At 46.0% G+C, this 245795-nt stretch overlaps 11 protein-coding genes, 4 long non-coding RNA genes and 2 other non-coding genes across 43 annotated transcripts; 10 read left to right on the top strand and 7 right to left on the bottom strand.

The window, feature by feature from the left end:
• Positions 1-2060: 2060 nt before the first annotated feature.
• ZKSCAN8 (zinc finger with KRAB and SCAN domains 8) lies at positions 2061-35145 on the top strand. Of its 9 annotated transcripts, none has more exons than XR_006598543.1 (8): positions 19298-19613; positions 19765-20273; positions 20875-21013; positions 23864-23955; positions 24245-24368; positions 24958-26698; positions 34576-34723; positions 35076-35145. XR_006598543.1 is itself a non-coding variant. In XM_045058439.1 (7 exons), exons 3-7 carry the CDS (start codon positions 19857-19859, stop codon positions 25917-25919), a joined length of 1734 nt encoding a protein of 577 aa, XP_044914374.1. In that variant the 5' UTR covers positions 10652-10746; positions 19551-19613; positions 19765-19856; the 3' UTR covers positions 25920-27429. The 9 variants fall into 9 exon arrangements, 6 of the variants coding, with proteins under 6 accessions (XP_044914373.1, XP_044914372.1, XP_044914375.1 ...); XR_006598542.1 differs by having other exon boundaries at positions 34824-35145; XM_045058439.1 differs by lacking the exons at positions 34576-34723; positions 35076-35145 and adding an exon at positions 10652-10746 and having other exon boundaries at positions 19551-19613; positions 24958-27429.
• On the bottom strand, positions 7560-7633 carry TRNAE-CUC. Its single transcript has one exon. It is a non-coding gene; the product is annotated as a tRNA-Glu (tRNA).
• Positions 34580-66358, top strand: LOC111560574 (zinc finger protein with KRAB and SCAN domains 8-like). 9 transcript variants are annotated; one of them, XM_045058467.1, is made up of 5 exons: positions 34580-34723; positions 42518-43595; positions 45134-45240; positions 62822-63067; positions 65901-66358. In XM_045058467.1, the coding sequence occupies exon 2, from the start codon at positions 42576-42578 to the stop codon at positions 43383-43385; it is 810 nt and encodes a 269-aa protein (XP_044914402.1). In that variant the 5' UTR covers positions 34580-34723; positions 42518-42575; the 3' UTR covers positions 43386-43595; positions 45134-45240; positions 62822-63067; positions 65901-66358. The 9 variants fall into 9 exon arrangements, with proteins under 9 accessions (XP_044914402.1, XP_044914401.1, XP_044914409.1 ...); XM_045058466.1 differs by having other exon boundaries at positions 45134-45247; XM_045058474.1 differs by lacking the exons at positions 62822-63067; positions 65901-66358 and adding exons at positions 44472-44783; positions 49017-50485.
• Positions 66359-70357: 3999 nt separating this feature from the next.
• Positions 70358-72537, bottom strand: LOC123385644. The gene is made up of 2 exons (XR_006598577.1): positions 72456-72537; positions 70358-72100 (listed from the first exon to the last, which is right to left on the bottom strand). It is a non-coding gene; the product is annotated as an uncharacterized LOC123385644 (long non-coding RNA).
• Positions 72538-72614: 77 nt separating this feature from the next.
• LOC101091367 (zinc finger protein 883-like) lies at positions 72615-81938 on the top strand. The gene is made up of 3 exons (XM_006931347.5): positions 72615-73717; positions 74278-74425; positions 80143-81938. Exons 1-3 carry the CDS (start codon positions 73316-73318, stop codon positions 81729-81731), a joined length of 2139 nt encoding a protein of 712 aa, XP_006931409.1. The 5' UTR covers positions 72615-73315; the 3' UTR covers positions 81732-81938.
• A 14633-nt stretch (positions 81939-96571) lies between these two features.
• TRNAS-GCU lies at positions 96572-96653 on the top strand. The gene has a single exon. It is a non-coding gene; the product is annotated as a tRNA-Ser (tRNA).
• Positions 96654-104416: 7763 nt separating this feature from the next.
• ZSCAN9 (zinc finger and SCAN domain containing 9) lies at positions 104417-112544 on the top strand. 3 transcript variants are annotated; one of them, XM_023254672.2, is made up of 5 exons: positions 104418-104535; positions 106013-106519; positions 106698-106845; positions 109948-110046; positions 111654-112544. In XM_023254672.2, the coding sequence occupies exons 2-5, from the start codon at positions 106103-106105 to the stop codon at positions 112253-112255; spliced, it is 1266 nt and encodes a 421-aa protein (XP_023110440.2). In that variant the 5' UTR covers positions 104418-104535; positions 106013-106102; the 3' UTR covers positions 112256-112544. The 3 variants fall into 3 exon arrangements, with proteins under 3 accessions (XP_023110441.2, XP_023110440.2, XP_019687232.2); XM_023254673.2 differs by lacking the exon at positions 109948-110046 and having other exon boundaries at positions 104417-104535; XM_019831673.3 differs by lacking the exon at positions 104418-104535 and having other exon boundaries at positions 105250-106519.
• A 17924-nt stretch (positions 112545-130468) lies between these two features.
• ZKSCAN4 (zinc finger with KRAB and SCAN domains 4) lies at positions 130469-137408 on the bottom strand. The gene is made up of 5 exons (XM_023254670.2): positions 136983-137408; positions 135238-135385; positions 134096-134178; positions 132997-133120; positions 130469-132089 (listed from the first exon to the last, which is right to left on the bottom strand). The coding sequence occupies exons 1-5, from the start codon at positions 137406-137408 to the stop codon at positions 131227-131229; spliced, it is 1644 nt and encodes a 547-aa protein (XP_023110438.2). The 3' UTR covers positions 130469-131226.
• On the top strand, positions 131140-140401 carry LOC111560573. The gene is made up of 2 exons (XR_006598574.1): positions 131140-131277; positions 135118-140401. It is a non-coding gene; the product is annotated as an uncharacterized LOC111560573 (long non-coding RNA).
• Positions 140402-142616: 2215 nt separating this feature from the next.
• NKAPL (NFKB activating protein like) lies at positions 142617-144166 on the top strand. Its single transcript, XM_003985658.6, has one exon. It carries the CDS (start codon positions 142735-142737, stop codon positions 143944-143946), a length of 1212 nt encoding a protein of 403 aa, XP_003985707.1. The 5' UTR covers positions 142617-142734; the 3' UTR covers positions 143947-144166.
• Positions 144167-151258: 7092 nt separating this feature from the next.
• Positions 151259-158999, top strand: ZSCAN26 (zinc finger and SCAN domain containing 26). 2 transcript variants are annotated; one of them, XM_006931345.5, is made up of 4 exons: positions 151259-151370; positions 153483-153962; positions 154285-154402; positions 157677-158999. In XM_006931345.5, the coding sequence occupies exons 2-4, from the start codon at positions 153543-153545 to the stop codon at positions 158576-158578; spliced, it is 1440 nt and encodes a 479-aa protein (XP_006931407.2). In that variant the 5' UTR covers positions 151259-151370; positions 153483-153542; the 3' UTR covers positions 158579-158999. The 2 variants fall into 2 exon arrangements, with proteins under 2 accessions (XP_006931407.2, XP_003985706.3); XM_003985657.5 differs by lacking the exon at positions 151259-151370 and adding an exon at positions 151377-151552.
• Positions 159000-159107: 108 nt separating this feature from the next.
• Positions 159108-167379, bottom strand: LOC109500248. Of its 4 annotated transcripts, none has more exons than XR_002157903.2 (3): positions 166655-167378; positions 165069-166455; positions 159108-160378 (listed from the first exon to the last, which is right to left on the bottom strand). XR_002157903.2 is itself a non-coding variant. In XM_019831688.2 (2 exons), exons 1-2 carry the CDS (start codon positions 166747-166749, stop codon positions 165315-165317), a joined length of 672 nt encoding a protein of 223 aa, XP_019687247.2. In that variant the 5' UTR covers positions 166750-167379; the 3' UTR covers positions 165153-165314. The 4 variants fall into 4 exon arrangements, 1 of the variants encoding a protein (XP_019687247.2); XR_002157906.2 differs by having other exon boundaries at positions 165069-166444; XR_002157905.2 differs by having other exon boundaries at positions 165069-166398.
• On the top strand, positions 165336-194634 carry PGBD1 (piggyBac transposable element derived 1). Of its 3 annotated transcripts, none has more exons than XM_019831660.2 (5): positions 165336-165468; positions 168811-169211; positions 170552-170708; positions 188902-188998; positions 194166-194634. In XM_019831660.2, the coding sequence occupies exons 2-5, from the start codon at positions 168825-168827 to the stop codon at positions 194215-194217; spliced, it is 693 nt and encodes a 230-aa protein (XP_019687219.1). In that variant the 5' UTR covers positions 165336-165468; positions 168811-168824; the 3' UTR covers positions 194218-194634. The 3 variants fall into 3 exon arrangements, with proteins under 3 accessions (XP_019687219.1, XP_006931403.1, XP_006931404.1); XM_006931341.4 differs by lacking the exon at positions 194166-194634 and adding an exon at positions 192336-194113; XM_006931342.4 differs by lacking the exon at positions 194166-194634 and adding an exon at positions 192336-194113 and having other exon boundaries at positions 165468-165596.
• LOC123385645 lies at positions 182226-203262 on the bottom strand. 2 transcript variants are annotated; one of them, XR_006598578.1, is made up of 3 exons: positions 202584-203262; positions 201634-201772; positions 182226-184799 (listed from the first exon to the last, which is right to left on the bottom strand). It is a non-coding gene; the product is annotated as an uncharacterized LOC123385645 (long non-coding RNA). The 2 variants fall into 2 exon arrangements; XR_006598579.1 differs by lacking the exon at positions 182226-184799 and adding an exon at positions 201381-201514.
• A 2988-nt stretch (positions 203263-206250) lies between these two features.
• Positions 206251-215911, bottom strand: ZSCAN31 (zinc finger and SCAN domain containing 31). 2 transcript variants are annotated; one of them, XM_006931335.4, is made up of 4 exons: positions 215021-215911; positions 208866-209328; positions 207825-207975; positions 206251-207328 (listed from the first exon to the last, which is right to left on the bottom strand). In XM_006931335.4, the coding sequence occupies exons 1-4, from the start codon at positions 215521-215523 to the stop codon at positions 206553-206555; spliced, it is 1893 nt and encodes a 630-aa protein (XP_006931397.1). In that variant the 5' UTR covers positions 215524-215911; the 3' UTR covers positions 206251-206552. The 2 variants fall into 2 exon arrangements, with proteins under 2 accessions (XP_006931397.1, XP_006931400.1); XM_006931338.5 differs by lacking the exon at positions 215021-215911 and adding an exon at positions 209453-209574.
• A 146-nt stretch (positions 215912-216057) lies between these two features.
• Positions 216058-228658, top strand: LOC101087838 (zinc finger protein with KRAB and SCAN domains 4-like). Its single transcript, XM_023254659.2, has 7 exons — positions 216058-216735; positions 218082-218135; positions 222531-222986; positions 224500-224647; positions 225707-225789; positions 226765-226888; positions 227796-228658. Exons 1-7 carry the CDS (start codon positions 216658-216660, stop codon positions 228656-228658), a joined length of 1806 nt encoding a protein of 601 aa, XP_023110427.2. The 5' UTR covers positions 216058-216657.
• A 3630-nt stretch (positions 228659-232288) lies between these two features.
• LOC109500275 lies at positions 232289-242187 on the bottom strand. The gene is made up of 2 exons (XR_002157951.3): positions 240359-242187; positions 232289-233674 (listed from the first exon to the last, which is right to left on the bottom strand). It is a non-coding gene; the product is annotated as an uncharacterized LOC109500275 (long non-coding RNA).
• Positions 242188-245795: the final 3608 nt, after the last annotated feature.

Genomic DNA, 245795 nt, shown 5'->3' with positions numbered 1-245795 from the left:
GTTCTCAGTCTTTCTTACCCAGATTCTCTAGAGCAAGGTTTCTCAGGCTTGTATTGACATTTTCAGCAAGACAGTTCCCTGTGGTACCCTGTCCCCTGCACTGTAGGATTTTCCCTGGCTTCCACCCACAGGATGCTACTAGCACCCCCTACTTGTGACAAGCAAAAAAAAGAAACAGGTGGGTGAGCAAATGCCCCCTTGAGGGGTCAGATTGCCCCCAGTTGAGAACAGCTGATCTGTAGGAAAATAATCTGATTTCCAGGACTGTTCTTAATCAGACACAGTAAGATTCTACTTAGAGATGGTACATGTGACCAGCATTGCTAGACCCTTTTCCCATCCCTAAAAAATGATTCCCGCAGAACCTAAAATCTAAACAGCAATCATGCTAAAGAATTAGTCTGCTTTAGAAAGCCATACCTCGGGGCACCTGGGTGGCTCAGTCGGTTGAGCGTCCGACTTCAGCTCAGGTCATGATTTCACAGTCTGTGAGTTCGAGCCCGGCGTCGGGCTCTGCGCTGACAGCTCAGAGCCTGGAGCCTGCTTCGGATTCTGTGTCTCCCTCTCTCTCTGCCCCTTCCCCGCTCATGCTCTGTCTCTCTCTGTCTCAAAAATAAATAAAAACATTAAAAAAAATTATTTAGAAAGCCATACCTCAGTGTTGAGGACCAGAGGAATCTGCCCCCCAGTGTGACTTGCGTAAAGAGCTTACACTGCATTTAAGAATGCACACTTCCCTCCCTGGCCTACGTGTGGTGCTACCCTCTCCTTTACCCCCTGGCCTATCATGAGTAGACTTTCTGACTGAGATCTTCACTGTCCGCTGTAGTAGCCACCAAGTGCATATGCTATGCAACTAAGGAACTGCAATCTTAATTTTATTTGATTTTAATTAAATTTTAAAACAATTCAGTTATTGGAAAACCTTTAGATATATTTAAAGTATATTTGGATATGTGAATCTACTTTTAGCATTTTAAATTTTGTATAATCTCAGTATAGATCAAGTATTTTCAATGAAAATATAATACCTGAATTGAGATGTGCAATAAGTTGGAATACAGCTTTCAAAGATTTTAGTATGAAAATGTAAGATATTTGGTTAATTTTTATATTATTAGATGTTAATTTTTTGGGTATACTGGCTTAAATAAAATATATTACTGAAATTAGTTTCACCGGTCTTTTTTACTGTGGTTACTAGAAAACTTTACATGGGTACATCACATTATATTCCTATTTATTGGACAGCCTCATCAAGAGCTTCTCGCTCTCGGGTACCTCCCATTTTCCAGGTTCCAAACCACTTTAATTCTGTGAGAGTAAGTTCTATGATGCCAAAGACTTTTTACCTATTATTGATTTAATAATCAACAAATATTTATTGAGCACATACTGTGTTCCACAGGGGACAAGGGCAGGCTGCTCCAAAATGTGCCAGTATGGCACAATCTTTTTTTTTTTTTTTTAATGTTTATTTACTTATTTTGAGACCGCGTGAGCAAGGGAGGGTCCATGAGGACTAAATGGCGCACAGAACGAAAACGGAGAAGCAGCAGTGGCTGGAGCTGCACCAGGAGTTGTGGGAACAAGTCTCCCGGGAGCTGCTACCGAGGTGCAGCAGGGGAGTCCTACAGGAGAACCGCCGGGTGCAGGGACCCTCGGCGTGGTCTCCATGGACGCCGGGAGCCCGCGGGCCGTGGCCCCGAGCGCTAGGGAGGCGGTCAGCATCCTGCTCGGCGCTCCCGGCCCCAGTTCGTTCCCTGCGTTGCTGCTGCTCCCGGGTGTGGTTTAATACCCGTCCTGTTCACCACGACCTCACTCCGCACGGCGCCCCCCAACACCCAGCCACAGCCCGGGCCGGAGACCCACACCAGCCCGCGGTCCCGCGGCCCCTTGCCGCCCTCCGCTCCGGAGCCGCTCGCAACCGGAAGTGGCTCGCAAACGCGAGAGCTCGGGGAAAATGGGTCCGCTCTTCCTCGACGGCACAAACACTGGGGTTCCGGCCCGAAAGATCCCTGGGGCCCCAGGTGCAGGCGGAGGAGGAGGGTGTGGGGGGGCTCCCGAAGGCTATATCCCGGCGGTAGGACGTTCCCCGAAAGTCCTTGGGCCTCGGGCCTGGGCAAACCTCCAGGATTGCTCAGGAGGCCCAACAGTGACTGTGGGGACAGCCCTCTGCCCCCAATCCCCGCAACCTCTCATCTGGAGGAAGAGAGAAGGTGAGCAAATTTTGCCGCCCCTTAAATATGCCTGTTAGGGTTATTTTAGGCTGATTATTAAAAAAAAAAAAAACGGGACAGGAGCTCAAAAAAACAAGTAAAAGTTACCCTTTTGTAAGAAACATTTGCATTTTTTAAGGGAATGTCCATTTGTAAGGGTGTCTCCCCAGAAAGAGAAGAAAGAACTCTAAAACTCTAGAAACTTCTTGTCGACAAAGTAACAACAAATATGGTTAACAATCTCATCCATCTTTACTGTGCTTCACCTGAAAGCCCCCATAATCTTCGTTTGCCGACAGGTGGACATTATATTTAAGGTGGTGACTTGCGCCATTTCAAGGAGTGATGCCGTTTTCCTGGGTCTCCCCATGTATACAGGAGGTATACCTGTTACTGTTATGGCCACAAGTCGTGATCCCCAAAGACCACCAGGGAGCCGAGTCGGATGCAAAAGCAAAGGGCCTTTATTCGAGCTAGCTCGAACTCAATCCCCTACCTGCAGCGACGCAGCGGTGAGATACCGGAGAGAGGGAGTTTCAAAAGCACAAAGGTTTTATAGGGGTCTAGGGGCAGTTGGTGAGGTAATGGCTGTGGCCTCAGCCGATTGGCTGGGGAAGGGTGGGAGTCCTGTTATGCAGGTCGCCTGGTGTGTTTTGATCAGGAAGTTTGAACGGGTGAGCGGGAGGCTACTCAAAGGGAGGAGGCGTGGTCTGAGGTTTCTGCGATTTTCCCGGAAAGGGGGCATATCGGGACACAGTCATTCAAGGTGGAGGACACAGAACAAGATGGAGTCCGACGGCGTAGGTCCGCCCTTTCATTACTAAACATCTTTTTCTCCTGTTAACATTTTTATTGGCTGTTGGGGGGACCTCAGCCAAAAACCTGGAAGGGTAGCTTGGAAGTTATTTTGGCTCTCCCATAAAAGTAAAGTGCAAGACAAGACTGGAGTAAGAGAAAAACCATGAAGAATGGAAAAAGGTTGTGGTCATTGTGAGCGACCTATAGCTGCTCATCTCAGCAGTCTCACCAAACTTGGCACCTGGCACAGGTGAGCTCTTGAGAAGTATTACCTGGGTGAATAAGGACAGATCTCAGGGAAAGGAATTAATAGAAAAGAACGGAGAAGGTGAATCATATTGACTAAATTTAGCCACTTGACAAAACAACTCAAACCATTTTTCCTGTCTGAAATGTATGGCACATCTGCATATTTTAAGGGCCACTGCATACCGGAAGTGGGAGAGAGAGATCTCGGAATAAATACTAGATGAGGAAGCTTATACTCTGGTTAAGAGCATATGCAATAATAACAAGTAATACAAAATAGAATGTGATAAATAGATTAATAAAACCCTGAGAAGAGAGACCTGTTATGAGAATAACAGACTAGTGTTTAGAATGATAGGAAACAATGAGACAACTCCTGGACTTGAGAGGACTCGGGAGACTCACAGTGATTATGGGGTAAGGAGAGGGACATTCTAGAGGGCAGTAAGGCAGATAGGATTGCTAATGGTAGAAAGAAAGGAAAAAATCTAAATGTCTGTCAATAGGAGGGACTGAAAGTCTCTGGTCAGCTCAGGGAATGCACATGTGTTCCAATCAGACTACTTTTTGCCTTACATGGGCATAGGTGATGTCAGGATAAGGCTGTAACCTCTGTAGTACTCAGCCAATGAGGAACCAGGGGACGGACTTGCACACTAGGAGATAAATTGTCTGCTGTAACTGCCCCGAGTGTGCCTGTCCATCAGACACCCACTCTTGTAAGAACATTGATTAAAGCCTTGCTTCACTGTGCTGTGAGTCTCTGCATCCTACCTTTGATCCGGTTGATGGGTTATTTCTAACAATCTTTATTATCCTTGTTAGGAAATAAATCTCCAAAAGGAGATACATCTTTGAAAAGCTGAACTGAAAGAAAATTTGTGAGAAGACTTAGAGAAATGTGAGAAATCCTTGGAGAATTGTTTCCCAACATTCTAGGTAGTAGCATTTGGGGGTAGAGGAAATGTCAGCTTTTATTTATTTATTTATTTATTTACTTACTTAATATTTTTGTGTTTGCTTTATATACATGTAGATTCTCACTTTTATCATATTTTGTTATTTTAATATTTAAAATATAAAAAACAAAAGGCAAACAAAGAAGTTTAGTCAGCTTTGGTCACTTCTTTGAGTCTTGTAGTTTTATGAGCTCCTGTATGAACAACCCTAAAATTTTGTCCTCCAGTTAAACTGTCTCATGTTGATTTATTAGGCCAACCAAAGAACCAAGAAGGGAAGAGAGAAAGTTTTTCCTCCCCTGCCTCATTACAGTTAATCCATTTTTCTGTTCCCTGGGTTGTCTGTCCGTGCTCTGGGGTCAGATACCTCTGCCCCTTCTCCTTCATGCTCTGCTCTTGATGTTCATTAGGTGTCTTCTGACGCGTGGTATCGCAGTATCGCTTGTATCTGGGAGTGAGTCACGTGCTGGTTACTGTAGGTGGTGTGAACTTCCACTGCAGTGGGAGGAGGGTGCTTCTGCAGCTGGTCTTACCCGGTAGAGAGTCTCAATCTAGGTCCCACACGAGCAGGCTACAGGCAGGCCTTCCTGTAGGGTGAGTGAGCAGACAGCAGGCAGACAGGCCAAGGACCTACACAATTACCAAAACAGGAACCTTCCTCTAGGGTGGCGGGCTTCAGTGTACTTCACTTTTAGAGAATGCTATCTTTATTTTTCCTCCTCTTTGTTCCATTGTAAATGTCCCGAATCATCTCAAGTTTTGCTATGCTTCGTTCAGTCTCTTGGTAAGAGCCTTTCCGGTTGTTTTAGAAAGTGAGTATCTAGCTGTGGGCAGAGGACGCAAGTCCCAGCGGCCAGCTAGGGAACATCTCCAAATTCCCCAAATGCAGTTCTTAAATGAATGACCCACTCTTGCCCTTTACAATTGTTGGTCCTGAGGTTTGACCTTCTCCGGTGATACTGAGTGAGGAAGCAAGTGTGAGAATCCAGCCACCTATTAAACCAGACTTCAAAGAGACTAACAAAAATGTGAAGTAATTCCACTCCTTTCACTAACTTTTTGTTTTAGAAGATATTGTTAGGGGCACCTGGGTGGCTCAGTCGGTTAAGTGGCCGACTTCAGCTCAGGTCATGATCTCGCCGTCCGTGAGTTCGAGCCCCTTGTCAGGCTCTGTGCTGACAGCTCAGAGCCTGGAGCCTGTTTCAGATTCTGTGTCTCCCTCTCTCTGACCCACCCCTGTTCATGCTCGGTCTCTCCCTGTCTCAAAAATAAATAAAACGTTAAAAAAAATTTAAAAAAAAAAGAAGATATTGTTAGATTCCATAAAATATATTAAAGTTAACATGTAATGGAAATGTTATTGTTATTGCAAATATTTTTTAATTCCTCAGTTTTAATTTCAAGTACAGCAAATCTTGATGGATATGAGCCACATAAAAATAAGCTCTTTGGGGTCCTCATTAGTTTTTAAGAATATAAAAGGAATCATGAAACCAAAATTTTGTTATTTTTTTTAAGTTTATTCTGAGAGAGAGAGAGAGACACACACACAGAGACAGAGAAAGACAGAGAGAGAGAGAGAGAGAGAGAGAGAGAGAGAGAGAGAGCGCGCGCAAGTGGGGGAGGGGCAGAGAGAGAGGGAGAGAGAGAATCCCAAGCAGGCTGACAAGCTCAGCACTCTGCACTGACAGCACAGATGTGGGACTTGATCCCAGGGACCTGTGAGATCATGACCTCAACGGAAACCAAGAGTTGGGGGCTTAACTGACTGAGCCACCCAGGCACCCTGAGACCAAAATTTTAGAAAATTACTATGCTAGTCCATATACTACATATGAAGTGATGCTTCTGAAACTAAAATTCAGAGCAACTGAGGAGAATCTGGGAACACCTTTGAGGTTCCAGGTGTGGAAAATATTTGGAGTGTTATTGTAACAGCACTCCAACTGATCTCAAGGGTGAATTCACTTCAATTTTATGCACTCCTTGCTTGCTGACCTAAGTCCCTGTGTCTGTGGCAGAAATAACCTACTTTCCTTGAGATTTGCAGACCACTGGCCTTGAGAAGTGAAGGACCAGACTTTCCCAGAGGATATGGCCTGACCGCACTGGAAAATAGCTTTGGCTTTGCCAGAGAGTCTGTTCAGGGTCATGTCCACATACGACTACCACCTGGGCACCTGCTTCTCCTGTGTGTAGCCCCCTCCCTTTCCCATGCCTTCCCCTTTAAAATTCTCTGGACTATGGGGCACCTGGAAGGGTCAGTCTGTTAAGTGTATGACTTCGGCATGATCTCACGGGTCGTGGGTTCGAGCCCCACGTCGGGCTCTGTGCTGACAGCTCAGAGCCTGTACCCTGCTTCAGACTGTGTGTGTGTGCCTCTCTCTCTCTTCCCCTCCCCAGCTCATGCTCTGTCTCTCTGTCTCAAAAATAAATCAACATTTAAAAAAAATTCTCTGGCCTCACCTGGACAGGGAAGATGGTCTTTGAAAGATTTGTCCACCCTCTTTACCACCGAGGTAACACCCTCTTTACTACCTGGGAGGTAGTCCACCCAGGTTACCGGCTTCTTGACTAAAGTAAACTTTCCTTTCCCACAATCACTTGCCTCTGAGCACAGATTTTCCAGCAGCGAGCAGCTGACGCTAAGTTTGGAGATGTTTCTCCATCTGGTAACATTAATAGAAATTTGTCCCCTGCTTATAGAAGTGGGGAAAGTACAAGTAACTGGAGTCTAACATTTTTGTGCCTTGGTGGGGCTGCTGTTGTTGTTGCACTTAGCAACTCAGGAAGTTTATGTGTCCTCTAATCCCTGGTGTGGCTAGTTCTAGTAGTGGTCTAAAAAATGAAATGCTTTTTTAGGGTATGGCTCAGTTGGTTAAGCATCTGACTCTTGGTTTGGGCTTAGGTCTTGATCTCACCGTTTGTGGTGAGATCTCAAGCCCTGCACTGGGCTCTGCTTATAGTACGAAACCTGCTTGGGATTGTCTCTCTCCCTCTCTCTCTCTCTCTCTGCCTGTCCCCTGCTCGCTCTCTCTCTCTCTCGCTCTCTCTCAAAATAAATAAACTTAAAAAATTAAATGCTTTTTTTCCATACTAGGAAGTTAATGCATAATAAAGAATATTTATAAGTGAAAAATCAAGAAATAGCAGTGTTAGTACATTATAAATATAGAGGTTAATATGAAAAGTAAAAGAAAAGAGTTAACTGGATATCTCTAGGGAATAGATATTGGTAGGGAATGGAGGAGTGAGGCCTGGTGTTTTTCACACCATAAAACTAAGCGTACTATTTAGTTTTGTTAACTTTTTTTTTTTTTTTAAGTAGGCTCTATGCCCAACATGAGGCTTGAACTCACAACCCTTGAGATTGAGAGTTGCATGCTCTACCAACTGAGCCAGCTAGGCGCCCCCAACATAATAAATTATTTTTCAGTTTATTTATTTATTTTGAGAAAGAGAGAGAGCATGCAAATAGAGAAGGGGCAGAGAGAGAGAGGGAGACACAGAATCTGAAGCAGGCTCCAGGCTCTGAGCTGTCAGCACAGAGCCCACTGGGGAGCTTGAACTCACGGACCATGAGATCATGACCTGAGCCAAAGTCAAACGCTTAACCAACTGAGCCGCCCAGGTGCCCCACCAACATATTTTCAAGATTCATCCTCATTATTCATCTATTAGTAGCTTCTTTTTATTTCTGAGTAGTATATATTGCATGAACATTACACTATTTCACTCTCTATTCTCCTATTGATGAACATTTGGGTTTTTCCAGTTTGGACCTATTATGAATAGAGCTGCTGTGGACTTGTGTTTTCATATGTCTTAGGTAAATGTCTAGAAGTGAGATTACTGGATCAGAATGTAGGCATTATTTAACTTCATTAAAAATTGCCAGTTGTTGAAATTAGCATACCATTTTAACTCCCACTAGCATTGAATAACAGTCCCAATCACTTCATATCCTCACCAGTACTTGGTGCTGTTAGACATTTTAATTTTAGCCATTCTAACGGATATGTAGTGGTTTTAATGTTTTGTTGTGATTTTTGTTATATTTCCCTATATGACGTTGGGTACCTTTTCATGTACTCATTGGCCATTCAAATATCTTCTTTTGTGCAGTATCCGCTCAGATCTTTTACCTACTTATGTTAGTTTGTCTTATGATTGAGTTGTGAGTGTCCTTTGCATACTCTGTATACTAGTTGTCAGAAATATGTATTACACATGTTTTCCAGGCTGTAGCCTCTCTTCTCACTTTCTTAATGGTGCTTTTTCTTGAGCAGAAGGTTTAAATTTTGATGAAGTCAAATTTAGCAATATTTTCTGTTATCATTAGTGCCTTTCGAGAAATCTTTCCTTAGGTCATGATACTATTTGACTTCTAAACTACCTATGTGGAGCGCCTGGGTGGCTCAGTCAGTTAAGCGGCTGACTCTTGATTAAACTCAAGTCGATCTCAACGTGATTGAGCTCCACGTTGGGCTTTGCGCTGATGGCATGAAGTCTGCTTAGGATTCTCTCTCTCTCTCTCTCCCTTTCTCTCTGCCCCACCCTCTCTCTCTCTCTCTCTCCTTCTCTCAAAATAAATAAATAAACTTAAAAACAAAAACAAAAACCAAGGGCAGAGTTCCTAGTCTGTTGCCAGTTACTTCCAGTCACCACCCCATCTGGGAGGCAAGAACTATAAAATAAACAGCAAAAATAAGTGTTTTGAAGGAGTCTAGAAACACTGTAACTTCTCAGTGCTTATTCTTATTTGTTTCATTGTGATGATTAGATGAAAACAAAAAAGTCCTAAAAACAAATAAAACTACTAAGATTTAGTCCTGATGGGTGGACAGAATATTTTCTGGTTCAGGCTGGAGACCGGATAGAAACATTGGCGGTGGGTATCAGTAGGAGCAGCTAAAGAGGGGAAGTTAAGGTGAAGATTGGAGGGGCACCTGAGAACTCAGAATAAGTGGGTAGTTAGGAAAGATGTTGAAGGAATCATAATAGGAGGGGGACCTAAACAACACAAATAAGACATTTTCCTCAACCCCCACCCCCAAATCCTAGTTAGTCTGAAAAGCTAAATCTTTAATACAATGGTATTAAAGTGTGCACTAACACTGCAGTAGGTGACTGATGTCAGCCTTCTGTAATCTCAAGTGACCTCAAGGAGATCCCAAAACAGGAAGAACCGGAAAAACAGTGAAACACAGGCCTGCAGGCAATACTTCTGATCGAATATGATAGACACATAATGCATTAAGGCAACGTGTAAATTAAGATTTACACCTATGTGGAAGTCAGTGAATCTTAACGTTTACAAGGACAGATGGTAGATACCCTGAGAGGGCAAGGATTTGGAGCACTGCTTGCAAGCACGTGTACTCTTTCCATTTTTGCATAGGACCCCTGGAAGCTAATAAGCATGCAAGCAGTTGTTCAGAAGAATCTGAAATAGTGTCTCAGTAAGACAAAGACTGGAATAAAGCCCCTACTAATCTACTGTGAGATTGGCTTTCTCTCAGTCAAGAAAAGAATGAATGTAGATGGGAACGTAGATTTGTGGTATTAAAACAAAAGTCCCCTAGTGAAGCTTCCCTCCCGGGTTTGGTATTTGAAAAGCTAAGCTACAAAGCTGGCTTTAAGAGATTGCAATTCAGTAAGATAGAAAAGGGCTGAACAGATACAAAGATTCAGAGGAAATTTATTCTCAATCACAATGGTTGGTCTTTCTTCCTTTCTTTCTTTTTCTCTTTCTCTCTTTCTCTCTTTCTCTTTCTCTCTTTCTTTCTTTCTTTCTGAGAGTAGAGAGCGAGCGAGAGCGAGAGCGAGAGAGTACGAGTAGGGGAGAAGGGCAGAGGGAGACAGAATCCTAAGCAGGCTCCACACTCAGCACGGAGCCGGTTGTGGAGCTTGACATGGGGCTCGATGCCCCCAACCCTGGGATCATGACCCCAGCCGGGACCAAGAGTCTGACACGCATCGGACTGAGCCACCCAGCCGCCCTTACAATGGTTGTGTGAACACAACAGTACAAGGTGTACTCTTATTAAGCGCCATAGGGGATTCAAAAGGCTGTGAACCGTGATGGGGAGGAATTCCTCAAACGATCGGCAGTCTGTACAGGAGGCTCGGAGGACAGCCGAGTGCGGGGGTCTTTCCGCGCCCAGTCGCCAGCACCGCCAGGGCCCGAGCTCGCACCCACGTCCCCACTCCCGCCGGGCACCGCTAAGCGCGCACCGGCGGACGAACCCAGGGCCTGCGGAGGGCGGGGCGCCGGTCCCCCTAGCCGGCCGGCCATAGAGCTTCCAGACCTCCAGGTTCCTAGAGAGCCTCCGGAAGTGCCTCCCGACAAGATGCGCGTCGGTCGAGGTTGTGCCTTCGCGGGTTTGGAAGTTAGAGGCCGGCGGGCCCGCGTCCGACAACAGCTCTCGCCCCGGTTTGCCCCCCGCCCTTCCTGCGAGTCCGTCCGTCCGTCCTCTGCAGCCTCCCTTCCCCGCCCCGGGCCGCCCCCGGAACTCGCGGTGAGTAACGGGCCGGGCTCCGGGCGGGGGAGGAGAGGGCTTTGTGGGCCAGAGTAGGCCGCCGCCGGGGCCAGGCCTGAGGGTCCGCAGGGGGCGCGGACTCGGCGGGAACCGGGGACAGACCGGGTCGGGGCCGGGCCTGAGGGTCCGCAGGAGGCGCGGACGCGGCGGGAACCGGGGACAGAAGGGGCCGGGCCTGAGGGTCCGCGGGGGACGCGGACGCGGCGGGAACCGGGGACCGAGGGGCCAGGGCCGGGCATCAGGGTCCGCAGGGGGCGCGTCCCCAAACTCTCGCTTTCTTCATCCCGTTCCTCTTTTTGGGGTGCTGTTGTTCTTAAAATGGGAAACCGGCCCCACGTTATCTTTTATGCAACTGTTCCCACGATCCGAATTGTTTTTACTCAGCAATTTTGCATTTCCTTCACGATACAAAAAAACAAAAAAAAATTTTTTTTTTTCAAGCTGTACTTTGTTTTTGGAAGCCCCGAATTATCCTTGGAAACCTATGTTTGCTGTTAAGGCAATCTGCTGTTCGTAGTGTATGCAGAACACGGTGGCGCGTTGAGATAACTGCACAAAAGACACATTTGTCACATCTCTGGGGTAATAGAGAATTCACCCTTACTCAGAGTACTTACTTTGTTCCTCAAGGCCGACTAAATTAGATGCCTGGGAACCCTTTTTGGAGGGGCCCCGTTTCTAAAACTCAGGGCACTCACGAGTGGTTTTTTTTGTCAGGCAACAGTAAGACCGCCGCTACCACCTCTCAAAACAACCCATATTCCTGTTGTTTGATTAGTTCAGTTAAGTATATTTATGCAGGAATCGTTTTAACAAATCGTAAGTATTTTGAATTTGTGGTGAAGGGTGAAATGTAGCAGATGTTCAAACTGGCTTCCTCACTTTGATAAACTGTAAAGCACAGTTTTGGCTTCGCCTGTTTTTCTCTTGACCTTTAAAGCCTGGACAATCTCTTTCTTGTTTTGTTTTCGGTTCTCAAACATCCCCAAGTGGACCTCATTAGTTTGAAGGAAGAAAAAGCATTCCTTTTCATCTATTAAGAGAATAATGCTTTTATTTTATTTTTTTTTAAATTTTTTTTCAACGTTTATTTATTTTGGGGACAGAAAGAGAGCATGAACGGGGGAGGGGCAGAGAGAGAGTGAGACACAGAATCGGAAACAGGCTCCAGGCTCTGAGCCATCAGCCCAGAGCCTGACGCGGGGCTCAAACTCACGGACCGCGAGATTGGGACCTGGCTGAACTGGGACGCTTTACCGACTGCGCCACCCAGGCGCCCCAAGAGAATAATGCTTTTAAATCTGAGTTGTGTCTTTAGTAGTTCACAGGATTATGTAGCATTTGAGATCAGGAGACTGTACATGTTGACTATTTTAACTTCCTGAATCAATAAACTTGAGCAAGTGTTCTTTTTTTTTTTTTTTTAAGTTCATTTTATTTTGAGAGAGAGTGGGGAAGGGGCAGAGAGAGAATCCCAAGCAGGCTCTGTTCTGTCAACGTGGAGCCCCATGTGAGGCTCAAACCCGTGAACCTGAGCCAAAATCAAGAGTCCAATGCTTGACTGAGCCACCCAGGTACCCCTTGACCAGGTATTCTTTTTTTTTAATGTTTTACTTTGTTTTTGAGAGACAGAGAGAGACCCAGCATGAGTGGGGGAGGGGCAGAGAGAGAGGGAGACACAGAATCCCAAGCAGGCTCCAGGCTCTGAGCTGTCAGCACAGAGCCCGACACGGGGTTCGAACCCACAGACCGTGAGATCATGACCTGAGCGGAAGTCAGACACCCAACCAACTGAGCCACCCAGGCTCCCCGACCGGGTATTCTTAAAAGAGGATGTAAGAAGCAGTCTTCACCCCTAAAGTGCTTACATGAAACTGAGAGGCAGGTACATACTAGACTAATATTGTAGTTCAAATATTGAAGTCCAATTATAGGTTGTAATTGTCAAAAACTTGATTGGAGAGGGAAGAAACTAAAAAGTGGAAAATTAGATACTAAAAAAAAAAATAATCAGGGTGGGGAAAGGACAAGACTGGTTGGCTGATTTGGTGTAAATTATGAACAGACCTGATAATTAGATGACGTCTCTGGGTTTCACCATTGAGACTTTATTAAGTGTTATTTACTATGATGTTAATATGTTATATTTACTTTAATATCTTAATATAAAGTTCTTTTTAATTTTTTTAATGTTTATTTGTTTTTGAGAGAGAGAGAGAGAGAGAGAGAGAGAGAGAGGGAGAGCACGAGCAGGAAGGGGTAGAAAGAGAGGAAGACACAGAGTCCAAAGCAGGGTCCAGCCTCCAAGCTGTCAGCACAGAGCCTGATGTGGGGCTCAAGCTCATAAACTGCAAGATCATGACGTGGTTAAGTCCAAGGCTTAAACCAACTGAGCCACCCAGGCGCCTCTTAATTGACTTTTCCTACATTTTTAAAAATTATTTTAAGATGTGGGGCACCTGGGTGGCTCAGTCGGTTAACCGCCCAACTTCACTAGATCGTGATCTCACAGTTCATGGGTTTAAGCCCATATTGGGCTTTGTGCTGGCAGCTTGGAGCCTGGAGCCTGCTTCGGATTCTGTCTCCCTCTCTCTCCCTCACCCACTCACACTTGCTCGCTCTCTCTCTCTCTCTCAAAGATAAGTAAACATTAATAAATAAATAAATATAAAAATTATTTTAAGACCATGGATATTAATCCTAGCTGTTCAAAACAAAAAATAATTACACCTTGTCTCAAATTCTCCACAAAATCTTCATGAATTAAACTCTCTGATGTTAGACACCATATTTAACCCTATATCTTACTTCTCTGTTCTTGGTATTAGTAGTTTACTCACCAAACTATTGTTCTCATCCTTACCTAATTAAAACTTTTTTTTTTTACATTTATTTATTTTTGAGAGACAGAGCACAAGTGGGGGAGGGGCAGAGAGTGAAGGAGACAGAATCCAAAACAGGCTCCAGGCTCTGAGCTGTCATCACAGAGCCTGACACAGGGCTCAAACTCACAATCCACGAGATGACGACCTGAGACGCAGTCAGACACTTAACTGACTGAGCCACCCAGGCACCCCTCAACCATATCGAATTTTAAAGATAATTTTCCAACTTTTTTCCTTCTCTGTTCATGCTCTCTAAGGGTGGTTTTTTGTTTTTTTAAGTTTATATATATATATACATATATACATACATATGTGTGTGTGTATGTGTATATGTGTGTATATATGTATATATACATATATATGTATATGTAATTTTTTTTTCTTTTTTTAAGAAAGAGAAGGAGAGAGTGTGCGCGATCTGGGGAGGGGCAGAGACAGAATCCCAAGCAGGTTCTGTGCTGTCAGCACAGAGCCCAACACAGGGCTTGAACTCACAAACTGTGGGATCATGACCGGAGCTGAAATCAAGAGTCAGCTGCCTAACCAACTGAGCCACCCAGGTGCCCTGATATATTTTTTAGTAATCTTTACCCCCCAACATGGGGCTCAGACTCAGCACCCTGAGACCAGGAGTCGCAAGCCCTTCCCACTGAGCCAGCCGGGCATCCCTCTAAGTAAGGTTCTTAATGGCCCTGGAGTCCTTGCATGGGCATCAGGTCTGTGAACTGTGCTGAAATTGAATGTAAACTTTTGTGCCTATGGGGGTTTTTTCTATGGAAAAGCTCTGTGTTTTCATTTGATTGTAGAGACTGAACTACCCCTACCCCATTCTTCCCCCTGCCCCCTAAAAAAAACTCCTGAAAGAGGCACTGCTTTCAAGACTCATGCCAAGAAGTAGATGTAATCTGATTTTCCTCCTAAGGGCCTGTCTCTCCTCTTTCTTTGAGGATTATAGGTGTGGTTTTATCATGTTCATCTCTTGCCAGCTGTTTTGGATATACTGCCTTCATTTATGCTCCTTTCCATTGTCTGTAGTGCTGCCTTTGTGATCTTTCTGGAATACAAATATGTAATAAAACTTCCTTGTTTTATAAGAGGGACAGAGAAGAAGGTGACTGCCACAAACAAACATTTGCAATAAAACCGTGGCCGTGGGCACACATTTACAGTACCTACACAATGTGATCAGTCCTCTATTTGGACCATGTGAAAAATGTCTTGGCAAGAATGAGCACCTTAATCTGCTTGTGGGTTGGGGCATGTCAGAGTGGGAGTGACAGACAACTCATGAAAAAAATAGGAGGTAAGCTGAGACTTTTAAGTTAGAGTGAATGGTTTCAGCTAGACCGGGGTTTATGAACCTTGGCATTGACAGATCATCCTTTGTTGGGGGGTCTGTGTTATGCATCGTGAGATGTTTAGTAGCATCTTGGGCTTCTACCTACTGGATACCAGTAGCATCCCTTCCCTTCAGTTTTAACAACCAGAAATGTTTTCAGAGATTGCCAAGTGTCCCTGGGAGAGGGAAGCAAAATTGGCCTGGTTGAAAACCACTGAACTAGAGTAAGAGCTCTGTAGTAGAGTGGAGCTTAAAGAAAGCCACATTTGGGGGCACCTGGGTGGCTCAGTGGTTGAGCGTCCGACTTTGGCTCAGGTCATAATCTCACGGCTCGTGAGTTCGAGCCCCGCGTCGGGCTCTGTGCTGACAGCTCGGAGCCTGGAGCCTGCTTCGTATTCTGGGTCTCCCTCTCTCTCTCTCTCTGCCCTGTCCCACTTGTGCTGTCTCTCTCTGTCTCTCAAAAATAAATAAAATAAACATTAAAAAATTTTTGTTGAAAAGAAAGCCACATTTGGAATAGGTATGTGAAGGTGAGCTTATAGTAGATAAAGGTAAGCAGGTTTACATACCATAAAGGCCATTGCATATCATGCTGAAGAGGTGGGTTCCCTTTCAAAAGATTTTAAAGTGATGAGTTATATTACATATTTATTAAAAGTCTTTCTAGAAAGGTGTTAATTTTATACGGTAACATATTATAACAAAGTAGCACAAGCTGGGTGGCTTAGCACAGCAGAAATTTATTCTTTCATAGTTATGGAGGCTAAAAGTCCAAAGTCAAGATGTTGGCAGGGGCGCCTGGGGGCGCTGAGTTGGTTAAACGTCTCACTTTGGCTCAGGTCATGATTTCGTGGTTCATGGGTTCAAGCCCCACATTGCGCTCTCTGCTGTCAGAGCAGAGCCTGCTTCCGATCCTCTGTCCCCTCCCCTCTCTGTCCCTTCCCCACTTGTGCCCTCTCTCTCAAAAATAAAATAAACAGAAAAAAAAAAAAAAAAAAAGATGTTGGCAGAGCCACGTTCACCGACTTTCTGGTTGTTATAGGCATTCCTTGGCTTGTGGCTGCATAACTCCTTACCTCTGTGTCTGTGGTCTCACAGCTCTCTTCTTTGTCTGTGTGTTCACATGGCTCTCTCTTTGTATATCTCAGTCTCTGTGTCTCTTACTTTCCTAAAGGAACACCAGTCATGTTGTATTAAGGGCTTACTCTACTCCAGTATAACCTTATCTTAACTTAATTACATCTGCAAAGACCCTATTTCCAAATAAGGTCACATTTGCAGATATCAGAGGTTAGGACCTCAGCATGTCTTTTGGGAGCACACAGTTCAACCCACAACAGGCAGCTGTGGGGAACATGAATGAGAGAAAAGAATAGCCAAAGGCAGGAAGACCACTTAACCACTGCAAGTACAGGCAAGAAGTGATGTCTGTTACCAAAGCTAAAGGCCATAGACACCCACAAAGAAATAGGACCCTTTAATAAAGTCTTTAGATCTATCTGTTTTGTATCTAAATCTTGCTCTTAAACAAAGACAGATAACTTCCGTGTTAGATATTATAAATAATAGCCCTTGAATGATCTTTGATTCTATCAATAAAGTAAAAGATACAGATCTTTACTTATAGAGAACATACAATTAAGTTAGGAAGTCAGAACTCCTTTGCAACTAATAATGCATAACTGTAGGAAAATTACTCATTTAAAGTAAGCTCTACACCCAACGTGGCACTTGAACTCATGACTCTGAGATCGAGAGTTCTATGCTTTTCTGCCTGAGGCAGCCAGGTGCTCCAAGAAAAGATTTTAAAGGAGAAAATATTCTGTCTATTCCTTTAAGTATAGGTATTTGGGGCACTAATGAAAGAAATTGGAGAAGACTTAAATGGAGAGATAGAGTGTGTTTATAGAATGGATATTAAAATGTCAGTGAGCTGTATAGATCCAGCACAAATCCAGTTCCGGGAGAGAGGGTTGGTAGGAATTTGTATCAAAAGACCATGGAATTAGAAAAAACAGAGGCTCCTGGGTGGCTGAGTGGGTTAAGCGTCTGACTCTTGGTTTTGGCTCAGCTCATGATCTCACAGTTTGGTGGGTTCGAGCCCTGCATCAAGCTCTCTGCTGACAGTGTGGAGCCTGCTTGGGATTCTTTCTCCCTCTCTCTCTGCCCCAACCCCACTCACGGTGTCTCTGTCTCTCTCAAAATAAATAAATAAACCCAAAGTCAAAACAATTTTGAAAATATTGCAACAAAGTTGCAGGACTCTTAATATTTGGTTTTAATATTTTAAAGCTGCAATAATCAAGACAATTTTGTTTGGGGAAAAGGGTAAACATATAGGTCAATGGACCAGAATAGAGATTACAGAAATAAACCCACACATACGTGGTCAATTGATTCTTGACAAAGATGTAAAGATAATTCAGTCGGTAAAGGGGTAATCTTTTTGAAGGTGCTGGAACAATTTGGTAGCTGTGTTCCAAAAAATTAAGCTCCATCCACAACTCAAATTCTGTACAAAAATTAACTCAAAATTTGGGATGCCTGGCTGGCTCAGTAGGTAGAGTGTGTGATTCTTGGTCTCGGGGTCATGATTTTGAGCCCCATGTTGGGTGCGGAGATTACTTAAAAAAATTAAGTCAAGATGGATCATAGACCTATGGTAAAACCTAAAACTATAGAAGTTTTAGAAGAAAACAGGAGAAAAATCTTTGCGACTGTGAGTTAAGCAAAAATTTCTTAGGTATGACACCAAAAGCACAATCCCTAAAAGAAAAAAAAATGACAAATTAGACTTCAGAAAAGTTATGGATTTGTGTTCTTGGAAAGGCACTGTTAAAGGAATGAAGAGGAGGAAATATTTGCACATCATATATATCGTAATGGTCTTGGTGTCCAAGATATGTAAGGAATTCTCAAAACTCAATAATAAAGAAGTTTATTTTTAAAACAGGCAAAAGTTTTGAGCAGATAACTTCACCAGAGAAGATAATATGGGTGGTAGACCAACAGGTGAAAGGATGCTCTACAGAATTAGAAGGAAGATGCAGATTTAGACCATAGTGAATAGGCATCTGGGTGGCTCAGTCAGTTAAGCAACCAACTTCAGCTCAGGTCATGATCTCGTGGTTCATGGGTTCGAGCCCCACATCAGGCTCTGTGCTAACAGCTCAGAGCCTGGAGCCTGCTTCAGAATCTGTGGCGTGTGCTCGCTCTCTCTCAAAAATAAACATTTAAAAAAAAAAAAAAAAGACCATAGTGAGATATCAGGGAGTGGTTAAATAAAATAAACTAATTAATTAAACCATAATGAGATACCATTACAAACTTGTTAGAATATCTAAAATTAAAAATAAAACCATATCAAATGCTGCTTGTTAGGATAGAGAGAACCAGTTCTCACATACAGCCAGTGGAATGCAAAGTGTTATAGGCACTTTAGAAAACAGTTTTGGACTCTGCTGTCAGCATGGAGCCTGCTTTGGATCCTCTGTCCTCCCCTCTCTCTTCACCCCTCCCCTGCTCTTGCTCTCTCAAAAATAAATAAACATTAAAAAAAAAAAAGTTTTACAGTTTCTTATAAAGTTATACATACACCTGCCATGTGATCCATCAGTTTTACTTTAGATATTTACCCAAGTGAAATGAAAACATGTTTACACAAAACCTCAAATGCAGATGTTCATCGTGCCTTTATTTGTAATCGTCAAATACTGAAAATGAGTTGAGATACCTCTCAACTAGGGAACAGATAAACATACATCTCCATAAGGAATAAACTACTGGTACACACAACATTGATGACCTCATATGTATTATGCCAAGTGAAAGATGCCAGACTCAGGAGGATACCTACTGTATGATTCTATTTATAAAACATTCTGGAGGTTGTTAGTGTGTGTAGATGGGGCATTTAGGTTCCTGGAAAGGTAGCAACCAGTGCTCCAAAGAGTTGTAGAGTGAGATAAGGTCCACGGGAGAAGTAGTTGGCTTTGACATAGGAGGGAAGATGGAGAGCACAGAAGGATAATGGACATTAGGTGGAGAAGACGTTGGTGTTAGGAATTCTGGACAATAGCTTCAGCTAGATTGTGTAGAAATGTATGTCTGTTGCGGTGCCTGGGTGGTTCAATCCTTAAGTTCAGGTCATGATCTCATAGTTCGAGTGCCACATTGGGTGAGCTTGAGCCCTGCTTCAGGTGAGCTTGAGCCCCACTTTGGATGAGCCCCGCTTCTCTTCCTCCCTCTCTCTCTCTCTCTCTCTCTCTCTCTCTCTTCCCCCTCCCCGACTCCTCTCTCTCTGTCAAGAAAGAAAGAAGGAAGGAAAGACGGGAAAGAAAGGAAGAAAAAAAGAAGGAAGGAAAGAAAGGAAGAAAGGTCTGTTGGGCACAAGGGATAGGTTGAGAGTTGAAGTGTGTAGAAACAGTATAGCTAGAGTTGCAAATACTGAAGGTGAAATCAGCATCAGTGAAGACCAGCTGAGGTTAAATGCAGAACTTCAATTAGACCCAGTCTACGTGGTTTCCTAACTTTGTTTTGCCATATTCCCCATCCCCAAGGAGAGGAAGCAGAAGGAAGGGAATATTCCCCAGATGGATTAGGCATGGCAGAAAGCTAAGGAGGTAAGGTGTTACTTCTGGAACAGTGGAGAGGATCACTTAAATGACCAAGCCCTGAAGTCTGTGTTGTGGTAGGAACTTGTTAACATGTCTTAGTAAATGACTATGACCTTTGATTTGCTTTAATATTATTTGACGATTTCTCTTCTCCAAGAATTGCCCTTAGAGAAGAGGCCCTTGGAAGGTTCTTCTTAAGAAGATAGAGAAGGTAGTGGAAACGAGCCTCCTGAGTTTTTCCAGCCCTAAATGGCAGCAGAATCAAGAAAGTTGTCAGCCTCATCCCCACCAGACCAAGCTCCTGAAGAAGACCTTGTAATTGTCAAGGTAGAGGAAGATCATGGCTGGGACCAGGAATCTAGTCTGCATGAAAATAACCCTCCTGGCCAGGAGTTATTCCGTCTGCGCTTCAGGAAGTTATGCTACCAGGAGACATTAGGACCCCGAGAAGCTCTGATCCAACTCCGCGCACTCTGCCATCAGTGGCTAAGGCCAGATTTGAACACCAAGGAGCAGATCTTGGAGTTATTAGTGCTAGAACAGTTCTTGACCATCCTGCCTGAGGAGCTTCAGACTCTGGTTAAGGAACATCAGCTAGAGAACGGAGAGGAGGTGGTGACCCTGCTGGAGGATTTAGAAAGACAGATTGATATATTAGGACGGCCAGTAAGTAGACGGATGTGTGCATGCTGTGCCCACGGTGTGTGGAAGCTGGGTGATAGACACCAGCACCGCAGCAGTGGAATGAATGCTGGGTGTCGATTTCTGTTTGTGAGGATAAAAATGGTTCTAGTGCGGTGTGGCTCATATTCGTAGAGTCCTTTTTATTTTTGTAAAGGATATGTGTACGTTTTTTATCCTCAACATCCTTGCGATGATCTTTGCCAAGTGGGAAACTGGTATGCAGGGAGCTTGAATTACTTCAGTGACTTTGGACACTCATAATTAAAGGTAGATCTGAGACCAGAACTAAGGTTTCCTGGTTTGTTACCAAAAGTTTTTTCTGTTGAATAACTGCTCTAAGTTTCTGTTTATCAGGCTTCCCATGCCTTGGGAGTGCAAAATGGTAGGAAGGGCATCAGAAATGATGCCTTTCTGCGCTAATCAACACATTTGTGTTCTTACTGCCTCTAGGAAGTAAGTGAGATTCTGCTTCCTCTTTTCCCAAGCATGTGTCCCTAGAGATGAGCTCTTCTTGATTGTTTTATGTTGTTCACTTCCTCTCGCAAAGGAATTTCTTGTAATGCAGCTGCCCTGTTGTTTTCAGGTCCCAGCCCGTGCACATGGACATGGACTCTGGGAGGAGGTTGTACATTCAGAGTCTACACCAGGGCTTCCAAATACTCAGCTCCGACCCATGGCAATGCAGCACAAATCTCCGGTGTCCCAAGGGTCACAAGAGAAAGGTAAGGAACCAGATTTCACTGATGAGAGGGAGGAATAGAAAAGAAAGTACCTGTTGAGTTCCTGGAGAATCAGGAACTAGAATTTTTGTGTACAGACCAGTCCTAAGATCTGAGTTTAAGTGTTTATCTAGGCTTCAAATATAGACTGTCAGTCCCATTGGTAAGTTCAAGAACAAATCAAAGAATTTGGGGATTCTTATATATTCACACATTTCTGTTATCCCAGTATATTTTTTTTAATTTTAATTTAATTTCATTTTTAAATGTATTTATTCTTGAGAGAAAGAAAGTGAGGAGGGGAGGTGCAGAGAGAGAAAGGGGGACAGAGGATCTGAAGCAGGCTCTGCAGCTGACAGCAGAGAGCCTGAGATGGGACTCAAACTCATGAGCTGTGAGAGCATGACCTGAGCTGAGGTTGGATGCTCAACCAACTGAGCCATCCAGGTGCCTTCCCAATGTTGTTTTTTGTTTTTGTTTTTGTTTTTTAAGTTTATATATGTATTTTGAGAGAGAGAGAGGGAGAGAGCATGTGCATGTTGGGAGGTGGGAGGGGCAGAGAGAGAGAATCTCACTTGATCCCACTAACAGGATCATGACCTGAGCCAAAACCAGAAACCAGAGTTGGGTGCTTAACAAGTGGTGGGGAGGGGAGGATGTGCTAGCAAATGCATGTACACGTGAGAGCATGAGCTGGGCAGGGTCAGAGGGAGAAGTAGAGAGTATCTCAGGCCAGCTCCACACCTCGAGCCCGGACATGGGGCTTGATCCCATGACCCTGGGATCATGACCTGAGCTGAAATCAAGAGTTGGACATTCAGCCCACTGACCGACCCATGTTACCTCAATGTATTAACAACATAGGCGTTTTGAGGTTTTGCTGGTATCATCATGCCACTTTATTTATAATTATCAGTATATAGTTCTTCAAGCAAGAGCATTTTCTTTGATAGCCACAATAAATGCATCACAATTAGGAAGTGTAATGCTGATACTGTACTAATCTGGTCCATAGTTCATATACATGTTTTGTCAGTTGTCCCAGTAATCTTCCAGAATCTAACCCAAGATTCCATTTTGCAGTCAGTTGTTTTGTCTCTATAGACTCCTTTAATTCAAAATAGTTTCTTGGCCTTTGTTTGCCCTTCATGACCTTGACATTTTTGAGAGTACAGGTTGGTTATTTTATAGAATAGCTGTAAAATTTGGGTTCATGTGATGTTTCCTTACGAGTCAATTCAAGTTGTGCATATGTGTCAGGAACTCCCCAAAAGTACTGTTGTATCCTTCTCAGCATTACAAGAGGAAATTGTCCTGTTATTGGTGTTGGTACCTTTGATGACTTGGTTAAGGTTATTCTTGGTTAGGTTTGGGGCGCCTGGCGGCCCAGTGGGTTAAATGTCCAACTCTTGATCTCGGCTCAGGTCATGATCTCACAGTTAATGAATTTGAGTCCCGCATCGGGCTCTGCGCTGACAGCAGAGTCTGCCTGGGATTCTCTCTCCTCCTCTCTGCTGCTTTCCCGCTGGCGCGCGCGCGCGCGCTCGCTCTCTCTCTCTCTCTCAAAATAAATACACGTTTTTTTTTTTTTTTAAAAAGGCTTATTTTTGCTAAGGTAATCATTGTGGTTACTATTTTTCCCTTTATGATAAATAAGTAATTTGTGGGGGAAGTACTCTTGAGTCTGTGTAAGTATTTGGTCCACATCAAACTTTTGTTGCTAAAATACTAGTTTTAATATTCATTGTTGCTTCTTGATTGAATCGGTGATTACTAAGACTTACAAAATGATGATTTTCTAACTATGTCATTCCTTCTACACTTACTTGTAATAGAGAGTGTTCCCTCCCCATTTTATTTTATATGTCAGTATGGACTCCTAAATTCTTACTTTATTCCAGAAATAAAGTATCTTTAGTTATCTTTATTTTATTATTGTGTTTATTTTGATGCTTAAATTGTCTCAGATTTGTTCAGAGGAGGCCCCCTTCAGTCTGGCTCCTGTGTCCTTTTGACACTTCCCTATCGTTTTTTTGAGAACTTCTTGCAGAACAAGACCATTCTAGTGTCATCTTGTATTTACTCTGCGTTTCTTTTTTCATTTATGTGTTTTATAGCCGTTCTATATAAATGGGTTTTTAACATTCCTAAAGAAGAAACATAGGAACAGTTTCAGTTAGTTATATGATTCTTGTCTAAAGTTCTAAAGCGTATTATCCAAAACACAGTAGTCTGTTTATTGGTGTTGCACTGTCTGATACCTATGGGAAGCAGATAGTGGCAGTCATGGTGGACATTTCAGGAAGGTAATAGAGTTAATAGAGGTAGATTGGTTCTGTTGGCTCTCATATTCCATTTGCCAAGACATGAAGACCTGAAGAAATGCTGTACACAAGCACAGGGATAGAACGTAGTTTTGGTGGGAGAGAAGAAATTGAAAAGCAGTTCCTGTTAGGAAACCAGCACTCTATTTTCGACACGGAATTTCAGGCTGAGTGGGACATCAAAGTGCAGATGTCCTGTGGGCAGCCATTAGTGTGGGCCCAGAGCCCAAGATACCAGATTTGATTTGATTTGATTTTTTATATTTTATATTATTTCATTTTATGTTTCATTTTAATGTTTTAAATGTTTATTTAAGCAGTCTCTATACTCTATACTCAAACTCATGACCCCGAGATCTGGAGCCACATGCTCCACGTACTGAGGCAGCCAGGGGCTGCTCAGCACTTCTTGTGCAAAATCTCTGACATGCATATCTTCTGAAATGCAGACAGCTTTGGAATGGGTTAGTGCTGGCTCCTGCAACTGTGGGACAGGGTGGTCTCACTCCTCGCTTCTTTCTCCTCTCAGCCATCTCTTCTTGTGAGAGTCCTGCCTCTTCCCAGAAAGGAAGTCCTGGGAACCAGGAGATGACGGCCACACTTCTCACAGCAGGGCTGCAGGTGAGTTGTACTGCTTCTAGATCTGCTTCGCAGCACCGGTGGCATCTGCCACGTGCCCGGGCTGTCTGTAGCAGTACTCACCAGGAACTTGCCGCAGATGTTTCTGCATGATTCTTGATTTCCCCCACCAAATCTGGTGCGTTTTCCTCTTTGTCCCCCGCTTAGTTACATCCCTTTACACAGAATGTTCCCACCCCTTGATCCTCCCCAGCACTGGTGGACCTCTGACAGTCTGGGTTTGAGCCATGGAACAGTGCCAGTCCCACATGGGGATTTTGTTTGGTTTCAGACTTTGGAGAAGATCGAAGACATGGCTGTGTCCCTAATTCGAGAGGAGTGGCTTCTTGATCCATCACAGAAGGATCTGCATAGAGATGACAGGCCAGAAAATTACAGAAACATGTTCTCCCTGGGTAAGGAGAGCTCTGGTTATTGTCATCATTTAAGGTTTTTTTGTTTGTTTGTTATGTGATGGTAGCTGTGAGTTGTCTGAAAGACATTCTTAAGTTTAAACTCAGGAACTAACAGAGAGAAACAGTGCTGGCCCATGGACTTTTATTCTCTGATCCAGGGCTTACTGTGGGTACTGTTCTGTCTGCCAGTGGGAGTCCTCTGCTCCCAGCCCTGTGGGACTTTCGGGCCTGTCGTGCTCCTCCCTGTCAGTGCCAGGGCTTTTCCCACTTCTGTCCTGTTAGGTCATTCACTACGTCTGTATTCCTACCCACTCCCCAGCTGCCCCTCAGGTGGTCCCTTCCCTGCCTTCGTGCCTCCCAACAACCCTCCTTGTTCATGGCACTTCTTCCCCATTTGGCTTGTGGTACTTCTGCTTGGCCCTGTTCTCATCTCCCTGTATCATGATAGCAGCTTGGAGACAGATGGAAGCTGTGTGATTGCTGGTAGTTTTTCCATGTGTGTTTTCCTTTTCCCTTATATTCTAATTCCTTTCTAACATGGAGAATAGAAAGTGACATTGGCTTGATGTTTATCACATTTTAATTTCAGGTGGTGAGACCAGGAGTGAGAACAGGGAATTAGCTTCGAAACAGGTAATATCTACTGGAATCCAACCACATGGAGAGCCAGCTGCCAAATGCAACGGGGATGTTATCGGGGGTCATGAGCGTGGAGAAGCCCAAGATCTTCTGGGCAGATTAGAGAGGCAGCGGGGAAATCCCACCCAGGAGAGACGGCATAAATGTGACGAATGTGGGAAGAGCTTTGCCCAGAGCTCAGGCCTTGTTCGCCACTGGAGAATCCACACTGGGGAGAAACCCTATCAATGTAACGTGTGTGGGAAAGCCTTCAGTTATAGGTCAGCCCTTCTTTCCCATCAGGATATCCACAACAAAGTAAAACGCTATCACTGTAAGGAGTGTGGTAAAGCCTTCAGTCAAAACACAGGCCTGATCCTGCACCAGAGAATTCATACTGGGGAGAAGCCATATCAGTGCAATCAGTGTGGGAAGGCTTTCAGTCAGAGTGCAGGCCTCATTCTGCACCAGAGAATCCACAGTGGGGAGAGACCCTATGAATGTAATGAGTGTGGGAAAGCTTTCAGTCATAGCTCTCACCTCATTGGACATCAGAGAATCCACACAGGGGAGAAGCCCTATGAGTGTGAGGAGTGTGGGAAAACCTTCAGGCGGAGCTCACACCTCATTGGCCATCAGAGAAGCCACACTGGGGAGAAACCCTACAAATGCAATGAGTGTGGGAGGGCCTTCAGTCAGAAGTCAGGCCTGATTGAACATCAGAGAATCCACACTGGAGAAAGACCCTATAAATGTAAAGAATGTGGGAAAGCCTTCAATGGGAACACTGGCCTCATACAGCATCTGAGAATTCACACAGGGGAGAAGCCCTATCAATGTAATGAGTGTGGGAAAGCCTTTATTCAGAGGTCAAGTCTCATTCGGCATCAGAGAATCCACAATGGAGAAAAATCTGAATCCGCAGGAGTTTAGGGAAAAAACTACAGTCCTAGTGTGGGCATTATGCAGAATTAGAGAATCCACATGCTGGTGAGAGGTCTTTCAGTGCAAGTAAAAAGCCAGAAACTTTGTCATCACTACAAGCTTAACGTAGGATCAGAATCGATAGCGGTGGCAGAGTTTGAATAGCTCTTCAGTAGTTTGGGCCGGTTCCTTGACGCAGGTGGATCAGCTTGACTGTCTTAGGAGGTGTCTGATGGAGTGGAGCTCCTGGTGGCCTAATGCATCCTTTAGAAACACAATAGCATCTGAGCAAGTGGCTGGTGGTGGAGGCACTTAATTTTGTCTTTCGGGTGAGTAGCTGTAGGTGTGAGAGAGGCTCCTCCCGGTTCCTCTGCTTCTTCCCATCTCCTGTGATCTCCTTCTCCCACTGATTCCCCGGCAGGCGCACTTGTTATCCTCATCTGATCTGAGAAGCCACTTTAGAGTTTGAAGCAGCCTCCCTGTGAGACTTATATTTGTATTTAGCTTTCTAAGAACCTAGTTCTAGGGAAATTTTTACAGACACATAATGTATTTATGCTTAAGTGTGCGTGTTATTTTATTCCAACGTTCCTGATAGTGGAAAACCGTATTCCCACGCAAACTCAGAATGCTATATTTTTAACAGCACTCCAGCATTTTTCTTCATATATCACCTTCACTGACTCCTCTGAGTCACTGAGCATCCATACGTGTCCTCCACCACCCCCACCCCCAGCACCTGTGTCAGCAAAAGAAGTGATGTTTGTGGGAGTGAAGCAGAGAAGGAGGTGAGTGGAGACTCAGCCTGGCTGCTCTCGAGCTTGGGTGGTTGTACCTTTGGGTGACTTCCGGCTCTCTTTTCCACCTTCCCACTGTATGCCGTGGTGCACAGAGGTGTGGACACTGTTCCAGTTAGAGCATCGCGTGGGGGAAAGGGGAGACAGGTGCTTGAAGACCTAAAATCCTTACAAACAACGTGCACTCATCCCTTCTGGCCCATTACAGTCCTGCCCTCTCAGGTTCCTGTCAGTCTGCACAAACCCCTGACTGGATGGTCTGTCACTGCTGTCATTGCCTTCGTCCCCCTTCCTTAGATGGCCTTAGCACCTCACCCTTCATTCTCCATCTGTCTCTTGCCATTAGCTTTATAAATGCACAGCGGTGATCTGTCGAATACCTCACCCCACAGTTCCTCACTGTTCTGAATTCGTCTGTAAGTTAGCGGAAACACAATATTAACTCATTACCGGGCACTGTCTTTCTCCTTTGAGGCTTTCCATATACCAGGGGATATTGTATAAAGTAACAAGGCTGTTTTAAGCAGCACACCAGAACCTGTGCGTCCGAACATGGTCTGCCCTTTAAATTTGGCGGTCCGGGTTGTTGCTGTAGTGCTACCACTCCTCCCAACATTTGGAAGACTTCTAGTCTTGAATAGTATCTCGTTTTTGACCATTACCCACTTGTTCACCAGACTTGGAGTTGAGTCATTTTTGGCTTTTTTTCCAAAGTCAGCTTTCAAAACGGGAATTGATTCCATTAATCCTATGCCGAAGAATATGCTACACATTCTGAAGAAAACGCCAGGAGAATTTACACAACTTCACACTGACTGTTCTGAACAGGGACAGCACTTACCAATCATGTTATTTTAAGATTGGTGTTTTTAAAATTTTTTTTTTCAACATTTATTTATTTTTGGGACAGAGAGAGACAGAGCATGAACGGGCGAGGGGCAGAGAGAGAGGGAGACACAGAATCGGAAACAGGCTCCAGGCTCTGAGCCATCAGCCCAGAGCCCGACGCGGGGCTCGAACTCACGGACCGCGAGATCGTGACCTGGCTGAAGTCGGACGCTTAACCGACTGCGCCACCCAGGCGCCCCTTAAGATTGGTGTTTTTAAAAACCAGTCGTAAAATCTTTCATTATAAAGGTCCAACTTTTATATCATAAATTCCTTCCCTATAAAATCCCTTCTGTATCCTGCTATGGCCCACCCTGACCACTGACAACATCAAGGTTGTTATACCTATTTCATTGAGCCATTGATACCCACCTGTCATAGGTCATGCTTGGTTTCCTTGGTTAACTGTTTCTATTTTCTTTTTTTTTTTAAGTTTATTTATTTTGAGAGAGAGAGAGAATCCCAAGCAGGCTCAGCACTGCCAATGCAGAGCCCAATGCAGGACTTGAACTCCTGAACTATGAGATTATGACCTGAGCTGAAATCAGAAGTCAGACAATTAGCCGACTGAGCCACCCAGGCACCCCTCCTTGGTTAACTTTTTCAAAATAGTGCTTTCCATTATCCTTTATTTTCTTACTCTCCTTTTTTTTTTTGGACTATAGATTCCCTTGCACTTGAAGGGAATTCCATTCCTCATTCTCTTGTACTTGAAATTTCAAGACACCAGGAATAAATCTGGACTCTAGATCCTTGTTCTCTGTGTACCCTCTGTAAGACACGAACTCTGCCTGAGGCCAGTGCTGCCCACATGCGGGTCTTACAGGATGGAGTCACTGTCCGAGGGAAGATAACGTGCACAGTCTCCCAGGCGGTTGAGGGGAGCACTTGTCCAGTGAGGGCTCTTAGAGTAACGTGTTGAAATGACTGTAGGCACACCAGCTAACGTCTCTTTACTACAGTAATGTGTAGCGATGCTATGCATTAAATCCATAATTACTAAGCATCTGGCAGAATTCAGAGGAAAGATGTGCCCTGAAAGATCAGTGTTCTGCTGGAAAGAATAAGGACAGACTGTGACCTGAAGGAACTATTGAAGCCGGTTCAGCCACATCGAGAAATAGCCACATGGTGTAAGAAGGTAGAAAAGGCTGTTGTTTATCTGGGGCACACATAGAAGTCCATTCTTGGTCTCCACTCTGCACCAGAATGTGGTTGCTCCATCTTTATGACCTTATTTTGAGCTCTTTTTTTATGACCTTATTTTGAGCTCTTAACTGTGAGTGACGTGTGCTAAATTCCTTTATATCCTGCAGATTCTATTTTTATGCTCTTGATCTGAAATGAACTGTTCACCAATACCTTCTCCCATCGTGATCTTCTCATTTTAGGACCTGGCATGATAAAGTGGTTCTTCTGTCACTCTGCTGCCATCCAACATAGTCCTAGGAGAGGCGGCTTAGGCTTCAAAGGTTTACTCCATTGAGCAAGTGGCAGTGCTAGAATGTGGTGGATGATTGCCATACACGGCAGTTAGCTTTACTTTTGGTTCTGAGACTCGAAATAGTAATAGCTGACATTTATTAAGTACGTACTGTGTGCCAAGCTCTATGCTAAGTGTTTCTCATGGTTATGACACACATTATATCTTGCATTTTATAGATGAGGAAATAAGCTTAGAGAAGTGAGTGAGTTGACCAAGGTCATGTAGCTGGGAAATGACAGAGCAGGGGCTCTGCCCAACAGTGTCAGATTCTGGAGGCTGTGCTGCTGACCACTGTGCTGTATTGCCTCTAATGAGCACACTGGCCCTGGCCAGCCATTGGAAAATCCAGTGTCCCTGGCCATGGGATAGGTAGCTACTGGGGAAGGGAATGCATAGTGGTACAGCACTGTGTAGTGCAGTTGATTGAAAATGTCATTTTGATTGATGATTGTATCTTTAAATGCTGATACTTTTGATGCTTTGTAGTATTAGAAAGCTAAATTGTACAAGTAAAGCATGTTTAAAAGAGTAACTGGCAGGATAAAGCAATAAGGTACAGATTCGAGTACATTTCTCTAAACTGCCCCAAGGAAGTAGAATTGTGGGGGGAAATGAAAAATACCCATGCGCCCAGCCAGGCATATGGTCCATTGGGATGACAATAGTTAAGTTTACCTACAGTGTAAAATGTGGAAAACCTTCCACTTCACTGCCCATATCCAGCTGCCATTCTGTTTTTCTTGTCATTCATGATCTTTCAAACATGTCATCCATTGTTCAACCCCATTTTCTCATTAATATATTCTTAAAACTTCTTATTGGCTTATGTACTCAGCATGCCACTGAAGTGTCCTATGGACAAATATCAATGCCTTTTCTAAGTTCTTGTCCTGTTTTGTTTTGTTTTTGAGAGAGAGAGAAAGCGAGCATATGAGCAGGAGAGGGGCAGAGAGAGAGAATCCCAAGCAGGCTGTGCACTGTCAGCAGGGAGCCCAATGTGGGCCTCAAACTCAAGAAACTTGAGATCATGACCTGAGCCGAAAGCAAGAGTTGGACGCTTAACTGACTGAGCCACCCCCAGGCGCCCCTTGTCCTTGACCTATATTTCGCACTGTTGAGTAGGGACCCTGCATCTCAGGAATTCTTTTCTTTGGCTTGTGGGATATTTTTGATCATTTTCCCCCTAATTTTTAGCTTTTCTTTATTAGTCTTTTTTCTCCACTGAAAATAATCTCCATGTCTTGGTTTTATCCAGTATTTTTTTCTGTATTTGCTTCTATTTATGTTTTGATTATTTACACTTACCTTCTGTATTTCAGTACTTTAATTATTTCCCACCCTATGGGTCAGTTACCTATATAATTTGATATTTGGGAACAGAACTCCTCACTCTTGTCCCCCAGCCTACATTTTCCTTTTAAATAGGCATTATTGCTTAGCTTCTTGACCCTGAATAGGCTCACTGCCCTTCATATTTCTTTTTTTATTTTTATTTTTTAAAGTAGGCTCCATGCTCAGGGTAGGGCTCAAAATCACGACCCTGAGATTGTATCCTGAGCTCCTCAGGCGCCCTGCCCTGTCTTGGAGTTGTCCTTTAGTCTTGTTCTGCTCTTCACTGTACGTGTCTCAAATCTTGCTGAGTCATTCCAGTTCTCCGTTTTCTCCTTGAGGCTGGATCTTTTACATTTCTGCCATCCCCTGCAGCCTTCTGCAGAGCCATGCCGTCTGAGGCCCCAGCTGTTGTAATTCTTTCTTTCTAGTGTCCTTGCTTTCAAGACCCCCTTCAGTAACGCTTCTAAGGTGATCCTCCTCAAAATTCATTTTCGGTCAGAAACGCTCAGCAGATGATTGCTGTCCCAGCAGTGGTGTTCCAGGTTCTCCATGTTTTGCCCTTCATGTTTCACCTGCCTCAGCCTAATTCTCTGGCATATTCACCTTGACTCTTGTTCAAACTTCCGTGGCCTTCCACTGCTGTCTTACAAGCCCTTGCCTCCGTGCCTTTCTCATGCAATTTCTTTTGTTTGGATTGGTTGTTGTTTTTTTTTTTTTTTTTGGCCCCACTTCTTACGCATCCATATCTTCAAAGCCTAGCTTCTTTATATCTTTGAGTGGGCTCTCCCTGACTTCACCTCACACTGAGACCTCCCTTGTTCTGTGCTGCCTCAGCACTTACCCTTTGAGTTTGTACTGTGGTCCATGCACTTACTAATATGTTGCTTTGTAATTATTTTCTAGCTCTCTGTATTGTAGTTTCACATTTGTATTTATTTTCAAAATTAAATTGTAAGCTCCTTGAGGGCAGGAATAATAACTTTTACATTTGTATCTCTGCACCCCCTAGTGCCTAGTACAGTGCTGAGCACACAGTAGGTGTTTAATAAATGCTTGTTGAATCGTTGTGTGGATTATTTATGGAGTTCTATAATTGCCTGTACCTAAGACTAAAAAATCCAACTTCAGGGGAATATATGTGAAAACTGAAATAAGAAGCTCTCCATTTGGCCAAATTTATTCTTTAAGGAAGAAAATAGGAATAGTAAACTCTAAAGATTACTGTGTTAAAGTTATTGTTGCAAAAGTGCTGCAGAATAGACTTTTGTATCTGACGTTAAACCAGTGGTTTTCAACTGGAGAAAATTGGCAATGTCTGGAGATAGCTTTGGTTCTATCATCGGTGGACAGGTGGGATGCTACTGGCATCTGGCAGATAGAGGTTAAGGATACTGTAAACACCTTGCATGCACACACAGCCCCCACAACAACAAAAATTATCTGGCTTCATATGTTTAATTGGGCCAAAGTTGAGAAGCCCTGGGCTGGACATATTTAAGGTATATAGGAGAAAGAAGAGATAGGAATACTAGCATTGCAATTAGAAAAATTAGCTATGGCAAGGTTTAAAAGAATCCTGTTATATATATTTTAGAGTATGTAAGATTAGAAAAGAAAAAGCCTAATGTTTGGAGTTCACAGCAATATACACATCAGGGTGAAGGTAAACCATAAAATGGTTGATAATGATGTTCTAAGGTTGCTTTCAGGGTCAGATCTGCCTCCCTCATTATGCCAAGTACCAGGTATTACAGGACTACAGTCTGATTTCGTTTTATAGAATCAAAGATAATACTTAGGGCGCTGTCCCTTTAGCAGGGGGCCGGTAACATAAAAGACGTAGCTTTGGAGACAACACATAACCTTCAACAGTCCCTTTGGCAGCGGCTAGGCAGGATTAACTACTCCAAGGAAATCAAGCCAGAATGCAGTCAGAGTTTGCCAAGTAAAACATACCCACTTAAGTTTTTAACAGAGTATTACTCTCACCTAAGAAGGCAAATATGTAGAAAAAAATGTGATTTCCTAAATTAGTTTTAAAAAACCTTTTAAGAACATTCATCTTTCTCATCATCATTAAGTAGCTCAATGGCACTTAAACAGGTTTAAAAAGTATCAACTCGAGTTAGAAAATCGGTTTCAATGTGTAGTTCACCAAAGAAATCACTGCATTGCTCTGTTGTGTTTATTCATAGTCTATAGAATGCTAGGCTTGGAAGTGACCTGAGATCATTTCCCAACCCATTCTGCAAACGGAGGTCCACAAAGGCCCGGCGACCACTGGGTCGCCCATTAAGGTTTGTGGTGCAGGTAGAAGAGAATCGTGGCTTCCTGATGCTTTGCCCATTTCTTTTCTGACTGGTTATGCGCTCAGGTCTGACCCTTGTTCTTGTATGTTCTTAATTGTTACCCCGCCAGGGGGTGGATCCGTACTTTGAGCCTCCAACTGTAATGTTTTATTCTAGGACTTACTCCTTTCATCAGTTTGTATGTCCATACAAGTATACTGACTCGGTGTCTTGGGTTAAATTCTCCCATTAAGGCCAGTTGGTGTCCCAGTCAAGTTTTGAAAGCCCCGCCCTCCTGGGCCTGTTCCCTAATCTTCAACACAAGGAGCGGCTCTGGCCTTCTGATCGTCAAAGATAAAGCCCTGAGCACCTGCACTCCCGCGTGGCGGTTTTGGGGCTCCGTCAGGGTCCCCCTGGAGATTCTGCCTTTCCCGGCCGCGGTGTCTTCAAATTCCAAGATTCCAGAGTCGTCCGTTCTACACTGGACAGACTCGGCAAAGGGAAAGCACCTCTGTGAGCGAAGGGGTCTCGGATCGGCCTCCGCGGACCACCCGGGTCGGCGGCGCTCCAAGATTGGGCTGGTGGAGGACCCGCCCGGAAGTGTCGAGCGGACCGCCCCGGAAGTGCCGGGACTTCCGGCCCGCGGGCGGCGGTGGCAGCGATTACACTGCTCGGGCTCACCTGCAGACGCGGGTCCCACGTCCGAGGGAAGCACGCGGGAGTCTGGCCGGCCGCCCCTCCGGCCGCGGACCCGACGCCCCAGTGCGGCCCGGTCTTTCCCACGGCCTCCCGAGATTTATGAAGCCGCCGTGACCACGTGCACCCCTGGTAGCTGTGGTGTAGCCCCCAGCCGACCCTCGGCCCGCCTTTCCGAACAGATGGGGAAACTGCGGAGGACTGGAAATACGCACTTGGGGCAGGCTTCCTCTTCCACCCGGGTGCCCGGGACGTTTCCTGGTGCGTGCGGATACACTTGGGCTGCAGCTTGGCCCGTGGGGCCGGTGCCCGGCTCTCGGCAGCCGCTTTCCCACCCGCGCGGCCTGCGGCGCTGTTCCTGCCTGGCCTGCAGTGCCCTGCGGCAGGGGCGAGTCGGGGCACCGGCCCCACCGGCTGCCCAGCCTGGGATCGGACACGCGACCTAGCAGATCAGCCCCTTGCTTGACACTGCGTTTTTTTCTCCCGCCCCTCACTAGTTAGTGTGACAGCTATGGCAGTCTTTGCTTTTTCTTTGAGTAAGATAGTGTTTCTTTTACAAAAGAAGGGCAACGAAGAGGAGACCCGTAAGAGGAAGCTTACTGAATCGCAGACTCTAATGCGTGGCTGCATTAGAGGAGCTGTTTTCTCTGCTTTCAAGAATTCTGTTACTAGAAAACTCCTTGTTCTGGGCCGGCTCCAGCTCAGTTGACACTGGCTGAGGCCAGTTCCTGACCTTTAGGCCTAAGGAGGTCTAAAGACCTGGGAGAGGGACGGGGGTGGCGTGGGGCGGGGGGGGGCGAGGATCAATGAGAAAGTGGCTGAGTTGGATGAAACTAGACAGCAGGAAGGGAAGGGAGAAGTATTTATTAAGTCATCGTAAACGTTAGTCTCTTAGGGATGTTTTTTTCCATTTTGGGGGCCTGTAGGTCTAAACCTGTGATGTGGCCAAATCACTTAATCTCTCTGTGCCTCTATTTCCTCATATGTAAATGAGGATGACAAAAGCACCTGCCTAGAATTGTTATCATGATTACATGAACGGCACCTGATAACAAAAGTTGTATCTAGATATTGTCATTATTTTTCTCCATACCTCTCTTAACTGGTCTGCTCTAATGATTCATTTGTTTATACAGTGATACGTTCATAATTTCATGTGTTTAATTTTTTTTTTTCAGGTCCCAGCTCTTGCACAGTCAAGAAGTAATCTAGCAAGAAATATCAGCCCTGGGAGCCAAGGGAGGGAGAATCACTGTCTCCAACTCCTACCCAGGAATGCACCATTAAAATCTCAACTATAGGAACCCTTAATCCCACGAGAGGGTTGTAAGTATTAAACTTTGACATTCTGTAGTTTTCTGAAGATTCTACAATAAGGCACCTGAGAAGACTCTTTTTTTTAAGTTAATATAACATATCAATGTAGGTGTGCTGTTATGAACCCTCAGCAGAATCTGCTTCAAAGTGAGGGTAGAACAAGAGGGCACCCGGCTCACCTGCCATTGCCACAGTATGTTATTGATAAAGAATTCTGTCTTTGCTGCCTGTTGTCTGAGACAAGCTGTATTCTGTTTTTTTATGTGTCTTTGACTCTGCTTAAGGTGGTTTTGTTATTTTACCTTGCAGGAATTTTGATTCTTTGTATTGATTTCAAATTTATCAATCTTTTCATTTATAGCCTCTGGATTTGGGCTTATAATTAGAAAGGCCTTCCTACTCTGAGGTTATTAAAGACTTCTCCCACATTTTCCTCTGGTACGTTTATAGTTTTCATTTATAACATTTGAAACTTTGATTTAGGGGCGCCCAGGTGGCTCAGTTGTTTGAGCATCCGACTTCGGCTCAGGTCATGATCTCGCAGTCTTTGAGTTCAAGCCCCACGTTGGGCTCTGTGCTGACAGCTCAGAGCCTGGAACCTGCTTCGGATTCTGTGTCTCCCTCTCTCTCTCTGCCCCTCCCCCGTTTATGCTTGGTCTCTCTCTCTCTCTCTCTCTCTCTCTCTCTCTCTCTCTCTCTCTGTCAAAAATAAATACACATTAAAAAAATTTAAAAAAATGTTTTAAAATAAATAAATAAAACTTTGATTTATTTGGAATATTGACCTGTATATAGACTGAGGAAGGAATCCAATTTAACATTTTTCCAGATGATTACCTAGTTCTCACCATACATTTATTGAGGAGTCTACTCGTCTTTTTCTTACTGATTTAGTACCTTTTTTCTATGCTAAATTTCTCCCTCTGATTGCATCTATTTCTGGACTTTCTATTCTGTGCCATTTGTCTGTCTCACCACTATCACACTGCCTCACTGAGGCTTTGTAATATGTTTATGATCACTTAGGAAAAGTGCTCCTTCATTGCGCTTCTTTTCAGAGTTGTCCCAGGGAGTCTTGCTTGTTTACTTACTTGTCTATGTGAACGTTAAAATCTATTTACAAAAAAGTTGGTATTTTTTTTTGGAATAGTATTAAATTTACAAATTAAGAAGTAGTTTCTGAGTGCAAAGTGGAGGGATTTTAGGACTGCAATCGATCTGGGTTCAAATTTCATCTGTCTCCTTTTTTTTTTTTTTAAGCTTTCTGCTTTTTATTTATTTGCTTATTTTACTTTTTTTAAGATTTTATTTAAGTTGAAGTTAGCTAACATATAGTATTGGTTTCAGGAGTAGAATTTACTGATTCATCACTTACATGCAACCCAGTGCTCATCACAAGTGTCCTCCTCAATGCATCCCCCCCCCCCTCCCCAAACCCCTCTAGCAACCCTCAGTTCTCAGTATTTAAGAGTCTCTCATGGGGGAGCCTGGTTCACTCAGTTGGTTAGGTGTCTGACTTCAGCTCAGGTTATGATCTCACAGTTTGTGGGTTTGAGCCCCACATCTGGCTCTGTGCTGACAGCTCAGAGCCTGGAGCTTGCTTCAGATTCTCTCTCTCTCTCTCTCTCTCTCTCTCTCTCTCTCTCTCTCTCTCTCTCTCTCTCTCTCTGCCCCTCCCCCACTTGTGCTCTGTCTCTCTCAAAAATAAACATTAAAAAATTTAAAAAAAAAATAGTCTCTCGTGGTTTGTCTCCCTCTCAGTTTTTATCCTATCTTTTTAAGTTTTGGGGGCTTTTTTGTGTATTTTGAGAGAGAGAGAGAGAGAGAGAGCATGGGCAGGGGAGCAGCAGAGGGAGAGAGAGAGAGAATTCCAAACAGGCTCCATGCTGTCTCTGCAGAACCAGTTGCCAGCCTCAATCCCACAAACCAGGAGATCATGAGCTGACCCGAAAACAAGAGTTGGATGGTTAACCGACCAAAACACCCAAGCGCCCCTATCTTACTTTCTTTTCCCTTCCCTTCCCCTGTGTTCATCTGTTTGTTTCCTGAATTCCACATGTGGGTGAAATCATATGTGGTATTTGTCTTTCTCTGACTCGTCTGCTTTATTAGTTGTCCAACCAAAAAATTTATCTGCTTTTCAGTTTTCTTACACATGAGAGGAGGAGCATAACGTTTTATTTTTGGAATTAAACGCGATAAAAGGTGCAAAATACCTGGTTTGAAGTAAAAACCTTGTTTGTTGGCCAGCTCAGGGACCACTGAGGAAGAAGCCTCCGGGGCCCTAGAGCGGCCGCAAAGCGAGGGCAGCAGGGATCTGCGGAAGTCGACGGCTCCGCCCCTTCCGGCGCCGTACTCACTCGGAAGTGCGGGTGTGGGGTCTGGTTTCCGAGCTGGGGGCCTGCTCACTCCCTGGTCTCGGCTGACCGCCACCCTGGCCTCCGCCTGCTTTCTCGCGCCCCTGCCGCTCTTCCTTTGCTCCCTTGCCCTGCCCCTCCCCCTCCCCCTCCTGCCACTCAGGCATGCGGAATAACAGAGACTCTGGGGGAGGGGGAAGGGGGGAGGGGACCGCCCCGTCCTGGCCCCCGTATCCTCCCCTACTTCGTGTGTGTGTGTGTGTGTGTGTGTGTGTGTGTGTGTGTGCGCGCGTGTGTGTGTGCGCGCGCGCGCGCGACACTCAGGGACACCTGGCAGTTTTATTGAGATGTTCCTGAGATCTTTTTGCCTCAAAGAAAAAAGCTAAATGAGCTACTCATGAAGATTCCTTTCTTTTGCTATTTTACACTTTTATTTATTTTTGGGAGCCAGCAGAGCATGAGAGGGGTAGGGGACAGAGAGAGAGAGAGAGAGGATGACACGGAATCTGAAGCAGGCTCCAGGTTCTGAGCTGTCAGCATAGAACCCGATGCGGGGCTCGAACTCAAAAACTGTGAGATCACGACCTGAGCCGAAGTCAGACGCTTAACCGACTGAGCCCCTTAGGCGCCCCTCTTTTACTATTGTATATTGCATTTTTCTGCCCCCTCCCAGACTCTTCTGCTTAAAAGATGAGGGCACATGTCCTTCTTCTCACAGATTTCTTCAAAGTTAAAAGTGTTAACCCAGAGGTATCTGGTGACAGCCCAGAAAGGTATTTTGTGCATACCCGTAGCTATCCGGTATGAGGAAGCCCATTGAGGCAGCGGCAGGATAGGATCATTCCAGTTTGAGCGAGCTGCAGACCTAAAGGGGTTTGGGTAGGACCAGGGATTCTTCATATTTTCTTAATAAGAGCTGAGCAGCTTAGGCCACAGGCTTCCGTGGGTAACCATGTTTCCTGGGTTCTGGGCAGGAGTTCATGTGCATGTGACCCCTGCCCTGAGTGAGCCTTTTTCACTGTTGCTAAGGAGCGACTGTTCAGAGAAACGTGATAGAACATCACTGAGAAATGATTCAGCCCAGCCATGGAGGGTAGTGTCCATATGCCAGTGGGCCTGTGCCTGACTCGTGGGGAACTTCCACACCCCACCCCACAACAGGAGCAAGGAAACTTCCACACCCCACCCCACAACGGGAGCAAGGAAATCAGAGGTTCAGAAAAGACACGTTTGTATGAAGAAACATTCAAAGATACAAGAAACTAATAAAAATTACCTATGGAAGTGGTAAACCGAGGGGGATCAGGGTGGAATGGAAACAAGACTTGTTTCTATATGTCGTTTTTTTTTTCTTTAATGTTTGTTCATTTTTTGGGAGAGAGCACACAGTGCACAAGAGTGGGGGCGGCCCAGAGAGGCAGGTACAGAGGATCCCAAGTGGGCTTCCTGCTAACAGCAGAGAACCCTAAGAGGGTCAAACTTGTGAACCACGAGATCATGACCTGAGCCAAAGTTGGACACTTAACGGACTGAGCCATCCAAGTGCCCCTCTATATATCTTTTCAGAGGATTTTGATTTCTCTTTACTTTTTTTTTTTTTTTTCTTTGAGAGAGAGAGGCATGAACCATGAGATCATGACCTGAGCCACAGTCAGATGCTTAACCACTGAGCCACCTAGGCATCCTGACTTTTCAATTGTATATTATCTAGTCAAAAACATAGGCATACTTAAAAAAAAATTTTTAATGCTTATTTATTTTTGAGAGAGAGAGACAGAGCACAAGTGGGGGAGAGGCAGAGAGAGGGAGACACAGAATCTGAAGCAGGCTCCAGGCTCTGAGCTGTCAGCACAGAGCCGGATGTGAGGCTCAAACACACAAACCATGAGATCATGACCCGACCCGAAGTCGGACGCTCAACTGAGCTACCCAGGCATCCCAAACTTTTAAGTTTTTAAATTCAAGTTAATTAACATACAGTGTTAAAATAGTTTCAGATGTATAATACAATGACTCGACAGTTCTATACAGTATTCTGTGTGCTCATCATGACAAATGCGCTCCTTTATCCCCATCACCTATTTAACCCATCCTCCCACTCCCTTTCATCTGGTAACTATCGGTTTGTTCTCTGTAATTAAGAATCAGTTTCTTGATTTGTCTCTCTTTGTTTTCCCCTTTGTTCATTTGTTTCTTAAATTCCACATAGGCGTGAAATCGTATGGTATTTGTCTTTCTCTGTCTTATTTTGCTTAGCATAATACACTCTAGTTCCATCCACATCATTGACACTTGGGCTGCTTCCATATCCTGGCAATTGTCAGTAATGCTGCAATAAATGTAGGGGTGCATGTATCCTTTTGAATTCGTATTTTTGTACTCTTTGGATAAATACGTAGTACTGTAGTTGCTGGGTCTAAGGTAGTTCTATTTTTAACTTTTTGAGGAACCTAGACACTGTTTTCCAGAGTGGCTGCACCAGTTTGCATTCCCACCAGCAGTGCATGAGGGTTCCTCTTTCTCCACATCTTCACCAACACCTGCTGTTTCTTGTGTTATTAATTATAGCCATTCTGACAGGTCAGAAGTGGTATTTCATCATGGTGGTTTGTTTTAATGTTTTGTTTTTTTATTTTTTAATAAAAAAATTTTTTAACATTTACTTATTTTTGAGAGAGAGAGCATGAACAGGGGAGGGTCAGAGAAAGAGGGAGACACAGAATCTGAAACAGGCTCCAGGCTCTGAGCTGTCAGCACAGAGCCCAATGCGGGGCTCGAACCCATGGACCGCGAAATCATGACCTGAGCCGAAGTCGGATGCTTAATCCACTGAGCCACCAGGCGCCCCATAATGTTTCTTTTTTTGAGAGAGACAGAGTGTGATCAGGGGAAGGGCAGAGAGTGACAGAGACACAGAATCAAAGGCAGGCTCCAGGCTCCGAGCTCTCAGCACAGAGCCTGATGTGGGGCTCAAACCCACAGACCACGAGATCATGACCTGAGTTGAAATCAGACGCTTAACCAACTGAGCCACCCAGGCTCCCTCATCATGGTTTTGATTTGTATTTCCCTGATGATGAGTGGTGTTGAGCATCTTTTCATGTGTCTGTTTGCCATCTGTATGTCTTCTTTGGAGAAGTGTCTGTTCATGTTTTCTGCCCATTTAAAAAAAATTTTTTTTAATGTTTATCTTTTGAGAGAGACAGAGCATGAGCAGGGGAGGGGCAGAGGGGAATGGAGACACAGAATCCGAAGAAGGATCCAGGCTCTGAGTTGTCAGCACAGAGCCAGACGTGGGGCTTGAACTCACAAACTGAGAGATCATGACCTGAGCTGAAGTTGGAGGCGTAACCTACTGAGCCACCCACGCGCCCCTCTGCCCATTTTTTAATTGGATTATTTGTTTTTTGGATGTTGAGTTTAAGTTCTTTATATACTTAGGATACTAACCCTTTATCTAATATGTCATTTGGAAATATCTTCTCCCATTCCATCAGCTGCCTTTTAGTTTTGCTGATTGTTTCCTTTGCTGTGCAGAAGCTTTTTATTTTGATGAGGTCCCTATAGTTCTATAGGAACTATAGGCCCCTGTGGTTTTGCTTTTGTTTCCCTTGCCTCCAGAGACATATCTAGGAAGAAATTGCTATGGCTGATATCAAAGAGGTTACTGCTTATTTTCTTTACTAGGATTTTAACCATTTCCTGTCTCACATTGAGGTCTTTAATCTATTTTGAATTTATTCTGGTGTATGGTGTCAGAAAGTGGTCCAGTTTCTTTTCTTTTTTCTTTCTTTTTTTTTTTTTTTTTTTTGCATGTTGCTGTGCAGTTTTCCCAAGCATTTATTGAAGAAACATTCTTTTTTCCACTGAATATTTTTTCCTGCTTTGTTGAAGATTAATTGATCATATAGTTGTGGGTTCATTTCTGGGATTTCTATTCTGCTCCATTGATCTATGTGTCTACTTTCTTGATCACTACAGCTTTGTAATATAACTTGAAGTCCAGAATTGTGATGCTTCCAGCTTTGCTTTGCTTTTCAAGATTGCTTTGGCTATTCGGGGTCTTTTGTGGATCCACACAAATTTTAGGATTGTTTATACTAGTTCTGTGAACAATGATATTGGTATTTTGGTAGGGATTGCATTAAATGTGTAGATTGCTTTGAGTAAGTAGACATTTTAAAAATATTTATTCTTCCAATCCATGAGCATGAAATATCTTTCTATTTCTTTGTGATACATAAATACATTTTTAAAGTTTATTTTAAGTAATCTATACAACCAATATGGGACTCGAACTCACAACCTGAAGATCAGGAGTCCCATGCTCTTCCGACTGAGCCAGCCAGATGCCCTGCATAGACAGATTTTTAAGTAAAATTTTCAGAATAGTTTCTGTGCGCTCTGGACATTTAGAGTTACAGAAAGATTGTGAAGATAGTACAGAGAGTCCCCATATACTTCATGCTTAACTGACTGACACTTAAATGACTGAGCCACCCAGGTGCCTCAATGACCTTGACAGCTTTGAGGAGTTTTTTGGTAGAATGCCACTCAGTTGGGAGTTGACTGATTTTTTTCTCATTACTATACTGAGGTTCTAGGTTTGGGGGAGGATGACCCCAGAGGTTAAGTGCCATTCTCATCTCATCAAGGGTGCACATCATCAGTTTATTATTGTTGAGACGTAAAACAATTTGTAAAGTGGAAAGAGGCAGAGAAGAGATAGTTTGTGTAGTTTAAGTTTGCAGCAAAAGTTTTATCAAGTTTTCTTCCCAGAAGATAAGAGAGGGCACCACGCTGTCCACACATGAGTCCGAAGGAGCCCCATTCTTTGGAGAGGGGAGGGGTCCGTTCTGTCACACTTGCACGGGATACGAAGCATCCCTGTTGCTAAGGTGCTGTCACAGCAACATCAGCAGCAGCAGCGGTGGTGGTAGCAACGGCCAGAGCTTTTATCCCCATGTTTCTCTTCCAGCCAAGTAGTGTGGACTTCTGTGTGAGTGGTAAAAACCCAGCTGTCAGTGAGGCTGCTGTCACTTTTCCAAACTCGTTATCAGTTGAAGTTCTGATTCTTTTCCCTTCTGTATTTGTATAGTCCTTCATCTGCTCTACTATCTACAAATCTCTTCAATTCCTGTCTTGTTTCCCGACTTAATTAAAGAAGTGAAAAGTCTTTTTAAGTAGGAACTAAGTATTATTTTGTAGTCACTTATATTCCAGATTCTGTGCTGTAGATACCATTATAAAGGGTAATTTTTAAATAGACGTTTGAGTCAGGTGTTCGTTCTAATAGTTTTGTGATATGTTACTTTACAGACATTTGATTGGTGTGGCCTGGGTTCGTCAAGCATGTTTGAGGCTTCTAGTTAAGTCTGTGTCACATCCTATTGGTTTAGCAACAAGGAATAAATTACACTGAAACCTCTATGTGTTATTGTTTCAGAAGTCCAGGCCAGAGGCACGAATAAGGTGTCTATTCTGAAGGGAAGAATTCTGTAAGGATGGACCCACACCAGCAGGTTGCCGGCTTACAGAATGGGAGTACATTACAGGTTTCTGAGCGCGAGAAAACCTCTCAGTATGTGAACCCGGTTCAAAGGCAGGAGGACAGGCCCACGGAAGAGAGACGGTATACCTGTAGTGAATGCGGGAAGAAGTTTGCCCAGAGCTCGGGCCTCGTGCGACATCGGAGAATCCACACTGGCGAGAAGCCCTACGAGTGTGGTCACTGCGGAAAAGCCTTCAGCGTGCGCTCCACCCTCACCGTGCATGAGAGAATCCACACTGGCGAGAAGCCCTATACCTGTAATGAGTGTAGGAAAGGCTTCAGTGTGAGGGCACACCTGATCATACATCAGAGAATCCACAATGGGGAGAAACCGTATGAATGTAATGAGTGTGGCAAAGCATTTAGTGTGAGCTCAGACCTTGTCAAACATCAGAGAATCCACTCTGGTGAAAAGCCCTACGAGTGTGACGAGTGTGGGAAAGCCTTCAGCGTGAGCTCCGCCCTCATCAAACATCAGAGAATCCACACAGGAGAGAAGCCGTACGAGTGCAAGGAGTGTGGGAAGGCCTTCTACGTGAACTCCGCCCTAATTAACCACCAGAGGATTCACTCTGGAGAAAAGCCGTACGCGTGTGGAGAATGCAGGAAAGCCTTCAGCCAGATCTCAACCCTAATTCATCACCAGAGAATCCATACTGGAGAGAAACCGTACGAGTGTGACGCGTGTGGGAAAGCTTTCCGTGGGAGTTCTAATCTTACTAAGCACCAGAAAGTACACGCCAAAGGAAAGTGTCATCACTGATTTATGTGGCGAAGATATTCCAAAGGCCTTTTTTTTTTGTATCAGGAGTTAACACTAAGAGAAGGGCATGGAAGAAGTTGATGTTTTAATTGATACTTGGTCCTTTAGAATATTGAGGAAGTGAGAAGTCCGTGAAAAGTGCTCCAGAATGACTAGTTAAAGCTCTGAAATCACGTCGACTTCTGAGAATGCGCTTTCACAACTCACAAGGTAAGGCCCTTTAAATACATGTATACCGTAATGTAGTTTGTTTTGGTTTAGTAAGAGCAGATTTCAGTATTTCAAGTATTTTTATTTTCCTCATGTGCAGACCTTCTGTTGTTGTTGTTGTTGTTGTATTATAGGTAAAACCTATTAAGTTTGAAATTGGAAGTAGTGTTGATTGGTGGGACAGGAACCACATATCCTCATTGTATCTGGAAATAGGAACTGATTGGTCTTCCTTTCTTTGCCTTTGCTGTACCTCCATGCTCTCAGGGGTGATTCGATGGGTTAGTAACCTCCTTGGCAGAGGGCAGACTGCCTTTGTTTTCGGTAGAAATCTAATAGATACTTTGTCAGGGTCATTCTTGCTTAGTTGGCAAAACCCCAGGACTCTTGACCTCCTGAGCCAGTAAATCCCTAAACTTGATTGAGCTTCCTGAACCAAAACAAACAAAAACAAAAAGCCTCTCTAAAAGTGTCAGGTGCTCCGATCCCTTGGATTTGGTGTTTCTCAAGTGTGGTGAGGGATTTGCAGACTCAAGAGGTATGAGACTGGGCAAGCTTGGGAACTGTTGTTGAGTTGAGGATGGCATTGGTTTTAGGATGACTTTCAAGGATCTATTTGAGTGACTCCTTGAAGTTCGATGCCTCATATCAACCGGGAGAGCTCAGATTTGGGAAGTGGTACAAAGTTAATGAGTTCATTCTGGAAAATGTCTTTGTCATATCTGGAAATCCCAGTAGAACTGTTCATCAGAATGTACCCTAACTTTCTAATCCCATCCCCAGACCTACACCCAAAAGTTACACATGCATGTATGAAGCTCATGGAAGAGATCTGGACTTAAAAATTACTTTGTTACTATTTTTCTATATTAATAGTGATTTCTGACTCCTGGGTGGCAGGCCAGGAAATTCTTGTGAACCCTGAAACTAAACCCCACGAGGTTCAAGATGAACACCAAAGTGATAGAAATTGCAGATTGATTTGGCCTGCAGTAGGACTCTGTGTTGTAAAGAGATACATGGTTTCCATGATTTCTCATGAGCATCTGAGGCAAGACAGCCCACAGACACACTGGACTCCATGAAGCTTTGAGCCGACTTGTGCGGTCAGGCACTGAGGTCAGGGTTGCATGTGGAAACACACAGCGTGAAGTCTGGTATTGAAGGCGTGCTTACCACTCTGCCCAGGTAAGTTTCAGTATGGACGTGGGGGCTGAAGGCAGAAAAGGTCCCGGTTTTGGAGCGCACACTGAGGAGACAGAACCTCACCGAGGCATGGGGCGTGCTGGAGAGAGTAAGGCACATACTTACAGGCAGGAATGAAGGGCCTCAACAAAACACCAGGAAATTGTCTACGACATTGGGTCGAGGTGTGAATTCCTTTGTCCTGCTTCTTTCCGCATTTTGACAGTTGAGGAAGACTGGTTTCTCCTTGCTCTGTCCCAGAGAAAGTTCCCTGCCATGCCATTTCTGTTCTGTTATCGTCAGTGTTTTTCGCATTCACTTCTTTGGCCCCAACTGTCTCGGTTTGTCCCTAGGATGGAGGTTTGCAGACGGACTCTTCTGGGTGGAGAATACTCTTCTGAGATCAGCACTGAAGTGGTGCCATACCCCGCCCCAAACCAGCGCAACTGAATCCTAAGCAGTAAGTGGTGCGTGTCTTGAAGACTTTGAAGGGGGCAGACATTCTGGGAAACGCATTTCTTCTACTGAAGAGTGTAGTGGTAGGAGGGCACGATCCATGTAACATGGTTATTCCTTGTGAGCTCAAAGTACAGTGTTGACGGTCACCTGCTGTGGGTTGGGCCTTGTGCCAGGTCTAGGAATACAAAGGTAACTGGAAAAAGCACCCCAGTCTTCAGGGGCCTCCCAGTCTACTTGGGGAGAAAGGTGCAGAGAGAAAACAGTAAATACAGCGAGAAAGCCACTGGGTTTGTACAGGCTACTTTGCACCGAAGGTGTAAGAACCACTCGTGGAACCATGGAAAAGGCCTCAGGAGGGTGAAATCTTAGAGGAAGAGTGAGTTCTTCGGCCCCAGGAAAAGGGATAAAGGAAGGGACTTTGGGAAAAGCATGTTTAAAAGTATGTGTCTGGGGGCACCTGGGTGGCTCAGTCGGTTAAGCGTCTGACTCCTGATACCGGCTCAGGTTGTGATCTTGTGGTCGTGAGTTCGAGCCCCGCATGTGACAGTGTGGAGCCTGCTTGAGATTCTCTCTCTCCCTCTCTCTCTCTGCCCCTCCCCTGCCCACCCCCCCACCATCTCTCTCTCAAAATAAATAAACTTAAAAATTTTTTACTTCATTGTAGTTAACGTACAGTGTTCTATTCGTTTCAGGTGTACAGTGTAGTGACTCGGCTGAAACTGATTTTTGTGTATGAGTGAGGGTCAGATTTCATTCTTTTCCCATATGGATATCCAGTTGATCCTGCATTACTTACAGGAAAGACTGTCTTTTCCCACTGCTGTACAAGGCTCATTTGCATATATCAATTGTCCTATACGCATAGGTCTGTTTCTGGTTCCTCTGTTACGTTCCATGGGTTTATTCGTATTCCCTTGAGTCGGTACCACATTTTCCTAATGATTGTCACTTTACATTACATTTAGGTATTCTGTGGAGCAAATTGTCTTACCCGAGGAGTCCAGCTTGTTTGCCCTTCGTGGGGCAGAGCCACCCTCCCACGCTGGACTCCCAGGCACAGCCACCGTGTGCAGTCTCTGTGTTGCGGTCAAGGATGGCAGAGCTTGTAGGCATCCTCGTGCTGCAGGCCACACCTCCACCTGGAGGCCTGGTATTGGGGACCTTGCCCAAGCAACTCTGCCAAGACTCTCTCACCGGGGTAGAGGAAACTTGAGCACACTTTTCCCCACTCTAACTCTGTATTCCGTACTTTTCCACTCCCGGCTCTCCCCTGGCCCCCAGGAGTGCTCTCTTGGCAGTGAGACAGTCCCCACAGCCGTGCTGATTCTCCTGCCCCTTGCCTCACGCTGTCAGATGAGTAAGAATGGAACACTGCAGGCGCCAGCACTTTCTCATGTTGAGCATCTTGTTAATGCCGTAGCAGGGATTCAAGGCTTAGCTGTTACTTGTGTTGTTTTTAATGTTTATTTATTAATTTTGAGAGAGAGAGAGAAAGAATCCCAAGCAGGCTCCTCTCTCTCAGCACGGAACCCGATGCGGGGCTCGAACCTATGAACCGTGAGATCATGACCTGAGCCAAAACCAAGAATTGGATGCTCAACCGGCTGAGCCACCCAGATGCACCTCTGACTTTCATTTTTTTTTTTTAATTTTTTTTTTTAACGTTTATTTATTTTTGGGACAGAGAGAGACAGAGCATGAACAGAGGAGGGGCAGAGAGAGAGGGAGACACAGAATCGGAAACAGACTCCAGGCTCTGAGCCATCAGCCCAGAGCCTGACGCGGGGCTCGAACTCACGGACCGTGAGATCGTGACCTGAGCTGAAGTCGGACGCTTAACCGACTGAGCCACCCAGGCGCCCCTTATTTTTGTCTGTGTTAACTGACCACCAACACCTGGCAGCTGGTGCACGAAATGGTATGAGAGTGTGCAAGTGGACTTAGTGTCATTATAATCAACTAGACTTTTATTATGTAACCAGCACCTCCCCCCACCCCCAGCTACCACCCCAAATCTGTTGCTCACGGTACAGGACTTAGTCTTGCTTATGTTGTGTGTCAGCTGTGGCTCACGTGCAGATCTGCAACACGTTCTCTCCACTCCAGGACCCAGGCTTGAGGAGTAAAAGAAAAACGGTGGCGGGAACACACAGTGGCTTTTACAGGAGAAGCATATATCATTTGCATTTATGTTTCATTAGCCAAAGCAGGTCAAATAGCCAAGCTTAACGATAGGGTGGGGGAAAATAATCCTTACAAAGATGGCAATGAGGAACCAAAAAAAATTGATAAAATCTACCATCGAGAGGGCCAATGTTTATGGAATGCTTTCTATGTTGGGGCTTTTTCTGAGTACCTTATGTGTGTATTTGTCAATAACAAACAGTGGTATGAGATACATACCACTACCATTTTACAGCGGCAGACGTTGAGGAGCAGAGACATTAAATAACTTGGTCATTTGGCCAGGAAATGGTCAAGCCGGGGATTGAAACCAGGGTGTAAGGTGACGACCTGTTCTCTTAACTACTAAGCTGTGTAACGTGAAAAGTTTCAGCATGAAGGTTGTTCTTATGCCGTCGTGGGCTTCAAGGAGCCAGTGTGTTACGCTGGTAAAAACTTTCAAGGTGAGATTCGAGAGCCCTTGGTTCCAACCTGTTTTTACCTCTAAGTAACCATATTAGGCTAGACTAACGCCACCTAGCTGAGCCTCAGTTTCTATATCCTTAAAAATAAAGGAGACATGTCAAATATGTTGACATCCCTTCCAGCTTTGAGATTTTTGTAATCTCTCCAGACAGATAGTAAAATGCTTTGCTGATGTGATGGCCTCTTTAGTCTGCTCCTTTATATGTGGTTATGTTCACAGGTGACTTGAAGAAGTGTTGCGTCTCCTCCCTAGTCCCTTCCTTCCGTTTTACTTCTATTTTATGTTAGTGAGAATACTACTAGTAGTAGTAACTTCCACTTATTGGGACCTTCTCTGTTCCAGGTACCTTTTCAAGCTCCTTCGGTAAATTATTTCATTTAAAAATATAGATGCTAGGGGTGCCTCGGTGGCTCAGTCCGTTAAGCGTCCGACTTCAGCTCAGGTCATGATCTCACAGCCCGTGAGTTCGAGCCCCGCGTCGGGCTCTGTGCTGACAGCTCAGATCCTGGAGCTTGTTTCAGATTCTGTGTCTCTGGCTCTCTCTGCCCCTCCCCTGCTCATGCTCTGTCTCTCTCTCTCTCAAAAATAAATAAAAACATTAAAAAAATTTAAAAGATATATAGATGCTATACTTAGAAGAGAAGAAAGGCTGAAAAAAGTGCTCTTAAACATCCATATTTGAGCACTTTTAAAAAAGCACAGGAGGGGCACCTGGGTGGCGCAGTCGGTTAAGCGTCCGACTTCAGCCAGGTCACGATCTCGCGGTCCGTGAGTTCGAGCCCCGCGTCGGGCTCTGGGCTGATGGCTCAGAGCCTGGAGCCTGTTTCCTATTCTGTGTCTCCCTCTCTCTCTGCCCCTCCTCTGTTCATGCTCTGTCTCTCTCTGTCCCAAAAATAAATTAAAAAACGTTGGAAAAAAAAAAAAGCACAGGAAAATAGCCCAAAGAAAGCAAAGGGAAAGAGCAGAAATTAATGAAAAACATGTGTACAGTCTTACCTACGACTTTCGCATATGAAAAGCCCTATTCTGGGTGATTTCTCTCCTAGGCTGCTCTCATTTGTTACATTTGACTCCCTTCCCCCCTCTAAGGAAGGGGTGCCTATTTCATGATCAACGTGTTCTTTCAGAGGGTGACTCCTGGCCTTCGACAAGGAGTCTGTCTCCCTGCAGAGTTTTGCGGAAGCCTAGCACGGAGGACTAAATGGGAACATTCCCCAGGGCCTCCACAAGTCCAGGGGCTTCTGAATAGTTCAGCCAAGTGAGGGAGGAGCCCCTTTGAGGACTCACAGCTTGCACTGCTTCAAGCCAAGGACAGTATCACTCTGATAAAGGGATGAGTCTCACGGATAAGTATCTGATAAGTATCACTCTGGTAAAGACACTTGGAGAACCTGCCCTGAAGTTCACTTCTGTCAGTGCCCTGGGAGTGGGAAATTCTCCCTTCACCTTGCGCACAATTTCAGCTTCAGCTGCGATAAAAGCAGCAGCTGCTCAGTCTAACGTGAGTGCTCCAGAAATGCCTCTCCCTGAGAAAACAAGCCCTGGAGCACCAGCAGTCCTGACTGAGCCCCAGCAGACTTGAGGAAACCCTGTGAGGATTCTCAGCCCGGAAGGACCGTCAGTGTAAACCCAGGTCCCGTGGCACTGCACAGCAGAGAAGCCACCTAAAGAAGAGTCCCACGAGAGTATAGAATGTGGCAAAGCCTGTGGATACCGGGAGGGTCTTGTCAGGCGTCAGAGGACCCGTGAGGATATCTTCAGTGCTGTAAATGTTCGTGTGAGCTCAGCTCTCATCAAACAGAAGCAAATTCATCTTGGACGCGAGTGCGTAGGTGGAAGGTCTTCATTTGGAAGCAGTGCTTCTTGCCAGAAAACCCATAAATGGAAAAATGTGGGAAGGCCTTCACTAAGATCAGCCTTCTCCATCAGTAAATACACCCTGGAGCAAAGCCCTATATGTGTGACTGCTCTGGGGACCTTTCAGCGTTAGCTCAGTTCTTACAGTGGATCAGAGATTCCTCTTTGAGTGTAAGTGATACGGGAAAGCCTTCAGTCAAAGTTCAAATCTTACCAAACATCAGTCTGTACTGGAAAGAAGTCTTCTGCCTGGGGCGGGTATGAACTTTCTTCAGACATCAAAGGATACACAACAAAAATAAACTTCAATTGTCAAATGTATGGTAAAGGTATAGTACAGGACTTTTTCAACATCAAGCATCACAGTTAAGTAGGAAGAACATGCAACTCTGGATCTCAGGGTCATGAGTTTGAGCCCCATATTGGGCCTAGAGATTATTAAATAAATAAAAACTTTAAAAATCCAACTGCATACAATCATTTGACCATTTTATGGAATTAAGACAAGTGTTTATTAGAGACTTTGTCAGGTCACTTCATGGGGAAAGGTGAATTAAAACATCTGTGACAGATCTCTATGGGTATTTAACTTTCTTTGGCACAGTTAGCTTTCATTTTCTGTAGTAAAGGTAGAGAATGGGGGGAAAGTCTTTATTCACAACCTTTGATGATTGAAACATTATTACATTTATTTTTGGCTTGGAATTCATGATGCTAATTAAAATAGTTTTTCTAAGAATGATTTTGACATTAATTCCTTTGACGCATTTCTACCAGACTTACTCCCTTTTATTTTTAGAGTGTTAGTATCTGGGAAATGCTGCAAATATCTGTGGTTTGGTAAATCGTTTCACAGAATTTCCTATGCCTTTGGGAAGAAAAAGTAGATGAAGACACATGGGTGGGCCATGTGAACTTGTGATTTGCTAAACAACAGACCAAATTTACCTTGTTCACTTTGTGTGTCTAATATATGGAAGGAATAGTGACCCATACGGAGAAGGCTTGAGCATGTGCTCAGTGAAGGGTTCTGCTTGTGGGTTGGTAGCAAGTCAGCCTGAAGAGGGAGCTGTCACAGTTTGTCATCGGATCTGCCGCCTTCCCAGGCCTGTCCACAAAAGAGAGTGGTTATTACTCAGTGTGGATTCGTTGTGAACTCAGTTCGTGGAATATCATAATCATTGGTCTGTGTGTGGCCTTTGGTTTTTATACATTTTATTTTATCTCTACCCCCCCATCCCAGTCCCATTTCTCCCCGTTCCTTCCAGTCACCCGTAAATCGTTGTGTTCTATCTCATTCTATGCCCTTCTGCTTTTTGAAGCCAATGAATTATGAATAACAATTCACTAGGCAGGTCGAATCCTCTGCTGTGAGGTGGTTACTTAAGTCATTTGCTCTAATGACTAAGTGAAAGCCATTTAAGGTGTTCACCAGCTTTGCTCTGAACACCTTTGGGAGTGTTTTTCTGGGGAGCATACACAGGAATGAAACTGCTGGCCCACAGGTTATGCACAGTGTAAATTGCACTAGCACGTAATTGTTCTTTTTCCGTGTGAACTAACGGATCTATCTGGTATCTTAACCTGATGGTGATGTCACCTGTCCCACATGGGTTTTGGGAGCTGCAGACTTCCAAACAATGCAGGTACTTTCTCATCTGGTGGTGCCGTGGGGTGGGGCAGATCTCCAAGATAGAAATAAAGAAACCTCAACTTCAAAAATAATGCCTGACTTCTCAGGGTCTGGTGATGCGAACTGATACGGCTACTTAAAATGCAGTGTGATCCTAAAAGCTACATACCAGACCATGCTGTGTGTAAAGGGGAAACAAAATACTTTTCTAAGAACATCCCAGAAAGGGAGTGTAGCAGGTGCAAAGGTGCTGACATACTGGAGAAATAGCACGGCCAGTGAGACAGCAAGAAGAGAGGAGGACACAGGTGAAGGGGGATGGCCTATAGAAATGACCTTTGGGTTTTACCCTGAGTGAAATGGAAAGCTTATGGCTGGATTTTAAGCAAAGATGTGGCGTAATCGGTCTTAGGCTTTGAAAGGATTCCTCTAGCTGCCTTGTGAAGCATATAAAGGGACAGGAGTGGGAACTAAGAGAACAGTTAGGAACCAATGAGGTAATCTAGGCAGGAACCTACAGTGCCTTGGACACAGGTGCTCAGCAGAGGTAGTGAGAAGTGATGGATCCTGGTTACACATTGAAGACCATGCCACAAGGATTTTGCTCATGGATAAGATCGAAAGAAGAGGCAAGAATGACTCAAGTGTTTTGGCGTGGAAGAACAGAGCGACCTTAACAGAGATGAGAGGATGTGGCTGGAACAGTTATTTTTGAACAAGTGAATGTGGGATATAAGTTAGTGCCTCCCAGAAGTTTTGCTGTTTGAGAAAAAAAGGAACATTCTCGGCACAGTCTGCCCGTCAGCCCAGAGCATTCTTCAACTACACCGGGCTGAGTCCCAGATGAAAGACTTTTTTTACAGGCACTTCCCTCTTCCTCCACCCAGCTGCTCCTGAAGACCGGGGACTTACAAAAGCAGTATTTTCTCAGCCACATTGTAGAAAGGACATAGACGTAAATTGCTGAGTGACATCCTGGAGTTGTCTGATTTAAATTTACAGAATGAGATAAACTGCCTGCCTCAGAGTTACAGCAGGTCAGTTCTAACCTCCGAGTCCATAGTTTCTTGGGAAATATTACCTGTGGTATATTCTTCTTTTTGAAGAGTAATCAAATTAGTGATATGTAAATGTTCTCTTAGGTTAGAATGTTAAAATAGGAGTTGGAACAGAAATCACTTAATAGCTATTCAGACTGCAAGAACATGCACCCGGAATTCTGCTTGGGGTAATGGTGGACAGAGTCCTATGGACCAGTTCTCCCACTGAGAAGTGGGGATGCTGGGCAAAATGCTTTTTAAAAAAATCTATCCAAACACATTAAAGAGCTAATTTGAGAATAAAAGATTAGAGTGAAAGAGTATGTATATTTAAGGAGATGATTCTTTCTTTGGGCATCTTCTGATTCTGGAAAGGGTACCTGAGAGGGTGAGTCAAACTCTTGATAGGGTCACAGAAAAAAAAAGTCACCAAAATTAGATTCTGGAGACTGCCAACGTAGGAGGTAGTGCAGGTAAATGCCCTCACTCTGGTGTGTGGGACCCCAAAGACTGTCCTCTAAAAGTACACGAACCACACATAGGCTCTCACAGGGGCCACTGCTCTGCTTTGAATCCTAATCTCTACAACGGATTTAAGTGATTCCATAATGCCAGTGCCCACAGGTACTGGGAGGTCGTCTCTATAAGAATGTAATATTCTCTTAGGTCTGAAACTATTTCTATAAGCAATTTTGCAAAAACAAATTTTAAAAATTAGGAACATGAGAAGACAAATGACGCAAAATCCAAGAGAAGCAATTGATAGTAGAAACACATCTGGGAGGGACACCTGGGTGGCTCAGTTGGTTAAGCCTCTGACTGTCGATTTTGGCTCAGGTCACAATCTCCTGGTTCATGAGTTTGAGCCCCACATTGGGCTCTGTGCCTGCTCGGGATTCTCCTGTCTCTGCTCCACCCTAACCCTCTCAAAAATCAATTTTTAAAACGCTTAAAAATTTAAGTTAAAATGGATCAAAGATGTAAAGGTGAGAGCTAAAACTTTAAAACATTTAGAAGAAATCTGGTGTAAATATGACCTTGGGTTAAGGCAGTGATTTCTTCAGTAACACCAGAAACTCAAGAAACAAAATTAAAAATAGAGAAATTGGACTTCATCAAATTATAAACCTTTTTTGCTTCAAAGAACACTATCAACAAAGTGAAAAGACCTCCCATGGAACAGAAGAAAATATTGGCAAGTCATATATCTGATAAGGGTCTAGTACCCAGGATACATAAAGAACTCTTACAACTCAGCAACAAAAAGACTGACAACCCAATTTAAAAATGGCCAAAGGCTTTGAATAGATATTTCTTCCAAGAAGATATGCAAATGGACAATAAGTCCATGAAAAGATGCACGTCATTCTACATTAGGAAAATTCAAATCAAAACCATGAGATACCACTTCACACCCAGTAAGGTAGCTATAATAAAGATAGGAACAGGTGTTCACAGGGATGTAGAGAAATTAGAATCTTCCTGCATTGCTGGTGAAAATATAAAATGGTGTAGCCACCTTGGAAAATCGTTTAGAAGTTCCTCAGAAAGTTAAACATAGAGTTACCATATAACCCAGCAATTCCCCTCCTAGTTACATATTTTTAAAAAATTTTGAAAATAGGTGTTCAAATAAAAACTACATATGGGAGCGCCTGAGTGGCTCAGTCGGTTAAGTGTTCGACTTCAGCTCAGGTCATGATCTCACAGTCTGTGAGTTTGAGCCCCGAGTCGGGCTCTGTGCTGACAGCTCAGAGCCTGGAGCCTGCTTCAGATTCTGTGTCTCCCTCTCTCTCTGCCCCCTCCCCTGCTCACACTCTGTCTCTCTGACTCAAAAATGAATAAAAACATTAAAAAAAAACCTGTACATATGGGAATGCAAGCTGGTGCAGCCACTCTGGAAAACAGTATGGAGGTTCCTCAAAAAACTAAAAATAGAACTACCCTACGACCCAGCAATTGCACTACTAGGTATTTATCCATGGTGTGCTGTTTCGAAGGAGCACATGCACCCCAATGTTTATAGCACCAGTAGCAACAATAGCCAAAGTATGGAAGGAGCCCAAATGTCCATCGATGGATGAATGGATAAAGAAGATGTGGTATATATACACAATGGGGTATTACTCGGCAATCAAAAAGAATGAAATCTTGCCATTTGCAACTACGTGGATGGAACTGGAGGGTATTATGCTAAGTGAAATTAGTCAGAGAAAGACAAAAATCATATCACTTCACTCATATGAGGACTTTAAGAGACAAAACAGATGAACATAAGGGAAGGGAAACAATATAAAAACAGGGAGGGAGACAAAACAGACAAGACTCATAAATATGGAGAACTGAGGATTGCTGGAGGGGTTGTGGGAGGGGGGATGGGCTAAATGGGTAAGGGGCACTAAGTAATGTACTCCTGAAATCATTGTTGCACTATATGCTAACTAATTTGGATGTAAATTTTAAAAAATAAATTAAAAAACTGTACATAAATGTTCACAGTAGAACTATTCATAATAACCAAAAAGTAGAAACAATCCATTTCTGTTGATTAATAAATGAATAAACAATTGTGCTATAATCATATAATGGTACATTATTCAACCATAAAAAGGAATGAAGTATTTATACATGCTGTAACATGGATGAACCTTGAAAACATTACACTAAATGAAGGAAGACAAAAAAAGGCTACATAGTGTATGATTCTATTTTACAAAATGTCCCAAATAGGAAAATCCACAGAGACAGAAAGTAGATGCATGGTTGCCAGGGATGAGAGGTATGGGAAGTGACTGGTAATGTAAACAGAGATGGAAACTTTAAAAATTAATGGAAAGGAAATAATAAAAAAACACCATAACAAATGAAGAATGCTTTGAAGGACTCATCAATAGACTGGACAATCATTAGACACTACTAATGGTGTGGATTTATTTTGGGGTGATGAAAATGTTCTAGAATTAGATAGTGATGATGGTTTCTCAAATTTGTAAATATACTAAAAATCACTGAATATTACACGTTAAGAGGATGAATTTTATGTCCTGTGAATTATATCTCGATAAAAAATATTAAAATCTATTCATTCCATGTAGGGGAAGGGAATACCCAGGCCTGGTCTTACCTTCCCATACAGGGGAAGAGCAAGCCCCAGCCTGTTCTGTCCTTCCTGTCTCATGTAAGGAAGGAAAGGGAACAAAAACTGAGAAGAACTTGTGAATATCACAGTCCAAGGCCACAGACTTCTTGAAAGACTGAAACCTAATCTCAGGACTCTAGAATGCTGCTCTCCCTTCACCCTATGGCCACATTAATAGGGATCCTATATAACAAGGGAAACAATTGGAACAATTGCACAGCTTAGTTCTATTTAAGAAGTCCAGAGGGAAACCCAGAAGCAAAAGGTAAGGCAAAAACACAGATACCAGACCAAACTTTAGCTCTGATACCTACAGCTATAGCAAACAATAAAGACCCAAATTCTACCTACAAACACATAAAATCCCGCACTATTTATCTAAAGACCTATTTACCTCAGTTCTTTTTACCTAATTTATTATGTCTGGTTTTCAAAAAACAACAACAAAAGAAGGCACACTAAAAGGTAAAAAGCAGGGGCACCTGACTGGCTCAATCGATAGTGCATGTGACTCTTGATCTCAGGGTCATGAGTTTGAGCCCTACGTTGTAGAGATTACTAAAAAATAATAATAGTAATCACAATTTAAAATTTAAGGTGGCAGTAATCAAAACTAAACTTAGATTCAGCAGAGATGTTGGAATTACCAGACCAGGAATTTAGAAGAACTACGATTAATATACTAAAGGCTCTAACGGGAAAAGTAAACAACATGCAAGAACAGACGGGTAATGTAAACAGATGGAAACTTTAAGAATTAATGAAAAGGAAATAATAATAATAAACACCCTAACAAATGAAGAATGCTTTGAAGGATTCATCAATAGACTGGACGAGGCCAACCAGAGAGGTTGAAGAAATGTCACTGATAGAAACCTGCCAAACTGAAAGGCAAGGAGAAAAGAATTAAAAGGAGGGAAAAGAATAAGAACTTTGAGGCAAAAGGCAAAGTATAATTCAAATGCTAAGGGAGAGGAATGAAGTCAGATAAAATGCTCAATTAAAGCCTCAGAAGGCAGAAAGAGTGGAAGAAGAAAAAAAAAAAAAAAAACAAGAGCCATGAATAGAAAACAGTAACAAAAATTATAGGTATTAACTGAACTATATCAATAATCACTTCATTTAAAAAAATTTTTTTTAAATTCATTTTTCAGAGACAGAGTGTGAGGGAGGGAGGGGCAGAGAGAGAGGGAGACACAGAACTGGAAGCAGGCTCTAGGCTCTGAGCTGTCAGCACAGAGCCCAAATGCGGGGCTCAAACTCACAAACTGTGAGATCAGGACCTGAACTGAAGTTGGACGCTTAACCAACTGAGCCACCCAGGGGCACCAATAATCACTTCATTTTTTTAAAGTTTTATTTATTTTTAAGTAATCTCTACACCCAGTGTGGGGCTTGAACTCATGACTCTGAGATCAAGAGACACATGTTCCTCCAACTAAACCAGCTAGGTGCCCTTCAATAATCACTTTAAACATCAGTGGTCTAAATATACCAATTGAAAGACAGAGGCTGGTTAAATAAAATTTAAATTAAAAAAAAAAAGGCAAGTGGGGGGAACCTCCTAGATCATTAAAAAAAAGAGAAAGACAGTGAATTAAAAACAAAGGAAAAAGGGGTGCCTGGGTGGCTCAGTCGGTTAAGCATCCGACTTTGGCTTAGGTCATGATCTCACGGTTCGTGAGTTCGAGACTCACGTAGGGCTCTGTGCTGACAGCCTGGGGCGTGCTTCGGATTCTGAGTCTCCCTCTCTCTCTGTCCTTTCCCCACTCATGCTCGCTCGCTCTCTCTCTCTCTCTCTCTCTCTCTGTCAAAAATAAATAAACATTAAAAAAATTTTTTTAATTAAAAAAAGAAATCAAGACCCAACTTTTAAGTTCTCTACGAGAACCACTCTTTAAACGTAAAGACACAGATTAAAGAGATGAAGAAAGATACACCATGCTAACACTCATCATACAAAAGGTGGAGGGCTGCCTGGGGGCTCAGTCAGTTAAGCGTCCAACTTTGGCTCAGGTCATGATCTTACAGCTGGTTTGTGGGTTTGAGCCCCATGTCTGGTTCTGTGCTGACAGCTCAGAGCCTGGAGCCTGCTTCAGATTCTGTGTCTCCCTCTCTCTCTGCCCCTCCCCTGCTCACACTCTGTCTCTCTCTGTCTCTCAAAAATAATAAAACAAAAACAAAAAAGGTAGAGTAGAGGTGCTTGGGTGGCTCAGTCAGTTAAGCATCCCACTCTTGATTTGGCTCAGGTCATGATCTCATGATTCGATTCGTGAGATTGAAACCCTGAGCCTGCTTGGGATTCTCTCTCTGCCCCTCCCCCGCTTGTGCTTTCTCTTTCTCTCTCTCAAAATAAAATAAATGAAAGAAACGAAAGGAAGGAAAGGAAGGAAGGAAGGAAGGAAGGAAGGAAGGAAGGAAGGAAGGAAGGAAGGAAGGAAGGTAGGTGTGAATGGAACTAAAGGGTATTATGCTAAGCGAAATTAGCCAGTCAGAGAAAGACAGATCTCATATGACTTCATGCATATGAGGAGTTTAAGGTACAAAGCAGATGAACATAAGGGAAGGGAAGAAAAAATAATATAAAAACAGGGAGGAGGACAAAAAGTAAGAGACTCTTAAATACAGAGAACAAACTGAGGGTTGCTGGAGGGGTTGTGGGAGGGGGGATGGGCTAAGTGGGCAAGGGGCATTAGGGAGGACACCTGTCCGGATGAGCACAGGGTGATACATAAGGGATGAATCACTGGAATCTACTCCTGAAATCATCATAGCACTGTGTGCTAACTAACTTAGATGTAAATTACAAAGTAATAAAAAAAATTTAAAAGGAAGTTGTAATAACTATATTAATCTTAGACAAAGCCAGCTTTAGAGCAAGAAAATTTACTGGGGATAAAGAGGGACATTACATAATGACAAAGGAGTCAGTTTTCCATGAAGACATTACAATATTTTATGTATATGCACCAAGCAATAGAGTGTCAAAATACATAAGGCAAAAACTGGTACAAATGCAAGGAGAAATAAATGAATCCACTCGTAGATTTGGAGGCCTTAACATCCCTTTTTCAGTAATGGAAAAATCCAATAGGCACAAAACGAGTAAGGACATAGTCGGATTGAATAACAGTGTCATTCAGTTGGTTGTAGTTGATATCTGTAGAATACTTTATCCAACAACAGCAGAATACTCATTTCTCTCAAGCACCCATGGAACATTCACCAATATTGGCCACATTCCGATGGCCACAAAATACACCTTAACAAACTTAAAAGAATACAAATCATACTAAGTACACTCTCAGACCACAATGGATTTAAAAGAAATCAGTAACAGAAAGATAAGTGGAAAATCCCAAAATATTTGGAAGTTAAACAACATACTTCTAAATAAAACATGGGTCAAAGAAGTCTCAAGAGAAATATAAAAATGTTTTGAACTAAATGAATACTTCTCAAAATTTGTGGGATGAAGCAGAAACATTGTTTAGAGGAAAATTTATACCACTGAATGTATATATTAGAATAGAAAAAAAGTCTAAAATCAAAAAATGTAAGCTTCCATTTTAGGAAATTAGAAGAAGAGCAAATTAAGTCCAAAATGAGCAGAAGAAAAATAAATAAAAATTGGAGCAGATATAAGTGAAGCTGAAAACAGGAAATCAATAGAAAAAAATCAGTGAAACCAAAAGCTGTTTTTATTTTTTTTAAGATCAATAAAACTGATAAACTTCTAGCCAGGTTAGCTAAGGAAAAGAGAGAGAGAAGACACAAATTTTAATATCACTGTGGATTCTATAGATATTAAAACAAGGAATATTATGAACAACTCTATGCCCTCAATTTTTTCACCTAGATGAATCGTACCAATTTTTTGAAGGACACTACAATTCTGATTTCAATTACAATGTGTGGGTCTTTTTTTCCCACACCACCAAGCAGTTCTCAGATATCAGGTGGGTGTCATGCAATTCAACTCAATTCTGATACTATCTACCTGGAGATGGCATCAGATTTTCTCTGTTCAGGGCTCAGTCCTGCAAGACTGCCCCCTCTCCCCACCTAAGATGCCAATCACAAGTCCTAGGTTGTTACCTGAGCTTCAGACAACGAACTATAGATGGGAGGGACCAATGACCCCATCCTTTGGTTTGATTAATTTGCTAAAATGGCTCCAAAACTCAGGGAACCAGTTTACTTACTAGAATACTGGTTTATTAGAAAAGGATAGAATTCAGGAACAGATGCACAGGGTAAGGTATTGAAGAATGGTGCAGGACTCCCATACCCTCTCTGAGCATACCACTCTTCCCAAATCTGTGTTCACCCACCAGGAAGCTCTCCTAACCCCCTTCTTTTGGGTTTTTGTGGAAGCTTCATTACATAGACACGATTGATTAAATCATTGTCCATTGGTGATTGAACTCAATCTCCAGCCACCCCTTGCTGGGGGGGGGAGGGGTACTTAAAGTTCCAACCTTCTAATCACATGGTTGTCCCCTCTGACAACCAAGCCCCCACCCTGAGGGGCTTCCTAAAATTCACCCTATTAACATAACAAAAGATCTCTTTGTCACTCTCAACACTGAATGGGGAGAAGACCAAATATATGGTTTTTATTACATGTCACAAAATCACAAACACAATTACCAAAACTCACACAAGGAGAAATGGACAATCTGAGTTGGCCTATATCTATTAAAGAAATTAAAACAATAATTAATCTTCCCAAAGTACCAGGTACAGATAGGTTCACTGGTGAGTTCTACCAAATATTTAAATAAAAATTATGTGACTGCTGTACTATATCATTTTTTTTTACATTTATTTATTTTAGAAAGAGAGTGAGCAGGGGAGGGGCAGAGAGAGGGAAAGAGAAATTCCAAGCAGGCTCTGCACTGTTAGCACAGAGCCCAATGCAAGGCTCAAACACATAAACTGTGAGATCATGACCTCAGCTGAAATCAAGAGTGGGACACTTAACCAACTGAGCTATCCAGGCACCCCAATGCTGTACTATCTCTTAAAGACGATGAAAGCATAGAGGAATACTTCCTAATTCATTTTATGAGGCCAGTATTATCCCAATACCAAAATCAGACAAAGTTATTACAAGATGGGAAAACTGCAGACCAATATATATTTCATAGATAGATTGAAAAATCTTTATTAGAATATTAGTAAATTGATTCCAACAATGTATAGAAAGAACTGTATACTATATCCAAGTGAAATTTATTCTTGGTATGCAAATCTGGTTCACTATTTGAAAATCAGTTAATGTAATTATCTCATCAATAGGCTAAAGAAGAAATGTCATATAATCACATCAACAGATGCAGAAAAAGCATCTGACAAAATCAAACACATTTATAATAAAAACTCTCAGCAAACTAGGGATAGAGAGGGAACTTCCTCAACTTAATAAAGAACATCTACAAAAACCTACAGCTAACATTATATTTAATGGTAAAAAAACCAAATGCTTTCCTATTTAGATGAGGAAGAGGATAAAGACTTCCCTTCTCACCTTTCCCACTTAACACCATACTGGAAGACTTATGTAACGCAACAAATGAGAAAAAGAAATGAAAGTAATGTAGTTTGGGAAGGAAGAAATAAAACTGGCTGTTTGCCATAACACGATTGTCTCTGTAGACTATCCTAAAGAATACAAAAATAAAAATAAAAACCCTTCCTGGACCTAATAAGTGATTATAGCAAGGTTCCAGGATTCAGCTTAATACAGAAAAGTCAATTGCTTTCTTATATAACAGCAATGAACAACAGGATTTTGAAATTAACATTTACCTTAGCACCAAAAAGATAAATACATAATTTGGTATAAATCTAACAAAATGTGTACAAGATCTCCACGAGGAAAACTATAAAACTCCGATGAAAGAAATCAAAGATCTAAATACAGTAGGAGATATTTCATGTACATGGATAGAAGACTCTGTTGTCATGATTGTCATTCCTCCCAATTAAATTATAGATACAATGTAATCCCAGTAAAATCCCAGTTAGTTCTTTTGTAGATACCAATAAATTGGTTTTTTTAATGTTTATTTATTTTTTTTGAGAGAGAGAGAGAGCAAGCATGAGCAGGGCAGGGGCAGAGAGAGAGGGAGAGAGAGAATCCCAAGCAGGCTCCACGCTATCAGCACAAAGCCCAATGCAGGGCTACATCCCATGACCACGAGATCATGACCTGAGCTGAAATCAAGAGTCCGACACTTCACCAACTAAGCCATCCAGGCGCCCCTCCAACAAATTGATTCTAAAGTCTATACAGAGAGGCCACAGACCCAAAATAGCTAACTCAGCATTAAAGGAAACAACAGACGACTGACACTCCCTGACTTCAAGACCAGTTATAAATCTACAGAAATCAAGACACATGATATTGGCAAAAACAATACACAAATAGATGAACAGAATGGAATAGAGAGCCCAGAAATAGACACATACTCCTGAGGTCCACACCAAGGAGGAACAGGAGGCTCTGAGTGTACCGAAGGTGGAGGAAGAGAAGGACCCTTCCTGGGAGCAGAAGCCTGAATGGCTGGGGGAGGTGCACCTTTATCAGGAGGTCTTACACCAGCGCTTCAGGCTCTTCCCTTACCAGGAGACGCCTGGGCCCCGTGAGGCGCTGCGCCAGCTCCGCGAGCTGGGCCACCAGTGGCTGACCCCAGAAACACACACCAAGGAGCAGATCCTGGAGCTGCTGGTGCTGGAGCAGTTCCTGACCATCCTGCCCGCCGAGCTCCAGGCCTGTGTGCGGGGACAGCACCCGGAGAGCCGGGAGCAGGCGGTGACCCTGTTGGAGAGTTTGGAGACGGCACACAACAGGTGGGGAAAGGTTAATCCATCCTTCCTTGATTAGACACGAAGGGTCTGCCAGCAAAGAGAGGGGGCCTGTGTAAGCGAGGGGATTTCCGGCCCTTGTTGCTGGGCTAAAGCGTTGTCCTTTTGTTTTCTCTTTGAAGCTCTGCTGCTTATGTGCTTTGTGTGAATTGATTATGACACAGATCTCTTTATTCTGCTTCCTGTATCCATAGGAATTGTTTACAACATGTTATTTTTTAGTAATCTCTACAACCAGCGAGGAGTTTGAACTTCGAACCCAGATCACGGGCTCCACTGAGCAGCCACGCGCCCCCGTAGCAGATTTTTTTTAATCAAATTTTGAGGTTTTAGCTATTGCCCGATATCTGTGACGGTCTTGTAAACCCAGCTCTACCTGTATGTCCTTAGGTTGAAGCCAAGCTCTACAAACAAGGACGTGGGACCTGTGAGCCTTGCAGATCAGCCCTGACCGTCCAGCCAAAGTGTGATCCTTGGGAGCACAGGCTTGTGCAAGAGAACAAAGCCTCAAAATGTAAATCCTGGTGGAGGTTTTGAAGCACTGAGTAGATCGCATCCGCCTGGGAGCTGTATTTCTGGCAAGAAAAGTGGTGTCTGGGGGTAGAATAAATTTAACACCAAAAGGTTATTTACAAAGTGAGTATATCCAGAGCTGATTTAATTTTGAATTAAGATACTCAAAATTGTTGAATTTTGGTTTTGTGTTTATTTTATTTTATTTTATTTTATTTTATTTATTTATTTATTTATTTTATTTTTTTATTTATTTCACTTCATTTCATTTCATTTCATTTCATTTCATTTCATTTCATTTCATTATGTTCTGCTTAAGATAGCACTTTTCAATTCTATGAATCCAATCACCAAGGAACTATTTAAAAATATAGATGCCGATCGGGCGCCTGGGTGGCTCACGGTTGAGCATCTGACTTTGGATCAGGTCACCATCTCACTGTTAGTGGGTTCGAGCCCCACATCGGGTTCTGTGCTGACAGCTCAGATCCTGGAGCCTGCTTAGGATTCTGTGTCTCACTCTCTCTTCTCCTCCCCTGCTAGCTCTCTCTCAAAAATAAATGAACATTAAAAAAATAGATGCCCAAATCTACCATACATTTACTACAATAGATTCTACTATTATATTTTTAAATTAATTATTAAAAGGGCTATTATTATAGAACAATAGTTTATATTTCAAAAATTGTAGTAGAGAAGGACATATAATGAAAATAAAAGTTCCATTCCAACATTCTCTAATATATACATATTTCTAAAATCTTTCCATGCCTCTCAAGCCCCTGTCCCTCTTTTAGGTCAAGTGGGATTATTTTTGTTATTGTTATTTTAATGTTTATTTATTTTTGAGGGACGGAGAAAGAGAGACAGAGTGTGAGCAGAAGTGGGGCAGAGAGAGAGGGAGACACAGAATCCAAAGCAGGCTCCAGGCTCTGAGCTGTCAGCACAGAGTTCTGTGGGGCTTGAACCCATTGACCATGAGATCATGACCTGAGCGAAAGTCGGACATTTAACCCACTGAGCCACCCAGGCCCCCCAGGTCAAATGGTATTATCCTGTATGGACTGTATTTTCTTATTTTCTATATTCTTGATGTTCTGGCATTTAGGACCTTGATCCTGGTGCCCCTGGGAGAGCTAGCTGATTCCTAGAGACAGTGGAGAACTCCCTGCAAGTACCCTTTCCATATTTGAACCAGATAATCCAGAGTCTGCTCCCCAGCTGGCTCCTTTATCAGGCTCCTTTATCAGACTCTCGCACACCAGTCCCCTATTTCTCCAGCTGTAAATCTCCCCCGGGGCAAGGTGGCGGATAACCGCAGAACATCCCTGTAGAATCATTCAAACTATGCGATCCTGAGCTCATTCAGCAACCTACCCTACCTTGCCTATTCCTTCTCTGGAAAACTCCAGTAAAGCTCTAGGCCACACTCTCCCCCCTCCTGCCTCCTGCCTTCCCACGTGGCCTGCACGAGGTGCCACACCTGCTGTTCCTAGGGATCTGTGGAGATTGAAACTTCTTCATGATAGTCCTTCCCATGTGATTAAGACAAATCCTGGGTACATTTTACTTTATTTTATTTTTTTAGTATGCTCACCAACTTTTTAAAAAGTCTATTTGTCTTTTTTGAAAGAGAGAGCATAGGCAGGGTAGGGGCAGAGAGAGAGGGAGACAGAGGATCCAAAGCAGGCTCTGTGCTGACAGCAGAGAGCCTGATGTGGGGCTCAAACTCACAAAACCATGAGATCATGACCTGAGCCGAAGTCCAACGTTCAACTGGCCGAGCCGCCCAGGTGCCCCTAAATAATACTACTCTTATCAATAGAACTACTTTATTCATTTAATAGGTCTTTAGTTTTGTGTTGCATACATATAATTAATTTACTAGTCTTCTGCTGATATACATCTAAGCTGTTTGTAGTATTTTTATTACGCACCGTGCATCAGTAGGTATCTTTATATAAAAGTCTGACACTTGTGTGGAATTCCTGGGAGAAAAACTTCCCGTAAGTGCAGGCGCAAATGACAGGCACTGAATCGCCATGGTAGATCCATCACAGGGCAGCGAGGCTGCGGTGGTTGCCTGCGGAGTGAGTGCAGGGAGCACGCAGGGTGATGCAGAAAGACAAGTGAGGATTTGGACATTTTACTTTTATGCCTTTTGTACTGTTGAAGTTTTTCCCAGGCGTATCTATTCCTTCATCGTAAAAACAAAGGGCACAGGCTTTGGATTCCTGTAGAAGACCTGTGTTCCAGGCCAGACTTTACCACTCACCTGCCATGTGATCCTAGGCCACTCACTTAAGTTTTAGGTTTCAGTTCCTAAATCTATTACCCAATTCGTGGTGTTGCCGTGAGCATCACCAAAAACTGGCTGATGGATTGGCATTTCAGCTGTCTATTTCCGTGTACCAAACCACCCCCAAAACGTAGTGGCTGAAAGGAACGACCATGAATTGTCTCCCACACTTCTGAGGGTGTCTACTGTTGCACGTGATACCAGTTTGTGTTATCCAGGGCCCTCCTGGGCTGTGCTGCCCAAAATACCTTGCTCCCTTGTCTCCTGCCTTATCAGGAGGCAGAAAACTAGGCCTCTAGAGACACTGTGATGGCCTCAGGTTCTCATGGGCTCTCCCGCCATCTCTCTAGAGGGTGACTGACCTTCTTACAGGGCAGCTCAGGATCTCAAGGACGCAGACGCACGGTGGTAAAGTCTTCGTCCCTGAGCTGACACAGCTTTACTTGCACCACATTCTGTTGAATAAAGTGGGTCATGGGCCAGCCCAGATCCTGTGTGGGACGACTATACCAGGGGTAAATACTGGAAGGTGTGTTTGGTGGGGACTTTTGGAAGATTCTTGGGGAATTTTCATTTCATTCCGCCATTTTGAGTTTAGATCTGGGCCAGGGCCCTGAGGGCCTTTATTTACTTATCTTCATTCTCTGTGACTCATAGGTGCAGTGAGTGTCAAAAACCATTAGGATGATGGCTCTCGATTATCTATCCTACTCTTTCATCAAAACCCTTTATATGGGACATGTGACATTTAAATCATTGACTTGCTCTTCCAGCAGAAGGCTGAACCGGGACTATGAGTGGTGAATTTGCTCCAAAGCCAAGTTCCACGGAAAGGAGCACATTGGATGTTTTCTAGGATGCAAGATGTGGAGAAACCTCAATGTGAGGGCAAATCAGGACAGCAAAAGGTCGACTCCATAAGAGTCAAACAACACAAATGTAAGGAGTGTGGGAAGGCCTTTGCTCAGAGCTCAGGGGTGGTTCGCCCCTGGAGAATCCATACTCAGGAAAAACCCTATCGATGTAACCAGGGTGGGAATGCTGTCAGTTATAAACCAGCCCTTCTTTCACACCAGGAAGTTCATAATAAAATAAAACGATATCGATATAATGAATGGGGGAAGGCCTTCGGTCAAGACACAGGCCTGGTTCATCATCGGAGTATCCATACTGGGAAGAGACCCTCTGGGTGTAAAGAGTGCAGTAAACCATTTAGGCAAAGCTCACACCTTATTGGACATCTGAGGGTCCACACCAGAGAAGCCACACAGGAGAGAGACCCTACCTGTGTAAGGAATGGGGGAGAGCTTCCCGAGGGGGCACCAGCCTTACTCCACACCTGAGGATCCACAATGGGGAGAAGCCCCGTCAGTGTGAGGAGTGTGGACGAGCCTTCATTCAGAGGTCAAGCCTTGTTCATCATCAGGGGATCCACAGAGGGCAGAAGTCTGTGTTTGTGTCCTAACTGTAAGAAAGCCTTTAATCATGCATCAGGCCTTACTGAACCACTCTAGAAAGCTATGCTGAATACAGACCCTATCGCTGTGTGGTAAGTTCGGGACGTCAGGATGTGGTGTGTCCATTCCGTTGTTATTCTAGGCCGTGAGACAGTCTGATGTCACACATCCGGGTGAAAGAAGCTGGCGGCGTCAGGGGAACAGACTGCTCGCATCCTGCCTGACTCTGCAGGGAATGCTGCCCTGCCTCCTGCTCCTCCAGTCTCCTCCCTTATGGCCCGTCTGCCCTTCTGCTTCCTGAAGTCACTGTCATCACATACCCTGACTATCCCGATGACCCAGAGACTCCCGTGTTGTGGGCAGAGGACCACAAAGATGTCATGTGTGTTCCCTGCAGAGAACTTAGCAGGCTGCATGGGGATGTGATGCTGTTTTTAAAGTTACATAAATGAGGGGTGAACTAGGGAGAGGTTTTCAAATGACTGCTCAGTGAGGTAATCTGCCCTTTTGTTCATCTCCCCTTCACCCTGTTGATGCCAGGGGTGGGGGGCCACCTGCCCTCATGTTCTGAGGATGGACAAACAGGTGACACCTGGTGCCGGACGGAGGTACACTCTCAGCACGACATCCAGGGCCACAGGGGAGCACGAGGAACAAACTGGCACTTTGGGATGCAGGCTTTGCAGTAACAAGAGGACGAGGTGGCCCTGATTTCTTGGGAGGATGTGACTGGCGTGTTTGAATAATGTGCACAGGTGAGGAGGTGAAACCTGGTAGGTTGAGGCTGAGGTGGAGGGCAGCTAGTCTAATGTCGAACCAGCCGGGTGGGGAGCATTTCCTGCTGGGTGGGAGGCAGATCCGGCCAGAGCAGGAGAGCCCACTTAGGCCTAAGGGTCCCTGTGAGGCTCAAACACATCAAAGCAGCTCATGAAATTTTACGCCTTGCCGTGCACTTTGTCAGCTTAGGGGAAAGGCAGTTTTTAGGAAGGAGTTATAATGTATATTTGCATCCTCAACTCCGCACTTCATTCATACGTCCTCTTTTTTCCTTTTTATTTATTTTTTTATTTAAAAAAAATTTTTTTTACCGTTTATTTATTTTTGAGAGAGAGGCAGAACATGAATGGGGGAGGGTCAGAGAGAGGGAGACACAGAATCTGAAACAGGCTCCAGGCTCTGAGCTGTCAGCACAGAGCCCGACTCGGGGCTCGAACTCACGGACCACGAGATCATGACCTGAGCCGAAGTCGGCCGCCCAACCGACTGAGCCACCCAGGCGCCCCCGCCTTTTTAAATCTCAGTGATACACATTTCTCTTCCAGTTTATCTCTGGGGGAAAAGTCCCAGAATTACCTTTGGCCATCCAGCACTCCAGGTGGATGTGCTCACATATTGTAGTGGGACTGAAGGGACATCAGGTGCCAGAGCCTCTAATCCTTCTCCTGCATCCTCCTGACTTTTTTTTTTTTTAAGTTTATTTTGAGTGAAAGAGAGAGTGGGGGAGGGGCCGAGAGACAGAGAGAATCCCAAGCAGGCTCCGGGCTGTCAGCACAGAGACCAATGTGGGGCTCGAACTCACCAACCGTGAGATCATGACCTGAGTTGAAACCAGAGTCAGAGGCTTAACCAACTGAGCAAGCCAGGTGGACCTCCCCCTTCTTTCTTATGCTAAAAAACAGTAGATGTTTCAAGCTGAGGTCACTGTCTACTGTAATCATCTGGACGCTGATGTTCTCATTATGCATTAGTTTATTTTTTCAGCCTTGAAATAAACAGTCTGAGAAGCATTGGTGTCGTCTTCTACTTTGAATGAAATATACTTTTCACTACCAGGACTTAAGAAATTAGAAAGTTTATGGGGCACCTGGGTGGCTCAGTCGGTTAAGCATCTGACTTCAGCTCAGAACATGATCTCACAGTTCCTGGGTTTGTGCCCCGAGTCGGGCTCTGTGCTGACAGCTTGGAGCCTGGAGCCTGCTTCAGATTCTGTGTCTCCCTCTCTCTCTGCCCCTCCCCTGTTCGCTCTCTGTCTCTCTCACAAATAAATAAACATTAAAAAAGATTTAAAAAAAGAAATTAGAAAGCTTATAGAGAGTATATATAAATTGGGTATTTCACTATATTAATATTTGTATGGGGATGGTATGAATAAATGCCAAGAAAACATTGGAGGTGCTAATTGTTCATACTTACTGCCATCAAAGTACTTCTATTGTTTTGCTCTGTTTCAAGGTCTAGATAGGAAATACTTGAGAGGTTGAAGTCTACAGGCCAGCGGGAACAGTCAATAAATATTTTAAAAATAAGAGAGAAGTGGAGACATTAAATCTCCCTGAAGTTAGACACCTCAAAATTGAAAATCTAGGCTTTCACACAATACCTGTACATTTGAGGAATTTTCAGCCGATTCAATGAGTTCTCCCATGAAATGTGCTGATGCACTGAGCTTTCTGGCAGTAGGAATTATGCCAGAGATGAAAACCGGTAGCCAAAGTTTCAGGTACATTTGGCAGACATTTTTGTAGCCCTTTCGTTGTTTTTAAGAATTGAATTAGCTGCCAACTTTAAAATGTTAGAGATTTTATGTAAAAGCCTGGATTTCCATCTTATTTTGAAAAATTAAGACCTGGCATCATTGGGCCAGATCTCTCTTGATATGCTTTCTAGTTCATTGGCATCATCACCCTCTAGCTCATGATACATCTGGGCCCTGGAGACAAGAATTTGCTTATCTGGAGAATGACAACTTAAGAAGAGGTTTATGTTTAATGGCAGAGAAAATAGAAACAAAGTGAAGTTTGATCTTTTTGATTGGTTGTTTGCAAAAAAAAAAAAAAGTGGGGGGGAGGGTGACCAGAAGTTGAGGAAATTTTAAAACTAGGATTATTTATTTATTTTAAATTTATTTATTGAGAGAGAGAGCATGCGAGCAAGTTGGGGAGGGCAGAGAGACAGGAGCAGACTCCGCACTGTCAGCGCAGAGCCCAACGCAGGGCTCAAACCCACGAACCGCAAGATCATGACCTGAGTCAAAATCAAGAGTGTGACGGTCAACTGACTGAGCCGCCCAGGCACCCCACGGTTCTTCTTCTTCTTCTTTTTTTTTTTTTTTTTTTTTTTTTTTAAGTTTATTTTTGAGAGATCAGGGAGGGGTAGAGAGAGGGAGAGAGAGAATCCTATCATCTACCATCAGCACAGAGCCAGACTCTGGGGTGGATCCCATGAACTGTGAGATCATGACCTGAGCCTAAACAAAGAGTAGGTGGCTAAACAGACTGAGCCACCCAGGCACCCCTAAAAATAGGATTATTGCTTGATTTAGCTTAAGTGAAAGTAATAAATAGGTACTGTAAGTGTCAGTAATTTGACCTTTGTGGCCAAACATATTCACAAGTAGAAGAGCTCTCTGCACAGGGACGTGGACAACACACATTTCTCAATATGTTACTTGTTTAAAGAGTGGTCATTGCATACGTATATGTCGTGTATTTTAAGGGTATGTACTGCTACAAGTAGTACTTTACTACTAAGTAAAACATGGATTCAAATTTGATGAATTTACAATCTAATGGGAAAGACAAATGAACACAAATCAAGAAAACAATCCTGCCTGGAAGAACTGGGAAGGTATACAAAGAAAATGGGCAAGGGCATGGGTAGGACTTTAAGGATGAATTTTATCAGTTCAGGTACTCCAGAGAAATAGAGTACGAACATGTGTTTTTGTAAGGAATCAGCTCAGGCAATTGCGCGGGTTTCTAAGTCTACGACCTGCAAAGCAGGCTGCCAGGGTGGGAACTCAGGCAGGATCTCCAGGTTACAGTTTTGAGGCAAAATGCCTTCTTGGGGATGTTTTTAACTTTTAGGGCCTTTGGCTGATTAGCCAAGGCCCATCCGGCCGTGCGAGAATGGGAAGGGAGGTCTCTGCTCAAGTCAACCGATCCCAGAAGTGAACCCCATGTACCAGGTCGCTTCGCGACAGCAGCCGCGCCGTGGGAGCGTGAAGCCACCACAGGAGAGGCGTAGAGCACAGTCAAGGCCGCCGGCGTCCCACGCGATTCTCCCGAGGGCGCCATGCAGTGCAGTCGGGTTGTGCGCGGTGCTCCCGTCCGCGTAAACGCGTCCCGCGGAGGGGCAGAGCATGGCCGGGCAGCAAGCCGTCTCGGTGCTGGGGTCACGGGAAGGGCACAAGCCTACCCTCCCGCACAGACTGGGTACGTGGGGAGGCAGGTGGCGAGCGGCCAGGCGGCTCCGAGAGCCGGAGGCGGGCGGGGGTGTCGTGACCACACCGGCCCGGGACCGCAAGCCAGAGAGACGCCCGGACCTCCTGGTACCTGTGCAAACCCGGAAGTAGCCTCTCGGGATCCAGTTCCGCGGACCACTCGACCGCATCTAGTTGCGCGTCGGCGTGGGCTCGCGGTGCGGCGGGGCGCGGAGAGGGGATCGGACAGAGGGCTGGGGCCGGAGGCGAGGTGAGGGGCGTGGGGCGACCCTCTGCTTGGCCTGCCCAGCCGGCCCCGGGGGCGGACGCTCACGCCGCTCACGCCGCTCACGCCCGGGCGAGCGTGGCATTACTTGTAGCCCCGGGGGCTGTGAGCGCCGCAAAGACCTGCCTCCGCAGCCTGGGTGCAATGTGTCCCTAAATTGTTCCGGGTCGGCTTATCACCGCTATCGTGTTAACAGGCTTATCCAAGTTCTCCGCTGCCCGGGTCATTTTGTTGTGTTCACAATACGTTCTGATCCCCTCCCCCCACCCCCAGAGTCCAGAAGAGCCTTCACCCTGACTCCGACTCTGCCCCGAGTCCAATGAGTTTTGTCTGGCGCCTTCACAGCCCGAGTTGTCTAAAATTTGGTGTAACCCTGACTCCTGTCGTCCACAGTCCCTGAGAGCAGGAGGGTTTGCACGTAGTGAACCGGGAAGAGAACATTTTGGGGAGCTGTCGACACTGTCTATCTAGGAAGGTGCGTCCTGTCCGCACTCTTGCATTTCCGGTGCTTCTGCTGAGGAGGCCTCTGGGCCCCGCGAAGACCTAACGGGCTCCAGGAACCGCCGTCAGTGGCCGAAGCCAGACGTGCATACTGCATACCGAAGAGAAGAGCGGATCCTGGATCCTGGATCCTGGATCCTGGATCCTGGATCCTGGAGCTGCTGGGGGGGGATGGCCCGGCTTCCCTGCCCCCCGGGGAGCTGGAGGCATTAAAGGGGAAGCCACGCGGGGTAAGGGAGGGAGCTGCATGCGGGAGGAACAGGTGCCCTGGCGGGTAGTCACAGGTGGACGTGACCCTGAACAGACTCGCGCCGTTTTCCAATCCGGTCAGGCTTTATCCTCTGGGAAGGTCTGGTCCTTCACTCCTCAAGGCAAATGGTCCGCAAATCTCAAACGAAGTTGGTTATTTCTGCTACGGACCAAAGGACTTAGGTCAGCAAGCAAGGAGTGCGGAGGCTTGAAGCCAGGTCACCCTTAGATGGGTTGGAGTGGGTTGGACCGATGTTACCGCCCTCCCAAGGCTGTATCAGCTGATTAGAGCATCTATTCACATACACAGTGAGGTCAAGTTTTTGTTGTTGTCATTTGTTTTTAGTAAATTACCACACAGCAAGGATAACCTGTTTTTACCAGACAAATGGGCCTTAGGCTCAACAAATTATTTTCCCTCGTCTATACAGGATGTTCCTAGAAAGTAAGCATTCTTATCCCAAACACTGGGTTATTTTTATTTTCTAATATTTAAAGCAACTTAAATAGAAGTGTACCTCAATGAAAACGACTTCATTTTCTTGACGGCATGTTGTGCTTTCCTGATCCTGTTGCGTGTATTCCGGGAGACGCCGGAAGTGGGACGCGGCCGCGCGCGCCAGGGGGCGTGGCCTCCAGGAGCCGCGGGGGGGGGCGCTTCCGGGAGCCCGGCGGCCGCTTCCGGGAGCCGGGGGGTGGGCCCCGCACGCTGCGGCGGAGCTGGTTGAGCGGCCTAGTGTGTTCCTCGCCTTGGGGTCCAGGGTTCCGGCTCTGACCCCGGCGGCAGCGGCCCTGCGGACCCGCGACGAGCTGAGCCGCGAGGGCGACCCGGAGTGGGGGCCCCTCGATGCGAGCAGGGAGTAGGGCTCCGCGCTCGTCGTTGCCAAGCCAGCACGAACGAAGGTCACTGCTGTTGTGACCGCGGTTCCTCAGCGCTTCTCTCCCTCTGGGTGGGCGCACCTGCGCGCGGACGGACGACCCTGTGCCACCTCACGAGGCTTGGAAGTGTTCCCTGAGGCCGGGGCGCCGGATTCGGAGGCTTCCTCGGCCCGCGCGCCCCTCCTCCAGTGACGCGACACCACCCTACGCGCGGGGTTCCGCTGGTAGTTGTGATTGCTGACTGCCCCGCGTGGAGTGGACGCTCCAGGATGCCGGGGCTCTGTGCACTGACGCAGTTCGAATGCCTGCAATGCTTTCTGCACAGGCTCGGCCTCTATTAGTGCATTTTTGTGGATTTACCGAATGAATAAAAATAGTTACTGTGGTCACAGGTCTTGCGTGGTTCTTCACAGGATCTGCCGTTTACCCCCTGTTTAGTTCTGTGCCCTAGAGCGCCCTCAGCAGCCTCCAGGTGACACGCCAGCAGGAGCCAGGCAGGATGGCTGTGGACGCAAGAAAGTCTGCCGGCCAGTTCCACCCTGAATGGGGTCAGCAGGGGCCTGCGGTGGTGAAGGTGGAGCTGGAGGAGGACAACCCCAGGAGTCAGGTGCCGGACAACCAGCCCCCTGCCTGGGAGATCTTTAGACAGCGCTTCAGACACTTTTGCTACCGGGAGACGCCTGGACCCAGGGAGGCGCTGCGCCGACTCCGCGAGCTGTGCCGCCAGTGGCTGCGGCCCGAGACGCACAGCAAGGAGCAGATCCTGGAGCTGCTGGTGCTGGAGCAGCTCATGACCATCCTGCCCGCGGAGCTCCAGGCCTGGGTGCGGGAGCACCATCCAGAGAGCGGGGACGAGGTGGTGACGGCGCTGGAGGATCTGGACGGAAAAAGAAATGTACAAGTAGGAAGGCACTGGTCTGATATGGTTGTGGGTGACTGGGAACAAAACTTCTTAAGTTGTGGAGCTCTGAGGGAGCAAGGGCAGAACCAGCATTCAGCAGGGGACTGAGCGTCTTGCTAAGCCAGCCCTGAGCAGAGGGAGAGGGAGGGAACTGCAGATTCAGAGATGGTGAGTAAAGATAAGGAAGACATTTTATCTTTCAGACACTAGGAGGAGCATCATGCTCCTTACTTTAGAGGTCTCTCAACTCTCAGCCACAAAGGAGGTGAAATCATTCCCAGTTTGCACACATGGAAACTAAAGTCAGGTTGTGTAACTTGGCCAGGGACACACAGGCAATATTGAAATGACAGAAACAAGTCTTGATCAGATTTTGCTTTGCTTACTTTTCTAGCTATTTCTCAGTGCCCCAGAAGGTAAATAAGACCCTGTTTTCAATTTTCTTTTTCCTAGTGTCTCGGAGATATTTCTTGTGGATTCCTCAAGGAGTCCTTCCAAACCAGTTTAGTCTCTTAAATTTTCAGTATCCTTAGGGCTTAATCACTACTGCTTGTCTCCAGGTTTCAGCCTGTGTTCTGGAACAGGAAATCCTTTTGCAGAGAGTGACCCTTCAGACGCTGGATGAAGAATCTTCATACACATGGGTTCAGCCCCCAGCAATCCAGTTCAAGGGCAAAGGACCTGAGCCCCAACCATCAGAGGAAGGAGGTGAGGCAATACTTTCTCTAGGGAATTTGGACGGAAATGAACTCTGAGTTGAATTTTTTTGTGTGGAGTATGACATGTTCATTCCTTGTGATGAGGGTTATTAAAGAACATGATGAAGGCAACATTTTAGGTAATAATGATTAAAAGGCAGTAAGTCATATCAGAACAGCCTCAGTGGTATGGTTGGTTTTAAATATCCATATTTGCAGGGCACCTGGGTGGCTCGGTTGGTTAAGCATCCGACTTCAGGTTAGGTCATGATCTCGTGGTTTGTGAGGTCAAGCCCCACATCAGGCTCTATGCTGATCACTCAGAGCCTGGAGCCTGCCTTGGATTCTGTGTCTCCCTCTCTGCCCCTCCCCTGCTCATGCTCTGTCTCTCTCTTAAATAAACATTAAAAAATATGTATATCTATCTTTGAATTTTCTGCATATGGTCTAGTAGAAATGTTATTTAAAGAATTTTGGTGCCTACATTTTTCAGTTGATACTGATAGGATATTAACCCTGTAAAACTATATTAACTGTTTTGAAAGCTACCTTTCATTATTACCAGAGAAGTATATATGCATTGTACAAAGTTAGAAAGTACATAGTAGCAAAATAAGAAAACAAAGCACCATGTTCTATCACCCAGAGATTATTACAACTGATGACTTTTTATTCTATATCTGTGTAGCTTTTTATGTGCATGTGTATTTATATGCGGGTATGTGTACACGCATGTGCATACACACAGATACCTTTTACCAAAGAGAACTCATAGTCTGCTATTTTCTGATCTATTTAGTTCAGCTAATGATCTTTCCTTTCCCCCATCAGTACATCTTCATGTTACTTAAATTCAGTTCAAATTCAGATTGGCTCAGTTTTTTTCGAAAATGTATTTAAAGCTGATTTGTCCAACTCTGGGTAGAATCCGGGGTTGTTAATGCCTCTTAATTCTTTGCTACATTAAAACAATTCCACTCCCATTTTTTCCCCATAACCCAGACTTTTTGATGAGCCCAGGCCAGTTTCCCAGCCTCTGGAGTTTTTTAATTGCTTCCTCATTGTATCCTTTACTTTGCTGCCCGCGTACCTTGTATTTGCTGTAAACTGGCAGTTGCATCTAAAGGCTTGAAGGATTTGAGTTAAACATTTTGGGCTAGAATTAATATTAGGTAATAAGAGACATTAATACCCGGGTGATCCGCTATTTAAATCACCGGCTTAGCATGATGACAGGAAATACCTGGTTTCCCCCTCATAGCCAACTGTGAGTGTCGCCTTGCCACTTTGCGAATAGCCAGTTCCCCGTCAACAAATTACAAATGTGTGATAAACCTCGTATGGGTCAACCATTTTATTAAGAGTTACAGGATGAATTTGTAATTCTTTCATTCCTTCTCTGTTATTAACTGGCTTTCTTCATAGTAAAGCTTTCCTTCATCCGATATGTCTGTTTGGTCACTTCCTTCTAGGCAGTCATGATTGATGCTTATTTCCCCCTTTTATTGACCAGTTTTCAAATTCAGGAAGTGGTTTATTAGGCACCTTAAATGGTGACATGAGATTTTAGGTTTTTTCCTGTGTGGGTATCATTATGGACATAGGCATTTGTATTGAGTCAGCGTGTTTCAACCCACCACATTTCAATCCACCCTTTCTTCCACACATCTTTGGCTTATGTGGATGTCTTCAGTCTTGCTCCCATCTCTGTTAATTTTGGCTCTGTTAATTTTGAATGCTTGCTTTTACTTTTTGAACAAAATAAATTGTTTCAGGCTCACCTTGTATCTTCCCTGTACCCAGATCTGCTGTCAACCATTGCTGAAGGAGCCTTGGTTTTTTATTTATTTTTATTTATTTTTATTTTTATTTTTATTTTTTATTTTATTTTATTTTTATTTTATTTTATTTTCAACGTTTATTTATTTTTGGGACAGAGAGAGACAGAGCATGAACGGGGGAGGGGCAGAGAGAGAGGGAGACACAGAATTGGAAACAGGCTCTAGGCTCTGAGCCATCAGCCCAGAGCCTGATGCGGGGCTCGAACTCCCGGACTGCGAGATCGTGACCTGGCTGAAGTCGGACGCTTAACCGACTGCACCACCCAGGCTCCCCGAGCCTTGGTTTTTTAAATGGAGAATAAGATCTAGGTGTGAGGAGTGTTCTTTATCATGTGGGTAACACTGCTTCTAGGACATTTCATGGGCAGAGCTACATAATACATATTTTTTCCTAACACGCATGAATTTATATTGATGTATTCAATTGTTTTACCATTACAATGTTCCATTACTTTTCTCTATTGTATTTGGTGTCTGCATTTATTTTTTTTTAATTCATTTCTTATGTTCTCCTTTGGCTGGCTGGCTGGCTGGCTGGTTGGTTGGTTGGTTGGTTTATTCATTCACTCGCTCACTTATTTACTTAAGGTTGTGACAGTATCAGGTGATCCCGAGAAGCACAGGAGTGGGAATGGAGACACTAAAGGGAGAAAACCCAATAAAGTGCATGAGTGAGCAGGCTGTCTTGGTTTATTTAGTTGTCTTTGTTGTTGTTGTTTTCTAACTTTTGATGTGGGTTGATTTATATATTTTCATTCTCCTATTTACTAATATAAATATTTGATGACATGAATATTTCATTGAACACTGCTCTAGATGAATTCCAAATGTTTTGAAATGTAGTGTTCTCATTGTTATTTTCTATAAAATCTGAAATGTGTGTTTATATTTTGCCTTTGAAATAACAGTTGTTTTTTCTTTCAAATGTTTGTTTATTTACTTTTGAGAGAGCGAGCGAGCAGGGGAAGGGCAGAGAGAGAGGGAGACAGAATCTTTTTTTTTTTTTTTTTTAATTTTTTTTTGGAGGCGCCTGGGTGGCTCAGTCGGTTAAGCGTCCAACTTCAGCTCAGGTCACGATCTTGCAGTCTGTGAGTTCGAGCCCCACGTCGGGCTCTGGGCTGATGGCTCAGAGCCTGGAGCCTGTTTCCGATTCTGTGCCTCCCTCTCTCTCTGTCCCTCCCCATTCATCCTCTTCTCTCTCTGTCTCAAAAATAAATAAACATTAAAAAAAAATTGGGGGGGGGGGCGCCTGGGTGGCGCAGTCGGTTAAGCATCCGACTTCAGCCAAGTCACGATCTCGCGGTCCGTGAGTTCGAGCCCCGCGTCGGGCTCTGGGCTGATGGCTCAGAGCCTGGAGCCTGTTTCCGATTCTGTGTCTCCCTCTCTCTCTGACCCTCCCCCGTTCATGCTCTGTCTCTCTCTGTCCCAAAAATAAATAAACGTTGAAAAAAAAAAAAAAGAGAGAGAGAGAAAAATAAATAATAAATTAAAAAAAAAAATTTTTACATGTTTATTTTTGACAGAGAGAGAGAGATAGAGCATGAACAGGGAGGGGCACAGAGAGAGGGAGACACAGAATCCAAAGCAGGCTCCAGGGTCTGAGCCATCAGCACAGAGTTCAACACAGGGCTCGAACTCATGGACCACAAGATCATGACCTGAGCCAAAGTCAGATGCTTAACTGACTGCACCACCCATGTGCTTCTTTTAAGATTTTATTTTTAAGTAATCTCTACATCCAACATGGGGCTCGAACTCATAACCCTGAGATCAAGTGTTGCATGCTCTACCAGCTAAGCCTGCCAGGTGCCCCTGTCTGTTTTTTTATATCACCTATAGTTTCTGCTTTAGGAAAGTTGCCACTCTGTTATTTTCTGTATAATTATTCATATGTGTTACATCTGTATTGCAAATTGTATTCTTTATTCTAGCATTTTTAAGTGCTCTTCTTTGTCTCATTTCATGCTTTTGGCCTGCATCTCCCCTTTCAAAATCTTGATTCTTTCTTTTTATTTGCATTTGCTTAATTTATCCTTATTCACATATTTTGCTGTATATGTGTTTCTTGACTATACACATAGAGTTGAGGGGAGCCGGGGGGGGGGGGGGGCTCAGTCGGTTAAGCATCTGACTCTTAATTTCGGCTCAGGCCATGATCTGCTGGTTTGTGAGTTTGATCCCCCCATCAGGTTCTGTACTGACAGTGGGGAGCCTAGTTGGGACTCTCTCTCTCTACCTCTCTGTCTTCCCCTCCCTGTGCACGCTCTCTCTCTCAAAACGAATAAAATAGGGGTGCCTGGATGATTCTGTCCTTTAAGCTTCCAACTCTTGGTTTCGGCTCAGATCATGATACATGATATATGGTTTGTGGGATGGAGCCCCCACATCAGGCTCTGCACTGACAGCACAAAGCCTGCTTGGGATTTTCTCTCTCTCTCTCTCTCTCTCTCTCTCTCTCTCTCTCTCTCTCTCTGCGCCCCCCCCCCCCCCACTGTCTCTGTCTCTCTCAAATAAATAAACTTAAAAAGATAAAAATAAATAGGGGCACTTGGGTGGCTCAGTTGGCTAAGTGTCTGACTTTGACTTAGGTCATGATCTCGTGGTTTGTGGGTTTGAGCCCTGTGTTGGGCTCTGTGCTGACAGCTCAGAGCCTGGAGCCTGCTTCAAATTTTGTGTCTCCCTCTCTCTCTGCCTCTCCCCAGCGCGCGCGCGCTCTCTCTCTCTCTCTCTCTCTCTGTCTCAAAAACAAATAAACTTAAAAAATAAATATATACACACACACACACATATACATATATATATAAAATAGAGTTCAGTTTTGCTCTGTGAGCAAATCTAGTGTTTTTTAATGAGTTAAGCCATTTGCATTTATTGATATTGCTGTTAGGACAATTATATTTGACTTTAACATAATTTGCTTATGTTTTTTGTTCTATGTGTCCTCTATACACATATGAATATATGAATATATGAACATAAGTACAAACATTCATATGTGTGTGTGCATGTGCGTGTATATGCTTTTCAACGTGCATGTGCATGTGCGTGTATATGCTTTTACTTTTTTTTTTATTTTTATCTTTTGGACTTTATTTTTAAGTAACCTCTACATCCAACATGGGCCTTGACCTCAACCCTGAGATCAAGGGTCTTGTGCTCTTCCAACTGAGCCAGGCAGGTGCCCCTCCACTCTTTTCTTTTTAGTTGTAGTAGTTCTTACACTGAGGAAGCTTTGTGTTTTTGTGCTAGTTGTACATAGTTATCAACTGCTGCTTAACAAGGGTACCACAAAGTTAGTGGCTTAAAACCATACACGTTTTATCTCACAATGTCTGTGGGTCAAGAGTCTGGGTTGGCTCAGCTGGCCCCGTGCTTCTGGGTCTCTTACAAGGTTGTAGTCAAGGTGCTAGGGCTGAGGTCTCATCTGGGTTGTGACTGGGGAAGGATCTATTTCCAGCCTTACATCGATGCCGGCAGGACTCACTTCTCTGTCAGACAGGGACTTCTCTATCTCAGTCCCTTGCCGGCCACTGGCCAAGGCCACTCTTGCCACATGGCTTCTCTGTATGGTGGTGGTGGCTCTCTTCATCAAAGCCAGCAAGCCAGCAAGGAAGGGTGTTAGTGGAGAGTCCATCAGCAAGATGGGACTTACAGTCTTATGTCACTACAGAAGTGACAGCCTGTCACCTTTGCCACACGCTGCTGGTAACTCAGCCATGCTTTGTTCTTTCTCGCTTCCACACCTGTACCACGACTAACATAAGAGATGATGCGATATCTTCTGTTAACATCAACCTAAAATCAAGACTAACCTTTCCAGCTGTCTATCTCTTACATTGCTTTTGAGTTATCTTTTCTCCTCAAGTTGTGTGGTCTGTTGTTCCAGATGGTGGAGTGAGGACTGACAACGTGATGTTAGACGTGAAGCAGGAACTCTGTGAAGAAACAGAGCCTTGTGGGAAGGGGTCTGATGGACAGGATGGAACTTCATCTCAGCATGCCAAATACACAGGGGACAGGGAGCCCAGTGGAACTTTGGAAAGGCAGGACGGGGGTGCCCCAGGCAGAAAAGTCTCTGCCTGTGAAGAATGCAGGAAAACCTTCACCTGGACAAGAGGCCTTCACATGCACAGGAGGACCCACAGCGGGGAGACGCCATGCTCACACACAGAGCGTGGAGAGGCCTTCATCAGACGGTCAGAGCTTAGCCAGCACCAGGAGCTTCATGGCAAGGAAAAGCCTTATCACTGTCAAGAGTGTGGCAAAGGTTTCAGTCAGAAAGCAGGCCTCCTCCAACATCTCAAAAGCCACACTGGAGAAAAGCCATATCGATGTAGTAAATGTGGCCGGTGTTTTAGTCGGAGATCAGTTCTTACAAAGCATCAAAGTGTCCACACTGGAGAGAAACCTTTTGAATGTACAGACTGTGGAAAAGCCTTCTGCCATAGTTCAGACCTAACTGAACATCAGCGATTCCACAAGGAGAAGCCTTATGAATGTAACGAGTGTGGGAAAACCTTCCGGCAACGTTCACATCTGATTGAGCATCAGCGAATTCACAGTGAAGAAAAACCCTATGAATGCAAAGTGTGTGGAAAAGCGTTCACTCAGTATGCAGGACTTAACCAACACCAGAGAATCCACACTGGAGAGAAACCTTTTGAATGTCCTGTGTGTGGACGCGCCTTTAGCCGGACCTCAGAACTCATAATACATCACAGAATCCACTCGGGGGAGAAACCCTATGAGTGTGCTGAGTGTGGCAAAACCTTTAGCGTGAGCTCAACCCTGGTCATACATCAAAGAAGCCACACTGGGGAGAAGCCCTATAAATGTGGTGAGTGTGGCGAAGCCTTCAGCCAACGCTCGGGCCTTAATAAGCACAGGTTGGGAGGGAAGCACGGGAACCCCCCTGAGCCAGGAACACACAAGTGTGGTGAGTGTGGGAAGACCTTCACTCGGTCAACCGGCCTGCGGAACCATACAAGAATCCACACTGGGGATAAAACCTACCAGTGCCCTGAGTGTGGGAAGGCCTTCACCAGGGGCGAGCATCTTATCGAACACCAGGCGATTCACAACAAGGTAAAGCCCTATCAGTGTAAAGAGTGTGGCAAAGCCTTCAGTCAGAAGACGGGTCTTAGTCACCATGTCAGAATCCACACGGGAGAGAAGCCTTTTCAGTGCCCGGAATGTGGGCGCGCCTTCAGTTGGAAGTCAGATCTCAAGAAACATAAGAGAGTCCACTCGGAGGAGAAGCCCTATGCGTGTGAGGAGTGTGGGAAGGCCTACAGGCAGAGAGCCACGCTGCTCCAGCACCTGAGGGGCCACAGGGAGCTGAGCCCGGCCGGCCGAGTGAATGCGGGGAATCCCCCTGGGGGCCCCGACCCAGTACCAGAGAATCCCCTGCACCCTGACACCCCGCCCAGGCGTGAGGTGAAAACTGCGGGGAGAATCCACGACTCCTTTTCTTAACTGAGATAAAATGTTTCTTGAACTTCATTATTTAAAGAAAACCAGAGATGCCACATTGGAAAGTTTTTATAGGAGCGCTGCGGTGGCTCAGTCGGTTAAGCATCCAACTTTGGCTCAGGTGGTGATCTCACCATTCATGAGTTTGAACCCCATGTTGGGCTCTGTGCTGACAGCTCAGAGCCTGGAGCCTGCTACGGATTCTGTGCCTCCTTCTCTCTCTGCCCCTCCCCTCTTACGCTCTGTCTCTCTCTCAAAAATAAATAAACTTGGGGCACCTGGGTGGCTCAGTCGGTTAGGTGTCCGACTTCAGCTCAGGTCAGTATCTCACAGTTAGTGGGTTCAAGCCTTGCATGGGTCTCTGTGCTGACAGCTCAGAGCCTGGGGCCTGCTTCAGATTCTGTGTCTCCTTCTCTGTCTACCCCTTGCCTGCTCATGCTCTGTCTCTGTCTCTCTCTCTCTCTCAAAAATAAACATTAAAAAACAAACAAAAAAAAATTAAAATAATAATAAATAAATGTACTTAAAAATAAGTTTTTATAAAGGTCATAAATGCTGGAAAAGTTGAGAATTTAGAAAAATAAACGTCAATAAGCAATTTACATGTGATCACCTTTATTAAATGCAACTAAGTATCAGTTAATAGGATGAAAAGTCCACAAGGGAAGCTATAAAAAAAATTATATTTTCTACTGAATTCACAAGTTTTCATGTAGTGTGTTTTCAACCCATTCTAATTCCTCACTAGCTTTAGCCTAGCCCTGCGTTGAAATTACTACTCTGAGTACCGCCCCCGGGACACTACAATGTCCAAGTTTGGAATGTGTGGAATGTGCGAGGTAAGTTGTCTTGTTTCCTTCCCTCCCTAACCACGCCCTTAGCCACAAGTGGGTGGCCTGCAGACCCTTCCTGATCTCCACCCTTATAATTAGCATTTCCTGATGAAGAAAGGATGTGTTACATAGTTGGTTTTTTTTTTAATGTTTATTCATTTTTGAGGGAGAGCACGAGCAGGGGAGGGGCAAAGAGAGAAGGGGGCAGAGGATCTGAAGCAGGCTCCAGGCTCCGCAGGTGACAGCACAGAGCCCAATGTGGGACTTGAACTCACAAACCGTGAGATCATGACCTGAGCCGAAGTTGGACGCTGCTCAACCCACTGAGCCACCCAGGCACCCCAAGGATGTGCTATAGTCTGAGTGACGTGGAGAGCATAGTGTGTTGGCCTCCAGTAGCTCAAAATCAGGGGTGGGGGCACATTCTGACCAAAGCCAAGGGCATACTCTTCTCATTGTGAGCACGCTCCTTGAGCTTACAACCGAGGACAGAAGAGAAGAGGAAAAATCAAACTTTTCATTCCAGCATTTTCGCCCTCCTACAAGTTATATTTACACAACTGAAAACCTCTTTTGGAACTACCTGTGTCCCTCGGGCAATGACATGAGGGACTTTTGTGCTGAACCTCATAATAGTTTTCAAATACTGGAGAGTATTTTCTCATTTTTTTGTGCTGTCCATAATGGAACAGCTACAGATGTGACACATTTTAAAGTTTAATCTGCATTATTAACGTTGTCTTCAACACTTTCTTAAGTCTAGACAGCCAGCAAAAGAACAATCTTGCTTCTCCTTTTCTTTGATGTTTGCATCATGTCTCTTTTCCCAACCTTTAACTTTCCATTTACCTGTATCATTAAATTTGAAGAGCGTTTCTTACAGACGGCACATGTTTGGGTGACGGGTTTTTAATTTATTCCACCAACTGTTGTCTTAGGATTGGTGGATTGAACTGAAGCATTTTCTACTTAATGTCATTATTGGTATTTTAAGGCTTAAGTCTGCTATTTTTTCTCTTGTTCCCTGTGTTGCATTTCTGTGGTTTCTCTTCCCTGCCTTCTTGAACATGATTTTGGAAGTCCATCCTGACTGGTTTATAATGTTTTTGAATGTATCTCTGAATAGCATCTTTGTCTTTGATAAAAGCTGTTATTTTGAACTGGCTTTCAACCCACATACACTCTACCCCTTTCTCTCCAAGAAATACATCAGGTTTTGTTAATCTTGACTTGAGAACAACCGTAGACAGGAATACAAACATTCTAAACAGACACGGAGGACCAGAGTTGGGTTCTTATCAAAGTCTGTGTTGGTTTTTTCTGTTACTGGTTACTCTTACATCTCAGGAGAGCCCGTGATGAGGCCCAGCAGAGGGAGCCCGCCAGGACTTCTGGAGCTAAGAAGGACTGAGAGCAGGACTCTGTTTTATTCTCAGCCTATCTCCGCACTTCAAGCAGTACCTGACATGTATTCGTTGCTCCATAAATATTGAAGGAAGGAAGGAAAGGAGGCTTCTGGGCCTTGGTCAGCTCTGAGTTCGTTACCAGTGGCTGAGGCTGGAGACACGACCAGGCACTGATCCTGGAGCTCCTGGTATATTAAGTGTTCTTGACCATCCTGCCTAAGGAGCTATAGGCCTAAGTTCAAAAACATAATCCAGGGGAAAGTGATACCTTTGCTGTGGGAGAAATCTGGTTAACAACACCTTAAGTAATCCAACAACAGCTAGTAATGGGATGAACTGATACATGGCTTCTGATATCATTGCTTCACTGAGGACACATCACTTCTGTGGTATTTTTGGCAAAAAAAAAAATGCATAACCTGAATCTAGTCGTGAGGAAACATTAGGCAAACCCAAGTTTGGGGCAGAGTGTTCAACAGACCAACTGCCCTGTGTTCTTCAAAAATATCTATGTTTGGGGGCGCCTGGGTGGCGCAGTCGGTTAAGCATCCGACTTCAGCCAGGTCACGATCTCGCGGTCCGTGAGTTCGAGCCCTGCGTCAGGCTCTGGGCTGATGGCTCAGAGCCTGGAGCCTGTTTCCGATTCTGTGTCTCCCTCTCTCTCTGCCCCTCCCCCGTTCATGCTCTGTCTCTCTCTGTCCCCCCAAAAAATAAATAAATAAAAATAAAAATATCTATGTTTGAGAGACACACATTGGGGAATTGTTTTAGATTAAAGGAGATTAAGAAATGTAATGTGAGCTCAATGTGTGAGCCTAGGTTGGATCCTAGACTGGAATAAAATTTATGTGAAGAACATTATTGGGACAGTTGGCATAATGGAAACATGGACTATTCATTCAATAATAGTATTGTATCAGTGTTCAGTTTGAGTCAGGCATTGTTTTGTGGTCCCAAGGCAGAATGTCTCTGTTTTTAGAATGTGCATGTTAAAGTGTTCAGGGATGAAGGTTCTTGGTACCACAACACATCCTTAGGAAGTTTAGTGGGTTAGCGAATGACAGCAGTCAGGTACACGTGGAGGAGAAAACCAAGTGTCAAGCATTAATAATAGGCAAATCTCAGTAAAAGGGATATAGCACTCATGTTGTTCCTATAATTTTTTCTAAGTGAAGGTTGAAATAAAAACCATACCCACACCAGAACAAACCCAAAGAGTGAATATCAAGTATTGGCTTTTATTGGAGAAGTGTACAGAGTATGTGATAAGCCAGGCCAACTTGTGGAAGGAGGGAGGTAAGTGACAGATGTCTCAGTATAGGAAAGGCTGGAACGCACTTGGTGACAGTACTAGTCTGTATATTCTGGGTTGTTTCGACAACTCTACCCGACACTCGAAACTTCTCATGTAAGGAAGGTTTTCTCATTGGATTTCTTCTTTCCAACAGAGGCCAGTTTGCACTGAAGTGTTTTCTTGTAGCATCTACATTTTCCACTGGATGATTATCAAGCTTCCTCAGACTCAGGACTCCTTTAAGATGAACTCACACACCACTTACCTCACAGACACTGAAATTCTTCTAGCGGCCATTCACCTCACTAGACATAAGCATTAAATAATGCAGGTTTAGAGCTGGAAGAGATCAAAACAAAACACCCTCACTCCTTTCTCAAGCCTTTGTTAAGTGCCAACCCTGTGCCAACCATATAAAGGAAAACGATGCAAAAAATGTTTAGCAGATGCAAAATGGGCATTCTTCCAAGATGAAAAGTGCTTTATTGGGAAGAATTATTTTATTTTTATTTTATTTCATTCAGAGAACAGAAGCTTGATTTGCGGCGTGTCTCAGACCACTGCTCCTGACTTCCTACTGGGTTTACAGTGTTTTTAGGCAACATAGTTCCCTTTCAATAATGAAAAACTGGCCCAACTATGGTAAGAATATAAGTCTCCCTTAGGGTGTTTGGTCTTCTAATTTGTCATTATGTCACTTTTCTGCTCTACACCCTTTGATCCTCCAAAACTAAGACTCTTCACACTTCCCTGGTCATTGAGAATGTTTCTCCTGTTTCTCTTTTTTTAAAGTTTATTACTTAGAGAGAGAGAGAGAGAGAGAGAGAGAGAGAGAGAGAGAGAGAGAGAGAGAGATCTCGGGTGGGGGAGGGGCAGAGAGAGAATCCCAAGCAGGCCCCATGCTGTCAGCACAGAGCCTGATGCAGGGCTCCATCTCACAAACTGTGAGATCGTGACCTGAACCAAAGTCAAGAGTCGGGTGCTCAACCAACTAAACCACCCAGATGCCCCTCCCCTGTCTTTTTTTGTAGTTTTTACATCTCACTTCTGTACGGAATAGAAATCACTTCTGTTACAGGCCGATAATATGATCTCCATGTTCCCCTATCCTTGCAAATACAATGTGTTCTTAAAACAATTGACATCTGGGGGCGCCTGGGTGGCTCAGTCGGTTAAGCGTCCGACTTCAGCTCAGGTCATGATCTCACGGTCCTTGAGTTCGAGCCCCGCATCAGGCTCCGTGCTGACAGCTCAGAGCCTGGAGCCTGTTTCAGATTCTGTGTCTCCCTCTCTCTCTGCCCCTCCCCTGTTCATGCTCTGTCTCTGTCTGTCTCAAATATAAATAAACGTTAAAAAAAAAAGAATTGACATCTGGAGGAGCATCAAAAGTTATCAAAGGTGGTGTCAGGCCTTCAGACGCCACTCAAATGTGAATTGCTATAAGCTCAACTTTTAAAAAGTTGAGATATAATTGACATATAAGTTTCAGGTCTACAATATAATAATTTGGTATTTGTATACATCCTGAAGCAATCACCACAGTAAGTGTAGTTAACATCCATTACCATGTATAGTTACAATTTTTTTCATTGAATGAAAACATTTAAGATCTCTCAGCAACTCTCAAATGTGCAATACAGTATCATTAGCCATAGTCACCATGGGATACATTACAGCCTCCTCCCTTATTTATTTTATAACTGCAAGTTTGTATCTTCTGACCACCTTCACCCATTTCACCCCCTCTCGCCTCCCGCCTCCGGTGACCACCAGTCTGTTCTCTGTGTCTGAGTTTGGTTCGTTGCTCTTTAGATTCCACATATCCGTGAGATCATATGGTATTTGTCTTTCTGTGTCTGACGTATTCCACTTAGCATAATCCCTTCAGTGTCCATCCAGGTAAATGACCAGATGTCATTCTTTTTTATGGCTAAACAGTATTCCATTGTATTTATATACCAGTTTCCTCATCCAACCATCCCCTGATGGACACTGTGGTTGTGCCCGTGTCTTCGCTACTGTATGTAATGCAGCCATGAGCATGTGGGTGCAGATCTCTTTCTGAGCTCATGTTTTCTTTGCCTTTGAAAGTGGGATTTCTGGGGGCGCCTGGGTGGCGCAGTCGGTTGAGCGTCCGACTTCAGCCAGGTCACGATCTCGCGGTCCGTGAGTTCGAGCCCCGCGTCAGGCTCTGGGCTGATGGCTCAGAGCCTGGAGCCTGTTTCCGATTCTGTGTCTCCCTCTCTCTCTGCCCCTCCCCCGTTCATGCTCTGTCTCTCTCTGTCCCAAAAATAAATAAACGTTGAAAAAAAATTAAAAAAAAAAAAAGAAAGTGGGATTTCTGGATATGTGGTAGCTCTATTTTTATTTTGTTGAGGAACTTCTATGCTGTTTTCCATAGCAGCCATTCCAATTTACATTCCCACCAACAGTGAACAAGGGATCCCTTTCCTCCACGTTCTGCCAGACCCTTGTTATCTCTTGTCTTTTTGATAATAACTATCCTAACAAGGGTGGTTTGGATTTACATTTCCCTGATGGTGAGTGATGTTGAGCACTTTTTTTTTTTTTAACATTTATTTATTTTTGAGACAGAGACAGCATGAATGGGGGAGGGTCAGAGAGAGGGAGACACAGAATCCGAAACAGGCTCCAGCCTCCGAGCTGTCAGCACAGAGCCCAACGCGGGGCTTGAACTCAGGGACCGCGAGATCATGACCTGAGCCAAAGTCAGCGGGTCAACCGACTGAGCCACCCAGGCGCCCCTGTTGAGCACTTTTTTTATGTACCTGTTTGCCATCTTTACATCTTTGGGGAAATGTCTACTCAGAGCCTCTGCCCATTTTTAAATTTTTAAAATCAGTTTGGATGTGTTTTTCTTTTTCTTTTTCAATGGAGTTGCATGGGTTCTTTATACCCAGGCACATACCCCAGAGACACTGCAGCTTTAGTTCCGGACCACTGCAGTAAAGTGAGTCAAATGAATGTTTTCGTTTCCCAGTCGTATAAAAGTTGTGTTTACACTATACTGAAGTCTATTAAGTGTGCAATAGCATTGTGTCTACAAAAACCACATAGATGCCTTAATTTAAAGATCCTCTGTTGTTAAAATGTGCTAACCATCATCTGAGCTTTCCACACGCTGTAACCACTGACCACAGATCGCCATAACAAATAATACTGAACAGGATGAAATCAAAAGGTTGAAAACGTTGTGAGAATTACCAAAACGAAGTGAGCGAATGTTGAAAACATGGGGCCGATAGCCCGCTGGATGCTCGGTTGTCACCACCTTCACTTTGCGGGGAGAAAGGCAGTGTCTGTGACGTGCGGTAAAATGAAGCCTGCGGGTATTGGGGGTATTGGTCCCCATCAGACATGTGATTTGTAAATCTTTTCTCCCATCCAGCAGGTAGGTTGCCGGCCCTGCGCCCCCAGCGCGAACCGGGCTTGCACCCGGTTTTCGTCCCGGCTTCGGTCCGTGTGGCCGCCCCCCACCCCCAGGTCGTCGGCACCTGGGGAAGTTTCGGCGGGGGGAGGGGAGGGGAGCAGGGCGACCTCCCCAGGCGGAGCCCCGAGAGCGAGGCGGGCCTCTCCTGTGCGCTAGAGACCCCCATCCGTGGCTTTCCTCTTGGACGAGAGGCGCTTCTGCTCTCGGAGCGATTTTGCGGCCGCGAGCCCCGCCCCCCACCAGCCTCTCAAACTCGCAGGCGGCTGTCAGTCTGGGAAGCGGCGGGGATGGACCCGGGGGAGGGCTCACACCTGGTGGGGGAGGAACCCGGGGGGCGGGGGGAGGTGGGGAGGGTGCACCCCTGGCCGCGCGGAGGGACCCGGGGTAGGGCTCACACCTGGTGGGAAGAGGAACGCGGGAGGTGGGGGGAGGAACCCGGGGGTCGGGGGGAGGTGGGGAGGGCGCACTCCTGGCCGCGCGGAGGGACCCGGGGGAGGGCTCACACCTGGTCGGGGGAGGAACCCGGGGGCTGGGGGGAGGAACCCGGGGGGTGGGGGGAGGAACCCGGGGGTCGGGGGGAGGTGGGGAGGGCGCACCCCTGGCCGCGCGGAGGGACCCGGGGGAGGGCTCACACCTGGTCGGGGGAGGAACCTGGGAGGTTGGGGGAGGAACCGGGGGACAGGGGGAGGTGGGGAGGGCGCACCTCTGGCCGCGCGGAGGGACCCGGGAGAGGGCGCACACCTGGGGGGCGGCCCTGCGGCCTGGGGTTAGGGAGGGGTGTTGGGGGGTCGTCACCACGAGGCCGTGCGGAGCTTCGGCAGCCTGCGGGGAGACCCCCGCCTGCCCGGGGGAGCGGGTTTGGCAGCACCGCCCGCAGTTCGCGCTCCCGCGGCCTCTGCGCTTTCCCGGGAAGGAGCGGAGCTGGGGCTCTGAGGCGGCGCCTGGCGGTCGCGGGGCAGAGGCGCGGCCCGCGGGGGGCGAGCACTTCCGTGCACCTGCGCCGGCGCGCCCGCGTCCCACGTGCTGGGCTCTGTAGTGCGCGGGAATTTCCGCCAACGGGGAGACGAAGCTTCCCCACCCCATCTCGTCCGTGTGCCCTCGCTCATCCGGTGTCCCCTCCTGAGTCTAGTGCCTCGTGTGCGGGGACCGCATCTGGCGTATTTTGCCATGTGGTCAAAATATGTTATTACAGAAAATGTTAACGTTTTTTTCCTTTTTTTTTTTTTAATTAGTAAACTCTACCCCCAACGTGGGGCTCGAACTCAGAACCCCTAAATCAAGAGTCGCTTGCTCTCCTGACCGGGTCAGCCGCACCCCTACGTTTATTATAGAAATTTTTACACACAAAACAAAACAAGGAAACCTATAAAGCCTCCAAGTGCCTCTCCCGCCCTCTCCCTCCCAGCCCCCTCTGTCTATACCATTTTCCTCCTATACTGTAAGGAAAATCCAGGTATCATTATTTATTTTATCCATAAAGATTCCAATGTGTAAGAGAAGAGAGGTGGGAATTTTAAATGTCAGCACTGCGTATTTAGTGAGCATGTCTAGTAGGGGGGAAAGTGGCTTCTTCAGATGTCTTTGTTTTATTCTTTTTTATTTTGATCAGTGTGATAATTTTCTTAGAATGGCCTTTTTAAATTATTTATTTATTTGTTTATTCATTTATAAAGTTGTGAGAGAGAAAAAGCGTGAGTGGTGAAGGAGCAGAGAGAGGGGGAGACACAGAATCCGAAGCAGGTTCCAGGTTCTGAGCTGTCAGCCCCGAGCCCCACACTGGCTCAGACCCTGAGATCATGACCTGAGCCAAAGTCAAGAGTCAGATGCTCAAGGGACTGAGCCACCCACGTGCCCCTATTTACTTTTTCAATGTTTACTTATTTTTGAGACAGAGAAGGAGATGGAGAATCCAAAGCAGGCTCCACGCTGTCAGCACAGAGCCCCACTTGGGGCTGAAACCCACAATGTGAGATCATAATCTGAGCGAAGTCGTGAGCTCAACCAACTGAGCCACTCAGGCTCCCTAGAATCGGGTGAACAATTCCATTGCCCAAAGTTGGTAGATAGAGGTTTGCTTACAACAGCAGCAGGACCATTTCCTTTTAAAGGATCAAAGTTAAGGGCACCTGGGTGGCTCAGTCGGCTGGCTAAGCCTCTGACTTCAGCTCAGGTCATGATCTCACAGTTCGTGAGTTTGAGCCCAGAGTGGGATTCTGGGCTGACAGCTCAGAGCCTGAAGCCTGCTTCAGATTCTGTGTGTGTGTCTCTCTCTCTGCCCGTCCCTCACTCACACTCTTTCTCTAAAAAATGAAGAAATGTTAAAAAGTTTTTGAAACGAATGTAAGGGATCAATGTTAAATACTGATTTTATTAATTTGAACATAATCTGCAACATTCTTCAGGAACAGAGTCACCTAGATGTTCATGCTCATGGTGATGTGTGATATCTCCCTCCATTTCCCTGCTGTCATTGAATACCTTGCAATTGCCTCCTTAAAGTCTCCTTTCCCTGGACTTCATTTACTCTTTACATTTAGCCTGGGTCCTTTTTCTGTCAAAACACACTTTCTTCTCAGAAGCTTGTACTTGGATCTTCAGGTTTCAAGACCAACCTGCCACCCTAGCTAAGAAGACATCTACAAATACAAGAGTGTCTTTATTCCAGTTAATATGGATTCAAACAAATTGGTTATCAAAGCTTTTGCGAGATTGGAAGTTTTCTTAAACATTTTCCCTATTCTTTTGAATAAATTAAACACATACAATTGTGCAGTATTTAAATAAATTGTCAAAAGAAAGAACAGAATCAGGGGTGCCTGGGTGGCTCAGTCGGTTGAGCGTCTGACTTCGGTTTGGGTCATGATCTCCCCGTCCATGAGTTCGAGCCCCACTTCCCCCACTTCGGGCTTTGTGCTCACAGCTCCGAGCCTGGACCCCGCTTCAGATTCTGTGTCTCCCTCTCTCTCTGCCCCTCCCCAACTCGTGCCATGTCTCTGTCTCTCAAAAATAAATAGACATTAAAAAAAAGAAGGAACAGAGTCATTAAAGCTGGAAAACAAACCAAGAATCAAACGATGTCCTAGTGAATTAGATACATCACACACACACACACACACACACACACACACACACACACACAAAAGTTCCAGAATCTTTACCCTTGGTAATTAAAATCTTGACTAGGGGGGCGCCTGGGTGGCGCAGTCGGTTAAGCGTCCGACTACAGCCAGGTCACGATCTCGCGGTCCGTGAGTTCGAGCCCCGCGTCGGGCTCTGGGCTGATGGCTCAGAGCCTGGAGCCTGTTTCCGATTCTGTGTCTCCCTCTCTCTCTGCCCCTCGCCCGTTCATGCTCTATCTCTCTCTGTCCTAAAAATAAATAAACGTTGAAAAAAAATTTTTTTTAATAAAAAAAATAAAAAAAAATCTTGACTAGGGAGGCAACCACTCATTATGGATATAAATCTGATAATTTTTACAGTCCTTTAAAAAGCTAAATTCTTCAGCAAACTCTTTGCCCTTTGCCCAGGGTTTGCCTGGGGCTGAGGGCGCCCCAGGGAGGAGGAACTCAAAGGGGAGCTCAAAGGGGAAAGCTCTCAGCATCAAACCCGGAGTGGTCGCCCTGCAGGCCCTGCCAGTGTGCATCTGAGTCAGCTGCAGGTGTATCTTGGATATATAAATATATCTTGGATGTGGTCTTTCAGAAATATTAAACAGACTGTATTCGTCCTCTGCTTGTGAGGCTTCAACACGTTCCCATTGTAGTTGGGGTAAAATTTCAAATCCTGAACGTAGTCAATGCCTTGGTCACATGACTTGGCCACACAGTCCCCAGTGGGCTTGCTTTCCCCACTGTCTCCACTGCTTACTGGGTCTGGCTCACACTGGCCTTCTCCCAAGCTTCCTGACCACGACCCCCCTCCCCTACACACACCTCTCACTGTGTCCGGAATACCCCTCACTTCACTTGCCCCTGCCTGTCCCGACACTGCCCTAATTTTATACTAAATGTCACCTACGAACCTAAAGGGTATCTGTTCAGAGCCACATCCCCTAATCTCCCAGTGAACGTGAATTCCCCCATTTGATTGTTCTCATGCCACTCTACATTTTTCCTGTCCCCTAACAAAATTTGTGGTCATGTACTTACATGTGTTCTTTGTTTAAACGTCTGTCTTCCCCCTGACAGTATACGCTTTGCACGGGAAGAGAAAGGACATTTGTTAAATAGTTGTTGAGAGAACAGAGGCGTGGGCGGCAGGTGCTGTGATTTCATCACGCTCGGAGTTCGAGTTCGTTCGGTGGATTTGCGGCAGTCTCTCCTCCTCCTGCAACTACACAATATTAATTAAACAGGATCACCATCGAACACACGTCCCAAGCTTGAACCGTGAGTCCCCACACTGCTCAGTGATTGAGCGTTATCTACACACGTAGGGAAGGAGAGAAAAACCAGAATAACAGGCACAGAGGACCTGAGACCATCTGAAGGATGGTTATGGGGGAAAAGGGTGGAGACACAGGGTTAGCGCAGGTGCCTGGTGGAAATCCCACTCGGACCCTGTTTGAGAGCAGGTGGTGATCACATACCTTCCCGAAGATCAAATGCTCCCCCTGAGGAAATGAAAACTGCAACTCGGATCCCCACTGAGAAGAGATGGGGAAGTGGAGCCCCATCCTCTGTGGTTGGGTGAGAAACAAGAAATGGGTTTAGGAATCTGGTGGGAAGACAGCCCAGGCAGGAGCACAATTCACTGTGCTATCAAATATAGTGAGAAGGCTGTTTCCCACTGTCCTGAAGACGTCTATAGGACCCGACCTCTTACAAGTGGCGTCCACCAGCTTGATCTGTAAGATGTTAAGATGAAACTCCTTCCTATCATATACAAAGATCGTTGGTAAACCTAGTGGCCATTTCTTTGTATCTTCATTTCTGAGCAGCATTTGGCACTCTTCACCATGCTTCAGCCTTTAAATACTTCGTTTAAATTTATCTTTACCTTTTAAAATGAAATTGCTGGGGTGGCTCAGCCAGTAGAGCATCCGGCTCTTGATCTCAGGGTTGTGAGTTCAAGCCCCAGGTTGGGTGTGGATCCTTCTTTAGAATAATGAAATTGTTAAGTAACATATGGTTAAAGAAAAAGTGAAATCTCGAAAAACCTTTAATAAAGAATGTTGAAAAACTCAGCTGTTAACAATTGACATACATCCTTCAGGCCTTTTTTTTTTTTAATTTTCATATCAGAGACTTTTCAGAAACGGCAAAAGGTTCGTGCCCAGTATATAAAAAATAAATGCCAAATAAAATTTGAAAATATTGGGATATGTTAAAAACTCTTCAGCTAACTCATTAAAAAGAAATGCACAATTGTTGTGTGATGCTTAATAGATACGTAGGTGTAGGTGTAAATACTTCTGTGAGGGTAACGTGGAAAGTCGAAGTTTGGGACCTTGATAAAATTGATGCTGCAGCTAAATGGCCCTCACTGATATTAAATATCTAAACCAGGGGTGCTTGGCTGGCCCAGTCAGTAGACCATGTGACTCTTGATTTCCAGGTTGTAAGGTGGAGCCCCACGTTGGGTGTAGAGATTACTTTAAAAAATAATAAATATCTGGGGACACCTGGGTGGCTCAGTAGGTTAAGCATCCAACTCTTTGCTTCAGCTCAGGGTATGATCTCAAGGTTCAGTTCATGAGTTCAAGCCCCACATGGGGCTCTGTGCTGGCACAGTGGAGCCTGCTTGGGATTCTCTCTCTCTCTTTGCGCCTTCCCCGCTCATGCATGTGCTTGTGAGTCCTCTCTCTCTGTCAAAATAAATAAATTTTTAAAAATTAAATAAAACCCCCTTTTAAAAATAATAATAAATATCTAAACTCATTTTATCACCTAAAATGAACCACAGTACCAAAACAATACAAAAATGCTATACATACGGTTCTACAATTTGCCTTAAGAAAAAGTAATTGGGAAAATATTTGTCAGTTACTACATGTAGCTCTGTGTTGTTCTTATTAATGACCACAGACTCCTCCAATGTTGTGCTTGATCATAAAATTATTCCATTTGTTAGGCATTGGACAGTCTCTAATATTTAACTATCAGAAGTAGCCCTCCACTAAAATGTATGTAATGTGTGTGTGTGTGTGTGTGTTTTCACACTAGTGTTGGTATTTCTCTAGCAGGATTCTCTACTAGTGGGCTGACTGTTGGGTTAAGGAAGGGTATGAACTTTGTAAATTTTAATAGGTCTTATGCAATTGTCCCTCAGGGTGGTTGGACCCGTTAACACCTGCATGGGCAGTATTTCAGAAATCTGAAGTGGGAGTAGGGGAGGGAGAATGAAGTTTTAAGTGTCCTATCCCCATGTGCAAGTTCGCTGGTGCACTTCAGTTATGCTCATTAACCGTCTGATTTTCTTCTGTGCATTGACCATACCTGGTGGGGTTTTGTAATGTTTTTTTTTCCTACCAGGTTTTCTTTTTCTTGTTGAATACAATTTCATGTAATTAATTATTAGTTTATTTATTAGTCCGAAAACAACTTACAGTGTCAAAGACTTACACAATTACTGTTTGCAAGATAATTTTCTTTTTTTTTTTTTAATTTTTTTTTCAACGTTTATTTATTTTTGGGACAGAGAGAGACAGAGCATGAACGGGCGAGGGGCAGAGAGAGAGGGAGACACAGAATTGGAAACAGGCTCCAGGCTCTGAGCCATCAGCCCAGAGCCCGACGCGGGGCTCGAACTCACAGACCGCGAGACCGTGACCTGGCTGAAGTCGGACGCTTAACCGACTGCGCCACCCAGGCGCCCCTGCAAGATAATTTTCTAACCATTTTATTGATATTAACTAATATTCATCACAACCTTATGATTAAAAAAAAAAAACTAGGATTATCAACCCAAGAGGTTTAATTAATTGAAAATATCCTTTTTAGGTATCTTGACTCTGGTGCTCAGAGTTTGAATTAAATGTAGAGCATTTCATCCTGCATTTAACTACAGTTACTGTTTGCTTACTCCTTAATTGCTGGACAGGGATGATCAGAACGCACACACGATTCCCTGCCCTCCAGCTGAGGGAGGGTGGTGTCCATGCCGCTCCCCCCTCCCCTGGGAATCGTTCTGAAGTTGCTGGTGGGAATGGGGTTGCCCTTGACTCTCTGAAGAGCGAGTGTCCCCGCAGAGGAACGGGAACGACGGTCCCATTTAGCGGCGTGGATGCGGTAGCCCAGGTGGTAGTTTCGTGCTGACCGGAGGGATTCTGAAATTCGGAGACCGCGGGGGAGAGAAAACCACTCCCCGCAACACAGCTGAGAACAGAGCTAAGAGATTGCACGGGGAGGGAAAGAAGCGCCAACATTTTGGCGGAAAAAGCACATCTTCCCCCAAAGCTCTGCACTAAGTAAGCACCAGACCCTCAAGAGTGCGGGAGGAGGGGGGGGGGTGCAGACGAGAAGTGGGGGCCGCAGTCAGAGATGCTCGGGACAGAGCCACACCTGCACCCCGCCCTGCAGGACGGACCGCGACAGGTGAGCGCACCTGGTGCCCAGCCGGATGGGCCTCCCCGCACGGACCTCCCCACGCCCGCCTCCCGCAGGGACCTCCCCGCACGCTCTCGCCTGCCCGCTTCTTTCCGAAGCCCATTCTCGCCCTTGTAGGTCAGCGCCCAGGCCTGGTTCCACCTGCTGGCGGGTGTTTGCCCCCCCGCGCCGGGGCCGTGGGGTCTGTCTCCTTTCAGACACTTGACTCGGACCGGGTGTGGCGAGCAAGCCAGGGAAGGGCGACCGGACGCATTGGGGGAAATCCTGGAGTGCAGCGGGGAGGAAGAAATAGAACAGCCTGGGTTCCCGTGCGACGAGGTGGCCGAGTGGTTAAGGCGATGGACTGCTAATCCATTGTGCTCTGCACGCGTGGGTTCGAATCCCATCCTCGTCGGCTGGCTTTCCTTCCGGTAGTGTCGCCCTTCCCAAGCGAGGCGTAAGTGTTCTCTTTTGCTGAGTTAACTCCTCACTCTCCACCCAGTGGAGTAGCTCCCTCTAATCCCGCCCCACCCCTCCTTCCCTGCCTTTTCAGTAGCTCTGCTCCTGCTGGAACCTACTTTGTCAATTGAGTTAGTGGATTCACGTTTCAGCCCCCCACCGAATTTGCATTCCCTGACAAGTTCTGCTTAGAAAGGATTCCCCACTAAGGAAACGACTGAATAATTGAGCACCAGAGAAACATGTTGCCTAACAAAGAGGAACTGATACAATCGTCTGCCGAGTAACACTGTAACACTGGACCTCACGGCTTATTTAAGGCATTTTCAAACTAATGTTATCTCTGCTGCAATTTTCATCTGTTATTTATACTAACTTTAAAAGCAACCGTTATTTCCTAAGGATTCCTGTCTTTGACAAGGAGGGATAGGAATTCTTAGAGGTATGACCAAACTAAAAGTCACATTCCCAGTTAGGGCTAAAGATATCTTTCTGAGGGGAGCAAAGGAAAATGTTAGTCTTGTGTAGTTTATACTGTGACTTCCATACTTCCATACTTCCATACTTCTACTGTGACTTCCAATACTTCCATATTGGCAGAACTTTGGGGGGGGGATAACATATTTCTTCATTTAATTATTTCCATTTTTCCCAAGACATATGCCTTTTCTTTATTTTTATCTTTTTGATTAATTAACTTAAGGAAACTATGCACAAGGTGGGGCTTGAACTCACAACCTCAGGGCTGTATGCTCTACCCACTGAGCCAGCTGGGCACCCCTATTATTTCCATTTTTGAGAAGTTCTACAGCCACATGATACAAAAAGTATAAAAAGCTATACAGAGAGTTTTGTCACCATTTACCGTCCCCACCAGCAGGATGCTATTAGCCCTCGTGTATCCTTCCAGAAGCAAAGTATGCATGTGTAATATTAAGTTGTCAAGATATATCATTGAATGAAAAAGAACGTCGTGCAAGACAGTATGATGATGCCTGTAAAAAGCAGTCCTGTATCTATATCTGAATAGATACACCATTTTGCACGTGTGTGTATCTGCATCAGTGTATAAATGTCTAGCAAGGCTGTGCTGGGCTGCACGGTGTGTGCATTTGTGAGATATTGCTATTTTTCCTCCATGGGGGTTGTACTGATCTACACTCACCACCAGCAAAGTGGAAAGCAGACCAGACCACTCAGGCTTGTGCAGCCCTATAAGGGGGTGGGGGTGGGGGGGAGGGTTGTTATTTCAACAAGCATTATCACATCATCTAAATGGAGACACAACCACACACAGTGAGAACGAAATGTTTAGGAATCCCGAGCTCTCGTATGCTTGGTGGCCTTGGTTTATCACAGAATTTGCAGGTAACCACGGGCCGTTTATCAAGTGGACTAAATATTTAAGATTTAATGGAATTTAGGGATTGATGAGGTTGAACCTTTGTGTGGTTTGAGGGTAGAACTCCTTTGACTGTTTTATTAGAATGAAGTTTTTAGAGGTCTAGGTCAGAGGTCTGGATCGGATCACAGGATTCAAAGCACTCACCTGGCATTGTTGTGGTTTCCAGTGCGTCTCCCCCAAGCAATAGCATCGTCATCCCCGGGAAAGCTGCTAGAAATACAAACCCTGGGGCTGGGGCCCAGTAACGCGTGTTCTCAAGACCTGCAGGCAAACCTAATTTGTGCCACAACTACTTCTGTTTTGTTTCAAAACGCGGCTGAGACCTGGTTTCTTGGTGCCCATCTTTTCTCCCCAGGACCCACGTCTCTCCCATCCTTCCAACATCGGCATGATGAAGGTTTATCCTGAACCTTCGCGGCTTTGCCTGGTTTAGTGTCTCCAACCCCTACTGTGGGCCATGTCCTAGGACCCACAGGGCGGGCTAATGTGGTGCGAAAGACATCCCCCAAACCATCAGGGACAAACCTGTAAAACGACAAAATCCGTTTATCGAATCAATGCAGCGACAGGAGACCCCAGAGGAACGAGCAATGCGTTCCAACAAGGGGGGTGGGGGTGGAGGAGGAATGGCCTTTGTTGGGATCTGAGTCCCTGGAGCAGGGCTCCGAGGAGCCTGGGGGACGGAGGGAGTGGCGGGAGCTGGTCGGTGCCTGTTTCCGGGAGGATTCTCTGGGGACAGAGCACTGTCATCAGAGGGCAGCGGGGCCGGGCCTGGTGGGAGGCAAGAAGCCCCTTTCCACCCCTGCCGCAGGTGGGCCTGTCTCCGATGAGTGGCCCACTTAGTGCATTTTCGTCTGGCAACCCTGATGGAGCGCTGGCAGGCCGGGGTTGGGGGTCCGGGAGTCCCCGGCCAGGGACCACCCCCCCCCCCCCACTCGAGGACGCAGCTCAGGGCTCCGAGACGACGTTGTCGCTCCCTGAGGCTGAGTCAGCGCCGCGCATGCGGAGACCGACGCCAAGGCCGCAGCGTGCACCCGGGTCCTGGTTTGTGACCCTTGCGGCGCTGCTCCCGCCGGTGGCGCCTACTCAGGACATCCGCTCAGGACACGCGCCGGAGGGGGTTTGGGCCAAGCAGAGACTGGAGCGCAGGTGGAGGCGGAGACAGGCGGAGGACCAGGTGGCCTGGGGTCCGGCTTGAAGTCGCTGTCACACACGTCCGGTGGGAGAGGAAATTGCCTTCGGGAGGGCAAACTGGAGGGTTATTGATTATCGCCACTTAAAAAGTAGATCTCAAGGGGCCTGGGTGGCTCAGTCGGTTGAACGTCAGACTCTGATCTCACCTCAGGTCATGATCTCAGCTCTTGGGCTCCAGACCCACAATGGAATTCTCTTTCTCTCTCTCTTTCTGCCCGTCTCCTGCTCTGTCTCTCTCAAAATAAACATTAAAAGAAAAAGCTTCATATATTGTTGACTGACCAAAGATATGGAGAAAGAGGAAAATCAATTTCTCTACACGTGAGTCTAGGTATTTAATATAATGCCAATAAAAATTAACATAGCATTTTGTTTTCAAACTGGGTAATTGCTTCTCAAGTTTATGTGAAAGTAAACAAGCATTAATAGCCAGGAAAATTCAGAAAAGAGTAACAAGGAAAACGCAAGCCTCTGGGATTTTAAAACATATTACAAGCTACAATGAACAAAGTACTGTAGTATAAACAGTATAGAAAATCCAGAAGTAGGCAATATCAATATTTAAGCATTTGATAAAAATGTCATCTCAGGTTACTAGAGAAAAGATAAATCATTCAAGAAATGGTACTGGGACATCTGTGTAAAAATCTGAAGAAAAAAAAAAAAGTAGAGTGTAGTCCGCACCTCACATCTTACAACTGGATCATTTCCAGGTGGTTCAAAATTTAAGTAGGAAAAAAGTAAAACTGTGAAAGTACTAGAAAAAAAAACTACATGAGAATTTTCTGTTATAGTCATCGCACAAATAAGACCTTTCTTATCACAGAAAACATATAAAATTAGTAAATTTAACTAAAAAATTAAAAATTGCTGTAAACTAGAGCCCCCATAAAGAAAGTAGAATGGAAATATTACAAATTATCACAAAAGTCTAATTTCCTTAGTATATGATGATTATACGAGTCAAGAGAAAAACGAGCACAAGTAGGAAAAAGGGAAAGGGTGTAAACAGAAAGTTCACAGAAGGAAATGCACATGAATATTAATGTCTCATTTTTTCATAATTAAAATGCTAGTTGACACCAATAATATACCATTTTTTGCCTATCAGCTTTGCAAAGATAAAAAATTTGGTGAAGATTTGGGGTGGCATCACTTTTAGATATTGTTAGAGAGTTGTAGTTTTTTTTTAAATTTTGTTTCGATTTTTATTTATTTTGAGACAGAGACAGGCAGAGACGGGGCGGGGGTGGGGGGGCGGCCTCCGTCCAGCAGGGGGCGCGGCCGTACACCCGGCGGGGCGGTGTCAGCTGCATTTGGAGGCTGGTTCTCACCTGCCGAGCCTCCAGCATCTCGATGGGCACCCCCTCCCCCTGCGGCAGGGGTTCTGGCCACACGACCCATGGGATGGGCTTTGTCCACAGTGATGTGGAGGGCTGCACGCGGGGGGACGGGCAGAACGCCTGGGGTGTGTGTGTGTGTGTGTGTGTGTGTGTGTGTGGTGGGGGCGCTGGCCGGGGGTTGAGGGGCCAGTGTGTCTCTGCCTGGTCGCCCACCGCTGCGCCCACCTCCCGGACGGGGCCGCGTTTACTTCTGGGCTCCGTGCGTCCGGAGGCCCAGGCCCCCACGGGACTGGGCGGCCGTGGTGACCCTGGCTCTGAGGCTAGACACCTGCCTGCCCTTACTGGGCGAAGGAGAAACCGCTGAAGGTGTTTCGTCCTAAGCCATCGGTCATCTGGGGCAAACACCGTCTTAAGAAAATCTGAATTCGGAAACAGTTACTTCCAAGGATTTATGTATTTATATATAATGAACACCATATACGTGCCTACATTTATAATTGTTCATTTTGCCATATTTGCTTTTTCTTCCTCTGCTGAAGTATTTCGAAGTAAATTATAGACATCATTACACCTTTGAATACTTCGGTACCCATCTCTAAAATATAAGGACATTTTCCTATGGATCTACGATATCATTATCAAACTCAACAGAAGAAAAAAATCACAGGGAGATTTTTTTTTTAATGTTTCACATTTTTATTTAAGTTCTAGTTAGTTAACATATATTATAATATTAGTTTCAGGAGTAGAATTTAGTTATTCATCACTTACCTATAACACCCAGTGCTCATCGCAAGTGCCCTCCAGAGGGAGACTTTTCAACATTTGCCCTTTTATACTTCTTGTATTTTGAATCTGTTGCTATGTAACGTATTCAATAGATAATAAATTTTCAAGCTAAAAATAAATTGAATGGGGGGCACTTGGGTGGCTCAGTTGATTAAGCGTCTGACTTTGGCTCAGGTCATGATCTTCGGGTTTGTGAGTTCAAGCCCTGCGTGGGGCTCTGTGCTGACAGCTCAGAGCCTGAAGACTGCTTCAGATTCTGTGTCTCCCTCTCTCTGCCCCTCCCCCGCTCGCACTGTCTCTTTCTTTCTCAAAAATAAATATTAAAATTAAAAAAAGATAAATTGAATGGGATCTTTATTTTTTTTAATATTTTATTTTTAAGTAATCTCTACACCCAAGCTGGGGCTCAAACTCACAACCCCCAAATCAAGAGTCACATGCTCTACCTACTGAGCCAGCCAGACACCTCTGGATAGGATCTTTAATACTTAAAATTGACCAGAAAGCTATGGGGTCTGCCCAAGGTAGCATTAAAAGACAGGAAAGAAGGATTCACAAGAACCTAGCTGAAAGTACAGATCTGGGGGTGGGGTGCATCTGGGTGGCTCAGTGGGTTAGGTGCCTGACTCTTGGTTTGGGTTCAGGTCATGATCTCCCGGTTCATGAGTTCGAGCCCCACATCAGCCTCTACGCTGACAGCTAGGATCCTGCTTGGGATTCTCTCTCTCTTTCTCTCTCTCTCTGCCCCCCCCCCCCCACTCAGAAATTAATAAAGAAACTTAGAAAGTAGACTGGGGGGAAAAACACTTCATTTCAATGCCCAACTAAGTTAGGGCTGGTGTGAGCAGAGCTTTCATCAAGTCAATACCAAGATGGTGGGCACGGAAAGCCAATGGAAATCCAAAAAAAAAAAAAATATTGCTTTGAAGCAGTTTTGTTCTCTCCATTATAGAGAGAGTCCAATGTAATCAACAGGTGACTGGCTGTTCCAAATGGAATGTTATATCATACCTAGGGTTCAGAATTGATTGGTGACATCCATAGAGCAGATGAGCTTGCCCACGTACTTACTGAAACTATTTTGGGTTAGGGAAGGTTCATATGGGACATCACTATTGTTATACTTGATACATTTTAATCCCCATACCAGCTAGTTCCCTCAATCTCTTTGTTAACAGTTCTCCAAATCCTTTTCTCCATCTTCTTCTTGTTCTTCTCCCTCCTCCTTCTTCATTTTTTTTTTAAGCTTATGACATAACCCCTAGAAGAGTCAATATCCCAATATACCTGTTTCCAAATTCAGGTAACGCTCAATGTTCTTGTAGTCAGCATTTCTTCTTGTCTGAGCTGAATCGTGGGTTTTTAAAAAAATGTTTATTTATTTATTTTGAGACAGAGAGAGCATGAGCAGGAGGGGGACAGAGGGAGAGGGAGATAGCATCTCAAGCAGACTCTGTGGTGCTTCATTGTCAAGGGGCTCGATTCCATGAACTGTGAAATCATGACCTAAGCTGAAATCAAAAGTCTGATGCTTAACCCGCTGAGCCACCCACGTGCCCCAAGAATAACGTATTTGAACTGTATTCCAGTTAAAGGGAAGCTGGGAATTTGTGGCCATTATATAGTTTGTTGGAAAAGTTTGTACTGAGGGCTCTGGAAGTGAGGTGTGTGGAAGAGAGTGATCAGGATTTTGAGCAGATTTGCTTCATGCTGCTGCTCTTAATGATAACAGACTTATTGGACATTCAGAAGAAGTCAACATAAAGGATGAAGCTTGTGTTTATTTAATGACCTCAGATGGCTACGTTGAGGAGACCAACCGAAGAAATATATAGAGCTATAGTTTTGGAGTTAAAACGCATCACAGAATTTACATGAACATTCAAGATACTTTCCTACTGCTGTAATTAAAATAAACAATGAGGTTTTGGGGGCACCTGGGTGGCTAAGTGTCTGACTTCTGCTCAGGTCATGATCTCAAGGTTCGTGAGTTCAAGCCCCACCTCAGGTTCTCTGCTGTCAGTACAGAGCCTGCCTCATCTTCTCTGTCCCCCTCTCTCTGCCCCCCCCCCCCCCCGGTGCTGGCACACATGCTCTCTCTCTAAAATAAACATTAAAAATATTTATTAAATAATGAGGTTCTGTTAAAAACAAAACAAACATAATTTATGCAATACTATCATTCTGGTTGGCATGATAAAATTGATGGATGACTAGCTGTACTAATAATTATACTCTTTTGTACAAATAAAGCCAATTTATTTTGGACAGATTTTGTATTACCACTAAAAATCCAAAAAACCTCTGTAGCAAAAATCAAAAGGAAGGAAGGAAAGGAGGAAGGAAGAAGGAAAGCAGAAGGAAAAAAGGTAGGAAGGAAGGAGGGAAGGAAGGAAGGAAGGAAGGAAGGAAGGAAGGAAGGAAGGAAGGGAGGGAGGGAGGGAGGGAGGGAGGAAGAAGGAAAGTCTATCAATGTATAGGGGCCTGGACAAAAAAATTGCAGTCTCTGTGCTTGATGTACTCAGCCACCAAATGAGTCGGACCTACACGACCAATAAAGAGGTCTAAGATACCTGAAGTGAAAACGTTAAAATAAGTGATTAAAAAAAACCTAAATGTAAAATAGCTTAATGCTTGTCTATGCAGCTGCACGTGAGAAAGATCGGAAGTATACACGCAAATCCCCAGCGAACCATGACAGCGGCGATCCCAGGGTAGGGGGACCTTAGTGACAGTATGGGATTTCACCTTTTACTTGGTTAATTTTGGCGTTGCTGAGGTTTTTTAAAAACCACAGGTAATATATTCTTTAAAAAAAAAGTTTTAAAAATAAGTGTCGTCAAATTAATGACCTAGCATTCCTGCGCTTCAGTTTAAAACCTGCGCGGGGCGCACCTGCGGCCGCAGCTCCAACCACGTGAGCCGCGGGGAGGCTGGCGGCGGGCGGCGGGCGGCGAGACGCGGGATCCTAGAGCGGCCCGGAAGTGCCTCGGCCCCGAGCGCCCCCCGCGGCCGGCAGCCCCCTCGGTGCGGCGCATTGTTCCGGCCGGCGCGCTCCCGCAGACGCCGCGTCGGCGCTCTCCGTCTCCCTGCAGCGTCCAGCTCCCGTGAGTCGGCGCCGGGAACCCGGGCGGGCGTGGCTGGGGGGGGGGGGGCGGGTTGCGGAAGGCGGGCCTCCGCCCGGGGAGGGGACGTCGCGCGGGCAGGGCCTGGGAAGGCCGCGAGGCTCGAGGGCCGCCACTGGGATGACGGCCGCAGGCTGGACTCGGCGGGAACGGCCTGGGCGGCCGGCCTCGGGGGCGGGAGAGGCACGCACGGGTGTAAGATGTCACACCCTCTCCTTTCGGTTCCGAAGCCGGTGAAGGGGCTTGGAGCGGACTGGCTTTCAGGCGCAGAACGTGCCCGTTGCCCTTCCGCTTCCTTTAGCCTCGCGATCCTCGCGCCCTGGAGCGCACCTGCGGCCTTGGGAGCCCAGCCTCCCTCCCGCCCGAACCCCGGATCCGCATCCGTCCCTGCATACCCCTCCGTCCCGAGATCCGCATCTGTTCCTGGATCCTCCTCCGTCTCCGGATTCCTCTCCGTCCTGGGATCCCCATACACCCCGGGTTTCCATACACCCTGGCTCCGCAGCCGTCCCCGATTCCCATCTGGATCCCCCTCCACCCCAGATCCCCGTCCCTCCCCGGATCTCCATCCACCCAGGATTCCATTCCCTGGACGTCCTGTACCCCGCCCCCCCCCCCCCCCCGTCTTCCTTCCCCTCCCCCCTCCCTCTCCCCCGCTCCCTCTCCCCCCCCCCCTCCGCCGCGCCTGTCCAGCTGGAACTCAGCTGCGGGGCGGCACTTTCAGGTGACTGAGAGGCGCAGCCTGGCTGGGAGCAGACCGCTTCCCCCAGGGCCTCTGTGCTCCTGAGGACTGTCCTCACAGAGGGTTTGACCTTAGGCAACCTCAAATCGTGGTTGTCACCGAACCTCAGAGGGTGATGTGAGCCTTAAATGTGGTCTCGTATGCGAAAGCATGTTGTGGACTGCAGCGCAACGCTGTTACTCTCAGTTTAATAAAGTTTTCAATGAATTTAGCTCAAAGGACAACAACCTGAAATGGAATGGTTGTTTTCAAGATTGTTTTGAAACTCTAGCAAAGAGTCCCAATGAGAGTTAGCTCATTCATTTATCAAAGATAAGAGCAGTATTTTCATCTATTCTTTCTCTGATTTGACTTTGAAAAAACGAGTCTGAACTTTTTAACAATTCCGAGTGAATTGTGTGGTCCCTCTTTTCTCCATGAGCTCTGTAAGGTATCTTTATTGCTATTTCTTTACATTGAGAAACTGAGATTGAAGGACGATAAGAAATTGGCTGAAAGTCAGTCAGTAAATTGGTAAATGTTAGAACCATAATAGAATCCAGTTCTGGGTAACTTGAAAGCCTGTGATTTTTGCACATTATGACCTTATGTTTTCCATTATTCCTATCCTTTGGTCACCAAATGACTTTACTTTCAGTGAAGAGGCTTGGGGTCTATGACAGTTGCTTATGGTATCAGTGCCCATCTCTAGCTGTTGTCATTCTTCTATATAAACAGTGATTTTTACTGCTCAAGAGGGAACCTCTCAAGGTGCTTCTAAAACACGACTCCAGCTGGAGGGTGCTTTGTAAACTATTCCAAGTCAGGATGAATACAGACTCAAAGGAGGTTTTGCCCATGGATGTGCATGGTCCTGAGGCTTGGGAAGAACTGACCGTGAAGGTGGAGACGGAAAGTCGCCTCCAGATGCAGGAATCCAGACTGAAACGTAGCAGTCCCCTGGCGAGGGAAGTCTTCCGAACGCGCTTTCGACAGCTGTGTTACCAGGAAACTCCTGGACCCAGGGAGGCCCTCACCCAGCTCCGTGAGCTGTGCCGCCAGTGGTTGAGGCCTCATGCCAGCACGAAGGAGCAGATCCTGGAGCTGCTGGTGCTGGAGCAGTTCCTGACCATCCTGCCCAAGGAGCTCCAGGCCTGGGTGCAGGAGCACTGTCCAGAGAGCGGGGAAGAGGCTGTGATTCTGCTGGAGGATCTGGAGAAGGAGCTCGATGAGCCACAACTTGAGGTAGGAAGGGAGATTTGCAGGGAAGAAGTGTATGTGTGTCATCAAGGACCCTTGGATCCCTTGTTTTGTATCCCCTTGACTGACTCTGACCCTGACTCTGCTTCCTGCTGCTTTCTGGGAAGGGTTTCTTTAGACAGTTAACTTCTTCAGAAGTCAAATGTCACCTCTCTGTTTCCAGATGGTAGCCTACGGACAGGGACGAGAAGTCTGCTCTAGAGAGACGGTGCCTCTAGGCGAGCAGACATCACTGAGCCTTCAGTCCCAGCCTGAGGAGCCCCAGCTCCCTCGTGACACTGCCCAAGAGTCCCGCCCTACTGGAGAGACAGGTGAGGGATAGGACTTTTCTGGTGTTGAACACATCCCCTCTTGTCAAGCAAAAACAAATGAAAAGTCCAGACCTGGGGAACCAGGGGCTCAGAAGTCTCTTTACCAGGTAAGGTCAGCGCTACAGCTGCTGAGGGCCCAGCGTCCTCACTTTGTCCCCTTCCCTGCGTTCAGGCTTCCCCTGTGAACTATCCTGTCATCTCTCTGGTATTCTGGCACGTGGTACCTTAGGAAAACTTTCAGGAATCACCGTGGAGGGCAGCTTTAGAGAATGGGTATGATACATTCAAATCATGGCTTTGCGTTTTAGAAGCTGCTTGTACGTGAGCAGGTTTATTGAACCATTTGGTCTCGGTTCCCTCATCTCCAAAATGGGGTTGATAATAGCATTGCCTTAGTTTGCTTGGGCTGTCCTAATAGAATGACACACACTGGGTGGCTGAAACAGAAATTCATTTGATCACAGTTCTTGAGGCTGGATCTCCAAGATCAAGATACGAGCAGGCTTGGTTTCTGGTGAGACCTGCCTTCCTGGGTTGTTGACGGCCACCTTCTCGCTTTGTTCTCAGACATGCCTTTCTGTGTATACGTTCCTGTTGGAAGAGAGAAAGAAAGTTCTGATGCTGTTACCTCTTATAAGGACATTAGTCCTATTAGATTAGGGCCCCACTCTTTTTTTTTTTTTAATTTTTTTTTTTTTAATGTTTATCTACTTTTTGAGAGAGAGATTGACAGAGTGTGAGCAGGGGAGGGGCAGAGAGAGAGAGAGGAAGACACAGAATCTGAAGCAGGCTCCAGGCTCCGAGCTGTCAGCACGGTGCCTGACGCGGGGCTCGAACCCACGAACCGTGAGATCATGACCTGAGCTGAAGTCCGACGCTTCACCGACTGAGCCACCCAGGCACCCCATTTAGGACCCCACTCTTAATTACCCTAATTAATTTCCTAAAAGGCCCATTTTTAAATATAGTTAGGGCTTCAACATGCAACTCTAGGGGGAGGGAGACAACACAATTCAGTCTAACAAGTATGTAGCATAGAAGGTAGTTGCGAGCACAGAACAGACAACTGATGAAAAGCACTTGGCAGGCATTTTGCTTAGTATGTGGTAGCTGTTCTTCCAGGTCCCCCTTGCCCATTTGGGCTTACGTTTGCAGTATAAAGGGGTGAGGAAGGGGTGGGGAACGCACAGCGGGTGGCAGACTGGACGGGGGAATCCAGTGGAATCAGTCTGGCGTTTCCTGGTGTGTCATTCAGTGGCGGGTGCAGGCCTGGGCGCTTGGGGCTGTGCCAGCTGTCGTCCTGTTCTCGCTCTCCCTGTCACAGCTGGCTCAGCTTCTGTCTGATTTCTCACCAGGACAGCGTAGCCTCTGCCGGACTATTTGTTAACTTTCTAACAGTCAGTCTGCAGTGGCGTCTGCTGTTTGCATTTTCACTTCATCAAAGCCACAACTTCTCTTGCCTCTCTGCTTCCTGCCTCTATTTTGTCTACCCTAGCAGTCATGTAGTTATCATGGATTTCTGCCACTTGGAACATATCTCTTCATTTTAAAAGATTCTTTTTTTCTTAGTAAATGTGCTCTGCAGACCTTCCTCTGGCTCCGGTGACCTCATCAGATTAAATTCCTCTGATTTCATTTTCCTCTTTTATGAGCATCTTCCCAGTCAATTCCTTTGTTTCTTCCTCCTCTCCATGAACTTGGACTTTTTATTTTCCAGGCATGTTTCCCTTTCTTCTACCTTCAGGAAGCACATCTGAGTAAGTCCATCCTCTTATCCAACCATTCCTCCATCCGTCTCTCCATCCCTTCATCCCTCTCTTCCATCCTCCCATCCATCTATCCATCCATCCATCCTCTCATTCATCCATCCATCCATCCCTGCATCCATCCCTTAGTCTATCCATCCTTCCTTCCACCCCTCCTTCCTCCCATCCATCCATCCATCCATCCCCTCTTCCTTCCTTTCTCCCTCCCTTCCTTCCATCCACCCCTTTATCCATCCTTCCTTCCTTCCTTCCTTCCTTCCTTCCTTCCTTCCTTCCCTCCCTCCCTCCCTCCCTCCCTCCCTCTCTCCTTCCACCCATCCTTCCATCCTCTCATCCATCCATTCCTCCATCTGTATCTCTATCCCTTCATCCCTCTCTCCCATCCTCCCATCCATCTGTCCATCCATCCATCCTCTCATTCATCCATCCATTCCTGCATCCATCCCTTCGTCTATCCATCCTTCCTTCCACCCCTCCTTCCTCCCATCCATCCATCCATCCCCTCTTCCTTCCTTTCTCCCTCCCTTCCTTCCATCCACCCCTTTATCCTTCCTTCCTTCCTTCCTTCCTTCCTTCCTTCCTTCCTTCCTTCCTTCCTTCCTTCCTTCCTTCCTTCCCTCCCTCCCTCCCTCCCTCCACCCATCCTTCCATCCTCTCCTCCATCCATCCCTTCATCCAGTCATTCATTAAGCATTTGCCATGGCCATAGGAGAGTACACAGAGGACATCTACAAATCAAAAAGTTCTCTTCTAGGACTGTCAGCGCAGGTATATGTTGTACATGTAGGAAAAGCCAGTTTTGTTAAGCAACATAGTAAGTGTTTGAGATTACGAGGATCAAAAACCAACGTCCAGCTCTTCAGTCTTTTTAAATTAAGCCGCATTTAAGGTTACTGTATAGTACTGAGTTTGCTTTTCTTTCAGAATTCATGCTGATAGTAAAAAATCCAAATAATATAGGAGTTTGTATATAGTAAAACATGAAAGTTCTCCGAATTTTATTCCCCAGGAGTAGCCACACTTGTTAAATTGTCATGTATTTTCCAGACTTTTTCTGTGTACGTGTAGAGTCTGTCTAGCCACAGGTCTACCTTTTGTCATGCAGTTTGTTAAAGAGGTGGTATAATAACCCCAGATAAAGAGATGCGTTAGGGTGATACCACATGTGACAGTGTCTTGTAAGTCATGGAGGGCTGTGTAAGTGCTGATTATGAAAAAGGTGAGACATGTCTTTGCTTTCATTCTACCCGGTTTCCTTGTATGTCTCAACTATAAATATGAAGTTTGGGCAGAAGGGCAGTACTGATCCCATTTGTGGTCCATTTCTTCTCTGCAGACACATTTCTGTTTTCCACACCTGTTGTCCTCCCCCAGCTAAAAGGAGCAGGAGAACCGTGGTCTGACAACAGAGGAGCCCTACAAGGCGCCTGTTCTGGTGCGTGAGCGACAGTACAATTAGATGGGAGAGAAAAAGCCGGATGTTATGGCAAAAGGACGGGGGTTGGTGGGTGTTTTCCTGAGACTTTTCTGGGTTGCAAGGTGGGAATCTGTTGGTTCACAAGGTCCTTGGGAGCTTCCCAGGTGTCACCTGAGGCTGCCCCTTCTGTGGGGGGCAGGAAGAGACCGGAGAAAGGGGGTAGATGGCAGTTTTAATAAGCAAAGGAGGCTTGTCCTGGGCATGGAAAAATGCGTAGATCTCGGCACCCGCCCACACATTTTACAGGTTTATGTAGAGGCTTTACCTGACTGCAGTCATGCGTGCTGTCCAGGTAGTCACTGTCCTCGGGGCAGCTTTTGGGAGCGGGGCAGGCAGCTAGAGCTCACGTTTCAAGTTCAGGGGAGGGGGTGAGGAGCTTTCGATTGTCCAGATCCAGCTCATGGGTCGGTTGGCTGTCTCGTAGTCTCGATGGCTTCCCCCAGCAGTCATGCCCAGGGAACCTGAGACATCCTGAAGATTCCACTGGGCTGTGCTCTGCTGTCTAGACAGTTTGGGTCTGTGTGTCTCCATTCCTGCCTTCAATTCCTTCAAGTCCGATTGGGTTGGTTGGACAAGTGTCCGGTGTGGGCCAGTTCCATCGGGTGCCGTGTGCCTCCTGTGCCCATGCCTGGGCCGGTCATTTGAGGCCACAGCAGCAGGCTCGGTTTCAGTCCTTTGTTTTTTATTCATTCAACAAATATTTATTGAATAACTGCCATGTGCCAGCCGTGACCCAAGGAATAAAACAAAAAGATCCCACTGCCATGGAGATTAGACTGTGGGATGGGGGAAACACATAGCACACAGACGGGGTGGCGATGCAGCGTGTCAGACGGTGGTCAGTGCTGTGCACTAGGCCGGGACTGGAGCGAGTCGGGGGCATCGAGGGCGCCATGGGTGTGGCAGGCCAACCGCAGCCCTGAGTACAGGAACCAAGAAGGTGGGAACTGAGCAAACTCTAGCTGTTGTCCGAGCCTAGAGCTTTCCAGGCAGAGTGTGGAGCCAGTAAGGGCCTTGTGCTGGAGCACACTGGGATGTGCCGGGTCACATCTGGGGTATTGCTGGGACACACCTGGGATGTGCCTGGAGCCCACTGGGACAGGCCAGGTCATACCTGGGACGTGCTGGGACACACCTGGGATGTCGCGGATCTGACGGTTGTAGTACTTACTGTCCCATGCCCCCAGAAGAGTGGGAGCACTTGTTCCATAAAGGAATGAATGAGCACGTGGTCTCTTTGAGGCTCCGCACCCAAATCGGGGAGGGGTTCTAGGGGAAAACTAGGAGAAGGCACCCTGACGTTGAGCTGCCCTCCCCATGAAGAAGCCTAAGGAATCCTCTCCAGGCCCCTGCCCTGTCAGGAAGGACTGAGCCACATTCTGCCGGAGGGCAGCCTTCCCTGTCACTTGGAGGAAGGCTTCCGCCCTGGCCCTTCTGTTTCCAAGCTCCTCTCTGCTCTGTGACCTGGGGTCACACCAGGTGGAAGCAGTCTGCGGTTTCATGCGCACAGGGACCCTCCCGTGGGGTCGGAGCAGGTGACGCTTCCCTGGTCTCTTGTGTTTCAGATGGAACGAGCATGGCTGAGGACAGAGAAGGCGTGCCGAGGAAAGACTGTCCTAAGATAGCGGAGTCCCGCGGGGAAGTCCTTTCCGCACAGACGTGGGAGGAGGCACGCGGGGGGCCCGGGCCTGGACAGGGCTGGGCAGAGGGGCGCCGGGGCGGCCCCCCGGGGCGGGGATGGCACACATGTGACGAGTGCGGCAAGACCTTTGCCCAGAATTCGGGCCTCACCCGCCACCGCAGGGTGCACACGGGCGAGAGGCCCTACGCGTGCGGCGAGTGCGGGAAGGCGTTCAGCCGCAGCTCGGGGCTGTTCAATCACCGCGGCATCCACGACGCGCACCGGCGGTACCGCTGCCGGGAGTGCGGGAAGGCCTTCAGCCAGAGCGCCGGCCTCATCCAGCACCAGCGCAGCCACCGGCCGGAGCGGCCGCACCGCTGCGCCCAGTGCGGGAAGAGCTACGGCCGGCGCTCCTTCCTCCTGGAGCACGAGCGCAGCCACACGGGGGAGCGGCCGCACCGCTGCGCCCGCTGCGGGAAGGACTTCACCCGCCAGTGCAACCTCATCCGCCACCAGAAGACTCACGCGGCCGCCGGGCCGCGGTGACTCCGGGGCGCGCCTGTCCCTGGTCACGGGCCCGGCCCCCGGGGAGGGGAAGGCCAGGAAGCGTCGTCTTCTCGCCCCCTCCTCGCGTTTTAGAGCAGACGCTGAGCCGTGGTCTGGGCAAATCCGAAGAGGAAGCTTTGGGTGTTTGCACCTGCTGCTTCCGCGCCCTGGTTCTCCCCCTTCCCACCCTGCTTCGCCCTGTACTCACCCTTCTTGTTTACTCAGATGGCAGCTGCTGAACCTTCCTAGTAATGGAATAAATGGCGCTGCCAGGCCAATATGCCTGAAACACGTGCGTCCCTGTTTAATTCCCTAAGGTCATATAGAGCCCTGCTGATGTTTTATGATACGTGGGTCTTCAGTGTCCCCAGGGCCAGTTCCTCTGCGCCCACTCCTTGTCCACCCCACCGCTTCCCCTGATGCGCTCAGTGTGCCCTTGGAACAGGGGCCACCGTGTACAGGGTCTGCCTACCCGCGAGGGGCGGGGACACTGCACTGTCCTTGTCCCTTGTATGGATGCAGACGGGAAGACTCAAGTCCAGGCTCGGAGTCAAGGTTGAAAACCTGGACCTTTATTGTGGAATAATTTGAGCTCCTGAAAACGGTAGAGTTTTTACATGCTCTTAATTGGGTTCCCTAGTGTTGACATCTAACATCACGTAGTTAACCCCCTGGCTTCAGACTTTATCCTCAGTCTGTTGGGGTGTTGTGCTAGTCTCTGGTCACCCGGAACCCCCTTCGTGCCTGTCCATCGTCAGCACCACAGGTCACTTGTATCCCGAGTCCAGGGTCATGCCAGGGAATTGGATCATGAGCCATGTAACGTGCTTTTAAAACAACCCTCTTAGATCTCCTGAGTCCTTCTTTTCTGTCGCTTGGCTCGGTCCGGAGAAAGATGCCCCCCCTGAACATGTTGGGGTTTTCCTACGGTTCCACAGCTGGTGCAGCGGTTCGGCAGCAGCTCAGAGGACAGCTGTGTGGCCTTGAGTGTCTTCCTTCCAGGGAGCTGCCTTCCCGGGGACGTGTCCTTGTGGGGAGACGAGGCTCCCCTGGTCAGGGCGGAACAGACCCGAGGCTCGCGGCTCCCTTATTCCCTCTTATGATTTCTCCACCAAGGCTGCAGCCCCATCTCTCCTTCGATCCGCTAGAGCGGACGTCCCCCAGGCACAGGAGCAGTGCCCTCAGTTGGCCAGGGCAGCCGGCCCTGGAATTGGGGATTCTGTCCTTTACCTCCAAGGGAGAATTTCAGACAGAAGTGGAGCACAGTAGTGACCCCCGTGTCCTCAGCACCAGCTTCCATGGTTATGACTCGGGGCGCATTCTGTCTATGGACACCTTCTCCACTTCCTCTGGGGGAGCTGGAGGAAGACTTACAACGTAGAGGTCGGTCAGGCTGAGATCCTTAAGTGGCTCTTCTGACTGAGCCCCTTCTCAGTCCGAGTCTCCCTCTCCTTTCTTCTTGTTTCTTGGGAAGTTGGATTTTAAGTCAAAACTCTTACGAACAGTTTCCCATCACAGGGAGAGAAACTACCTAATGCAGATTCCACGAAGCACCAGCTTGAGCCATTTCCCTCACTCTGTCATGGAAGGTTCTACTTCTGAGAAGCCCAAGGTGAGTTTCCACATCATAGTAGGCTTGAAGGTAGGCCCTGGGATCATTTGGCAGAAATGTTAGCATGAAGTACAGACATGGTCTGAGGATTCGCTCCTGCTGATTATGTCAGTTGTCATAGAGTCTGCGGTCTTGTGTGAGTTCAGACTCAAAGATTCAACTATGAAAGTAGCCTGTCCCCATCCCTTGTTATGTCTGCAAACCACGTGGTGCAGCGGGGAGGTTGAGGACCAGGAGCCAGGGCCCCTGGGATGGAGTCTCAGTGGCTCCTGGAAGGTGGGGCCTTGGATAAGTCTCCTGGATTGGATTTTTGAGAAGCGGAGCCTGGGCAGGGATTCAGGTTCCGGGGTGGGGGTGGGGGGGGTCACTCGGAGAAGTAACAGCAGGGGAAACGGGACATGGAGAAGGAAAGGGCTGAGCAGGATGTGGTCTCAGTCCAGCTTTAGCCTAATTTGGAGGAAGGGCCTCTCGAACAAAACTTACCTCGTGTGCCGGCACTCACCGATCGAGGGCTGCCCTCATGGCAGTGGGGATGGGCGCACTGGCCGGGTGAAGGCCAGGGCACAGAACCACTGGCATCTGTGACTGCGCCCAGGCTCTCAGGGCCTGTTCCCGCCCCTTTGCAGGACTGTTCTGAGGAGCAGCAGACGGCGGTGGTACGGAAGGACACTGGGGTCCATAAAGTACACGTCAGATAAGGAGAAGGTGACGTGATTACTAAATGCGAACGTGATACAGAAAAGGAGGGTTGGACAGCAGTGAGAGACTTCCTTGTAAGTTAAGGTTTTTGTGGGACTTTTTCTTTTACCGCAATTAAAAAAAAAAGATGTATTACAGACTGCTGTCACATGGGTTTGAAAGTAGATCAATACTGGGGCGCCTGGGTGGCTCAGTCAGTTGAGTGTCCGATGTTGGCTCAGGTCATGACCTCACGGTTCATGGGTTTGAATCCCACACCAGGCTCTGTGCCGACAGTGAAGGGCCTGCTTGAGATCCTGTCTCTCCTCTCTCTGCCCCTCTCCTGCTCTGTCTCTCAAAATAAATAAAAGCATTTAAGAAAAAAAAAAAAATAAGGGGCACCTGGGTGGTTCAATCGGTTGAGCATGTGACTTTAGCTCAGGTCATGATCTCGTTTGTGGTCTGTGAGTTTGAGCCCTGAGTTGGGCTCTGTGCTGACACCTCTGAGCCTGGAGCCTGCTTCAGATTCTGCGTCTCCCTCTCTCTGCCTCTCCCCTGTTCACGCTGTGGTTCTCTCTCTCTCAAAAATAAACTTTTTTTTTTTTTTTTTTTTTTAAGTAGATCAATATTTGCATCAGGGAGCTGAGAAAAAAGTAAAGACTTGTGTCTGGAGTACAATTCCTCGTTTCCCGCACATGCGGTTCAGCATTTAGTTCGTGTGGAACATAAATCTGCGACAGTCTGTCAACTGAATCCATCTAGGAATGCTCCCATCCCAACCTCTTTTGTCCTCTGCTCAAGTGTACCTGTCGCAGTCGGCTGGGGCTGCCATCACTGTGTGGCGAGGTCGGTGGGGAGGCTGGAAGTTCAGGATGGGGATGCTTGCAGGGTGCCGTCCCTTCTGAGCCTCCTTTTGGCTTGTCTGCTGGCTGCATCTTGCGCTGTGCTCATGTGACCTCTTTTGTGGGGGGGGGGTAGGGGGGATGGAGGGGGTAGGGAGAGAGACCGACCCAGAACAGACAGGCAGAGGCTGAGAGCAAGCTCTTCTGGTGTCTCTTCTTAAAAGGGCACTAATCCCACTAATCCCCACCCTCATGACCTTGCCTGACCCTAATTGTCTCCCAAAGGCCCCATCTCCAAATAACATCACACTGTGGCGTTCAGGCAGGCTTTTTTTTTTTTTTAACTTTTAATTTATTTTGAGAGAGAGCATGAGTAGAGGAAGGGCAGAGAGAGAGAGGGAGAGAGAGAATCCTAAGCAGGCTTCATACTGTCAGTGCAGAGCCCAACGCAGGGCTCCATCTCATGAACTGAAATCTGAGATCATGACCTGAGCCAAAATCAAGAGTCGGAGTCTTAACTGACTGAGCCACCCAGGCGCCCCTGGGGTTAAGGCTTTAACAAGAATGGAAGGGGACACAGACATTCAGTCTGTAACACTGCCCCACTGCCTCCAGGCACTGCTGTCTGCACATCTCTGTTTCTGCAGCTCTGCTTGAGAGCTAAACGTGCCTGTATTTTTATGTAACCCTGTCACTGTGACTAAGGAGCACTAAAGTACTTACTTCTTCTTTTGTTCATTTCTCTGACTTTGATGCACTAGCCAGTCTCTCCAGCACAGTGTTGAGCATAAATCATACCAATAGTCATCCTTATCTTATTCCTAGTTTTGAAGGATGCATCTAATGATTTGGCAAAAATCACATTTTCTCAGTGTTTCTGATAATTATCCACATAACGTTAAGAATATTCATACCCATTCTTCATTTGCAAGAATTCTTTATCATGAATGATTTTCTGTTGTTAAAATATTGTTAACACATTTTCTCTTGTTAAAATACTGGTTTTTCAAGTTTAATTGTACCGTTGAAATTCTTCTACATCTTTGCTAAGTTTCTGTCTGTTTCATCTATTGACTGCTGGGAGGCTGTGTTAAGACTTTGCTGTGGGAGGGGACTTACCCATTTCTCCTTGTATTCTGTCAGTTTTGCTTTTTATAGAGGTCCAAGGATTGTGTGTCTTCTTGTGGAATTATTCCTTTAATGATTTTTTTCTCTCTAATAAGCTTATATTGCTGATACTAATGCAGCTTGTCCAAAATCATTTTTTAATATTTACCTTTGAGAGAGTGAGAGAGTGCGTGTGCGCGTGTGCATGAGTGGGGGAGGGCAGAGAGAGAGGGAAAGAGAGAGAATCCCAAGCAGGCTTCACACTGACAGTAGAGAGCCCAATGTGGGACTCCATCATGACCTGAGCCAAAGTTGAATGCTCAACCAACTGAGCTACCCAGGCGCCCAGGTCCAAAATCTTTCAGAGAATATTAGCCTAGTATCTCTTTCCCATCCTTTTTATTTTTACTTTTTCCCATCCTTTTAAAAAAAATTATTTCCATGTATTTGCAGTGACAGAGCCCTCATTCACTCAGTCTGTGTAGAAGGCTTACAGTTTTTCTCTTTCAGCACTCTGAAGTGCTTCTTCCAACTTGAGATTTATGGCTTCCATCAAGCCGGGCAATTCTCAGTCAACATCTCCATCCAAATTCTCTCTCAGGAAATACCTCCTCCTGGCTCTCCTGTTACATGTATGCATTGGGCGTTCTCCCACTGCCTTCCAGGTTCCTCCTTCCCATTGTGTCTTGCTGATCTCTCTGTGATATATGTCTTCAGATCAGTCATATAGTTTATGTATTCTCCATGAGCTGTATTTAATATGCTGTTTACTATATGTGATTTTCATCTCAATGCCTTTATATTTCGTTTCCTGATGTTTTATATGATTCTTTTTCAGAACTGTCTCCTGGCAAAATACATTTTGGAGGAAATTACATTTCCTTCAGATTATCATGTTATCTGAAGCTCTTAGGGAGCAGACTCTGCTATTCATTTCTACAGCCTTTTTCCAGGGTAAATGCTTACTCTGGTTTGTATTTTCTGCCATTGCTCATCCCCAGGAGGGATTCTTTTGATCAGTGGCAGCACCCTGTGTTGGAGGTTATGGAATTGTTGCTACGAGCTTGTTCTGTATTTACTTCTGCTAAATAACTGGAGGGTTTCCTGGACCCAAGACCATAGATACTGATTTCTGAATATATTAATTTTTGGAATTTCAGATTCCTGAAAAGCGGAGGTACTGTGAATTGTGATTACACTTTCTCACCTCCCCTCTTCTCTAATGGGCTTTAAACTTCCTTCTGGGGCTTTAAACTTCCATCCAGAGGCTCAGGAGACAAGTCCTCTTAAGTCAGCAGCACAGTTGTTCTTGCTTCTTGTAGGGAGTCTCATTTCTAGTTTCTTTTTGTCTCTTTTTGTTGTGTTTTAACATGTATCCACAAATTCCCTGACACCCCTCCCTTCCAGAGGTAGAGTCTAATCCCATTCTCCTTGAGTGTGAGCTGAATTTATCCTCTGGTTCAGAGATTTTTTTTTTTTCCTCACATGTGCCCAGTTTTCTAAGAAGCCCATCAAAAGCACTCTTCATTTTTGTTAACGGTGTTTTTCATCTCTAGCACTTTCTGGTTCTTTCCTAGGATTTCCATCTCTCTGCTGACATTGCCTATCTGTTCTTGCACACTGTCTGCTTTATCTCTTAGAGCCCTTAGCATATTTATCATAGTTATTTTAAATTTGTGGTCTGACCATTCCAAAATTCCTGCCGTGTCTTGTTCTGATGCTTGCTTGCCTTTTCAAACTGTGTTTTTTGCTGTTTGGTATGCCTTGTAATTCTTTTCTTGAAAGCTAGACAAGATGTACTGAGTAAAAAGGAAGTGCTGTAAATGTATATATATATATTTTTTTTAATGCTTATTTTTGAAAGAGAGACAGCACCCGAGCAGGGGAAGGGCAGAGAGAGACTGGAGACACAGAATCCAAAGCAGGCTCCAGGCTCTGAGCTGTCAGCACAGAGCCCAACGCGGGGCTCAAACCCATGAACCGCGAGATCATGGCCTGAGCTGAAGTTGGACGCTTAGCCAACTGAGCCACACAGACGCCCCAGGAAGTGCTATAAAATGGCCTCGAGCAATGTGGTTGTGATGTGTGGGAAGCATTCTGTTATTAAAAACAAAACAGGCCCCAAATGCAGTCACTTATGCTAAGTCCCACGTCACCAAACTGAGATGTAACTTAAATACAGTTCCGGCTCTCCTAGAAATGGAATATCAAATAAACTAGTCAATCGGGAATCACCTGGTCAGCACTAGTTAGGTAAATATGCCTGGTAGATGCCCGTCATCCCCTAAAGGAAAGTGACCGTTCAGTAACCAACCTGCTTTTTCTGCCCAGAGTAGCTCCCTTGTTCCCAGACCTTTCTTCCTTCAAGTCCTTCATTTTTACAGCTCCTCTCCATGCTTCCATCTGATGGGTGCGATGCTGCGCAATTCATGAATTGCTGAAGCCAGCAAGATCTTTAAAATTTACTCAGTTGAATTTGGCTTTATTCAGGCAGGCCTGATTAAAAAGAACAGAGTGCTCTGTTTATTTAAAAATAGTTCCTTTTCCTCTCCTCCAGCTGGAAGCAAAAGGGGATTTTTCTCCAGTATTTACTGTGGGAACCTGGTTGAGCTCCTGGAGGTAGAACACACAGTGTTGTGCAGGCATCACTATGACTGGAGGCCTTAACTCCAGGCCTCCCTGGAGGTTGTAACTCTCAGAGTTGCCTTCTTGAGCTCCAGCAATTCCACCATTAATATTCAGGTTTTCCAGGAGCGCCTGGGTGGCTCAGTCGGTTAAGCGTCCTACTTTGGCTCCGGTCATGATCTCATGGTTTGTGAGTTCGAGCCCCGCATTGCGCTCTGCGCTGACAGCTCAGAGCCTGGAGCCTGCTTCGGATTCTGTGTCTCCGTCTCTCTGCCCCTCCCCCACTTGTGCTGTGTCTGTCTCTTAAAAGTAAATAAATGTAAAAAAAAATTTTTTTTTTAAATTCAAGTTTTCCTGCCCCCACACTGGGGTCACACTGGTTTTTACACTTAGGTTTCTGCTTCCTAGACCTTCCCTCCCTGGATTCATCTGATTGTCTCCAGTCTGGGCAGTTTGCCGTATCCTGCCCTCTCTTCTGATCCAGGAAGCGTTACTGACTTTTCAGTCTGTGCAGCTCTTTCCATGTTAGGTCAGAGTGGTAACTTCCAGGCTCCTCACACTCAGAACCAGGAACCGGACATTATGTGTGAGCTGAGTGTAGCCACTGGCTTCTCACAGCTAGACTGAGAGAAGGGGGCATTCAACTGCCTCTCGGTGCTTGCCTAGGGGAAGTGAGCTGGGTGGAGAGGCCCAGGTAGCACTGAGCCCTGCTGCTGGCCCGCCGTGCCGGCTAGGAATCCTCCAGTCCCAGTCAAGGATGACAGCAGCCGTGGCTGATACCTTGCCTGCAACCTCACGCAAGACCCTGAGCTAGAATTACCCACTTAATGTATTCTTGAGTTACTGAACTACAGAAATAGTGAAATATAATAAATGCTGTTTCAAGCCACTGAGGTTTGAGGGAATGTGTTATTCAGAAATAGCTCATTCACTGCCTTACTGATGGCCGGCGTCCAGGTACGGTAGCTCTGAAAGTTCCCGTAGCGCCATTCCACAGCCTTGCATGGTTCCTGCAAGTTCCCTCCTTGTTTCTGGCACCTGGAAAATCTCCTCTTCTTTCTTTTGAGCTCAGCTATTTAAATTTTCTTTTGTTATACTTTATCATTTACTTGTGTCGGTTGGCCATGTTAACATATGGTGATTTTCTATAAAATTATAAATTACTAAAATTCACTCCTGAAAAGATAGAAAGTTTAAAGAGACTGCATATTTCTTAGAATTAAGTTTGACTGAAAATGATAAAATAGTCCAAGTAATAGCGGCTTAAATAAAATTTCATTTATCTTTTTTGTAAAAGAAGTATAGAGACAGACAGTTTGGGACTGCTATGGCAGCTCCCCTATATCATATAGGAGATTGATCGATCTGTCTACCTACCTACCTATCTATCTAACCATCTGTGCCAAGATATCTGCATATGTTTTGTTTTCAGGGATAGAGGCTCATCTTTTTCTGTTAAACCACCATGGTGTCTGGTGACATTTCTCAGGATCAACTTACAGATCCAGTGAGGCCGCTAGATCTCCAGCAATCACATCTGCGATATAAGAGTAAAGGAGTAAGAAAAGCAGAAGGAAAAATAAACGCCCAGCCTAGCTGAGTCAACTCCCCGTGGGCACTTCTCAGCAAGTGCCACAGGGCACTTCCACAAGTGCCCCACTGACTTAAACGCAGTCTCTGGGCCACAGCTGGCTGCTAGGGAGACTGCAAAATGTTCTGTAGTGGCACTGCGTCTAGATAAAATCAGGATCATGGGCGTGAGGAGGAAAGGGAAAGTGGACGCTGGGTGCACAGTGAGCAGTCTCTGCCATAGACCAATAACAGAACAAACGCAAAACCCGTCACAGTTCTACCCCTAAGACAGCACCAGGTTCACTGAATTACACAGGAAAACCTGTAAACATTCTAAGGAACATGAAGCTGGTTTTATGTAAACTTTTATGGAGCATAGAGAAAGAAAAGGAAGTTATTCCAAATTGGGGTTTTGTTTTCAATGTTCTTGAGAAGTAATTGACATACCTCACTGTGTAAGTTTAAGCCAAGTTCTTTTAAGTATTACATTGATATTAAGACCTGTCAACGCTAGCATAGAGAAAACTGCCACTGAAATTTACTCATTAATATTAATTTAGTAATCCTAAGTAAATACTAGCCAAAAAGACCCACAGCATATTAAAAGAAGGATGGGCTATGACTGACAGAGATTTAATACCCATTATTTAAAAAAAAATTTTTTTTTAACGTTTATTTTTGAGACAGAGACAGAGCATGAACGGGGGAGGGTCAGAGAGAGGGAGACACAGAATCCGAAACAGGCTCCAGGCTCTGAGCTGTCAGCACAGAACCTGACACACGGACCGCGAGATCATGACCTGAGCCGAAGTCGGCCACTTAACTGACTGAGCCACCCAGGCGCCCCTTAATACCCATTATTAAACTAGGAATAAATAGTTACAAATTTAAATCTTAAAATAACTTCTGAATTGGCAGCATGAGGGGCTCCTGGACCCACTCAGGGTGAAACAATCATAACTTGTGAAAACTACCTCATACGGTCTCTGGAAATTGTCCTAAGAGCATACAGCAAATGAGGAAACATTTATTCAAGAAAATCTACTAAATTTTGGTAAGAACACAATCTATGGCACCTTTTCTTTTTCTTTTTTTTTTTATTTTTTATTATTTTTTTTTTAATTTTTTTTTTCAACGTTTATTTATTTTTGGGACAGAGAGAGACAGAGCATGAACGGGGGAGGGCCAGAGAGAGAGGGAGACACAGAATCGGAAACAGGCTCCAGGCTCTGAGCCATCAGCCCAGAGCCCGACGCGGGGCTCGAACTCACGGACCGCGAGATCGTGACCTGGCTGAAGTTGGACGCTTAACCGACTGCGCCACCCAGGCGCCCCATTCTTTTTAAAGTTTACTTATTTTTAAGGGAGCGACAGAGAGAGTGAGCAGGGGAGGGGCAGAGAGAGGGAGAGAGAATCCTTAGCAGGCTCTACACTGTCAGCACGGAGCCCAATGTGGGGCTTGAGCTCACAAACCGTGAGTTCATGACCTGAGCCCAAACCGAGTTGGATGCTTAACTGATTGAGCCACCCAGGTGCCCCAACACAATCTATGGCACTTGTGCCATGAACTACTTTCTATCCTATCCCTATCCACTGGTTCAGCATGAGGGAAACTCCAATCTGGGTGGATATGTCCAAGAAGATGGGGGTACCAAGCAAAGGCTAAGGTACCACCCTAAGAGGGACAAGACATCAAAGTTTTATTTTTCAGAGACTAAATTCCAGGCAAGTGAAACCAATTAAGTCGAGCTTTTTCCTCCACCTGGCCCCCATTCATAGGGCAGAGGCTCTACTTCAGACACAGCAGGCTAAGAATTCTGGAGCCCAGAAAGCCCTCACACAAGTTCCACGCATAGGACAGAGGTTCCATGCTGGGAAGACTAGAGGCTGCTGCCTGGCCCAACACCCTAATCATAATGCAGAAGTGTCACTGAGAGGAGTAGGTCACTGTCCCTGTCCTCAATTCTGGAGCAGGGACTCAGAGATTTTGACCTGGGGAGGGGGTGGGTATAAGAGCAGAGGGCTTTGAGGCTCTCCCCAATGGAATGGACTATAGTTGGAACAGATTATGGGAAAGGTCAAGCCTAAAGGTACTCTCCAAAACAATGTCGATTTTGGTAGTAAGCAATTTAAAGTAAGCTAACCATGAAAGCTAAATGATAATTCTTAGGCTGGCTAGTTTACCAAGGAAAACCAGGGAAAAAGACAAGTAAGGAGAGTCCTCTTGGGCTCAGAAAGAAACCTTACACATATTGGCCTCAAAAAGTATCCCTACAAAGGGCTTCAAATGTAATTGGATCACACTTAAATAATTTATGGCAAAAGGCATTGCTGAAATATAGAATAGAGCAATCAGCCACCAATTAATGCTGCCTAACAGCAGGATGTGATACCAACAGAGACGGGTTGCTAAACCAAGAGGAGTGGGGAGATAGAGAGTCCTTCTAAATTACTGTCATGTCATATCCCATCGTGTATATATACTACAGTTTCGTTACCCATTCATCCATAAGTGGACTCTTACATTGTTTCCATACCTTGACTATCACAAATAATGTTGTAGTGAACATGGAAGTACATATATATTTTTAAGTGGCGTTTGTCGTTTTTGGGTTTGTCTTTTGTTGGTGTTTGCTTTAATACATACTGACATGGAATTGCTGGATTATATAGATCTTTAATTTTTTGAGGAACCTCCATACTGTCTCCATAGTGGCTGCACTGATTTACATTCCCACAAACAGTGCATGAGGGTTCCCTTTTCTCCACATCCTTGCCAGCATTAATTTGTCTTTTTTGATAATAGCCATTCAGACAGGTGTGAGAGGATATCTCATTATGGTTTTGATTTGCATTTCCATGATGATTAATGATGTAGAGCATCTTTTCGTGTGCCTGTTGACCGTCTGTATCTTCTTTGGAAAAAATGGCTATTCAGATCTTTTAGTAGTTGGATTGTTGATGGGTTTTCTTTGTTTGTTTTGCTATTGACTAGTATGAGTTCTTTATGTATTTTGGATATTAGACCTTTATCAGATATGTTATCTGCAGATACCTTCTTCCATTCCATAGGTTGCCTTTTCATTTTGTTGGTGGTCTCCTTTGCTGAGCAGAAGCTTTTTAGTTTGATGCAGCCCCGCTTGTTTACTTTTGTTGCTGTTGCTTTTGGTGTGAGATTCAAAAAAGATTCAAGACCTACATCAATGAGATTACTGCCTGTGTTTCCTTTAAAGAATTTTATGTTGAGGCGCCTGGGTGGCGCAGTCGGTTAAGCGTCCGACTTCAGCCAGGTCACGATCTCACGGTCCGTGAGTTCGAGCCCCGCGTCGGGCTCTGGGCTGATGGCTCAGAGCCTGGAGCCTGTTTCCGATTCTGTGTCTCCCTCTCTCTCTGCCCCTCCCCCGTTCATGCTCTGTCTCTCTCTGTCCCAAAAATAAATAAACGTTGAAAAAAAAATTAAAAAAAAAATAAAGAATTTTATGTTTCAAGTCTCACATTCAAATCTTTAATCCACTTTGAGTTAATTTTTGTATATGGTACAAGATAGTGATCCAGATTCATTATTTTGCATGTGACCGTCCAATTTTCCCAACACCATTTATTGAAGAGACTGACCTTGCCTCATTGTATATTCTTGGCTCCTTTGTCATAAGTTAATTGACTGTATATGTGTGGGCTTATTTCTGGCCTATTTTGTTTCACTGATGTACATGCCTGTTTTTACACCAATGCCTTACTCTTAATTACTACAGTTTTGTAATATAGTTAGAAGGCAGGGAGCATGATGACTCCAGCTTTGTTCTTTTTTCAAGAAGGCTTTGACTATTCAGGGTCTTTGATGGTTCCACACAAATTTTTAAATTGTTTATTTCTGTGAAAAATGCTATTGGAATTTAAAAAAAAATTTTTTTAATGTTTATTCTTGAGGGGGGGGGGAGGGTCAGAGAAAGAGGGAGACACAGAATCCAAAGCTGAGTTGTCAGCACAGAGCGCAATGTGGGGCTCGAACTCACCAACCATAAGCTCATGACCTGAGGTGAAGTTGGAGTCTTAACAACTGAACTGCTTAAGTTCCACCGCCATTGGATTTAATAGGGATTTCATTGAATCTGTAGATTGCTTCGGGTAGTATGGACATTTTAACAAGATTAAATCTTCTAATTTATTAACATTGGATATCTTTCCATTTATTTGTACCTTCAATTTTTTTTTCACTAATGTCTTATAGTTTTCAGAATATAGATCTTTTACTTCCTTAAGTTTATTCCTGGGTATGTAAATCTTTTTGGTGTAATTGTAAGATTGTTCTCTTAATTTCTCTGATAGTTATTAGTATATAGAAACACAATAGATTTTTGTGTATTGATTCTGTATCCTGTAATTTATTTCAGTTTTGTGTGTGTGTATGTGTATATATGTGTATATGTGTGTGTAGTCTTTAGCGTTTTCTATGTATATCATGTATACATAGAAATGTATAGTGCTGGGGTGCCTGGGTGGCTCAGTTGGTTGAGCATCCGACTTCGGCTCAGGTCATGATCTCACGGTTCGTGGGTTCGAGCCCCGCGTCAGGCTCTGTGCTGACAGCTCAGATCCTGGAGCCTGCTTCGGATTCTGTGTCTCCTTCTCTCTGTGCCCTGTCCCTGCTCATGCTCTGTCTCTCCCTCAAGAATAAATAAAACAGGGGCGCCTGGGTGGTGCAGTTGGTTAAGCGTCCGACTTCAGCCAGGTCACGATCTCGCGGTCCGTGAGTTCGAGCCCCGCGTCAGGCTCTGGGCTGATGGCTCAGAGCCTGGAGCCTGTTTCCGATTCTGTGTCTCCCTCTCTCTCTGCCCCTCCCCTGTTCATGCTCTGTCTCTCTCTGTCCCAAAAATAAATAAACGTTGAAAAAAAAATTTAAGAATAAATAAAACATTAAAAATTTTTTTTTCAAATGTATAGTGCTTTCTATGTATATCCATGTATTATCTGTATATCATGACAGTTTCACTTCTTCGTTTCCAGTTTGGATGCCTTTTTTCCCCCTTTTTCATGCCTAATTGTTCTGGCTAGGACTTTCAATACTATGTTGAATAAAAGTGGTGAGTGGGCAGTCTTGTCTTGTTCCTGATCTCCAGCTTTTCACTTTTGAGTATGAGGTTTGCTGTGGGCTTTTCATATATGGAATTCATTATGTTATATTCCCTTTACACCCACCTTGAGAGTTTTTATCGTAAAACATGTTAAATTTTGTCAGATGTTTTTTCTGCATCTATTGAGATGATCATATGATTTTGCTCCTTCATTTTGTTATGTCACGTGGTGATGTATCACGTTAACTAATTTGCAGATGCTGAACCATCCATGCATCCCTGGAATAAATGCCACTTGATCACATATACAATTCTGTTTATGTATTGTCGAATTTGGCTTGCTTATATTTTGTTTGAGGATTTTTGCATTTATAGTCAATAGGGATATTGGCCTGTAATTTTCTTTTATTATGCCATCTTTGTCTGGTTTTGATGTTAGGGTAATGCTGACTTCATAAAAGGAGTGTGAAACTCCTTCCCCTTTTCCTTTCTGGAAGAATTTAAGATTGTTATTCTTCTTTGAATATTTGGTAGAATTCACCAGTAAAGCCATCTGGTCTTGGACTTTTAGTTTGTTGGGAAGTTTTTGATTACTGACTCAATCTTCTTCATAGTAACTGTTTTGTTCAGATTTTCTATTTCATCAGGATTCAGTCTTGGTAGGTTATATGTTTCTAGGAATTTACCCATTCCTTCTAGGTTGTCCAAGTTGTTGGCGTATAACTCTTCATAGCAGTCTCTTAGGATCCTTTGTATATCTGTGGTATCAGTTGTAACATCTCTTTCATTTTCTGATTTTTTGAGTCCTCTCTCTCTTTTTGGGTAAGTGTAACCAAATGTTTGTCAAGTTTATCTTTTCAAAGAAAGAGCTTTTAGTTTCATTGATTTTCTATCTTTTTAGTCTCTATTTCATTTATTTCTGCTGTAATCTTTATTATTTTCCTCTACTGACTTTGGGCTTCATTTGTTCTTTTTCTAGTTTCTTGATGTGTAAAGTTAGATTGTTTGACACTTTTTGTTTTTTGAGGTAGGCACTTATCACTATGAACTTCTTGGAACTGCTTTTTGCTGCATTACCTCAATTATAGTATGTTACATTTCTATTTTCATTTGTTTCAACTATCTTTTGATATTTCCTTTGATTTCTTCCTTGACCCATTAGTTGTTCAGTAGCATGTTGTTTAATCTCCACAGATTAGTGAATTTTTCAGTTTTCTTCATGTAATTAATTTCATACTAGTGTGGTTGGTTGGAAGATACATGATTCAGTCATTTTAAATTTGTTAAGACTTGTTTTGTGACATATGATCTATCTTGGAAAATGTTCCATATGTTCTTCAGAAGAATGTGTACTCTGTTGCTTTAGGATGGAATGTTCTGTAAATATCTGTTAACTCTGTCTGGTCTAACATTTCCTATCAGGTCGGTGTTTCCTTATTTTCTGTCTGGATGATCTGTCCATCAATCTAAGTCCCTACTATTATTGCACTACTATTTCTCCCTTTATTCCTGTTAACATTTGCTTTATATACTTAGGTGCTCCTATGCTGGTTGCCTAAATATTTAGTGTTACATCTTCTTGTTGGACTGACCCTTTTATCATTATGTAATGCCCCTCTTTATCTCTTATTAGTCTTTGTTGTAAAGTCTATTTTATCTGCTAGAAGTATAACTACTCCAGCTTTCTTTTGATTTCCATTTGCATGAAATGTTTTTCCATCCCTTAACTTTCAGTTTTGTGTGTCCTTACATCTATAGTGAGTATCTTGTAGTCAGTATACAGATAGGTATTGTCTTTTTATCTGTTCAGCCACTCTATGTCTTTTGATTGGAGAATTTAGTCTGTTTACATGGACTTAAGGTAATTATGGATAGGTATATGCTTATTGCCATTTTATTGTTTTCTGGCTGTTTTTGTGGTTCCTCTGTTTCTTTCTTCTTTTCTTGTAGCCAAATTGGGGCACCAGACTGGGTATGAGCTCCTTTTTGGGTGACACCAAATATTACAGTCCCATGAGACCACGAATGTAAGCTCCCTGGCCTCCAGAGACAGGTGATCCAAAGGAATCCCGAGTGGCAGCCACAAAAATCAGGATACCAGATGCATGTAAAAGCTCCCTTATGAGAGGTACTGTGCTCTGGAGCACAGTAAAGGAAGAATACAAATATGGTGCCTGTTTCCCTCTCTGGAATGTTCCAGCAGGCTCCTAGATATGTATCGAGTTAGATGATTGTCCCTGTGGCCAATGTTTTAATATAAGCAAGTGAGCCTCCTTCACTTTCAATCTGGGTGCTATCAGCTGCCTCTGGGCCCTTGGATGGGTGAGTCTGAGCACGTGAGTCCTAGAAGAGCAGTTTCTCAGATCACTTTAGTCTTGTGGGTCTTGGAACACAGGCCCTTGTCGGTTTTCAGATGTATGTTTTGGGGAGTTGTCTCTCAAGTGTATGTCTTAAAAGTTGTTAGGCCTAATGTGAGTTTGAGCCCAGTGCTCCTCACAAAGAAGCTCCAGGTTTTGAGTTCCTTCCCAGTTGTACGTCACTGTGCCAGGAGTGGGCTTTATGAGGGGATTCCGTCCCGGACTCTTCTATGTGCTTCAACATGTTTTTCTTCTGGTTTGCCCATGTGTAGTTGTCACTCGGCCAGCCTTTGTTTTTTAAGAGGAAATTGTTCCCTTGTAGCTGGACTCAATGTGTGGGAACAGGTGAGTTCAAAGTCTCCTATGGAACCACCCGGAACTACAACCTCTGAGCACTTGTTTGTATAGGTGATCCTCACAACCCCGTGGGTAAGCTGCACCTTTTTTCCTTCTAAAGCAGAAAGCAGAGAAATAGTATTTCATAGGATTATATGCTTCTTTACCAAAATTAAGAACATGTCTAGCAGGACAATTCATCAAAAGCTCTTTTCATAATAACTATTCATTCTACCCAAGTGGAAAAAAATATGTCTTAACCAGCCCCTTAACTCATGCAAAGGGAGAAAAAAGAAAATGGAAGACTGCATTGCAGCAGATGGAGGAATTAAGTAGAATGGCTGACCAATCGACACTAAAATTCATAAAAACAATTTTAAAAAGCACCAAAAGTAGCATTTTATTCTACTTTAAATATTGGTTATAGCTTAACTAAGCAACGTATTTTACTGGATCTAATTTCATCTAGAAATAATTTTTTGACCACCTTTTTTCAATAGGCTAGTGTTGAAGCCACTTTATAATTCACTTTATAAACATACCTTTGCTTTATACAAAAAAGCAAGGTGTCCAAAAGACTATCAACAAGGTAATTTTTTCAGTTGAAATTACACAATACTGCCAGACATAATATCTTGATCACGTCAGTGGCTCTCTGGTACTTACTGAAGAAAAGTTAAGCTCCTTGCTCTGGCAGTGAAGACCCCTACAATGTACCTACTTTAAACTCGCCCTATTTACTAAATCTGACAAACTCAGTCTTTCTAGCTCTGTCAAACATTACCCTATCCATGTGATAATAACAGCTCACAGCCAGAAGTAACCTTTTCCTCTCTGAGATTCCACACCCTTCAGCTCACCATTCACAAGGCATTTCTCATGGCACTGATTTATGTACATGTCTTACCAACTTTAGTATACTGAAACCCTAAGCCTAGGTATGTATGTATGTATGCATGTGCTTTATTTATTATTGGACACAGTAGGCACTTCAAAGTATTTTTCTACAATATGTCCTCCTCCACAGAAAAATATTTTAGGCTGGGAAGGAGCAGAAAGAATGAAAGGAGGCACAGTGGTCCCTTGTCAATCTCTATGACTTACACATGTATGCTGTCTAGTTTATCAGAAGCTTTCACATACATTTATCTCCATGACATAAACAAATACCAAAGGAAAATGAACAGTGTTTAAGATCAAAGCTATTAGGAAAAATTTAGAAAAAATAGAGAAAAGGAAATGGCTAGCTTTGCAAAAGTAACAAAAGGTTAATTTAAGGAAATTTTAAAAGGCTAAAACAGATTAAATGGAGAAAGTCCATAGAATTTTGGAAAGCTACAGAAGTTCTAAATTAGACTCCAATGAGCTGAAATGAAGACAATGAAAGACTTCAGAGAAGTGATACAGGGAGAGCCCCACGGTCTGCAGCGTCTCTAGTCAGTTTGCGGTGCTTCAGAGCACGAACCCAGAGAATACCATGTTGGTGACTCAACAAAACATGGTCTGAGATCCATGAGAAATGGAAACCATTTTTGGCACAGCTTGGAAAAGCCAGATGCTGGTGGCATCAGGAAGATGTTAAGTCTTTGAAGAACTCTGTAGAAGGTGATTTGGGTGAAAACGAGATATCACAAAATTCTTATTGTGGCTTCACATGTTGATACTTTGGATATTGTGGAGTAGGATTCCCAATGTGATTCTGAACAGATACATTTTCTCTGTCTACGCTTGGGTTCCCATCCTCATTGGCTGCCTCTGACCCTATCTTCCTATCCCCAACCAACACACCAGTTCTGAAAACATGAGTGAAATTTGTTATAAATATCTGGCATGACTCCTCTAACTTGGAGGAAGCTTAGCTGGTATAAGCTGTGGTGCAACTTGGCTCTGAATTGGGAGAGAGGCATACAGGTGCTGTCTCAGCACTTTGTTAGGCCCAAGATAACTAAGAGGTGAGAAACAAGCTGTTCAACATCACAGGATTTCTATCAAAATTCATCATCATTTTGATCTGACTTGATCAATTCATTTATTTACCAGAACGTGAAAGGTTTATCCCATAAAAGGAGCAAAATTAATGTGAACAAATATAATACGGACCAAAGAATGGAGTTACATGGATGGAGCAATCTCACAAATCTAATTAGAAGCTGCTTAAGGCATTCTTACAAGTACTATGCTGGTGAAGAAATATGGATTCTCCCACCCCAAATCTGACAACCCTATGTATTTGGTAATAAATACATTAGACTGACCCAGAAACTAGAACCTCAGAGAATTAGACACAAACACAAATAGCCTTAGAAAGTCCTCAGAAATCTAGACCACATCAGATTTTCAGAGTTACGGAGGTCACTTCTTAAATAAACGTTTATAGCACCTACACACAAGGCACAGTGGGGAGTATAATATGGCACAGATCTGACCAACTGGTGAAACATTCGTTATAGGCAAAATGGTCAGAGCAGCAGCCCCCACATCAGAGCCATCTCGCCAGGAGACGTCATCAAGTGCTGGCTGGAGGTGGTTAGCCAGTCTGGAGGCCCATTTCAGTCCAGTAGGTGAGAACAATCATTTCATGTCCTACCTCTGCCAGACAATTCTCCCAGAGCCTCCTATCAAACAAGCTGTTTCCCAGCCACCTTCTAGAATGTAGAAGACAATGCATCCCTCCAGACTCGGCCTTCTAACACAAGATGGCATGTAGCGGTCAGTAAAGCCTCAGCCCAGTTCTGTGAGGAATGAACACCTCTGGCATGTACGACGTGGCTCACCGTGATAGAACTTTCTTTCCAACATGGCTCCTCCGGTGTTGAACAAGGTATGAAGTTCGGGTGAAGCCTTTCCCACATGTGTCACACTGATAGGGTTTCTCACCAGTGTGGATTTTCTGATGTTCGATAAGGCTTCTACTCCGGGTGAAACTCCTGTCACACTCGTTACATGTGTAAGACGCGGGAGCCTCAACGTTTTCCCACCGGCTTTCCACCCTCCCCTGACTCTCCCAGGTGTCTGCACATTCACGATCCTGCACATTTTTATCGCCGTGGATCCTCTGGTGTCTGAGGAGATGTGAATTCCGCCTAAAAGCTTTGCCACACATGTTGCACTGGTACGGCTTCTCCCCTGTGTGGATTTTGTGATGTTCAAGGAGGCTGCAACTCTGGCTGAAGGTTTTCCCACACTCCTCACACTCGTAGGGCTTCTCCCCAGTGTGGGTTCTCTGGTGTTTGATGAGGTTTGAGCTGTGACTGAACACCTTGCCACATTCCTCACACTCATAGGGTTTCTCCCCAGTGTGGACTCTCTGATGGATGACGAGGGCAGAGCTCCCGATGAAGGTCTTGCCACAGTCTTCACATTCATAGGGTTTCTCCCCGGTGTGGATTCTCCTGTGTTTAGTCAGGCCTGAACTCTGAGCAAAACTCTTTCCACATTCATGACAATAGTGCCGCCTACTTCCTGTGGCAGTTTTCTGCTTTCTCGGGAACCTGCCCTCCTGTTCGCCAGCTTCAGTGCCTTCAGGAATCTGGGCAGTGTCTTCACGCAGGGGGCGTGGTATTCCCCCAGACTCTTGTACTGGCCGGACCTCGTCCACAGGCAGGGCCCGGATCTCGGCCTCTGTTTCACCACCTGAAATAACAAGTGGCCACACGTGGTCAGTGATGCCCTGCCACGCAGGAAGGCTGTGACTACAGTTGCACATACGCGGGGATGAGGGTTTCCGTACAAGAACGAGGATGGGGACGAAGGGGAGAACGGGTGCTGGGGAGGAAGGAGACTTGAGAACGGGCCTGGGGTCATTGGAAGCAGGGTGATGGGGGGTGGAGGAGGGTGGGAAGGACCGTGCTGGGGACACTCGCAAGGCTCTAAGTCCTGAGGACGAAGGCAGGGCCCTGCACTGGGGCTGGACTCGAGGAGGGCTGGGCAGATGGCAGCGGTAAGCAGGCACGCGTGAGGACTTGGAAGTGTTCCGTGCGACACAAGGAGAGCAGGCACATAGAAAGCGATCGTCAGTGAGGGACGGTCCTCTTGGCTCTTATCCCAGACGAAGACAGGGGCCCCAACACGACGGGCTTCGGTGCTGACAGATCTGAGCCAGAGCTCCTGCTGCACCATGGTCGAGCTGCACGAGCTCAGACGGGTCAGGCTGTCCCGTGTGTCCTGCACCCCGATCTCTAGCTCACTTCTCGCTCTCACCCTACAGTCCCACGGCCCATTTCCTGAGGACACCCCTGCTCTCGTCCTGTGTTGGAACTAGCAACAGGGAGGGGGCTAATGGTGACAGCCCTACTATGAGCCAGGCCTGTGCTCGGGGCTCTACCTGCCGTGTCCCACTTAACCCGGCCAGGATGCAGCAGGAAAGGGAAGGGAGCCAGGCCGGGAGGGTTAAAGATCGGGTCACACACGTGGTTAGTAGCTGGGTTCAGAAACGGTGGCTCTGAACACAGAATTCAGACAGCGTCTTACAGCCCAGTAGGTTCTAACTGACAAAGGAAGCCATGAAAGCCTACGACCAACCAGCCCCCGTCAGTCTTACCCGGGGAGGTCAGGCCGCCGGGGTTCTCCCGCCCTTCATCTCCGTGGAAGCTCCCCCGAGAGGAATCCAGCTGCGCCCAGCCAGAGGAGAAAGCCAGGGCCACGTCTTCCGTTTTCAGCAAGCCCTGAAACGGCACACGGGCCTCCTAGTTCCTCTTACCCAGAGTCCCTCCCGGAGCCGGGGGCTGCGCAGAGGGGCTCAGGCGGTGAGGGGACAGTCCCTGAAGGCTCCGCAGACCAAGCCAGCGCGGCACCTAACGCTACTTCTCCCGGTCTTAAGTGACGGCTTCATCAACAAAACCACTGCGGAAGTAGAGTGACAGCACGTGAGGACAGGTGTCTCCACACAAGTGCTCCAGACACCCCTGTCTTCACACAAATACGCCAGTCGCCCGTGTCTCCACACAGATAAGCCGGACACCCTGGTCGCCACGCAAATAATCCGGACACCAGGGTAGAAGGTAAAGGGATTTGGAAAACGAAGGCCACGCCACTGCAAGGACCGGAACTGACCCCCGCTAGTGATGGTGGCTCATTTGTATTAACAGTTATTCAGATACACTGAAACGTGGGTCTGAAGTGAGGAAAGTCAGGGAAGCCAATGGACACCACACAGCCTCCAGGGCGTGAAGGACCGGGTAAGAAGTTCAATCCAGTTTAAGTACAGACTGTTGCGGTCGTGTGACTAGTTGAGACACGTGGGCATGCCGTATCCGTCCCGGCAAGCTTAGGGACCACGTGCTTACCCCCCGGTAACAGGGCAGGAAAGGAAAAGAAAACCTTCGGAACAAAAGCACCGTCGCAACAAAAGCTTCAGTTTGCTTTTGCAGAATCATCCTTACTGATGAAGAAGACCCCACTGAAGAAGGGGCTGGCCAAGGACACGGAGTAGGGGTCTGGGAAACAGCACCCAAGCTAGTCATGAAATAGGACGAGGCTCCCAACTAGGCACCAGGAAGTCAGACAGCGACAGACGACACTAGCATACACGAGAAAGTTGACATCCCATCTGGCGTTTGGCTGGAGGATGTAGACGGGGAGGGGGCGACCCTCCCAGGATGCACCCCGGTAGCGAAGGGCAGGGAGGGGCTCCGGCTCACCTGGGGCTCTGGCGGCAGCCTGGCCGCCACCACTGCGTCTCCTCTGCAGCGCCCTCCCGGGGCAAGCCCAGGACCCTGGAGAACTAGGAAGGAAAGAAGCTCTGGATGAGACGTCCCTGGCACTCAGCCTCCCCGGCCTGCGGAATCCAAGCTCAAACACTGGGCCTGGAACTTCGTACAGCGTGTGTCTTCCCAAAGGCCCGATCCCTACCTGCTCCAGTCCCGGGGCCTAGAGACCTGTGCTGTGCTCTGCCGACACACAAAATCTATGCAAAACCGGCGGGATCCTTGGAAGGGATGGTGAGTTTAAACCACATAAAACAAGCTTTTCATCTGAAGATACTCTGGGTTTTGCTTGCGAAGGGGAGAAAAGTAAGATTTCGCTTAAAATGCCTTTAGGGGTCAGTAAGGGCTTTCTGCTTTGGTTTGGAAGAACTAGAGTGAAAATAAGGCTGGAACCAGAAGGCAGAAATGGGCATCTGCTTGTACAGAACTTGCTCAGCGTCCAGAAGAACCCGAGGTCTCCCTGGAGGAGGCAAACTTTACATGGGGCACAAAACAGCCGGTTTAGCTAGAGCCCGTGTTGGAAGTCAGGACTGCGTGTTGGCCGGCGTCTCAGTGCTGTGTGTCTTGGGACACGTTCAGGGCACGTGAGAAGACACCGCAGGACATACAGCCAGTCCTGTGGAGTAAATCCTGCTATTTTCATAAGAGACCCAGGGTTGAGACATTTGTACTCTCATCCGCGGTGGTCCTGTAGTCCGTGGGATATTCCGACGGGCTTTACAGAGTCTGTTCGTTTTCTTCTTGGCACTCACCACTACCGGAAGCTGTACTGTCGTGTGTATGTGCCGTCTTCCCCCCTCGAACGTAAACCCCAGTGCCACCGGGAAGGACTCTGTCTCACCAGCGGCCGGTCCTCAGCACCAACCACACCGGCTACCACGTAGGAGGCATAATTACGTGTTAAATGAATGGGGAGCCGATTCTTTCCAAACCACCGTTTGAAATTTCCCTTTCAGTCTCAAAGTAGAGTCCGTCAGTGATGGCCAAATGACGTCGCGGTCAGTGCCCCTATCAGATGATCGTCAGTGAAGCTGGACCAAGTCTGCAGGTTCACGCGCCCAGAAGAGAACACTCACCTGTGCCCGGTAAGGCCCGTGATCCCAGAGATTCATGCTTGAGCAGAGCCCTCACCGGCTGGAACTGGGCACTCCGTGATCCGCGGGAAGGTGCCAGTGCTGCCATCTCGCAACAGACAAGCTCTTGGCCCTGGTCACCACCTGGGACCTAGAGGTTATTCATTCCTTTTCATTATTTGTCAGACATTTCTGGAGCACTTCCCATGTGCCTCACAGTTTCCAGGGGCACGAAAAACATTAACTCAGGTAACACAGACAACAACCTTGAGGTGGGTACCGTTACCGTGATCATTTCACCGATGAGGAAGCGAAGGCACACAGAGCGTAAGCAGTTTTCCCAAGGTCGCCCAGCTAATAAGTGGCGGTGCTAGGACGGGCGCTCAGGCAGAGGGACCCCAGAGCCCGTGCTCTTTGCCATTACCAGGTGCTCCCACGTTGTATACGTTGTGCTTTTACAAAGACTTTTGGGAACCGGTGCTGCCTCTCAAAATACTCCTATCTTATCTGACAGGTGAGGTTAATAATTTCTCGTTTATAGGGTTTTGTTACTGGTTTTGAGAACCAAGAAAGAAGATCACAGAAGGTGAAATCACCTAACGCAGGACACACGGTCTATCCCCACTAAAAGGTGGCTTCCACGCATTTATGGGCAAATTGCACTTGTCAAGTTTCTTTCTCACGTGCAGCTCAGAACTCCCCACATCTTCTGTAACGACTGAGGAGGCTGAAGCCAAGAGACTTGAAACGCCTTCACTGTGAAGGGCTCGCGGGCAGTGGGCCCCAGTGCAGACCCGGATCTCCTGGTCAGTGGTCAGCAGGCTCTGGCTGCAGTCCCCTGAAGGAACATTAACTGGTGCACAGAGGACACCACCTTACAACAGACTGGCAAAGCAAGAAGAGGTGGGGAGATCAACCTGTTTTCCACCAGGGGGGTTCTCTAGCCTGGGGTCCTTGGACTCCTCCCATGTGGTCCATGAACTTGGAATAGGAAAGGAGTAGTTTTATTGTTACCAGCCTCTAAGGGAACGTGGCCTTTCCTTCTATTATAAATTGAAGCAGCGATCATGTGGCATCAGCCACGGCACTTCGCCACCAATAGAAATTGCAGATGTTTTGGGGCGCCTGGGTGGCTCAGTTCGAGCCCCGCATCGGGGTCTGTTCTGACACCTTAGAGCCTGGATGGAGGCTGCCTTGGATTCTGTGTCTCCCTCTCTCTCTCTGCCCCTTCCCCGCTCATGCTCTCTCTCAAAAATAAACACTTAAAATTTTTTAAAAAGAAAAATTGCAGGTGTTTTCACACCACATTACGGCACAACGAACAGTGTCAAAGTCACTCATGCTTCTAACGACTTTGAAACTGCACCCGGGCTATTGGGCCTGTGCCCAGGTCTTACTGATTAGTGCAAGAATCTTAAAAAGCGCACGCATAATGTTGTCACTAATTCGTTTAATGCATTGCTGGCTGTATTTCAACATAATCGAGTTCTTCTGTGATCCTTCATGTATCTAAAACTTCTGTTACGAGGAGGGGCCCAGGGACTCCACCCGAGTGGCAGAGAGAGAGAGAGAGAGAGAGAGAGAGAGAGAGAGAGAGAGAGAGAGAGAGAGAGAGAGAGAGAGAGAGAGGGAGAGACAGGGAGAGACAGGGAGAGAGAGAGAGAGACGGAGGGAGAAGTTCCGATGTTGACGGCACGCCCCGCCCTCGGCCCGAGACTTGGGTTAGAAACCGGGCTCGGGGCCTCTACCTGCGGTGTCGGCGCCTCCAGCTGTCTCTGCAGGTGCTCCAGGAGCACCACCACCTCGTCCCCGCTCTCCGGGTGCTGTCCCCGCACCCAGGCCTGGAGCTCGGCGGGCAGGATGGTCAGGAACTGCTCCAGCACCAGCAGCTCCAGGATCTGCTCCTTGGTGTGTGTTTCTGGGCTCAGCCACTGGCGGCACAGCTCGCGGAGCCGGCGCAGCGCCTCGCGGGGCCCCTCGGCCTCAGGGTAGCGGAAGCCCCGGAAGCGCCGGCGCGAGCGCTCGGGGCCGGGGGCCGGGCTGCCGGGCGCGGCCGTGGGGACGTCCTCCTCCTCCTCCTCCACCTTCACGGTCAGGATGCCCGTCAGCAGCCCCGGCCGCTCCTCTGCAGTGCCGGCATCCAAGGTCGCGCTCGCCTTCGACTCCCCGGCCATCCCGGACCTGGCGCTGGCGGACGGCTGCGCTTCTCGGGGCGGTTCCTCTGGTGCGTAAGTCGCTCCCTCGGCCCCCCGCGGCCGGAGCCGTCCTCCGCGCCCGCCCCGGGCCACACAGCCAGTCTCTCCACACCGCCGGCCGGAATCCGCGGGCGCCCTCGGCGCCGGAGGGCAGGAGCGCGGGGCCGGAAGCCGGGCCGAGCCACTTCCTGGGCCCTCTAGGACGCGTCTCTTGGTGGCGGCCCGTTAACCCTTCGGCTCTCGGGCCGCCGCCGGCGAGACCGCGAGAGAGGACGGGGGGGCTGTGGCTTATGCTTGGCTGAAGCCGACGTCTCACGTTGCAGCGAACGCGGGCCCGCTGGGCCCTCAGAGTTCTGGCCTGAGGCCTTCCCCCGCGGCCGCGGACGTCACTGGGCCAGGCTGGGAGAGCAGCGGCTGCACCTGCGCCTGACCAGCTCCACCTCTCCTGCGAGGCCCGCCGGCGGGAAGGCCCTCCCCGCCTCTGCCTTCGTCCTCACTTCCATGCATCCTTAACACCTTGTCCGCGTGAACCGCCACCAGCGCCATTGGGATCCTTCCTGCAAAAGCAACCCGAGATCCCCAACGGCCCCCACCAGTTACCACTTTCCATTTTCTGTGGCCTCCCCTTGGGCAGCCAGGCTTGTGCTGCTCCCTGCTTCCAGCCACTCCCGTGTCTTTGGCCAGGGGACCCTGTTCACTCCTGGTCGCTCTCTTCTTGTTCCTTCCAGTTCCCATTCACACTCTAGCACAGTGAAAGCTACACACTCTCAAGCCACATTACCTGGGCTCCTAATCCTGGCTTTATTTACCATTTACTAGCTGAGTGACCGCAGTTAACTATATAACCTCTCTGTGCCTGACTTTCTGAATCTATAACTGAGGATAGTAATAGTAGATAGGGATGTGAGCAGTGGGTGAGGTTTTTTATGTAAAGCTCTTAGAATAATGGCTAACCTGTAATAAGCTAGGCCTACCCTAAAACGGTAGGAAGCCCTGAATTCCTTTGAGCCAAAGGAGGCTAGATTTTAAGCCAGAAGTGACAGCAGTTATTTTGCTGGACTGAGATGTCAGTGAGTCTGCTTTCTACTCAGAATGTAAGTTTGGTAGATGTTTTTTAAGTGGAAAAATATCATGGTAGTACCTTCCTGAGTTTTAATTCCTCAGTCTATCTCTTCTATTAATCTCCTAGCCTGGGCATGATTACCTGGTGGGCACACTCAGCTACCTCCACCCCTGCCCAGTCCTAGGGTCTGGCAGCTGCTCACCCCGGGGCCCCTGGTACTCAAGGGCAGCAGGTGCAACCACTTCTCCAGTCTTACATTGGTTCCTGTGTAGTCTGGGGTGTGCATTTGAAAGTAAATGCCTTATGCCTTTTGCTGTCAACTCTTAAAAAAGCCGTGTACCAGTGGACCCCTGCAGTTCAAACCCATGTTGTTCAAGGGTCAGCTGTTCTTCATTTAGTCCCATTGCTCCTGCCTTTATCAGGGTAAGAAACATAGGTTGTAGTCATAATACAAGTGTTTGTTTCCTCTTCCCAACATACATTTCAGTAATCTGGAGCATATCCATGAGATAACTCCTGTAAAAACACTGTAAAATGTAAATCAGAGCACTGTGTGGAAGTGCAAATATGAGCAGCTGGAGGGGACTGTCAGGTCGTGTAAGTGTCATTAGTGAATGACTGCTTTTGTTGCTTGGTGAGTAAAGGTGACCTGCATATTTGTAAAGGCCATAAGCAAGTGTAATTTGGAGGGATGTTTAATTCCAGGTTGTTCTCAGAGTTCTATATAACTTGTGTGTTAGGAATTTCTTAGTAATAAGTATAGATTGTGACAAACTAATGTTATATGCTTACTGCTGAGATACCATAAGAATTATATTCCACCCCTGTGATCTGCCAAAGAGAATTACCCTAAATCTAATCATGAGGACATTATCAGATAAATTCAAACTGTCGGACATTTTACAACACAATCACCCTGGACTCAGCAAAACTGTGTCAAGTAATATTTAAAAGTGGATGTAGAAGTGTAGGTAGAAAAACTATTCTAGATTAAACAGACTAATAAGTAATCACAATCAAATGCATTTAAGGAAACTTGACTGAATTTTAATCCCATTTTAAAGACATTATTGAGGGGTGCTTGGGTGGCTTGGTCGGTTAAGCGTCTCACTTCGGCTCAGGTTATGATCTCCCGGTTTGTGGGTTGAAGCCCCACAGTGGAGCTGGAGCCTGCTTTGGATTCTGTGTCTCAGACTCTGTGCCCTCCCCCATTTTGCTCTGTTGGCTCTCTTTCTCTCAAAAATAAATAAACATCAAAAAAAATTTAAAGACATTATTGGAACAATTGAGGAATTTTGAACATATCCTGCATATTAGATAACACTACCTAATATTTAATGATAATATTAAATTTCTTTAGAATAATGATGGCATTGTGGTTGTGAAGGAGAATGTCCTTCTTAGACATTGATTAGTGGAGTATTTATGGGTGAAGCATCATAATGTCTAACTTTCAGTGAGTAAGAAACACAATCTTAACAATTAGTGAATCTAGGTAAAGGATATGCCGGTGTTTAACTTTTCTGTAGGTTTGAAAGTTTTTTTTAATATTTGGGGGAAATTTATGTAAAACAATTTTGAGAAATTTTGAGAAAGATCTTTCAATACATTTCTGTGCTCTATCTGAATGGATATTTGCTCATCTATAAGTAAAATTAAGAAAATAAGAGACTCTCACCACCAAAAGTTATGGTAGGCATTTATTTTTATTCCTATTGTCATATTTTTTACACCACTGCTTTCTCTACTAAATCAGAGGTCAACAAACTACTGCCTACAGACCAAATTGTTCCCCTGGCTGTTTTTGTATGGCCTTAGCAAGAAATTCTATATTTTTAAATTATAGGGGAAAAATCAGAAGAAGAATAAAAGTTTGTGATATGTGAAAATTAAAGAAATTCAAATTTCAGTGGCTATAAGGAGTTTTATTAGAACACATTCATGTTCATTTACATATTGTCTATAGCTGCTTTCACTCTACAATGGTAGAACTGTAATTTAGCAAAATATTATTCCTCAAAAAATTTTTTTTTACTCTTAGGGTGCCTGGGTGGCTCAGTCAGTTAAGTGTCCTACTTCAGATCAGGTCATGATCTCACAGTTGGAGAGTTTGAGCCCCGTGTCAGGCTCTGTGCTGACAGCCTGGCACCTCCTTTGGATTCTGTCTGTCTGTCTGTCTGTCTCTCTCTCTCTCAGTCCCTCCTCTGCTCATGCTCTGTCTCTCTCAGTCTCTCAAAAATAAGTAAGTGTTAAAAGTTTTGGGGGGGCGCCTGGGTAGCTCAGTCAGTTAAACATCCAACTTCGGCTCGGGTCATGATCACACAGTTCGTGGGTTCGAGTCCCATATCACACTCTGTGCTGATAGCTTGCAGCCTGGAGCCTGCTTCAGATTCTGTGTCTCCCTCTCTCTGCTCCTCCCCCGCTCACACTCTGTCTCCCTCTCTCTCTCTCTCAAAAATAAATAAACATTAAAAATATTTTAAAAAATTTATTCTTCCCGTTAGAAGACCCGTGTTACAAAAATGTATTTAATTATATATTTTAACAAAATTAACTTTTATTCAGTTTCTAATAAAATACTATAATACTTTATTTTCTTTCATTAAAAAACGTAAGTATTTACAATTTTATCAGTTTGGGAAGACAAACAGAATAAAAATGGAGAAAAGTGATCAAAAGACAAATTCAATGATAGAATAAATATAGCCTATTTAAATGCCTGCCTGGCCCTGTTGGCTGCTGCCGGAGTGAATTCTCAGCCTCAGAATTAGCATAGTTCAAAATCTCCTTCAGCTTCAAAACGTCCAAGGGAGAGATTTTGGTGACTTCAAAGAAGATCTGGTGAGAATACTTGGAATGCAGAGTCTCCAGCTTATTGCAAGGACACAAAATCAGCAGGATGTTCAACTGGTTGATCAAGAGGTGAAGATCAGAGGTCTTGTAGCCACTGTAATACTCCAGGGTAGGAGCCCAGTGTTTGAACTTTTTCACGTAGACGGCCAGGAGGAAGGAGTCAGCAGCTAGCTTGGAAGGGCTTTCCAGGATATAGTCCTATTCCTGCAGTCATCTCACAGATGAAGCGGCACGGGGTCAATGCCTTCATGCTGCCATGGAGATACTTAGTATATCTGCACAGGAAGTGATAGGCGATGGGAATGCTGATATCAAGTTTGAGAGTTTGCAGTTTGCCAACTTCCATGCATCTTGCTGATAAATATATAAAAATCTAATTTTATCCTATTCGATTTAATTTCCCACTTTACTGTTTAGAGTCTTAGCATCAGGAAAGCACTTATACCTAAATTCTGATTTAGTTTCTCTGTCACTTTCCAAGTCTGTTAAATAACTGAGGTCAACTTAACTACAGACAACCAAGGTGATGGTAATGCCTATGTACCTTTTAAACTAAAAGGGAAATGATCTTGCATGAAATGCTAGCCATTTCAGACAGTGAACACAGTGTATGCATAACTGGTTCCCAACCACAAAATTCCTGAAGAAATTAACCAAATTAGGAGACATCTACAAGACTGGGTTGGATGCTTCCCTGCATTTCAGGGGTGGAAACGTCTGTGAATTTTAAGAATTAAAATCATGCCTCTGGTCTTCACTTGGCTCAGAGGCTGAGCTTAAACTTTTTGATTCCAAAAGTTCTGGTGCTTGCTTCCAGTGGGAACAAGTGGGGTTTTGAAGTCTATAAACGTGCTTCGCCATGAAACTGGTGGACAGGTTCCTTTCTTAGGGATCAACAAAAGGAGCACGGGAAGTAAGGGGCTCCCACCAAGGGGTGACGATAAAGAGGACCGAGGGGAGCATGGAGACTTGAAGGGTATCAAGATGGTTAAAGGCGAATACCCAAGAGGAGTAGCAGACGTTTGAACAGTATAAGGGTCACTGGCGCAAATTCCTCTATTTGTGTCCCCGAGGGCCAAGGGCAGCGCAGGCAAATCGGAACCACGAGAGGAGCGAGAGGAGCGGCGCACCTCCACCAAATACCCCAGAGAAACCTTACGGCCTGACGCCTTCCGCCCTCGGCCGCGCGCCACGCCTTCGCCTACCAACCCACCGGAAGCGGAAGCCTTGCGGGCACCATTGTGACGCGCCTGCGTGGGCTCCGTTGCTGTGGCGCCTGCGTGGGCTCCGTTGCTGTGGCGCCTGCGTGGGCGGGAAGTGCCGGCCGTACGCAGTCTCCGTGGCCACTGCTCGGCGTTGGCCGTTTGGTTGCCGGTGGAGGCGTGGCTCATGGCCCCGGTGTCCCAGTCCCGCTATCCCGAGGACGCCGCCGGCTCTCGGAGGCGGCGACGCAGCTCTGTGGGGAGCCCGCCGTCCGCGCTGGCCAGACGCTTCCCTTGTGGAGGCCGCTCCCGCCCTCACTCCCGCGGCCGCGAGGGCCTCAGGCCTTCGTGGGGGGTGTCGGGCGTTGGCGACCCGAGTCCGCTGGGCCGATCTGAGTCTCGGGCACAGCCTTCGGGGCCCCGCAACTACGCGTTCTCGTCCTCTTCCGTCCACGCTGGCGGATACCGCTTCCATCACCACCACTATGCGGGCGACCTGCAGTGGGCCAAAGAGTATGAGAAGGAGAAGGAGGAGAGCTATCGTCAGAGGTGGCTGAAAGAGAGAGAGAGGATTGGGGAGCTGGGAGCTCCTGAGGTGTGGGGGCTCTCTCCAAAGTTTCCTGAGCCGGATTCTGATGAACATACCCCAGTGGAGGATGAAGAGGTAAAGAGTCAGGAGACCAGCAGTTCAGATTCCAGCTCCGAAGAAAACGGGAATACCAGTCGTTCAAAAAGCAAGAAAAAAAGAAAGAAAAAGTCTAAAACGAAACATAGGAAACATTCTGATAATAGTGAGAGTAATTCAGACTCCGACATTAATTCTAGTTCTGATGATAAAAAGAGGGCCAAAAAAGCCAAGAAGAGGGAAAAGAAGAAGAAACACAGGGCAAAAAGAACCAAGAAAAAGAAGAATAAGAAGACTAAGAAAGAATCCAGTGACTCCAGCTTTAAAGATTCAGAAGGGGAGTTGCCGGAAGATACCTGGATTGAGCAGTCAAAGATTACAGATACCATGGATCTAATAGGCCCAGAAGCACCTGTAATACATATCTCTCAAGATGAGAAACCTTTGAACTATGGCCATGCTCTGCTCCCAGGTGAAGGTGCAGCAATGGCTGAGTATGTGAAAGCTGGAAAGCGAATCCCACGAAGAGGTGAAATTGGGCTGACAAGTGAAGAGATTGCTTCATTTGAATGCTCAGGTTATGTCATGAGTGGTAGCAGGCATCGTAGAATGGAGGCTGTACGACTGCGTAAAGAGAACCAGATCTACAGTGCTGATGAGAAGAGAGCTCTTGCATCCTTTAACCAAGAAGAAAGACGAAAGAGAGAGAATAAGATGCTAGCCAGTTTCCGAGAGATGGTGTACAGAAAGACAAGAGGGAAAGATGACAAGTAAGGACCTTGTGTTGTACAGTGGGACTTTAACAACAATTTTATGTAATCAAAACAATATGAAAAGACTTAACGGTGCTACTGTATCTATGATGTTAGAAAGTCCTTCAAGAAAAAGCTGCTGAGATCTGTATTTATTTTTAACTTAATATGTGCACATAGTTTAAAAAATATTCAAATGCTATAGTAGAAGTTAATAAAAGGTCTTTCACCCTAGTCGCTAATTCTTCTCCCCAAAGAAATCTTTTTGAGGTCTTTTATGTCTGTTCATAAGTTCTGTGTCTATGCAAGCATATTTCAGGATAAAGCCTGGAGAGATTAACCTGAAGGTTATTTTCCCTGTTGCTCTGATTTCTCTCTCTCTTGAAGGGCCTTATGGAGCCCTTCATTTGCCCCAAGGTAGACCAGAAGAACCCCAGAAAGAAGAGAGGATTCAATTGAATGTAGACTTCTGATTGCAATTAACAGCTGGTGTTAAAAAGTAAAGATTTACTGGCTCATGAAATTGCAAAGTCCTCTAGGAGAATGGGTGTCGTGTGTGGCTTTATGCGACTCTGGCTTTCTTCTTCATCATGGGTCATTTTCCTCCTTAGGCTAGTTTCCCTTAAATAACAAAAAGGCTGCCAAAGGTCCTGGATTTGATTATATACTTCCTGGTCCACCTCTGAAGAAAGAACATTTCTGTCTTGGCATTCCAAATAAGAATCCTGAGATTCACCCTAATTGGATTAGCTTAAGTTACATGCCCACTCTCAAAAAAATGTACTGTTGCCATGGACATAGGCCCACTCCTGGAGCTGTAGGTATAGTCAGTTTATAGGCTACATACATGGGGAAGAACTGGAAGGCAGATAGGCAACCAAAAAAATGCCAAATATAGTTGTGAATGATTTCTAAAAACCAATACATGTGCTGAAAGCCAAAATTTTGCTGAAGCTTGGTTTTGAATATTGGGGAATACCTGATTGGAGGGGACATAGGGTTTATCCATAAAATAGATATAAAGAAGAAAAGATGAAGGTCTGTGGTGCTTGGAGTCTTCCAAAGAGTGGATTAGCTGCCACCTTAGACTAAGAGGACAAGGAAAGAAATGAGCAGGTATAAAGAAGAATGCATTTGGTGGAGCTCATGAAAAGGAGATCAGATCAGGAGGGACCTCATGGACAACAGAGTTGACATTGAGAACCTGGCTAGCACCAGTACTGGAGAAGACTTTAGAGTGAGCTCCACTCATGGTCTATCATAAACCTTTGTTTTTATCCAGTGACATCTGCCTGAATTTTAAGATTTCATTTCATCACTAGGCAAATTACCTCACTTGAAAAGGGGGCCCTGTGGCGCACCTGGGTGGTTCAGTTAGTTCAGTTAGCATCCGCTCCACCTCTTGATTTCAGCTCAGATCATGATCCCAGGACTTTGGCCCCATGTCAGCCCCATGTCAGGCTTGGGATTCTCTCTCCCTCTCTTTCTGCCCCTCTCCCTGGCTCATGCACTATCTCTTAAGAAGAAGGGGAAGTAGAAGCGAGGAGAAGGAGAAGAAAAAAAGAGTAAACTCCCTTTTCAAGGCTCAAGACACTACTAAGCCCCACAGAACTGAAGGTGAAGGGGTTCTAGAATCTCACAGGCAGTGTGATGTGGAAGGGCACGTTCGTCCTAGTAGATGACATTGATGCCAGACCACACTACCTTGAGAATTTCCCCAAAGAGGGTTGGGCAACACTACTAAAAACCAGTGTTACATATGTATATTTCTATTTTTAGAAACAAAGCATACAGCATTACATGCATGGACTTACACCTTGCATTTTTCACTTAATATATCTTGGAGATGTTGTAATCAGTGCATATAAATCTACCTTATTCTTTTTAATTAATGACCATAATATATTGAATGAAAGGACCATATTTTATTGGATGTTTAAGATGTTTCCTATATTTTGCAATTACACAGTATCGTAGTGAAAATCTTTGTGGATATGGCCACCAAGAAGTAGAGTTCTTGGATCAAAAGGAAAATATTTATTAAGTGCTTTTCTTTTTTTTAAATGTGTATAGTGTCTTCTTTTTTTAAGTTACTTATTTATTTTGAGAGAGAGCACTGGGGCAGGGCAGAGACAATCCCATGCAGGCTTTGTGCTGTCAGTGCAGAGCCTGATGCAAGGCTTGAACTCATGAACTTTTGAGATCATGACCTGAGCTGAAACCAAGAGTTAGATGCCTAACCGTCTGAGACACGCAGGTGCCCCTAATAGGTGCTTTTTACATACTAGGGACTATGCCAGGTGCTGGCTGTAAACCAGAGAGCAAATTAAGTTTGATCTTTGCCATCACAGAATTTTACACTCTACTGGAGGAGACAGGCCTTTAAAAAACTAACAGACAATATGTATTAATTGCAGTATGCTGTGAAGAAAATAAAGGACTAGAGACAGTAATTGGGGGACATTTTTGAAGGAGTGGTCAGGAGGGGCACCTGGGTGACTCAGTCGGTTGGGCGTCGGACTTCGGCTCAGGTCATGTTCTCACAGTTCGTGGTTCCAGCCCCGCGTTGGGCTCTGTGCTGACAGCTCAGAGCCTGGAGCCTGCTTCCGATTCTGTCTCCCTCTCTCTGGCCCTTCCCCACTCACACTCTGTCTCACTCTCTCTCTCAAAAATAAACATTTTTAAAAAAAATTTTAAAAAGGGTGTTCAGGAAAAGTTTAAGAATGTCACGTGTAAGTTCTATGTGTTTTTACATTTTAATAGGATTGCAACATTGCTTTCCAAATAAAATTTACCAGTTCTCACACCTATATCATCAACAATATCGTACTTCTAAACCTTTTGATCTTTGCCAATCTGATGGGTGAAAAGTGGCATTTTATTTTTTTATGTTCATTTAAGAGCAAAGTTGAGCATCTTTTCATATATATATATATACATGTATATATATATATATACATGTATATGTATATATACATATATATGAGTCCTATAATATTTTTGGTGTGTGTGTGTGAAGTACTCACATAGGCTTTGTCCATTTTCCTACTGGTTGGTCTTTTCTTATTAATCATAAGAATTCTTCAAATAATAAATTATCTCTCTCTCACATGTCTTGGAAATATTTCCCCTCTTGTCTGCCTTCTGAATAGCTTTTCTGAGAAACACTTGATCATATTGTTCTTTAAAGCCCAAAGATTTCCTAATACTAGCCAATTAAATATCTTTGTCTTTTTCACTTGGCAGAAAGATGCAGTTGAGGAGCTGTGCCTTCTGAGAAGGCAAGGCAGAATTAGAGGGTTTTGCCAACATGATAAAATACGCACAATGCAGCACACAGTGCAATGCTCACAGCAGAGTTCCCATGACGGTATTCCGTGCCATCAGTAGGATTGACTTGCTGGTTAATGTTGTTATTAGGGTCCTGCCAATATATCTGCCTTAAAACAAGACTGTGAGATTTATAATTTGATTACAGATCATGTTGTCTCAGGGGAGCTAATAAAAGGCAGTAGAACTTTTCCTTTTTAAGTAGTGTTGCCCAGAGTACATGGTTATGGGTTGTGGAATAGAAGAAAAACAGAACAACAAAAAATTTGTGTCATATTTAGGCTTCAAAAACCATCAGAATCATTGTTTACTAAACTCTACTCAAGGAGCCAGTTGAACAGATCAAATAGCTTGAATTAACCACCAGAGTTACACTGAGGGTTTTTATTTTTTTTATTATTATTATTACTTTATTTATTACTTTATTTATTTAAGAGAGAGAGTAAGGGGAGAGGGGCAGAGGGAGAGAGAGGGAGAATCTTTTTTTTTTTATTTTTTTTTAACGTTTATTTATTTTTTTGAGACAGAGAGAGAGAGCATGAACAGGGGAGGGGCAGAGAGACAGGGAGACACAGAATCTGAAGCAGGCTCCAGGCTCTGAGCTGTCAGCACAGAGCCCGAAGCGAGGCTCAAACCCACGGACTGTGAGATCATGACCTGAGCCATGATCTGAGCCGAAGTCGGACACTTAACCGACTGAGCTACCCAGGCACCCCGGAGAGGGCGAATCTTAAGCGGGCTCCAGATCCACCTGAAGTCCGACTTGGGGATCAATCCCATGACCCTGGGATCATGACCTGAGCTGAAATCAAGAGTCAGATGCTCACCCGACTGAGCCACCCAGGCACCCCAACACTTAGTTTTATTCAGTACTGAGAAACAGCCCAAGAAAGCAAATTAGATTGGCTACTGCTGTTTAATTACAATCCATAAATTTTGTGAGACATCGTTAATTTTACCATGAGCCATTATTTTATGACTTTGGGGGATTATGTAAAATAGTGTTTCACGAGATATAAAAACTCCTCAACTGGAATAAGGGGTTCTAATGAGGATTTCGCGGTAGATTTTCTCCTTTTCTTCACCTTCTCCTTCTTTAGCACAAGAGGAGATATTTTCTACCTATAGCTATAAGCAACTTAGGGAGTAAGAAATTATTAATTTGGCAAATAGCTGTCTTTTTATTCTTAACAAATTCAGGGGCATTTTTATGAGAATCCTTGTAAGATTTCACAGTCTTGAGGGAGGGTTTTTTTTTTTTTTTTGAGATGTATATGGTTTTGGCATATAAAGGTAGTATCCATCTATTCCTATTTTATTAGGAGTTTCCCCTTTTAATCAGAAATGCATGTCAAATTTTATTAAATGACTTATTAGCATTTAGGGATCATAGGATTTTTCTTTATTTGCCTATTAATAAGATGGCTTAAAGTTATAGATCTCCAGGCGCCTGGGTGGCTCAGTCTGTTAAGTGTCCAACTTTGGCACAGGTCACAATCTCGAGGTTCATGGCTTCAAACCCTGTGTCAGGCTCTTAGTTATCAGGCGCCTGGGTGGCTCAGTCTGTTAAGTGTCCAACTTTGGCACAGGTCACAATCTCGAGGTTCATGGCTTCAAACCCTGTGTCAGGCTCTTAGTTATCAGTGCGGAGCCAGCTTTGATTCCTCTGTCTCCCTCTCTCTCTGCCTCTCCCCGACTCTCTCTCTTGAGCATGCGCGCTCTCTCTCTGTCTCTCAAAGATAAATACACGTTGAAAAGAATTATAGATTTCCTAATATTAAACTATGAATTAAATTTATTGGACTCATTTGTAGGTTTTTGGTTGTTTGTACCACTCACTGGTCACATAATTTTCTATTTAAAATTCAGAATAATGATGGGGCACCTCGGTGGCTCAGTTGGTTAAACATTTGACTCTTGATTTTAGCAAGCCCTGTGTCAGGCTCCTCGTTAGCAGCACAGAACCTGCTTGGGATTCTCCTTCTCTCCCTCTCTCTCCCTGCTTGCACTCTCCCTCTCCCAAAATAAATAAATGAACTTTAAAAATTTCAGAATAGTAATATCTTGCCATACGGGTGGAAGCAGAGAGAAATGCAGAAAGCATCATTACAAAAAGATAACTGCTAATCTTATGCTATAGCATGGTAGCATGACTTGTAATGCAATTGTGCCTCTAGTGATCATATAGAAAAGGAAACTTTTATTTTGAATATCTTAAGAATGGACCTGATGAAAACAAACAGACCACCATTTTGTTTACAAAAATAAGGATAATTCTGGGGGTGCCTGGGTGGCTCAGTTGGTTGGGCGTCCGACTTCAGCTCAGGTCACAATCTCGTGGTCCGTGAGTTCGAGCCCCGCGTCGGGCTCTGTGCTGACAGCTCACAGCCTGGAGCCTGTTTCAGATTCTCTGTCGCCCCCTCTCTCTGCCCCTCCCCTGCTCATGCTCTGTCTCTGTCTGTCTCAAAAACAAATAGTAACATTAAAAAAATAAAAAACAAACAAACAAAACAAAACTAAGGATAATTCTGGAAAATGAAAATCTCAAGTATGAAAATTGATTTTTGTTATCAGCAACATGTAGACTATCCTGGTAAAAGTAGCATTTTTATTTATTCTCATCTACATCTACCCCTTCCAAAAGATACAGACTACTTAAATTAAAAATGCGCACCTTGAATTTTGTAAAAATACTTTGTTAACCTGCATTACTGGTTTTGGTTTTCATGGGATATTCAATACAATGCCAATAATCTGAGCCTTGATACTATGAGTGACATTTAAGAAGCCAGTCATCGTAGGGAGTTTGAAAGGGGCAGTAAATGAATTAAGATCTTTACTTCCTTTTTTAAAATTTTATTTGTTTGTTTGTTTGTTTGTTTATTTATTGAGAGAATATGAGAGGGGGAGGGGTAGAGAGACAGAGGGAGAGAGAGAATCACAAGTAGGCTCCATGCTGCCAGCACAGAGCGTGACATGGGACTTGATCCCACAAACTGTGAGATCATGATCTGAGCTGAAATCAAGAGCTGGGCTCTCAAGTGACTGAGCCACCCAGGCACTCCTATTTACTTCCTTTTTAAATTAAATTTTATAGTTATCCCTTATATAATTGGTGTAAAATATATAAGCCCTTCTTTAGAAAGAGAGAAAATCAGACATGAGTTTTCTGTTCAAGAAAAAATGTTAAGTTCTAATTAGTAAAATATTTGCATTCATTGGATTTGTTTGCCTTAGGAAGTTTTAAAGTGAACATGTTTCGTTGCTACTTTAAAAGATACTTCCAAGCTTCTGGCACCCAAGGAGGAAAGGGTAACTCTCCTTGTCACAATGAAAGGTGTTTTTTTTTTCTTTTGTTCTGATCATTTCAATGCTGAAGACACTGAATAAATTACCTGTCATAAAACAATGATTAGTATGATATTTAATGCTTTTTCAAAACTATTAATTAATCAGACGTTTGTTTAGATTTTTAAAAGGACTTACCTCATTCAAAGACTCTAAATACAGTTTTTGGTAAAATGAACAAGAGGGAATATTCTGTATTCTTCTGTAGAATTTTTGGTAAAGTGATATCTAATGCTTTTTCCCCTGAAACCTACATTCATTGCAAAGTATTGTAGATTATCCTTTTACAGTAATAGACTTAAATTTCATTACCTTAAGTATTCCAGTTCAAATACATTTTCATTGTTCAATTTAATCTTCAGATCTTTGCTACTATGAAAAAAGGGGAAAAACCCCATGCGTTGACTTTTTTTTTTTTTTTTTGCCATTGCGTTTAACGACTGTTTAAATCGGGGAGAAATGGAAAAGCATGTGACCGTGTTTAATTTATGAAGCAGCAAAGTGGAAACGACGGCTCGTCAGGGAAACACTGAACTGGGCTAGCCTGTTTTTGTTTGAAGGAAATTAAGTCCGGCTTAAAAAAGAGAAAAGCCCGCGCGCGCACCTGCACACCGCGGTAGGTCGGGTTGAGCCGGGCACCATCGAGCCGCGGTCCTCCGCGTGCCTAGAGCGGAAGCGACGTCGCGCTGGGGAGCGGGTGTTGGCGCTCGGCGCGTAGCGCGGACGGTGCCGGAGCGAGCGTGGCTGCGCCTGCTCGTCAGCTGTCGGGTGCGTAGTGGCAGTGCTGGGGCTTGGGAGGGCCTGCGGCCGAGACTGGGGGGCAGTGGGGCCCCGGGTGCAGGGAAACGCTCGGCGACGAAGGAGCGGGGCGGGAGATGTCCGCTGAACTGGGCACAGCGTCGGCTGCACAGGCGTCGTCCCCTGAGCGCAGTGTTAAATCCCTATCGAAGGTAAGCCTCGGAGGCTGGTACTGGAGCAGAAACCTGAAGGACATGGTGAGACCGATGTGGCCTTTGGGGGACGAGCTTTCAGGCAGAGGGAACCGCCTGCTTGACGCACCGGAGGAGTAGCCAGGCCCCCAGGCCACCGTGGGCGGGGCTCAGTGTGCGGCGTGGTGTGGAGGTTTTGGGGGGCATCTGTAGTTGGGGACTCACGATGAGATGAGACCCGAGGGGCTCTTGAACCAGAAAAGTGGTCAGTAGCGGCCAGATTGCTGACCTACCTGGAAGGTGGAGCCAGCAGGCTTTGCTGTTGGAGCAGATGTGCATTGTGAGAAAGAAGGCAACGATCAGCCCAAGGGTTTGGCCTGCGGCTGCAAGAGCTGCTGAAGAAAAGATCTGAGCTTGAGCTTTGGGACCTTGTGTCAGTTATTTAGCTGTCCGTGTCCCGGTACCTTGCTCTGTAGAGTGAAATTTGCACTCGTGTCTTGATGCAATTGTGTGAGGATTAAATGCATAACTTTCGTAAAGTACATACAACAGTTATGGGGCGCCTGGGTGGCTCAGCCGGTTAATCATCTGACTTCGGCTCAGGTCATGATCTCTCGGTTCGTAAGTTCAAGCCCCGAGTCAGGCTCTATGCTGACAGCTCAGAGGCTGGAGCCTGCCTCGGATTCTGTGTCTCCCTCTCTGGCTGCCCCTCCTCTGCTCATGCTCTGTCTCTGTCTGTCCCCAAAATAAATAAAACATTAAAAAATTTAAAAAAGTACATGCAACAGTTGTGCTGGCTTATTGTTTCATTATGCTGAGACATGAAGGGTGTGTGGGCACAAATGAGAAAATTGGACGATGAGGAGTGTTCCAGGAAGGAGCAGGACTTGAGAGGACCCAGGAACAGGAGAGCATTGAAAGTCTGAGGAACTGAAAGTTCACTAGTCATAAGAAAATTTTAATTTTTTTTTTTTGAGAGGGAAAGAGACCGAATTCAAGTGGGGGAGGGGCAGAGAGAGAAGGAGACACAGAATCCGAAGCAGGCTCCAGGCTCTGAGCTGTCAGCACAGAGCCAGACATGGGGCTCGAACCCACGGACTGGGGAATCATGACCTAAGCCAAAGTCGTACACTTAACCGACTGAGCCACCCGGGTGCTCTGGATTTGACTTTTTGTATCTTAGGTCTATTTTTTGACCAAAAGAAAAAAACATATATGTATGTGTTAGCTGGGACTTACCACGCACACATCCTGGACTATATAACAGCAAGCTGTATTTGGAGCCTAACTGGGTTTTATAGCTCTTTTTAAACCCAGGAGCCATTTTTCACAATTCATTTAGATGTCTGTGTAATCCAGAACAATACTTTTCGTTTATGTGAAATCGACTGTTTTGAGGATTCCATGTCTGTTGTAGATAAGATTCCTTTGGGATTTATCAGAAAGTCTCCTCATTATTAGATTCATGTTGAATATTTAGTGAAAATGCTGCATAAGTGATAAGGCAGAAGGTCAGTAGTTGTCTGTTGCTGTTGCCAGGCTTGATCATTTGATTAGGTTTGTGGCTGCCAGACATCTCCATTTATTTCCCTTTGTAATTAATACACAGTTAGCATGATGATTCTTTGAGACCGTGAGAATGCCCTTTTACCCAGTTCTTTTGCCCAGTGCCTTTGCCCATGTGGTCCTTGATTCAGTTGGTTATTTCCTCAAGCTGCAAAATGGTGATTTTTCAGATGTGTTATTCCTGCTCTGTCAGCCGGCAATCTTATGTAGAACAGAGTTTTCTCATTCTGTATGTGTGTTCCATTTTTAGGAATGGTGGTTTCAGAGAAAGAAAATTTGATAGCGATTATTGCAAATGTATAAGCCCAACCAAGGCGTGTTGCTGTTGTTATTATTGTTCCTACTACTGTTATTGTTTCCGTGATTCTTGGTTTTACATTTTCAGGAGGAGACCATCAAAAGGAAGTTTTCTGAAGCAGAGAGAGCAAACACGCTGACACTGGGGATGGCGACAGCACCGCTCGGTGCCCGTTCCCCAGCTCCTCTGAATCTGAAGAAGGAGGTGCTTCGGAGCATGAAGGGGGATCCCCACTCTACTGGGGAACAGGGAGTCCGGCTGCCAGGAGCCGGCACAGGCCTGGGGCAGGAACCGTTGTGCAAACAGTTCAGGCAGTTGCGCTATGAGGAGACCACAGGGCCCCGGGAGGCGCTGCGCCGGCTCCGCGAGCTGTGCCGCCAGTGGCTGCGGCCCGAGACGCACAGCAAGGAGCAGATCCTGGAGCTGCTGGTGCTGGAGCAGTTCCTGACCATCCTGCCCGCCGAGCTCCAGGCTCGGGTGCGGGAGCACCATCCGGAGAGCGGGGACGAGGTGGTGGTTGTTCTGGAGGATTTGCAGCCAGAGCTTGGAGACGCAGGAAAGCAGGCGGTGAGGACCAGATGCGCCCTTTTGCAGGAAAGCAGGAGTTGGGACCTGGGCCCGGAGGCGAGGGCATGAGCTGGGTACCCGGGGAGGGCCTGCGGAGCTCCTGTTCGGGTTCTTTCCTGTCCGGTGCTCAGAGCCATTGGCTCGTCCCACGGCGTCACCTGCTGTCCCCCGGGAGGGACCGGCCGTGCTGCTTCCCCAGCCTCTTCTTTGTCCCCTGGGCTTTCTCCTTCTTCTTCTCACGTGGGAGTGTCTCTCTGAACAGCACTTTCCTCCTCAGCCCACAGGTCCCTAACTGTCCCTGCATGTCCCCGCATGTCCCTAGGACCCAGGCCAGGCTGAAGAGCAGATGATGCTGGCGGGGGCGGCAGTCCCTGTGGAAGCAGTGCGGGGGCAGCGCACCCAGCCGGAGCGTGAAGTTCTGGAGCCTGAAGGAGACAAGGGTAAGAAGCAGCTGCGTCTCGGGGCGGGCGAGAGGTGGGCATCGGCGTCCCTTCCGAGGCCCCGCTGTCGTGTTTGTCTTGAGGTGGCTCTGTCGAGGTGTGGTGTCCACGTGGTGGAGTTCACTCTGAGAGTTTGGTCCGTTTGTCTCCTCAGACAGGAAGACAGTCCGTGATGCAGTCGCTGCCGCAGTCAGGACTGGAGGACTCTCGTCCCCCCACATTTCCCCCCATCCTTTCCATGGTGTTTGTGTTCAGCCGAAACAGGACTTCTCCTGCCCTGGCCTTCTCCTTCCCTCCTTCACTGCAGGGGTGAATAAAGAAAGGATGGCTGGTTTCTCACCCAGCCCATGCTCCATTGCTCATTTTTTTCTTGTCTCCTTCAAATTACTGTATAATTATCACTTTTATTTCCAAACGTCACCTAGGTTAGTTTTTACTCTACTGTATTGTCTTCGTCATTGAAATCCGCCTTTCTTGTTTCTGTTGCTTACGTTTCTCCCCCTCTGTCCGGCCTTACAGTCCTGCTTCCTGCTACTTGTGTCATCTCAGTGCTTCGCTGGGATTCTTACCTCCTGCTCCTTCTCCATCATTTACACTGTTAGATTCATTAACGCTGTTCCCGTCCCTAAAACCCTTCAGTGAGCTGAGTTATGCTATTCTTTCTACATATGTTTTTTTTATCATTTGAAAAATTCCATGATCAAAAGGAAGAAATAAAACCAAGAAGAAACCTACCACCTGCAGTGACTTCCAGCAGGCAGTGAGAGAGGCCTCCCCGGCAGTGGTGTCTGTTGCCTTCTCAGCCTCACATCTATGAGCTTGACTTTACCAGTTTGCTTGAGACTTTTAGCACTGACGGTTCCATGTCCTGGGAAACCCCTGAGTCCGTTCCCCTGTGGCCCCCTCACACCACGGGTCCCCTTAGTCCAGATGAATCAGGACGGTCTATCCCCCTGTGGTCCCATCACACCATGGGTCCCCTTAGTCCTGGACGAATGAGGATGGTCTGTCCCCCCGTGGCCCCATCACACTGCATGTCCCCTGAGTCCTGGACAAATCAGGACTGTCCTTCCCCCTGTGACCCTATCACACCGTGGGTCCCCTTCATGCTGAGCTACATTCTGTTTCCCACTTGCTCCTTGCTGTTTGTCTCCTCTGAGTTTCTCCTGCCACGTTTCTTCTGTCTGGAGTAATTTGTCCTCGCTTTCCCTAATTCGTACTCATCCTTCAGGGCCTTAGACCTCCCTTTCTCAACCTTCCCAAGGTCCCCCAAACCTGGACGACTTTTCTGTGGAAAAGGACCTGTGTTCCTAGAGCTCCAAGATTTCTCCCATTTGACCACATCGTATTGTTGCTGGTTCATGTCTTTTTTTCTCCTGCCAGAAAAGGGCCGGACATTGTTTTGTTTCCTGAGTCTGCTACGGCTCCTGGGTCGAACAGACCCTCAGTAAATGTTTGATGAATGGCTGATTGTGATTCTAAACCTTCTTTTACCTTCTTTCCACCTCCCCTGTTCAATTTCTGAGTCTGTTCAAAGGTCCGCCTAATGGAAATTTGCTGAGCAAAGTAGCTGAAAGAGAGGGGCCTGACTTTTGTGAACAGCCTTGCGGAAATGAATTTAGGCCCTGTCATCCATGATGGGCACTATTTGAAATGCAACAAGTAGATCCTTGACGCTGTTCCTTGCCCTCTGGGTCTGTTGAAAATGCTATTTTACACTCAAAGTTCAAGTTATTTTCTGGTTTCAAGACATTCCCATCTTTTTAGTGCTTATGTCGTTATATCATGGCTGGTAAAGGATCGCTCCTGTCTTCCTGTAACCCCTCCCTCCCCTGTGGGCGGCCTCCCTCCTGCAGAGGGCCTACACACACCAAGTGGCTTGTCCCGCTGAATCTTCCTGCCCCACACGGGACCCGAGGTCTCTGGTGGCTCCTTACCGGTTGTCCACATCACACTGACCCTCGCATGCTCTCACCTTACACTGCCTGCTGCTTTCTGTGGCCCACACTGATGAACTCGCGTTGGCTGGTTATTCCTGCTGCTTACAATGGCTCCTGCCTGTCCTTCTCGCTTTGCATCTTTGTTCTCACTCCTGTCCTCTTCACCCGCCTGTGCCTGCGGGCCTGAGCTTCGGTGTTATCCGCAGACATTGCTTACGGTCTTTCACGTACCAGAAACGTGAGCTAATTATCCCGGCACCGAGGTCCCCGTCTTGTTGAACTGCACAGGAAGGCAGCTGCTGCTGTCCAAGGGTATCGGGAAAGTCCAAGACACTTTTGTCAACTTCATGTCACCCTCAAGGTCTTGTGGTCCAGTGGTTTTGATTCACTGGAGGACACTGAGCCCAGAGGGTTTAAATCACCTTTCTAAGATTACACAGCTAAACAGTGATACAGTGGGCACTGTGTCCACGTTTCTTCATTTCCGGTGCTTTCCCTCGTGAGCCCCAAGGTCCTCAGTTGACCTCACTTTAAAAAAATTTTTTTTTAAATGTTTGTTTATTTTTGAGAGAGAGAGGGGGAGGGAGAGAGACCGTGAGCAGGGAGGGGTGGAGAGAGGGAGACCCAGAATCTGAAGCAGGCTCCAGGCTCTGAGCTGTCAGCACAAAGCTCGATGTGGGGTTCGAACTCATGAACTGCTAGATCATGACCTGAGCCAAAGTTGGACGCTCAACCAACTGAGCCACCCAGGTGCCCTGACCTCATTTTTTTATACTTCAGCTGACAAACCATTTTGAAGAACGTATAGGCAGGCCTTTTAAGACTGTTTCCTTGTTTGCTAACTGTGTGCTGTGTATATCACATATAAAGTTCAAACCAATGGGGATAAGCTGCCTCCTACCACAATCCCCATCCTCCCCCGAGCAGCCACCGTTAACAGTTTCTTGTGTCCCCTTGCACGTATGTCCTGTGCAGACACACACAACCACAGCATTTCTACCAGCATACACGGCTTGCTTTAAATTTATTCCTCCTAGGGGCGCCTGGGTGGCTCCGTCGGTTGGGCGTCCGACTTCGGCCCAGGTGATGATCTCGTGGTCCGTGAGTTCGAGCCCTGCGTCGGGCTCTGTGCTGACAGCTCAGAGCCTGGAGCCTGTTTCAGGTTCTGTGTCTCCCTCTCTCTCTGACCTTCCCCCATTCATGCTCTGTCTCTCTCTGTCTCAAAAATGAATAAACGTTAAAAAAAAAAATTTAAATTTATTCCTCCTAAATGCAAGTTCCTTTCCCAAAGCATCAAAAACCAAGTAATTGGTGATATATGTTTAATGTTTCAGGTGAGAAGACCAGGGTTGAGAACGGGAAGGTATTTGCAGAGACAGACTCTTGTGGAGGAGTGGAATCAGCCAGGAAAGTATCTGAACCCGTAGAGCCTCGTTCTGAGGAATCTCACTTGGAAAGGCAGCGGGTCGAGCCCAAGGAGAAGCCCGAGTATAAATGCTCAGAATGTGGGGAGGGCTTCTCCCGCCACTCGGACCTGGTCACACACGAAGGCGCGCACACGCGAGGGAAGCTCTGTGAGTCTGCGGCGTGTCACGGTACTGGTCTTACTGGACGTCAGAAAACCCGCTCTCGAGAGAAAGGTCATCAGTGTCACGAGTGTGGGAAAGCCTTTCAGAGGAGTTCACACCTTGTCAGACACCAGAAAATCCATCTTGGCGAGAAGCCTTACCAGTGCAAAGAGTGCGGGAAGGTATTTAGCCAGAACACAGGCCTCTTGGAACACCTCCGGATCCACACTGGAGAGAAGCCTTACCTGTGCATCCACTGTGGGAAGACCTTCCGACGCAGCTCCCACCTCAACCGGCACCAGAGAATCCACAGTCAGGAGGAGCCCTGTGAGTGCCAGGAGTGTGGGAAAACCTTCAGCCAGGCCCTTCTCCTCACCCACCACCAGAGGACCCACAGCCACTCCGGAAGCCATCGCTGTAATGAGTGTGGGAAAGCCTTCAGTCTGACTTCAGACCTCATTCGACACCATAGGATTCACACCGGAGAGAAGCCGTTCAAGTGTGACATTTGCCAGAAAGCCTTCCGCCTAAACTCCCACCTGGCTCAGCACGTGAGGATCCACAAGGAAGAAAAACCCTATGAGTGTAACAAATGCGGAGAAGCCTTCAGGCAGAGGTCGGGGCTTTTTCAGCATCAGAGATATCACCACAGAGACAGTATGGCTTGACGGGGCGTCCTCTCTGCGGAGACCATCACAGACAGGATGTCGACAAGCAAACAGCACATCAGGAAGAGTCACTGCGGCCAATTCTAGCCTCACAGAACTCGGGGGGGGGGGGCCCACACGGGAGGCTGTGCGCATCCACTTGTGCTCAGCCTTGGCCCATAGAGATCTGACCCTAGAGGGTACCATGGGAACAAGAGCATTCTTTACTGCAGGACTTCTCTGAGCCTTTAACATGGTAAATGCTTGATTGTGCATCTCCAGGCAGTAGAGAGCCTCATGATTGAGTTAGGGCTTTGAAGTCAGCAGCAAGTCACATATCCACAGATTTATAGGCTTAAACGGAACAAGAGCAGGTTGATAATTTTACATCTGGTGCAGCAACAATGCCTATAAAATAAAACTAATGACATTTGGAAATATACCACTCTTAAAGGTGTCTTAAAGTGCAGGTTTAATGGTGGACATTTTCCCCCAGTGGTTTTATTAATCACCCCCTACTGGCATCCCCCCCCCCCCACCATCTGCAGAAGCATTTTAGAAAGCAAAGATGATCTAATTTTACCATTTCCCACCCCTAGTCTTGCTACAATACTTCACTCATTCAGGTTAGAAATCCAGGTTAAACTGTGGGAGAGATTTTATAAGTCATGTGAATGAACAGTGCTGAGTGAATCCAGGTAGTAACTGTCTTGATACAAACTTCAGTGTCAGGAAAGTGGGTCCTCCATAGACACTGTTTAGGAAATGGGGAAAGAAATTAGACTGTTTTCCTTTAATACTGATGATGCAATTAAAAAAAATTTTTTTAATGTTTGTTTTTGAGAGAGAGACAGAGCGTGAGCAGGGGAGGGGCAGAGAGAGAGGGAAACAGAGAATGCAAAGCAGGGTCCAGGCTCTGAGCTGTCAGCACAGAGCCCAACATGGGTCTCGAACACACGAACCATGAGATCGTGACCTGAGCTGAAGTCTTGCGCTTAACCGACTGAGCCACCCAGGCGCCCTGATAATGCAGTTTTAAAATGGTGCTTGTTCTGGAATTCTTTGGAAGCAAACAGTAAAGTCAGCTGGGAGGAGATCATGATCTTTGTACTGTGAATACCAAAATGTCACGGAAATGATAAGAACAGTAAGCTTCAGGGAGTCCACTCGTGAAGCATCATCACTGCGTGCTGATCGGCAGTAGCTGCTTAGGGTGTAGTGTCTGGGAAAGACTTCTTAGTCTGCGACAGGAGCGAGGCCTCGTGTGTGGCTGAGGATCTACCTAGTTCAGCTGCATATAGATTATGGAAAAAAAGTAGGAGTGATTTCATGAAAGCTTGTTTTTCTCTCAGAATAATCTGGAGATAAGCAGTCCAGGACTGATAAAGTGGTTCCATGACACCGCCAGGGACCCTCCCTCTGCTTTTCTGTTCCAACATGCCAGTGCACCCCATCAGCCCTTGAGGTGGTCACATGGTCCTTGGTGGTGCCGAAGCTCCAGTCATCACATGCAAGATGCAGACAGGTGGGACGACAGATCCCTCGCAGTTAAGCCAGCCTTCTGCAAAAAGCGTCCTGTAAGTACATATGTCGCACGCCAAAACTTAGGAAAGGGAGTCTGGAGAGTGTCTTGTTCTGGGTTGCAGGGTGCCCAGCTGAAAATCAGCCTTCTGTCACTAAGAAGAAAGGGTAGCATGAAGGCCAGAACAGGCACTTGGCAGTCTTTGACCCACTTCCTTTCGCCCTGCATCTGGCTGTATGCAGGCCGACTGAGAGCGATGTCCTGGGGGACACGTACCATGTCCTGGGGGAGGACAGAATCTGTAGGAGAAGCAGTGCAACGTTTTAAAAATTTATATTTGGAGAGAGAGAGAGCATGTGCAGAGGAGGGGCAGAGAGAATCCCAAGCAGTGCAGAGCCGGACATGGGGCTTGAGCTCATGAAGCATGAGACTGTGACCTGAACTGACCAAGAGTCAGACGCTTAACTGACTGAGCCACACAGGGACCCCAAAGCAGTGCAACTTTTGTTTATTAAAGAAATTTTTTTAATGTTAATTTTTATTTTTTTAACATTTATTCATTTTTGAAAGGCAGAGAGAGATAAAGTGCGAATGGTGAGGGGCAGAGAGAGAGGGAGACACAGAAACAGAAGCAGGCTCCGGGCAGTGAGCTATCAGCACAGAGCCCGACACGGGGCTCGAACTCTCAGACCGCAAGATCATGACCTGAGCCGAAGTTGGCCACTTAACCGACTGAGCCACCCAGGCACCCCTTAATGTTTATTTTTGAGAGAGAGAGAGAGAGTGACACAGTGTGAGCAGGGGAGGAGCAGAGAGACAGGGAGACACAGAATCTGAAGCAGGCTCCAGGCTCTGAGCTGGCAGCACAGAGCCTGATGCAGGGCTCAAACCCATGAGCTATGAGATCATGACCTGAGCCTAAGTTGGATGCCCAACTGACCAAGCTACCCAGGCGCCCCAAAAACAGTGCAACTTTTCAGGCACTTTGGTATTTCATGGAAACACAATCCTATGCCATCCCTCAGGAAGTCTTTTTCTCTGCCTTTATGGGTAAAATTGAGTTGATATCAGGGATGTTCCCCTGTGTGTTTTGAGGGCTGTGCTGAGGTTAGTACGTAAGCATTCAGCTCCATGTCCTGGTTTAAGTCTGTTTGATTCTGTTCAGTTTAAGAAGGAAAGAACAGAGAATGTCGTCATTATTCCCATGAAAAAGCAGTGACAGTGACAAGAATGTATGAAGTATGAAGAATGATCTACCCTTAAATATCTGGAAATTTTACTTCTGCGTTTTTTTCTGGTGATACCATAGTACACGCAGTATAAATTTATAAAGGTTCTAAATTCACTGGCATCTGAAATGAGCTCATTCCTCTCACGGTCCCAGGGGAAAAATGGTGTTCTTATAGGTACCCCCGGGGCACACCCATAACCGCCTGGACACGAATGTAGAATACAGGTAGATTTTATTTTTTATTTGTTTTTCAGATTTGTTTTAGAGAGCAAGTTGGGGAGAGGGGCAGAGAAAGAGAGAGAGAATCCCACACTGAGCATGGAGCCTAACTGGGGCTTCATCCCATGACCTTGGGATCATGACCCAAGCTGAGACCAAGAGTTAGACGCTCAACTGACTGAGCCACCCAGGTGCCCAATACAGGTATCTTTTAATAATCTGCTTTCCTCATCTATTCTTGAAAATTACAGAAACATTGGGCGCCTGGGTGGCTCAGTCGGTTAAGTATCTGACTTCAGCTCAGGTGATGGTCAAACGATTCGTGGGTTCGAGCCCCATATTGGGCTCTCTGCTGTCAACATGGAGCCTGTTTGGTATCCTCTGTCTCCCTCTCTCTCTGCCCTTCCCTGACTCACACGCATGCTCTCAAAAATGAAATAAACATTTAAAAAAATTTTTTAATTAAATACAGAAACATTGAACAAAGGGCAGATGTTATAACAGGTATTGATGAAAGTTTTGCTTACAATGCAACACATCTTTAAAAATTTTTTTTAATGTTCGTTTATTTTTGAGAGAGAGAGAGAGAGAGAGAGCAAGTGGGGGAGAAACAGAGAGGGAGACACAGAATCCGAAGCAGGCTCCAGGCTCTGAGCTGTCAGCACAGAGCCTCATGCGGGGCTCAAACTCACAAACCATGAGAACATGACATGAGCTGAAGTTGGATGCTTACCCACTGAACCACCCAGGCACCCCACAATGTAACACATCTTAGACACTCTTAAAGCAAAGTTGGAAGTCTGTTTAGACTGCAGGAACCCAGAAAGTATGAGCTGTATTACAGCTCTCTAAAACAAATCTGAAAAACAAATTCTACCGATCAGCATTTCTGTTGGGATAGTATCCTGTAATATTCAAACAGTAGTGGAATGAAAGTCCTTGTGTGTCTTCTTTTCCTGCTCACTTTCTGGTTTAAAAAACATAATGTTATTAATAAATGTGCTGTTATAAAACTAGCATGAAATAATAGGAAAGGGAAAAATAAATCACCCTTTCACCTATCAAAATAATCACTATTCAGTGTGTGTGTATGTGTATATATGTACAAACTAATTATGATTAGTATTGATAGTTTCTGCTCAATTTAATTTTTGTATTTTTTAAAGTTTATTTATTTTGAGACAGAGTGAGAGAATCTCAAGCAGGCTCCGTGCTGTCAGCATGGTGACTGATGTGGAGCTTGAACTCATCAACCATGAGATTACGACCTGAGCCGAAATCAAGAGTTGGACGCTCAACCCACTGAGCCACCCAGGCGCCCCTCTGCTCGATTTTTAATATGTCATAATTGTCCATGTTGTATCTTCATAAATTCTTAATAAATTAACTCATGTTTACTTATGATAGAAATTCACATAAATTGTAAAAACTGTGAAAAATATAAAGAAAGCAAATCATCCTGTTCATGGTCCAGATATAATCTCTTAATAATGTATTTTGAGATACTGAAGCATAGAAACACTTAACTTTTCTCACTGGACTTAATATCATGAACAATTTTTATTTGTAAAAGAAAAGTACAATCAATTTGCTTATCTTCCCAGTCCATTCTAGTCCAGATCTGCCATAATCCTGAATTGGCAGCTTGCCACGTGATCCTTCTCTGACCACTGAGGATTGGACCAAGAGGGGACCTGTAAGCCAGGTGTGGTCATTTGGATACCCCCAGAAGTTTGACACTGGATCAGATTCTGGTTGGTCTCTGTTAGGCATTTGGATAAGAAACTAATCTAGAGCTCGAACCATTTTTATGATCACACAAAAGCTAAATAGAAACAAACCAGCCCAGCAAGAAATAAAGAAGGCAAGTCCTGAAGCTAGGATCCTATGAAGGCTCAGAGACAGGAGAAGCAGGTCTGGCTCTCAGCTTCTGAGGCCCACTGTGCTCCCAGCTGGTCCTGGAGTCCAGGGAATACCTTTGTTTCCTTCTGTTAAAGGTTTCTTTTAAGTTAGTTTGACTGGGTTTCTGAACCTTGCCCACAAATGAACAAAAACATCCCTGATTAAGACAAACAGATAACCAAAAGTCTTCATGGAAGATAACTTTTAATATAGGTGGCACAATATTCTATGATATATGTTCCCATTGTGAGTCATTTAGTTAATAATTCTGTCACCGTAAACAGTATTTCAGTGAACATCCTTGTACATACAGCTTTGCTCACTTGTACGATTATTTTTCTTCGTTCAATTCCTGTAACTGGACTTAATGAGGCAAAGGGGTAAGCATCTTTTCTTTTTTTCTTTTCTGTCTTTCTCTTCCCTTCCCACCCCACCCCCAACCCGCCCCCACCCCTCTTTCTTAAGTAGACTTCATGCCCAGCACAGAGCCCAATGCAGGGCTTGAAATGACACCCTCAGATCAAGACCTGAGCTGAGATCAAGAGATGCTTAACCCACTGAGCTATCCAAGCACCTGATAGGCACATTTTCTAAGGCTTTTGATTCATTTGCCAGCTGGTCCTCCAGAAAGGTTATACTAACCTACACCTCGTGTTAGCAGTCTGTGAAAATGCCCACATTTTTCATACCCACATCAACCCTGGGAATTACTCTTTTGATTTGCGAAGCTGGTACCTTTTAAGTGGTTTTACCAAATATTTTTGCTGTCAAAGTTGAACATCTTTTTATATGTTAATTGGTCAGTTATAATTCTGATTTTGTAAACAGCCGTGTTCACATTTTTCTGGATTTTTCTGTTAGATTTTTCTTTTACTTTAAACAGCAGTGCCCTTAAAAATTAACCAGGGGATCTGTATATAAAATTTTAAAAGCACATGCTCTTTAACAGATCAATTCCAATGTGTAGCATTTAACCTGGGATTATAAGCATGTAAAGATACTGAATGTTCTCTGCACCATTACTTACTGTATACACACACACACACACACACACACACACACACCTACATACACACACACACATATGTGTATACATGTACACATAAAACAGGGATAGTTAGGTAAATTATGGTGCATCCATACAATGGAATATTATTTAGCTGTTAATAAGCTGGTATGGAAAGATCTCCCAGCTATCTTTTTTTTTTAATTTTTTTAACGTTTATTTATTTTTGAGACAGAGAGAGAGCATGAATGGGGGAAGGTCAGAGAGAGGGAGACACAGAATCTGAATCAGGCTCCAGGCTCTGAGCTGTCAGCACAGAGCCCGAGGCGGGGCTTGAACTCACGGACCGCGAGATCCTGACCTGAGCCTAAGTCGGCCGCTTAACCGACTGAGTCACCCAGGCGCCCCACGATCTCCCAGCTATCTTAACAGAAAAAGCTGAGGTGCAAAATCCTATGGTGATCCTATAGGTCCATATTCACTCAATAAATATTTACTGAGTGCTACTATGTGGCTGGTGGCGTCCTGGGAAAACACATACAAAATACTAACAATGGTTGACCTTAGGGATGGTGCACTTTTCATTTTACAGTCTCTATGCAACTTGAGTTTCTATAATCTGCATACTTACATTTTAAGAACTTGTGCTTCTTATTTTGTAATTGTTCATTTATCTGTCTAACCAGCAGCCTGAGAAGATCCTAAACAGTCTCAGTTTTGCCTTTGCCGTCTCGTTTTTAATTGAAAAGATTTACAGAGAGGAGGGTGGGCGCGGGGCGTCGGGACGCGCCTGCGCGGGGCGGAAGGAGCGACGGGGTCCTCCCGGCGCACCAGAGAGAAGCGCGGCCGCCATCCTAGAGAGGCCGGGACCGCGATCCTAGAAAAGCCGAGACTCGACTGCCCGTGGGGCGGAAGAAAGAGCTGTGGAGACTCGGCCTCGGGGCTGCTGGGAGGCTGGCGCTCGCGAGACCGTGACGTCTTCGTTGAGCGCGGTCCTTGGGCTTTTGGTGGACTGACCGGTAGTCGGACGAGTACGTATTGAGCGGCAGCCGAGTGCCTCCGGGGTGCCTGAGGCCACTTCGGGGGGTGGGTGGGGGCGTGTGCTGGGCTGCGGGAGCCCTCGGTGCATTCTGCACCTGCCGCGCGGACCGGGCACCAGGTGGGCGCTGGACCGTGTGGACGGGAGCCCCTGTCCTCGGGCGTCGGGCGAAGGGGGACCGGGTGGGCGTGGCTGGCCGGGCTCGCTCTCTGGTTTTCCCTGTGTGGACTTGAGGTTCAGGGAGGTGTTTGCGCTGGGACTTGGGAAATCGGCCCTCCTGGAAGGGCAGTCCCGGCCGCGAAGGAGAAGGCGGGCGGATAGAAGTTGAGCAGTCAGCGTGGCAGGGATGCGGAGTTTGCGAAGGCGAGTGCTGTCTAGGGGGCCCGGGCTGTCTTTCATTCCGGGGTTAACATTCCTGCAGGATAAAGACGTGCTCAGATGTCTATCCAGTGACAGACAAACCAGTAAAAGCCCAGGGAAGGGCAGGTCCTGGGGAGTGTGAATTTAGTTCAGAAGGAGCAGTTGAAACTCTTTGGTGGGGGAGATGCGTTGAACAAGGTCCCAACTGTACTTCAGGAAATATTAACCCATAATAGAGTGGACTGTGGGGCAGGGATACCACACAGAAAATTACTGTATTGCAAATTTTATTGCCATGTAAATGGTAATAGGGGAATAAAAGGGAAGTAATGGCTGTTAGAGGCGTTTTGGAGGAAGAATTGACTGGACTCAGAATAATATTGTACAGGGGCTGGTTTTAAGCCCGAATGCATGGAGGATGGTGGTGATGCCAATGGAAATATGGGGGAAACAGTGAGTTCAGCTTTGAGGGCACTTTGATTTCAGTTTGGGATGTGCTGAAATTACGACCCAGGAGAGGCTGGAAGCTGGAGGCATCCTACTGTCATTTCAAGACGTGAGTCTGGAATGTAAAAGGCAGGTGGAGTCAGCCAGAGATTTGAGTGTTCCTGGAATAGAACTGAAATTGTGATTAATGAGATCATACAAGGAGAAAGTAAGGAGAGAGAGAGAGACAAGAACTTGAAGCATGTGTATCAATGGTCTATTCTTAACATTAAAAAAATTAAAACACCAAAGTTAGTGGCTCAAAACCACCTCAGCTTATTACTTTTCACTGATTTTGTGGGTTGACTGGGCACTTCTAGGGCCGGACTTACCTGTGGTTGCACTCAGGTGGTGAATCAGCTGGGAACAAGGCCCCGCTGGGCTTTAGTTGGGGGCACCTGGGTTCCAATCCACATGACCTATGCATGGCAGTCTCGTGGCAGTGTGCCAAGAGCTGTAAGCACTTCCTCTTGCAGAACGATTATTCCCGTATTCTCTTGGCCAAAGCAAGTCACAGGCCAGCATAGATTCAAGGGAAGGACAAGTAGACTCCACCTTTTGATGACAGAAGTGACAGAATCTCATCATACGAAGTTTTAGAGGACAGGAGACTTTGTAAACAGTCTACCTCCCCTGCATTTAAGGTGGAATATTCTGTGGGAAGTACACAGATGAGAGAGTATGTTAGGATTCTTCCACGGATGAAATTCTCTTCTCTCCAGCTGGAGTGTAGGCTGCTCAAGCATCTTGTTTACTCTGCTTCCCTCACATCCCTTACCCCCTGGATCAACCCCCCCTCAGGGTTCAAGATATACTTCTCATTAACTTCACTGGTAGTATAGGCAAACAGGCTCAGTTTCTGAGCATGACTTACAGTGGGGACAAAAATACAAGTATGTTTCATAGAATTTTGAAGCTCTTCGAATTTACTGATCCATTTTTAAAATTATTTTTATTTTAAGTTTACATCCAAGGTAGTTAGCATATAGTGCAGTAATAATTTCAGAAATAGAATCCAGTAATTCATCTCCTACATGTAACACCCAGTGCTCACCCCAACAAGTGTCCTCCTTAATGCCCCTTGTGCATTTAGCCCATCCCCCCACCCAAAACCCCTCCAGCAACCCTGTTTGTTCTCTGTATTTAAGAGTTTCTTATGTTTATGCTAACTAACTTGGATGTAAATTTTAAAAAATAAAATAACATTTAAAAAACAGAGTTTCTTATGTTTTGTCCCGCTCCCTGTTTTTATATTTTGCTTCCCTTCCCCTGTGTTCATCTGTTTTGTATATTAAATTCGACATGAGTGAAATCATATATCTTTCTCTAATTTCACTTAGCATAATACCCTTCAGTTCCAATCTTGCAAATGGCAAGATTTCATTCTTTTTGATCGCCAAGTAATAATACTCCATTGTATTCTTTATCCATTCATCAGTTGATGGACATCTGGGCTTTTTCCATAATTTGGCTATTGTCGATAACACTGCTATAAACATCGGGGTGGGTGTGCTCCTTCAAATCAGCATTTTAATATCCTTTGGATAAATACCTAGTGGTGCAATTGCTGGGTCGTAGGCTAGTACTATTTTTAATTTTTTGAGTAACCTCCATACTGTTTTCCAGAGTGGCTGCACAAGTTTGCATTCCCATCAGCAGTGCAAAAGGGTTGCCCTTTCTCTGCATCCTTGCCAACACCTGTTGCCTGAGTTGTTAATTTTAGCCATTCTGACAGGTGTCAGGTGATATCTCATTGTGGTTTTGATCTGTATTTCCTTGATGACGAGTGATGTTGAGCATTTTTTCATGTGGGGCCATCTGGATGTCTTCTTTGGAAAAGTGTGTGTTCATGTCTTTTGCCCATTTCCTCACTGGATTATTTGTTTTTCACGGTGTTAACTTTGATAAGTTCTTTATAGATTTTGGATACTAACCCTTTATCTGATACGTCATTTGCAAATATCTTCTCCCGTTCTGTCGGTGGCCTTTTAGTTTTGCTGATTGTTTCCTTCGCTGTGCAGAAGCTTTTTATTTTGATGAGCTCCCAGTAGTTCATTTTTGCTTTTGTTTCCCTTGCTTCCAGAGATGTGTTGAGTAAGAAGTTGCTGCGGCCAAGGTCAAAGACGTTTTTGCCTGCTTTCTTCTCTAGGATTTTGATGGCTTCCTGTCCTACATTTAGGTCTTTCGTCCATTTTGAATTTATTTTTGTGTATGGTGTAAGAAAGTGGTCCAGGTTCATTCTTCTGCGTGTCACCGTTCAGTTTTCCCAGTACCACTTGCTGAAGAGGCTGTCTTTATTCCATTGGATATTCTTTGTCAAAGATAAGTTGGCCAGAGGTTTGTGGGTCCGTTTCTGGGTTGTCTCTTCTGTTCCACAGATCTGAATGTCTGTTTTTGTGCTGTTACTGATCCATTCGTATGCCTCAGACGTTCGTTTGGAAAACATTTTGAAGTGTGAACCTGGGCTAAGTGAACCTTTTCCTTTAAGTCTTTAGGCTCACCATGGATGAAACTGTGCCAGGCCCCGCACCTGAAGGTGCAGACAGCCGTGTGACAGTGAAGGAGGAGGACTGCCCCTGGGAGCAGGTGTGCAGCTCTTGGGAAAGCAGCTGCCACGCCCAGGAGCTGTGCCGCCTGCGCTTCCGGCAGTTCTCCTACCGGGATGTGACTGGGCCCCGCCAGGCTCTGGCCCAACTCCACGAACTCTGCCGCCAGTGGCTGCGGCCCGAGACCCACAGCAAGGAGCAGATCCTGGAGCTGCTGGTACTGGAGCAGTTCCTGACCGTCCTGCCCGCGGAGCTCCAGGCCTGGGTGCGGGAGCACCATCCGGAGAGCGGGGACGAGGTGGTGACGGCGCTGGAGGATCTGGAGAAAGACACAGGACAGCAGGTTGGAAGAGGATGTGTACGGTGGCATGGGAGGAGAAGTGGGGAACGTTTGTCTATTAATTTTTAACTTTTTTTTTAATTTTTAAAAATAATTTCTAACTTACAGAAGTATCTGGGAAAGTAGTACAGAGAACTGTCTGCCGCTCACCCAGACTCCCTAGCTGTTGACACTGTGTCATGATGTGCCTGCTCTTGTGCAAGCCACCCCCTTTCCTCTCTCTCTGCGTGTCACACACACTTACACACTCATGCAGTATTTTTTTCGACCATTTGAGAGTTATTTGCAGATACTACACTTCTTTATCTCTGAACACTTCAGTGTTCAGTGTGTATTTCTGATGAATGAGGGCGTTCTTTTGTATAACTGGAATACAAAGATCAAGTTTTGGGAAATTAAAATTATTATGGACTATCATCTACACGGTAGTCCTTGTTCGCGTTCTGCCAGGTCACCTCCGTAGTGTTCTCTGTGGCTGTTTTACTCCGATCCAGGATACAGTCCAGCAACCTATGTTGCATTTAATTGCCTCTTTAGTCTCCTTGAATCTGGAACAGTGACTTCGTCTCTTTTTTTTGTTTTTTTAAAGTTTATTTATTTTGAGAGAGAGAGTGTGTGTGTAAGCAGGAGAGGGGCTGAGAGGGAAGGAGACAGAGAATCCCAAGCAGGCTCTGCACTGTCAGCCCAGAGCCCAGTGCAGGGCTGGAACTCACGAACTGTGAGGTCATGACCTGAGCCGAAATGAAGAGTGGGTCGCTTAACCAACTGAGCCACCCAGGTCCCCCACTTGGTCTTTCCTTGTCTGCCACGACATTGATATTTGTCTTACGTTTTCTCTTGATAAGGTCCGTGTTGTTCCTTTTGCCTAGAATGCCACAGAAGATATGTTTGCCTTAGTGCATCACATCAGGGAGGCACACGGGGATGGGTTGTTGCATTACTGATGAGCTTAAGGTGGTGTCTGTCAGATTTCTGTTTCCTAAAGTTACCACTTTCCCCTCGGTAGTCCCCTAAGTAGCCTGTGGGAGCTGTCCTGTGATAGTCTCCATCCGCCAGTGTGAGCATCCACCTGGGTTTGTTTGGTTTTCTTTCTGGGCGGGCATCCTTGGTCCGCACTGTCCTCGTTTGCCGTGTATCCCCAGCACGTAGAACACAGTCCGAGTCTCCGTAGGTGTGCAGTCCCTCTTTACCAAATGGGTGGACATCTCGGTCTGCTACTCTCTTTACTGCTGCTTTGAAAGATTAAATGGGGCTTGTCTGGTATTTCCTTGAAGATGTCTCTAACTGCTGTTCAGTCCTGTTCCCACCAGGATGCATTTTCAAGGTAAATCTTTTATCCCCAGGCTTCTGTCTATACTCGGGGACAGGACATGCACTCGTTGGTGACAGAGTATCAGGGAGCCTCTTCAGAATGTCAGAGCCTCCAGCTCCTGCCCAGGGTAACTGCCTTGAAGTGTGAACCTCCAGAGCTCTGCCAAGAGAACCCCGGAGAAGTGAGTGGTGAGTGCCAGTGCGTGTGTAGTACGGAAATTGGGAGCAGACACTGACAGGCGCTTGTTTATCTGTGTCTTTCAGTTCTTATATATAGGTGGGTATATATCTATATCTATATTTATGTCTATATATGTGTGTGTGTGTATCTATCTGTCTATATTTTTTCCCTACCCTGTATCTAAGCAAGCTTCTAAAAACATTTGGAATTGTAAAATGTTAGGATCCTGAGATCTTGTCCAATTCCCCTCCCAATAGTTGGGAAAACCAAAAGTCAGGCTGTTTAATGACTTGCCCAGGGTCATCAGAGGCAGAGCAACATCTAGAATTCAAGTCACCCGACCTTCTGACCAGAGGTCTCTCTGCTACTTACCTTTACATGTCTAATTCTGCACTTTTGGGTGTTTTCAAGATTTACTTGGCAGCTTTCCACAAATTTACCTTTTTCCCCACAATAACATTGTCTTCAGTATCCTCCCTGCGTTTAACCTGGAGTCATTTTAAATGCAGCTGTGGGCTTAAACAGGTTCTCTCTGTTCTCCATTGAAGTGCATTCTTCTGTGTGCAGGGTCCCCCCACTTTCCATACCCAGGCTTCACCTCCAGGCAACCATCCCAACTGTTGCTTATTGTTGAGCTCTGTGCAGGCATCTGGCACAGTGTTTGAGGTCTGCAGATGGATTGATAACAGACAGAAGTACACAGAAGGTTCAAAGAAGAGACCTTAGAATTCCACAGTGCAGTGTTTTTTAACCTTTTCACGAGGGGTGCTGCTAGTTTTTCCCCGGAAGTTATTGAAAACTTGACTCTCTTCCTTGGAAAATGTAGGTACATGCAAAATTATGCATATGATTTCAGAGGGTTCGTGGTTTACCCCAGTCACGGTTTACCGAATTCGCTACATTGGTGATCTGTGAATACTGATATTTTGAGAGTAAGTGTAGAATGAATAAATGGTTCATATAATAAATCACTAGAGGGAGATGAAATGTATACGGCTCATATTACTTACGGTGTTTACTCATAGCATGTAGCATGAATAGGACTTGATACTTCCCTGCTTACTTGGCTGATGGTTCTGTCATATTTCTGCAGCTGTGAAAAACCAGCATTGCGTGAAGCCCCAGAATAGTTTGTTTATCTGAAGAAGTTGAGAGGTAGTGGGGAGCCCCACAGTGAGCAGACATTTCTACTTACCTATGAGATGATGAATATACACCTACTGAAAGCAATTTTGTTTTGACTGGAGAGGAGAGAGGGGTAATGAACAGAGGTGGGCAGTTGTCAGAATGGTGAGGATGGTAATTGACAAATAGGTAACAGTGATCATAGGATGTAAGATTCTTTCGTGTAAGTGAATGCTTAAAAACAGCATGACATGGCTCACAAACCGGACCCCAGCCGCATTGTGGGCAGGACAGTGGCCTCTTGTGGTTTTCTGTGTCCCCAGAGGGAGGCACCACTGCTGTGGTAGGTGTTATCCAGATGAGAACGCTCTCTGGGCCTTCCGGAAGCATGCTTTGTCATTTTCAAAGACTTTTTTTTTTTTTTTTAATATATATCCTTTTAGCTCCTTCCGAATATTTAAAGACTCTAGCTAAAGGCCTACCTATCAGTTATAAACCCAGCACATTTCTCCAGGTTACCTGACAGTACATGACTTAGACCAATTTCCCAGACTAGTGGCGTTTCTTCCTCCTGTGCTGGGATTTTCAAGGGATAGTAAGTTAACCAGTGTGGTTGGAGGGTAGGGTTTGTTTGCGAAAGAGTGTGTGGGAGGAATGGGGAAGTCACTTGGGAACGTTTTGTGGCATTAAAGTTTGCACTGTCATTAAAAAGTTGGGTGCCATAGAAGCCTTTTTATTTTTTTTTTTAATTTTTTTTTTTTCAACGTTTATTTATTTTTGGGACAGAGAGAGACAGAGCATGAACAGAGGAGGGGCAGAGAGAGAGGGAGACACAGAATCGGAAACAGGCTCCAGGCTCTGAGCCATCAGCCCAGAGCCCGACGCGGGGTTCGAACTCACTGACCGCGAGATCGTGACCTGGCTGAAGTCGGATGCTTAACCGATTGCGCCACCCAGGCGCCCCTTTATAGCCTTTTTAAAAAAATTTTTTTATAATGTTTTATTTATTTATTAAAAAAAATTTTTTTTTTCAACGTTTATTTATTTTTGGGACAGAGAGAGACAGAGCATGAACGGGGGAGGGACAGAGAGAGAGGGAGACACAGAATGGGAAACAGGCTCCAGGCTCTGAGCCATCAGCCCAGAGCCTGACGCGGGGCTCGAACTCACGGACCGCGAGATCGCGACCTGGCTGAAGTCGGACGCTTAACCGACTGCGCCACCCAGGCGCCCCTATAATGTTTTATTTTTGACAGAGACAGAGAGAGTGTGAGTGGGGGAGGGGCAGAGAGAGGGAGACAGAATCCCAAGCAGGCTCCAGGCTCTGAGCTGTCAGCACAGAGCCCTATGCGGGGCACGAACCCACAAACATCTCATGACCTGAGCTGAAGTTGGACATTCAACCAACTGAGGCACCGAGGCGCCTCAGCCTTTTTTTTTTTTAATCAAAAATATGATTTACAGCAATTGTAGTGTGTGTGTGTGTGTGTGTGTGTGTGTGTGTGTGTGGTATTCTCATCTGTCATGGGACACTAGAATTAAATGAAAACTCACGAGTACTGTATTTTTCCCAGTCTCTCAATGCTCAGTTGTGATAGTCTTAGTGTCAGACACATTGTTGAGTGTTTGCATGTTGGTGGAGAAGTAGAAGGGACCTTGAGGTATCACCCGATAGACCGCACCTGAAGCCTGCATCCTCCTGTTCTGTCTTGAGCAGGGATGCACAGCAGTAGATCAGTGTGGTGTTTGTATTGAACTTTCCCATATGTGAAAACATCCCTCTGCCTCTTTCTCGGGCTTAACCCTAATGCTCTTCCACCTGAGGAGGATGATAAGGAGCAAACACACAGTCTGATTTGACCTTTGTTATCTCAGATTTTCCATTGTCTTTGTTTTCTTTCCTCACTGCATTTTATGTTTGCCCCTTTCCATTTTCTTTCCCATCCTCCCCTTCTCAATATAGCCCCTTCTCTGTCAGCAGAACTGTTTCACATTGTGCTTTTTTAGTTGAAGGGTTTGGCATGTATGTGTTGTTGGGGGGAGTTGGGGGTAAGGTCGCAACAGTGCATCAGGGACAAGCCTGTTTTTTCAGCAAGCTTTATTAGTTCCTCTAGATACGAAACAACACTAGCGAAAAGATGCTATGGTGATCCATTGTGTCTGGAGCAAAAAAAAGTGATGCTACAGTCTTGGATAAATTCTGGGTTAGAATGATCATGTCTTCTTCATTTAGTTTTGTGTAGCTGGTATTAAGCTGATCTGAAAATATAATACATGACCTCAGGGGGGTCTTGCAGTTTTACAAAGAGCTTTTGTGTTCATTCATTTGATCTTCACCAGCCCTGTAAAGTGGACTATGTTTTCCCCATGGCACAGATAAGGAATGGGAGGCTTAGCAAGACTGACAGGCCCAAGGTCACACAGCTGCAGCTGTAACCTAGTTCTTTTTTTTTTTTTTCTTTTAATTCCAGTGTAGTTAACATACAGTCTTATATCAGTTTGAGGTATATAATACAGTGATTCAACAATTTTGTGTATTAGTGCTCACCACAGTAAATGTTACTCTTAATCCTGGTCACTGATTTCACCCATTCCCCCACCCACCTGCCCTCTGGTAAACGTCTGTTGTTCTATGTGGTTTTTTTTTTTTTTTTTTTTTTTTTTTTTTTTTTTCAGAGAGAGAGCAAGCAAGCGAGAGCTCAAGCGGGGAAAGGGGCAGAGGACAGAGAATCCCAAACAGGTTCCATCCTGTCAGCATGGAGCCCTATGCAGGGCTCAATCCCACAAACCCTGAGATCATAACCTGAGCTGAAATCAAGAGTCGGACACTTAACTGACTGAGCCACCCTGTTCTGTGTAGTTAAAAGTCTTTTTTTGTTTTTCTATGTAGTTAAGAGTCTATGTAATTAAGAGTCTTCTTTGGTTTTTCTCCCCTTTGTTTTGTTTCTTATATTCCACATGAATGAAGTCATATGGTATTTGTCTTTCTCTGTCTTATTTTGCTTAGCATAACACTATCTAGCTCCATCCATGTCACTGCAAATGGCAAGATTTCATCCTTTTTATGACTGAGTAATATTCCTGTGTGTCTGTGTGTGTTGGTGTGACTCCATTCGTGTGTGTGTGTGTATACTTATATATGCATACCACATCTTTATCCATTCATCTATCAGTGGACACTTGGCCTGTTTCCATAGTTTGGCTATTGTAGACAATGCTGCTATAAACAGAGGGGTGCATATATCATGAGTGTTTTCATATTCTTTGGGTAAATACTCAGTAGCACGATTACTGGATCATAGGGTAGTTCTATTTTTTATTTATTTATTTTTTCAACGTTTATTTATTTATTTTTGGGACAGAGAGAGACAGAGCATGAACGGGGGAGGGGCAGAGAGAGAGGGAGACACAGAATCGGAAACAGGCTCCAGGCTCTGAGCCATCAGCCCAGAGCCTGACGCGGGGCTCAAACTCACAGACCGTGAGATTGTGACCTGGCTGAAGTCAGACGCTTAACTGACTGTGCCACCCAGGCGCCCCTATTTTTTATTTTTTAAGGAACCGCCATACTGTTTTCCACAGTGCCTGTACTAGTGCATTCGCCACCAACAATGTGGGAGGATTCCTTTTTGTCCATGTTTTCACCAACACTAGTTGTTTTTTATGTTTTTGAGTTTAGCTATTTTCACAGGTGTAAGGTGATACCTCATTGTAGTTTTGATTTGCATTTCCTGATGATAAGTGATGTTAAGCATCGTTTCATGTGTCTGTTGGCCATGTGCATATCGTCTGTTCGTGTTTTCTATCCATTTATTGGATCATTTGTTGGTGTTGAGTTGTGTAAGTTCTTTGTATTTTTTGGATTTTAATCCGTTATTGGACATGCTATTTACAAATGTCCTCTCCCATTCAGTAGGTTGTCTTTTAGTTTTGTTATTTCCTTTGCTGTGCAGCTTTATCTCAATATAGTCCCAATAGTTTATCTTGCTTTTATTTTCCTTGCCTCAAGAGACCTATGTAGAAAGATTTTGCTACAGCCATGTCAGAGAAATTACTGCCTATGCTCTTGTCTAGAATTTTATGGTTTCGTGTCTCAAATTTAGGTCCTTAATTTATTTGGGGTTTATTTTTGTGTATGGTGTAAGAAAGTGGTGCAGTTTAATTCTTTCACATGGAGCTGTCTGGTTTTCCCACCACCATTTGTTGAGAAGACTGTTTCTCCCATTGCATATTCCTGCTTCCTTTGTCAAAGGTTAATTGACCATATAATCATGGGTTTATTTCTGGGCTTTCTACTCTATTCCATTGATCTATGTCTGTTTTTGTGCCAATATCATACTGTTTTGATTACTGCTGGTTTGTTTTTTTGTTTTTTTGTTTTTAAGTTTGTTTATTTATTTTGAGAGTGAGGGAGTGCAAGTGGGGAAGGTACAGAGAGGGAGAGAGAATCCCAAGCAGGCTGCATGCTGTCAGCATGGAGCCTGACGCAGGGCTCAGTCCCACCAACTGGAAAATTATGACCTAAGCCTAAATCAAGAGTCAAACACTCGACCGACAGAACCACCCAGGCTCCCTGATTATTACTGCTTTGTAATATAACTTGAAATCTGGAATTGTAATACCTTCAGCTTTGTTTTTTCCTTTTTCAAGATTGCTTTGGCTATTTGGGGATCTTTTGTGGTTCCATACAATTTTGGAGGATTGTTTGTTTTAGTTCTGTAAAAAATGCTGCTGTAAATTGCTTTGGATAATATGCACATTTTAATTATATCTGTACTTCCAATCCGTGAGTCTTTCATTTGTGTCATCCTCAGTTTCTTTCCTCAGTGTTTTAAAACCTCCTTGGTTAAGTTTATTCCTAGGTATTTCATTATTTTGGTGGAATTGTAAATGGGATTATTTTCTTAATTTCTCTTTCTGCTGTTTCGTCATTATATAGAAATACAGTGGATTTGTGTACATTGATTTTGTAACCTGTGACCTTACTGAATTATTAATTCTAGTAGTTTCTTGGTTGAGTCTTTTGGGTTTTCTCTACATAGTATCATATCATCTGCAAATAGTGAAAGTTTTCCTGCTTCCTTACCAGTTTGGATGTCCTTTATTCCTCCTCCTTCTCTGATTGCTGTGGCTAGGACTTCCAGTACTATGTTGAATAAAAGTTGTGAGAGTGGACATCCTTGTCATTCCTCACCTTAGGAGAAAAGCTCTCAGTTTTTCCCCTTTGAGACTGATATTAGCTGTGGGTTTTTCATATATTGCCCTTATTATGTTGAGGTTTGTTTCCTCTAAACCTTCTTTGTTGAGTGTTTGTATCATGAATAGATATTGTACTTTGCCAAAAAATTTTTCTTTTTTTAGTTTCTATTGAAATGATTGTATGGGGGCACCTGGGTGACACAGTTAAGTGTCCAACTCTGGGTTTTGGCTCAGATCACGATCTCACGGTTTTGTGAGTTTGAGCCCCGCACAGAGCTCCGTGTGCTGTCAGTGTGGAGCTTGCTTGAGATTCTCTCTCCCTCTCTCTGCCCCTTCCCCACTCATGCTCTCTCTCAAATAAATACATAAACTTAAAAACAGAAAGAAATGATCATATGGTTTTTATCCTTTTATTGATGTATCACATTGATGGATTTGCAAATATTGAATCAAATCACTATTGCATCCTTGGAATAAATCCCACTTTATTGTGGTGAATGATGTTTTTAATGTATTGTTGGCTTAGGTTTGCTAATATTTTGTTGAGGATTTTTGCATCTGTTCATCAGAGATATTGGCCTGTAGTTCTTTTTTGGTAGTGTCTTTATCTTTTTTTTTTTTTTTTTTTTTTAATCAGGGTAATGCTGGCCTCATAGAACTAATTTGGGAGCCTTCCTTCCTCTTCTACTTTTTGGAATCATTTGAGAAGAATAGGTGCTAACTCTTCTTTAAATATTTGGTAGAATTTGCCTGTGAAGCCATCTGGTCCTGGACTTTGTTTGTTGGGAGTTTCTTGATTGCTAATTTAATCTTCTTGTTGGTAATTAGTCTGTTCAAACTTTCTGTTTCTTCCTGATTCTGCTTTGGTAGTTTCTTTGTTTCTATGAATTTATCCATTTCTTCTAGGTTGTCTAATTTGTTGGCATACAGTTTTTCATAATATTCTATTAGGTTTGTGTTTCAGTGGTGTTGATTGTTATTTATACTCTTTCATATGTGATTTTGAGTCTGTTTTTGTTTTTAATGAATCTGACTAGAGGTTTATGAATCTGGTTGATCTTTTCAAAGAACCAGCTCCTGGTTTCATTGATCTGTTTTTGTTTTGTTTTTTAATGTTTATTTTTGAGAGTGAGAGCCAGAGTATGGATGGGGGAGGCAGAGAGAGAGAGGGAGACACAGAATCTGAAGCCGGCTCCAGACTCTAAGCTGTCCGCACAGAGCCTGCCTGACACAAGGCTCAACATGAACTGTGAGATCATGACCTGAGCTGAAGTCAGATGCTTAACTGACTGAGCCACCCAGGTGCGCCTCAGATCTGTTCTATTGTGTTTTTAGTTTGTATATCATTTATTTCTGCTCTAATCTTTATTATTTACTTTCTTCTGGTGGTTTTGGGTTTTGTTTGTTCTTTTTCTAACTCATTCAGGTGTAAGGTTAGGTAGTTTGAGATTTTTCTCGCTTCTTGAGGTAGACCTGTATTGCTATAAACTTCCCCTTAGAATCACTTTTATTGCATCCCCAAGGTTTTGGACTGTTGTCATTTTCGTTTGTTTCCATGTACTTGTTGATTTCTTTTGTTTCCTGGTTGACCCATTCATTGTTTAGTAGCATGTTATTTAACCTCCATGTTATTTGTGGTCTTTCCAGATTCTTTCTTGTGGTTGATTTCTTGTTTTCCTTCCTTCCTTCATTTATTTTTATTTTCTTTCTTTTTTAAAAAAATTTTTTTTTTAATATTTATTTTTGACAGAGAAAGAGAGAGAGAGAGAGAGAGAGCATGAGCAGGGGAGGGGCAGAGAGAGAGGGAGGCACAGAATCTCAAGCAGACTCCAGGCTCTGAGCTGTCAGCACAGAGCCCGACGCGGGGCTTGAACTCACAGACTGCGAGATCATGACCTGAGCCAGAGTCGGATGCTCAACCGACTGAGCCACCCAGGCGCCCCTTTTATTTTCTTTCTTTAGGCTTCACTTCCAGCATGGAGCCCAGTGCATGGCTCAAACTCACAACCCTCAGATTAAGACCTGAACTGAGATCAAGAATCAGGTGCTTAGCCAACTGACCCACCCAGGTGCCCTGATTTCTAGTAATATAGTATTGTTGTTAGAAAAGATGCATGGTATGACTTTGATCTTTTTGAATCTTTTGAGATTTGTTTTGTGGCCTAATATGTGATCTATTCTGGAATAATGTTCTGTGTGTAATTGAAAAGAATGTGTGTTGCGCCTGGGTGGCTCAGTCGGTTAAGCATTCAACTCTTGGTTTCGGCTCAGGTCATGATCTCATGGTTTGTGAGTTCAAGCCCTGCATCGGGTTCTGTGCTGGCAGCCTGAAGCCTGCTTGGGATTCTATCTCCCTCTCTCCCTGCCCCTCCCCTGCTTGCTCTCTAACTCTTTCTCTCTCTCTCTCTCTCTCTCTCTCTCTCTCTCTCTCTCAAAAATAAATAAACATTAAGAAAAAGAAGAGAATGTGTATTCTGGCGTTTTAGGATGGAATGTTCTGAATATATCTGTTAAATCCATCTGGTCCATCAAAGCCAGTTTTTCCTTGATTTTGTGTTTGGATGATCAGTGCATTAATGCACAAAGGGTGTTAACCCCCTCCCACTATTATTACTGTCATTTATTTCCTTTATGTTTGTTATTAACTGTTTTATGTATTTGGATGCTGCCATGTTGCGTGCATAAATACTTACAATTGTTATATCTTCTTGTTGGATTTTGCCCTTTCTGACTATATAGTGCTCTTCTTTGTCTCTTTTTACAGTCTTTGTTTTAAAGTCTAGTTTGTCCGATATAAGTATTGCTGCTCTGGCTTTATTCATAAGTGTTCCTCCATCCCCTCAATTTCAATCTGCAGCCGCCTTTAGTAGGTGCTTATAGGCAGCATACAGATGGGTCTTGTTTTTTTATCTACTATGTCACCTTATGTCTTTGGATTTGTTTAGTCCATTTACATTCAACATAATTATTGATAGACAAGTATTTATTGCCATTTTTTACTTTTTTGTGATTGTTTCTATAGATTTTCTTCGTCCTTTCTCCTCTTGCCCTCTTTCATGGCTTGTTGGCTTTCTTTCTTGTATATTTGGATTTCTTTCTTTTATTCTTTGCATATCTGTGACTGGCTTTTGATTTGTGGTTACCATTAGGTTTGTGTATAACCTCTTCTGCATATAGCAGTCTGCATTTAAAGATGATGGTCACTTAGTTTTGAACTCATTCTTTATTCCTCTCCCCCTCCCACCATTCAAGTTTTAGGTATATGGTGTCATATTTTACTAATCTCTTTCTTGACTGATTTTTACAGATATACTCGTTTTTACTTCTTTTCTTTTTTTTTTTTTTTTTACTTTTCATACTCTTATGGTCTTTTCTTTCCACTCAAAGAATCCCTTTTAATACTTCTTACGGGACTTTTTTAGTGGTCATGGACTCCTTTAGTTTTTGTTTGTGAGAAACTCTATATCTTTCCTTCTATTCTGAATGATAGCCTCACTGGATAGAGTTTTCTTGGCTGCAGATTTTTCCCGTTCAGCACTTTGAATATCAGGCCACTCCCTTCTGGCCTAATTTCTGCTGAAAAATCTGATAGCCTTATCAGGTTTCCCTTGTATGCAACTCTCTTCTCTTGATGCTTTTAAGATTTTTTTCTTTGTCACTACTTTTTGCCTTTTTTATTTTTTTTTACTTTTTGCCGTTTTAATTACTATGTGTCTTGGTGTCAACCTCCTTGAGTTAAATTCTTGGGAGGATCTCTGTGCCTCCTGAATCTATCTGGATATGTTTCCTTCTCCAAATTAGAGATGTTTTCAGCATTTTTTTTTTTTTTTTTTTTTTTTGAGAGAGAGAACGAGTTGGGGAGGGGCAGAGGGATAGGGAGAGAAAGAATCCCAAGCAGGCTCCATGCCCAGCATGGAGCCCAATGCAGGGCTTGATCCCACGACCATGAGATCATGATCCAAGCCGAAATCAAGAGTTGGGTGGTTAGCTGACTGAGACACTGAGACACCCCTCAGTTATTTTTCAAGTCAAATTTCTCCCCCCTCCTTTTTTTAAACGTTTACTTATTTAAGAGAGCATGAGCAGGGGAGAGGGAGGGGCAGAGACAGAGAATCCCAAGCAGGTTCCCCACTGTCAGCACGGAGCCCCACAAGGGGCTCAGGCCTGCATACCATGAGATCATGACCTGAGCTGCAATCAAGAGTTGGATTCTCAACTGACTGAACCACCTAGGCAGCCCTCCCTCCTTTCTATCTCTTCTTCTGAGATCCCTATAATATGAATGTTAGGCTTGGTAGAACCACTGAATTCCTTAAGGATGCTTAATTTGCATAATTTGCTTCTCCGTTTCTCACTTTGGTTACTTCCCATTATTCTTACAGTTTAATTCATTCCTCTTTTTCAACTAGCCTGCTATTTATTCCTTCAAGTGTATTTTTTTCTTCACAATGTGCTTATTTTTAAAAAATTAATTAATTTTAAATTTACATCCAAGTTAGTTAGCTTAAAGTGCAACAATGATTTCAGGAGTAGATTCCTTAGTGCCCCTTACCCATTTAGCCCATCTCCCCTCCCACAACCCCTCCAACAACCCTGTTTGTTCTCTATATTTGAGTCTCTTATGTTTTGTCCCCCTCCCTGTTTTTATATTACGTTCATCTGTTTGTATCTTAAATTCCACATGAGTGAAGTCAATATGGTATTTGTCTTTCTCTAATTTCGCTTAGCATAATACCCTCTAGTTCTATCCATGTTATTGCAAATGGCAAGATTTCATTCTTTTTGATTGCTGGGTAATACTGCATTATATATACCACATCATCTTTATCCATTCATCTGTCGAACATTTGGGCTCTTTCCATACTTTGGCTATTGTCAACATCGCTGTTATAAACATTGGGGTGCCTGTGTTCCTTCGAAACAGCACACTTGTATCCCTTGTATAAATACCTAGTAGTGCAATTGCTGAGTTGTAGGGTAGTTCTATTTTTAATTTTTTGAGGAACCTCCATACTGTTTTCCAGACTGGTTGCACCAGCTTGCCTTCCCACCAGCAGTGCAAAAGGGTTCCTCTTTCTCCGCATCCTTGCCAACATCTGTTGTTGCCTGAGTTGTTAATGTTAGCTATTCCGACAGGTGTGAGGTGGTATCTCATGGTGGTTTTGATTTGTATTTCCCTGATGATGAGTGACGTTGAGCATTTTTTCCATGTGTCTATTAGCTATTTGGATATCTTCTTTGGAGAAGTGTCTATTCGTGTCTTGCCCATTTCTTCACTGGATTATTTGTCCTTCAAGTGTATTTTTAATTTCATGAATTGTGTTCTTGGTCTCTAATTGGTTCTTTTTTGCCATTCTGTTAAGGGTCTCACTGATGTCCTCCACTTTTTTTTTTTCAAGTTCAGTGAGTATCTTTAGGATTATTAAAATCTCTATCAGGCATATTACTTATATCCATTTCACTTAAGTCTCTTGCTGTGGATTGGTCTTGTTCTTTTGTTCGGGACGTATTTCTCTCTCTCCTCATTTTTTCCAGTTCTCTGTGTTTCTGTGTGATAGGAAAGTTAGCTACTTCTCTTGCTCCTAAGGATAAGAGCCTTGTGAAGAAGAGGTCCTGTAGTGCCCTGCCCTGCAGTGTCCCCTGTTCCTAGGCCTGGTGCTCCAGGGAGTGTTTTCTATGTCTCTCGTGTGTGTTCTGCTTTTGAATCTTGGCCTGTTTTTCCATGAGCCAGTTGTCTGCAGAGCTTCTCTTTGCCTCTTCTGTGCAGTGTTTAGTCCCTAGTGGGAGTGGGGTGTGTTTTAATAAGGGGTGTGAAAGGTCACTTGTGAAAGGTGACCTGCCCTGGTCGCTGCCGGAACTGAGGTCCTACAAAGTGCACTGTCAGGAGATGTGTTGGCAGGGTTTGTGCAGCTCTTCTGCGGGCTGAGGCCCTGGGTGCAGAGACTAATCTGAGGACGACTAGAAAGGGCAGCTCTGACCACGTGCAGGGGTGGGGGCTTGGTGGAAGGAAGTCATGTTTAGAGTGTTGGAGCTGAGCTGGTTCCTCAGGTGGCTGCTTTTTATGCTGGGGGTGAGGGAGATAAGTGACACCTGCCAGCTCCTTTGTTCCTGGAGGGGTCTCCCTACGACCCCTGTCTCTCCATGCCATGTTCCGAGTTGAGCAAACCACTCTCCTGTCTGCCCCTGCCATTTTTCAGACTGTTCGTTCCACGCTGTACCTGCACGGGCTGTTTGTCACGCTAAGGGTGGGGACTCGTCTTAATACCTTTGGGCTCTCCCAGAACTGAGCCCGCCAATTTTTAAAATTCCAGGATGTGAGTCCCACTGGTTATAAGAACTCAAGAAATTTGGCCCCTCTCACTTTCAGAGGCAGATGTTATGGGAATTTGCCCTCTCTTTTGTGGACTCCCTGTGTGAAGGCCTGTTTTTGCCCATCATCTTGCCACCAGCTCCCTCCCCACCACGGACAGCCATGGTCTGGTCTGTTTCTCTCTCAGACCGCATCCTTGCCCTTCCTGCCTTCTTCAGCGTGCTCTCTTCTTGGTCTTTAGTTGTGAGTTTGTTCTGTCAGTCTTCAGGTAACTTCCAGGTTATATACACTGATGTGGATGTTCTCTAGTTGTTCATGTGGGGCGTGGCTAGCGTAAGGTCCGTCTCCTGTGCCATCTTCCCAGCTGACCGTCTTGCTTTTAAAACTCTCCTTATCGTGACCTCTTGCCGTTTTATTTATCATGTGTCTTGATGTGGACCTCTTTGGTTGAGTTTTTGGGGCTGATCTCTTGCCTCCTGGATCTGGATTTCTTTTTCCTTCCCTGCGTTTAGGAAGTCTGCAGCTATTATTTCTTCAAATAAATTTTCTTCCCTCTTTTCTCTCCCTACTCCTTCTGGGATCCCTGTGGTGTTAGTGAAGCAGCTTGCGACTGCATCGAGCACGAATGGAGTCAGACCAGGTGTTTGCCAGAGATGCAGTAGCAGGAAACTGTTGGGCACTTTCCCTGTGTTGTCACCTGAGAAGCTTTTTGTCGGTGGTGGGACCTGCAATCAGACCAGACCAGCTCTCTGCCCCCGGCCCACTGCTGGGGCTATACCTAGAGTGGTACATAGGACTCTCTTCTCCTCTCCCTGGAGCAGGAGTCACTCTGGAGTGGCGGTGGCTCATTTGGGCTGCTTGCATGCTGCCATGCCTGTGGCCCCGGTTTGGATGGACTCTGGCCACAAGGGTAGTGGAGGGGTGGATCCCCAAGGTGCAGCTTTACTAAGGTTTTCTGCACAGCCCTCTGTGAATGGGGACTGAGGCCAGCTGGGTTGGAAGAGGCGGATCCATCACATTTGCGAGTTGGGGGAGAGGTGGTGTTAGCAGGGTTTTCGACCGTCCTCTGGGGAGGGTACCCACAGTGCTGGGGCAGGCCTGGTTGGAGGGGTCAGATCCCCCAAAGTGCAGGGTGAGGTGTAAGTTAGGTAGTGACTGTTACTGCTGCACTAGCTCCCGCAGGTCTCCATGTGTCTATCCTGGGGGCTGGGGGAGAGAAATGGCACCTGCTGGCTCCTTTGTCCCTGGGGGGTGGTCTTCCAGGGTTCTGTCCCTGCAGACATGCTCTGAGCTTAGCAAAGAACTCTGCCTCCCATAGGCCCCAGGTGTTTTTCCAACTGCTACTTCTATGCTGAATCTCCATGGGCTGTTGTGTCGTCTCTTTAAGGGCAGGGACTTAGTTTTCTCTTGGCCTCCATTCTTTCCCAGAGCGGAGTCCGGTGATTTTTTTCTTAAATGTTTATTTCTGAAAGAGAGAAGGCAGGGATACGAGTGGGGCAGAGAGAGAGATGGAGACAGAGGATGAGAAACCGGCTCAGCACTGACAGCAGAGAGCTTGACGCAGGACTTGAACCCACAAACCATGAGATCATGACCCAAGCTCAAGTTGGATGATGAACCAACCGACTGAGCCACTTAAGTGCCCCAAGCCCGGTGATTTTTAAAATTCCAGATTTTAAGTTCTGCTGGTTGTAAGAATCTTGAAATTCGGCCCCTCTGGTTTTCAAAGCCAAATGTTATGAGGCTTCATCTTCCCACATGGGCAACCCTGTGATTGTCTGTCTACCCTCCCTGTGCCTGCAGATGCCCCCACCCCGGGGAGAGTCCTGTGGGTATTAGCTCCTCACCGTATCTTCGCCCTTTCTACCTTCTTCCATGTCCTCTTCTTTACATTGAGTTGTGGCTCTGTTCTGCCAGCCTTCCGGTTGCTTTCTGGGGCATTTACACTCTGGTGAGTGTTAGGTAGTTGTGTCTGAGAAACGAGGTGAGTGCCATCTTCCCAGCAGTCTAACCCCGTTCTTTTGCCAGCAAACCCAGTTTGTCTGCATTCTCTTTCTCTGGTCAGTCTGTAAACCCAACCCACCGAGAGCAAACTCCTTAGCTTGTACCTCCTTTGCTCCAGGCCCACTGCTGTGCATATAGTCGAAGCTCAGTTAATAGCTGATGCTGATGAGTGTTCTGGCTGCTGCTGAGTTTGTCTCTTCATTCCTTTGGGGGCCACACAGGACTGGTTCGTGGCCTTCAGTTCTTTCTTGCCTGTGTCCTGTTCTCTGCCTGCCAATTCTATGGCCTCATTGTCGGATGACATAGCCCCCATACTCACATAGTTCTTAGCTGTCTTTACCAGAAAATTCCACCCTTCCCTCCCGTGCACCCAAATGGTCAGATGGTTGAAAGAGGGAACTGTGCCTCCTCTGAGAATTTTTAGACACACCTCTTCGTACTGTCAGTATTCAGGTGTGAACCTTTAATACAGAACTTGACCACAGAATCTCATTAGGCAGTAACTGATTTTGTAGTATTCTGGTACCTCTTCTTAGCTCAGGGTGATTTGCAAAATTGCCTCTTGCATTATCCAAGGAATCCAATTTTCTGTTATCTTGAACTTAGATGCTGAGGCAGCAGAGCAGTTAGGAGGAGATAGTGGTCAAGGGTTTCACATTGTGGTACAATATATCGGCATTTGAATGGTGTGATCCCTGCCTTCATTAAAGGGCAGTAGTTTAGGCCTTAGCCTCCAAATTGGAATCCTTCACTCTCTCAACTGAGCAGGCTGGAATTGTGCCTGCCTCAGTGGTGTGGTTGCCCCAGCAGCCCAGGCCTTAGGATTGTCCATCAGGGTCAAGACCAGACAGCACGATGGCCTAAAGGTGATGTGAACTGAGGGTCTGGGAGAGACACGTGCAGCCCACAGCCTACTTTCATTCCTGGCATCCTTCAGATGAGAGAAGCATTCTGTCCGCAGGCTCCAGGACAGGAGGAAAACATTCCAGAAAGACAAGAAGGATAGGTGGAGGTCTGAATTCCAGCTCTGCTATCTGCCAACGGTGGGACCTGGGCAAGTTAATTAATGGGTCATTGATTAAGCAGTCAATCAACAAAGGTCTCTTTGGCTTTATGTGCCTTTATTGTAGAATTTTTATTTTCAGTAGGCTCTGAACTCATGACCTTGAGATTAAGAGTCACATACTCTATCAACTGAGCCAGCCAGGTGCCCCTGACTTTACATGCCTTTGAAATTTTTTATTTATTTTAATTTTACCTCCAGCGTAGTTAACATGCAATGTTACATTAGTTTCATGGGTAGTGTAACTTACTTTTATGTGAGAGAGCATGTAAGAGTCGGGGAGAGGGACGATTTCAAGCAGGCTCCAGGCCCAGCACAGAGCCCGACCTGGGGCTGGATCCTATGACCCGCACCAAGATCAAGAGTCGGACGCTTAACTGGTTGAGCGCCCCCCCCTCAGGTGTCCCCACTTATCGTCGGTCGTTCTGGAATCAGCTCCTATAGGGCACATTCCTAACATTTTTACCTCACGTCTAATGTCACTTGTATTTGTGTCGGGGGGGGGGGCGGTGTCTTTATTTCCCTGTCACCACAACTCTTCCTCTTTTCTACTTTCCCGTTTCCCCCTGGCCTTGTATCTGTTCTCAGCTTAATTTCTCCTTTAGCACTAGCTTCTCCCTCCTCTGATATGTACCAGTGCATCACCGTAAAGCACTTGACCAGTTCATAAGCACTCCGTTGTGTGGATGGCAGGCCCTGAAGTTTTAGAATGGTAGGCTCCCTGGCAAAGTGGACATAGCGATGGGGGATGATGTTCAATATACAGAAGGTGTGCAGGCCGGGCCCCCACAAAAGGCGCTCGTCAAGGCTGTCAGGTCTCACGCGGGACTTCTGCCTCCTCCCAGCTCACGGGCACGTGGGTAGCAGTCCTCACCTGTGGGAGCTTCTGGGCGGCACCAGCCCCCTGCGTTCCCCTTGTGACGAGAGCAGACCATGCATGCCTCGCGCAGGGGCTCGTTTCAATGACTGGCTGTTGCCTCATTCTGTACCGTGTGGAGGAGGCACATCCACGTCGGGAGGAAGGGAGGGAGTGAGGGCAGGGAGATGCTTGGTCGCAGACCGTGCCTCCACTCCTTTGAGGCTCAGGGCCTGATGCTTTATTTTGGAAGGTTCCTCCTCACACTCCTTTATATTCTTGGTGTTCCTGCACAGACCTCACAGTTACAATGGTAATGGGAATTTTGTCCTTAGCAAAACTTCACATTACCACAGATGACCCTTCTTTTCCTTGATCTCACGGTGGTTCAATCATTTTCCTAGTCATTTAGTTAAAATTTAAGTCCTGTGTTGCTACCTCAGTTTTCTCAAAACATGTGCCTGTGGAGTCCTCTCCTCACTTGGTCCCTTACTGCGGATTCTAACTGGTTCCTGATCCTGTTGAACCCAGAGTCTTCTGTTCTTAATTTACTCTTATGAAAAGAATTGTATAGGAAGTACAACTTACAGGATTTTCAATCAATGTAACTGATGGTGTGGGTTGAACTGTGTCCCCCTGAAAGATCTGCATCCCTAACTGTAGGTACCTATGAGTGTGGTCTGATTTTGAAAGACACTCTGTGGGTATAAGCAAGTGAAGATGAGGTTGTACAGGATCTGGGAGGGCCCCAGGGCTGGTGACTGGTGTCCTTATAATGTGAAGGCAGAGATCAGAACAAGGGACCTCCCAGCCAGAGAACCCTCTGGACTGCTGCCGACCCCCACAACCCAGGAGAGAGGCAAGGATGGTCCCTGTCTTGGCACCACTGGTCTACAGTGTGGAAGCCACCACCCTTCACACCTGGACCCCTGTCCTTACCACAGTGAAGACCCCGAGAGGCTGTCCTTTGCCGATTTCCCAGAATGGCCACTTCTGAGTCTGGCTCCGAGGAGAGAGAGCTCCTCTATGGGAACTCAGCTCAGAAGGTTACAGACTTCCATCTGATAAGTAGTGACAGCCTCGGGCTGCTCCCCTGTCCCATCATTAACTCTGACCTGGCCCTGGGGAGCCCACATTCCCTCCAGACCCTTGCTTTCCCTTCCGCTTCTGCCCTCTGCCTGCACACTTCTCTGTCTTTACCATTTTGCATCCCTCCCTATCAGTCAGCTTAATGATTCTTGTTATCTTCTCTGATCATTTCTCACGAGTCCTGCTTTGCTTCCCATTTTCTTCCCTATAAAAGGTTCCATGTAATTGTCGTCTTCAGACAGCTCTTCATGTCTGGAAGTCTCACAAACTCCGCTGCCTGATCCCTTCTTCATATTGGGGGAAGTTCTCTTCACTCTCTGAGAATACTATTGTCCAAGTAGAATTTTCTCTAAATTTGCTTTGCCTTGTTGGACATTCTCTCCAGCTAACTGACGTTTCTTATTATCTTCCCCTGCTGTGCCACGCTTTGTAGGACTGGCTGTGATGGCACTTCTGGGGCACCTGATGATTATTTTAATTTGAAAATCCTATTCCCTCTGGATATTGAATTGATGGGGAAAAATGCAGATGATGACATTTATATTCTTATTTTAGCTGAAGAAGCTGTGAGTAAAGATGGATTGTTTGATGCAAAGCAAGAAACTTTTGAAGAAATACAGCAAGGTGCTGAGGCCTCAGGAGCACCCAACAGGTGAGTGTCTATGTTAAGTGGAACTGATCCTGCAGCTGTAAGAACAAATTGGAATGACCAGAGAACCCAGTTGGTCAAAGCTGCTTCCCTGGAAGAATACAGGAAGAGAACTACTCTCACTTCAGGAATGGTAGGAGGCCCCGGGCCAGGAAGGGGACCGGTCAGTATCCTCATTATACAAAACCTTCGGTTGGTACACAGTTGCCCCCAGGAATCCTATCCTGACTCTGTTTACCCTGCCTGGCCACCTTTCCCTGGGTTCCCTTCTGTCTTGGTGGAGCTACAGAGAAGAAAAGCCAGAAAAGGAAGAGAATTCAGACAAGAGTGAAGAAACGAAGAGCACTGGGAGAGTCCTGAGCAAGAACTACCAGGAAAGTGGCTGATGAAGCGGAAATTAAAGATAGTAGTAGGTACTTAATAAGCCTTGGATGTGGAGGAAAGGGGAAAGCGAAGGGAGGGAGATGTAGCACAGATACTCCTAAAGCAGAGAGGGAAGGACCTGACCAAAGGCAGGGGGTTGGATTTGGGTGAGGCCATTGGCTCCTCCGAGATGAGCACAGAGGAGGAAGAAAACATCATGGGACAATTAGCTTGAAGCCTGGGGTGGGGGGACACTTGCTCATCTCAGGGAAATGGGGCTAAATCTTAGTGAAAATGGAAATGTCTTAAAGCTTAAGTGAAATTTTTCATAAAGCTTTTGAGGTCCGAACCAAGCTCTACCAGCAACGTTTTGTGACCATTCTAACTGCAAAATAGGAATATATTGTGCCTGTCAGACGTTTAACTTCAGTGAACAGAAACTGACTCAGCATCTCCCCACCACTACCCCTGCCCAGCCACACACACACTTTCTTTCCCACTTTTCCCCCCACTACTAACTCTCCTTTCCTTCTACCATTTAGGGCCATAATGTGTACCCATTATCAATATCTGTTTGTAAAAAATATGCACTTTGATGTGAATGTTTTAAACTACTTAAATAGTATTGTGAACATTCTGTCACTCAGCATAACGTTTTAGGAGCTATCCGCACACATCTATTCCTTTACCTACAGCTGCCACATACTATCTGTAACGTACATCTATGGCCTTCAGCTTCCCCAGAGATGGTCACCCAGCTGCTTCCAGGTCCCCGTCAGCAGGGACACTGCTGCACGGAACAGCCTCTACGTGTCCCCTGTGCGAGAACTTCTTTGGGACAAACACCTAGGAACAGAACTCCGAGTCGTAGCGTGTGTTTTACTAAAGTTAGCTCAGTATTGCCGACTTGACTTCTGAGAAGAACACCCCACCTGTACTCGGCTCAGTAGAGGGTTCACACCCTTCCAGCATTTGTCATTACTCAGTTCTCAACCCGAAGGATCCAGGCTCTTCGTCTCTTGTTCTACCTTCCTTAGTGTGCTGGTTTCTGACCGAGGACCATGACGGTCCCTGCAGCTCAAGTACAGAAAGGAGGTAGGAGGGCATCTTTCCCCTTGTTTGTTCCTGGCACCATGAAAGGAGAGGTCTCCCCCCGCCCTCCCCCGTTCCTCACGGGCAGAAATGGACTTCTGTGACCACCTCTGGCTAGAAGAGAGGCTGGGGACGGGGGCTACCAAGGAAAGGGGAATGGCATTACTATGCCTGGCTTAGACCAATTCATGCCTTTACCTGGACGCACTGCTGCCCCCAGAACGGGGTCTCTGACTGGCTAAAGGGAAGAGGGCAAGGGGCATTGGCAGGAAAGTCCCCGACTCTGCCACTGTCATGAAGCAGATAATTAGGGAAGCTTTCTCTGGGTGTCACAGGTCAAGGTGAACTAGACAGAGGTATGCATCAAGAACTCGGTTTGGAGAATCCAGGATGAACTGAGAGGAGAGCTCAAAAGAGTTTGGTTGACAAGACCATTTTCCAGGCACATCTTTAGAAGTTTCCAACTTAGATATTTTTTTCTTCCACTCATTCAGGAAGCATTTTATCACTTGTATTCAGAGGCCTGTGTGACAGAGACCCCCACCTGCAGTGGGTCATGTGAGGGCACAGCGGAGCAGACAGAACCACAGTGCAGCAGGACATGTGCCTGTGCTGTGGGTATGGAGAGGCACCCGGCCGAGACCTGGGATGCTGGGGGAGGCGTCCCAGAGCACTGACCTCTGAAACAAGACTCGGGCACCAGGCAGGAATTTGCTAGATGCAGAGGAGATGGAGAGGAAGCAGACAGAGAAGTGAATGTGCCTGTGCCCAGACAGGATTGGAGAAGACTGGGAGGAGTTACAGGAGCCATGGAAGGCAGACCGTTTCATGAGCAGGTTTCTGCCTGAGAAATGGTCCTCTTTGGAGTAGGAAACAAGGCTCTGTTTGCAGATACCAAGATGTGGAGTGTGGGGAAAGGGGATAAAGGGGCAAGAGGGAAGGAGCGTCAGTGTCCCTCGTGGGATATCTGCGGCCCTGCTCGCTCTGGGGTGTGGATTGAGAAGAACCAGCCAGGGTCTCCACTGGGTGAAGTTTTGCTGGTCTGGGGCTAGAGGAGGGACACCGCAGCAGGGGGTTGATGATCCTGGCCTGAGAGGGGCTGCTGTGATGGATCATGAGGTCCACAAGTAGGGAGGGAAGGGAGGAGTTGGTGAGATGGGAGGACAGCGATTGAGCATGACAACAGGGCCGAGGAGGGTCCCTGCAGTTGAGAGTATTTGGGAACCCTAGGATGGGTGGTGTGTTGAATGGGCCAGACAAGCATACTGGAGACACCTCGGATGATAAAGACTGTTTAATGTCCTGTTGGTTTCATCTTGGTAATTTAGGCTTGCTTCCTTGTAACCCCATAAAAATCAGTTCAAAGACAGGAAGTTTGAGTTTCTCCCCAGAGCAGTGTCCACCAGATGAATGTAGATCCTTCTGTGTTCAGAAATCCTGTGAGAGGTGTGAAGGAGCCCAGTAAATAACCTCCTTCCTGGTCCAGGTTTAGAGTCAATTGATAGAGCTACAGGAGTAAAAGGATTCTGGAAAACCTCAGCTTCGTTACTGACGGAAGCTCAACTGGACAGGGAAGCCCTGAAGCAGAGGACTCGGCCCATCTCCCACTGTAGAGGCTGGGGTGATTCAACTTGGGCCCAAAGGAACATGGGATGTTTGCCACTCGCTCCTGAAGATGGGGGAGGCACTGCCCTCAGCTGCCCAGTTCCTTGTTTCAGACTCAACAGCTACTGGGAGGGAGGCCCCCAGTGTTAGGTCTGGCCAAAGTCCTAGGAGTGAGAAGGGGGTAGTCTTTGCAAAAGAATACTTAGGTGTCACCAGATTCAGGATGTCATGGTGAGGAAGACTAAGGATTTTTATAATACGGTAATTTTTTCATTTCCAGAGATTGTATGCCCCAGCCACCTGGTACCTCAGTCTGTACTGACAGGACAGTTGTACATACGAACACCCTGAAGGACCGTCACCCAGGTGACTTGTGGGCCCGAATGCACATCTCCTCCTTGGAATATGCTGCAGGAGACATTACCCGAAAAGGGAGAAAAAAGGACAAAGCTCGAGTGAGTGAACTGCTCCAAGGCCTTGCATTTTCTGGTGACTCAGATGTAGAAGAAGAGAACAAGCCTGAGACCCACCCTGCTCCAAAAAGGCTAAAGATATCAAACGTCCCAGAGAAGAATTGGACCAAAAGAGACCTTAAACCCAACTTTCCAAGCTGGTCAGCACTGGATTCTGGACTTTTGAATCTCAAAAGTGAAAAGTTGAACCCAGTAGAACTCTTTGAATTATTTTTTGATGACGAAACATTCAGCTTGATTGTCAATGAAACCAATAATTATGCATCTCAGAAAAATGTCAACTTGGAAGTCACAGTTCAGGAAATAAGGTGTCTGTTTGGGATCTTGCTTTTGAGTGGATTTGTGAGGCGTCCCAGAAGGGGAATGTATTGGGAAATCTCTGATACCGATCAGAACCTAGTCAAGGATGCAATTAGAAGGGACAGATTTGAATTGATTTTCTCATACCTACATTTTGCAGATAACAACCACCTAGATCAAAAAGATAAGTTTACAAAGTTGAGGCCTCTCATAAAGCAAATGAATAGAAATTTCCTCCTCTATGCTCCCCTTGAAGAACACTATTATTTTGATAAGACAATGTGTGAATGCTTTGATAGTGACCAATTCCTGAATGGGAAACCTATTAGAATTGGCTATAAAATTTGGTGTGGCACAACCACACAGGGTTATCTGGTTTGGTTTGAGCCCCATCAAGAAGAATCATCAGTGATGGTGGATAAGGATCTTAACCTTGGTTTAGGTGGAAATCTAGTGATGCATTTTGCTGATGTCCTTTTAGAGAGAGGCCAATATCCCTATCACCTGTGTTTTGATAGCTTCTTTACAAGTGTCAAATTGGTGTCAGCCTTGAAGAAGAAAGGAGTGAGGGCAACAGGAACAATTCGTGAGAACAGGACTGAAAAATGTCCCCTTATGAATGCAGAACATATGAAAAAAATGAAGAAGGGGTATTTCGATTTCCAAGTCGAAGAAAACGAGGAGATAATTTTGTGTCGTTGGCACGGAGATGGCATCATCAGTCTGTGCTCCAATGCCGTAGGCATAGAACCGGCCAGTGAGCTAAGTTGTGCCGATGATGAGGAGATCCATCAGATAGCTCAACCGTCTATAGTGAAATTGTATGATGAATGCAAGGAAGGTGTAGCTAAAATGGATGAAATCATTTCCAAATACAGGGTGAGAATAAGAAGCAAAAAATGGTACTCAATTTTAGTGAGCTACATAATTGATGTAGCCATGAACAATGCATGGCAGCTACACAGAGCCTGTAACCCAGATACCTCTCTAGACCTCTTGGATTTTCGGAGATATGTTGCACATTTCTACTTGGAGAACAATGCTAATCTATCAGATTAAGGCAGATAAAATGAGCATAATGCTAATATTAACAAGATAAAATCACAGATATATATCAGATTGTGCCCTTCCAAAGCAAACCTGATGTAAAGTTTCAAAGAAGTAATTTAAAAAATTGTATTGACTGAGTGCTACACCTTTTTCTATGACTAATTTTGGTGTGAAACATGTGGGAAATAACTTGGATTAATTTGTGCATTGAAAGAAGGAAATTGTGTCTCTCTAATTCTTTGTGGAGGTTTTATTTTTGTTTTTGTTTTGTTTTTTTTTTAATTCAGGCAATGCCCTAATAACCAAAGACTGATGCTGAATCTACAATTGAAAAATTAAGGCGGGGCTCATGATGTACAGATGATCCTAAAACCTTAGGTGATAAGAGGCTGAAGACCTCAGCTTTAGTATAAAAGTGGATCAGATGGTGCATAGGAGAGAAGGGCCAGGCAAGCATGCTGAAGAAAAGTGCTACAGAGGAAAAACTGGAAGTGAAGCAGTGCCTTTGAAAACTGAGAAAAATGATGAAATATGAAGCAAATCAGGTAACGACAGCACCATCAGGAAAAGAAGTTAGGAGTAAAGCTGACATAAAGCCCCTGTTAAAATTAGTTGGGGAAAACATGTGCCAATAAACTGGACAACTTAGAAGAAATGGACAAATTCCTAGAAACCTAGCCTCCCAAAGCAAAAGAATAGAAAATTTGAACAGACCAGTCACCAGAAATGAAATTGAATAAGTAATCAAAAAACTCTCAGAGAACAAAAGTCCAGGGCCACACAGCTTCACAGGAAAGTTCTTCACAGGAAAATTCTACCAGACATTTAAAGAAGAATTAATACCCATTCTTCCCAAAATATTCCAAAAATAGAATAGGAAGAAAACTTCCAAATTAATTTTATGAGGCCAGCATTACCCTGATGCCAAAACCAGATAAAGACACCACCAAAAAAAAACAAAAAAACAACTAAGGGCCAATATCTGATGAACACAGACACAAAAATCCTCAAGAAAATATTAGCAAACTGAATCCAACAGATTTTAAAAAAATCATACACTACTATCAAGCAGGATTAATTCCCAGGATGCAAGTGTGGTTAAGTATTCACAAAACAATGTGATACATCACATTAATAAAAGAAAGGATAAAAACCAGGTGTCTGTTTCAATAGATGTAGAAAAAGCATTTGACAAAGCACATTGGCTGATTCATGATAAGCCTCTGCAAAGCAGGTCTAGAGGGAATAGATCTCAGCATAATTAAGGCCTTATAGCCAACATAATGTGAAAAAGAGCTTTTCTCCTCAGATCAGGAGCAAGACAAGGAGGTCTGCTATCACCCCTTTTATTCAAAAAAGCGCTGCGAAGTCCTAGCCAGAACTAGATGACATAAATAAGAGGTATCCATGGTATCCATATTGGTAAGGAATTAGTAAAACACTCACTGTTTGCACAGGACATGACACTACATATAGAAAACCCTAAAGACTCCACCAAAACCTACTAGAACTGATAATATGTAAGGAAGCAATATACAAAAATCAATACACAGAAATCTGCATTTCTATACACTTACAATGAGCTAGCAGAAAGAAATAGTCCTGTCTACAGTTGCACCAAAAATAATACGTAGGTAACAAATTTAACCAAGGAAGTGAACGACTTGTACTCTGCAAATTATAGAACACTGATGAAAGAAATTGAAGACTACACAAATGGAAGATATTCCATGCTCATGGGTTGGAAGAACAAATACTGTTAAAACATCTATAAATATCCAAAGCAATCTATAGATTTCACGCAATCCTTACCAAAATATGAATAGCATTTTCCAGAACTAGAAAAAAAAACCTAAGATTTTCTAAATAAGAGACCTCAAATAACTAAAGCAATCTAAGGAATCTACTCCTAAAATCACTGTTGTGATATATGCTAAGTTGGATGTAAATTTTTTAAAAATTAAAAAAATTTTATTTTGGGGATGCCTGGCTGGCTTAGGTTGATAGAGCGTATTGCTCTTGATCTTGGAGTTGTGAGTTCAAGCCCCATGTTGGGTGTAGATGTTACTTAAAATATTTTTAAAGGTTTTCTTTTCATTTTATTATTTTAGAGTGAGAGTGTGCATGAAAGAAGGGCAGAGGGAGAGAGAGAATCTCAAGCAGGCTCCACACTTAGTGCAGAACCCAATGTGGGGCTTGATCCCACAACCGTGGAGTCCTAACCTGAGCCTAAATCAAGAGTAGGGTACTTGGGGTGCCTGGGTGGCTCAGTCAGTTGAGCATCCGACTTCGGTTCAGGTCATGATCTCATGGTTTGTGAGTTCAGGCCCCGCATCTGGCTCTTCTGACAGCTCAGAGCCTGGAGCCTGCTTTGGATTCTGTGTCTCCCTCTCTCTCTGCCCCTCCCCCACATGTGCTCTGTCTCTGCCTCTCAAAAATAAAATTAAAAATTTTTTTTAAAGATTAGGGTACTCAACCAGCTGAGCCACCCAGGTGCCCCATGATTTTATTTTAAAGTAACCTCTACACCCAATGTGGAGCTCAAACTCACAATCAAGAGCCATATACTCTACCAACTGAGCCAGCCAGGTGCCCCTGGAGGATCATACACAAAAATAGGGGCGCCTGGGTGGCGCAGTCGGTTAAGCGTCCGACTTCAGCCAGGTCACGATCTCACGGTCCGTGAGTTCGAGCCCCGCGTCAGGCTCTGGGCTGATGGCTCAGAGCCTGGAGCCTGTTTCCGATTCTGTGTCTCCCTCTCTCTCTGCCCCTCCCCCGTTCATGCTCTGTCTCTCTCTGTCCCAAAAATAAATAAACGTTGAAAAAAAAAAAATTTAAAAAAAAAAAAAAAAAAAAAAAAGAAAAAAAAAAAAATAAATAAACTCAAAAATGGATTAAAGACCTAAACGTGAGACCTAAAACCCTAAAAATCTTAAAGGAGCACACAGGCAGTAATTTCTCGGACACTGACCATAGCAGCATTGTTCTCCAGAGCAAGGGAAATAAAAGCAAAAACAAACTATTAGGACTACATCAAAATTAAAAGCTTCGGCACAGCAAAGAAAACAAAACTTAAAGGCAACCTACTAAATTGGAGAAGATATTTGCAAATGACCTATCCAAAATATATAAAGAACTTCTACAACTCAAGACCAACAAAACAAATACTCTAATAAGCAGAAGACTAAAACAAACACCATGAAACAGAAACAGAAGGCATGAACAGGCATTTCTCCAAAAAAGACATCGAGATGGTCAACAGTCACATGAAAAGAGGCTCCACATCACTCACCATCAGGGAAATGCAAATCAAAAGTACAATGGGGTATCACCTAACACCTTTCAAAATGGTTAAAATTAACAAGAAATTAACACAAAAAATAAGTGTCCTTGCCGAAGTGGAAAAAAAGGAACCCTCTTGCGCTGTTGCTGGGAATGCAAGTTGGTGCAGCCGTTATGAAAAACAAGCATGGTGGTTCCTCAAAATATTAAAAAACAGAATTGCCCTATGATTCAAGGATTGCACTATGGGGTATTTACCCCCCAAATACAAGAACACTAACTCAAAGGGATAGGTGTTAAAATACAGATTGTTACAAGAAGAAAGGACACTATATGATCATAATCACCAAAACAGAGAAGCTAGTAACAAACAAAGGAAGTAGCCATAATAATATACTAATAGGGGACTTTATTACTCCCTATACACGAATGGATCATCCAAACAGAACATCAAGGAAAAAGTGGCTTTGAACAACACATTGGATCAGATGGATCTAACAAATACATTTACAACATTCCATCCTAAAACAGCAGAATGCACTTATTCTCAAGTGCACACAGAACACTATTCGAAATCGATCACAAATTTCAACAAATTCAAATAGACCGAAGTCATACTATGCATTTCCTGCACTCCCATCACAATGCTGAGGAACTAGAAATCAACCATGAAAAAAATCTGGAAAGAACACCTATAAAAGAAGGTTAAATAACATGCTACTAAACAATGAATGGGTCACACAAGCAATCATGGAAGAAATTTTTTTTTAAAGCATGGAAACAAATGAAAACATTTAGGACAAAAATCTTTGAAATGCACAAGCGGTTTGTTTATAGCAATACAAGCCTACAACAAAAAGTAAAATCTCAAAAACCATTTAACCTTACACCTAAGGGAGCCAGAAGAAGAAGAAGAAGAAGAAAAAAAGCCAATTCCAACATCAGTAGAAGAAAGGTAAGAAAGATTACAGCAGGGGCACCTAGGTGGCTCAGTGGGCTAGGCATCCTACTCGATCTCAGCTCAGGGACTGATCTCAGGGCTGTGAGTTCAGGCCCTGTGTTGGGCTCTGCACTGAACATGAAGACTACTTAATAAAAAAAAAAAATTAAAACTATTAAAAAAAAAAAACAGATCAATGAAACCAGGAGATGGTTTCTTTGAAATGATCAACAAAAATCGATAAACCTTAAACCAGACTCCTAAAATGACTCAAAACACAATCGGAAAAAAGATAGCTGACACCCGATACCACAGTAATACAAAGGATTAAGAGAATATGATGAAAAATTACATGCCAAGTTGGACAACCTAGAAGAAATGCTAAACTCCTAAATGCTGAACTCCTAAAAACATGTAACATCCCAAAGCTGTATCAAGAAGAAGTAGAAAATTTGAACAGAATGATTACAGACTCAAATTTCATTGCTGGTAATCAGCTCCCAAGAAAAAAAAGTCAAGGACCTCATGGTTTCACAGGTGAATTCTACCAAACATTTAAAGAAGCGTTAACATCTACTCTTCCAAACAATTGCAAAAAAAAAAAGGAAGGAAAGCTTTCAAGTTCATTCTATGAGGCCAGCATTACCCAGATACCAAAACCAGACAAAGACACCACTAACCAAAAAAGAAAAACTACTGGCCAATATCTCAGATGAGCACAGACACAAAAATCTTCAAAATATTAGCAAATTTGATTCCAAGAATATATTTTAGAAAGTATGCATCACAATGAAGTGGGATTTATCCCTCAGATGCAAATGTGGTTTGACATTTGCAAATCAACATGCTACCTCACATCAACAAGACAAAGGGTAAAAACCATATGACCCATTTCAATAGATGAAGAAGCATTTGGCAAAGTACGACATCCATAGTGTAAACCCTCAACAAAGAAGGTTTAGAGGGAACATACCTCAACATGATAGAGGCTATATATGAAAAAGCCACAGCTAACATCAAACTCAACGTTGGGGGTGGGGGGGAAGCTTTTCTCCTCAGAAACAAGACAAAGATGCCCACTCTCACCACTTTTTTCACCACAGCATTCAAAGTCCTAGCAGCAGCAATCAGACCAGAAAAAGAAATAAAAGGCATCCAAATTGGTAAGGAAAAAGGAAAACTCACTATTTGCAGATGACATGACACTACATGGAGTAAATCCTAAAGACACCACCAGAAAACTAGAACTGATAAATGAATTCAGTAAGGTTGCAGAAAACAAAAATCAATACACTTATAATGAAGTAGCAGAAGGAAATTAGAACAACCCTATTTACAATTACACCAAAAACAATCAAATACCTGGGAACAAACTTAACCAAGGAGGTAAAAGAGCTGTACTTTGAAAACTATAAGAACACTGGTGAAATAAACTGACAATGACACAAACAGTCCATGCTCCCCGGAAGCCTGGGCAGCTCAGTTAAGCACCAGCTCAGGTCATGATCTCATGGTTTGTGGGTTGGAGCCCCACATCTGGCACTGAACTGACAGCTGGGATCCTGGATCCTGCTTCTGATTCTGTGTCTCCCTCCCTCTCTGCCCCTCCCCTGCTTGCACACACGTGTTCTCTCAAAAATAAATAAAACATGAACGCTCCTGGAGCGGGAGAACAATTACTCTTAAAAGATCTATATTACCCAGTGCAATATACCGACTTAATGCAACCACTCTGAAAACACCAACAGCATTTTTCACAGAACCAGAACAAATAATCCTAAAATTTGTATAGGAACCACAGTAGACCCCATATAGCCAAAACGTTGAAAAAACAAACCTGGAGGTGTCACGATCCCAGATTTCAAGCTATTCTCCCTAACTGTACTAATTGAAACAGTATGGTGCCCGCACAAAAACAGACATATAAAGCACTGGAACAGAATAGAGATCCAGGAAAGAAATCCAAGATTATATGGTCAATTAAACTTTGACAAAGGAGGCAAAAATATACAATGGAAAAAAGTCTCCTCACAAGTGGTGTTGGGACTGGACAGCTCCATGCAAAAGAATAAAACCAGACGACCTTTGTTCACCACAGATGAAAATATGCCCCCAAGATAAATTAAGGACGTAAATATATGATCTGAAACCATAAAAATCCTAGGTTAAGAGCATAGGCAGTAATTTCTCAACCTTGGTGGCAGCAAAATATTTCTCGATGTGTCTCCCGAGACAAGGGAAACTAAAGCAAAAATAAACTACTGGGAGCACGTGGAGATAAAAGGCTCCTGTGCAGCAAAGGAAACCATCTAAGAGACAAAACAATGAATGGAAGAGATTTACAAACGACAGATCCCGTAATGGGTCAGTATCCAAAACACAAAGCGGGAAGCATGGGTGCGTAGGCATAATAAAGTACACTTTTACCATCATCGTTTAATTGAAGGAGATCACATACCGAAGTGCGTGATAAAGGAGGTGTGTTCTATAAAGCAGTGAGGACGCCCGAGCGCAGTGACCACGCACATGTACGTCTGGTAGGTACACCGCAATGCGCGCGCGCGCGCGCGCACACACACACACACACACACACACACACACACACACACACACACAGAATATTACACCGTGTAAACATACGCCGCCACATGTAAGTAGCAGCACTCACAGACATGGGCTGGGACATCCTCGAGGAAAACCTCAAGCGGTAGACGCGAACGGCAAGCGCGCCGGCACGTGCGCGGGGAGCCGCTCGTCACTCTCGGCCATGCGCGAGTCCGGCCGGCGATGTCGTCCCCAGCAGCGACCACGGGACACGACCTCCACGCCAGCCCACGGGGAGCAGCCCGCAACGCGCGCCCTCCGCTCTAGGAGGGCCGTAGGGACGAAAGTCCGGCCCGGCCGCCTGAGGGGATTAGCGCTCCTCCCAGACACGGCTCGGAGCCCAGGGAGGCACCGCGTCATGCCGACGCGGCCCGCGGGCGCGCACCCTAGCGCTCTGTGCCGTCACCCCGGGGCCGAGGCCCGCGCTCACCCGGCCGCGGCGGGGCTACTACCGAGGCTCCGGAGCCGGGCAGGCGAGGCCGCGCGGACCCCCTTCCGGCGCACGCCCGGCCACTTCCGCTGCCTCTCTAGGCTGCTCGGAGGCTGTGTCCGCTCTTTGGCCTCCTCGCGGGCGGCCAGTGGAGGAGTAAGAAGCGCCCCACGCCCCACTCCCCACTCCCCCAAAGCGCACCTCCCGTAGGAAGCCAGGCTGGCCCTAGCCTTCCAGTTCCCGGCCCCATCCCACTTCTCACCTGCCGCAGGAATGGGTTTCTCACCTGTTGCCTTGCCTCCTGAGATGCGCCCTCCCCCCCGCCTTCAGCCTTTCCACAGCGGCACAGAGACGTGAGGAGCTCGTCCGCGGGCACACAGCTGCAGAGTACGAACACCTGCGCTGTGCTGACAAACTAGCGTACTTCTCTGCGCCTGCCGCCGGACCCCAGCGCCCCCCAGTCCCCCACCTGCCCCGCCCGTCCCCTCCCCGCCCCCACCTGCCGCTCGCCGGCCGTCGGACCTGTCCCCACGCCCAGCGCCGTGTTCTCCCGTGCGCGCGAAGGCTGTGGGCTCCGGACGCTGCGAGTCTCCCAGCAATGACACTGATACCTGTGTGTGAGGCACCACCTACTCCTTCTAGATGAGGAAGGAAAAAGCGACTTTCCAGGTGCACAAAGTTTCCAGGCACTTAATAGGAGACAGTAGATGGGGGCGTCAATCAGCCTCAAATATGAACCTCAATCAAGTACAACATGAAGCCGATGCGGGGCTCAGTTTACGCAGTTATAAAGGCCCGTGGTGAATGCCCATGGCCGCCCCTTCTGCGGGAAGGTGAGGATCATTACACAAACCCAATGGAAAGCTATCTTCATTCCATCCCTTAGGGCCTTTGCTGCACCTCATCCCTTTGCTGGAGGCGTACCCTCTTCCCAGATTGCACCGAGGGACTCCCTCACCTCCCATGATAAAGGAAATTTTCAGCTTCTCATGTTTGTGGGCCCTGCTCCTGGACTCCCAGGGAAGCTATACTTTAACATTTGCCAAAGTCAGAACAACTGGGCAAAACCTCAAAGCAGGGGCTCTCTTTCTGCCCTGAACACACATTATACCTCTGCCTGGTGAAAGTTACCAAAAAGCATTCTGAACACAAAAGAAAAAGGAATCACCATCCCTGGTTGCAGTAAGTTTAAAGCCATGCTGCCCTGCAGATACTAAAACAGTTCCATAAGCTCCTCGATGACTTGCAACTTTTTATGTAAAAAGGTATGCACCGCAACACCAAACACTCCCTTACCAGAGCCCTTTTTGAAGATTGTGTATCCCTGGCAGCTGTCCTAACTTGGGCTCCAATTAAAAACTCTTCCTTTTGTAAAGAAATTCTAAAAGGTTTGTTCATTCTGCACCCAACATTTCTTGGTGTAGCCGGTAGGAGCTCAGAGCAACTCACCTGAAAACCGTGGGGGTGCTCGGGAAATCACAGCGGGTACCAGCACGGGCCCTTTATACCTCTGACTTCGCGGCCCCTCGAAGGTGTATGTGGTGTGTTCTCCCACTCTCCAGACCTCCTCAATTTGAGTTGATGGGCTTGTTATTTGAGCGGTCAAAGGTTACAGGTAATGTTCTCTAAGTGGGGATAACCTGGAGGGGGAAGTTTATGGGTTGGTTGTCTTAATTTAGCATTATACTAATTGATGTTATTAATATAAGGCTCGAATAAAATGTTCTGGTTAGAAAAGTGAGAGACTGAATCACAGCTCAGATGAAGGGACACTTGCTTCTTCTGGCCAAATGGTGCTTTCAGGTGACTGAAAGCCTAGCGGGAGTATCTGAGGAATTCCTTGAGATTTAGCTCTCCCATAGGAATTTCCTGTCTCGTAAGGTAATTCATGATTGGTTTATCCGGGGACGCATCCATAAGGACTGATTGTCCAGTGCTCTGAGCCCCCTAGACGGCCTTAGGCCTTGCTGGGAGAAACTGAGACACAGGAGAGTGTATTACCGCTGTTTAGAAGTGACATTCACAGGCAGCACCCTATCTACCCCGTTTAATATCCTTAGATCTGATTCAAGCCTTAGTCTAAAAATAAAACAAATTAGGGGCACCTGGGTGGCTCAGTGCGTTGAGCATCGGACTTTGGCTCAGGTAATGATCTCACAGTTCGTGAGTTCGAGCCCCGCCTCCGGCTCTGTGCTGACAGCTCAGAGCCTGGGATCTGCTTCCGATTCTGTGTCTCCCTCTCTCTCTGCTCCTCCTCCGCGTGTACTCTGTCTCTCTCTCAAAAATAAACGTTAAAAAAAATTTAATAAAATAAAAAAATAAAACTAAAAGGAACAGAGAACTGTGTTCCAAAACTCCTGGAAAACCACCTCCCACCCCCAGGGAACTCTGGTAGGCTATACGGACAATACATATGAGCCTATACCTGCAAGTCCTTACTAACGGGAAAATGTAAGGAAAACCAGAGTCTCAGATGTCCCAAGTGGAGTTCTTTTCGACATGTCTGAATTAGTGTCTTGTGCGCAGCATTACAGAAAACCAGCTAGAAGACTAAGCGATCAGAAACTAGGAAGCCATTTGGTTCAGTCAGTAAAGCCTCAACTTTCGGGAGGAACCAACACTCATAGAGACACTCTGGGCTTCGCTTGGCTTGTTTGTTGCCGTAGCATTTGGTATCTTTGGATAAAATGGGCCATGTTCTAACTGGAAAATGGAAAATAAGTAATTAATAGATCCATAAATTATAATGCTATCTTATGATTAGATTTGTTTTAATAAAAGGGAGATATTTGGAAATTGGGTCTTTAAATGTTTTTTCCACAAATATATTTAAAAAAAATTTTTAATGTTTATTTATTTTTGAGAGAGCGCAAACGGAGGAGGAGCAGAGAGAGAAGGAGACACAGAATCTGAAGCAGGTTCCAGGCTCTGAGCTGTTAGCACAGAGCCCAACACGGGGCTCAAACTCATGAACCGTGAGATCATGACCTGAGCTGAAGTCGGACACTCAACCAACTGAGCCACCCAGGCACCCCATGTTTTTTCCACAAATATTAATGAAACTTAGAGTAGCAGTTGTTTAGGAATGCCTGGAGGTTAGCAAAGGGGAAGTCAGGGCCAGCTATGGAGAGGGTCAGAGACCTGTCCTGGCAGCATTCCAGAACAAAGCACAGGCCCAAGATTACTGGCAAGGTAGGCTGGAAACCCCTGACCAAATAATGAAGAAAAGGCCCCAAACAAACAACCAAAAAATCCTGCTTCCAAGAAATTCCTCCTCCAAATAATGGATATTCCACCCCCTTAACAACTGTCAATAAAAAACACAAGCCCTAGGGACACAGAGCATGCACAGGGGTGGGGGGGGGGGGGGAGAGAGAGAGAGAGAGAGAGAGAGAGAGAGAGAGAGAGAGAATCTTAAGCAGGCTGCGAGCTGTCAGCACAGAGCCCGATGTGGGTCTCCAACTCATGAACTGCGAGGTCATGACCCGAGCTCAAGTTGAACGCTAAACCAACTGAGCCCCCCAGGCGCCCATCAAGAGCGTACTTTTTAAATAAACTTTCCCCCTTGTGTCGCTCATTTGGATTATCCTAGAATAATGCTTATCAAATTTTGGAGTATCTACAAATCGCCTGGGATTCTTCTGATCAGACCGAAAACCTCCTGTTTAAAATAAACATCTCTGGGACAGGCTGGGTCTAGACTCCAGGGCCCAGAGTCTCCCCAGTTTACTGGGCAACACTTGGACCAGGTTATTGAAACAGAACCTGAAAAATAAAATGAAAACATTCCCAGATTCTCCCTTCCATTTTCTCCCTGCTGCAGGCACGCCCTTAATGAGGCCTTTCTTCCAGACTCTCCCCCTGCACCCCTCAGAAGGCCTCCTCTCCCCCACCCCCTGCTTTTCTCTTTTGTCCCTCTGGCTTCCTGTGGCTGCTTTCTCCTCTGTGGGCTTTTCTTTGCCTTCCCGAATAGAGAAGGGAAGGAGGGAAGGAGACGGGAACGTGCGGAGCCCTGCGGTGGGGACCCCAGAGGGGCAGGCTCCAGTTCAGGGCGGTACGTGGGAGGGGCAGGTACAGACACCTCAGCGGGGACCCGGTCCCTGGGTCCTGGATGCCCAGGGTCCCCGGGAGGGCCGGGGGTGAGGGCCGGCAGGTCTGCGGTGTGCTCGTGGGCGCGGGGCAGCCCCTGGGCCTTCACCCCCGGAGCTCAGGCACAGCTCAGGCACGAAGGACGAGGACCGCAGCTTTCTCTAGGCGAGCATGGAGGGCGTCTTTCAGACTCCCCGGGTGAAGGTCGGGCTGGATTTGCCTGCGCCAGACACCGCCTCCCCCTCCGCCCTCTTGCGCGGGAGCACAGCTCTGGGGACTACACGCCGCCGACCACCGAGGCTGCAGGACGGAGGGGGCGGGAGGGAAACCGCACCGGCCTGGCGCCCCTTCGCATTTCCGAAGGGCCTCGTGGCCTTGGTGCTCTGGGAACCAGCAGCAGCGCCGGGAGCCTGCTGAAAATGCAGATTGCTGGGCTCCGCTCCGACCTTTGGAATTAGAGTCTGTATTTTAAGATCCCGGCACACAGCGCTCTAAGCTGTCAGGATCACACGTTTCACGCCACGGACAACGCTGCTTAGAGAGTACACCACCCCCTCTGATGGTCGTCCACCACATTCCTCTGGGAGACCACGCCACTGATTCTCATTCCCAGCCCTTAGGTGTGTATAAAATGTAGCTTTTACGGGGGGGGGGGGGGGGGGGGGGGATGGGAAGCACCTCGTCTTAATATTCTTTGAATTCACCCAATCTTTAAATTTTTTTTAATGTTTATTCATTTTTTGAGAGAGAGAGAGAGAGAGAGAGAGAGAGAGAACATGAGTGGGGGAGGAACCGAGAGAGACACACAGGATCCGAAGCAAGCTCCAGGCTCTGAACTGACAGCACAGAGCCCGACGCGGGGCTCGAACTCACGGACCGTGAGATCGTGACCTGGCTGAAGTCGGACGCTTATCCGACTGCGCCACCCAGGCGCCCCATGGATTTACCTAATCTTTAAAGAGTATACTGAGGCCCCCGGCGCTCCTGGATTTACCCAATCTTTAAAACGTATACACATACACAGAAACCAGTTTTTCAGAGTTGTTCAGTATTCAGTATCACCCAAGAACAGCCCCTCCGCAGCAATTTATTTCCAGGTGATTTCGGTCTCTTTTGAGGGAAATCATTAGAAACGAACCAAAGGATCGGGAAGAAGGGGGGTGCCCGGAACCGCCCACAACCACGGCCGTTCACCAGGAGACCCCGGCACCGCGTCTGCAGACGAGCTAGTCGTTCCGGAGCACCGTAAATTTGGCCCAAACCAAATGAGCCACGTGAAAAGCCGACTCTCCAAGACGGCCCCGTCTAGGAGTCTGGGGGTCCGGGGAATTAGTCCGGTTTGGCAACGGTATGGATTCTAAAATGCCTGATGAGGTTGCAGTGGTGGCCGAAGGCCTTCCCGCACTCGTCACACGTGTACGGTCTCTCCCCAGTGTGGCTCCTCTGGTGCTTGCCGAGCAGGGTCCGCCGGCTAAAGCGCTTGCCGCACTGGCCGCACTGGAAGGGCTTCTCCCCCGTGTGGACGCGGAGATGCTGGAAGAGCCCCGCGTTCTGGCTGAAGGCCTTCCCGCACTCGCCACAGCGGTAGCGCTTCTCCCCCGTGTGGATCCTCTGGTGCTGAACGAGGTACGAGCTCAGGCGGAAGGCTCTCCCGCACTCCTCACAGCCGTAGGGCTTCTCCCCCGTGTGGATCCTCCTGTGTCTGATGAGGCCGTTGCTGGCACTGAAGGCTCTCCCGCACTCGTCGCACACGTAGGGCTTCTCCCCGGTGTGGCTCCGCTGATGCTCGACCAGGCCGGAGCGCTGGCTGAAGGCTCTCCCGCACTCCTCGCACTCGTAGGGCTTCTCCCCGGTGTGGGTTCTCTGGTGCTGAGTGAGGACGGAGCTCTGAGCGAAGCCTTTCCCGCACTCGCTGCACCTGTGCGGTCGCTCTCCGGCGGCGCGTCCCCTCGGCTTTCCCGCCCTGCTCTCCCGCTTCCAAGCTTCCCGGCACTGAGAGTCCAGGGGAGCGTCTCTTTGGAGTCGGCTATTTCCAAAACGTTCCATTTCCTTCAAAACTTCTTGCCGCACGGCCGACTCCTGGCTTTCTGGTACAACGTCGGCACCTGGAACGGTAAGTGCACGGACAACGTCACGTCTTTGTCCTTTAGGGGCAGCACAGCCACGGGACGGGGCATCGGAAGATCCTGTCCAAGCACACGCGTTCTAAGAGCACAGAACTGGCGGAGTGAGGAAGACAAGGGCTCCGGAGGAACCTGAGACCAGAGAGGGGTCAGGAGCACTGCTGCGATGGCTGCAGGGGCCCCGGAGAGGGCGAGGCTCCCGAAAGGAGGTGTGTAAGCAGGCGCGGTTCCACCTCTTTCACACACATTAACTCCGCAAATCCCCAAACGACTCTGGGACTGTGATGATTTATTTCCATCCCATGGAGGCGTCAACCAAAGGTGCCGGATGGCCACCTGGCCTGCCCAATGTCACAGAGCTGCTAAGTGGCCGTGCTTAAGTTACAACACAGGCACTCTGACCCCAGAGTCCACGGTCTTAACTGCTACCCTACACAGGGCCACCAGAGATCCCAGGTGGACCCATCAAAGTCCTTACCTTGTTCCCCAAATTTGTGGGGACCAAGAGATTCACATTGGAGCTGTGTCACCGTGGCCTGAAGCTGGATGGCTCTTGATTCCTGCTTGGCCTTCACATGCACCCCATCCTCTGACAGCACTTCTGAATGGCCAGGGGCATCGTCTGGGGCCTGGAGGCAGGTAGGTATATTTGGGTTCATAAGAGAGGGACACGGGAGCCCAGGCTAATATACTATGGAAGGAACTGTCCGAAACATTGTGTAGAGGGACGGCATGGGGACAGGCCCAGAGTTCAATCCCTACTCCTGCCTGATTCCCTCCCCTTGAGTGTGAGCTGTACTTAGTGACTCAGAAGCAATGGTCTACAACTTCTGCTGAGACTAAGTCATACAAAGCACTGTGGCTCTATCCTCATGCTCCTTTTCTCTCTGTCTGTCTGTCTGTCTCTCTCAGGGAAGACAGCTGATGCGTGAGGACACTCAGCCGAGGCAGAAACCCACGCGGCAAAGAACTAAGCCCTCCGGCCAACACCAGTGAGGAACTGGGGCGCCCACCAGCACGGGGGGAGCAGTCTCAGAAGTGGATCCACCAGCCCCAGGCAAGCTGGAAGGGGGCTCCCTGTGCACGGGGCTGGAATAGGCCCCAGCCCTGCGGCCACCCACTCCAGCGACCCCGGCGCTACACCTCGCCTCACCGTGTCTGGGTTCTGGGTGGCGGGATTAATGGGGGGCCTGTGGCCCTGACTCACTGTAAGGCCCTGTTGCTCTGTGCCTCAGTTTCCCTCTCCACCTCAGGAGAGTGGGTTAGATCACCCCAGCCTCAGAGGACTGGTAAAAAGACAATCCAAGTTAAGAAAACAAATCTTCACGGCAACCCCGTGAGAGACCCTCCTAAGCAGCTCCCTAGGTCCTGACGCACAGGGTCCGTGAGGTAGTGCTGGGGTTGTTTAAGCCATCACGCTTGGGGGTAGTTTGTTACACAGAAACTGAGAACTGGCCGCAGCCAGCTGGCCCGGGTCACTCGGTGCGCGGCGTCTGGGAGCCCATCTTCCTACTCTCACCTGGTTCTCAGGCTCACTGAACTCCCTCTCCAGACCCTCCAGCGCCGTCACCACCTCGTCCCCGCTCTCCGGGTGCTGTCCCCGCACCCAGGCCTGGAGCTCGGCGGGCAGGACGGTCAGGAACTGCTCCAGCACCAGCAGCTCCAGGATCTGCTCCTTGCTGTGCGTCTCGGGCCGCAGCCACTGGCGGCACAGCTCGCGGAGCCGGCGCAGCGCCTCCCGGGGCCCGGGGGACTCTTGGTAACAAAAGTGCCTGAAAAGTTGGCGGGAGGCCTCCTGAGTAGAAATGCCGCTCTCTCGAAGGAAGGTCTCCTGGTCCCAGACACGGTCCTCCTCCACCTTCACGGCTCTAAGTCCGGGCTGCTCCTCCGCCGAAGCCATCCTGCTCAGAAGGCTCGCCCCAGCCCGGGCAAGGGAAGCGGATTCAAGGCTCCCTGGCCTGCTCTTCTTGAAGAGCACACACCTGACGATAAAACATTACATATTCACGGGAGTGAAAAAGTGCCGGGAGAAAAAGTAAAGCACGGGAACAGCGAGCATCGTGCTACCGTTTATGTTCATGAGAGTACATCTAGGCTTTTACTTACCTTTGTCCGGAATCTGGAGAAAAGCATGTGGCACGTAACCGCCCGGCCTCCTCACTCTTTCCAGCGCCTTCCCACTGGGAGTCTGTGCTCAACCACGTGACCGGACCTGGCCACTGTGCCATCAGCAAATGCGACACAAACAAAGGTTTGGGAAGAACTTGTGTGACACAGCCCCCGGGCTTGCTCTCCACGACCGTGAGGAGGAGGACCCCCCCCGATGACAGAGGCACACGGACACTCCCGGCTCAGCTGACAGGCAGCTGGCCCCCAGACGTGTGAGCCTGGACGCGTCTGCCGAGCCGCTCGGCGGCCCCCCAGCTCGCTGCAGATACGCGGGTAAGCCCTGCCCAATCAGCTGCACCCCACAGATTCTTGTGCTAAATAAATGTGTATTGCTGCAGGCCGCCAAGTTTTACGGTTGTTACACCATGTTATTATGGCCACGAAAAACTGAGACACGGCCTTGGCCACTGGGGAGGGAACCAGGCAGGTGCAGAACAAGAACAAGGGAAATCTACTTTACACAGAATACTCTCTACTTTTCCTGATTTTTGTATCATTTGAAATTCTTATTGCGAGAAAACAAACAAAAATAAATAGTGATTTAAAAACCTGCTAGACAGTCAATACACAGTAGCCTCAGGTAAAGAACAGGACACACAAGACTAGCTGTAAAATCAAATGATGGGGGCGCCGGGGTGGCTCAGTCGGGTGAGCGTCCGACTTCGGCTCAGGTCACAATCTCACGACTCATGGGTTTGAGCCCCACGTCGGGCTCTGTGCTGACAGCTCAGAGCCTGGAACCTGCTTCTGATTCTGTGATTCCCTCCCTCTCTGCCCCTCCCCTGCTCACGCTCTGTCTCTGTCTCTGAAAAATAAATAAACGTGAAAAAAAAAATCAAGTGATGAGTGCTATAACAGAGGATTTAACCAAATATCCAGAAAGCAAAGAGTAGGAAAAGATCATTCTGACTGGGTACGGAGCAGTGAAAACATGTGGCTTACGGGCAAATGCATTTGAATTAGGCCTAAAATAACAAACAGGAAGTTGTCAGGCAAAGAGAGGGCGACGGGAGGAGACCCAACAGGACCAAAGCTCTCTAAGGTTACAGGGCACAGAAGATCTAGGGACCAGTGTGGGTGCTGGTGGCTGGACTACAGATTACAGGGTATGGGCAGAAAACGTGTGGGAAGAGGGAAGGTGGGAACAGAAAACAGCCTTGAACTCCAGGCTGAGATGTTTAGACTCTATCCTACGGAAAACTGAGGGGCAGTGAGGCTTTCGTGTCACTGTCACAGCATTAGATCTGTGTTTAGAAATACTGAGGAAGATTCAGGAAGGAAATCGTGAGAATATGTTGCAGGGTTGTGGACTGTAAGCTGGGAGGCCGAATGGTGGTCACACTGACAGTTTACTTTAATGGTAGCATTTGAGTTTTATACATGGCCTCAGCCCAGTGTTAACAGAATTACTGGGGTGCCTGGGGGGCTCAGTTAAACGTCCGACTTCGGCTCAGGTCATGATCCTGCAGTTTGTGAGTTCGAGCCCCGTGTCGGGCGGGCTCTGTGCTGACAGCTCACAGCCTGGAGCCTGCTTCGGATTCTGTGTCTCCCTCTCTCTTCGCCCATCCCCTACTTGCTGCCTCTCTCTCTCTCAAAAATAAACATTAAAAAATAGAATTATCAATGTCTGAGAGAATTTACAAGTTTTCCAGTTGTACTTTATTGCGGGAAAATGCATTTATCCCACTCATTCAAATACATGTGCTGACCAGATGCCTGGCATAGTGCTCAGGTCAGAGCGGTGAGAGGAAACAGACTTGGTCCTTGCCTTTATGGCGCTTACGGTGGGGGAGACAGACGCTCGTGTGATATCTACATGAACAACGTTATGGTGTTGAGAAAACGGGAGAGTCACGGAGACTGGAGCTTATGCTTTGCCAATGTCCACGGCCAACTGCATTGTTTTTACTCTTTACTGCAGTAAAGGTTTTTTGAGTCTTCAGTCCAAGAAGACTGTAAGCCTGGGAAGTCCTAACTATGGATTTGCATTTAACTTCATGATTGTTAAAAGTGTGGCTTACCACGGGGTTACATTTACAGGCAACAACTGTTCTGTGATTATGCTTAATGCTGCCAAGAACCCCGGAGCAGCGCAGGCAAATCCTCCACACGCCCAAAGCCACAGGCGGGCAGCCTCTGTCTGTTCTCCCCACAGCTGCCGGGTGAGATCTTACCTCCTGCTCTCGTGCCGCCCTGAACCTGTCTTTACTCATGGAGGTTTGTGGACCAAGAAATGAATTTTCCCTTTTCATTTCATCAAGACGTGGCAAGGAACGGGAAGGGAAGAAGGACGGGAAACACCCTCTTTCCCTTCTCCCCAAGCTTCCCCCCCCACCCCCCCAGGGATCTGTCAGCATTATCTGGCGCTCCCAGGTCTCTCTCCACTCCCGATCACATCCCAACTTGCTACAGATCTCAGACACCTCTTATGACAAAATGCCTAGAAGATGTACAAGTCTACATTTGCCATAAAATTATGGATGGAACTTTCTTCAATGTTTTACTTACCTGATTTATTCAATTAAGTGCCCTGATTCAATTAAGTACAATTTGGTGTCATCTGATTTCCTAGGAGGAAGCAGGTAGCTGATACACATCTGATGAACCAAATGTAATGAGTTAAAAAAAAATTTTTTTAATGTTTACTTATTTTTGAGAGAGAGAGAGAGAGAGAGAGAGACAGAGCACAAGTGGGGGAGGGCAGAGAGAGAGGGAGACACAGAATCTGAAGCAGTCTCCAGGCTCTGAGCTGTCAGCACAGAGCTCAACGTGGGGCTTAACCCACAAACCACAAGATCATGACATTAGCTGAAGTCGGATGCTTAACTGAGTCACCCAGGTGCCCCCGTCATTGAATTCTTTATGTGACCAAGACCCTTTGGTGACATCCTTGGGATTACTAGGTGAAAGCCTCAGGGCCAGGGAGTCTCTCCAGTTCACGCAGCAACATAATTAAGGTTACTAATTAGTGGACCTTATGAGAGGAAGATAGATCTCTGGGTGGGGCTACACTACTTCTATGACTTTTTAAAATTTTTTAAACTTTATTTTAGAGACAGAAAGAGAGAGAGAGAGAGAGCATGAGTAGGGGAGGGGACACAGGGAGAGAGAATCTCAAGCAGGCTCCATGTGTAGCCCAACGGAGGGTGGGGTGGGGATCATGACCTGAGCTGAAATCAAGAGTTAGACACTGAACCCTCTGGGCCGCCCTGGTGCTCCCTTACATGATCTCTTTAAATGTAGACTATTCTCTGGCTGGTAGCAGATGAGGAAGTCAGAGATTTGAAGCATGAGGAGGATTTGATGCACATTTGCTGGCTGGTCGCTGGAGGAAGGGGCCACGTGTAAAGGAAGCTGAGACCAGTGTCCTGCTGGCAGCCAGCAAGGAAAGGGGGACCTCAGTTTTACCAGGAACTTCTGTCCTACAACTGCAAGAAATTGAGTTTTGACAACTTGCATTTCTAAAATATAGTGGACAGATTTGGTGCCGTTTTTGTTACACACTCAAAGTTTCAAAGTTTTCCTATCTGATTTCTTCTGATGTCGATTCCTGTGTGCTAGATCGATGTTGCCATTTCCTCACTCATTTTACTCCGTAAACGTTCCCTGAGCACCTACAATGCATCAGGCCACTCAGCGAGGCACCAGAGATATAATCGTCGAGAAGACAGAGCCCGCCCCTGTTTTGCTGGGGCTTATGAAAGACAAAAGTAAGAGCAACAATGGTAAAAGCGAGGAGGCAAATGATACAGTGACAGTTGTGGGAAGTACTGTGAGGAAAACCAACCACTGAGTTACCAAATAAATGGAGGACCTGTTAAGACAGGTGGGTGGGAGGTAAACGTGTAAGCTGAGCCCTTAACAGCAAACAGGAAGTGAGCCACGCAAAAAGCAGAGATGGGGGCCAGGAAGAGCATGTGACACCGTTCAAGGCCCATGTGGTCACACACATGAAAGGCTGGAGCAGATACAGACAGAAGAGTGAAGAGTGGCAAAGAATTAGGCCGGCAAGACAAGCCGGATCGTGCAGGGCCAGGAACATGGGTTTCATTTGAAGCGCAAAAGTCACAGTAGGCTTTTACGAAGGGAAGTGAAGAGACTGGATTCATGTTTTAAGAAGCTCTGCTACTGGATGGCGAATGAGCTTAAGGAATGACGGTGGAGCCAAAGTGCAAGCCGAAAAGCCCAGAGGTGAAAGAAGAGTGGGGAGGGAGGCCGTCGCAGGGGATCCAGAAAGACTTCCGCCTGAATAATGTATTCTTCAAGTTTGCTTAACTCTGAAAAATACAACTGAAAGGCAAAACAGCTTAATTTTTACTGTACAAAAATGCTTCAGTCTTTGGACAGATGTTTATGGAGCTGTGCTAAGAGCTGGGTTTACAGAGTTTAGAGCTCAAGGGGAGAGAATTACAATTTGGTGAAATACAAGGCATGATTTTGGAGGTGTGTTCAGGCAGACTCCTGGAGGAAGTAAGTGAGCTCATCCTAAATCCAGTATTCAGCTTCTTTCTTTCTTTTTTTTAAGTTTATTTACTTATTTTGAGAGACAGAGAGAGAAAGAGAGACAGAGAGAGACAGAGAGTGAGTGGGGGGTAGAATCCCAAGCAGACTCCACACTGTCAGCACAGAGCCTGACTTGGGGCTCGATTCCACAAACCATGAGATCATGACCTGAGCAGCAATCAAGAGTCGGACGCTCAACCTACTGAGCCACCCCTAACAGTCAGCTCCTAGAATTACCTATAACCCACTAAAGAACTCACAGATACTGTCAGTGATGTGCCAGGCAGCAAACACATGCGTCCTCCTGTTCCTTAGCTGAACTAAAAACACGGGAGGAAAAAGCATAAAAGAGCATTTTTCTTATTAGCTTCAGCGCATTAGCAACAGAGAGATCACAAAAATCGTAAACCACGTGTGTTGTAAAATACAACCCAAAGCACGACCAACTGCAACGACGAGTAGAGGAACCGCAGGTAAATCCAGAAACGACGGTGCTCTCCTCCTGGAGGTCTGTCAACTCCTCCCTTCAACGGACGGGGAGAAGCGAGGGGAAAGGCAGGACTCGTTTTTAAATGTTAAAAGACAACTGCTTGCAATGAATAGTCTTTAGCTGGATCCTAGTTGGTGCACATCAGTTGGAAGAGACATCCGTAGGACGACTAGCGACTAGGTGTTAGGTGATCTTAGGGAATGCTCCTACATCTAGTCAGGTGCGTTAGTGATTTGCTTCCATAAAACCTCGATTTTTAAACTAGGAATGACAAGTCATGACGCTTGTGAGGTCTTTCGAAATATTTAGAGAAAAAACAGATGCAATAATGCTAACACTGGCGACGCACAGGGGGCGGGTACCGGGGAGTCCGGCCTTTCCCGGGGAGCAGGACTCGCCGCCGAGCGCCTCTTCCCCGCCCCCTGCGGGGGTCTCTCCCACCGCCCGACGGGGCGGGACCGTCTTCCGGGAGCCCGGGGCGAGGGGCGAGGGGCGAGGGATCCGAAACTCACCTCGGGTCCAGAGAAGCTCCAGGGCCGCGGCGGTAGCGGCGCCCTGGCAACCAAGCGGCCGTGAAGGCCGGAAGTTCGTCAGCCGCCTGAGCCCCGCTGTCTTCCAGGAGCTTTCCTGGCCTCTCTAGGACCCCGCAGGTCGCTGCGTCTCGGTGGCCACCCCGCCGCCCAGCTCCGGCTCCCGCGAGCCCCGCCAGCCCTCCCGCTTGGGCGGCCTCGAGTACGCAGCAGTTCCGCCAGTTCCAGCGCTCGCCACCCGTGGCTCTCTCGGTGTTGGCCGCACCACAGGAGATGGTGGTTGTGGGGGTGATTGATTTACTCTTGACCGTCGTCTGGATTCTCGGAGTCGAGGAGGAGACGCGGACACGTGAACAAGTGACTACATAAAGCTGATGTGTAGCCGAAATGAAATAAATGTTTGTAAATCGACCAGGCTGTAGTGACCGCTCTGTACTTAGAACACACACATCCGTACTAAGCCGAATAGGCGGCCCAGAAGGCATAGGAGAGCTGGCGTAGCGCGGGGAGCATCCGGGGAGAATCAGGGAGGAGCGCGGAGAGCATCGGACGAGGATCCGGGGAGGAGCATCAGAGGAGCGCGGAGGGCATCGGAGGATCACGGAGGAGCGCGGGGAGCATCGGACGAGGACCAGGGGAGGAGCACGGAGAGAAGCAGGAGGAGAAGCACGACAGGACTGTGTGTGACCACTGCTGGATGGCGCAGGATGGGACTTGTACTGGTCCCTCAACAGAAGTTAGGTGATGGGAGCACATGTTACTGTGGCTGTGGTCGCAGGATGGGAAGCATCTGAGACGAAGGGGGACCAGTGAGGAGACTACTTCCAGGAGCACAGGCGGCCAGGACCACCGAGTGCACGCTGACAGCCACGCGCCAGGCTCGCAGGTGGCGGAGACCACGCAGCGCACGCGGAAGTCAGACGCGGGGAGCTCTGGTGGCTCGGGCCACCGAGTGGCGGCCGGCGGCGGCTAGAGAGGCCCAAAAGTCCTTAGCGCAGCCGCAGCCGCAGCCCCGCCCCGCCCCGCCCCGGGGGCGCTACTTTCGGAACTGTTGGGGTGCGGCGAGCCGGCTCCCCGGGTCCGGTTGGGGTTGCCGAGGAGCCGCCTCCTCCCGCGAGGGGACCCCGGGGAGGCAGCGCCCGCCTCCGGGTAGGTGCCGCAGCCTCGCAGTGTGTGCAATCGGGACTCCGGGTCACACACACACACACACACACACACGCACGCACACACACCCGCCGCGACGATGGGGTCAGGTCGCGCTCCATTCGAAGACAAGGTCAGTGCCCGCGTCCTAAGTCTCTGTGCGGTCGGGCCGCCTCGTTCGATTCATCCCCCACGTATTGGCTTTGTGGCTTTTGGCCGGTCCCTTGACCTCTCTGTGCCTCACCTGACTGCTTTGTAAACCGGGGAAAATGATAGCACCTAAGTCGTGGGGTTGTTGTGAGGCTTCAGCGAGTTAAGATGCGTAACACGCACCAGGCACAGAGTAAGAACGATTCAAAGATTTGCTGTTATCATTGCTATTGTTACTTCTCATTATGACGGCCTGTTCTCTTTCATGAATGACCTTGGCTTTTCTTACGTTTAAGTTTTAGGGCCATCTGTCAGTTTTCTTCGTGATGAACGATTTCTCTATTTTAGAAAGGAAAATAAAATACTCTCAAGAAGAGCCTGTCCCTAAGCAAAGACCCAAGCTGGTATGTGTTGTGTGTTGTGATGCTGAGACTCCCCCAAGGCTTTAAAATTTGGGAGTGCCCCTTCCTCGGGGCGCCTGGATTCACTAGGAGCAGGAATGGTTTAACAGTGAAGGTTCGGACCCCAGTGTTAGAGGTCACGGGTCCTATCCCCGAGCTGCAGATCTTCCAGTTTGCAAGCCTCCAGGAGAGCCCTAGGTGCTAGCCTGATGTATTCGTCTGTAACTTAGTGTTTCTACTTGTAGGTTTCCTTGTTACTATTAGTTTGGGAAACTGAGTTCATACCAACACCTTTAACTCCAGTCCTAATAACAGGACTTACACTGGATTTTTTTCCATATTTGTAACTCTCTTCTATGATAATGAGAAATTCTCTCCTTATCTTCAAGATATTTACTTACTTGATCACACTTCCTGTTTATAGCAGGTCCCCCAATCCAGTGCCTTCTCACTCTGTTCATTTGGGCTTAGACCCCAAGTACCACCGGTGGTGAAACCTGGATGGGGAATGTGAGATTGATGGTAGTGATGAATCAGTGCTAATCTTCCTGTCACACGTGCCTCCCCCTAGCTCTGGGGACGCCCTCCTCACACCACTTGGGCTCCCAGGTGGCTGGCCGAGGCCTTCTCACCTCGTGTGACCCCACCTAAATGCTTCTAGACTGTATTGCTCAGGAAGGGAAAAAGGAAGGTAGCATGTTAATTTTTAAATGGAGGGTGGGGGAATGTCTAACCTAGATCAATGTAGAGAGAACACTACCATGAACCCCAGTATGCCCATCACTGAGCTTTAACAACTACTATCTATGTCCATTTTCTTTTTTTTTTTTTTTTTTAATTTTTTTTTCAACGTTTATTTACTTTTGGAACAGAGAGAGACAGAGCATGAACGGGGGAGGGGCAGAGAGAGGGGGAGACACAGAATCGGAAACAGGCTCCAGGCTCTGAGCCTCAGCCCAGAGCCCGACGCGGGGCTCGAACTCCTGGACCGCGAGATCGTGACCTGGCTGAAGTCGGACGCTTAACCGACTGCGCCACCCAGGCGCCCCTCTTTTTTCTTGTTTAAGTTTATTTTGACAGAGTGTGAGCAGGGGAGGGGCAGAAAGGGAGAGAGAGAATCCCAACCAGGCTCTGCACCATCAGTGCACAGCCCGACAGGGAGCTCAAACTTAAACAAACCGTGAGATCTTGACGTGAGCCAAGAACAAGAGTCGAAAGCTTAACCAATTGAACCACCCAGGAGCCCCTGTTTTGGCCATTTTCTTTCATACCTCTATCCCCTCCTTCCTCTCTCTTTCTTTCCCTTGCCCCCCCCATCCTTCCTTCCCTTGTTTCCCTCTTTCTTTCAGTACTTCAAGGAAAATTCCAGCGATCATCTCTGTTCATCCATAAATACAACTACAGTACGTCAATGTTAATTTCTAACAAATAGGATTTTTAATGTAATCATAGCATTATCACACTCAACAAAATTGCCGGTAATTCCTTAATATTGTATTCAAATTTTCCTCATTGTTTGAAATATGTCTTTTAAGATTTTTTCTTATTTTTATTTTTTTATTGTTTATTTTTGAGAGACAGAGCATGAGCAGGGGAGGGGAAGAGAGAGGGAGGCACAGAATCTGAAGCAGGCTCCAGGCTCTGAGCTGTCAGCACAGAGCCCAACTCGGGGCTAGAACTCATGAACTATGAGATCATGACCTGAGCCGAAGTTGGATGCTCAACCGACTGAGCCACCCAGGCGCCCCTAAGATTTTATTTTTAAGTAATCTCTACACCTAACGTGGGGCTCAAACTCACAACCCCAGGGTCAAGAGTTGCATGCTCTACTGACTGAGCCAGCCAGGCACTCCTGAAATGACCTTTTTACAGCTGGTTTTATTTTTTTCCCCTATAGGGTCCAAATACAATTTACCGTTTGCATTTGGCTGATTTGTCTATTCAATCCTTTTTAATCTATGACATTTTTCTTTCCCTCCTCCTCTCTCTTTCTCTCTTTTTTTTTTTTTTTTTTGATGTTTATTTGTTTTAAGAGAGCGAGCAGGGGAGGGGCAGAGAGAAGAGAGAGAATTCCAAGCAGGCCCCGCACTGTCAGTGCAGAGCCTGATAGGGCTCTCCCTTCCACTCTTCTCCCTTTCCTGGATCAGTGGACTCATGGGGCGGGGGGAGTGGCAGGAAAGGTGGGGGAAGAGTTTTCTTACCTGTCTGTGCTAAAATTGGAGGGGACGGATCTATAATCCCATCCTTTTCCATTTATTCCAATAAATGCTTCTGTGTATCAGACAGCGTTCTTAAGTGCTTTACAGAGATCACATGTGTAACTGCACGAAGTAGACCCTTTTGTTATCTCCCTTTTAGAGACAGGGAGACCGAGGCACCGAGAAGTTAATAGGCAACATGTCCAGCGTCACTCAGCAAACAAGTGGCAGAGGTGGGATGTGACCCTCATGCCCGTATTCTAACCACGAGGAGTGGGAGTTTATGCAGCCTGGTGCTGGCACTAGTTATGGTTAATGCCTGCTGTCCTGTGAGGTGGCTGTCCTGTGACCCTCCTGACATCTGACACTCCCCAGTGTCAGAGCAGTGGTCACCCTTCCCTTGGCTCCTCCTTGGGACTGTCTGCAGGGGACACAGACCCCCAGCCTGTTTGCACACCCTTCTGCTGCCGGTGTCCAACCAGGGGACACCTGGGTCCCTACAGTGCCTGCCTCTGTTCCCTGGGGGCAGCTTTGCCCTGACTCACCTGCCAGGGGAGTCCTCCTCTGGTCCCAAGTTACTCCCAAACTGAGACTAAGCACATTCTGTGAATGCAGGGTTTCTAAACTATGGCCCTTTAGCTCCCAAGGTAAAATTCAGCAATGTCTGGAGACATTTTTTCGATTGTCATAACTGGGGGTGGACGGAGCTACTGGCATTTAGTGGGTGGGGGGGGGGGTTGCTGAACATCCTACTCTACTGGGAAGCACCCCCAGCCTCCCAGACACACAGTTAATCCCACCAAAATGTCAGTGGTGTCCAAGTGGAGAATCCATGGTTTACAGAAATAACTAATTACCTAGTGCTTTTTTTTAAAAAGTAGGCTCCTCACCCAACTTGGGGGGGCTTGAACTCACAACCCCAGGGTCAAAAGTCAAATGGTGTACTGACTGAGCCAAGCAGGCACCCTTCGTCTCTAATGCTTTTGCATTCATTCATCGGTTCACTTACTACATGTCAGGACCTAGGAATACACACATGGGTAAGCTAAAGACAGAGCTGTTGGCAGGAGGCTCACAGTCCATCAGGTTTGGCAGAATTTTAAATAGAGAACAAAGATGCACAAGGACTGTTGTTTTTCATACGAATTTGAGTACTCCGGTGTGCTTTCCATAAGCTCTCTTGTTTGGTTTTCCTGAGGAAGGTAGGAAGTGTGAGGGGAGGAGACCTCATTCTGCCTAAGAGGGTGGAAAAGGTGCTAGGCAGGGGGCATTCCAGCTTCAGAGCTGGCGTGGCTGGCCTGCAGAGATGTGACATCCTGGAAACAAATACTACGTTAAGCTGTCAGGGCAGCAGCTGGCCTCCTACAGATTTGGGCAAACTTTGTGCCCGCTGAAAAGCCGATACCTCCGTTGACTGGACACCATCTGAGGGCCTTGGATGGTGAGCCCTACCTGAGCCCCACTGGCTCCTTGGCTGGGTGCATTTAGCAGTTCTCAGCCTGCAGGACCAGAGTTTATTTACCAATTCATGGGGACAGAGGATGAGTAGTGGGTGTGAGAAGAAACAAGTGCTTTACTTGGGTAAGAATGGCAGCGGAAAGGGGCACCTGGGTGGCTCAGTCGGTTAAGTGTCCGACTTTGGCTTAGGTCATGATCTCACTGTTCATGAGTTTGAGCCCCATATCAGGCTCTATGCTGACATCTCAGAGCCTGGAGCCTGCTTGGGATTCTCTCTCTCCCTCTCTCTCAAGAATAAACAAACATAAAAAAAAAAAAAAAAAGGAATGGCAGAGGAGGGACTTAAGTATGTATTTTAGAAGAGGTCCCTTGGGGGGGAAGGTGGGGAGGAAGAGAGGCATTGAAAGCAGAAAAGGCTAGAGACAGTGCTGAGGGCCTGGGCCAGGACAAGGGCAAGAGCAGACAAGAAGGGACAGCTCTGGAGACATCCCAAGGGTAGAATAGATGAGGGAAAACCTGGCAGGTGGTGCTGCTGTTTCTAGAGAATGCCAGACTGGGGAAGGAGCAGAGTAGGGGGAAGAAAACCAGCATGGTCTGAATTGGGTTTATTTGTAGGTATTTATTTCCAGCCAGAACTGCCTGGGAGGAAGTTCAGAATAGGGATTAGGAGTCTTTAGCCTAGAAGTGAGAGTTAAAATCTTGCAGGTGGTTAAAGACAGTCCTGGGGAAGAATGTGGAGAAAGGAAAGGGTGAAGAACAGAATGGAGAAAGGCCAGTGAACTATATGCTATTAGCTGACATTTACGTGCTACTTACCACCAGCCAGGCAGTGTCACAAGAACTGTATGCACATACTTAATGCTCACAATATCCCTGGTACGGTGGGGGAGGTGAGGCAGAGATGTGGACTAATTTGCCACGGCCACTCAGTAAGGAAGCAGTGGAGCCAAGATCATGAGCCTGGCTGTCTGGCGGGAGAGTTCACCTGACCAGGCTGTAAATGGGGCCTGGAAAGAAATGGGAAGGAGAAAAGCAGGAGTGGGGCCCGGGATCGGGGACAAGACTGTTTCCGGAAGTGGACAGCAGCATCAGCTTCTTGAGAAGCAGCCATGGAAAAGGCCAGCTGGGGGTGCACCTCTGGCACAGGAGCTCTCAGTGGTCACCGCTGGTGGCTTGCTGCTGACAGTGTGCCGAAGGCCAGCGGGAGGCCGGTACTGCAGTCGGAGTCTGGATGTTTCCTTTCAAGAAGTTCAGCTTGAAGGGGAGGAAGAATGGCAGGGTGAGGATTGCTAAGGACGAGGTGCAGCCACTCTGCAGCACACGGTGGTGGTTTCCACTGCTTTGATGTTCCTCACAGACACTAAAGATCTCCAGCCCAAAGCTGGGAGGGGCCGAGGGAAGCCCTACTTTCAGCTGAATTTGGGTCAGTTTTATGCCTGTTGTTTGGGCAAGACTAACATCAGAGAGAACTGGGAGCCCCGCTGGCAGGTGTCCAGGGCTTAAATCCAGTCCTGTTGCTTTTGATTCAGGGCCTGCCTTTTCCTAATCTCTTCCCCCAAATGTGCGGCCTTAATGGCAGAAAAGGAGCTGGCATTCACTTTCCGCTGCTGCGTGACAACCTACACAATCTATCTGCTTAAAACGGCCAGATATTCCCCATCCCGTAGGTCAGAAGCCAGGCAGGCTCAGCAGACTCATCTTACAGTCTTCCAAGGCCAATTCAGGGTGCTGGTAGGGCGTTTCTGGGGTGGGATCTGCTTACAAGCTCGTGGAAGTTGGTGGAATTCAGTTCTTTGTGCTCAGTCCAGGCATGAGAGCTACAAGCTACATCATATTCAAATCCTGGGACCTGGGCAGGACTCCTTGGGGTCTTAGAACTAGGCCACCCATAGAGCAGGCTGCAAATGGGATGATCTGAGCAGTCACTGTTTCTTTCCTGACTAGTCTTGAGATGGGGGGTGGGGGGTTTCAGGCCCACCCCCAGGGATCCCTAGGAACCTGTTGTGGGATTATGGTTTCAGGTGCTGCAGAGGATGGAGCTAGAAGAAACCGCAGCTGCCCCCTGGCAATGTCTGGGCCCCCGGGCCTGAGCGAGGGGGCTGCCAGCACTGTCGCTGGTTAATAGTGATTTTCCACCGGCAGGATCCTCCTGCAGGAGCACGGCGGCCCACTAGAGCCAGATCCAGGATGGCTGGAGAATCGGCGGAGAGCACAGCCTGGGACGCCCAGCCCACAGAGAACCACATGGGGCCTCTGGTGGCGAAGACGGAAGCCGGAGAGGCCTCTGCCCCCGTGCGGGACGCCAGCCCCCATCGGGGTCCTGAACACTCGCGCCGGCGCTTCCGGGGCTTCCGCTACCCTGAGGCCGAGGGGCCCCGCGAGGCGCTGAGCCGGCTCCGCGAGCTGTGCCGCCAGTGGCTGAGCCCGGATATACACACCAAGGAGCAGATCCTGGAGCTGCTGGTGCTGGAGCAGTTCCTGACCATCCTGCCCGCCGAGCTCCAGGCCTGGGTGCGGGGACAGCACCCGGAGAAAGGGGACGAGGTGGTGGTGCTCCTGGAGCACCTGCAGAGACAGCTGGAGGCGCCGACACCGCAGGTAGAGGCCCCGAGCCCGGTTTCTAACCCAAGTCTCGGGCCGAGGGCGGGGCGTGCCGTCAACATCGGAACTTCTCCCTCCGTCTCTCTCCCTCTCTCTCTCTCTGCCACTCGGGTGGAGTCCGTGGGGCCTTCCTTGTAACAGAATTTTTAGATACATGAAGGATCACAGAAGAACTCGATTATGTTGAAATACAGCCAGCAAAGCGTTAAACAAATTAGTGACAACGTTATGCGTGTTTTTTTAAAATGTGGCACTAATCAGTAAGACCTGGGCACAGGCCCAATAGCCCGGGTGCAGTTTCAAAGTCGTTAGAAGCATGAGTGACTTTGACACTGTTCGTTGTGCCGTAATGTGGTGTGAAAACATCTGCAATTTTTCTTTTTAAAAAATTTTAAGTGTTTATTTTTGAGAGAGACAGAGCATGAGCGGGGAAGGGGCAGAGAGAGAGAGGGAGACACAGAATCCAAGGCAGCCTCCATCCAGGCTCTAAGGTGTCAGAACAGACCCCGATGCGGGGCTCGAACTGAGCCACCCAGGCGCCCCAAAACATCTGCAATTTCTATTGGTGGCGAAGTGCCGTGGCTGATGCCACATGATCGCTGCTTCAATTTATAATAGAAGGAAAGGCCATGTTCCCTTAGAGGCTGGTAACAATAAAACTACTCCTTTCCTATTCCAAGTTCATGGACCACATGGGAGGAGTCCAAGGACCCCAGGCTAGAGAACCCCCCTGGTGGAAAACAGGTTGATCTCCCCACCTCTTCTTGCTTTGCCAGTCTGTTGTAAGGTGGTGTCCTCTGTGCACCAGTTAATGTTCCTTCAGGGGACTGCAGCCAGAGCCTGCTGACCACTGACCAGGAGATCCGGGTCTGCACTGGGGCCCACTGCCCGCGAGCCCTTCACAGTGAAGGCGTTTCAAGTCTCTTGGCTTCAGCCTCCTCAGTCATTACAGAAGATGTGGGGAGTTCTGAGCTGCACGTGAGAAAGTAACTTGACAAGTGCAATTTGCCCATAAATGCGTGGAAGCCACCTTTTAGTGGGGATAGACCGTGTGTCCTGCGTTAGGTGATTTCACATTCTGTGATCTTCTTTCTTGGTTCTCAAAACCAGTAACAAAACCCTATAAACGAGAAATTATTAACCTCACCTGTCAGATAAGATAGGAGTATTTTGAGAGGCAGCACCGGTTCCCAAAAGTCTTTGTAAAAGCACAACGTATACAACGTGGGAGCACCTGGTAATGGCAAAGAGCACGGGCTCTGGGGTCCCTCTGCCTGAGCGCCCGTCCTAGCACCGCCACTTATTAGCTGGGCGACCTTGGGAAAACTGCTTACGCTCTGTGTGCCTTCGCTTCCTCATCGGTGAAATGATCACGGTAACGGTACCCACCTCAAGGTTGTTGTCTGTGTTACCTGAGTTAATGTTTTTCGTGCCCCTGGAAACTGTGAGGCACATGGGAAGTGCTCCAGAAATGTCTGACAAATAATGAAAAGGAATGAATAACCTCTAGGTCCCAGGTGGTGACCAGGGCCAAGAGCTTGTCTGTCGCGAGATGGCAGCACTGGCACCTTCCCGCGGATCACGGAGTGCCCAGTTCCAGCCGGTGAGGGCTCTGCTCAAGCATGAATCTCTGGGATCACGGGCCTTACCGGGCACAGGTGAGTGTTCTCTTCTGGGCGCGTGAACCTGCAGACTTGGTCCAGCTTCACTGACGATCATCTGATAGGGGCGCTGACCGCGACGTCATTTGGCCATCACTGACGGACTCTACTTTGAGACTGAAAGGGAAATTTCAAACGGTGGTTTGGAAAGAATCGGTTCCCCATTCATTTAACACGTAATTATGCCTCCTACGTGGTAGCCGGTGTGGTTGGTGCTGAGGACCGGCCGCTGGTGAGACAGAGTCCTTCCCGGTGGCACTGGGGTTTACGTTCGAGGGGGGAAGACGGCACATACACACGACAGTACAGCTTCCGGTAGTGGTGAGTGCCAAGAAGAAAACGAACAGACTCTGTAAAGCCCGTCGGAATATCCCACGGACTACAGGACCACCGCGGATGAGAGTGTAAATGTCTCAACCCTGGGTCTCTTATGAAAATAGCAGGATTTACTCCACAGGACTGGCTGTATGTCCTGCGGTGTCTTCTCACGTGCCCTGAACGTGTCCCAAGACACACAGCACTGAGACGCCGGCCAACACGCAGTCCTGACTTCCAACACGGGCTCTAGCTAAACCGGCTGTTTTGTGCCCCATGTAAAGTTTGCCTCCTCCAGGGAGACCTCGGGTTCTTCTGGACGCTGAGCAAGTTCTGTACAAGCAGATGCCCATTTCTGCCTTCTGGTTCCAGCCTTATTTTCACTCTAGTTCTTCCAAACCAAAGCAGAAAGCCCTTACTGACCCCTAAAGGCATTTTAAGCGAAATCTTACTTTTCTCCCCTTCGCAAGCAAAACCCAGAGTATCTTCAGATGAAAAGCTTGTTTTATGTGGTTTAAACTCACCATCCCTTCCAAGGATCCCGCCGTTTTTGCATAGATTTTGTGTGTCGGCGGAGCACAGCACAGGTCTCTAGGCCCCGGGACTGGAGCGGGTAGGGATCGGGCCTTTGGGAAGACACACGCTGTACGAAGTTCCAGGCCCAGTGTTTGAGCTTGGATTCCGCAGGCCGGGGAGGCTGAGTGCCAGGGACGTCTCATCCAGAGCTTCTTTCCTTCCTAGTTCTCCAGGGTCCTGGGCTTGCCCCGGGAGGGCGCTGCAGAGGAGACGCAGTGGTGGCGGCCAGGCTGCCGCCAGAGCCCCAGGTGAGCTGGAGCCCCTCCCTGCCCTTCGCTACCGGGGTGCATCCTGGGAGGGTCGCCCCCTCCCCGTCTACATCCTCCAGCCAAACGCCACCTGGGATGTCAACTTTCTCGTGTATGCTAGTGTCGTCTGTCGCTGTCTGACTTCCTGGTGCCTACTTGGGAGCCTCGTCCTATTTCATGACTAGCTTGGGTGCTGTTTCCCAGACCCCTACTCCGTGTCCTTGGCCAGCCCCTTCTTCAGTGGGGTCTTCTTCATCAGTAAGGATGATTCTGCAAAAGCAAACTGAAGCTTTTGTTGCGACGGTGCTTTTGTTCCGAAGGTTTTCTTTTCCTTTCCTGCCCTGTTACCGGGGGGTAAGCACGTGGTCCCTAAGCTTGCCGGGACGGATACGGCATGCCCACGTGTCTCAACTAGTCACATGACCGCAACAGTCTGTACTTAAACTGGATTGAACTTCTTACCCGGTCCTTCACGCCCTGGAGGCTCTGTGGTGTCCACTGGCTTCCCTGACTTTCCTCACTTCAGACCCACGTTTCACTGTATCTGAGTAACTGTTAATACAAATGAGCCACCATCACTAGCGGGGGTCAGTTCCGGTCCTTGCAGTGGCGTGGCCTTCGTTTTCCAAATCCCTTTACCTTCTACCCTGGTGTCCGGATTATTTGCGTGGCGACCAGGGTGTCCGGCTTATCTGTGTGGAGACACGGGCGACTGGCGTATTTGTGTGAAGACAGGGGTGTCTGGAGCACTTGTGTGGAGACACCTGTCCTCACGTGCTGTCACTCTACTTCCGCAGTGGTTTTGTTGACGAAGCCGTCACTTAAGACCGGGAGAAGTAGCGTTAGGTGCCGCGCTGGCTTGGTCTGCGGAGCCTTCAGGGACTGTCCCCTCACCGCCTGAGCCCCTCTGCGCAGCCCCCGGCTCCGGGAGGGACTCTGGGTAAGAGGAACTAGGAGGCCCGTGTGCCGTTTCAGGGCTTGCTGAAAACGGAAGACGTGGCCCTGGCTTTCTCCTCTGGCTGGGCGCAGCTGGATTCCTCTCGGGGGAGCTTCCACGGAGATGAAGGGCGGGAGAACCCCGGCGGCCTGACCTCCCCGGGTAAGACTGACGGGGGCTGGTTGGTCGTAGGCCTTCGTGGCTTCCTTTGTCAGTTAGAACCTACTGGGCTGTAAGACGCTGTCTGAATTCTGTGTTCAGAGCCACCGTTTCTGAACCCAGCTACTAACCACGTGTGTGACCCGATCTTTAACCCTCCCGGCCTGGCTCCCTTCCCTTTCCTGCTGCATCCTGGCCGGGTTAAGTGGGACACGGCAGGTAGAGCCCCGAGCACAGGCCTGGCTCATAGTAGGGCTGTCACCATTAGCCCCCTCCCTGTTGCTAGTTCCAACACAGGACGAGAGCAGGGGTGTCCTCAGGAAATGGGCCGTGGGACTGTAGGGTGAGAGCGAGAAGTGAACTAGAGATCGGGGTGCAGGACACACGGGACAGCCTGACCCGTCTGAGCTCGTGCAGCTCGACCATGGTGCAGCAGGAGCTCTGGCTCAGATCTGTCAGCACCGAAGCCCGTCGTGTTGGGGCCCCTGTCTTCATCTGGGATAAGAGCCAAGAGGACCGTCCCTGACTGACGATCGCTTTCTATGTGCCTGCTCTCCTTGTGTCGCACGGAACACTTCCAAGTCCTCACGCGTGCCTGCTTACCGCTGCCATCTGCCCAGCCCTCCTCGAGTCCAGCCCCAGTGCAGGGCCCTGCCTTCGTCCTCAGGACTTAGAGCCTCGGCGAGGGTCCCCACCACGGTCCTTCCCACCCTCCTCCACCCCCCATCACCCTGCTTCCAATGACCCCAGGCCCATTCTCAGTCTCCTTCCTCCCCAGCACCCGTTCTCCCCTTCGTCCCCATCCTCGTTCTTGTACGGAAACCTTCATCCCCGCGTATGTGGAACTGTAGTCACAGCTTTCCTGCGTGGCAGGGCATCACTGACCACGTGTGGCCACTTGTTATTTCAGGTGGTGAAACAGAGGCCGAGATCCGGGCCCTGCCTGTGGACGAGGTCCGGCCAGTACAAGAGTCTGGGGGAATACCACGCCCCCTGCGTGAAGACACTGCCCAGATTCCTGAAGGCACTGAAGCTGGCGAACAGGAGGGCAGGTTCCCGAGAAAGCAGAAAACTGCCACAGGAAGTAGGCGGCACTACTGTCATGAATGTGGAAAGAGTTTTGCTCAGAGTTCAGGCCTGACTAAACACAGGAGAATCCACACCGGGGAGAAACCCTATGAATGTGAAGACTGTGGCAAGACCTTCATCGGGAGCTCTGCCCTCGTCATCCATCAGAGAGTCCACACTGGGGAGAAACCCTATGAGTGTGAGGAATGTGGCAAGGTGTTCAGTCACAGCTCAAACCTCATCAAACACCAGAGAACCCACACTGGGGAGAAGCCCTACGAGTGTGAGGAGTGTGGGAAAACCTTCAGCCAGAGTTGCAGCCTCCTTGAACATCACAAAATCCACACAGGGGAGAAGCCGTACCAGTGCAACATGTGTGGCAAAGCCTTTAGGCGGAATTCACATCTCCTCAGACACCAGAGGATCCACGGCGATAAAAATGTGCAGGATCGTGAATGTGCAGAGACCTGGGAGAGTCAGGGGAGGGTGGAAAGCCGGTGGGAAAACGTTGAGGCTCCCGCGCCTTACACATGTAATGAGTGTGACAGGAGTTTCACTCGGAGTAGAAGCCTTATCGAACATCAGAAAATCCACACTGGTGAGAAACCCTATCAGTGTGACACATGTGGGAAAGGCTTCACCCGAACTTCATACCTTGTTCAACACCGGAGGAGCCATGTTGGAAAGAAAGTTCTATCACGGTGAGCCACGTCGTACATGCCAGAGGTGTTCATTCCTCACAGAACTGGGCTGAGGCTTTACTGACCGCTACATGCCATCTTGTGTTAGAAGGCCAAGTCTGGAGGGATGCATTGTCTTCTACATTCTAGAAGGTGGCTGGGAAACAGCTTGTTTGATAGGAGGCTCTGGGAGAGTTGTATGGCAGAGGTAGGACATGAAATGATTGTTCTCACCTACTGGACTGAAATGGGCCTCCAGACTGGCTAACCACCTCCAGCCAGCACTAGATGACGTCTCCTGGCGAGATGGCTCTGATGTGGGGGCTGCTGCTGTGACTGTTCATTTTCCATATAATGGGTCCTCCACAGTCAGATTTGTGACATCTTATGCCTCCCAATGTGCCTTAAACACAGGTGCTAATAAACATTAAATGTAACACTGAAATGACCTTCGTAGATCTGCATCACGATACCATCTAGATTTGTGAGGAACTTCTCATGAAACCTGGTGGAGCTTGTGTCTAATTCGGAGGCTCTAGACTCTGAGTTAATCTAGTGCATTTTTTGCCAATCAGAGGATTGGCAGTGGGGTGCGTGTGGGGTTGCTGTGATAGAAGGAATCCAATTTCTTGACCAGACTAGGAATTTTCATGTGAATACCTCAAACAGGCTCTTCGTCATTAAATCACTGTGAATGTGTGCCACTCTTGGGATTCCATTCTTTTTTTTTTTTTTTTTAATTTTTTTTTCAATGTTTATTTATTTTTGGGACAGAGAGAGACAGAGCATGAACGGGCGAGGGGCAGAGAGAGAGGGAGACACAGAATCGGAAACAGGCTCCAGGCTCTGAGCCATCAGCCCAGAGCCCGACGCGGGGCTCGAACTCACAGACCGCGAGATCGTGACCTGGCTGAAGTCGGACGCTTAACCGACTGCGCCACCCAGGCACCCCGGGATAACATTCTTTAATATCACTACTCTTTGCAGAGAAAATAGTCCTATGCGGACTGTATGAAAATTAATCAAATCAAAATAAAATGATAAATTCTCTAATGCTCAGCATCTTGATTCTCACCTTTTCGTTCTCTTGGGCCCAGTGCTCTCTAAAGCTACAGACACTATCCTGCCCATAGCCCACTCCACCGAAAAGGATAGTAGACCGAGTCACGACCTACGCCTCCTAAGTTCAAACTTCCTTTAGGTCGGTAGATTCACACCAAATATTTAAAGCAAGTATTAGTTAGGCTTCAAAATTCCATTATTAATGTGGGACCGTCTTGGTCTTAAATATTAATTTCCATGTGATCAATGTGGTACCATCTCCTTAATTATTCACGATGAGAATTTTAGCCACGAAGTTAATTCATGAGGCTATCTACTTTCCTTAATATTAAAAATTTTTTTTTTTTTTTAATTTTAGAAAGAGAGAGTGTGAGCAGGGGAGAGGGACATAGCAGGCACCATGCTCAGCACGTAGTCCAACACGGGGCTTGATCCCACGACCCTGGGATCATGACCTGAGCTGAAATCAAGAGTCGGACACTCAACTAAGCCACCCAGGCACCCCTATCACTCTTCTGAAGCACACTTTGTAGACTGTCCTTTTTTCCCCCTCATGATAGTCAAATTTTGTGAGAAAAATTTTTGCAAGTCAGCATTACAGAAGAACAGTGACCCTTGAACAACAGTGGTTTGAACTGCACAGGTCCACTTACTTGCAGATTTTTTTCGATAAATACAGTACTGTCAGTATATTTTCTTTTCCTATTAGTAACATTTTCTTTTCTCTATTTACTTTAATGTAAGAAAATAGTATATAATTATATATAGCAAAAAATACATGTTAATTGACTTTATTTTTGTCTTCTGGGCAACAAGCTATTAGTAATTAGGTTTTGGGGGAGACAAAAGTTATGTGCAGATTTTCAACTGGACAGGGGTTGCTTTCCCAAGCCCCACATTGTTCAAGAGTCAACTGTAGTATTTTTATTTATTTATTTATTTATTTTTGAGAGAGAGAGAGAGAAAGAGAGAGAGAGTTTGAGCAGGGGAGGGGCAGAAAGAGAAGGAGACACAGAATCTGAAGCAAGCTCCAGGCTCTGAGCTGTCAGCACAGAGCCCAACAAGGAGCTTGAACTCACAAACTATGAGATCATGACCTAAGCCACAGTTGGACGCCCAACCGACTGAGCCACCCAGGTGCTCTTACTTTTCAGTTACTTTAAATCCGTGAGAGGTACAGCATCACACAGGTTTTGTGGCCCGTGGCCTTAGGAGGAAGGCTGCTTTGGAATTTGTCACAACCCATGCCACTGTTTCTCTAAGCACAAGTTACTTTTACCCAGATTACCCTGGTTTTATTCTGTTTGCCACCAGGAATCACTGTGGTGTTCTTTGCTTTGTACACATAAGCACATCTCTTGCCTAGACAGAATTCAGTACTGAAGCATAAACACCTTCAATTTTAAGAAGAGCTGTGTGCTCCCTCTGGTTCCGGAGACCCCACTTATAGCCAGCAAAAATGGCTTTGGACCACAGCCTTCCAGACATATTTGTCGTTTCAGGAGTCTTGAATCCACAGGCTCCAAGATGGTGGAAAGAGTCACAGACAACACTTTTAAATTTTGGTGAAGAAAAAGTTATTAATTGTTCCTTTAATCACCATGCTTTTGATACCAATTCTAAGAATCTTTGCCTAAATCTAGGTCCTGATTATTTCCTATGCTTTCTTCTAAAAGGTTTATAGGTTTTGGTCTTATATTTTCATCCATGATTCATTTTGAGCTGATTTTTGTATAGGGTGTGAGATTTAGGCTGTTTTTGTTCTGTTTGACCTATGGACATCCATTTGTGCCAGCACCATTTTCTGAAAAGGCTATCCTTTCTCCCCTGAATTGCTTCTGCACCTTTGCAAAGAATCAGTTGGGCATTTCCGTGTGGACCTGTGGTCCACAGCACTGAACTCTGTTTGCACCACTGTGGATGGTAAGCTTACATCAGGCTCACTGACTCCTCCTACTTTATTCTTTTTCATATTTTAGTTTTTCCCAGATCCCTTGGCTTTCCATATAAATTTTAGAAGAAGCTTATCTGTATCTACGAAAACTCCTTGCTAAGATTTGATAGGATCTGTATCAAACCTGATTTATTATCAGTGTAGGGAGAACAGATCCCTACTGTGTTGTGTCTTTTAATCCATGAACACAGTGTGTCTCCATTCATTCAGATCTTCTTTGCTTTCTTCTATCAGGATTTGGGGAACCCAGTTCCGAATTGAAGTCCACCAATGAACTTGGAATCAGATTCTTTCCAGGTGCCTACCAGGAAGAACCCAACTGGCTGACACCTTGATTCTGGCCCTTGTGAAACCTGGAGTAGAGAAACCAGCTGGGTTAACTGGGACTTCTGAGATAATGAATTTAGGTTGTTTTAAACCATTGAGTTTGTGGTAATCTGTTAAGATGGCAGTAGAAAATGAATAAAGATAATGTAAGTGTCACCTGGGAACTTACTAAAAATTCAGATCCAGACCTACAGATACTGAACCTACATTTAACAGGATCCCAGGTGATTTGCTTACACTCATTTTTGAAAATCACTGGTAAAACTTTGCCTGCTGTAGAAGTGAAACAAAGAAACTGAAAAAGAACCCAGGTTTGAATGTTCAAAGAAATTTTAATGACCAGAAAAGAAAAAGAACACCTTATAAGGAACGTGGGCCAAAGACTCTGGGTTCAGAGAGTCTTATTTTCCCCGTACCAGTCAGGGTTCAACCAGAGAACAGAGGCTATCTGTCTAGCTACCTAACTACCATCTGTGTACCTATCAACAGGCTTATGCCTTTGGGGGGCTGGCTAAACAGCCTTCATGAGGCTCCAAAGCCCACAAGCAGGTAGTCAGGAAGGGAAGATCACAAGCCAGCAAATACCTGTGTCTGTTCATTTGACATTTGTGACAAAGGTATCCTGTGGAAAGTGAGCCTGTGTGGAGTTGAACACACAGGGCTGGGTCAGGAGTCAACCAGAAGGAAGATCCAGGTACCTGAGACGCTGGTGAGCCAGCGGCTCAGCAACAGCACCTGTGTGCCACCTAGTGGCTGCGGCCTCCTGCCTGCCCGGTAACTCTCAAGGGACCATCTATGCAGCCCATCCTAATTGCAACATACTCGAAAGAGGATTCTGGGGAGTGTAGTTTAGCTTGGCCAAGCTGACACAACATAAGCCATCAAAATCCACCCCTGTCAACATGGTACCAATACCCATTTCCTTAACCATACTTAGTCGCCTAATAAAGACAGTTACAAAACTGCACTTCCGTCTAAACGATACTGGAATCCTCATAGAACCATCACCACACTCTGTCCTCAAGAAACAATACAAAGTCCCTCTCCCTCTCCTTACCCCTCCCCTACTTTTTTTTTTTTTGTCTTTGCTGATGTTCATTCATCTCCTACCTGATTCACTCCTTTTGAAACCCCATAACCCAAATACTGAGGTATAAAGTTAACTTTATATCGACATGTTACCAGCAACAGATGTTAAATGATAAGGAGAGACAACAAAAAATCTGGTTGATACACATAAACATTCATAGCAAAACAAGAAAGTCATAACTACCACTGTGCTTTTTTTTGCAACTAGTCACATGGTCTTAACTGTTATTTGTAACAACCTTCTTTCACTATCCATTCCATGTTCCCATTGACCCAGCAATCACCTCAGCTGCTTGTGGTTCTCTGCCTCGTGGAGTGACCCAAGCCTTCATTCCCAAAGAGACTGAGGCCCGTGCTGGGTTGTCATAGTCATCCACCGACGTTAACCACAGGTGGTATAGCACTAAAATATGCCCAGAAACTTCTGGATTCCTCCTTATTCCTCATTGTCTAGTACCAACCCACTTTCCCCTTGGGGTGATCAGTCACCTCAGCCAGTCTAGTGACACTTTGTTGACTCAGGGACATTGTGGCCAGCTATCAGTCTCAACTTCCAGTCAATGGAATCCTTGTAGTGCCAGGTGGTGTCTTCTAGGCGAGCATTCCTCCCTAGACCAGCAGAAACTAAGGTCAGTATCAGAAATAAAAATTTTGCTAGTGCATTTCTGGTAGGGGTAGAGTGAGTGAAGTATCTTCTATTTCCACCCCTTGATTTCTGGACTTTTTGACCCTCCCTATGGGAGAAATAGAATCATATATTAGATGTTGATTTAGAGCATATATCGCATCCTGGAAAACAATACCAATTCTGCAAAGCATGTCCACTTAGCTGAGCCATAATTGAGGCTTTAAAATGCCATTTTACTGTTTTATCAAGCCACGTGCTTCAGGATGATGAGGACTATGGTAAGACCAGGGAGATCCATGAACACAGTCCCAGTGCCCACTTCACTTGCTATGAAATGGGTTCCCAGGTCAGAAGTGACGCTGTGTGGGGCAAATGGGTGGCTCAGTTGGTAAGTATCTGGCTTCAGCTCAGGTCGTGATCTCGCAGTTCATGAGTTCAAGCCCTGAATCAGGCTCTGTGCTGATAGCTCAGAGACTGGATTCTGCTTCGGATTCTGTGTCTCCCTCTCTCTCTGCTCCTCCCCCACTCACACTCTGTCTCTCTCTCAAAAATAAACAAACATTAAAAAAAAAATTAAAAAAGAAAAAAAAAGAAAAGAAGTGACACTGTGTGGAATACCATGATGGTGGATAAGACATTCTGTAAGTGCACAGAAGGCAGCTTCGGCAGAAGCACTGCAGGCCAGGAAGGCAAATCCATATCCAGAGTAAGTGTCTATTCCAGTGTGAACAAAACACTTCCCTTTCATGGTGGAAGCAGTTGAGTGTACTTAAGTAGCTGGCTGATCACACCGAGAAATGATGCATCCTGAGAGTTTAGTGTCGGTTTCTGTTGTTGACACATAGATTACTCAGCAGTGGCTCTAACAAGGTTGGCCTTGGTGAGTGGAAGTGAGCCCATGCATAAACTCAATCCCTGCATCCATGGCCACTTTGTTCAGGATCCCATTAAGCAACGACAGGAGCATCTACGGAAAGAGGCTGACAACTATGACACAGGTCACCCTACCCACCCAATTATTAAAATCCTCTGCTGAGGTCACCCTTTGGTGAAACACTTAACGGTACATGTGTAACTTCATGTTCTTGCTCATTTGGAGAGGTCTATTCAGTTTTCCCCAGACCTCCTTCTAATGGTTCCTTGAACATTTCAGCCAAACCAAGAACCCCAACCCAAAATTGTTAGACTCCTACTTCTGGCCATCTCTCTCCTAAACAAAATAAACAACCAGGGGCACTGCTTGAAGTTAGGTCTCCTGGGGGACTTCCTTTTATCACTGTTCTAGACTGTCCACCCCAGAGCAGGCCTATAGTGCTGCAATGGTCTACTTTTGTAGATGTCATGCAGATTCATCCATAAACCAGGCCCAAGTTGTTTTCTTACTCCTTCAACGGGTCATAGAGAACTCCTCATGAGGCTATAGGTTCAGGCAAATAGAGAAGTAATGCAACAAGAGTAAAGGTCTTGAGTACTTGGGTCACTTCCTCATGCAACTTACATTTGTCCGCAAGACTGCTCAGGCCTGACCATATGTATACAACTTCCATTTAATAATGAAGCTGCTGTGCGTGCCCAATTTTAAGGCTTGGTATATCGGATAACATCCAATTCATGTTGAACAGATCAGGTTACATGACAACTTAGTGGTCTGTGGCCAAACATTTATTCTCTAGTAAGGTCCAGTAGCAAGCCAATAGCTGTTTCTCAGAAAGAGAATAACTATTTGACAAGAATGGCATGGCTTTGCTCCAAAACCCTAAGAGTCTGTTCCGTGATTAACCTATAGGGATCTGCCAATGTCCTTTTTTTTTTTGGAAGTTTTTATTTAAATTCCAGTTTGTTAACACAGTGTAATATAGTTTTAGGTGTACAATATTATGATTCAACATTTCCATACAACACCCAGTGCTCATCACAACAAAGTGCCCTCCTTAATCCCCATCACCCATTTAGCCCATCCCCCCCACTCAGCTCCCCTCTGGTGACCATCAGTTTGTTTTCTACAGTTGAGTCTATTTCTTGGTTTGCCTCTCTTTTCCCTCTTTGCTCGTTTGTTTTGTTTCTTAAATTCCACATGAGTGAAATCATATATTTGTCTTTCTCTGACTTATTTCACTTAGTATAATCCTCTCTAGTTCCATCCATCATTGCAAATGGCAAGACTTCATTCTTTTTTATGGTTGAGTAACATACATATACACACACACACACACACACACACACACACACACACACACACACACATATACATACTACATCTTTATCCATTCTTCAGTCGATGGACACTTGGGCTATTTCCAAAATTTGGCTACTGTATATAATGCTGCTATAAACATCAGGGTGCATGTATCCCTTTGAATTAGCATTTTTATATTCTTTGGATAAATACCTTCCAGCAAATTGCTGCATGGTACAGGTAGTTCTATTTTTAACTTTTTGAGGAACCTCCATACTGTTTTTCAGAGTGGCTGCACCAGTTTGCATTCCCACCAGCAGTGCAAGAGGGTTCCCTTTTCTCCACATTGTTGCCAACATCTGTTGTTTCTTGTGTTGTTGACTTTAGCCATTCTGACAGATGTGAGGTGATAGCTCACTGTAGTTTTGATTTTCATTTCCCTGACGGTAAGGGACGATGAACATGTTTTCATGTGTCTGTTGGCCATCTGTATGTCTTCTTTGGATAAATGTCTATTCACGTCTCCCCACCCCACTTTTTCTTTAAAGTAGGCTCCATGCCCAGTGTGAAGCCCAAGGCAGGTCAGGTCTTGAACTCATGACTCTGAAATCAAGACCTGAGCTGAGATCAAGAGTTAGACGCTTAACCAACTGAGCCACCCAGGCACCTTTTTTTTTTTTTCCCTACTCATATCTTCTGCCCATTTTTTAAACTGGCTTATTTATTTTCTGGGTGTTGGGTTTTAAAAGTTCTCTCTGTATTTTGGATACTAACCCTTTATCAGATATGTCATTTGCAAATATATTATCCCATTCCATAGGTTCCCTTTTAGTTTCATTGACTGTTTGCTTTGCCGTGCAGAAGCTTTTTCTTTTAAGTGTCCATAGTTTAGTTTTGCTTTTGTTTCCCTTGCCTCAGGAAACATATCTAGAAAGAAGTTGCTACAGCTTATGTTAAAGAGGTTACTGCCTGTGTTCTCTTCTAGGATTCTGATGGTTTCCTGTCTCACATTTTAGGTCTTTAATCCATTTTTTTAATTAAAAAAATTTTTTAAGTTTATTTTTGAGAGAGAGAGAGAGAGAGAGAGAGAGAGAACGAACAAGTGAGGGAGCAGAAGAAAGAGGGAGACACCAAACCCAAAGCAGGCTCCAGGCTCTGAACTGTCAGCACAGAGCCTGACATGTGGCTCAAACTCACGAACCATGAGATCATGACCTGAGACGAAGTTGGACACTCAACCGAGCCATCCAGGAGCCCCAGGTCTTTAATCCATTTTGAATTTATTTTTGTGTATGATGTAAGAAAGTGGTCTGGTTTCATTCTTTTGCATGTTGCTGTCCAGTGTTCCCAGCACTATTTGTTGAATAGACTTTTTCCCATTGGATAGTCTTTCCTGCTTTGTTAAAGATTAATTGACCATATAGTTGTGGCTTCATTTCTAGATTTTCTATTCTGTTCTATTGGTCTATGTGTCTATTTTTGTGCCAGTACCATACTGTTTTGATTACTATAGCTTTGTTTATATAACTTGAAGTCCAGAATTGTGACGCCTCCAGCTTTTTTTTTTTCAAGTTTGTTATGGCTTTTCAGCATCCTTTGTGATTCCATACAAATTTTAGAACTATTTATTCTAGCTCTGTGAAAATGCTGTTAGTGTTTTGACAGAGATTGCACTGGGATATGCAGTGTTTTTAAGAAACATCTCTAACACTGGATACGCTCTATTATGTGGGAGGAATTTCTAGTTCCTAAAAGAGCACTTAAAGGGGCTGTAATCTGGGGCACCTGAGTGGCTCAGTCGGTTAAGTGGCCGAATTCGGCTCAGGGCATGCATGATCTTGCGGTTTGGGGAGTTTGAGCCCCATGTTGGATTCTGCACTGACAGCTCAGAGCCTGCTTGGGATTCTCTGTCTCCCTCTCTCTCTGCCCCTCCCCGGCTCATGTGTGCTCTCTCTCTCTCTCTCAAAAATGAATAAATAAACTTTAAAAAGAGGGGGGAGGGCGTAATCCAACCTACTTAAAAGGGGAATCTGGAAAGTTTGGGTTATTTTAGAGAGTAGGGAGCCAAAGATGGATTTGACTTAAATGGCCTTTAGATAAGCATGTAAAGAAATGGTCATTGGTAAAGGTTGGGTGCTACTAGACATCTAATGGGGAGGAAAGTAGGTGAAGAGACAAGTACTAGTATTTAGTGACTATCCTCTGTATGCCAGGTACTGTGCTGGGCTTACATTTATGATGCTTATATTGATGCTTTAATTCCTACAAGTGGCCAATTTAGGTATTATATAATCTGTTTACAAATGAGGAAACTGAAGTTCAGAATAGTTCAGTGATATATGCAAGAAAAAAGGAAGAAACTAAAGTTTTTTTACTTAAACATAGGTCTCTAACTCCAAAATTCATATGCCTTTCACTACTTTGGCCAATTAACTGAAAGGAAGAAAGTAGCTGTAGATTGCAGGGAGGACTATCATTTAGGAAAACTAGATGGAGGAGGGAATAAAGGGGAAAAGGGGGGTGAAAAAGGCAGATAGTTACTAAGTGAGCAAGATGGCTGCCCTTCAAGGAGTAAAAGCAGGGCAAGAGTTAAAAGGTGTCATTGTGAGTGTTGGCCTCCTATACCTACATAGGCATGCATTTTGAGGGAAATAGAATTTAAAAAAATTTTTTTTTAACATGTATTCATTTTTGAAAGGCAGAGAGAGACGGAGCGTGAATGGGGGAGGGGCAGAGAGAGAGGGAAACACAGAAACAGAAGCAGGCTCCAGGCTCTGAGCTGTCAGCACAGAGCCCGACGCAGGGTTTGAACTCATGGACCTCAAGATCATGACCTGACTACAAGGGACACCAACAAGGATTATGTCTTCTGCCCCAAAAGCCATCTTCTCGGGGAGGTTTTACCCATACAGAGTTAGAAAGTAAAACACGTTGCTATCCAGGCCCCCAAATATATACATTTTTGGAGATGTAAATTTTAAATGATATTAATGACTGATTATTCGGCTAAATTATACTTCCTTATTTGAATATGTACAATTTAGTTGGTACATATATCTTTTAAACCCTCAAGTTATTCAGTGGATGCCTCAGAGTGATTGGATTTCTGTTAATAGAAAAGGTTATGTCCTGGCAATAATCCTGTATAATTAATGTTTTGTACCTTCCCCAAAAGATGTGTTAAGTGATTAAGGACTCTAAGTATGTTGAATTCCATCTTTTGCTAGTAACACTAAAAATGTGAAGAACATGAAAATGGAGTAGCTAAAATGTCAGAAAACAGAAAATTGTTAATCCCATTTGTCTCATTCCAAGTCCAATAGCAAATATCCCAGATCTGATATCCAAGTAACTCCCAACGACTCCTACAAAACCCGAAACAACCAACCAGCAAAAATTCCCAGCAAACAAAAACAACCTAAGAGTGAAGCATGTGAGCTAAAGCATTCTCAATGAGATCACAAACACTCCATTTTCCTTTTCATTTCACATTTTAATTTCTAACTGCATTATTTCCAGGGAACAGAGTGCTGTGTTTTTTAGCTCTGTATTCCCTGAAAAATCCAATATAACCTCAAGTCATTTGGCCACTGATGTTTGTGATGCTGAAATTGGATGCTGGGTAAAAATTAGTATAATAAAACAACCCAGAGTGCCTACTGGTGAGAGGCAAAAATGATTACATTAGCACTTTCTGTCACTGCTAGCCATGTGGTTCTTTGCTATCTATGTTATACATACATACAATTAGCTCTCCTTTTTTCCCTGTTGCCCTAAAAGCCTCTCTCTGCTAAGAATCTCTACCTCCAGCGTCCAGCTCAGTGCCCTACTCAGAAGCATTTACTGACACAGCTTAACTAATCACAGAAAATCTGTTTCCTTTCTTTGTCATAAGGTTCTGGCAAGAACCTCATTCATTCATTCATTCATTCATTCATTCATTCATTCGAGAAACACTGAGTTCCTACTATGTCCCAGGCCTGTTTTAGGCGCCCCAGATGCTGCCTGAACAAAATAATAACAGTCGACACGTACAGTTGTTAACTCCCGCCAGGCACGGTTCTGGGCAATTTACATTTCTTACTCACGACTTAAAAACAGACACGAATCTCTGCCGTCGGGGGCTCAGACCCATGTCGGGGTGGGAGTGAGTTGGCTGTGAGGCAATAAGCAACAGACGAAAACGAAGAGCGGGTTATAGAGGACATGAAGCAGCAGGAGCTGTATGAAGAGCAGTCGGGATGCACGTAGGACAGGCCTCCCTGAGGTGACCCCTGAGTCCCGCAGGCCACGGAGCGGGGCCCGGACCCTCCACCCGTGGCCGAAGCCTCCCAAAGGCCCTGCCGCGGCTCCCCAGCCACCACGCGCGGTCCCGCCCCGGGCCGACCTCAGCGCGGGGCCGTCGGGGAGGGGCCAGGAGGGAAGGACGATGGAGGCCTCCCCGGGCCCGACCCCCAACTCCGCGCCCTCCCGGGGCTCCCAGCCCTACCTGCAGAAGACCGCAACCGAGAAGAGCTACCGCGGCGCACATCCGGCCACCGCGGGAGCCGCCGCGCTTTGCGTCTGCCGGATGCGCTTCCGGGCCGCTCTAGGATGGCATGAAGGTCCCTAACTCGATGGTTGTCCTGAGGACGACGTAGGGAGCGGCTGGCTGGGCCTAGCGGGCCACGGGGTGCGGTTCTCCAGGCTCGCCTTCCCTTTCCCTGCCGAAGCTGGCGCTCTGCACCCCTTCCTCCCGCGGACTGTGGGGGCCCAAGTCCGTCTGTAAGGTTCAGACGCTTTCCTTATAGGGTTGTTTGCCCACTTGACCAGGCTTGTTCTATATGGTCCTTTAGCAAATAAGTGCTTTGTGAGTACTTGCTAGATAAAAATAGCGCCTTACCCCTACCGGCCTGCTACTTATCTGTCCTGCCTTTGATCAGGGACCAGCCAATGAACATGCAAGATCCAAAAGAAGTGCCTTGCTCGTAGGAAATATGAGTGGGCAGCCCCGTTGATTGTTCTTCCTCCTCCTGGTTCTTTCTCCTTTCTCCCCCCTTCTTTCTGTTAATATACCCTGCTGAGAAAACAAACTTCCCACAGAAAAACTTTGTAGGGTATTAAATTCAATACTGGTGGGGACCTGAGTCAAAGGATGACGATTTCAGCGTTTCATTTCCTGGTTGAGAGAATACAGCCTAAGGAATCAGGTAGTACATTTAAAAAGCTAGTCTTGGGGTGTCTGGGTGGCTCAATCAGTTAAGCATCTGACTTTGGCTTAGGTCATGATCTCAGGTTAGTGAGTTCCAGCCCCACATTGGGCTCTCTGCTATCTTCGCAGAGTCAGCTTTGAATCCTCTGTGTTCCTGTCTCTCTGCCCCTCTCCCCTGCTCTCTCTCGCAAAAATAAAATAAACATTAAAAAAAAAAAAAAAAAAAGCAAGCAAGCTCAGAAACGTTCCAGAATTTAAACCAAGAAAACATGTTTCCTACTTCCATTTCTTGCCAGTTTTCTTCTTTTCAACAAATCTCTCAACTTCAGCACTATTTACATTTTGGGCTGAATAATTTTGTCGTGAGGGGCTGTCCTGTGCATTGTAGATCAGCAGTATCCCTGACCTCCACCCACTAGATTCCAGTATCTCCTTCCTCTCCCCTCCCAACCACTAACTCACCTCCCCCAACACTGACCCCCCACCTTCCTGCCAGCTGTGAAACAAGTCTCTTGATATGGTCAAATGACTCCCAGGGGACAAAATCACTCAGGTTGAGAAGACATTTGAAAACACTCATAAAAGACCTTCTTCATATAGTCTTTTCCCACCCACATCTCGTGGCAACTCCACTGAAGCAGTCCAAGCAGCCCCTTTTTCCTGACCTTTCAGATTCTAGTAGTCCATATTAAATCTAAGTTACCTCATTAGAAAAAAAAATTGTTTTAAGTTTATTTGAGAGAGTGAGTGGGGGAGGGGCAGAGAGAGAGAGAGAGGGAGAGAGAGAATCCCAAGCAGGCTCCTTGCTGTCAGCACAGAGCCCAATGCAGGGCTCAAACTCATGAACCATAAGATCATGACTTGAGCTGAAACCAATAGTAAGGCACTTCGACTGAGCCACCTAGGCGCCCCTAAGTTACTTCATTTTTAGCATGAAGTCTAATGATGTGTCACCACTCTACCTCTTCTGTTATGGCTGACAGCATTGCCCTTGTAGGGTAAAAGCAGTGGAATGAAACTATTTTTTAAAGTTTATTTATTTTGAGAGAGAGAGAGACAGACAGAGAGTGCATAAGCGGGGGAGGGGGGGCAGAGAGAGAGGAGAGAGAGATTCCTAAGAAGGCTATGTGCTCAGTGCAGAGCCCGACGTGGGACTCGATCCCACAAACCGGGAGATCATGACCTGAGCTGAAATCAAGAGTCAGATGCTCAACTGATTGAGCCACCCAGGTGCCCCAGTAGAATGAAACTATGAATAAACTGCCAGGGCTCCAGATCATGGATTTCTTTCATACCTACAGACCAGTGAAGAAAACTGCATCATGAAGGGATGTATGGAGTGAGGGGTAGTTGGTCATTTCTATGTGATGGCAGTAGCTCCATAGGTATTCTTGGGGTATAAAGTTCTGTCTTCCCAATTAGTAAGTTCCCTAGAGGTTAGAAGGTCATATTTGTCTACCTCACTTTTGCATTTAACAAATGGCTGACCCAGCACAATACACCTATCAAAGCTGACTGACAAAATGCTACTTCTTAGAGAAGGGGAAAAATGGGCAAAAACTTGAACAGATACTTCAGGAAAAGGCTTTATAGGAACGACAAATGCTCCCATGAAAAGATGCTCAATATCTTTAGTCATTAGGAAATGCAAATCACAATTACAATAAGGTGCTACTGCACACCTATTAGAACGTGTGAAATGAAAGACCGACCTTACCAAGTATTAGAAGAATGTGTAGTAAAGGAAAGCTCGTGTGCTGCTGGTACGGGTGTGAAAGAGGACAGACACTAGAAAACAATTTGAGTTTCTTTAAAAGTTAAAAATATTCTCATCCCGTAGATCCAACCATCCCACTCCTAGGTATTTACTGAAAACAAATGAAAGCATATGTCTATACAAAGACTTGTACACAAATGTTTATACCAACTTCATTTTAGGAGCCCCCAAATGGAAATAACCCAAATGTCCATCAAAGGGTAACTGTATAAACAAACTGGTGTATCCATACAATGAAATACTCAACAATAAAAAGAATGGATTATTGATATATGCAACATGGATGAATATCAAAATAATTATGCTGAATGAAAGAAGCCTAAAAAAGGAAGGAACATACTGTATTCCAGCCATACATAATTCTAAAAAATGCAAATTTATAATAATTGATAGGAATTTCTAGCAGAGATTGTCTGGAGATGACGGCAGGGCGCAGGGAAGTGTGGAAGGGAGGAATTCCCAAGACACACAAGGCAACTTTTTTGGGTGATCTGTTCGTTATATTGATTGTGGTGATCATTTCACAGGTGTGTACATGTTAAAACATATGTGCAACTGTATACCTTTGCAGTTTACTGTACATCAGTTTCCCTCAATAAAGCTATTTAAAAAGTTATAACTGATTATATTGCAGATTCGAGGCAAATAAATTTTAAAATATAGATGAAATGGATAATTTTCTAGGCAAATATTAGATCACCAAAATTGACCCCCATTATAAATAGAAAGCCCAAAAGGGCTTTTTATTTATTTATTTTTAACATTTATTCATTTTTGAGAGAGAGACACAGAGAATGAGTGGGGGAGGGCAGAGAGAGAGAGGGAGACACAGGATCTAAAGCAGGCTCCAGGCTCTGTGCCATAGAGCCTGATGTGGGGCTCAAACCCACGAACCACAAGATCATGACCTGAGCTGAAGTCAGATGCCCAGCTGACTGAGCCGCCCAGGTGCCCTCCAAACAGACTATTTTTTAATAGAAGAAACAGAGAAGGTTACCAAGGAACTATCCCACAGAAAAGCACTCAGCCCAGATGGTTTTACATCAGAATTCAAACTTCAGAGACTAGCTAATTCCAATGCTCTATAAATTGTTCTAGAGTATTAACAATGAACAAAAATGTAATTACTTTTAAAATGCAGTTAAAATGTTGAAACCTAGGGGTGCCTGGGTGGCTCACTTGGTTAAGCATCTGGCTTCAGCTCAGGTCATGATCTCATGGCTTGTGGGTTCAAGCCCCGCGTCCGGCTCTGTGCTGACAGCTGGGAGTCTAGAGCCTGCTTTGAATTCTTCCCCTTTCTCTCTCCCCCTCCCCTGCTTGCACTCCGTCTCTCTCTCTCTCAAAAATAAATGAAACAGTTTTTAAAAATTTATAAAATGTTGAAACCTAAACCTGAAAAATATAGAACAAAGAAAATTACAGACAAATTTCATATAAACATTGAAGAAAATGGAGTAAATAAAATATTAGCAGTCAAACTCATTAACACATTAAGAAAAGAATACACCATGACTAAGCAGGACTTATTGCAGGAATGCAATGTTGGTTCAATATTAGAAAATCCTTGCACATAATATAATAATGAAGTTAAAAAATAATTTAAAAAAATGTGATTTCTATAGATGCTAAAAAGACCTTTTATAGAATGCAGTCCATCTTCTAAATGGACTGTAATACCTATGCAAAAAAAAAAAAAATAGGGATGTACAGCAAATACACTCAGAATTCTGAAATAATCATTGCAAAGTTTTAAAATCTATATTTATTCCTATATTTAGGAATTCCTAAATTCCTATATTCCTAAGTATTCCTGTATTTAGTAACCTAGTATAAAATACATAAGCCTCATTCTCTCTCATAGAGATTGGGCTATATTAACAACTTGCTGAAAAGCTTCTAAACATCTTTTCCCCTTTTAGTTTGTTTCAGAACTGAAAAGGATAATAAGCAAGTTACATAAAGTATTAGCTTTCACATTATATAATGTATTATCTATAAGGGGAAATATCTTCATCATTATTTCTCAATTTCACTATCTTTTTTTTTTTTTTCAATGTTTATTTTTGGGACAGAGAGACAGAGCATGAACGGGGGAGGGGCAGAGAGAGAGGGAGACACAGAATCGGAAACAGGCTCCAGGCTCCGAGCCATCAGCCCAGAGCCCGACGCGGGGCTCGAACTCACGGACCGCGAGATCGTGACCTGGCTGAAGTCGGACGCTTAACCGACTGCGCCACCCAGGCGCCCCTCAATTTCACTATCTTAAAAACAACATCAATTAAACCAAAGCTGGAAAATATATACTCTGAAGGATACTTGCATGGCCTTATGCTGGAGAACACAGAAGCAGTCCCAAATTTAGGGGAGCATCCAACAAATTAATGACGTGGTTCTTCATTACATGTACTGAAACTTTTTAAATGTGATTTGTGTGTCCTGGGGTACAGACACAAACCTATTCAGCCCATAAACAAGTAAAATAAAATGACCACAGTAGACAGTAATCTGCTCTTGTTGAATGAAGCTCTGAGAAGAGCAGACCTGGGAGAAACATGTCCCCAGTGTGCACTGTCACGCAGGAGACAGTGTCCCAAGTCCTGACATGCAGGTGAGCAGCTCATTTCAAAATTCCTGGTTGCTCACATCTACAGACTCCTCTAGATAGCAAGAAAGAACTCTGACCTTTCCTTTTCTTGACGTGAGGCATCCACTGAATGTTTTTATTGGCCAAATTGGGCAATTAAGAATACCCATTCCATGGGGAATGGAACCTGTGCACTTACATTAAATTAATTTTTCAATACTGTGGAGATTCTGTCGTTGAGACTTGGTCTCTGCCCATACAACTTCCTGTGATCCTGCCATTTATAAGAACCTCTCTCATACGGATTCACTGATGTTTACCAAGGTGGAACCACCCTGAAGACTTCCATACTCCTCACACTGTCTGGGTTTCTC

The sequence above is a fragment of the Felis catus genome, chromosome B2 (genome assembly GCF_018350175.1).
Source record: "Felis catus isolate Fca126 chromosome B2, F.catus_Fca126_mat1.0, whole genome shotgun sequence".
Classification (NCBI taxonomy): domain Eukaryota; kingdom Metazoa; phylum Chordata; class Mammalia; order Carnivora; family Felidae; genus Felis; species Felis catus.
Note: the sequence above shows the minus strand (reverse complement) of the source record. Positions and strands in the feature narration are given on the sequence as shown.

Coding starts and splice junctions, on each gene's coding strand:
- ZKSCAN8 (XM_045058438.1), top strand. CDS start 19,857: ATGGCAGCAGAATCAAGAAAGTTGTCAGCCTCATCCCCACCAGACCAA. Junction 21,014..23,863: donor CCAAGGGTCACAAGAGAAAG/GTAAGGAACCAG, acceptor TTCTCCTCTCAG/CCATCTCTTCTTGTGAGAGT. Junction 23,956..24,244: donor TTCTCACAGCAGGGCTGCAG/GTGAGTTGTACT, acceptor GTTTGGTTTCAG/ACTTTGGAGAAGATCGAAGA.
- LOC111560574 (XM_045058467.1), top strand. CDS start 42,576: ATGGACCCACACCAGCAGGTTGCCGGCTTACAGAATGGGAGTACATTA.
- LOC101091367 (XM_006931347.5), top strand. CDS start 73,316: ATGGCTGTGGACGCAAGAAAGTCTGCCGGCCAGTTCCACCCTGAATGG. Junction 73,718..74,277: donor ACGGAAAAAGAAATGTACAA/GTAGGAAGGCAC, acceptor GCTTGTCTCCAG/GTTTCAGCCTGTGTTCTGGA. Junction 74,426..80,142: donor CCAACCATCAGAGGAAGGAG/GTGAGGCAATAC, acceptor CTGTTGTTCCAG/ATGGTGGAGTGAGGACTGAC.
- ZSCAN9 (XM_023254672.2), top strand. CDS start 106,103: ATGAATACAGACTCAAAGGAGGTTTTGCCCATGGATGTGCATGGTCCT. Junction 106,520..106,697: donor TCGATGAGCCACAACTTGAG/GTAGGAAGGGAG, acceptor CTCTGTTTCCAG/ATGGTAGCCTACGGACAGGG. Junction 110,047..111,653: donor CCTACAAGGCGCCTGTTCTG/GTGCGTGAGCGA, acceptor CTTGTGTTTCAG/ATGGAACGAGCATGGCTGAG.
- ZKSCAN4 (XM_023254670.2), bottom strand. CDS start 137,408: ATGGCCGGGGAGTCGAAGGCGAGCGCGACCTTGGATGCCGGCACTGCA. Junction 134,179..135,237: donor ACGGGCCTTACCGGGCACAG/GTGAGTGTTCTC, acceptor TTTCCTTCCTAG/TTCTCCAGGGTCCTGGGCTT. Junction 133,121..134,095: donor GGCTGCCGCCAGAGCCCCAG/GTGAGCCGGAGC, acceptor GTGCCGTTTCAG/GGCTTGCTGAAAACGGAAGA.
- NKAPL (XM_003985658.6), top strand. CDS start 142,735: ATGGCCCCGGTGTCCCAGTCCCGCTATCCCGAGGACGCCGCCGGCTCT.
- ZSCAN26 (XM_003985657.5), top strand. CDS start 151,478: ATGTCCGCTGAACTGGGCACAGCGTCGGCTGCACAGGCGTCGTCCCCT. Junction 151,553..153,482: donor GTGTTAAATCCCTATCGAAG/GTAAGCCTCGGA, acceptor TTACATTTTCAG/GAGGAGACCATCAAAAGGAA. Junction 153,963..154,284: donor GAGACGCAGGAAAGCAGGCG/GTGAGGACCAGA, acceptor GCATGTCCCTAG/GACCCAGGCCAGGCTGAAGA.
- LOC109500248 (XM_019831688.2), bottom strand. CDS start 166,749: ATGCATAGGTCATGTGGATTGGAACCCAGGTGCCCCCAACTAAAGCCC. Junction 165,892..166,654: donor CCACCTGAGTGCAACCACAG/GTAAGTCCGGCC, acceptor TTTATCCTGCAG/GAATGTTAACCCCGGAATGA.
- PGBD1 (XM_006931341.4), top strand. CDS start 168,825: ATGGATGAAACTGTGCCAGGCCCCGCACCTGAAGGTGCAGACAGCCGT. Junction 169,212..170,551: donor AGAAAGACACAGGACAGCAG/GTTGGAAGAGGA, acceptor TTTTATCCCCAG/GCTTCTGTCTATACTCGGGG. Junction 170,709..188,901: donor GAACCCCGGAGAAGTGAGTG/GTGAGTGCCAGT, acceptor TTCTTATTTTAG/CTGAAGAAGCTGTGAGTAAA.
- ZSCAN31 (XM_006931335.4), bottom strand. CDS start 215,523: ATGCCTTCTGGGCCGCCTATTCGGCTTAGTACGGATGTGTGTGTTCTA. Junction 209,329..215,020: donor GGAGCTTCTCTGGACCCGAG/GTGAGTTTCGGA, acceptor TTTTATCGTCAG/GTGTGTGCTCTTCAAGAAGA. Junction 207,329..207,824: donor CCACAAATTTGGGGAACAAG/GTAAGGACTTTG, acceptor TTACCGTTCCAG/GTGCCGACGTTGTACCAGAA.
- LOC101087838 (XM_023254659.2), top strand. CDS start 216,658: ATGAACGATTTCTCTATTTTAGAAAGGAAAATAAAATACTCTCAAGAA. Junction 218,136..222,530: donor CATCCATAAATACAACTACA/GTACGTCAATGT, acceptor TTCCACCGGCAG/GATCCTCCTGCAGGAGCACG. Junction 224,648..225,706: donor ACGGGCCTTACCGGGCACAG/GTGAGTGTTCTC, acceptor TTTCCTTCCTAG/TTCTCCAGGGTCCTGGGCTT.